The 242,698-nt window shown below is 40.5% G+C and overlaps 13 protein-coding genes and 1 long non-coding RNA gene across 23 annotated transcripts; 8 read left to right on the top strand and 6 right to left on the bottom strand.

Annotated features, from left to right (window-relative positions):
* Positions 1–21,231: 21,231 nt before the first annotated feature.
* On the top strand, positions 21,232–71,229 carry pitpnc1a (phosphatidylinositol transfer protein cytoplasmic 1a). Its single transcript, XM_028600145.1, has 11 exons — positions 21,232–21,258; positions 23,131–23,234; positions 23,636–23,753; positions 57,957–58,105; positions 60,465–60,553; positions 61,872–61,879; positions 64,832–64,903; positions 66,298–66,393; positions 67,596–67,751; positions 68,371–68,434; positions 69,872–71,229. The coding sequence occupies exons 3-11, from the start codon at positions 23,706–23,708 to the stop codon at positions 70,180–70,182; spliced, it is 993 nt and encodes a 330-aa protein (XP_028455946.1). The 5' UTR covers positions 21,232–21,258; positions 23,131–23,234; positions 23,636–23,705; the 3' UTR covers positions 70,183–71,229.
* LOC114569970 (rano class II histocompatibility antigen, A beta chain-like) lies at positions 42,436–44,741 on the top strand. The gene is made up of 5 exons (XM_028600146.1): positions 42,436–42,503; positions 42,611–42,877; positions 43,618–43,896; positions 43,989–44,123; positions 44,226–44,741. The coding sequence occupies exons 1-5, from the start codon at positions 42,452–42,454 to the stop codon at positions 44,285–44,287; spliced, it is 795 nt and encodes a 264-aa protein (XP_028455947.1). The 5' UTR covers positions 42,436–42,451; the 3' UTR covers positions 44,288–44,741.
* A 376-nt stretch (positions 71,230–71,605) lies between the features above and the next one.
* slc25a19 (solute carrier family 25 member 19) lies at positions 71,606–75,049 on the bottom strand. 3 transcript variants are annotated; one of them, XM_028599908.1, is made up of 8 exons: positions 74,937–75,047; positions 74,741–74,842; positions 73,956–74,116; positions 73,441–73,596; positions 73,186–73,356; positions 72,711–72,891; positions 72,496–72,626; positions 71,606–72,414 (listed from the first exon to the last, which is right to left on the bottom strand). In XM_028599908.1, the coding sequence occupies exons 3-8, from the start codon at positions 74,085–74,087 to the stop codon at positions 72,199–72,201; spliced, it is 987 nt and encodes a 328-aa protein (XP_028455709.1). In that variant the 5' UTR covers positions 74,088–74,116; positions 74,741–74,842; positions 74,937–75,047; the 3' UTR covers positions 71,606–72,198. The 3 variants fall into 3 exon arrangements, with proteins under 3 accessions (XP_028455709.1, XP_028455712.1, XP_028455711.1); XM_028599911.1 differs by lacking the exon at positions 74,741–74,842 and having other exon boundaries at positions 74,903–75,049; XM_028599910.1 differs by lacking the exon at positions 74,741–74,842.
* A 350-nt stretch (positions 75,050–75,399) lies between these two features.
* mif4gdb (MIF4G domain containing b) lies at positions 75,400–81,458 on the top strand. Of its 4 annotated transcripts, none has more exons than XM_028598675.1 (6): positions 75,400–75,527; positions 76,346–76,465; positions 76,672–76,781; positions 77,069–77,224; positions 77,725–77,817; positions 79,203–81,458. In XM_028598675.1, exons 2-6 carry the CDS (start codon positions 76,372–76,374, stop codon positions 79,428–79,430), a joined length of 681 nt encoding a protein of 226 aa, XP_028454476.1. In that variant the 5' UTR covers positions 75,400–75,527; positions 76,346–76,371; the 3' UTR covers positions 79,431–81,458. The 4 variants fall into 4 exon arrangements, with proteins under 4 accessions (XP_028454476.1, XP_028454474.1, XP_028454473.1 ...); XM_028598673.1 differs by having other exon boundaries at positions 75,400–75,548; XM_028598672.1 differs by having other exon boundaries at positions 75,402–75,589.
* mrps7 (mitochondrial ribosomal protein S7) lies at positions 81,234–84,374 on the bottom strand. The gene is made up of 5 exons (XM_028598671.1): positions 84,119–84,374; positions 82,492–82,683; positions 82,325–82,388; positions 82,066–82,233; positions 81,234–81,968 (listed from the first exon to the last, which is right to left on the bottom strand). Exons 1-5 carry the CDS (start codon positions 84,160–84,162, stop codon positions 81,747–81,749), a joined length of 690 nt encoding a protein of 229 aa, XP_028454472.1. The 5' UTR covers positions 84,163–84,374; the 3' UTR covers positions 81,234–81,746.
* On the top strand, positions 84,191–92,211 carry gga3b (golgi associated, gamma adaptin ear containing, ARF binding protein 3b). The gene is made up of 17 exons (XM_028598668.1): positions 84,191–84,454; positions 85,006–85,090; positions 85,175–85,250; positions 85,331–85,429; positions 85,520–85,643; positions 85,726–85,829; positions 86,895–86,975; positions 87,166–87,303; positions 87,764–87,845; positions 87,940–88,065; positions 88,177–88,425; positions 88,807–88,889; positions 89,313–89,452; positions 89,698–89,984; positions 90,121–90,290; positions 90,546–90,656; positions 90,777–92,211. Exons 1-17 carry the CDS (start codon positions 84,388–84,390, stop codon positions 90,885–90,887), a joined length of 2,133 nt encoding a protein of 710 aa, XP_028454469.1. The 5' UTR covers positions 84,191–84,387; the 3' UTR covers positions 90,888–92,211.
* Positions 92,212–92,265: 54 nt separating this feature from the next.
* On the bottom strand, positions 92,266–101,878 carry nup85 (nucleoporin 85). The gene is made up of 19 exons (XM_028598670.1): positions 101,682–101,878; positions 101,022–101,112; positions 100,760–100,916; positions 100,562–100,632; positions 100,435–100,478; positions 100,172–100,241; positions 99,871–99,992; positions 99,649–99,783; positions 99,234–99,356; positions 98,918–99,049; positions 98,645–98,751; positions 98,440–98,523; positions 98,253–98,318; positions 97,813–97,964; positions 97,578–97,695; positions 95,493–95,593; positions 94,806–94,957; positions 93,619–93,720; positions 92,266–92,475 (listed from the first exon to the last, which is right to left on the bottom strand). Exons 1-19 carry the CDS (start codon positions 101,712–101,714, stop codon positions 92,377–92,379), a joined length of 1,959 nt encoding a protein of 652 aa, XP_028454471.1. The 5' UTR covers positions 101,715–101,878; the 3' UTR covers positions 92,266–92,376.
* Positions 101,879–102,504: 626 nt separating this feature from the next.
* On the top strand, positions 102,505–114,761 carry LOC114569081 (small ubiquitin-related modifier 2). The gene is made up of 4 exons (XM_028598895.1): positions 102,505–102,661; positions 109,556–109,687; positions 112,831–112,902; positions 114,379–114,761. The coding sequence occupies exons 1-4, from the start codon at positions 102,641–102,643 to the stop codon at positions 114,439–114,441; spliced, it is 288 nt and encodes a 95-aa protein (XP_028454696.1). The 5' UTR covers positions 102,505–102,640; the 3' UTR covers positions 114,442–114,761.
* A 1,141-nt stretch (positions 114,762–115,902) lies between these two features.
* On the top strand, positions 115,903–126,490 carry LOC114569080 (jupiter microtubule associated homolog 1). The gene is made up of 5 exons (XM_028598894.1): positions 115,903–116,108; positions 118,592–118,731; positions 123,312–123,460; positions 124,097–124,127; positions 125,939–126,490. The coding sequence occupies exons 1-5, from the start codon at positions 116,053–116,055 to the stop codon at positions 126,085–126,087; spliced, it is 525 nt and encodes a 174-aa protein (XP_028454695.1). The 5' UTR covers positions 115,903–116,052; the 3' UTR covers positions 126,088–126,490.
* Positions 126,491–131,741: 5,251 nt separating this feature from the next.
* si:ch211-188c18.1 (uncharacterized) lies at positions 131,742–135,579 on the top strand. 2 transcript variants are annotated; one of them, XM_028600358.1, is made up of 4 exons: positions 131,742–131,847; positions 133,627–133,977; positions 134,119–134,234; positions 135,106–135,579. In XM_028600358.1, exons 1-4 carry the CDS (start codon positions 131,790–131,792, stop codon positions 135,196–135,198), a joined length of 618 nt encoding a protein of 205 aa, XP_028456159.1. In that variant the 5' UTR covers positions 131,742–131,789; the 3' UTR covers positions 135,199–135,579. The 2 variants fall into 2 exon arrangements, with proteins under 2 accessions (XP_028456159.1, XP_028456158.1); XM_028600357.1 differs by lacking the exon at positions 131,742–131,847 and adding an exon at positions 133,336–133,486.
* Positions 135,580–155,991: 20,412 nt separating this feature from the next.
* septin9a (septin 9a) lies at positions 155,992–226,613 on the top strand. Of its 4 annotated transcripts, none has more exons than XM_028600219.1 (11): positions 155,992–156,107; positions 172,144–172,899; positions 214,110–214,319; positions 216,436–216,564; positions 217,118–217,199; positions 217,483–217,620; positions 220,510–220,627; positions 221,520–221,615; positions 221,810–221,906; positions 225,119–225,170; positions 225,948–226,613. In XM_028600219.1, the coding sequence occupies exons 1-11, from the start codon at positions 156,086–156,088 to the stop codon at positions 226,087–226,089; spliced, it is 1,842 nt and encodes a 613-aa protein (XP_028456020.1). In that variant the 5' UTR covers positions 155,992–156,085; the 3' UTR covers positions 226,090–226,613. The 4 variants fall into 4 exon arrangements, with proteins under 4 accessions (XP_028456020.1, XP_028456018.1, XP_028456019.1 ...); XM_028600217.1 differs by lacking the exon at positions 155,992–156,107 and adding an exon at positions 163,362–163,676; XM_028600218.1 differs by lacking the exon at positions 155,992–156,107 and adding an exon at positions 171,262–171,430.
* On the bottom strand, positions 179,101–182,165 carry LOC114570025 (uncharacterized). Its single transcript, XR_003694450.1, has 3 exons — positions 182,062–182,165; positions 180,783–180,864; positions 179,101–179,618 (listed from the first exon to the last, which is right to left on the bottom strand). It is a non-coding gene; the product is annotated as an uncharacterized LOC114570025 (long non-coding RNA).
* On the bottom strand, positions 187,813–189,839 carry LOC114570023 (uncharacterized). The gene is made up of 2 exons (XM_028600222.1): positions 189,734–189,839; positions 187,813–189,361 (listed from the first exon to the last, which is right to left on the bottom strand). The coding sequence occupies exon 2, from the start codon at positions 189,358–189,360 to the stop codon at positions 188,416–188,418; it is 945 nt and encodes a 314-aa protein (XP_028456023.1). The 5' UTR covers position 189,361; positions 189,734–189,839; the 3' UTR covers positions 187,813–188,415.
* LOC114570022 (uncharacterized) lies at positions 193,504–195,767 on the bottom strand. The gene is made up of 2 exons (XM_028600221.1): positions 195,646–195,767; positions 193,504–195,080 (listed from the first exon to the last, which is right to left on the bottom strand). Exon 2 carries the CDS (start codon positions 195,074–195,076, stop codon positions 194,099–194,101), a length of 978 nt encoding a protein of 325 aa, XP_028456022.1. The 5' UTR covers positions 195,077–195,080; positions 195,646–195,767; the 3' UTR covers positions 193,504–194,098.
* Positions 226,614–242,698: the final 16,085 nt, after the last annotated feature.

The raw sequence follows: 242,698 nt of genomic DNA, 5'->3' as shown, positions 1-242,698 counted from the left end.
CACCTGAATCACGCTTTAAGGTGTGGATAGATCTAGGTCAGAGACTTGTAAAGTGCCAAGTTTCACAAAACAAAGAATGGCTATAGTGCTGGAAAAATATGTTTAAACATATAATGTAAAATGACTTATGGTCATTAGTGGCTAACCTGACAACATCTAAACAGTCCAACTGCAGTTATTGTAATTCCTACTGTGTCTGACACTCTAATGAAAGTAAAATGACTTTAGGACAACAAGCAGACTAGACCAGAAAAGATTGGACTGCCAGTTTGAATAGATAATTGTACCACACTTAACCAGATAAAAATGGTGAACCATTGCATTGTTACACTTTGTGTAAAGTGAAGTAGTTAGTCGTTAAAATGGGTTACTGTCACTGCAGCCCCTCTTTTCTCCAAGGACTTTCTACAATCTATCTAGGCCATTGATTGTCTAGAGTGAAACCACTTGCCTGATGCTCCCTTCTTGACATCAGTCATTTATTTCAGGTAAATGTTCAGCCCCTCAGTCTCTGGTGACTTAAGTCCAAGACCTCTAATCCATAATATTGTCTATAGTATTGGCTGAACCTCAGGCTTATGCTTCATGTGTTAGCAAATGTCCTCTGCTTTAAGTGAGTAGTAAAAAAATAAAAATAAAAATAGACACCAGAAATATATACAGAAAAACCTGTCCTGAGCAGCCATTGTCCAATCATAGTAAAATCAGCAACAGCTGTCATTTTGGCTGACGGTCGCCAGCTAGAAGTGAGAAACCTGCTTTTGTCGGAAATCAAGGACTGGACCATTGCTTCAAAAATTACAAAAATTTCGAGGCAAATCCGGTAAATCTGCATTTTTTTTACAATTGTAAACTGCATATGGAAAGGTTGACACTAAGGGGGGCGTGGCTTATCAAATTAAAACTCACTTAAAACATTGCCACATAACTGTGGGTTGTGAAAGTTGTGAAGCATACCTTCACATAAAATATATCATATTTAATCCAAAAAGAATATCTTTAAAATGTATTCAAAAAAGAAATGTTAGTAGCACTTATATTATTTTTTTTCACAATTTGTTAAATTGTGTTATTTTTCTTTTGGGGTCAAAAATATTTAGGATAAGTACGACACAGATGACTTTAATTTAAGCATTGCCTATAATTGTTAAATGGTACGTTAAAGCTTGAAGATGTTTCTGTAGACAATTATATTTTTGCTGTCTGCTTCAGATGGACAGACTTGTTTTTTAAAGTTTTATTTATTTTTATGTTCAAGTCATTCGGTAGATGACCTTTTCGATTCTACTATAGTACAATCAATACAAAACACACAAATCAGATTTCACCTGACAGAAGTAATTTTTATTTGGCTCTTTGTCCCTGCTTGGTTTCACACAAGGGTTGTATATTGTTAGCAAATCAGCCATCTAAGTCTAAAACATTATTTTGACTCACTCTGGCCCCGAAGTGTTTCACAGAGGAACACAAGAAGAACTGATTAAATTTAGCTCTGAGGTCCTTCTGTGAGGAACATTTCCATTTTTCTTACTGCAATCACAAAGGCTAATGAGTCATTGTACAGGTTTCTATTTTAGAAAACTGAAAGAATACCTGTTTTATTTTTCATTTTATTGACTTTTTTATATAAATCACATGAATCCTGCCATCACATTTAGCTGAACAGGACGCAGCTGCAATTCAAATGAAAATGAAATATGAGAGATGTTTAATACAATATATACAATAAACCTGTAGTAGTTTCAGGACTCACCCAGAGTTTTGTATTTCTTGTGAACAATACACCTCATTTGTATTTAATTTTAGATTTGTAAGTGTTCTGAATATATATCCATGATAGTCTTTTTTTTCCCTTCAAATGAGCAAAAATAAAAATGGACCCCTAAAAAGGTCAATAATGCTGTTTGATGTAGGTATGACTTCTTGTGCACAGGTTTATGGGTTTATGGCCTTCTGAACCAATATGTATTGATGCATAATCATGTCAGTTCCCCTCTGCTACTGTGGGAATTCTTTTACTACACATAAAGCATGGTTTCCTCCATATGTTTTTATATGTGCACCTATAGATAGAGAGAGCCAATGGATGTACATTCATTCAGGAAATAAAAATGGTATTTCAAGTCTTTTCTTTACAGAAAATTCAACTATTCTTGTGTCATTGCTCACACATTCACAGAGTTGCTTAGGTCCAGGGATCTTTTGAATTGTGAGACAAACCTATTGGAGACCTTAAACACTGCAGGTCAGGGCTTTTCAAAAGCAGATGTATTAGATGCACAAAGGTCCCTAAATGATTCATGAACCCTTTTCCTTAGAGCAATGAGAGCAGCATGAGCAGAGCATACACTATTTACTCTCTGCCGCCTACATTGGCTTTGGAATTCCCTCTTGGTTTTGTTTTGTATTGTTCACTCAAACACAATCCCAGTTTCCATACCGTACATGTGAGAAACAATGTGTTTAATATTATGCTGATTAAAATAACACGCACAAAAATGTTGTGCCTTTGGATCACACATTTGTTGTGCCTTTTATTAACTTCTGCATAGTCCAAGGTTAGAGCACAATATATTGTATATAGGCTTGCTGATGATTTCTAAGTTAAGGTTGACTGTATTCATTAAACTGGAAAGCCATGATTTAAACTTTGTCCACAGGCGAATGTGCGTTCATAAATAATGTAAACTTGCTTAGCAGACCAATAAATAGACAAATAAATAACCCATTAGAAATGTACCTAAATCTATAGCATTGTGTAAAAAACAAAACCACACAGCCCATGTGTGCTACACCCTCACACTCATCTCTTATTCACAGAAAAATATGTATAGCCTATAGGTATGTGTGCATAGGTCAATAATGCTGTTTGATGTAGGTATGACTTCTTGTGCACAGGTTTATGGGTTTATGGCCTTCTCAACCAATATGTATTGATGCATAATCATGTCAGTTCCCCTCTGCTACTGGGGGAATTCTTTTACTACTCATAAAGCATGGTTTCCTCCATATGTTACCACACAGCCCATGTGTGCTACACCCTCACACTCATCTCTTATTCACAGAAAAATATGTATAGACTATAGGTATGTGTGCATACGTACACACCAGTTTAAAACAATATTATTTATCACATTAGATTAGATAACAATTTGCATTATATATCACATACCTGTAGGGGAAGTGAGTATAATGAGTAAAATATTATGGTTGCAAAATAAAAAAAATATATAACATTAAACATAATTTTCGTCTACGCATGTAGATGTGAGTTATGGAAATCACTTTGGTTTGTCTATTGGTCCCCTATTTTTAGTATCGTATATAAAAATGTGCACCTGATGAGTTCTGAATGCTACTAAGAAGAAGAAAATATTTTACTAGGAATTAAAATCTTATCAGAAAGGCTTCTGGACATGATGTGACCACGGTAGGTGTAGTCTCAGAAATGTTTTGTCTTACCGTGTCACTTTTGTCGATGAGGAAAGCAGACTAACGTATCGGTCATCCGGTCCTCTGAGTCACTGCTATGAATGTAAAGCCATCAGTCCCTTTCCTGACCTCTGACTGAGAGCTGTCAAAGCGGTTACTATTCTCTACACACAGCAGGACAGTACACATATTTTCCATTCAGCGGTGTCTCTGAGAGAGTGAATGAGCTGGCACAAAAAGGTTTAATATCACTGGGTTAAATTTCTTGCACGTCTGGCGGACAGAGAAGAAACAGACAGCAACAGCAACAGCAACAGAGAGACATGTAAACACCCTGAAAAATTATATGGACACAAGCTGGCCATGGAGACCAACAGACAGAAGTAAACATGCTCCTCCAAAGAGCTACAAGCAAATGAAACAATGAAAGGTACAGAATGACTCCAAGTGCAGTATTTTAACAAACTAACGCCCAAACTAAAATGGCTCTGAATGCTGCTGTTTTCTGTGGATCCATCCCAATACCTAATTTGCTAATTGCTTACTTTTGTGTAACTTGTTGTAAGAACAGTGTGGGTAAGACAGACACTGATTTCCGTGTGTACTTTCCATTGTACAGCATCTTCATGATCTGCTGTTGCTGATAGTATACTACATTGTCATGTTCTTCTACCTTTTCTGGCCAAAAGGTCTTACTAAATCCAATCTGAAGAAAAAGTCACTGACACTCACTTCTATCTTTCTCCACTGTGCTTATCTAGGACTATATTTCTCTTTCCTCAGTTAAACCTTCCTCTCGTTCCCTCGCACATTTAGCCAGTTTCTATCCTTCCTCATCATCATGTCACAGTTTCTCTATCTCTCTCTGGTACTTCGCATGCCCAATTCTCTCTCTTCAACCAGATTCTTTTTTTTTGGCCTTTTCTTTCTTTGTCTCACATCATTGTTGTTTTCTGATCTTTCTATCTACTTTCTTCATCGCTTATCTCTTTGCTGCAATTTATTGCAGATTATGATGCCCCATCCTTCATTCACCATGTTTGTTTTTTCAGTCTTCTGAGTCTGCTTCAATCTTCTCCTCTTTTCTCCTCTAATTTTCCTCTGTTTCCTCTCCCGTCTTTGACACTTTCCTCTGCAGGCAGTGACAGTGAGTTCCTCTCCCCCTTCTTTTTTATCAGCTTTTTCTTTCCTTCTCCCCCCTCCCCTCTCCCCTCCCTCCCCCTTTCTATCTCTCTCTGCTCCAGTTCTCTCTCAAGCAGGCACTCTGCTCTCTAATGACTTGGATCGGAAGTGACTGTTGAGAGGAGATAGACCTGTAATAAGGCAATCCAACCCAGCAACGCACTACCAGTGTTTCATCTGTACCTAGTCCTGCACTCCTGGCCTGGAGGCAGAGGAGCTGACATAGCATGGATGTTGAGATGAAGGGTTGAGAGTACTTGACTAAATCACATATGTTTACTGGAAAGTTCAAGGGGTTTAAGTTGGTGTAAAATATACATTACAAACACAAGAAGGTGTACATACAAATACTTCAACAAACACAAGCAAATGTATACACACACACACACAAACACACACACACACACAACACACACGCTTAGGTCCTGCTGCCATAGGCAACAAGAGTATTCAAAACTCTCACTGTTTTGTTTGTGAATTTTAAATCCAACTCTGTTTTTACTATTCAATAGGGAGGGGAGGTGGAATAAAAGGTTAGGGAATAATTGCCCAAAACACACAGACACACAGACACACAAACGCGCAGGAAACAATTGATGAGCATGGAGGCGTTATTCAGTCCGGCCCTTGTGGAATAATAGAGCACAGCCATAATAGATTTTTTTTTTCATTATGTAAGAGAAGAGCGGAGACAGGAAGAAAAGAAATAAATAGGACACACGCTGACAAAGCCAGCAACAGGTAATTACAGAAAAAGTGTTTGTTAGGAGCAAACAGCTACTGTCATTTCTTGGTTTCCCCTTGTCTACGTTTCTTTTTCTTTAACTTTGTTGTTGTTGTACCTGTTGTCATTTAATTTCTTCTGAAGAAAATTACGCAACATTAGGGAAGAAATGAACAATACCGGGAGCCTTATATTAGTTTGCATATAAACCTTCTGATAATAAAAAAAAACACGTTCTGACTGAGCAAACAGGTTTAAAATGAATTACATCATCAGAGAAAAACAAAACTGCCTAGTCTCATTATGTTCATCTTTTACTGTAATCAGGAAAAAGTGCATAAGAGCAAAGCATTTTCATGAAAAAACTGAGAATTAGCCAGAATTAGTATGAGGACATTAAGTCCACCTGCACAAAGAAAAACTAAATTCTGAACTTGAGGTCTCATGCACTGTGCAATAGGAAAACATAAGAGAAAAAATCTCTTGCCGGCAGCCAAGTTTCATTTTGTTTTGATAGTCGAGGGGAGGGGGCTCAGCTCTTCAGTGACTGTGCCATTTGAATAGGAAAAAGGAAAACAGGCTACATTCATGCTACCCTTTCAAAAAAGTGCAGCTCTTCTCTGCTTGTGTGCTAACTGAACCTTTGAATGACGTTTGCAGAACGACCATTTTTCTCACTTGCTCAGTAAAAGCTCTCATCTCCAACATGCCCGGCTTGTGACTCACTCAGGGGCAACGTGGGAGGAGAGCACATAAGTACAGCCAAAAGTTTTCTCAATCCTACCGTAATTTAATTTTTTCTCATTATACAGTATATGCTTGCTTTTTATATGGATTTCATAGTCACCATGGTGACCGCGAGAGAGGGAGAGTGAAAGACGGAAGAGGCTGAGAGAGACACTGTTGTGTTTGGTGGAGAAAAGGGCACACAGGCTTAAATGATTGCTTCTGTTTCCCTCAAGAGGTTTGAACTGTTAGAGTTGTTGATGCCTGTGGGATTTTTGTTTTTAAGTAAAAGAGTAGGAGAGATACTTCCCCACACACACACACACACACACACACACACACACACACACAGATATTTACCACAGGTTTCCCCGCAACCTAAACTCTCTTCAGGGTCAAACACAACACAGGGGTTTTCTGTGTCTTCAGCTGATCAGAGCTGTGTGTTGCTGGAGCTGACACTGCTAGTCTCTTACATAATGCTCTGTACTGATTCAGCTTGACATGCTTCCCTCACGTCCATCAGACGTCCCACAGTCTTCTGTGACCAGGCCATGGCAACCATGACTAAAGGGCATTTCCTCCTTTACATGATGAGCTGTTTCAGGGTTGACAGAAGTTGTTAGTTGCATGATATATCCAATTAAGAAAATGTGAATGGGATTGAAGCTGGCTCACTATTCCATCACGTTGCTTTGTCCTGTGAAGTTGTCCACCCACGTGTGATCAATCACAGGCCCTTTTTTTATTTATTTTTTACTTTGTCTTGATTTGCATTAAGTTTGTGCGTCACAGCTATGAGTACTGTATGTGCCCAGCTCCTTTTCTTTTTTTCAAACATATATTTAATTCCATCTTTCTGCCTGCCTGTTTTTTAGGGTGTAATTATGCTTTCCACAATTTTAACTCCCTCCCAGTGACGGACTGGTAATCTGGCATTTAGGCAGATGCCAGAGGGGCCCTTCATGGGCAGCTTGGGCCGGCCGGTGTTCTGTCGATTTATGCTACCTATCGAGATGTGCTACTTAGCGGTTCTGCGCATGCGCACGACCCACAAGCATGGTCTGATTCCCCGCCCATAAATCTATGCAACCTTGCGGTCGGACATACGGCCGATACTGTGGTTAATAGAGTAATATCTAATAAATAATTTATTCATTGTACCTTTTGATAGGGTATATTTGAATCAGAATACGCTACCACTGAAATATTCAATAAATATAATTTAATAGAATATCAAAATATGCTCCTTATCTCCTGACAGTGCACATGGAGTGAGTAGTGGTGCAATATATAATGATTCTGTTGGGGGAGCATTATTTGATAGGGTATATTTGTCTATCAGAATATGCTACCACTGAAATATTCAATAAAGATATAATGGTGTATCAAAATATTCTCAAATAAACATAAGATGTCAATACTGTTAGAGTTATACCTCTAAGGGATTCAGCCTGCCTGCACATTTGGAAATATGCAGGCAAATATATCACATAAGGAAGCATATTTCGATAGGGCAGCGCGACTCGATAGACTCTACTATCGATTTACGCTACGGTAGCATTTTTCGACAAGGCAGCATAGATCGTCAGAACACCGGCCAATCAGAGAGCCGCATGATTGTCACAGCCATGCGGCCACTTAATTCTAAACTGCGGCCCATATAATTTCTCTCGGCCCCCTTTCAAGCATCAATAACAAAGTTCTTTTGCTAAACGATAGCCAAATGTATCCAAATCTTTCACACTTGCTAATTATGATTTGTATTTATACGACATATGAGTCTCTCAATATCACAGTCATGGTTACCCTCTACAGTCACAAACTTTTACTGTTTTGTAACAAAATTATTTATTCAGATCAGATGTTCAAAAATGTAAACGTTCATGGTTTGAAATAAACAAATCTACCTGCATTTCTTTTATTTGAATATTTGTTTGCAAAAGTTAAAATGAAGCAATGCCTTCTGGGAATTTCAAGACAGAATCAAGTAGAGCCGAGTAGACCGCGTCTGCGTCTTTATGTGTCTATGGTCTGCGTCAGTGTGGTGGTTGGAAGTTGTTGACAAAAAAATGAATCGAGGCATCAAGCGACACAAAGGGGGGTGGGGGCAGAGAAAAAGAGAGAGAAATATAAGAGCCGTTTTTTGTTCCCAGTCCGTCACTGCTCCCTCCTATCAATAAAAAAAACACAACAAAGACATTTTGTGATTTCAAATTTTGCCTGCAGGAAAATAACTGCGGCAATAAAATTGTCTTTCAATTTACGAGTTATGACAATTAAACAAAATGCACCAAGCTGAAAAATTAAAGAGCTCTTAAAGTACATCCGATCCCTTACAGGCGGTTTGGATGGATTGAAATAAACTAACTGTATCTAAAGTAAGTTAAAACTAGCTGCATCTGGACCAGCTACAACAGTTAACTGTTACGTTTGCATTGATGCAATAATATTAGCAATTTAATAATAATAATAATAATAATAATAATAATAATAATAATAATAATAATAATAATAATAATAATAATAAAGTAATACATTATCATTTATCAGTCACAGGGGCCACATACTTTTACTTTCACTAATACATTTTGCTGATAATACTTGTAATGGAGCATTTTTACATTATTGGTACTTTTAAGTAAAACTGCAAGTATAAGCTACTACAATTGTAATATACTTTCACATCTCAGAAATGCTTCTAATAATGTTTGAATTCTTGTTAGATCACTGTGACAAATTCAAAATGATTTGGATTGGTTTTATCTGCAAATGTTAATATATTTTAAGTATCTTCAAACATGGTTAAAATTATTCAGAAACAGCTGTTGCATGTCAACATTCCGCATCAGCTGTTTTTTTTTGTTTTTTAGATCTCTGGGACTTTAGACTTAGGTCCAGTCAGGCCTAAAAGTATTAATTTCACACCTGAAGCCAGTGTTGTGCAGCACACTAACTCACTCTTTACTCTGTTTGCATGAAATGACCCGAAGTGCACTTTAAAAGATAAACTGAGACTGACAGAGACACAGGCAGACATACAAACTATTACAGACACACACACACACATCCTATACATTTCTTAGCTGAGTCCAACAATCATCCACTCCCACAAAATCAAATTGAAGGGTTGTGTTGTGTCCTACTCTGGGAGAGGTCAAGCTGACATCCTGTGACAAATGGGACCTTTTCTATTCTGTGATGCTTTATTATTATATATGTTATTTCGTTTTTTGAAAGGTGATTCACAGAGATGTAAAAACAAAACAGTTCTGTGCCATTTTTTCCACTGGATAGAATTAGACAAATTATGAGCATGTTGTATGAATAAACAGACGCATGTCACAGACAGACAGTGACAGTCACATTTGCTTGTGTGTGCGTGCGTGCGTGTCTTAAAGTACGTGTTTTTTTAAAACTTTAAGCGTACCTGATTTCTGGTAATGAGAAGTAGTGGTTGTCTGTGCCTGAGCGTGAACAGCCAGGGGCAAGCTTCAGTATTCAGTATTACTGGATCATCAGTTCACCGTGTGTCTTTGTTCACCCTGTACAGGTGAGAAGGAGGAAGGGTGAGAGGAGGTGTGTGCGTGTGTGTGTGTGTGTGTGTGTGTGTGTGTGTTTGTCAAACTTACATCAAGGTCTAGGCAGCACATTAGAGCCCCTGAGATGAACTCATTAGCCTCCATCTGAACGATAATTAATTAATTTCCCATTTCTTTGTCTCTCACATCCTTACTTGTTTGAACTCTTCCCACTCCTCCCTTATCATCCCTTTTCTATTCCCCATATATTCCTCTTTTCTTTCACTTTCCTTTCAGCTTCTTACTGCTGTTCTGCCATTGTTCTTTACTGTCTCTATTCTTTAAAAACAGTAATCCTCTTAACTGTCACTTTATTTTCATATTTTTGGCGACCTAGCTGTTTCAATACAATAGGTGTGTGTGTGTGTGTGTGTATGGTAGGTCAAAGTTGAACCACGAAGTCACATTGCAAAATAAAATGGACTGCATTTTCCTTTATCGACACAGCAATTTTTTCCTGCTTCAAGTGGTGGTGCAACCTTTTTCACAATAATGGGAACATTGTGTTGAATTCTTCCATTTTTATCCTGATTTTCTGTTTCTATACGTCATTACGAGATGATAATGTGGATGGAAACCCATCAATGGAGAGGAAAGGACACACAAACTGACACGTAAAGAGACAGCTTAATTTACTGAGCCTACACCAAACAACACATATAATCTTTAAACTGACAACTTTTTAACATCTCCTACTCTGCACTGATGTATAGCAACCAGTGTCTCCATAGTGACATGGAGGCAGCAGCTTGGCTGTGAAAGGGGATGATCAGCAGCCCTAAAATGCACTGTGGCCACTGTGACAAAGCAAAAGCATTATGTCTGTGAAAAAACCTGAAATTCTGGCGCGCGGTTATGCGCACAAGCACAAATAGTATGTGCACATACACGCGAGGAGACTGACCCTAACCCACACACATCTCAAAGCAGTCTTCTGCCTTCATCACACCCTAATAACTGCGATATTGAGCAGTTGTCGTTTAATCTTCGAGGAGAAATGCAAGCTGAGCCCCAAGATAAAAAAAAAATGTCACATCTCTCAGCAATATCTCTGCACTGGCAATAAGTTCAGATTTCATTATACATTATTCAAGAGACAATCTTCTGCTCTAAATGAAATGTGAAAGACACCTAGATGGCTCTGACCCACAAGATGGGAAATCGGGAGTCTGAAATGATAAAATGGCACATTATGGGTGCTTCTTTTATACGATGGGTACATTTCTTTCTTTGGCAATGTTGGTCCTGAAGCACCACCACTCCCTACATGTTTGGGCTTTTTAGACCAGCAATAGGGAAAGCTGAGAAGGGGATTGGATCTCAGTGTATCCATGGAAACAGTCTTCACAACGAAGTGTCCATCTCTGCACTAAAAGGTTGCATCTGCATGATTGATAAGGGTGAGTGCACATGTGGCAAAAGAAGATGAGCATTTGTGAGCGATGTGTTGGTAAAATTTCCTCAGCTTCAATATGTAAATATCCACATTTGAACGACGGTTGATGCCACTTGAGGCTGCATCGTTCATCATGGTTCTTGTTGTTTTTCTCTTCTGTCCAGGGTTCTTCTTTCTACTGATCCTTCCTACAGTAATCTTCCTGCATTTATGTTAAATCAAAACAGCTGCCACAAAGAAAACCTTTCAACTCGGAAAAAACTGAGAATTGTCCTTCTGCATTCTTTGTACAAAAGACGCTTGTACTTTTGTTTAGACATCCCTTTATATATATATTTTTTAGAATGTGTTGTAGCAGGAAGAAGGAAAACATAAAGAGAAAAATAGCCATTTCCAACCTTGACAGGAAAGAGTGAGTGAGAGCTAAAGGAGATAACTAAATGTCTTATGTCTGAAATTTTCAAAAGAGAAATGCACAGTGGCGTACATAAAAGTAAAGAAAGTGGCTGTTTTAAGAAGCGGCTGGATATTCCCAGACTTCCCTGAGCAACAATGTGAAAGTATGCTGTTTCCCAAATCTTGTTCCACTTTGTAAACACTCCCCTCTTGCAGGAGGCTGTGGTCCATCAGGAACAAAACCTCTTTCCAACTGCAGTGGGCCTCATCAACAAGGCTCGGGACCAGGTTTCAAAATGAACACCATCCACCAGCCAAATGCTGGTAAAATATGCAAGTGGCTGGAAGATTTGCTTCACTTACCAGACAAAAAAAACCATTGGTAATCTATTGAGTGGTTGGTCAAATTTGAACATTCACTAGCCATTTGGCTGGTAAGATGAAAAAGTTAATTTTGAACCCTGCTCGGGAACCTCGGAACTCATCCTCTTCCATCAGCCAAATTCAATCAAATTTTGCACTGCCTGCTGCCTATTGCACATCGGACATTCATTTTTTATCTTGTTGTGTATTTTTATAGGGTAATAACAATACACAGTGTAAAACAAGCTAGCCTGGTTATTTTGCGCACTTGACGCACTTAAAGTGACAGGTTTAGGAGTGTTGTTATTCTCCTGTCTGGTGCCCAACTCTTACTTAGAATAAAAAAATGTGCACTACAACTATGCACTTCCAAATGCCAATCAATGGCAAAGTCCCTTTCAGACTTCTGACAAGATCAGGCCTCAGGGAGCAAAGAATGAGTGCTAGTGCAGATCGTGCTGATTTGTCCCAGCCTAGCAATGGAGAAAGACAGCAATTTATCTGCAGACAAACTTCACCTCATAAAATCCTGCAAAAGTGTTCTGTCTTCAAAACTACTTTCAGTTGTCATCTCTCAACTCTTAAATGCCACTTCACTGGTGTGCGTTTGACAGCATTCCTTAGAATGAGTGTATTGGAAACAACTGTACTGAGGTTCATGGTTGTTTGTGTGTAATTGAGTGTGTCTACATTAAGTGTGTCTACATGTAATGTGGGATATACGTGTATGTGTATGTGTCCATGCATGTATCAAATGCAGTCACATCTATGTGTGAATCCCTGTGATGAAAACACACAGCTGAAGAAGGCACCCTCTACATTTTCCAAATGTGATATATCCACCTCACACCCATTTCAGGCATCCATGATGCTTACTGTAACACCTGGTTCATACATGACATACATACATGATAAACACAGCTGTTCAGTCGGATGGCGATGACTGTATTTTCCTGCTGATAGGTTTAAAGGTCAAGTCAAGTCAATTTATTTATAGAGCACATTTAAAACCAACCTAGAAGACAATAACAAATATAGACACAATGAACATCATACAAACAACACACTTCTAATGTCAAATGTCCCTAAACTAAATTATACGCCAAAGAATAAAAATGTGTTTTAAGACGAGACTTAAAGCTCTTGGCAGTAGAGGAGGACCTAATATGAATAGGAAGTTTGTTCCAGAGTCTCAGGGCCACAACGATGATTAGACGATCTTAGGTTCCTGGAGGAGTGATGGAGCTATACCCCTCAAAATCCACTTTTCTCAGGATATAATTTTTTGTCTAGTAATTTTGAAAATACACACTGCTTGGTGTTAGATTTTTTTAAAGTTGCATTTTTGTTAAATAGCTTTTTAAAATGTCACTGACACCTGCATCGTACGGCCGGAGATGCTGCTTTACGGCAAGCTCTGAGTCACTTCTTTTGTTCTCTCGAGGCATCGACAACACAGCTGATGGGTTAGACTCTCCCTGTCAATACACCTGCTAGAAAGAGGTTTGCTAATGTTTTAAAGACCACGCCGAAATATTCACTCTGACATTCTGGCTCCGCTTTGGATGCCGTGATGGATGTCATAATCAGTCCTTCACTGACCAATCAGCATTCATTAGCAGAATGCTAGCGTGTTATGGGCAACAATGACTCAACCTGTAAGAAATCGAAAGGACATAAGTACTCGTTCATTCAACTTTCGAGCTATAATCCATGTTGAACTTGCAAAAACTATAATCAAATCTGAGATTTCTCAACGACAATCAGGCGAAAGAGACAAATTTAGCTGTCTAGCTCCATAGAGTCCCATTCATTTTGCACTGGACCGCAATCACCCCCAGTGGAACTCTGGTGGAACTGCAACCAAATTCGGTACAATGGGGCTGAATAGGGAGTGAAAAGGCTTTCCGTAGACGGGCTTTGGTACCAGTCAACAATCTAGCAGCCGCATTCTGGACAAGCTGCAGGCGTGATAAAGATGATTGGCAAATCCCAGAATACAAGGAATTGCAGTAGTCAATACGAGACGAAATAAGAGCATGAATGAATAATAGTCCTTACGACAGAGAAAGGATTTTAGTTTAGCAATAGTCCTGAGATGAAAAAAAGCTACATTTGACAACAGAACTAATTTGTTTGTCAAATTATAATGCTGGGTCAAAGATGAAACCTAGATTTCTGGCCAAAGGGCCCACACTGGAAGCTGAAGTCCCCAAATTTTTTGAAAGTTCGTCAACTGAATTTGGGTGTGCCAAACGACATGACTTCTGTCTTACTCTCATTAAGTTGGAGAAAGTTGTAAGCCATCCAGCACTTAATGTCTTTCAGGCAATGAAAAAGTGACTTTAGAGAGTTGGTATCACCTATTTTTAGAGGCAGGTACAGCTGTGTGTCATCAGCATAACAGCGATAAGATTATGTTTGTGAAGCATGGAGCCCAGTGGGAGCAGGTACAAAGAGAATAAAATTTGACCTAAAATCGAACCTTGAGGTAGGTAGGTAGGTTTAATGTATGATACAATTTCCATCAATGCTGACAGGGCCACAGGCACAAAACAATTCAGAGAAGAAGGGCATAGGATTGATTTAGAAGGGTCATGATCAGTAGGTGAAATACAAGATCTGATAGTGTCAACCTTGTTGATAAAAAAAAGCTCAAAAATTGTTCTGTGATTTCAAACGTAGCATCAGGGAGTGCAATAGCGTGATTTAGTACAGTATTTATTGTACTAAACAAAATTTTTAGCTAAGATATCAGAAAAATGCTTTGCATTAGATGCTTTGAGAAAGCGTTGGTGGGATACCTGGTGATCTCTCAGTATCTCATAGGACACTTGCAGTTTATCTTTTTTTCCATTTCCTCTCTGCTTTTCTACACTTTTGGCTAAGGGCACAAGTCTCACTGTCAAGCCAAGGTTGGGCTTTGACTTTGGGTCGCTTCAGTTTAAAAGGGGCAACAATATCAAGAACATCTGTGACAGTGGATTAAACCGAGTAACTAGCTAATCTGTAGACAGAGAGGCGGAGGTTATCTCTGTAGGGCTAGCAGAAGGACAAGCTATGAAAGCAGAAAATTGCCTAGCGGTGGACGGCTTCAGTGCTTGGATGTAGGGATCTGGCAAGCAAGGTTTAGGTTAAAAATCACAGGTTTATGGTCAGATAGACTAGCAACATCCAGCTCAATATTTAAAACAGGAAATGATAATGATAAAACAAGATCCAGTGTATGACCATGTTTGTGTGTGGGACCAGTTACTGTTACAATCTTATCCAAGTTGGGCACAATCAAGGATAGAAACTCTGAGCATTCACTAATAAAGTCCTTATTGTACTTTGGGGGTCTATACACCGGTGCACAAATCAGTGGGCAGGACAAATCAACCCAAAACTAGTGTACTTATCAACTGGCAATTGACGGCATTTATAGTGATTTTTGAAGATTGTCGCTAAACCCCCACCCCTGCGAGAGGATCTGGGAGAACTAAAAAAGTCACAATCACCAGGGGAGAAATCAGTGAAAGGGCTCAGATCACCAACATGCAGCCAAGCTTCTGTGACAAATAAAAAGATCACGTGATAGAAAGAAGTCATTTAAAATTAATGTTTTGTTCGAAAGTGATTGCACATTCAACAATGCGAATTTGTTAGGGATTGTATCCACAGTCCACGCTGATCCTATTCGATCATTTGAACAGTCAAGGCAACGGAGATTACCATAGTTGACTCCTCGTCTTCTGCAGCCAGAGGAGTGATGATGTTTGTAATTCTTGTGGGAATGATAACGGAGGTGGGGGTATAAAAAGTGATAGGCCTGTTGGACTAAGAACCAGTTCCCTAACTTGTGTAGGGTTTGTTCTTAATTGAGTCATGATCTAACATTAGACAAGCTCCATGATGATCTGAGCAGCTCATGAGGTGCGTGTTTATAGAAGGTGACAAGGGAGAGAAGGTAGTCACTGCCAAGGGAGGCCTGCAGTGGGAGCTCTCAAGGGTAAAGTATGCTTCTACTGCTGTGGAGTAGTGATGAGACAACTGACTCTTTTACACGAGTCGGTTCAACCGAACGGTCGTTGGTTGGCCTACCGAGTTAATAGAATCGGTCACCGGTTCGCGTGCCCTCGGCGGGGGGTGGGAGGGGTGGGGGGTGTATGATTGCGGGTTTACTTCCCCCGCCAGGAACCAAGACACCGCGGAAGACTCGAGTGGTTGCGGTTACATTCGGCCTCGACATACTGTTTACACACTCATACTGACCGACACTAGACTCGCGCACTGGCCACGGTTACACTCAGTAGCCTGGTGGACGGTCTCCTCTGGACAGTCTAACTACCACGTAGCAACATTCACTTTTTACATTTAACTTAACATAACTACTAAGATAACATTACGTGTATTTGTATGTGATATAATACTTTCCCCTTGGTAATGTAGCCTATGAATTTCCATGAACACAATTCTAAAATGCACGAGACATAAAGGCTTCTGCTATCGGTTGATAACTCAAACTTGGTAACAGCCTACCTACCATGTTACAAACATTTAACTTAACATAAGATAACATGACGTGTATTTGTATGTGATATCCATCGATAAGGTAGTCTATGAATTTGTATATACACAATCATCTAAGATGCACGAGAAATAAAGGCTTCTGGGATCGGTTGATAACTCACTTGAGAACCTAGACACCCGTTTGAATATAGACTCGTGCAGTACCCTCGGTTACGGTCCTTACGGTCTCGTTCAGTAGCCTGGTGCGGGGTCTTCTCGTGACAGCTTACCTACCATGTAGCAACATTCACTTCTCTAACATTTAACTTAACATAACTACCAAGATAACATGACGTGTATTCAGTGTTGCCACAGTTACTTTGAAAAAGTAACTTAGTTACTTTACAGATTACTTGATTTTAAAAGTAATTTAGTTACTTTACAGATTACTTGATTTTAAAAGTAACAAAGTTAGATTACAAGTTACTTTATTAGTTACATTCAGCATGCCGACAACACCCCCAAAGCCTCAAAATAAAAATGACAACCGGTTTACTGTGAGGCAGCTCGGCATTGCCAGTAGTAGGGATCTGGTTTATTATGGCACGAAAGAGAGCGAGTCAACTGTGTTTAAGGGCAGCATTTCCTCTACAACATACTGCCAGACCGAATTTTTCAACTCTCCCCCACTTACTGGTTTTGCACCGAAGTCCAGCTTTTGTTGTTTGGGTGGTGGGGGATCTCCTGCTCTCTGCTTCGCACCACCTGCTGGGACTTGCTCTGTAGTTTGACTGCAGCGCTGCGACTCCAAATGGTTCTTCAAATTTGACGTAGTATTTTTGTAGCTAGATAGCACTTTGTCGCCACGAGCACAGAGTGTACAACGGACCTTAATACTGCCGTCTTTAGCTGACACAAACTCAAAATAGTGACTGTATTTCCATCTCTCTCGTCCGTCCATTGTTGTTTACGTTTGTGTCACTGCGTGGTACACGTGAACTGTCCTCATGCTGAAAACATGACTTGTCGCATATGTGACTTCACTCCCCGAGACACAAGAAGAAAGCAAAAATATATATTTTTACTAAGGAAAATGACAAAAATAGTAAAAAAAAAACAGTGACTTGGATAAGTAAATTTAATCTGATTACTGGTTTGGAAATAGTAACACGTTAGATTACTTGTTACTGAAAAAAGTGCTCAGATTAGAGTAACACGTTACAAGTAACGTGTTACCCGCCATCACTGCGTGTATTTGTATGTGATGTACTTCCCCATCGATAATTGAATTGCCATGAACACAATCTTCTAAGATGCACCAGAAACAAGGCTTGGTTAATAACTCAAACTTGCCGAGAACCAAGATACCGCTTGATTACATGACTTGAGCAGGCCGGCCGGTTTCACGGTTACATTCGGTCTCGTTCAGTAGCCTGGTGTGCGGTCTAGGTAGCTCATTTCCTGATTGATTCTATCACCACCACTCCAGTGGAGTCGCTAATGAGCTAGATTACTACACACACAGTAGCAGAAGAATACCAGCTACACACAATGCATGCACGGATGAGGTAAAAGAAATAAATAGGAGTGAGTTGGTTCATTGACGTATGGCACTCGATTCTCGAGTTGGGTTAATTAACCGGTTCTTCGGTCAGTTCGTCACCACTACTGTAGAGGAAGAGGGGTGTGACTGGGGCATGTGCTTGTGCACGTGTGCGCAAGATGTAAACAGTCAGTCACAGTAAACAGTCAGTCACAGGTGGGTAACAAACATTTTTTAGGGTCTTCTAAAAGTGCGTTAGCTCAGTTGGTCGGGATTTTCAGTGTTTCCTAATTTGTGCTTAGCAAGAGCAGAATAAGATGAAAAGCAGAACAATCCACGGACACATTTTCCACCCAGCAACAGAAGGATCAAAGAAGTCATAGTTTTGAGCTAAGCCCAAAAACCTTAATGTGCAAATCGCATAGCCAAATTTTGAATAGCAGCAGCTGTTGTTGACCTTTACATGAATTCAATCATGTCCTACTAGAGTGGCAAGAAATTCATTGTTAACACAAATTAAGTATAAAAGACATCCAGCCCCATCCCCTTAGACCCCCTCCCCCTCTATTCACCTGCATGTAATGCATCCATTACTGTGACACCCATCTAACACAAGTGTTTTCTTTCCCAGAGTGTTGGCTCCAATAAACCCCTTATTCATTTTTGCTCCAGCCCAACCCCCACAAGAACAAGCTGAGAAACAAGATACTTACTCCACAGTTACAGCGGATGGACTGGGCTGAAAGGTTAGGAAAGTGACAGTAAAGGCCAACTTATGATGTTGAGCGGCAAGATGCGAGGAAACCAGGTCTCTTAGCAACAGTTATGCCTCTCTGCCTACATTGTGATACCAGCTGGAAAAAAAACTTTTGTGTTTGTGTGAGCAGATATATACAGTATGTGTCTTCCATACCGTAGCAGGTGTCAAAAAGCTTAGCATAATGTCTTGTGGCAACTCAGGCCAAAAACAATGGCTTGTGTGTGTGTGTGTGTGTGTTAGTGGTTTCCTTGTGTGCGGGTATATAATGAATTCAGCTGGAGAAGAGTACATTGAAGGGATTTCAGACTGTATGCATCAATCACCAATCAGAGTCAACTGTTCTGGCTCTTTAAAGTGATATGGAAATATATGGAAAGATGAATATATATTAAATTGTGCCATTTATGTAGTAGAAATGTGAATTTCTTTTTCAAAGTTGGTGCCTTCTAGACCGAGAAAAGCTAGAAAATGTATTTTTGGTTCATGTGGATGAAAGACAACAACTCCCAGAATGCACTTGCTTCACTTCCCTAAGAGTCCACTCCCAAGCCTCGCCTACCAGTTACAGACATAGACAGTGAGGCAGTCAAGTCAACTCAAATGTGTTTTATTGTCATTTCAACCATATACATGAAACAACGTTTCACCGTGGCTCAAGTGGTGTTACACATTTCAAATATATAAAAACGGCATACAAAAAAGGCTACATTTAGTGTACACACATTATAGGCTCCGTAAAGCTCAGCTAACGCATTGGTAGCATTAGCGCTTGGTGTGATGTAAATACAGATGTACTAATGTATCCCGGTGGTACACGTGCGGTAGTTTGAATGCACATAATTGTTGTAAATGTTTGCTGCTGAAAAGAGAGATCCTGTTTAGCTTAGCTTCAAGATGGCTGACACTCTTCTTGCGTCAGAGAGTGACACTCCCACCCCCTATGGGCGGGTTGAAAACAATCGGAACTAGCTGGCTGTAGTCCATAGACTCTGGGCAAAAATGCCTCTGATGACGCTAAATGACAATATTTGCATCATCAGAGGCTTTTTTTCCAGACCCACAATACAGAGGAATCATGTCTCAAGGGAACATGAGGGAGGGAAGCACGGTCATTTGAAAATACTACCGGGTTTCTACTGATACAAAGCTTAATGCTAACTGGTGAAGTATCCCTTTAATTAATCTGTGGGGTGTGTGTGTGTGTGTGTGTGTGTGTGTGTGTGTGTGTGTGTGTGTGTGTGTAAGCACAGCATTTTATCTGTAATAAAGTGAGTCTTAAGTAATGTATAATGGAATAGTATTAATTATTACATCATCAGTTTGTTTTCAGCTGCTCAGCATAGTTTTGACTTGATCCCTTAGCTACTGTACAGTATGTGCAAAAGGTTTTTCAGTGTGTGTGGATGCTTTTAACAATTGTGGGAGTTGCTGTTTGAATCATGGCACATACATCTTGGCCTTCATATTTGTGGTTGTGTGAATGCTCAGATCTAATTCTATGACTGTGCCTGTGGTGCCTCTGCACTGTCTTGTTCTGTGACACCAACAGTGTAAGAAATGTGTTTAAGATATGCAACACATGTGAGTGCATTGCACCCTCTTGAGTTGACACATAAAAACGTCTGTTTCCTTCCCTTACAGCAGGGAGAGAAACGTAAATTTCATCAACTCTGAATGCTAAACTAATGAGTGACAGTTTAATTCAGCTTGTCATGACAGCTTAATTGAGTTGTCATGACATGAAAAAAGAACAACCAACATTAAACATTATGTCATATAGTTTCTTATCTCAGGAAAACAAGTCCTAAAATGTCTTCTTTTTGAAGATGTATCTATTTTTGTGAAACAGCTATTTAATCATTTGATTACCATATATATGTAATATCGTCAATATGGTGTCAGTATTCTCTTACTGGTAATTCATACCCTACACTGACCTGTGTCTATCTGCTTAAATCTTCAGGGTTTAAAATGTCATTACTAAGTCCATTTACCTGGAGCTCAAAGACTGTCCTTCTGTGTACCTTAATGAAATTCAACATTATATGAATGCTCAGTAAAATGAAAACATAAAAAATACACATGCTGTAGACCCTTCCTGCAGTAAAAAAAAAAAATTATACATATTAGTAACTAAACTTACTGTTGACTGTTTTGTGCACCCACTTATTCAAGAACCACAAGGCCTTCTAATGTCAACAAATGAAATATGACAGAACTAATTTCTTACAACATGAAAAGGAATTACAAATTAAGCACAATTTATGTCATATAAAGTGCTTGTCTGAAATGAAGATCTCTGGTGACATCTGCTGTTTACTTACTGCATGTAATATTTTTCTGCTTCGTTTATGATGTTGAAGAAGTAACAAAACAAAATATAAACTTTTGATAATTTATGCTATGTGTGTATTACCAATACCACAATCTATTTTCTCATCAGATTCACTTATTAGTCACGGATTTTGAATAAAGCAGACAGGTTACAGTTTCAACATTGGCCAAGGCTGCTAGGTAACGTTAACTAGTCTAACATTAACGTTAGGCTAAAAGGTTGTCTGCAACTACCGAGATCACTCTGCTGATAGACTAAAAAAAATAATAATAATAATACGTATCTGAAAATAAACTGAAAGGAATAAAGAAAACAACATGCACCTCCAGGTAAGTGACCCAACAATTAGGTTGAACAGAGTCATTCAGAGAACATGTTAGCTAGTTAGCTTGCTAACATAACCACTAACGTTAGCTATGACTGCCAGAAGAGTAAAGAACATTGTAATAGGACAAAGGGGATACATGCTGTAGTACAAAATCATAAAACAAAGTAAGTTTTCTGACTAAATAGTTAAACTTTGAAATAAATATAACATTTAGACAATGGTAAAAAAAAAAAGGATAGTAATGCCAATACTTACTTCTGCCAATATGCAATATAATGGCACTCTTTATAAAAGGTTTATAAGTTGCATCCAATGTCTTTATCAATTAATCTAAATCGCTTTTTAATGCTTTACAGATCAGTTGTAATCCATTAATATGAACAACTTTTGGGTTGCAGCTGGTGTTTATTTTCCTCCATCAGGACACTTTCTTGTCTAGTTTTTATTCATCAGGTTTCCTATGGAGAGTTTGACTTCTGAGCTTTGGAAAAGAGCTGCAAATCATTCAATTATTGTGAACATTTCTTAATGAGTTATTAACATTTCTAATTACCGTCAACTTTCTAACTTTTGCTGTTGCTTTATTAGCTAGACTGAGAAACTCATCACTTTATTATTGACTTAATTGCAGATTTGATCTTTGCCTCTCTTTTTTATTGACTTACAGTAATGAAAATAACTTTCAAATAAGCCATAAATGTGTTGGCTTATTAAAGAGTGAAAATACCTTCTTTCTTTTTTAACTTTATGATGAATATTAATGACTCAGCAGCAGTGAAACAACCTGGCCACCCAAAAGTTGTTCTTAGTAATGGATTATAACTGATCTATAAAGCATTATCACATCATCACCATTAACAAAGCCATTAGTCACAATTTATAAGCCCTTTATAAATGTGACTTATAAGAAAGTGGTACCAAAATATATTTAAAGACATGAGAGGGAAAAGCATATTTAGTTTTGTTTAGAATCATTAAATAGCTGGGTAAGGCTCTCTGAAAACCTATTACTCAAGCAGCAAATTGTAATCTTAGCTAAATATCAGCACCATAGCCAGCTCCAGTTCAGAACCAAGGTCAGCTCTACAACTAGGACAGGTCAGAACCAGAGACTGTACAGTCTATGGTCAGAACCAAGACCTAATGAGACTACCCTCAGTGTTATATGAGAGGAAAAGCATATTTAGTTTTGTTTAGAATCATTAAATAGCTGGGTAAGGCTCTCTGAAAACCTATTACTCAAGCCTAAATATCAGCACCATAGCCAGCTCAGAACCAAGGTCAGCTCTACAACTAGGACAGGTCAGAACCAGAGACTGTACAGTCTATGGTCAGAACCAAGACCTAATGAGACTACCCTCAGTGTTATATGTATTATTACAGACCTTATGTTATGTGTTTCATACAAACCTTATGTGGTTCTCATATATGCCAAATAAAGAGGTTCTGTTAAAACAAAAAAGAAAGAAACAATCACAAATCATTTAGATGTACAGACCTAATTACTGTATGAAACATAACATATACAATGTTGCACATTGTAACTTTCCCCATTTCATCAGCTTACTTTTTTGTTTGGTTTTATGAGACACAAATACAATATCCATATGGTTAAAATCCGGTTCACTTATCTGTAGGCCTAAAGTAGCTTATAAAAATAAGATTTAGGCTATTGAATGTTTGACGCAAACGCCAATATTAAATAGCTGCTAAAAAAAACATGAAATACACTTTTACAATTTCTTGGATTTAGTAGGCTATCTAGGCCTACAGTAGATCAGTGGTTGCTCCGTTTTTTATAGTGACGCTTTTAAAGTGAAATCCCCGCATTTCCGGTCCATAATGCTGTCTCTCTCTCGCTCACTTGACGCAGCTACCTCCACACGGCTGCGCATCCCTGGACGGAGCTGTCAGGAAAACTCAAAAGAAGCAAGAGACGCGCTGGTACGTGTGGGGAACTGCTTTCGACTAAACACGGTAAGACGAGGAGTGTTTGTGTCTGAAGACCTTTAGAACGACGACAGCCTCAATCTTTTTTTTTTTTTTTTTCCCGGGACGCGAGCGGCTACAGAAGCCAGTTAAAACTGCGGTTGTTGTTGGAAGCGAGTTGTTTTGGAGTTTGGTGTGATTTCTGAACACTTTCCACACTGCCGACGTTATCCAGTAACATAATCGATGCTGTTGGAGTCGTTTATAAAACTGGCAACTGCTGATTTTACGGCAGAGTTATTTATTTATTGTTGTGTAGAGACTCCCGTAGGCACCGTTGCAGGAGGTGCTGCTGATGCAGAAGTGAGGTCTGGATTTAGTGAATCTGTGGAGCTCAGTGACTTCGTTTTCATTGGACAAATGATTTCAATTAAATAACTGACTTGCAGGATCTCCCACAAGACCGATCTCGACAGCCTACATCTTCCTCTGTGTAGCCATCACCGTTGTGCAAGGACTATGTTGATGAAGGAGTACCGCATCTGCATGCCTCTCACAGTGGAGGAGGTAGGTGAAGTTTTTTTCTTTGTTTTCGTGATGATTTCTGCTGATTGTCTACTCTTCCAGTTCGTGGCTGACTGCCACAGAGTTGCCAGGTCAGCACGTGTTTGTTTGATTTAACGGATTTAAAGGAAGTTGTGATGCGATTGTCATTTTTGCACCAAAGGACATATTGAGCTACCACCGCCGGGTGGAGCTGCTGTTGTCTATCTTTAAGCCTACTGTTTTGCGTTCAAGAGAAGCCGTGCTATTCAAGAGAGATCGTGTACAGTAGCAGCACAAGAGGGAAGTGTGTTGTTATTGGTAGTCAAGGACACATCGTGCATCTATTTCACTTTGAGTGTTTGGATTGTGATTGCATGCTTTGTTGTTCAAAGTAATGTGTGTTGACACAAAATGCTTTTTACCTGTGTTCACAGCTGTATTGTTTCTTCTCCAAACACCACTGTATTTAATAATTGCAAGGTCGCATGTTATGAGGACTCATGTGCTGTTACCTTTGTCCTGCTTATTTTAGGTTGCTTGTCATTTTTTTAATGCATGCATTCTAGTTCTCTGTCTCAGAGCTAAATGACTAAAATGCAGATTTAATGCACATTTGGTTTTTCATATTGATCACGTTTTATCTGTAGAGAGTGAGACACATCCACACACAGTATTTGTGTTATGCGTAAGGATTAGGGAAAGAAGCATTTGCAGGCTGAAGTCGCCCTCAGGTCACAGTGACACAGAAACAGCCTCATGATCAAGTAATGCTGCTGTGTTTTGACATTTTAGGATCCAAATAAGATACAGTATTTCTTAAACATTCAGTGTTCAGCTCAGTTGTGACTGTATTTATTTGGTTTTTGCTTGGTGCCACACTCCGGTGTCTTTTTTTTAATCTGCTCTAGTGTTACCTTTCTATAATGTTATGTCTGACCCTAAACAACAGAAGTTTCAGCTGAAGTGTTTTATGAGATTAATTGTGTCATAAAGGTTTTACGCACCATTGAATCCAGTTCATGATGTGACATGAGCTGCCACTTAAAGGGAGTCAGTGACTCTTCTAAATAAGTGTGTTACCACAGTGATTCATAGAGTCACTACCATTAAGTTGTGTCTTGAGCTTGTGAAGACACAATCCTTCTCTGCAGTCGAGCTAAGCCCATTGTTGTGTTCTTAGGTTGAGTGAGGATGAAATCTGTACTTTTAATCAGAGCGCTGACTTGAACAGCCTCTCCTGAAGTCTATTGATCCTTATCTTGCTCTATGTTTCATGTTTATAATTACCAGGATGCTGCTTTATCACATTGTGTCCTATGGCTGATTGGCTCTTCTTCTTTTCTTCGCTCCAGTGGTGATGGAAGACACTGTTGTCCTCTGTGGCCAGCTAAAGGCTATCACATCTGTTGTCGTAATGGTAATAATGGGATCCAACTTAATCCATTGACTTGACAAATGAACATTTGTAATCTATTCATTTTTGCAAGTACACATCCGTACACAAAAATACACTTACATTATAGAGTCATCAACAGTATGTGTGTGTGTGTGTGTGTGTGTGTGTGTGTGTGTGTGTGTGTGTATGTGTGAAATGGGTAGCATATAATCTGTACATCTGTTTTAGTGATTGTTAGTATCACCAGCTAAATAATCTTTCTTTAACATATTCATTATACACGTATACTATACTGTTTTGTGCAAGTATGCGTAAAAGTCTTACCTGTGTGTGTTTGAAATAAAAAAAACTCTTTACACAAGTGGAAATGACAAAACTAATTGTGAGTGGATCTCTCTCCTTCTAAAACAGCGGATGATGATTTTAAAATGCAAACATAGAGTATAAGGAAACATGTTTTTTGCTCTTTCCTAATTTTAACCCAGCAGAAACCAATTACATTTCAAAGTGGTCAATATCTTTCAGTAATGCTGTCATCTGGATTGGTGCAAATTACGTATTGTACTGGTATGTGTTCCTGGGAAAATGGAGGCATGATTAAACGCATCATCTCACAGAGTCAGTATACCCGATTCATGGTGAGCAATGATTCATTTAATAATAATAATAATGACTTTTATTTATATAGCGCCTTTCATGAAACCCAAGGACACTTTACAGAATTACAGTGGTTATACTAAGGAAGGTTGTAGACTGTGGTGAAAAAGTGGTGTTTCAGGAATTTTTTTTTAAATGTCCAGGGATGTAGCATTTCGAATATCAGCAGGAAGTGTGTTCCAGAGGGATGGGGCTGCAACACTAAAGGCTCTGTCTCCAAAGGTACATAGTCTGGTTTGGGGAATGGAGAGCAGGCCAGCGTCTGAGGACCGCAGGTTTCGGGGTGGGGTGTATGGATGGAGGAGGTTGGAGAGGTACAGTGGGGCCAGGATGGATTTTATATTTGATGCAGGACTTAATTGGGAGCCAGTGAAGGTGGATAACGGTTGGGATGATGTGCTGCCACGTCTTGGTGTGAGTGAGGACCCAGGAGGCAGAGTTTTGGACATACTGGAGCCTGTCTAGGGTTTTGCTGGGGACCCCAGACAGGATTCCATTGCAGTAGTCCAAACGGGAGGTAATGAAAGCATGCATGAGGGTTTCTGGGTTTATTTAGTGCTTTGGTGTCCTGGTTATTATTGTATGCATTGCTGAATAAACACATGATAAGAGTAACAGATCAGAATCTCCTTGAATAGATTTGCAGCATGAGAGAAGCAGGCTCCTCTTCAGATAAATAAGAGTCTGTTAGTGAAGTTGACAGCTTTGTTGCACAAGGACATGACTACAGATCACCAATAATCTTCAACAGTATTCTCAGGAGGTGATCAAGTTGAAGCATGGCTGGCAAAACAAATTGGAGACGTCATGAAGATCTATAAGTGCAATTCAGTTGGCTACTGCAAAAGACATATATCTAAAATAGCTGCAGTGCTCTCTTCTGTCATGCAGATAATAGTCAATGATCTGAGTATTCTGTTTCTTAGTAGTTTGTGAGATTTATATTGCCACCTCAAAGAATAACTCTACAATGTTACATTCATACTAAATATGAATGTTATTTGTTAAACAGGCATATGACACAGTTTAATGGGGATATTTAATTGTTACAATCACTTTAGTGTTGTTAAAATGTAGATATCATAATTGGTGTTGAGGTTTCTCCTGTAATTGTGTCTATTTCAGCCGTGTGTGCATCAGTGTGTTTACGTGTAAATGGTTGTTGCTTTCTAGAGATGCACTGACTGCATAGCAAACCATTCATTTGACTAATAAAAGTTCCAATGATTTAGGGCAGGTTTTGTGTGTTCCTGGAGCTACATTATCTATCACAGTTCAAATGAAAATTATCAAATTGTCTCTGTTACTGTAACTGTACAGTTATATTTTGCCCGAGTTAAGTGTTTTCATATCAGTGTGCACATTCAGAAAACCTACCATTGATCAGGAAACATTTCCATGTCTTTAACAGGATGTGAGAGGCCAGAGTATGATCTGTCACAATGTAAACACAGGATATAAACAAACCCAAATGCTGACATCCTTTGTGATCATGTCAGTCATGTTGTAGTCACAGGAAGATTACAAAAGTCTAGCCAGCCATCGGTCCATCAAAACATGTCCCTACATGTACTTGATTGTCACATCCATCACTAGTTGTGTTGGATGTCTTTCTTATTTTAGAACCAACAAATTATGGAAAATGTGTGAAACCTTAAAGAAAATCTCATTAGATATTGCCTTCAGCAAACAATGGCTAGACATAGAGGAATAAGGCTTTATCTCTTAAAGGTCCCATGGCATGGAAATCTCACTTTATGAGGTTTTTTAACATTACTATGCGTTTCGCCAGCCTGTCTATGGTCCCCCAGTGGCTAGAAATGGCGATAGGTGTAAACCTGGGTATCCTGCTCTGTCTTTGAGAAAATGAAAGCTCAGATGGGCCGATCTGGAATCTATGAGGTCATAAGGAGGAAGGTTACCTCCCCTTTCTCTGTTTTGCCCGCCCAGAGAATTTGGCTGCTCATTGAGGGACTGGCTCTAGTGGCTGTAATTCTGCACCAAGGCTGAATTTCAGGAAAGAGACTTCAGATACAGTATTAGGGGACCAGTAAAGTCTATATAAAAGCATCCAAAGAGCACCATGTCATGGGACCTTTAATAATCTGCGTATTCTTGCATGAAGTTTTAGTGCTTGCACTGCTAATACGTATACCTTCCATGGAAGCTGCTTATGTTCTCTTGCAGCATGAGGTACAGATGCTCGTCTTGATTAAGGTGACATCAGCCAGTCAGTGAAAGGTCAATCTCTGGGGGTTTCCATATGTTTGTTTGTGTCCCTGCATACTGAGATGCCCCACAGCACGTCCAGGCCCAGACCCAAGATCTTGTTTACGTCCCCAGAGTGGAGAGTCTGTGCTCTGACTAACGAGAAGCCTGTTCCTGCGTTGTTCCCCGAGGAGCTCGTAGCTCAGCCAGGCTGTGACCTGGCTCACACGCACCAGATGGAGAGTAGCGTGCTCACTAAGATGATCTGCTAGACGTCAAAGGATGAGCCAGGGAGAGAAAGTCTGCGTCTGCCTAAATCAGCATGATTTTGTTTTGGCCTTTTGAATTGTTTTGTGGATTGATGATTCTCTTAAAGGAGACCTATTATGCTTTTCTGTATTTTCTGTCATATCTATAATGTTACAATGTCGGATGATCATGTTAAACGTGGACAAAGCTTCAAATAATGAGGTAAAAGTATTTTTAAAGAAATCTCTGTGAGCCAAAACCTAAGATTTCCCACTGTTCTGAACACTCTGTTTTCAACAGTTTTCCACCTCTCGGCTCAGAATGATGTCTTACCGAGCCAGTTTTCAATATATGGTCATCTGCTCCAGGCAGGCATGTTACTGCAGTGTCTATATTACATACTCTGCCACATGTAGCTACATGTTAAGTCAGGGAAAGCTGTATTTGTTGGCTGCCTAATTTCTTCCAACTTTCGGGTCACATTCCTGCTGGAACTACCGGTTGTGAGTATTTAGTTTAGAAGCCTTTGTTAGTGATTTTTGGTCTTGGAGACTCCGGAGACTCCGGAGATTCGGAAACAGGTGCAGCAGCCATGGGCAGTATGACAAAAATAAAAAAAAGAAACACAAAATACAAGTATGAACCTGAAATGGTATATAATAGGTCTCCTGTAAGCACCTGTATGCACAGAGTATACAGATATTGAGGAAGTTTTAGGATATGGCATCCCCACACCGTGACAAGTATTTTGATACTCATGTGCTAGCACTTAGCTTATCATAAAGACAGGGAATTAAACAGGGGGAAACGGCTAGCTGGCTCTGTCGGTAACAAAATCTGCCTAGCAGCACCTTTAATAGCTCACTAATAAACACGCTATATCGGGACCAGTAACTTTCTGAAGTTTCCACTGGTTGCCTGGCCACTGCTCTCATTCCCCCCGTAAAATGTAAATCTTCTTCTAATATGCCTCAAAGCTACTACACCGCAACTAGTTTCCCCATATGGATAAAGTTCTATACTAGATTATTGTCTGATGATATCTTCAATACCCACAACAACAAATCACGATTCATTCTGATGTTCATTTTCAGACTACACTGAGCAGAGCTTTCACTGCCTCATCAATTACCATGCGGTTTCCTCGGCAATTAATTAATCATTCACTGGTTAAAGAACAGAGTGTCTTTTCTGCACCTGAGCAGCAGTTGAATTACCATCATCGCTTGCTTGATCAGATCCTGAGTAATGAGCTTTGGAGAATGAGTTGAGGAAACAAGAACATCATCTTTGCTCTGTAAAAAAACAGGGTACGTGTCGGCTTGCCATCATTGTTTAATAAAGGTGGTAAAGTAGCCCCCTAAGCCAAGGAGCTTGATTACACTTTCAGTCAGTGCTAGTGTTTAAGCTGCTTATCAGATTGGCCTTGGATCTTCATTAAAAATCTTTTAGGAAAAAAGACCACTTCTGATGCAACCTCTCCATGATGAAAAGAACATTACAGGAAAACTGTCATATCAACAGAGCCATCCCTTCAGACCTAACATAGTTCATTCAATACTTTCACTTAACTGTTGTAAGCTCCATGATACATTTTCTAACCAAATTATTACTGTAATTGTTGGGGTTTTGGAATTTATAGAGTGTGGTCTAGACCTACTCTATCTGTAAAGTGTCTCGAGATAACTCCTGTTATGATTTGATACTATAAATAAAATTTTATTGAATTGATGTGGAGCACATTTTTAACTCTTGCAATTTTGCTGGGTGGATTTAAACATGAAACCAAAGAAACAGAATGCATGACAAAAATACAATGCATTGTTTTTTTGCCTTTTCTTTGTTTATTTCTGCAGTACTTTGCTTTATTTTTCAGTCGCAAGTTGCAGTAGTTACTTTCTCTGTTTGACTGTGTTCAATGAGTTATACTGTGCATACTGTTTACGTATATATCCAGTGTTTCCCATGCATTGATTTATATGTGGCGGCAGTCTGGGGGTTGCAGGTGAACTCATGGAAGACATTATTATATGCTGCCTGTGTGGTGCTGCCAGGCTTCGGAGCGAGCTGTGCGTCCAGGAGACCGATGTTTTCTCCAGATTGTAAATCACACTCTACTTGCCCCCTCCCTTTAAAACCCTCAACAATAACAGAAATTAAATTTGAGACTGAAAAGAAAGTTTAGACTGGCAATGAAAAGAGAGTGTTTTTTTTTTTTTTCTTTCTAAAAATAGCCATCACCAGAAATAAACTCTAATTCTGTGGGAATACACATATATATATTTAACAGTCGATTTGATATGTTTCACCACTGGTTGTTACTGATAGTGATCAGTTTGGTTATTTATCCACATACCATTACTTGAATTGCTTCTATTTGGCTGAAATATATGGTTATCAAGCTGACAGCTTGCTGGGGGCTGAATGACATGCAGCAAAGGGCCACAGATTGGAGTCAAACCTGCTGCGTCTAGGAGTAAACCTCTATATATGGGCGCCCGCTCTACCGACTGAGCTATCCGGGCACCCCTAAATAATCATTTTAATGTGCTAAATAACTGTGTGTGTGCTTTTGATGAGTTGGGCGACTGGAGGCATTCAGATTATGGTGCACTGGATTAGTGAAGCAGTGACAAATCACTACAGAGATGTTCTACTTCAGAGAGAGCTGCCCTACACTTATGCTGCTTTTCCATTACATGGTACCTGCTCGACTCGCCTCGACACTACTCGCCTTTTTTGGTTTTCCATTACGAAAAAAAGTACCTGGTAACTGCCAACAGGTACTTTTTTAGTACCACCTCAGTCGAGGTTCCAAGCGAGCTGAGGCGATACCAAAAGACATGACGTGAAAGCGACAGAGGTGGGTGTCCTGAACAAACCCGTGATTTTTTAATAGTTTAGTCAGCTCTGTTTTTTTTTTGCTGCCTCCAGCTTCATTTGAAACAAAATTTGTCTTCTGGCTGTGGCAACAATAACACACCTTCGACGCTCTGTGTGTGTGTTTGTGTCACGTTAGGTCACACACACACAGAAAAACGCCATTACATGTTCTTGATGTAAGACTTCTTGATGGGGCTTTGATGTCTGCATACTGTATGCTGTGTTTTTCTTTGGTCTGTCTGACTCTTTTTAAAAATCTGTCTCTCTCTCATTCATCAGTCTCAACTGAAGACTGAAAAACTGTAGCACTCAGTTTTGGGTGTTACCAGCTGCAAATATAGGGCTAATTAGTAATGGGTATTTGTGTGTTGGTTGGATGGTCCCAAAGATATAACATAAATGTGTTGTTGTTGGGATCCAGTGGTCCAAAAAGCATAGCGTGTAGTTCCGATGCTTGTGGTTGGAGCTTTACTGTGTAACTAATGCGTCCTTCCTCTGTCATGTTTTTCTGCATTTTCTCTGTTTTCCCAAAAAGTATAAAGCTCACTTCCCATTAAATTTGGTATATGTCCCTGCCTTCTCTGCTGTGGGCCTTGAGAGGGTGTAGACAGCCATGTCCATGAAGCATAGTGTGGCCAGCTGTTTCTTTGCACTGGCCTGCAATGGGCTTCATAGGACGCAGTAACCCCAGACTCACTTTCCTCCCACAGGGAAAGAAGGCTGATAGAGCCACGGACAATAGAGGGTGCTGTAAGCTTCAGTTTCCAGTTCCACTTGTAGATAATGCAGACAGAATAAAGTTTTTTTAGGCAATATAACTGAGAAGGCGTAGCATGGTTACAAACTGAAACAGACATCTGGCAGAAAGGGCCTGACTGCAACGTAGCAACATTAATGATCTGTTAAACATCTAGGGTCAACAGTTTTCTATTTATAGTAGAGAGCTAAGGACTAAATTAAGAGTAGTTGTGCAGGAACAGTCGGTCAGGTGACTGGAGGTTGTGGGAACCAGGTTGACCAATTGACAGGTGAGGTGGGAGAGAGAGTTCATGCCTGTACAACCATTACACAAACAAAACATGTTACCTTGTGATTTAGCCTAGTAAGGCATGATGCAGCCTTTAATATTGATTGGAACACAGTAGGAACTGCATTCATTAATTAAAAGGCACATGGTCGATAAAGGCCAGACACAAAGACAGAGGTGAGCTAAAAAGAAAACAAAGAGACAACTGGCTCACAACTGACATACAGAGCAGAGCAAGTCAATGAAAACTTTTAGAAACACACAATCAAGCAGCCTCAAACAGGAGAGGGTACAATACAAAGCCAGAGAGGGTGCCACTTGAAATTTGACAAATCATCCAGCGCTAAAGGAGGAATATATGTACCAAGGCACTGAGTTTTTCTCTACTTCTTCTTCTTCTTCTTCTTCTTCTTCTTCTTCTTCTTCTTCTTCTTCTTTTTTTATTCTTGTTCTTCTTCTTCTTCTTCTTTCTTTCTTTCTTTCTTTCTTTCTTTTTAATACCTACATTTGTAGCTGCTTGACAGTTTAGACCCAGACAGAGAAAAAGGGGATGATAATGCAAGATGATGCTCATCCATCAATCCATTCATTAGCAATACCCACTTACCTTTTAACTTGGAACTAAAGACACTATGATACTATATTGAGAAATAGTGTTGATAACCTAAAATATTAGATTTCTGCTATGCGAACTATGCAGTCCGTCATATAGTGAATTATCCCTTTAGTTGGTGTTGTCATAAGAAAAAAGCCACATCACTAAGTGCCCCTAGTGCTGGGTTTTACAGGTGTTGAGCATAATACCATTAAGCCTGGCTGTGTGATCGTTTTGATCTAGTGAAGATAGTCCTAGCTGATAGTAGAAATTGTCAAACAATCTGATTTGAGGCAAATACATTTTTTTTAAATAAGGGACAAGAGGATCAATAATTAGATAAACCAGGTGGGAAAGAAACAATGAAAAATACATAAATGTATGCTTAAAGTCGTTGGTGGAGATAAGCTGTGTTGACCAGAAAGATGGCTAATGTCCTTTCTGTGCCATCACTTGTGCCCTGTTGCTGTTGCCTCTGGCTGTTTGTTTGAAACTCCACACATTGCAACACTGAGCTTCAAATAGAGGTCCTGTGAGGTTAGAGAAAGCAGTGACATATTTTAATGGTCCCTTGCACGCATATACACACACAGACAGACAGACACACACACACACATACACACACACACACACACACACACACACACACACACACACACACACACACACACACACACACACACACACACACACACACTTTCTAAGAACCTGGGTACATCACTTTAATTCCAGGAACAAGCAGCCACATAGATGAATTATTTATTTTGCAGTATCTAGTGGAATGTGCACCAGCAGAATGCTACTAAAATAGACACAATGTGAGGATCTTTTAACTCGGGTCAGCTCTGCTCGCTTTGCTTGTACCTGGACGTGCTCAGGACATTTCTTTAATTAATATTTTTTTTTCATAAACAAGAATGTACAGCTAACACTACACATTACTACAAACTTATACTAACATCGCTAATAACCTCACTACATACAAAAAGACAGTAAAACCACAACAAGAATGTCTTTCAAATTAAACAACAGAATATGTTGTAAGTTAAGGGGACCTTCATCGTCACGGTGTAAGCTTGTTGTTAGCTGTGTAGTCCACCCTCTGTTAACATAGCGGTAAGTTAGCTACCTAGCTCACGTTAAAGTTAATGTAGAAACAAAAGCTGTGGGCAGCGCTTCAAAGTGCTGGGACAAAGCGATCGACAGCACCCAGCTAGTGCTTTTCTGACAGAACACAGGCCCTTAGGTTGCAAAGATCGTGGCAATGCTTAAAGATAACCCAACATTGACTGCCAGTTTAAAAAGGGAACTGAACAGCTGTCTCTCTTGTTAAAGTCCAATGTGTTGTTGAATGAATCCACCCATCCCACATCACCTAATTTACTCTTTTGCTCAGGAGGCATTTGTAACTTGAATGTAAATAGATGTCGTTTTGAGGCACTTGCTGAAACGACTGATGCTACCATTCTTCTTGGGAGGACTTTCTTTAAAATTGACAAATCCAGCTACATTGGTCAGCTTGCTCTTTTTCTGGACTCTTACCCAGCAGTTCAAGTGAATGCTGCCGATCTTGGGAGTATTTATACTCTTTTATTGTAGATGGATGTGTGCAATGTGCATATAATCTAAATGTAACATTTTGGTGACATTGTGTGGACATTAAAGTTCCAAGACTAATTTTTGTTCACTTTTAAGGATTGACTTTTAAGTCCATTTTTTGGAGGAATTAAACGTAAGCAGCTCAAACTTCCTTGGACCCAAGTACCAATGATTTGAGACGTTCGCAAGTCTTTTGCGAACAATTTGAATGTTTGGTGACTACAACACAGTTGTGAAAAATCTATTAATGTGTTTGTGTGTGCTACTGAGCAGTCTGCACTACCACCAGTTTAACAGGAAGCTATCATCATTCACCTTATCAGAAAAGGAAACTCTTAATTGCCTGTCCCTCCCTGTACCCCATCTTCTCTGTTCCTGTCCTCCTAAACCTTATTTACTGTCAACATCCTGTCTAAACAAGGAGAAACAATGGTTACTGAGAATAGAAGCTGTGCTGACATTGTGAATGTGTCAGTAGAGTTATGGGACAGGTGGTTGGAGAGATGCTGCATGAGAAGTGGAGCAGCTGGGCATGCCACACTATAATGTGATCACAATGTATCAGGACGCATTGTTCACTCTGATTGGTGATGGATTGTGTATATGATAACGGTAAGTGACATGGATCAGTCATTAGCTTTTTTCAAAATTACACTGATTCCCCCAAAGCGTTTGCTACAGAACATCCATCTTAACAAGTAATTCAGTGTCATATTCAGTGTTCGGTCTTGTGTTACTAGGGAAACAATTTTACATGTATTAAACTGGAATTATGCTTCGATTGAGATAGACAATTAGACATAAACATGCTTGCAAACTTAAGAAGGCTGTTATTCAAAGGTTGCAAAGGCTCGGCATAGTACTACAAAAGTAATCTTCTAGCAGAGCATAGGAAAATAAATTACTCTTCAAGGCATTTCATATCCTTACCCATCTACATAATTTTCCGAACCATTCATTCTTTCATGTTTGTTTCACAAATGTTACACCGTCACCGGGGTGTAATTGATTTCCTGATTTCTTTTTTTTTCTCTACATTGTAGTTTGCTAAAGTGACACTGCTTCTTACATATATATTATATTATACCCCCAATCCGTGCAAGAAACACACACACGAATGCCGTTAATTGCAGTGGTCATTTTTCAAAGAATTACTTTTAGCACTATTTTGTTATATTTTTTTTCCTATCTCTGCTGATCGAAAATGATCTTTGCCTTAGTGTTCATGTCTTACGGTATTGTTTTACTAAACAAACATAATACACGGTGCCCTGGTGTCCACAATTATTCTAGGTGAAGTGTGTAATGCACAAGCATTCGCACACAGTTGCTTTGTATTCACACACGTGTACATACACAGTTTATGTTAGCTATTGTAGGCACAGAGGTCATGGACATACTCTCATAGTAAAATATCATTGGCTAAATGCCTGTAAAGATCATGTGAGTTAAGTCTGGTTGTGTGTATGTGTGTTTGAAAGGGTGCTGTAAAACCATCTGCAGCTGTTGTGACATAAGACTCACTACTGTACATATTTGTATCCATGTTTTTCGCTTTCACTTTGCAGTCGACCTGACTTTAATGTCATGAATATGCTCAGTAGTTTCTATTATCAGGGTAAGGACAAATGTAACTCACTTCCAGTGTGTTACTCCTTTTCCTTTTGAACTAGTTAATGTTTTGCCTTTTCTAATCAGCTATACATGCATGCATGCATGCGTGTGTGGCGTGCATGGCGCGTGTGGCATGCGTGGCGTGTGTGGCGTGCGAGGCCATACTTGGTGTTTCATTCAGTCCTATATGATCCACAGTCACACTTTTAATGAAAGAGGGCTGCACGACTAGGCCTTTAATATCAGAGTTATTTGTCATGTATGCTGCACAGCACTTTGGATCAAATGTATTGAGTTGAGATTATTTAAAATGTACAAAAATGGCTTTCACCTCGATGTTAATAGACATATGATATGAATAAAACCTGCTCTAGATAATTACATCCTATAATCACAATTATAATACTAACACATCAAGTGCATGCACAGCAGTAACTGGAGTATGGTCTTCCCCCAGTTAAGTGAATAACCGGGTTATGACAGTTCTCCCCATATACAAGAGTGGGGAAGAATGGGAAGAGTGTCGGGAGTAACTCTCTCCGGTGCAGTTGGTGGCACTCTGCTAATGTACAACCAGTGGCATAGGCAGAAATTGTATTTTGGGTGAGCCAGTACAAAAGTGAGTAGGCCATCTTTTCCCCCCCAAAAAAAGACTTTAGAAATAGAAAATAGGACAAACATAGACAAACTGAAAAAAGCAACAATTTTACTTTGCAACATACTGCATTACAAAGGCAATAATAGCAAAACACTGTCTATACAACATGCTTAATAAAGTCTATAAAGGCTGTACACAACATCATAGACCAAACCTGTCTATCATATCCTATTCAGGCTAAAACTATATTTGCACTGGCAGAACCAACAGCATCGGTTCTACAGTGCACAGCACTGTTAATAATGAACCATTTTACTAAACATAAACCCAAACAGCAGAGAAGGTGTTAACATACTGCATGACATAGCATACATCAGACAGAAATCGCACATGTAACATATCCCTAGTCCGCTCACGAGCAGCAAAAGCGCTACCAGCTGTTTACACAAATTAGCAGTAAAAGAAAATCAAAGAATGAAAACTTCCAGCCGAGCATTGTTTGAATTTAGAAAGATATAAAGGAGTAGCCCACACAGCGCCAAATCTTAGACAGTGTGCAGTGACAAGGGTCAAAGAAAACAAAATTGTGGCACTCACAGGTAAGTTATCTTTTTATTAAACGTGGGCAAAGAATTAACGCTTTTCAGTTAGAAGCCGTCATCAGTTAGAAGCCGTCATCAGCAGTGTTGCCACAGTTACTTTGAAAAAGTAACTTAGTTACTTTACAGATTACTTGATTTTAAAAGTAGTTTAGTTACTTTACAGATTACTTGATTTTAAAAGTAACGAAGTTAGATTACAAGTTACTTTATTAGTTACATGCAGCAGCTGCCGACAACACCCCCACAGCCTCAACATAAAAATGACAACCGGTTTACTGTGAGGCAGCTCGGCATTGCCAGTAGTAGGGATCTGGTTTATTATGGCACGAAAGAGAGCGAGTCAACTGTGTTTAAGGGCAGCATTTCCGCTACAACATAGGCCTACTGCCCGACCAACTTCTTCAACTCTCCCCCACTTACTGGTTTTGCACCGAAGTCCAGCTTTTGTTGTTTGGGTGTTGGGGGACCTCCTGCTCTCTGCTTCGCACCACCTGCTGGGACTTGCTCTGTAGTTTGACTGCAGCGCTGCGACTCCAAATGGTTCTTCAAATTTGACGTAGTCGCCACCAGCACAGAGTGTACAACCAACCTTAATATTGCCGTCTTTAGCTGACACAAACTCTAAATAGTGACTGGATTTCCAGCTAGAAAACGCGCATCTCTCTCGTCCCTCCATTGTTGTTTACGTTTGTGTCGCTGCGTGGTAAACGTGAACTGTCCTCATGCTGAAAACGTGACTTGTCGCATACGTGACTTCACTCCCCGAGACGCAAGAAGAAAACAAAAATATCTATTTTTACCAAGGAAAATGACAAATAGTAACGCACAGTGACTTGGATAAGTAACTTTAATCTGATTACTAATAGTAACGCGTTAGATTACTCGTTACTGGAAAAAGTGCTCAGATTAGAGTAACGCGTTACTAGTAACGCGTTACGTGGCATCACTGGTCATAAGCATTTATTACTTACTTACCTGTGAGTCATCATGACTCATGAGTCCTCGATGACTCATGAGTTGTGGATGACTCATGAGTTCTCGTGTGAGTCAGTCAATCTTGTCATGAGTGGATCTGTAGCAGACGAGCGAGTGAAGTCTCTCCTCAAGCTCAGGGTGAAAGGCAAATCCACAACAAAAGCCATTCTTTCACTTCTGAAATAACATACAATGTTCTGCACGTAGCCTAGCTAGGCCTACTGTAGGTTTGGTGTATAAATGTATTGTATTAAAATGCAGTTAAGTCGAGCAGACAGTCAGAAACATTGCAAGCTTGCCTCAGCTCGCCTCGCAGACCATGGGACTCATGAGTCCTCGATGACTCACGAGTTCTCGTGTGAGTCAGTTAATCGTGTAAATCAGCCGGCTACGTTGTCATGAGTGGCTCTGTAGCAGACAAGCGAGTGAAATCTCTCCTCGAGCTCAGGGTAAAGCAAATCCACAACAAAAGCCATTCTTTCACTTCTAAAATAACATACAGTGTTCTGCACATAGCCTAGCTAACGAAAATTTTTCCGGGTCAAAAACCACTGCAGCGGAGTGGTGAGGGGCAGACATCACCTATGGAGCATGGGGTTAAGGTATATACATGCAGAAATACCCCATTTACTAATGAAGTTATCTAGGTCCGTTAACCGGGTTATGGGAACTCCAATTGTATTCGGGGTAAGGTGTTTACATGGCGTTTGAGAAACTGGGGTTGCTTTCACCCAAATTTACTTTTTTTTTACTTGTCAATTATCTGATTAATTGCACAACTTTTTATGGTCATTCATCTTAAATTGGGTAGATTAAGTAAAGTGTAAGTATAAAATAACATACAATTTTTTAAAGTATTTAAAATAATAGAAATAGACAAAGAAAGTGTGATCATGTTGAGCTTTTCCCCTTTTCTGAAACTGCTCTGATTTGTTAACCTGCCAAACAAACTGAAACCTCATAGTTCCTATGAGGGTGTGGAATGTATTAATCTACCAAACCAACTGTAAAACTATGAGGAACTTCATAGTTCATGTGAATGTCAAGAGTCAGATGCCAAATCATAAGGAAGAAACCAAACACAAACCTTCATGTGTTTTATGTATCAATAACAGATTTTTATATTTAGAGTTCAGGGATACACAGAATGATTTTTAGTGATTAATACCGAATGTAAACACAACGTTTGATTGTTTACAAGACAACTCCACAGGACACCTTTTAAAGTGGTATTCTTAGTTGAATGTTCTCCTGACTTCCCCTTTGGTGGACTTCCCCTTGTGATTTTGTTTGTTGGCAATAATAATTTTAGGTATGCGCAAGGTTGCGGGTAACACAGCCATCCTTGATAAGTCTTCTATTTATTGAAAACCAACTGCAGAGACCAAGAGAGCTTTGACAGCAAACGTAATCTATTTATGATTCTGATTCGTACATACAAACCGAACGATATGTACTTTAAAATTATACTTATTCTCTCAGGAGCAGTTTTCATCTACGCACAAAGTAAGTATGGCTATTACCTTAACTGTTGTTTTTTTTGCATTTAAAAAAAAGAATTGGAACCAAATTACATATTTACAACTTTTTTTGTAAATCTTTTTATGAATGTATGAATGCTTTTATGAACAGTTGTTGCTGAACTGATGTATGGATTGTTACATTTTCCTAGGAAGTCATGAGTTATGTCAAAGCTTTGGGTGCTTTGACTCAAGTGATACTCAAGTCACTATGACACTCGATGGTGATGAAGTCTACTATGCTGACTTTAAAAAAGGGCTTCTTGTTTGGGATAGTAGAATCCCTACAACAGTCCGTGTTCCCCTTGCTTACGCAATGGCATTACATTACCGATCGGAGTGCCGAGTTCAATTGGGGAGATATAAATTAGACACGTCTGCTACAACAAAGACTAAAGGTAAGTGGTATTTAACATGTTGATATGTTACGTTCACCATCAACTTTTGGTGAAGATACTGTATCCATTTAGCTATGTTTTACTTAGGTTTCTTTAACAAAAGTAAAGACTATTGAAAGTGCACTGTATTGTGTCAGAGCCACCAGAAATCATCATCTACCCCAGAGATGAAGTGATAGAAGATGAAGAGAATACCCTCATCTGCTTCATCAATCATTTCTTCCCTCCCTCCATCAACATAAAGTGGACCAAGAATGATATAGAGCTAACAGTGGAAGATCCTTTCGACAAATGCATAAACAATCCTGATGGAACATTTCATGTTTTCTCCTACCTAAACTTCGTCCCAAAGGAAGGAGACATCTACAGCTGCACTGTGGAACATGCGTCGCTGGAGAAGCCTCAGACCAGGTTTTGGGGTGAGGACTAAAATGCTTAATATAGTATACTATAATATTATCCTATAATATAGTATAGTAATATAGTATATTTTAATACTCTCTTGACTGGTCTGATGTAGGAATTAGTCAATACTGAAGATTTGGGTTCTTAACTTCTGAATATTTTTCTCTTGTCCTCCCCAGAGGCTGACATAAATCTGAATAGTATTGGTCCAGCTGTCTTTTGTGGACTTGGCCTGTTCCTTGGACTTCTTGGAGTTGCTGCAGGAACATTCTTTTTTGTGAAAGGAAAATTAATATCTTAGATGTTAAGACGTATATCACACACAGCACTATGATCACTTCGTCCCTGGTTGGTTTCTGGCCAACAACATTTGTTTCATGTCATCCCCACTTTCTCTCTTCTCTTCTTTCCTGACACCTCTCATCTTGAGTAAAGGCAAAATGCCCAAATACCTTAACAAAGGAAATATCTGTAATTCACTGAATAATCACTGTGTTCTCTTCTATTATGTGTCAAAATACATAACAGCTTTGTTTTTTTTTATTTGTTATCACTTGTTTTTTCTACCATTATTAACTCGTTATAAATGCATCTGATTGTCACCGAGTCATTGAGTTATTGTATATATCTGTATATGACATGTACTAGCCTAAAATAAACACCCTATAATGAAGATTGAAATCTTCTCTTCCACCTCCACTAGCATTATTTGTTGTCACCTGTTTTTTCTGCCATTAATAACTCATAATACAACTACCATTTGAAGTCACTGTTCCATTATTAATTTGACTATTATCGCCACTGTTCATCATATCCCCAACCGGCCCGTCAGACACCGCCTACCAAGAGCCTGAGTCTGTCCGAGGTTTCTTCCCAAGAGGGAGTTTTTCCTCGCGACTGTCGCACTGCTTGCTCTTGAGGGAATTACTGGAATTGTTGGAATTGTTGGGGCTTTGTAAATGATAGAGTGTGGTCTAGACCTACTCTATCTGTAAAGTGTCTCGAGATAACTCTTGTTATGATTTGATACTATAAATAAAATTGAATTGAATTGAATAATAGATGCATCTGATTGTCACTGAGTCATTGAGCTATTGTAAATATCTGTATATGACATGTATTAGCCTTAAATAAACACCCTATAATGAAGATTGAAATCTTCTCTTCCACCTCAACTAGCATTTGCTGTGAGGTCCCACAAGGCTTTGGGTCATATCCTGGAGTCTACAATATATGTAGTATTAACTTATCTTGGTCAAGTCATTCACAAACAATTCCTTAATTTTATGTAGGTCTACATACATATGTAAGGTCACCCAAATTAAACCTTCTAGAGAAACATAATCCACCACAGTGTTAAAGTAATTTAAGGCTGCTAAAGGTTTTTGGCATATCAGACTCCTACGACCAACAAGCAAGCATGAATGTTAGGACAAGATAAATGAAGACATTTTGGTCTGTTATCTTTGGCACATCTACTTTTGGATGGCGTGTAATTTCCTCTTGCTAAAGGGGCAGTTATTCCTGTTTGGTTCAATTCCTTTAAAGAACCTTCACCAACAGTTTTGGTCAGCTGCAACATTTGTTAAGCCATTGCCAAGAACTTTAAGGTTGTTTTGATACAATTACTTTGCCACCTTAGATCACTTTCCAAAATCAAATTATTCTTAATACATGTCTCTACTGCTTTGATGATTGTGGATTTTCTTGTGATGTGTTATGTAGTGCAGTTGAAAGATCCTTCAAACAAAGACATATATTACTAAACCAAGGAACAGCTCTTTGATAAATCACAAATCAAGCATAGAACAAAAATCAGTTAGACTAATTGGGAATATTAATAATCAGTAAGAATCACTATTATTATTGTAATGGACGGAGGGATTTTCAACTGAGCAAAAAAGGGCGGGTGCATTTGGGAGTGTCTGTGAACATATAAATTCTGCAAACCAGAACAGTTTTGTTCCTGTAGTTTCCTACTCGCTGTAAAAACATGGACATTCATAATTATATTTTTTTTGTGGTTTTCTCTCTTTTCAGTCCAGGTGAGTTACATTACTCTTCTAATTGTAGCCTATCAGTAAAATGTCAAGTTTAAGTGATAAAATAGTGATCAATTCGACATTAATGCATTTCTCTCCTTTTATTACAGTTTTCACAGATGAAGATTATGCACAAGTCACAGCATGTTGTACTTTCAAGGATCCAGGTTTTAAAGATATAGAATATATCCTATCAGGCCGTTTTAACAAGAAATTAATAGGTCAGTACAACAGCACAAGAGGCAACTGGACAGGATTCACAGCCGCGTCAATTGAATTACTAAAAAGTTGGAACACAGACCCTTTTGACGCAATGGAGAGAGCATTTGAAAAGAACATATTGTGTGCTAACAACATAAAATACATCCAAAAATTGGGTAAAAGCATTAATCAAATGTACAAAATGAATTTTTGAGGTGCTGTGGAGTGGACATGCACATACACTATTTTCAAGCATGGCATTTTGACTTGTTAAAGCAGTAAAAAAATAGGAGGAATGAATTACTTTAATGATGGCTTTGACACTGCATTCTACCCACTGACTTACTGGGACCCTCAATGGAATGGAGCCAATGTTAAATGTTATTTACACCTGTGTTTTTGCTGGTCCACAAGTTAAAATATCATAAAAGGGTCTATTACATGTGAGGATTTGAGTATTCACAATACAATACATTACAATACTAACTGAATATTTTGCTCATGGACCCTATTTTCATGTTCACAGTAAAACTGAATCAGAAATATACAATAATTTACAACATACTCATCTGTGACACTGACACATGACCCTATTTATGTCCAACAAAAAAAGATTCTATACAGAATCAGGAAAGGTTTACTGATGGGTTTTTTGATAGTAGAAAATGTAGCATGCTGGGCGTCTGGCTAGCTCACCTGGTAGAGCAGACGCCCATATGCAGATGCCCAGTCCTCGGCCTAGGGGCTCAGGGTTCAAGTCTGACCTGCGGCCATTTGCTGCATGTCCACCCCCTCTCTTTCCCCCATTTCCTGTCTACAGCTGTCCTGTCTATTAAAGGCTAAAATGCCCCAAAAAAGTATATAAAAAAAATATATATATATATATAAAACATTGATTTGTTTTTGTTTTTTTCAGATAATATTACCTCTTTACCCACCATCAAGCTGAATTCAGTGAAACACCCATCAATGCTTGTGTGCAGTGCCTATAACTTTTATCCAAAACAAATCAGACTGACGTGGTTGCGCAATGGGCAGGAAGTGACCTCATCGGTCAGTTTTTCTGAAGTGTTGCCTGATGGGGACTTCTACTATCAGATTCATTCCTACCTAGAGCCCATCCCGACTCCAGGAGAACAAATTACCTGCATGGTGGAACACTTCACCCTCTCTGAACCAGTGTATCTGGTCTGGGGTCAGTATGCCACTTTGATGCAAACTGCTAACTGCAGGCTAATAAAATGTAAACTGTATAAATGAAAGTGTCTATTTTTCTAACTATTTTAGACCCCTCCCTTCCTGCGCCAGAAAAGATTAAAATTGCCGTGGGACTGTCTGGTCTGATACTTGGTTTTCTTATGTTGAGCTCTGGATTCATCTACTACAAGAAAAAGTCTAAAGCACACATCAATCTCTGTCAAGGTGAAGACATTAAATAAAAGATTTGATATAATATTATTAGTTGTTACTTAATTATATATTTACAACAGCAATACATAATTGTTCTTATGCTTTTTCTTTTAGCATTTTTAACAAGAAGAGTTTTGGTTCCACTGGAAGACGTCCCTGAAGTTGGAGCAATTTAGCAGTCAGAGCAAACAGTACTATTGTTGACACATTTAATCCAAGATGGTCTAAATATGAAACTTAGTGTGTGTCTCAAGTCATAGTCACTATTGGGTGATGGCTAGGGTGGTGTGTGGTGCTTTTCAGCTTGTGGATGAAAGCCACTGACTAGTAAACTGCAGTTTGCAGATAAACATTGTATGTTTGCGGCAGGAAGTACTTTACTGTAATTGTTGTCATATAGTATGTGTAAAGCCTTTGGGACTGGGTGGTGTAAATTCTGCTTGCAGCCAGTGAAAGCTCGAATTAGCAATGCTTGGAGATGCTTCAATCGACTACTTTGTTATGTGAATGATTGGGTTGTTGCAGTGGTGTAGTCTAATGTATTTTAGCGGGTATACTGTACTATATAAATATATGGATCAGAATGGACATATCAAAGTGGGGCATCTGGGTGTCCTCCCCCGGGGAAACTTTGAGCGTCAAAGACTTCATTTCCTGTATTCTGATACACTTTAATGCTCCAATTTATGGTGGAAATACCTGTATTTAGCCTATCAAAAGAAAACACAGATGACAATTAAAAATATATCAAAAATATAATGGAAAATATGTTGTTACATGTCATTGTGCATTTTTAAATGGGTATATGGAAATCCTGGAGCTTTCTTTGTGGGTATACTGTGTATACCTGCATATCACGTAGACTACACCACTGGGTTGTTGATACTCAGAGAAAAACTTCTGATGGGTTGGCTTTAATGACTCGTGCCTGAGCATATGCAATGAGCTCCATGTCAGATTAGTTTTGGTAGGTGTTTTTAGATTTGGCCAATGGCCTCTGTTATGAGACCATCCTATAGACGGTCAACGTGGGGTAAAAACTAAATATAAATCATTTTGCAAGAAGGCAAATTACTTTAATTCCAGCCCTATATGTAATGTAGTGATTTAGTCAATATTTCAGTTTTTCACCTGTTTAACAAACAGAAATTTCCCATAAGCCAGACACTGTTGCAAGTTAAATATCAGTAGTTTGACCAGTCAGAATGAATGAATATGAGAATGGACAAGGAGGGCCAGTATGGACAAGGAGGGCCAGTATATTCTGTCTTTAGACAGTAAAACTTCCAGCAAAAAAGGTTGGAAAGATGACAGTACTGTAGAAGCTGGGAGGGGATATCAAGGATACGGGGGAAAAAGTTACAGTGATGTATAATTGAAAAGTTTGTGCTGTAGTTGGGTAGTAAACTTAATGTAAAAGAAATTGTAAAAGAAACCCTTTTTAACTGTATGAACACTAAAAAAATAAATCATTTGGTGAAATCTGTTTGTGTATATCGAATTGGTGTTCAATGACATAAGTCGGTTTCAACTATTGGATGGTCATGGTGCCCAGATGATGAATCACTCCCAAACAGCACTTTTGGACTGAGGTGACAAAACTTACACTGATAATTCCAATTCTGATTCTTCCACACCTCAGTTTCTCAGCTCATCCCTCACCCTGTTTTTCCCAAGAACAGAAAAACCTTGTATTTGCAAATATATAAGGTCCGCAAACATCTTCTGTTTCTCCCACAGCACTGCCCTACTCCACAAACACTGCTCTTTGACCAGTACTAAGCCTCTCTGCCCTTATTGCACCTGTCACTGCTGGCATTATGTCATGCCAAAACTAGGGTTTTTAACGAGCTTCCCTTCTTGCAGTTGCTTCCTCTATGCTGATAATTTGCCTTGCCCTTAACCATCAACAGTGGGGATATACAGCTTCCCCAAGTTACATTAGGTTCCACCAAGGCAGAGGAAATATGAGTTAGTACAAAGTAGATGGAGAGGCTGATATTGTATGCAAGACCAAACCAAGATAGCACTTGTGGTCAATGGTTTTCTTTCTCCCTTGTTGTTTGTGCTCTCTATAAATCTCAACAGGGCTGTAAAATAAAATACACTGTGCTCTCTCTGTGCATAATAAATGAGGTGGTTTTACCCAAGCAACCTGGAATTCAAGTTCTACCAAAACAGAGAGGACAAAAGGCTTATGTAACAGGAGAGTTGTTTATCAACCAACTGAACAATGCCGGGGGGGAAAAAATCACCTAGTTCTTGTTAAATGCTCAAGAAGAATTTACCAAAAATATTGTGTACTGCTGGTAGAGTAAATGATTCTTAAGTTGTAGTCTGCTGCACATCAGTACAGCTCCACAGTCTACAGTTGAAACAGTTTATGTATGTTATGTTATGTTGGTGACACGGATGACATCAATAAAAAAATCTGCAATGCTGCTAATGTATGTCACACCTCAGCATCCACCTGTGGGCTTTGCTTCTCCTTTGTTTTCCACAGGGGGGGTTGACTCTCCCTGCTCCTGCTTTTTATTGACTTTAGCCTCTTTTACACAGAGTTTCCACAATACTGCTGTAAAGAAGATCCTCCATTACACCGGCTTTGCTTTTTTACCCGGAACCTAACAATGGCGGCATAATGCTGCCCCAGTGTGTGGTTTTAGATAGCATACCGATTATTCCAGAAGCAAAAGAGGAGTGACATGTAACTTAACAGTGTTGGCGTCTGGTGTGTGTATGCATGTAGTCCCGCCTTGCTAGCTCTCCCTTTTACACAGACATCGATATGGCTTTGTTACTACCTCTGCTGCTGGCTTAATGGCAGAACAACTCTTTCCCCACATTCCGTGTTCGTGCCTTTTATACAGAACCGCGTGGCGGAATATCATCGCAACATTCCCGCCTTGAACAGGTTGTGTCAAAGGGGCTTTTGAATTAAGCTTTGCAGGGAGTGAGATTAAATAGAGTCTGGATGGCAAAGTAACATTTATATTTACATTTCTTCTCAATTGAATTGTTCTATTCAGTATGTGAGTTGACTCACAACATGTTGCAGACGCCCTGGACATCACATCAGTTCCGAAAATTGTGCGTGTACCTGTAATCAATCAAGATTCATACCTGCAAATCTCCAGGCCTAAGAGCTGAACCTGGGGTAACAGCGCCCCCTCTCTGTGGAACTCACTCCCTAACCAAATCAAAAATGCACCCACACTGTCAGCATTCATAAAGGCCCTCAAAACCAACCTCTTTAAACAAACCTTCCCCAGCTAACCCCCCTCTTGCAATCTTTTTTATTGTTGTTATTAAATGTTTACGTTTTTATTTGTATCATATATAGTCCCTGTAAAGGGCTTTGAGGACTTCAAAAATATAAATTTGGCAACATTCATTAATTTGAGTTGTGACTCACGGCACGCCTCTTGATCTCTGCTTGTGTCTCTGACTCTTCTCTCTTACTAGTTCACTTTGTGTAACCTCGGCGTCTTTGGAGTTTTTGGGATGTGGAAATCTCATCCTTTTCTCAATAAATCGATCCCATCTTAACACTCCCTGCACCTTAGGATCACAGTATATTAAAGGGATATTTCATTTTTGGAAAGATGAATATATCTTTAAATTGGGTCACTTATGTAGTAGAAATGTGAATTATGTTTTTAAATTGGTGGCTTCTAGGCCGAGAAAAGCAAGAAAATTTGTTTTTGGCTCACGTGGATGAAAGACACGAAATCCCAGAATGCACTTGGTTTGCTGCTTTAATAATATAATAATAATTTATACTTTATTAATCCCGCGAGGGGAAATTCCAATGTTTTCACTCTGTTGTTATTACACACATTACACACAGGTCTGAATTACACACACATGCTCAGAACCATACATAAAATCCACTCCCAAGCCTTGCCTACCGTTTACAGACAGTGAGACAGTCAACTCAACTCAAATGTGTTTTATTGTCATTTCAACCATATACACGAAACAATGTTTCACCGTGGCTCAAGTGGTGTTACACATTTAAAATATATAAAAATAAAACGACATACGAAACAGGCTACATTTAGTGCACACACATTATAGGCTCCGTAAAGTTCAGCTAACACATACTAGCATTAGCGCTTGGTGGGCTGTAAACACAGAGTATAAACACAGCCGTAAATTTGCGTGTAATGTAGAATGGTCGGCATTTAACAATCATAAACTCCACCAGCGGTTAGCAGTAGTTGGATAAAAGCACCCCATTTCTGCATCAGTCCGTGTCTGTGTTAACACAGCCCACCTCCACTAGTCTTACCCGGCGACAAAGCAGTCGGCCTGGTAGCTGGATAGTCCGGTACACTGTTGTTCAGCCATGTTTCCACAAAAGCAAAAACACAGCAGTCTCTGAACTCGCGTTGGGAGTTTCGTTGAAATTGGATGTAGTCCAGTTTGTTGTCTAATGAGTGGACACTTGCAAGCAGGATGGATGGAACAGGTGGCCGGCTAGTGTTAGCTTTCCACCTAGCTCGCCTTGAACTCCTGCACACCGCTGTCGAGGTCCCTTACCCCGGCTAGCAGCATCAAGCGACACCGCAGGCTGAGGTGCTGGTCTCCGTAGCAGGCGAAGCTCGCGTAGTGGGTGGAGTATTCCGTCTGTAATAAAGTGTCCTGCATATTCTACGATCTGTACCAATGTATCCCGGTGGTACACATGTATGGTAGTTTGCATGCACATAATTGTTGTAAACATTTTCTTCTGAAAAGATGGAGCAAGTTTAGCGAAGCTTCAAGATGGCTGACGGGTAAAGACGACAGTCCAACCTCCTATGGGCGGGTTGAAAACATGCGGAAGTAGCTCCTACTACTGGCTGTAGTCCCATTGCCACAGGGCAAAAAATCTTCCGATGACGCAAAAATCTTCGTTTTCCGTCATCGGAAGATTTTTTCCAGACCCACACTACAGAGATCTCTCGTATCAGGGGGACATGAGGGAGGGAAGCACGGTCATTCGAAAATACTACCGTGTTTCTACTGATACAAAGCTTAATGCTAAATCGGTGAAGTATCCCTTTAAGTGAACCTGCATCATAGGGTGTCAGCAATTTAAGACCAGACAAACAACACTGCTCTTTGTTGATTGAACTTTTTTTATTTATTTTTTTAACCTTTATTTATCCAGGTAAGTCGATTGAGAACAATTTCTCATTTGCAACAACGACCTGTCACAATCACACAGTTACACATTCATACCTGTAAGCTACCCAGTACAACCACAGTCTGATCTGCTGGCCACTGAGCAGCTCCACAGGAGCGTTTTGGGCAAAGGGTCTTGCTCAAGGGCACCTCAATGGTGGTAATGAGGGAGGGACAACATGCACTTTTAATAAAGTCTTGAGCCAAACTAGTGAGCTAAATGCTATCATTAGTACAATAACATGCTTACAATGACAATTCTAACATGCTGATGGTAAGCAGGAATAATGTTTACCATGTTTAGCGTGTTAGCATTCTAACAGCGCTAAACACAGTTTTTTACAGCTGAGGCTCATGGGAATGTCATTATTTTTGCAGGTTTTTAGTCATAAACCTAAGTGCTGGACACAATTTGACCTTATGATGGTGCTATATAAAAAGTCAATAATGACCAAAGTCATTACAATTGATCCATTTGGGGATATGAGTCTCTGTACCAAATGTCATGGCAGTCCATCCGATAGTTGTTAAGATATTTTATTCATAAGTACAAATGTCTGTGTCTAATAATTTGTCACTGCCTTTATATGCAGGCACAAAAAAGACGTGAGAAAAACTAGAAAGAGGGAAAGAGTTATTAATTCAAAGCAAAGGAATGTCAGCAGAGAAAAGGAGAAAGTGGCATGCATCATATAAATGGGAACAGGAGTAGTGGGGAGGGCAAGAGAGAGACAGCTGCCCTCAATCAAGTCCTGTTATGTAACAGTGTCAGTTTCCTGAGCATTTTTTTTTTTGCAGTACTGCCCTCTTATTGCGCTCTTATTCCTGCTTACCATCTTTACCTCTGTTTGACACTCAACCTTAATCCAATCGTCTCCCCACCCTTTTTTCCTCCTGCTACTTGTATGCATATGAACGCATCATTTCAGTAGGCCACCCATTGTGCTGCCAGGCAGGGAGTAAAGCTGATGCATAAGGGAGTGATCCGTAGTGAGTTATCTTGACGTTATGTAATGTTTGGTTCAGTGACCTCAGACACTGCAGAGATGCAGGATGAGAACACGGGTGGGGAGAAAGACAGCGAGAAAGGGGTAGAGAGGGAAGCACGACAGGAGAGTGCTCCCTCCCACCTGCAACGATCAGTATTAATAAATTACGCCCCTCCACATGCCTTTGATGTAGTTTACAGTGTGTAATGCAGTGTTTAGCTCCTGGCAAGTGGCTTTACTGTAAGAAGACCTGTCGGTGAATTTCAGGGCTGGTGTTATTTCCACTTTAATTAATTTATGTAGTTGAACCCTACATTTTATTTGTTGCCGCTAGTAAAATGCAAGTGAATGACACCCAGTGACGCTCATTTAAGCAAAACTAATGCGATTAAATTCACCTCCATTGTAGTGAGGTGTAGGCAGAAATCCTATAACCTGGTTACATAAAACAAACATAGTTGTGTGATGGTAAATTTTACCCCCTCCCTTCAATTGTCCCCTAAAGAAGCACAACAAATGATTAATATTCACTGGTCTACCTCGGTATATCTTGTGTAAGAGCTATACCATTTTTGTTTCTAATGTTACAAAATACAAAATCCTGCAACCTTTGAGTGTACAGGGTCTAGAAAATACCCATCAGTTTAGGTTAACTAAAGGGAGCAAGCAAACACAAGGCGTACTCTGGTAGAATCTGAACCTCCTGTTCCTCCTGAAGAAAAGGAACTGGCAATCCGTTATCTTGCTCTCAGACCTGTCACGCTTCATTGCTCTTGGCTGCTGCACTGACAGTTCTTGAGTAAAGCCATGTAATTAGGAAAGGCAATGTGTGGCCCAGCATAGTGTTGAGCTACCACCAATACATGGCTTCCCCAAGCCAGCTGCCATCCTTGGCATCCTCTTACACTGCGTATGTGACCAACACTGTTATGGCATGTGAATTTATCAAACCTATTATGGGGAGTTAACACTCACCTTCATATTCTGCTGAATCAGCGTGATTGGAAAAAATGCACTCACTCTAAACAGCATGCCCCCATTTCTGCTGAAACAGCAATGTGTGATGTGCGAGTGTGTGTGTGTGTGTGTGTGTGTGTGTGTGTGTGTGTGTGTGTGTGTGTGTTGTACTTTAGCCCTTGTGGAAAGAAGTTGCAGTTTTAGAGCATGAGACTGACAGATTTTTTGCATAGTGAGGTTACCCCATCTGAGTTAAGGTTAGAATTAGGTTGGGTGAAAATTACTCAGCTTAGACGTGTAGTCGTGAGGGTGAGAGATAGGGGTTAGGAAATTGATTTCTGTGTGTGTGTGTGTGTATGTGTGTGTGTGTGTGTGTGTATTTATGTTGTCTGACTTAATCAATGTCATGTCTGCATTCATTGATGCTGCTCTGTAGTGGGATTCTGCCATGGCTGCTCTCCCTGCGTAAGGCTTTCCATGAATGCACATGGAAGGGCAGGAAGGTGGGCTCTCCCTGCCTCATGCTTTCCACATATGCACGTGGAAGTGCGGGGAGGGCCCAGAACAGAGCCATACCACCAAATACAAATTGTAGATGAATTAATCTATTTATTGACAAAGTGGCCCTGACTGAACTTCAACTAAATACTTGCTTAGCTCTGTGGATTCATCCTGTTTACACATTTCTTCATGGCATAGGAGTCCCACACCCCTGACATAGCTCTGCCCTGGAGCACAATGTCATCATTGTATAAGCTTGTGCACCTCTGTGCCATCCACCAGGCCTCTGGTGTTATTTTTAATGAGTTCTATATAATATTTAGTATGATATTTAGCAGTTCTTTGTTGACCATGATGGTTGGTTTCATCAAGTCTGTGAGATGAAGACGTCTCTCACACTGCCTGAAGGCACAATGTTTATTCTATGTCTTTTCTATTTATAGAAACGTATTTATTTTTTTTATTGCATTTTGCACCGGGGGTCCGAGAGCACTGAAATGCCGTATGTCATGCATGTATAGCACATCTGACAATAAAGCTGACTTGACTTGATGTAGTGTTGCAGTACTGTATTTTACCACATGACCTGGATGGTGTGTTGTGTGCTTCATCTGCTGAAAGATTTTGAGTCTGTTTGTTGCAGTGGAATTCATAGACATGGGCTGTACACATGCAGGTCCATGTGTAATATATCAGCTGATGTCCACATCCAGTTAGATTATGGTGATTATGGTTAGATTATGGCCCACAATGTACTGCGGAGTTCTTCCTAATTTGTAGTGTAATGTTTTTGCCTATGGTGTAAGAGCCCAGTACGCACCGATACATACATGTAACATGCCTAACAAGATCCCAAACAAGATGTAGAAGATGAGCGTACATAACTTTGTTTTAAGCTTACATGGGGATTTTATTTTAGTATTCATTTGCAGCTGCAGTGTTATTCACTCCACTTATTTTAATGTATTTGTGGTCCAAGTTTAGAAATATGTTTGTCAGCATATGGTTTAATAAATTAGGATCAACCTGTGCCAACGTAAACAAATATGTCCGTTAACATTTTGGAAATTTAGATTTGGCCACTGTCTGTGAGCATCTGCTGTGAGAGGCAGGCTGTTCATATGTGTCTCTGTGCGCCCTCTGATGTCAGAATAATTCATCCACCATATGGGCAGATGAGATAAAACAATATGGATGGATTTCAAAAGATATATCTTAATACACTGCTAAGGAACACACTGCTCCCTTGAGGGATGGGTTAAATGCAGAGAATGAATTTCGCTGCATGTATGTGTATGTGACAATAAAGTACCTTTACCTTACCTTTACTAAGAATGCTTCACATACAAATGATCGGGCCAATAATTGTGACAATAGTGGAGGACTTTATTGATCCCCTTTGTGTGAGCACTGTGTTTGATTAAGGATGATTTGCCAATGCAGATAGACACAAATACAGATCTCTTTCTCACCCTCTTTGTCGTTCACACACACACACACACACACACAAATGCAGAAGCTGTTTATCTCAACAGAAGCACAGTCATCACAGAAGCACAGTCATGTATCCAAGAATACAGAGCACAGAGGCAGTAATTACTCTCTGTCTGTGGTTACATTTTAATTACACGTTAGCATTGTGCCCAGTATTGTTGTGTGTGTGTGTGTGTGTGTGTGTGTGTGTGTGTGTGCTGTGTCAGAAAAGGATTTATTGCCTTTATTTAAGTAACTTTTAAAAGGAATTTGCCTTGGTGGGTGGTGCATACATAAACATGAACATATTGAAAGGAAATAAACAATACATACAAAAACAAATATGTACAATATGACTTTAAACAATAAGAGAAAAAAATGCTGTCGGGATTCTTATCTTACACTCACACTAACACACTCCTTGGCACAATTACCACAGCTCCCCACCACCTGCTGTTAAAACAGAGAAGCAGAAAGAGACACAGTTTGATCACAGTATTGGCTAAATGCTTTCCTCTTGGTATGGTATTTTACTTTTCATATATGCATAGTAAGCCCTGCAACCAGCATGTTTCTTAAATGCACTGTAATTTGTTTTTGCATTTATTGGGAAAATCACTCTCAATTTCTGAAGACAAGGATGTGTGTCATTAATTTGTATGTGTGCGGGACTATGTTTAAATGTATCCACATTGCTGCCATACCTTGAATTGATAGTGTCATGTGATGTTGTTACATTTGTATCATCCGCTTGTTAAAGCAAAAGTTTGACATTTTGGAAAATTCACTTATTTGCTTACTGGCGGAGCGTAAAGGGGGAATTATGCTTCTCCGGGCTGCACGGGGGTCCCATAAATACCTTCAAATGGCGGTTTGTTTTATACTTGTATGTAGTAAGTGTGTTTGTAATCATCTTCATTTTTGACCCACATAGTGACAGAAGTTAAATCAACCAAACAACTTGCGTGACAGCGCAGGTGATTTTGAGATTTAGAAGGTGTGCATGTCAGCTACTCCTCTGCAAACCTCTGTGACCATGGTTACCCAAAACACCCTTCAATGCGTAGGTTTCTTCAGGGAGGCATAATTCCAGAATCAGGTGAGAAAATGAATATCATTCTCACATTTGTCCATTGAATATATGGTTACAGCCAGCAGCTGCTTAGTTTAGCTTAGCATAAACACAGGGGGATACAGCTAGCCTGGCTCTGTCCAAACTAAGGGTGGCAAAATCTGCCTACCAGCACCAGTAAAACGCACTAATTAACACGTTACATCTCCTTTGTTTAATCCATACAAAAACCAAAGTGTAAAAATGACAATCCACTATTTGAAGTGGGATATATGCGAGAGTTCTTGGCTTGGAGCAGTAACAGTGAATTGCCATTTTTGCCCTCCTGTATTTGTAGAAGATTAACCAGATAAAGTTAAATCCTAAAAGCTATACTTGAGCCTACGATACAGCATTTTTTCTACTTGCCGTCAGCCTTTGATCCTGCCCAAGGGCCCTACTGTCTTTAGAGAAAAATAGAAAGAGATAATGAGAGATTATTCATGGCCACATCTCCCTCCTAGCCATTAGAGCAAGATTTCCAAACAATGAAAACACCCTTTCATTCATCAGCAGCATCTATCAGATAGCACACAGGGACTAAATACAATGGCAGGTAGAAAAAACATGACAGCTGGCTTTTTTACACAATAGGTCTGAGCCCTGAATGAGCCGAGGGAAACATGAAAGCTGGTACTTAATGTTAATACGCTGTTCCTAGCCATCAGTGTGATCCAAGTGTCAGAGGTTCCCTCAAGTGGGCATTCTGCCTTGATGCTTTTTTTCATCTAGCAGGGAGATTTATGTGTGCTGTTCCTCTCCTCTTTGTTTTGCCCAAACAGGAATCTATGAAAATGTAATTATTGATCAGTATGACAACCTCCTCCTTCTTCTTCTGTTAGCTGTCTGAATGCCATGAACTCCCTCACTATCTAACTCTCTCGCCCTAATGACCCAATTTCCACCTGTTATTAAAATCCAATCTGAGTGATCCGATCACAAGTGGACAGCTCTAAGGTCCGTTCAGACTGCAGGCAAAAGTGACCCAAATCCGATTTCTTTGCTCATATCTGATTTTTTTTTCATGACAGTGTAAACAGCCCAAGTCACATGGCATCCAATCTTTTCCAGTTCTGATTTGGGCCATATTTTAAAAATGCGACCTGAGTCTGGACAGTCAGTTCGGGAATTCATGCGACTCTGACATTACTCTAGCGCGACCATCATTGCAATTCTGCGCCTAGAACAGCAAGCCCCCAGGAACGGTGCCAGGTTTTATGCAAACATGGGCATAGCTCATTTTTGCAGACACAGGGACAAAGATGGGTCTTATCTGTTTTGGACCAGTAGCTATGTTTCACCTTGTGACTGATATTCCTTTCTGTCAATGCTCTTTACGCATTATGTATTTGGCATGTGCATGATTTTCTAAGCCCTTGTACATCTCCTCATACATAATAAATCAAATAATATTGCAGTTTTACAGATTATACTTTCATTCAATCCAACATGAGCCACCTGCAGGCCTTCCGTAGATTTTCTAATTGTTTAAACCTACATTAATTCCTTTCTTGGCAGAACAACAAGTTGGAAACACAACATTTACATATTATTATTATTATAACTTATAAAGTTGATATGGAGAACATGTTAGCAAACAGTGGCTTTTTAACACATCCAATAGAAACGGGAACAACATTAGTATTGATTTAGAGTCGTTTATGTGTTCACTGTCATTCATTTTGTTTTGGTTTCCGCTAACTCCTGAGGGAAATATCTGTCTCTTTAGCTGCTAAATGCTCCAAAATGTTCAACAGCCTGTCACCTACTATGTTTGTCTGCTGTATGGTGCTGGGCACGTAGCGTACCGTTGATTTTTAGAGTGTATTTTGCTTAAAACAAGCTGCCTGCTGTCTTTGAAAATGAGACTGAACCAAAACAGTAAATTTGAGGGCCATAAAACCAAAACTTTGAGGTAACTGATGCTGAAACACTTCGTAGAGCTAAAAAATATTTCAGAGTCGGGTGAAAATTTCCCATGGGTTCTTCCACCTTGGATATACAGGTAATCATTTGGTCATTAGTAATAGTACTATTGATTAAAGCAGTTTTACGTTCCCCCATTCTGACAGATATACTGCCGCTGTGCTTTGTATGTCTGTTGTGTGTTCATCTGTGACTAACCACAAGAAAGATCCTCTCCTATGCCCGGCCTATGACTGTGTCATTGCAGCGGAAAGATTATGCCAGACTCCCAACAGCTGTTCAGTCAGAAACACGCGGCCATCAACATTCCAGCTGGGAATACTCTGTTTCAGCCCTTTGCTTTTGGCAGATGGAAAAAATTGGCATTGTGATATAAAAAGTTACACCCTGAGCATGTTTACTGCCACACATTGGCTCTGCTTTTTCCACTACACTATCAGATGTCTCCTCTCTCCATTGCTTGCTTTTTGTGGCTGGATGTAGAGTCACAAGTCAACATCCCAGGCGGTCCTTGTCCTTTTTTTCCATTAGCTTAACACAGCTATCCTTGGTTGGAGCTCTGCTTGTGTGTGTGTGGCGATTGAGTCCTATATGACCCCTTGGCATTCCAACAGAGTGGCATAAGTCACCATCAGGGCCATATCGATTTCCCCCTGCCCGGAAATAGGCCTACAAGCAGTCAGAAATCTCCGTCCTGGAGCACTCTCACTCCAACGCTTGTCGTTTTCCAAATGTATGGAAAATAGTTGCAATGTTGACGGCCCAATCCAGCCTGTCAAGGCGACCAAAGAGGACATTGTCATTGGGCCAAGTGGGTCAGTCAGTGATGAGTGAAAGACGTGGGTGTGTTTGACTGATGTGCCACAAGGGGTTCGTGGTATAGGGTCACCTCACTGCCTGCTGCTGCTGTTGCTATTGTTGTACTACTTGGTCCTGACCTGGTATGAGGTCTTTGTCACTATGTTGCGGACAGCTCATAATACCCCAGCTTTCTTTCGCTATAGCAACTGTCCCCAGGTGTCAGAACCATGCAGTGATAGCAGTAATCCTGGTATTTTCCCTGCTGGGTTTATTTTTATGGCTGCTTTAAAATTGTACTGTTGAGTCTGTTGTTGGACTTTAAAGATACAGTAGGTAAGACTTATACAACAAACTTTCTGTCATATTTGCTGAAACTGACCCTATGTTTGAGTAGAACTACATGGATTAAAAATCCATGTAGTAAAATCCTACAGCCTGTAGTGCGATTTGCAAAAATCCACCGCTCCCTGTTCAGATGCACCAATCAGGACCAGGGGGGGTGTCTAACTGCGTGTCAATCACTACTCATGCACACACATTCATTCTCCCTTGTGGGGGGAGGGGCTTAGTAGACCAGTTGGGCTTTAGCAGAAAGGGGGGGAGGGACTAAGAAGTTGTCCATGTTCAAATTCTTTGCCTAAGTCCTGGATCTTCACAATCCTACCTACAGCACCTTTAAGCTAAGAGTATATGGTTTCCATTCAAAGTAGCCTCGTCAGAATTGTGCTCTAGATGCATACCAACAAAGACAGTTAGTTGTTATAACAATGTTGATATGTCAGAATGACCTCCTCCTCCTTCCTTAATTGCCTCACTAGATTTAATAAAACAATCAATCTAATAACAAGCTTCTCTGTTTGTTTGTTTGTTTGTTTGTTTGTTTGTTTGTTTGTTTGTCTCCTGTCTGTCTTACAGTACAGGATTGGCCAGCTGTATATGATCAGCAAACACAGTCATGAACAGAGTGAACGTGGGGAGGGGGTGGAGGTTGTCCAGAACGAGCCATACGAAGACCCTGAGCACGGATCAGGCCAGTTCACCGAGAAACGAATCTACCTCAACAAGTGAGTGTCTTCCTCTCCCCATGTAACATCAATTTAATTAAATAAATGATTTACAATGTATAAATGTGTGTTTTATATACTACTCTATTCTCTAAAAGGAGAAACAATGTGAAACAATGTAGTAAAGTGTCCCTTTTCATCTCTCTCCAAGCCTATTTTGTTGTGCTTTGTTAATCTTGATGAGCGTGAAATTTAGTATTTCATTTTCTGCTATGTTGATTACAATTGAATTAGCTGCTGTGTGCAGTCTGAAATTGTCTCCTGACTAATTTGAGATTTCTCATTTGCTCTGAATGTGACCCCTTATCACAGACCTGCATCATTTTTTTCTGTTCATTATTACAGTGAAAATAAATGTGCACATGTGTACATAATATTAAAGACACTTGGACCTTTCATTGAGTGCACTGATAAGGTGACTCCAGGTGAAAGCCTGGTTTAGCAACACATTGATTTTCTCTTATTAACTCTAACGAATGCAAAGGATTACATATAACAAACAGAATGGATGAGTTAGAGAGTAGCATGCAAGTTAATGTCAGGGATATAGAAGTTATAATATTATATATATATTTATTATTATAGGTATACCTGTACAATCTAATGCGATAGAACAGCACTGCCATAACATTTATCTTTACAAAGCTCATAATGCAGTTTTTGGTGACAGAGTTGGAAATGTTTATTACTGAGATTATAGTTAGTGGTGTGTTACCACCATCACACTGTCAGACAGAAAACTGACAACAAACAGCACTGACGGGGCTATGCTTACATGAAAAACAGCACAAGAAAGAAAACAAGATATTAATAATGCACTTTTAAGTAGCGTTAATCGGAAGAAGAAACTATGACACAAAATAGATCTTCTATTTGATCTATTTGGTGCTAACTAATTATTGTGTTGTGCGGCTATAGAGCAATAATGTAACCTGTCCTTATGATGATAGACCCTTTTGAACTATTGCCCCATTCGCTCCCCTCATCTATAGTTTGTTAATGCTCAACTGAAAAACGGAAGATATGACTGATATAAGATGCAGTTCGATAGATCAGAATCAAATACTGGGTCACTCATTCCCAAAAATAAGACAATGAGACAATGATGAAAGGAGAGCCACATGAATACCAAAGAGAGATCCAGACAGGGGAAGGTGTTGTAGAAGTGAAGTGACAAGTAAGTGGGCCTTTGAGAAATGTGTCATTGACAAACTCAAAGGACAGAAAGGTTTAGTGCTGTGTGTGTGTGTGTGTGTGTGTGTGTGTGTGTGTGTGTGTGTGTGTGTGTGTGTGTGTGTGTGTGTGTGTGTGTGATGATATATATATATATATATATATATATATATGTATGTATGTATGTGTGTGTGTGTGTGTGGCTTTAAGTTAAGGCAGTGTGAAAACATGTCTTCTGTGTCTGCACACTCCCCTGCCTGTTTGACAGTCCATTGAAGCAAGACCCGAGGAAACCTTCCATCTCCATGTCCCAGTGGCCTTCACATACTCTCAGTATAATCTCCACATTCAATTGCAGCTGCTAGAAACTGAATAAGAAGGGAAGAGGGTGATAATGTGGGAGTTAAAATAATCAATGGCTGGTTTAAAAGAGAATTATCCTTAAAGTGAAATTTGGTACAGCTAAATGTTGGCTTTGTTTCCAATTATGGTGCTTTTGCCATGCTAGATTGTCTTATATTCAGTCAGCAGAAATCTGGACCGACTGTGATTTGGGCTGCAGAAGTTTGTGATGGGGACTCAATAATGAGACAGTCCGCACTCACTTTTTCTCTCTTGCTAATCAGGACTTACTGTTCTATTGTTAAAAGTATCAAAGTTTAAAGAAGAAATCTGCTCTTTTTCACCTGTGGTTCATGCATTTCTCAAATCTTTGGCTTGGCAATCTCCTTCCAGCTAAGCAAGATTTGGCCCATGTCATTCCCCTTCCTCTGTTTGCATTTTGATTGGATGTCCAATAAATTGCTTGGCTTCTTGGCTTCAACTATCCACATTTAGAATCAATTTGTGCTGAGTAATAGCTAGTTTTCTGTACTTTCGCCCTCCGTGTCCATCCCAATATCTGTCACGGTGCAAGCTCTGGTAAAACTCCACTGCAGGGTGGAGTGTGTAATCAACGTCCCCAGGGGCCATCACGGCTGCCTTGTATGGCCTCCTCTAATGACTCCACACAGCTGGATGCTTGTCATTGCTTTTTCTAGGTGATAGGGCAAAGGAAAAGAGCTGAGCAACTTTAAGAGACTACTACTTTGACACAAGCTATTTTTCTCATCAGTCCTCTGCCTTTTTCTGCCTTTTTCATTTTTCAGTTTACAAATCCATCCACTCTTCTTTCTCTGTGTTTCAGCAAGCTGCCCAGTTGGGCCAGAGCAGTGGTCCCTAAAATTTTCTATGTCACAGAAAAGGCTTGGAACTATTACCCGTACACTGTCACAGGTAATGCTTCAATGACACACCCTTGTGCTATTATCTACAATGTACATTTAAAATAGCATGTGTTTACATTCACATTTGTCCCACCATTATTACCTGCAGAACATTATAACAGAAATTAGCATTGGTTAAAAAAACTACTCTATTATAATAAAGATATATTCCTCTGTAATAGCATGGCTTTCTGCTGATCTTACTAGAATAAAATATACACACACATACTCCCATTTTTCTGCAACCCTCTACAAACGTGGCTCAGTTCACCTTCCGGCAGCCATTATATGGGATCACTGGAAGGGCAAAGGGATATGGAAGCAATATTCTGTCCAACACAATCCACAATGAGCAGAGGTCAGGGGGGGGGGGTTGGTGGAAGTGATGGGGAGAGGACAGACAGTTTAAAACACCCTCACAATATGCTTTTTGATTTGTAGCTTGTGCCTGAGAATGGAACGTGTTTTGACTATTCTCAATAAGTTGCGTCACTTCTTTGCTGCTATTACATTTAAAAGGGACACTTTAATTCAGAGTACAGCAGCAGATTGAGTATGACATGAACCATGCACATAAAAATAACTATTCACCTTTTAGTTTACTAGTCGTGTTTTGTTTGTCTGTCAAGGATAGTGTGATGCACCTGCTATTAGTAGCTTTTCAAAGGCATTATGTTATTGTGGCACACTGTATACACCTGCCACAGAAGTGGTGTTTTTTATCATCTGGCAAGGCCAGGATGCAATATCTATTGATCAGGTTTGAAGGTTATACAACAAACTTGACACAAAGATGCAGTCAGTATTTGTTTATTATGTGTCAGACAGCTGTTTTGAAGTCATCCTAAATATGTTGTGTATACTGTAGGGGTTTCTGTAAAGTGTTTTATTTGAAGTGTCATCATTACAGTCTGTCAACCACCTTTGAAATTTTACGTAATAAACTTTTAGCTGAAGCAGAACTGCTTTAAATGCCACAACCATATTGATAGGTAATACACTACCATCAGTCTGCAGCTATCACATTGCCTCAAGGTTATGGGGAAATTCCAATGACTGGGAGCACTGCAACTCTCCTGTACGTACAGTTTGTCCATGTGACTAATAATTATTTTATTTCGACTGTCATAACTAAATTGTCTCCTCTCGTATGCTATCACTGGAACTGAATTGTTTTTGCTGTTTTTTTCCCATTTTGAACTAAATTGTTTCTTATTATCTCTCTCATACGGTTTCATTCCTTTTTGTCTCTTCTACCTGTCTGCCCCCATCACACACCTCCCATTTCTGTCCATTACACTGATGGCCTCTGCTGGGAATACGGTCAGAGTACACGGTGAGTACTTTCAATGTGTCTGCATTGCACCCACGCACACACAAAATCACACATACAAAAAAAAAAAAACACCTAGATCCAAAAGCTGACATGTATATCTTTGTGGTAGAGGTTAAATGTGCCTACACTTCCTGAATGGTTCTGGAAGAGGATGGCGAATGTGTGTGAAAATCCAGTCACCAGCAGGAATTCATGGTTTCTTGAATCGTAACATACAGATGTCTTGCTGCACCATCTCATCTGTCACACTGTGCACATCTGTATGCAGCAACACACCAGTGTATTGTGATACAATGTCTTGCAATACACTAGCCCCATATCACGCTGTAGAAGGTTTCCTTCTTTTATTATTTTCCTTTCCACAGTTCAGCCTTTTGACAGTTACTAGCTTGTTGACATGTTAATGTTGCTGTGTTTGCATGCAATTTAATACTGTACATACTAATGCATCTCATTCTCCTCCATTTCTTCTTTGGGAATCTCAAAGTCTTCTTAGGCCAAGTGTTAGATGTAATCCCTCCAGTGTGGTTGTTTTGTGGGTCTGCCCTGGGGTCACCTCCCAATTGGATATGCCTGGAATACCTCTGCTGGGAGGAGTCCATTATTAATTCTCTTCAGCAGTCCCATCAATTTATGTTTTTATACAAAGGAGCACCAGTTCTACTCAAAGCTTCTTCTGAACATCTGAACTATACCCGTAAGGGTAAACAAAGACATCCTGCCACGGAAACGGTTGCTAAAATGTAATTGCTAATTGTAATTACTAAAATCGACTTATAAGAGCTTCACCTTAAGGCCCAGATCGCTCTTCACCGAACACGTGCATACCTGCAGCACCGATCCGCCTGTCAGTATTAACTGATCAATCTAATTTTCCTTAAAAAACATAAAGAAATCCCCCAAAGCTCTCAACAGGTTAATTGTTGCTGAGAAAAAAACATTAATGCTTTTCTTTGGGACATTAGAGGAACATTAGCCTGCCCACCTTATGTCCAAAGCAGCAAGGAAACATCAATGAAGCGTGCATAAAATCAGCAGCAGGCTGATCTTTTCTCCTGAGACTGGACAGATACATGGAACATCTGGATATTTGAGAAAGATCATGCTGATGTGAAAGTGAATGAGTAAAAACTTGTTTTTACTTAATTCAATTAAATTCAACTCAATTAAATTTTATTTATTTATGTATTCTATTTTATTTAGTGTCAAATTACAACAGAAGTTATCTCAGGACACTTTACAGAGTAGGTCTAGACTACACTCTATAATTTACAGAGAACCAACAATTCCTCCCAAGAGCAAGCATTTGGTGTGACAGTTGCAAGGAAAAACTTTCTTTTATCAAGCAGAACCCTCAAGCAAACCCTTTGTAATACAAGTGAGTCACTCGCAGTATTCTCAAATCAGGCAATCATGATTTCGATAAGAGTCTCTAACAAAACAGAGGTCCACTTGTACGTTAAGCGAGTATTTATAGTCTGTATTAATGGTGCTTGTGTAGTCATGCTGCCTCATGGGACTGATATGCTTAGGAATGTTTTGTTATGATTAGCCCAAGGTGGGTGGTGATGATGCAAAGGACAATTATTGTGGCAATGACAATGACTTTGTTATTCAAAATGAGTAGTCATGTCATAAAGTCATGTCGCACTTTTCACTGTCTACCTGCCACCAGCGGGTTGACATTTTGGCTTTTAGCGAAATATCTTCATGACTGTTTGATGGATTACAATGACCTTTTGTACAGATATTAATGTCCACCTCAGGGTTAATTGAAAACACTTTGGTGATAATCTGACTTTTCAACTAGCACCACCATCGGGTTCAAAATGTGTATATGTCTAATACTTTGATTCATGAGAAAATACATGAATATAAATCCCCATCAGCCTCAGCTGTACTTTGCGTTCCATGCTAATTAGCTAATGTTAGATTGTGTTTAGCTATCGTGCAACACTAAGATGGCAAACATGGTAAACACAATACCTATTTAACATCAACAAGTCATTGTGAGCATGTTAGCATTCCGACATTTAACTCATGGCACCGCTGTGTCTGAGTACAGCCTCACAGAGCCGCTCACATGGCTTTAGACGTCTTGATATGTAGTCATGTCATCATACAACTTTTGTAAGAAAAGCAAAACAGATTAAAGGAATTTAAAAAGTAAGTGCTCAAAAGCATATCTTGGGCAAGTAACCACTGCATGAGCCATAGTGCATGCAGTGTGTGTTGTGCATCAGTCCATGAAAATTCTGCATACTGTATTGTGAGGTTTATACATAATATGATGAGGAAATTTATAACAAAGCATCAATGATCAAATAAAAGCTATTTCAGTCTTTTGTGAATGACATTGTCTTCTCCAGAATCAAGATTATGTGTTCATCCTCTGCCTTCAGCCTCTCTCACACAAACACACATGCACACATATTTTTCTTGTTGTCTCCTTCTAAGAGTCACAAGGCTAGTAAGACTAGGCAGCAGTGAATTACTGCACTGTGCACAATAATTACTTTTTCACACACAAACACACACCACCTGCTGTTCTTCAGCTTATGTAACCAGTATTCCACCGTTCTTTGGTTGCATAAAAAATAATTGGTCTTAAGCTTCAATCCAATCAACCTGCTGTGTTGTTTAAGAGCTGCAGCAGCAGCAGTCCATTTGGCCAAAGGTGTGTGTGTGTGTGTGTGTGAGGGGGGGGAAGGTGCAGTAAATCTACACTCAGTGAGAGAATAATCATTATCATCATCTGGTTTTAGCGAAAAAACACTGACATAGAGACACATAATTAGTCTCACATCTCATCCTGTGGATCAGTTGACAGAAATGTTCTACCTGTGTGTGTGATGTGATCTGTTCCAAACCAAGGCTATGTAATTATCATCTGACAACGTGATCACTGCTCATATCAATTTCTTACTCTCTTGTGTTTTGTATCCTCTCCAGTGCTCCTTCCTGCCCAAGTTTTCCATCCACATAGAGAGCAAATACGAGGACAACAAAGGGGACAATGATAATGTGAGTCGAGCTCAGAGTGTCGTGTGGTAGGGAACATATTGTGTGGGTAGATCTGAGTAAGAAAAAATGAATGTCAGCATGGTTTTTCAACAGATTTTTTTTTAAGTGTTTCGCATAATCTCTCCTTCCTTGCATTTTTGCCAGTCCCCTGTTGCACAACTGTCTGTCTATTGTATTGCCTCTTTTCTTTTTTGTGACACTGTTTTCACTCACACGCAGGTTACATCTTACAATGTCTTTCCATTACAACATTCATGTGACTAAAATGATCAACTTATGGCAATTAGCTGCAGCTCAGGCAGTTTCATCTGTAGCAAAACCATGACGAAATCAGAAACAATCCACCACCTGCCCTGGTTCTGTAGCTACATCACAATCAACAACTAAAAGTCACAGACATCATAGAATCAGTTAATCAGTTCAGTTCAATATAATGAACGTTATTGGCTTAAAGGTTTTGAAACATTATTGCCAAAGTATGTAGATACATCACAAACACGTTTTCATAAATCAAATAAAAATAGCTTAAAAAATGTTTCATCACTGTTAAAAACACTTAGCTCTCCACCTCTCCTTCAGTACCACTTGGGTGGCAGTAGGGGCAAGTGTGAAAGTTACGCAATACTGCATTGATCCAGACTGTAGCTGAAAACAAAAGGCTGCAGCTCCACTTAGTGGTGGCTCGTGGGAGTTGCAAACCCAGTATAATGGTTTCACAGACGGTCATAATATCACATTGGAAACTGATCGTAACAAGTGGGGGTGTTTTTAGAAGTTCAGTTTTGCTCCATCTGCTCTCAAGTTTACACATTCTCTCACCGCCTTCACCATTTGTACATTTGTCTTTCTTTTTTCTTCCTCCATTCTTCTCCCTCGTCACTTTTAATAACCTTTTCATCCGTCTCACTGCCCTTTCTCCCTTCCGCTACACCAGTATAAAAGTTTGACGTATGCGTAGAAAGTATGATCAACCTTCTGTGATGCAGGAGCGGTGAAATTGTTCTATTAAGGAGTGGATAACTGGCCGACATTGCTTTGCGGTTCCTGTGTGAGTCAGACACAGGAAGAAATCACTGACCACACAGAGTGAGTCACGTTCATCCTCACAGTGTGTTTAGTGTATTGTCTGAGGGTAAAGCCAGTAGGAAGGACATTATCTGTGCTCTCTACTTTTAAGACCAGCAGGAAATTATTTTCAAACCCCCTAACCTCTTTGAACCTCTGCTTTCCTGTGAAATATTTCATGATTTATTTTACTTCCTTTCTGTACTTAAGTGTGAAGCTACCCCATCACTGCAGTACTAAGTGACAGGGGAAATCAAAGTGCACCATCCCCAAGTACATTATTGATTTAGCTGTCTTCCTCTCATTTTGAACTGTTGCCTGTTCCTCAGATCTTTAGCAGTGAGCCCAGAGACGAGGAAACACAGGTGTGTTTGGTGGACATCGTCTATGATGAGATCCCCGAACGCCACTACAAGGAGTCAGAGGTGAGGGGAGTCAAGTCACTGACTAAAGATACACATGTTTCTGTTTGTATAAAGTGTAGAGGAGCGAATGAATACATGTATATGGCAGAGATAGAAGGAAGGTAATGGACAGAATAGAGGAAAGAATATGAAGATGAACAGAATAACAACGGGGGAGCAGAGAAGTTAACAAATGAGGAAGGAAGAGACCTGATGGTATGTGAGCAGATAAACAGAACAGAGTGTTATCTTGCTCTAGCAGTGCCGGCTCATTTTTGACCACCAGCTGGTCATCTGCCTCCTCAGAGTGCTGGAAATGCATGTTTATGTGAGGGGGAGGTGATGGATTTGGCATTTGTATGCGTGTGTGTGTGTGTGTGTGTGTGTGTGTGTGTGTGTGTGTGTGTGTGTGTGTGTGTGTGTGTGTGTGTGTGTGTGTGTGTGTGCCCGTCTATCAGGGTGTGATGGTCATAAAAAGCTGAGCTATTAATAATCAAGAGGGGTCATGATGTCACTGCAGTGGTGTTTTATAATTAACACCTCCACTTACACACACACACATAAACACACACACACACACACACACACACACCTCCCACCAGGCTTAATCGTCTTCTGCTTTTATCCTCTTGGAGCTAAAAAATAGCACCAAGATATCCTACTGTAAGGTAAAAACATTTTTAAAGGGATAAGCTCTCATTAGCATGTTTCACATTTTCCTTTTTTGTCTGCCAAGAAACTTTATGACAGGATTTATGCGCAGAGAAAAGCAACAGGCCTCTTTAACCTCCACTGCCTCTAAGTGTTTTCCCAGCACGGATGGATAGAGTTGTATATCACCCTTGCGCACACACTCTATCACAGTCAGACACATGAGACAAATGAGCACTACAGCAAAATGAGTCTATAGGGAGCAGTGATTAATGCACGTAAAGTTTGTGATTAGGGACTCCCACCGTGCAGCCTGGCTTGTGCTCTGCATGAAGCTTGTAATGGATGCAGGTGATCCTGTCTTATAGGCAGGGGGAGGAAGTGTGTGTGTGTGTGTGTGTGTGTGTGTGTGTGTGTGTGTGTGTGTGTGTGTGTGTGTGTGTGTGTGAGATAATAGATAAATGATGGAATTTTTTTGGACTTCCTTTTTTTGCAGATAAATACTGACATAAGCTTTTTTTTCTGAAGAAGAATTTCTTATTTTTCTAAACTGGTGTCTCGTGGCCTTGCAGGACCTGAGGTATTTTAAGTCAAAGAAGACTACCCGAGGCCTCCTGCAGGAAGGATGGATCAACAACCAAGAGCCCATTATGTGCTCCTACAAACTGGTCACAGTCAAGTTTGAAGTCTGGGGCCTGCAAACACGTGTGGAGCAGTTTGTACACAAGGTTAGGATAAAAAAAAAAAGTTCTTCCCTCTCAGATATACCCTCTCCTTACTCAGTCAAACTTTTTGACCCTAGGTCGGTGTCAGTGCTAAAGGCGTTTAATGTGCTCTGAAAACATGCGACACACAACCAGTTGGCCATGAACCAAATCAGATGTTCCATTTTCGCCTTCTACAATATGTGAGCTGTTTATATCCCACAGATAGTCTTGCACCACCTCCCTTTACAATGGCTGCACAATTTAAACTTAATATCTCCTAATTCCCAAATCCATTTTGCCTAGCCCTCTACAGCATCTGTTCCTGGGGTGAACTGTCCCTGTGCTCTCCTTGCCCAAGGCACACACAGACACACACACACACACACACACACACACACACACACACACACACACACACACACACACCGGCAGGGTAATTTCTTGCACCGGTAGTGACTCATATTAATCACATTCCTTCAGGGGTGAACAGAAACAACTTTTTACAGCCTTCAGAGTTAACTCATTCTGATTCATATTCTCTCTCCTTGAACTCTCTCTGTCCCTCTTTACCTTTCTTCCTTTGTGATTGTGCTCCTCTTTTGCTTCCTCTTCCTCTCTTTTTTTTTCAAATTCTTCTCAGGTGATTCGAGAGGTCCTGCTTTTAGGACACAGGCAGGCTTTTGCCTGGGTGGATGAGTGGATTGGTGAGTTTATTAGAGATGGCATGGCTTATGAAACATGGATTAGTTTTGTGTATAGACACTGACTCATCTCCAGATTGCAGTTTGATAATGTGGCAGAAATCAGTACACTCGCAAATGGAATAAAGTTGACTGTTTTAGCCCAATCTGTGTGACTCAAATTCAAAGCATACCTCATAGAAAGTATTGTAAAAAGAATATGTCTTTTAAGGGTCCAGCACAGACATTTTTAGCACATTTAAGCATATTTGAAAAGCACTACCATTCATATGTTTATACAGTACAATAATACAGCATATGTGGTGTTTTGCCTTGTGATTATCAGAAACTGAGTACTGTACTGCACACAGTGCACACTGTTTACTTGTTTTTGGCTTTAAACATTTATAAAGATGACAATCTCTCAGCATGGTTAGATAACTCTACAAGCTTGCGCGCTGTTGTTTAGCATTTAATCCTAAAATGACAAGGTCAAATCCAACAAAGATAATGAAATGGTGGTTCAATGCATACACGTTTGTTTAATTCCAGGGTGTTGTCCTTCTAAGCAAATTTCATCTTCACTTGTTACCTAAATTTGTATAATTAAATTTTTTAAGTGGTTCCTGTTGCTGTCACACTATTCATAGCTGAATATGTGCATGTTGTTTTTGTATTGTTGGACTTTTTTGTACTTCATGACAGTGAAGCATCTTTGAAATGAGGCTGTCTAATTTCCGTGAGTTTTCAATTTTTATGGAAAAGTTCACTGTTTTCAACTGCGTGCCCTCTTTTCATCTCCACTATTTGATAATTCATGTCACGCCTTCTCTGAGCCATTATTATTTAATTCGGGTTTTTTTAACCACTGTGCTACGGGCAACCTATCATAAACTTTTTGATCATTGCCGTCACACAAAACTGTGTTCAGCCATGTGAGGGTGTTGGTTTTGAACCACTAAATAGAAGCCTTATTTGATCTTTATACCCACAACTGTCTGATGCTATGCAGCTCTTTGTTTGAAGAATCCCAAAGATTATGTAGGTTTTTACAGAGATGTCAGAATAATCAAACCAATCAAACCAAACTGAAAACCAGACCTCCTTGGCGGAGGTAGTAATTATAAATACATGTACCTCTGGTTGGGAACCACTGTGACCTGTCTAAGAATAGACATAAAGACATTGATGAATGTCCGCACTTAGCTATGTTTTGTCATATCATAATATGGACATATTTCTATCACTGTCAATATTCATTTTTCCTGCTTTTCTCATTACTTTACATATAACAACAATAATTGAACTGTTTAAGTATAACCATGGCCAACATGCATTTAATTTCCGGAACAATTGATTATTTCTGTTAATCATAAGACACTGGACAATTATCCGCTGCCTTCTGTAGAATTGAATTATGAACCTATCACTTTTTTAAGTGTACTGCCTCCATCCCAACAGACATGACCATGGAGGAAGTCAGAGAGTACGAGCGGGCCACACAAGAGGCCACCAACCTGAAGATCGGCACCTTCCCCCCTGCCATCTCCATCTCAGAGACCCCCCTGCCATCAAGCACCCGCAGCGGCCCTAACAGCGCCCCATCCACTCCCCTCTCCACTGAAGCCCCAGAGTTCCTGTCAGTGCCAAAGGAGCGTCCCAGGAAGAAATCAGCTCCGGAGACCTTGACCCTGCCGGATCCGGGCCGCAGGGATTCACTCTTTAAACTGCCCAGCTTTTTCTCCTGGAACTCCAGTCCGCAGCCAGAATGAGAGCGGGGCTGTGTCACTGGGGAACACCCTCGGCCTGTGGATCAGTGGAGGATGCATGCCCAGCACATCCCACAATGCCCCCTCAGCCAGCTGAAGTGAAGGGTGATCCCAGCCCCCTCAGCCGACTCGCCGGTGTTACAGCAAAAGCCAACAGCTCTCAGACTGCCTTTACAGGTACAGACAGGCAGCCTGATCTACATAGCAAAAAGCCCTGCAAGGTGTAAAGGTATACATAGTGCGTCTAAAAGCAGCTGGAGGCTCCTCATTCTTCTTTCCTCCTCAGAAAAGTCAGCACCATGCATCACACAGCATCAAGTCCAATTAGTACGATTGAGTGTAGCATACATTCCTGAAAATGTTTCATCCCACAGATTATCACCTTGCTTTTCTGTGCTGACAGGATATGTTGAGATTCAGTCACACTTAACTTAATACTTAACATGTACAGAATGTAATTGTTTTTTCTGATTCAGAGTCTCTGGCTTTGTTCACAGGAGCTTGTGGTTTGACGTATCTGTTTATGTGGTTGGGACTTTTCAACAGATTCTTGTTGGCCACTGTATCAGTTGAGTATTATGGTTTTCACAGTCAGGTGTAAGGGTATTGTTTATTCTTGTATATACTGTATGAATATTGTTTAACAGGTAAAATGTCAGTATTTCAAAAAGAATATCATATCCAGTGATGATGCTGCTATGAAATTGCTCGTGTTTTAAAGAACAGGACTCATATCTTCTTTAAGTCTTTATTATAGTGAGTCCTGTCAGCCAAAGCATCTGTAAACTACTTGTGTAATTGCATGGTTTTAACTGCAGAGGCTGCTTTTAAATATTAAATGTTCTCGGTTTTCTCTGGTAAGAGACTTGATGTTGTGCTTTAACATACTGGTCCTGTAGTTTGCATGTTGTTTTGCTGCTTTATTAATTTCTTAAGTCATACTGTTGATGGGTTTTGTATTCAGTGAATTAAATTAAAATTCAATGCTGTTATATCCATAAAAGTGAGTCTTTGTTAATACAATTTATTATAATGGAATTAAAGATAACCACTCAAAAGGAAATAAACACATTCCCTAAAGTGGTTTTAGAAGCTAAAAGTATTACAATTTAAGATATGCAAAGTGCTTGTGGGACACATACAAAATATGTTTCACACATTCACTCAAAACACTTTCAGATGTGTGCTAAAGGCATAAGACTAGTTTGAAGGACTCAAACAGCGACTTGGCTCTAATAGACAGTCAGATGTATTTAACTTGCTTAATGATATCAAATAAAACATTAAAGCCGCTATTTCTCTGACCTGAATGTTGTGCTGCTGTTAGTGGGTCACAATCATTCATGTATCCTCTTGTCAACGGACCAAGCAGACCACTCAGTTTTTTATGAAAAAAATTTATTTAAAAAAAAATAATGACCTGAAGGTGTTGGACAGACATGGAGTCACAACCACAGCCACTCAAGAGTTTAACTTAGCAGGACAATCTACTGTAACTCTAACCCCTTAATTCACAGTGCATTCACCCTATAGTCAACAGGATTCTGTTTTGCCCACCACAGATACATAATAAAATAAATATAAAACAAGTTAATGTTTGTCAAAACCCATACGACCACACAATCAAAGCAAATTTTGCTGAATACTCCTCTTCCAATTTATTAACTAAATGTTAACAAAATGAGAGTCAACAATGGCAAAGTTATGAATAAAAGCTTAAAATGTGCAAAGTTGAGTTTGATCAATGTTATGACATTTATTTTCTATATATACCCTTAGAAACCTCTAAAATATAAAATACATAAAAAACAAAAATGCAATTTTGGACACCACAAGCCGTAATGACAGCACATTAACAAATACAATGAGGTTATGTTATCCTTATACATAAACACAAAAACACAGAGAAAAACACAGAACTTCGACCCAGGTGATAAATGTGTTAAGTGCAAGCAAAGGAGGAGGCATGGGTCTATTTCTGATGTGCGTGATTGTGCCATTGTTACTTTTTTCCCTTCACTATCTTTCCCCGAGGTCTCTGGTGAAGCCATTTGTTCTCTGCCTTTCCTTTAGGTTATGCATGGAATTGAGGAAAAACTCATACCAAAAAAAGGTGAAGCCTGTTGATAGTGCAGCCTTCACAAGGCTGGGTGAGAGGCCTTTGAAGAAGCCTCGGACGCCCTCATCTTTGGCTATTTGAACCATGCAGTCCACCAGGCCTCTATAACTCCGCACCTGCACATGAGAAACATACTTACACATTAGACCCAAAATATGTGCTCCAAACATGCGAAACATGTTGCAGAAGAGTTTTACCTGTCCAAAGTGAACTCTGGCTGCCTCAAAGCCCCCCACCTGCAGTCTCTTCTTGAAGAGGTCAAAGGGGTATGTCATTGTTTTGCTGATTATTCCAGCTCCACTGCCAGAGACCAGGCTTCTTAGGTCCCCTTGAAGGGAGACATAAAAGATAATAAAACTTCAAGCTGTGAATTCATACCTGTGGTGTAATAAAAGCCACGATCTACACTGACCTCCTGAGTTTCCAGCTGTAGCTGGTGGAGCCAACAGTTTCTTAAAGACATTGTAGAAGAAGAACTGCAGCCCAGCATAAGGAAAAACTGCCATCAGTGTTGGAGACAGGCCACGGTAAAATGTTAGCACTCCCTCTGAGCGGCACATTGTAGACACAGCATGACGCAGGTTCCTGTAAACCTGAGAAAACAGATGAAGCATAATAAAGTGTTTCTGCAGGGTTTCACAAAGTAAGCAAACGTTATCCTATTTGTGTCAGTAGTCCCCAGCAGTGAATAACTGTAGTTCCTGATGATATAATTCATTTAATTAACAGGACCTAGATAAGCTGCAGAAAATTGATGGAAGGATGATTATTTATTTAAATTCAGTTTTTGCTAAAAATTAGCACTTGTCAATTATGAGTCATTGAGCGACTAATTACGACTAAGAGTTGACGTAAGAAATTCTTGACTACAATCTAAAACTTTCTACCTTGGTTTCTCCCTGAGCTGCAAAGCGTGTCCGCAGTGTGTCCAGAGGCTGGCAGACCACTGTAGCAGAGCATGCCGCCAGACCACCACACACAAAGTGAATTCCTGCTGTCTGGCTGTCATACAGCGTCGACTTGTGGACCACCTCCGTCATTAACTCAAAACTGGCAAACTGCAAAGCACACGTACACAATTAAGTAAATCTTGTAAATACATGTAATCGTGTATAAAGACAGTTTTGAAAAGTTTACTCTACCTGGACAGCCCCGAAGCAGATGGAGAGTAGCTGTGCAGGGACGTGGCCCTTCCAGAAAGCAGAGAGTCCCTCCTCTGAATAAATGCACCGGGATGCCTGAAATAATCCCTGGTACTTCCCCTCGGGCCTACGTGAAGACAGACGCTCAATCTGCAGCTGTGGGGAAAACAAATTTGGATGAACACACAGCATTGACAACATATTTAAGTTCTATAACACAATTTATCATGATAGTTCAGCTGCCAAAATGTGATGCTAAGAGGGTAAAGAGCCAACAACTGATGATACATGTGCTTAAAACTTATATTATTACTTTGTGTGGCTCCAAATACAGTATAGTATAGTTTACCGCTTGACATGTGAAAATATTGAAAAACATTACGGCGCACTGTATTTTTGCTTTGAGTCAAATATCTTCAAAATCAGCATGAACGCTTACTGAACTTTATTCTGTCAGCATCTGGATGCTGCGATGAGCCCTGACCACTGCACACAGTGACTACTTTCTTCATTACCTGAAATCTGATTTTGAGCACGTCAAAGGGGCTGATGAGGGCCCTGGTGACCATCCCAGCAGCTGACCCAGCCAGGGCCGCCTCCTCTGGTGAGAAGGCTGCACACACAGCCCCAGGGTCATAGCCCACCATGACTCCACAGCCTCAGATTCCTGTTAGCACTGCAGAAACAAAATTATGAATTATTTGTGTTTTGTAAGTTTCACTTAGAAGAATGACCTAGAAAATATCTAATCAAATCCAAAATTATAGACATATCAAACTAAAGCATGGCACGGTAGACCTAGTTTGAACTGCACATTTTATAAAATCCTCATACGTTTTGTATGTAACCTGCAAAGTAGCCTAAACATAGTAGCAGTAAAGTACACGTACGTCTAAACTATACTTTGGTTAACTTGAGTAAATGTATTTAGTTACCTTTAAAGTAACTTAATACAGAGATGTATACATTTTGCTGTATGAAAATCCGATAATCTGAATTGTTCAAAACGCTGTTGTTTGAAAATGATAAAAACGCAGTATCCTGTATCTGACTTGTGTTAATGTGTGGTGTCTTGTAAGCCCAGTCAAAATTAACAACTTCATTCATTCATTTTTTTTCAAGAGTGCAGAAGTTTGCGGCACTTCTGCCTCGATGGACTTTCTAGATACTGTAGCCACCCACCAAATATTGTAAAAAAAAAAAATAATAATAATAAAAAATAAACAAAGAAAAAGAAAATATTAAATCAATTCCAGCAACACGCATAAAACGCTACGAGGACCAAATAAATTACACTCACAGTCACAGCATGTAGAGGGCATGCAGTGAGACCTTGGGGCTGACGTTAGCTAAGCTAACAACAACAACAGAGCAACTGTTGACTTTGTACAAAGGCACAGAGCTGCAACAGTGAAAGAGGCAGACAGACACTTAGGTTATAGTAACAGTCTTTCATAAATACCGGTGCAGCTACAGTAATGAACCCCGACACGTACGTTAATATAGGACAAGAAGAACTTTCTACTGCAAGCCACCATAGACAGTTAAAGAAAGCCGAAAGTAAGCCACACATTGATTTGCTAGCATTACTTCCGGGTCAGATACAAGGGAGTGAACTCCACCTCTCAAAGCAGAAATATCGCAACAAGATCAACCACTGCCTCACTTCAACACGTCGGAAATAACTCAACACTGATTGTCCTCATCCTTAGACTGTATCATTCCATTAGCGTCAAAGCAGATATTTATTTATTTATTGTACGAGGAATACCTCTTGAGATGTGTCATCTCATTTCCGAGAGGGTCCTATATATAGTATTTTATAATATTATTTTTGGTGAAAACATTCAAAATAAAAGTTTCAAATTAGGCAGAAGTGTAGATACGTGTTGTGACTACGAGAATAAGGACGTTACGGCCGATACAGAAATAAATAGCCCTCGTTTCGTGGTTACCTGTTTTATACAGTCTGTGGTAGTTAGGTTTTTTTTGTCGAGGTGAAGAGAGGCAGAGATGTATCTTGCTGTGATACCTTAGCTTGGAGCTTTGAAAGGCTGCGTCGAGTTAAGTTACGTCTGCTGCTTATGGTCCGTACATCTACCTAAGTGGTATGTCCAGCTTAGATGTAAAGAATAGGCGCACATTTTAGGTAATTTTGTCCCTTATTTTTTATCGAAATGTAGCTAGCTAAGTAAAATAGACGGATTTTCTGTCAACTCGATATCTGGTAAACGTTAACACGTTTCTTTCTTTTGGCGGGCGGTTGTAGCGTAAATGTAGGTAACGTTGTGTTAAGTATAAAACTTGACGCTAACGTTACTCGTCTATAACGCTAACGTTAGGTTTCTGCAATTGAGAAGAAGCACACAAGCTAGCTAATGCTATATAAGTTAACGCTAGTTATCTATTAACGTTAGTGTGTTCACAACAAAACGTAAAATTGTGTTAACGCTTCATATTTACTCTCGTAAACCCATAGACAGTATATAAGAAGGATAAACCCAAATAACGTTACCCAAGTTGACGTTTTACGTTAGCTAACGTTAGATGTAACGTTAACGTAAAGTAGCGTAAGTTACGTAATGAGCATACCTCACAATTTAAAAGAATGCTTTGTGGTTGTGTTACATCTGTTGATTTTGGGGTATTGGGTGGCCCTTTGGTTGACCCGAGTGTGCCCATATAATCCCTCCTATCCCTCAGTGAATGAGCTGTGGCTGCAGCTAGTTTGATGACAGCACAGGATTTTGCCGTCATTGTTGTCACACAAATTGTTCTGCGGTCTCTGTCTGTAATGTATTTTGTGCCAAAGCCTGAAGTAGAACTTCAATGTGTGTGAAAAGCTTGCGTTACTTTTGAAAACCCCATCTAAAAGGCAGTAAATAATATCGTCTGATCTTTCCAGCGTGACAGTCTTAAGGTGTAATTTGGATGCTACCATCTATCATGGAAAACACCACTGATGACTACAGGATCCAGTCATTTGACCTGGACACACAGATGTTGCTGAAAACAGCCTTGAAAGGTTAGCATGTTATAGTCCTCTTATTACTGACTTATAGGAATTTCAGCATTCCAATGTTGCAAACGTCTTTAATACTTTTTGAAACCTTTCCTGCGTTGTCATGATGTTGTTGAGATGTAAATAAATAAAAGAACTCAGCAGCCACTGTGTAAATGATAAACATTTCAAACAATCTTTTTTTGTAAATGCTGTTTTGTTTCCTTCAGATCCAAGTTCAGTGAACCTGGAGAAGGTATCCGATATCATCATGGATCAGTCGTTAAAGGACCAGGTGTTCAGCAAAGAAGCTGGACGCATCTGCTACACCATCGTGCAGGTCCATACTGTTTGCAGTTTGATGGACTGGTTGTCCATTTAACAGTAGTTGTTATCCACATTAGTTTCTTTGATCAAGACACTGAGCACCATTAAGACAGAGGGATTTAAGAAACCAGAGCAGGACTTAGCCACATTCTTCATCCTCTTACCTTATTAATGCCTATTTGGTAGTTTACACTCGAGCAACAGGAGGCTCTTAAGCCAGCTTACCTACACTTCTATGTTTCCTAACTTTTTGTCCATACTCCACCTGTTTTTCTGACCTCTCTTGGTCACCGCGTGCAGGCCGAGGCCAAGCAGAACAATGGAAATGTGTTCAGGAGAAATTTGCTGAACCGGCTCCAGCAGGAGTTCAAGAACCGCGAGGAGACGAGGGGGCGCTCGTTGCAGGAGTGGGTGTGCTACGTCTCGTTCATCTGTAACATCTTTGACTACCTCAAAGTAAGTTATTGTTGTTTCCTGCTAAGGTAACATATGTTCAATATGTTATATTGTCTTAATTATAAATACAGAGCTGCATTGTTAAACAAGTCTGGAGCGTCTCAAAGCATCTGTAAAATGGCTTTCTTTTAGCTGTCACCTTGTAATGCCTTTGATTGTATCTTGTGTTCAATGTAGCAAAACACTACATGTGCCTCTCTTGTTGCTGCAACGTCTTGAAAATATGGCTTGTAAGTGTGGTTATACAGTAGAAGTGTTTAATATGACAGTGGTGGGAAAATGAGCCTGAAAGGTGTGGCCCTAGTTCACTTTCACAGGAACTCGGGTGTCATCCTTGATAACGGCCATTGTCGTTATTCACAGGTTGACTCTTTTATGGTGACAGTCAGGTGCTAATTTAAAAAAAAATTATTATCAAGGACTTCACACAGTTACCTTAACAAAAGTGTTTAACTATGATAGCAGCTGCTGTAAGCGCTCTCTGTTTGTCTGACATTTAGGTGAACAACATGCCGATGGTGGCTCTGGTGCATCCTGTGTATGACTGTCTGATCCGGCTGGCCCAACCAGATGCTCTAATGAATGAGGAGGAGGTGAGAAAGAATGTGTAGTTATTTTCTTTTTTATATTAATTAGTTTAGATGTTTATTTGGTAAACTACTTTTTCACTGTAAGCTCTTATATTGTGTTTTATTTTTATTTTGCTGATATTGATAAATATCATGCATGTGCAGACATTTGTCCCAAAAGTATTTAGGAGCACTTCCGATTTATAGGCCAGTGCCCTGGGTCACAGGCAATGGTAGCAATATTCCTCATTTCTTACTTTGGGAATGCACACACAGCGAGTTGCAGACCTGTGTGCCCCTCCATCAAGTCTCTTTTCCAGTACACTATTACCCCGCCAAGGAGGTCATGTTTGTTTGTCTGTCAGCAGGATTACAGAAAAACTTGGTGGAAGGGTGTAGCATGGGCCAAGGAAGAACCCATTACATTTTGGAGCTGAATCATGGGGCGGATACGCACATTTTTACAAACTTTTGTTAGCATTGTGAGATAGGGCGTGTGTGCTGCATTCATGTGGTGTTGGAATGATCAGACAAATGTTCAGTCAGTTCCTGACTGGGAAAAGTTGTGAGATAGGGAACACCTTGGCCAAGGTCTGTGCTCTTTGAATGCCCTTCTAGTTCACAAATGTTTTCGGCTATCTAATCACCATGGATACCAAGTATACAAAACATCATCCTTTTCTTAAAAAATACAATAATTACAACACCATCACTCTTCGTGGATACAAAAACTTTGAGAAAAATGAATGACCCTAAAGGCAAAACATGTAATATTACAAACATTTCTTTTCAGAGTATATCATCTTTCATCTTAATTTATTAATGGGTAAAAAGATTGAATATTCATCCATTCATCTTCGTCCGCTCATCCGGTGTCGGGTCGCGGGGGGAGCAGCTCCAGCAGGGGACCCCAAACTTCCCTTTCCCGAGCAACATTAACCAGCTCCGACTGGGGATCGGCGTTCCCAGGCAAGGTTGGAGATATAATCCCTCCACCTAGTCCTGGGTCTTCCCCGAGCCTCCTCCCAGCTGGACGTGCCTGGAACACCTCCCTAGGGAGGCGCCCAGGGGGCATCCTTACCAGATGCCCGAACCACCTCAACTGGCTCCTTTCGACGCAAAGGAGCAGCGGCTCTACTCCGAGCTCCTCACGGATGACTGAGCTTCTCACCCTATCTCTAAGGGAGACGCCAGCCACACTCCTGAGGAAACCCATTTTGGCCGCTTGTACCCTGATTGATTGAATATCCATTTTTCAAAACAATCAATATTATAAGGAACATTATAATTATTATAACATCCTTTGTTTGATAGTTTTATAAATATACGTGTACATAAGAAACCATACTTCCCGAGGGCGTCTTTATGTCACACATAGTCCCTGACATCTCCTGCGCCTCCCTCTGCAGGTGGACTGTTTGGTGCTGCAGTTGCATCGCATCGGAGAGCAGCTGGAGAAGGTGAACAGCCCGCGGATGGACGAGCTGTTCTTCCTGCTGCGGGACGGCTTCCTGCTACAGGAGGGCCTCACCTCCATGGCCCGTCTGCTGCTGCTGGAGATCCTGGAGTTCAGGGCTGGAGGCTGGCTGCTCAGCAGCACCGCCCACAAGTACTACTACAGTGAAATAGCCGATTAGGATTGTTGCGAAGACAAGGGTGCTGGGCAGCTGTGTTTGCAGGTGTGTTACCCAACCTTCAAGCACCTTGGATACCTCTCCTTAGGCGCCCCCCCCCCGATTATTAAAAAAAAAAAAAAAAACAGCAAATTCATGAAGGACAATCCTGCAGGTTTTGAGAAGATGGCGGTTCATCAACTGTAAAAAGACTTTTTGATTTTGCTGGGTTGTTCCATGCGTTTGATAATATTACTGAGACATGGTGCAGTGGATGTGGAATGTGCAATAGTTCACAAGGTGTTGAAGTTAAGTTAACAAGGTTTAGCCACATTCAGGTACACTTTGTTTGATGTTTGTTGAAGTTTGATTACAGCTAAAGAGGCTGAAGATTTTTTATTTTTTTTTAAATTGACCTTGCAGGCATTCCTTTTTTGAGAAAACATTTTAAAGTCCAACTTATTTTTTTTTTTTACCAAATCCAAAAGGACTTGGGACAGACATTCCAGTCAGATGCAAGCTGATTTGGTCCTTGCTTTACTTTTTATTGTTGTGTGACCAACTTTAATTAAAAATCTATATTTTAATTATTTAGTTAAATATTTTTCAGTGTAGAATTGACATTTTTACAAAAGGTTTGAAATGCAGTTCAGAGGACTTTTCTTCCTATTTGTCCTGTAGGATTCCTGTGTTACTGTTAGGTTATATTATGTTACATGTGTAAAATGCAGTACAGTGTTTGTTTCTTACTTCAGGGACTTTTTATTTTTTTATTTTTATGGCTCAACTTATAAATAGACCAAGAGATTGGTTCATAATTAAACTATGTTTCTACAGATAAGTCAATCAGATATTCAATACATTTCTGCAATCACAAGTTTCATTTGTTAAACAACTCGTGCCAAATTATAACAGCATCATCTAATACTTGTTAACAAAGCCTAAGCCCTTATCTTGTTTGTAGTTGAGGAGCTGGAGGACAGTGGTGGAAGAAGTACTAATGCCACAAAAGTAGCATTGCCACAGTAAAAGTACTCATTATGAAGAATGACACATTTCATATTACTGCATTCTTACTATTAATGCATTGATATGTAAATACTTTGCATTTAATATTGCAGCTGGTCAAGGCAGGGCTCTTTTAAATTACTTTATAACTGCAGGGTAGCTTGTGAATTTCCCCTCATGGGATGCATTAAGTTCTATTTGTTGATCATATTTTGTATTATTAGTCTGAAGCTGCATATTAACTTTAACTAAAGCTGTCAAATGTATGGCAGTAAAAAAAAAAAACCACTGCCGGAGGAGTAGGTATTTATCTTCTCTTCACATATCAGGAGTATAATGCTAGTAGAATTTGTAGTAGTTTTCCTTTGAATTTAGCACCACCAGCACTAGCTACACTACAGTATGTAGCTGAGCTCAGATTTGCATTGGAGTCTTTAGTTACCTTTTAAGAACCTCAGTGATGGCTTTACAGTCCTCAACCAAAGCTGTGCCTTGGATTCCGACAGACACAAGCAAAGGAGACACGTCATGTGGCTAAAATGTTACATCTCTTTGAAAAGGCATTGTTTAAGAAGCTGTACTTGTAATTATATGTAAATAAGTAAAGCTTAATATAAAAATTGGCAGACAAATCAACCTCTGATCAATTCAGACAAAGAATCCTCATGTTAGAAAATAATTTGATTAAAAGCCCAGGCATGGTAAGGATTTAGGAAATTGTGTAAGATTTCACCAAATCCTTTTTTTCTTTTTATTATTTGTTTGAAGATTTCTATACAAGCTTTGGTATTTTTGAACACCTTCAGACTAAAAACAAACTGATGTAAAATGGGTTTAATAATGCATTACACTGATCATAAAGAGTTAAATTAAAAGTTTGAACGCTGTAGACACCAATATTCCCTTATTGACAGGGTACAGTACTGACTGCAATATCTATTTATGTATTTTATTACATTTTTACTTTACTCAATTCCATTTTGTATGGTTGGGTTGAACAATTAATGATGATGTATTTCTTCTAATAAATCTTGGAAGATTTTCCTTAATTGTGTGTTTATTAACAATACAGCTGAGCACAACTACTGTATATATGCAATGCAATTTCTCAATACAAAAAGTGACAGTGTTTAGTCTTTATATTTCACTGATGTCCTATAGCACTTTTTACAGTGTAGTCCTCCCTCCAAAGGGTTTTCACGATGTTCACCGTTTACAGAAGCGCTTCGAGCAACAAAAAAAGGTGTAGCTGTTATCTTCTGTGACCCTTTGTTGCCAACACATCTGTCCCGTCTTTGAAACATTTGAATTTCAGTCCTGAGGGGTTTCTCTCTACCACCAGCGGTAGTGGGCGTAGGCTCTGTTGGCTTCGGCCATCTTGTGCAGCTCGAACTTCTTCTTGATAACGTTGCCCTCCTTCACAGATGCTGCCAGCAGTTCCTGGGAAAGTTTTTCGTACATGTGTGTGCGTCGGTGTCTGTTGTCCCTGCACTCTGTGATCATCCATTTCATGGCGAGGTAGCGACGGCGGTTGTCAGTCAGAGGGATGGGCACCTGAGTGGGATGAGAACGGGGTGGTTGGCACAAGATCAACAACTGTTTCTCAAGACCTATCAATTTAACAAAAGAGCTAATCTGCCTCATCGCTCACCTGGTAGTACTTTCCACCTTTCTGTATGCTGGCCAGTCCAACGACAGGCTTACAGTTCTCCAGAGCCTGGTGAAAAATGGTGTAGGGGTTACACTCAATCTCCTCCTTCTTCCCTTCTGGAGCTTTATGGTATTTCTCCACCTGTTTCCTCTTTATGCTCTCCAGGGTCTGGAAGCAGAGAGAGAACATGTGGTAATTTGTATACTATTACAGCCAAACAGCAAATCTTTGAGACTGTGAACAGTGTTGGCTTTCTTACCTGTGTCACGATCTCTCTGGCCAAAACCTTGTTTCCATCCGTCATTAACATGTTGATGAATTTACTGAAAAGCAAAGACAAAAAATGACAATCTGACATGAACTCTGTGATGCACAGCTTTGACTGAACACGCGACCAGCTGCAGTGAGCTGGGATGTCTGTTGTACCTGAGGACTGGGTCGCTGAAAACAGAGCTGCTGACTCCACTGGTTGCTGCCTTGATGGGTCGGAGCGCTTTGAGCTCCCGCTGCGCTTTCTCCTCATTACTCAGCTCCATCTCCGGGGTGCTGTAGGCCTCCTTCCTGACCTCTGGCTCCAGATAGTAAGGGTTGTATCTGCTCCACCTCACTAGGAGCACTCTGCAGAGAAAGGACAAGTAAGAGAGCAGAGTTTCACAAATTACTGTGAGAGTTTATGTGTGTGCAGTGATCAGGATTTACTGGCTGTGAATTGTCAAATTTGCTGGTTTTTCCTGTTATTTATAAAAAAAATCATCAAATTTAATTACATTTCTTTCAGGTTTGGACTGTTCCAGTCAGACAGAACAAGCATTTTGAAGATGTACATGTTTACTATTTTCTGACATTTTTAGAGATCAAATGATTAGTTCAATGACTGAGAAAGTATTCAGGAGAAAGTATTTGTTCTAAAAAGAATCGTTAGTTGCAGAATTAATTGATTTAATTTTATCGTGTTATCAAATACAATTTCCAAACTTTTTAAATTGCATGTGTGTGAAGGACTGCTGAAATGATTAGTCGATCAACAGAAGATTAACTCTTAATAAGGATTTGCTGCATTTCTCAGTTTTATATATACTAGTGCGGTGCCCGTTGAAAATGTGCCTGTTTGGAAACGGCCGATTGCTTGGCCTGTGGTATTGCTGCTTGTAGAATTCGTCAAAACCAAATTGTACCCCAATATTACTTACAGAAGGACCCCAAACCACTTCATATGCAACTCCCCTGTATACCCTACTACTGACTTACAGTGTAGGCTACGTCTACATCAGAGGAAGACATTGTACTACTATATTTACCTGACAGCGGTTAGAGCAGCAAAAGCCATGTGTGCTTCTTTTACCGACAATATCTTTTGCATTTCTTATTCAAACAACGTCAAACTGCACTGCACTTACTCATGCCTGTAGCAAGACATCTGTCAAGTTTGAAATCCATCGACTAATGGTTCAAGAGATATGCGCTTAAAACACACAGAGAGAGAGAGAGAGAGAGAGACAGACAGACAGACTTTCCTGCAATTTATTAATAGATTTATAGATAGATAGATAGATGGATAGATAAATAATTGTAAATTAAATAACGTACTATTGGTCAAACAATTTTAATTTGTCCCCTCAGACTTTGGAAACGGACCTTTTTTTGCCGTTTTAAAACATTTTATAGATTGAACGATTAAATAAACAAAAACATAATCGACAGATCAATCGATGATGAAAATAAGACATTTTGCTTTGTTCTGTTAACGTGTGATGGGAACATGTCATTATTTTAGACACGTTACAGAGTACATCGTTGATTTGACTGATTAAAAAAGATCGAAACTTAAAACGGATCAATAAATAAGAGAATGGTTTATCACAGCCTTGCTACTTCACATTCAGATTTTTAACATTAGCGCTACTCGCTGTGCAACCGGGTACTTTACATTGTCGTTTCGATAATGACTGACACCCACAGCCATAGACAGTATACAAGCCCACAGAACAGAGATATTAAACAGATAGCCAACACCACCTGTTAATTGTTTGTGTCTTTTTATGATTAGAATTACCTTGGTGTCCAAGGTTTTAATAATCCCGAGATGGAAGCAGCCATCTTGAAAATGTGGAGTCAGTTAGGACCCCAGGTTAGTACCTCGTGCACATGCCTTCGGAATAAAAGCATTAGCATTTCATTCTGAAGATTTTAAATTAAACACCGAGGCGAAACGAAAAAAAAAATACAATTGTTCGATGTTAGATGCTGTTTCGTCTTTTTCCACACAAAAAAAATCCGAGCAATAATTTTGGACTCTCGCGCACACGCTGGTGACGTCACGCGATGTTTTTACAATGTGTTTTTAGTGCTATGGCGTACCAGGAAGGGGAGTCGCTCGAATCTTGGCTCAGTGAGTGATTAATCCCATTTTATGAATTAAATAATGTGTGTAATTAGCTAGATACATTGACAAGGGCAGGGCAGGACATCCGTTAGTACTGGAGCTGATAGCTGACATTCAGCTGCTGAAGGAAAGCTAATATAGTGGGTCCTGGTTTACAGTCAACTGCATCATTAGCAGGATGGGTGGAGAGCTTTAATAAACACGGTCTGGGTCACATTTACCAGTAACCGCTCAGTGTGTGCAGGGATTGTTCAGAGAAGCTCTACAGATAGTTGTCCCTCAGTATAGTTGCAGCTGTTGGACAGAAAAACTGTTTGTCTGAATGATGAATGAGCAGCACTGCTAATGCCATGACAACTACATCAGCAATTACATAGAGGAAGGAGGACAACAATTGCTGCATTGTTATGTTGATCACAAGACTCACCGGAAGCCATATTTTCACTAGGATGTGATGTGTGCATTGATTCAGATATGTTATTTTTACATAATGCTCCTCAAACACACCAGTTACTGTAAGTTAGTGTAGGCCTAATGTAAATGTCTTTCTCTAACAGATAAAGCCACCCATCCGACAAACAGACAGGAGGACTGGGAGTACATTATGGGCTTCTGTGATCAAATCAACAAGGAACTGGAAGGGTATGTCTGTGATGTATTTTGCAAACCATTTTTTTTGTAGTCACCAACAAGAAAAAATGTGTCATCTGGAATTTCTTCTTGCAGTCCTCAAATAGCTGTGACTCTGCTCATCCATAAAATCTACTCACCACAAGAATGGGAAGCTCTTCAGGCTCTGACAGTAAGAAATCATTCACCTAAATATTAACAAGCACCCTTTTTTTCCTCAACATGGCTTAATTTTAACGATTTTATGTACAGGTATTGGAGGCATGTATGAAGAACTGTGGGAGAAGGTTTCATAATGAAGTCGGAAAATACAGATTTTTGAATGAGCTGGTTAAAATTGTGTCTCCAATGGTAAGCAGTCTCCAAATTGGTTTATGTGAAAAGTATGCTGACTGTAATGTCCTACCATCCAGGCTCTTTTTAATCACCTCTTGTTTCCAGTACATGGGGAAGAGTTCACCTGAGAAGGTGAAGATGAAGATTATAGAGATGCTGTACAGCTGGACGGTGGCTTTTCCAAATGAAACCAAGATCGGTGAAGCCTACCAGGCGCTGAGAGTACAGGGTGTGTTGAGATCAGTTAGATGGCGCGATTAACATGATGCATGTGAAAAAAGACCTCTTATTATCGTCACTTTCCTCACCAGGCCTTGTGAAACAAGACCCGGAGTTACCGCTGGACAAGACTCTGATTCCCTCTCCTCCGACACGACCAAAACATCCGGTGTTTGACAACGAGGACATGGGCAAGGTGAGAGATTGAAGGAAAACTACATCTGTTTATTTTTATTTTTTTTATGTTTATTTGTATAGGGACAAAGTATACAGCAGAAACCAATGCCACACACCCCAGCATTTACAGCCTAAAATAATCTGCAATGCCCATCATTAAAACAAAAAATCGTAAAGAGACAATACAAAACTCACAAACTCAAAACTCAGAACTCAACAGACAAAGCAATACAAAACTCAAACTAATAAAACAAAGCACTATAAAACAAGAAGCACCAGATCATTCATGACTACATGACTGCTCCCTCTTCTGTAATGTTGTGATTCAAACAGGTTGTTTTACATTTGAAGGAACTCAGGAAAATAAGGAAAGAAAACCTGTCCTGTCATAATAATTAAAGGTGCTCTAAGTGATGTGACGCGTTTTTTAGGCTACAACATTTTTCGTCACATACAGCAAACATCTCCTTACTATCCGCTAGCTGCCTGTCCCCTGAACACACTGTAAAAAAATGCGGTCTAACTGACAAGAAGGAGCTGGTGGAGCCATCACTGCAGCAGCGTTGGCACGTAGGCTACTTCCACAATGCACATTCATGACTGTTACGTGTGTGTTTTATTATTTATTATTGTTGCTCCCCTTTTCCCCTGGGCTTTACTTTGGGGTCGTAACAATGACTCCACCAGCTCCTTCTTGTCGGTTATTGGCTGGAACTCTGTTTGTTATGGTTCGTTGTGCAGGTCGGCGCAGTTTGTTTTTGTTGCCGTTTGTGGAGCCTGGGCTGTCTACAGAGACCGCGTTTTTTTACAGTGTGTTCAGGGGACAGGCAGCTATATGTATGTGACAAAAAATGTTGTAGCCTAAAAAACGGGTCACATCACTTAGAGCACCTTTAATGTTTGCTTTGATTGATTAAATGGATTCCCAAGAAAGGACATCATCACTTTTTCAGACTCCTGTCTGCTTCTCCACACTCTGTGTGTGTGTGTGTGTGTGTGTGTGTGTGTGTGTGTGTGTGTGTGTGTGTGTGTGTGTGTGTGTGTCTGTCTGTGTGTGTGTCTGTGTCTGTGTCTTTCTCTTTAGCTGCTTGCTGAGCTTCTCCGGAGTAAAAATCCAGAGGACCTCCAGGAAGCCAACAGATTAATTAAAAACATGGTGAAAGAGGTAAGCGCTCTATGGACTGCTACATTTGTATCACAGTCTCACACTGCTTGCTATTATTGGGGCCACATAAAATTAACTTATTCAACTGTTGAACTAAAATAGTTTTGGCTTAGAGTTTTGCCCAAGTTGATACTACTATAATATTTTCATATATGACAACACGCACGTTGTGTCTTGTTGTTTTTGTCAGGATGAGGCTCGAGTGCATAAGGTTACAAAGCGTATACACACACTGGAAGAGGTGAACATCAATGTCAAGCTGCTGACGGAGATGCTGTCCCACTACAATAAAGACAGCTCCTCTGACTCAGACAAGGATATCATTAAGGTGTGTGTCCGTGCACTAATATACACACTCTCACAAATTAGATAGTAAACTGTAATCCTTACCTGCAAGAAAGAAACTGGAATATGTCCCTCTCATAGCGGGAAGGAATTTAACAGATTGAGGAATATTTAAAAACACCCTCTTGTCCAAGCCATTTTGATTGAGTTCTAGTGTCTAATATTGACGCTTGGCTTATCTGAAAGCAACCAATCAGCTCTAACTCAACTCTGTCATCATGAGAAAGTTAATTTGGCACACATGTCATTTCATCTTTTTTCCTTTCAGTTTCATTTGCAATAATGCAATCAAAGGCAGTCAGAGTGATACACAATTAGTACTAGCTAAAGTTATTTTATATGTTTTCATTGTGATGTTTAAGTAAGTAAACTGGCTTCACAAACTAATGAAATTCCAACAACACCAGCTGGTGTCACAGCACCTCCTTTGTTTTTCCTCCCAGGAGCTCTACGAGCGGTGTGACAAGCTGAGGCGTGCGGCTTTCAAAATGGCTACTGAGACAGAAGACAATGACACCAGTTTAGGTTTGCTTGTTTGGTATTTTCTCTATCTAAAGAAGCACTGCCTTGACATTTTGATTATTTCCTTGTGTATAATCTGTAACCCCTGGCTCCTCAGGTGATATCCTGCAGGCCAGCGATGACCTCTCCAGAGTCATCAACTCCTATAAGAAGATAGTTGAGGGGCAGCCCATCAACGGTGACAGCGAGGAGCCTCGCTCTACAGCCGGTCACGGCGAGAGTGGTGAGAAACATTTCCTAATTATGTTTTACATAAAACCATGTTTGTTAATGCTCCAGATATCCTGGCGTTGTGTGATAAATTCAGCAGCTGTAATCGATCTTCACTCAACAGAGACCACAGATACGCTGATCGACCTCACTGGCCTCGACACTCCGAGCCCTCCTCAACCTGCCGCCCCTCTTTTTCAGTCCTCAAATCTTGTTTCCACCAATCCTGCGGCTTCCCCCATCCCTGTCCTGCCACCTCCTCCCAAACGTCCGGTCGGCTCCCATGGCAGTCAGAGCAACAGCCCGTGTCACCCCCCCCTCGACAAGGCCTCCGCTGCACTCTCTCTCCTTGATGATGAGCTGCTGTCTCTAGGTAGTATATCCTTATTGTGACTTGTTGAGTTAAAGGAGCAATTCGTCATTTTGGGAAGAACGCTTGGCGCCTGGCTCTCTAACAAAAAATCGGCCGACCAGCACCTTTTTAAAGCTTACTAAAAACATGTAATATCTCATGTGTTAATTACTGCACCTACTTCCAGCCCACAGATAGGCTGATTAATAAAAAAAAAAAACTTTTATTGTTTGGATTAAACAAACGAGACATAATAGGTTGACATGAGATAATGACTTTTCCCCGTTTTTCAGTCTTTAGGCTAAGCTAAGCTAGAAGTTTCCTTGAAGTCTCATAAATAACTGCATTAAAGATAAAGGATTTTTATTTCTTTTGACGATGCAAATGCATGTCTTCTTTCAGGACTGAACGACCCACCTATCTCTCTTAGCAGCCAATCAAAACCCAAGTTGAATGAATTGACCAATCAGTGGACTTCCTTGCAGGTACATCTACTGTAAAATGCTTTGTGAGCAACTGACTCCAAACCACAGATTGTTAGTCATGTGTAATATGTGACAGGGCTGTGCAATTAATCTAAATTTAAATTGCGATTACGTTTTTGGCTCCTAATGATCACAAAAACAGAATAATCGAGAAAAACGATTATTTTGCACATTACGTTTTGCAAGTAAACTCTTATTTTGTCTTGTGTTCTGAATGAAATAAAAATGTTCAAATAGGAAAAGTATTAAGGGAAATTTCCCAGTTCTTGGTGTTTTCACGGTTGATTTGTTTAACTTTTTAATAATTGCAACATCTTTCCAAAAGTCAATGAGTAATCATGTTAAATAATCGTGATTATGATTTTTTTTCCATAATCAAGCAGCTCTAACAGAAGAGGGTAAATGATCTGATCTCCTCTGCAGGCTCCAGCTTCAGGTGTGGATATGTTTTGCAGTGTAGCTTGTTCAGGTCCTGCAGTGCCTCCAGCTGAACCAGCTGCTGCCACACACAGTCTACAGAACCTGCAAGACCTGGCCATGATGGACTTTTCAGATCACAAGAGGTAAAGATTCATCTACAGTGTTTTTCTCTCCACTGGAAATTGGAAAATCCCTGCTTTCTAACAAGTTGAATAATAGCAAACATAGCAATTTCCACAGAAATGTCTTATTACGCCGTTGTTTGTGGACATTTTGACAGGTTTGTGGATTTATTTTGTGCACAAAGTTTAGTAATTTTGGTGCTCTTAGTTGACCAGTCTACAGTACTTTTAAGGTCTCAAAGCAATCTATTAAATGTGATTTTCAGTTTGTCCATCAAGATGACGGCCAAAGGAAGCAGCTTCGGGATGCCTGCAGCAGCACCTTCCCTCATACATGGGCAGGGTTCTCCTTCTTCACCTTCTTTTCTCCAGGGTACGATGCCCGGCTCCCCTGCTCTGTCCCATGCCAAGGCCCAGAGCCTGGGCTCAGCCCCGGGCAGCCCGCTGTTCCGCTCTCTATCCCCCTGCCACCCTCCCCTTCAGGGCAGCCCGGCCAGAGCCACAGACATCTCCCTGAGCAATGTGCACGTCCCTCTGGAGGCCATCAGACCGAGTAAGGACATGAGGGAAGAGATGATGGGCTCGACTGGTTAATGGACAAATTATTTAAAAATATAAAGCTTGATATAAACTCTTTGAGCAGCTCATGTCTGCCTGTTCCTGATTGGCTGTGCCCTGTCTGTCCTCAGGTAAAGTGCTGCCTGTGACGGCCTACGATAAGGACGGTGTTCGCATGCTCCTCAACTTTGCATCTGACTGCCCCCCCGGCAGGCCTGACGTGTTGGTGATGGTGGTGTCCATGCTCAATACAGCACCGTTGCTTGTTCACAATGTGGTACTGCAAGCGGCTGTTCCCAAGGTAGAGACATGTATTCCTCGGTCAATTCAGGTTTTATGTTAAGCTGCAGCTGATATGTGGCTTCAGCAGTCTAAGTTAGCCATATCTTTCAGAGGTACATTCTTTTTTTTTTTGCGCAAATTTTACTTTTTGTGTTACTATTCCGCTACCACAAACACTGTCCGTGGAAACACAAAGACTTGAAGAAATTTAAATTATGCTTTAATAAAAGGTATAAAAAATACAGTGCTGACTCCTCTTTTCATCCTCCATCAGTCAATGAAGGTGAAGCTGCAGCCTCCTTCAGGAGCAGAACTGGCACCATTTAACCCTATCCTACCTCCAGCCTCCATTAACCAGATCATGTTGCTGGCCAACCCAACAAAGGTAGGTGACACAGTAACACTTAAGGACATAAATACACAAACCACAAAGACTTTTGGAGCCACACAACTTTGAGGACGATGCTGATGATGCTAAGAGTTCCTTGTGTGTGCGTCTTCACAGGAGAAGGTGCGTCTGCGCTACAAGCTGGCTTTCACACTAGGAGAGCGTCTGTGTAACGAGGTTGGAGAGGTCAACCAGTTTCCTCCACCAGAGACATGGGGACATCTATAGAAGTGTGCAGGCCTGCTGCCACTTAGCAGGGACAGGCTGCTTCGTACTCCATGAAGGGGTGTGTGCATATTTACATTTACCCCAGAGAGAAAGAAGGGGAAGGTGGGGAAATTCAGCTGCACTCTGCCTTTCAGCTTCACATTCCGTATAGTTGTTAATTTGGCCATTGTGGTTACAGGCAGTGAGAAGCTAACAGCAGACACAAAAGTTGTATTTACATAGTGCTTGTATACTTTTCTGCAAAAAGCTGGCAAGTAAGACAGCCATGGTGTTTACAGGTCGATGGAACTAACATATTTTAATGGATTTTCCCCAAGATGAACCTAACATATTTGAATGTACTATAAATAACCAGTGCATTAGAGCTCAGACCTGACTGATGTGATGGATTATGTTTGTAAAAACAGAGCCTAAGAAACAACAGTTACAGATACAAAAGCTTTTATTTATTCCTCTGGCTGAGCACTTTCTTAGCCCACAGAAAATATACTTGAATATATCCAGGAATTTGAAAATGGCATGTCTTCGGATGAAGGTAATCTGAAACATTCATTCGTTAAGTAAAAAGTACTGTACTGATTATTTCAGCCATCAAGAGTTTTGACATGGTTATCTATTGTACGAGTTAACGTAGCCCTGTTTTAGATTAGTGGACCAACAATATTTAATGTTGTGCTGTAAAGGCAACCAACTGCACTTAAGATGGTTCATTCTTTAATTACAAATGTCATGACTTCAGTCTACTGAGTCCAATTCTGAGTTTTATTTCAAATGATTTTTTTTTTTTAAATGAATGGCAATTGTCTGCATTTCAGTCATGATTTTAGCAGTGGATATCCATATTTTTGTTCTGAATTTAAAAGTTTTAAATGTATACTCTTCTATCAGTGTCAGTATTGAGTATTTTTGTCATATTTATTAATTTCTGTTGTGTTAATAGTATTTCAGTGCATCACTGAACCTAGAAAATGTGAACTGAAAGCTCTAAATTTGTTAGCTTGAAAAAATGGAAATCTGTCACCAGGCAGATAACTTGTGTGTTCAGCAGTGGGAAAGAGTGGAACTGTGCTGGGAGTAAAGTTTCATAAATCAGTCCACCCAAACCTCCCTTAGGTCCCTTCTCTGGTGGTCCTCAACTCGTCATATGGGATGTACAGAAGTGTGTGTTTAATGTACATAGTGTGTAATGTACCTATTGGTTTGTTGTATGACAAGTTATGTGAACAAGTGACGTGTAGATGTTGGGAGAGTGTTGAGGTCTGTACATACTGTATGATGTGCCATTTGTTCACTACATCAAAAAATAAATATTTCTTTCAATGGATGTCAGATGTTCTGAGGTTATTTAACTTACTAAAAGTCAGATTTTACAACAATATACATCGTGAAAAGTGTTTTATTATCAAAGAGCACATTTTGATTACTTGAACTTTATATACAATACAAAAATGCAAAAGAAGAGCTTTTCTTTCTTTCTTAATGTCACCATTCATGCTTCCACAGTTCCCTCTTTGACTATAGCCATTGCCAGATTCCTGGCCAGAGCAAGTCTCAGGAGCTCCACCTTGGTCTGCTCTATGTCTTCATCCTGAAATGACAAATACACTCTTATAAGAAGTGTAGAGGATTGTATGTATTGAACATTAAGGCGGATTCTTTTTTTTAAGATTATTTTTTGGGGCTTTTCCCTTTATTATAGTGACAGTGGATAGACAGGAAAGTGGGAGAGAGTTGGGGGATGACACACAGCAAAGGGCCACAGGTCGGATTTGAACCCGCGCCGCTTCAGCCAACATGGGGCGAACGCTCTTACTGGGGGAGCTAGATGCCGCCCCATTAAGAAGAAATGCACAACAGCAGAGTTTGAGGCTGTGGGCGCTATTTTAACGCTCTAAGCGCACGGCATAAAGAGCAGGTGTGCTCAAACTTTTGCTAGTTTGACAGCAGAAAAAAAGGGTCCGTGCACCGGGCGCATGGTTCAAAAGGGTTGTCCTTAGTGTCTTCATTAATTCATAGGTGTGTTTTGGGCAACAGTGTCAACTTTAGTGAGTGTCAACTTCCATTCCCTTTAAAAGCCAGGCGCGTTTGTACCTTGGCGCATTGCTATTATGATGGCGGCTTTGCACCGTAATATTTTTATTTGTAATCTTTTGCATGTTTGTGTGCTGCTGCACTTCCCTGTGTGTGTAACAAGCATAGTGTGCGCACGTGCATAAACCTAGGCGCATTTTACTAATGAGCTGTTAAAATAACAATGGAATGCTGCGCTATTGACTTTAGACCAGGTTTTTGTTGTCAATGGTACGATCACTTCCCGCTGCCTCAAGATAGCAATACGCCAAGAATTCACCTGAACAATCCTCCCTGTAAGACCTGCACGCCCATGGGCGCACAGATGGGTGCAGGTGCATTTGCTATTTAAACGACGTGGGTGCTGGACGGTCTTGAAATAGCAAAGACACTCGCATCTGGCTGTGCACCGCACCGGGTGCAAAACAGGGCCCTGTGTATTACAAGCCCAGCGATGCATCAGGGTTTAATTGTTCTCTACAAGTGGAAAAGACTTGCCTGCTTTTACATACCTTCATTTGGACAGTAGCACCAAATTTACAACACTATCCCAAATTACACTGAGGAACAGAATATTGCACCTATTGCAACTAAAAGCGAGTCTCTTATGCAAACAATGAACAGCATCCGAACAACACCACCACCAGGAGGAGATGCGTACCTGCATGGTCCTGTCTGTGCTGGGAGCTGTGGTGTTCAGTGAGGAAGTGAGCTCCTCTAAACAGAACATCAGCTCATGGGTTTGGTCTGCTGAGAAGATCACCTAAAAATTCAACAAACAAAGCCACCTTTAAGTTAAAACAGTCCACAGAACAACTTCTTTGTGAGCATTGAAGTTCCTTTTTTTATTCATTCTTTCGGTGTCCCCATATCAAATATAAGTATACTTTTATGAAATTAATTTCGACACAAGAATGCAAAAGAAAACCATGATCCAATCTAAGATTTAGTCTTGAGACTAGTAATTGGAAATGCATAATCATGATTAGACTTGTTAGACTTGCTACAGTTGAAGTGTGGGGCTATTTTGAGCCTTGTTAGTGGTATAAAAATAGCGATTTACCATCTGCTTTAGCAGCTAACCACCGGTTTGCGGTAGCTTGTTTAAAGCTAGAGACGCATTCGATTAGCATGACAAAAGATCCCAGAGAACAATGGACTCTGTACACATATGTTATTAAACCCTAGGTTCATTTTGCGCCGGAATTGTCCTTTAACTCAGCCTCCACTAATTGGACACTACCACCTGCACAGGTGATTATAGGGTGAGCTAACCTGAGCAAGCAACATTAGGGGTGTGAATCTCTTGGCACCTTACGATTCGATTCCGAGGCCAGCGATTCAATTCTAAAACGATTATCGATGCAAAACTATTTTTATGTACATTTCCATTGCTACTCAGAGTTTGCTAATCACTTCCTAGACAAAGTAGCTATACAAAGCTTGGATTTTGATGTATTTGTCACACACAAGTTTTAATGAATTTTTTTGTCTACTGAGGTTTTTGTTTTGTAGTCATTCCATGCCTTAAACATGCTTCTGGAAGCCACCTTCTCTCACAGTAATCTTCCATGTCAGAGGCTCAGTCATGTTTAAACATTGTAATTTTGGGAACACAGGCTAGCGAAAAGGGAGAAAGGCAGCCTTTTCATAATCAATTTATCTGAAGAAAATACAAATACATCTTAAACAGATCAGGCAATGTAACTTAATGATTCAGTTTTATTGTACCTGGAGGAAACATTAATATAAATTTGATCTTTTAATGTAACATGGTTATGTATCTTTACTGAAGCACAAATGTTTTCCAAATTCACAGTATAGTGCACAGTGTGCACCGTGACTGACCTCTTTCTGCTCCAGCAGCGGCAGGGCGTCAGTCAGCAGAGTCATCCAGAAGCTTCGGGGAGCGATCTTGGCCGTAATGAGGGAGAGGAGCAGCTTGGCCGCCTCACTGAAGCGCTTCTCTTCGTACAGCTTGTGGAACTCACGGTACTTCACTAGGAATGAAAAGAGAGCAAAGTTTTCAGACTACAACACTGGCTCATGCCAATACTTTGAACAGTACCAAGCGAATGCTCACATAGATGTTATCACACAGTATAAAAGTGCAATTTGATAACTTTGTATGGAATTACCTTTCATGTGCATGAATTGTTCACTCTCATTTACTAACTAACCTGTTTTTATTAAAATGGTTGTTTTTTTTTTGTCTTTGCTCCTCCTTTAAAGAAAAGCCATTCTTTAAATGTGCTGTACTTCTATCTTAATAAGGTTTTTATGAATGGTTCATCTTTTTTCACTGATATTCTTCCAGTATATCACGCTGTTGCATTAAGCAGTATTTATATCTCGGTGCATACGTGTCTCTGTGTCTGAGTCTCATGTGACTGCCTAAAAGAGACTATAAAAGGAAAACTGTCCAGAAGAAAATCTGCTTTGACTGAATGTCCCCTCATTTGACGTGTGAATTTTCCTTTTGAGTCACAAGTTTAGCGTGTGTGCGTGCGTGTGTGTGTTATTCCTTGTTCATACCAAGGAAAGTGAGCCTGTCGCTGAGCAGCATTGCTGGACCCAAGTTGTCTATCAGGTCCAAATCAGAGAAGGTCCCTCTGGTACAGTAATCCTGTAGAAACCTGTCACAAACACAAGCTGCAATTTAAAATCACAAACCAGTTGTAATTTTTCAAGCTACTTTTGTTCTGTTGTGTAAAAGGCCTCACCAGAATACAATACTGTATATCAAATGGCCAGATCTGACAAACATAAAGTGATTTGTTGTTTTGTTGTCTTTAGGGGTGTTCAACTAAGAACGTAACTTCTCACAAGAGAAGGATACAAGAGTGTGGCCTTGTTTAATATTACAGAATCAAGTTCAAGACCTTTATTTGTTCCAGAGGGGCAATTGGTTCTGCCGTGGTAGCAAAAAATAAAAAATACATACAGTGGTGTGAAAAAGTGTTTGCCCCCTTCCTCATTTCCTGTTCCTTTGCATGTGTGTCACACTTAAGTGTTTCGGAACATCAAACCAATTTAAACAAAAGTCAAGGACAACACAAGTAAACACAAAATGCAATTTGTAAATGAAGGTGTTTATTATTAAAGGAGAAAAAAAATCCAAACCATCATGGCCCTGTGTGAAAAAGTGATTGCCCCCCTTGTTAAAACATACTATAACTGTGGTTGTCCACACCTGAGTTCAATTTCTCTAGCCACACCCAGGCCTGATTATTGCCACACCTGTTCACAATCAAGGCATCACTTAAATAGGAGCTGCTTGACACAGTAAGGTCCACCAGAAGATCCTTAAAAGCTACACATCATGCCGAGACCCAAAGAAATTCAGGAACAATTGAGAAAGAAAGTAATTGAGATCTATCAGTCTGGAAAGGGTTATAAAGCCATTTCCAAAGCTTTGGGAATCCAGCGAACCACAGTGAGAGCCATTATCCACAAATGGCGAAGACATGGAACAGTGGTGAACCTTCCCAGGAGTGGCCGGCCGCCCAAAATTACCCCAAGAGCGCAGCGACGACTCATCCAAGAGGTCACAAAAGACCCCACAACAACGTCCAAAGAACTGCAGGCCTCACTTGCCTCAGTTAAGGTCAGCGTTCATGCCTCCACCATCAGGAAAAGACTGGGCAAAAATGGCCTGCATGGCAGAGTTCCAAGGAGAAAACCACTGCTGAGCAAAAAAGAACATCAAAGCTCGTCTCAATTTCTCCAGAACACATCTTGATGATCCCCAAGACTTTTGGGACAACATTCTGTGGACCGATGAGACAAAAGTGGAACTCTTTGGAAGGTGTGTGTCCAAGTATATCTGGCGTAGAAGGAACACTGCATTTCATAAAAAGAACATTATACCAACTGTAAAATATGGTGGTGGCAGTGTGATGGTCTGGGGCTGTTTTGCTGCTTCAGGACCTGGAAGACTTGCCGTGATAAAAGGAACTATGAATTCTGCTGTCTACCAAGAGATCCTGAAGGAGAATGTCCGACCATCTGTTCGTGTACTCAAGCTGAAACGAACTTGGGTTCTGCAGCAGGACAATGATCCTAAACACACCAGCAAGTCCACCACCGAATGGCTGAAGAAAAACAAAATGAAGACTTTGGAGTGGCCTAGCCAAAGTCCTGACCTGAATCCTATTGAGATGTTGTGGTATGACCTTAAAAAGGCCGTTCATGCTCGAAAACCCTCTAATGTAACTGAATTAGGACAATTCTGCAAAGATGAGTGGGCCAAAATTCCTCCAGGACGCTGTAAAAGCCTCATTGCACGTTATCGCAAACGCTTGGTTGCAGTTGTTGCTGCTAAGGGTGGCCCAACCAGTTATTAGGTTTAGGGGGCAATCACTTTTTCACACAGGGCCATGATGGTTTGGATTTTTTTTCTCCTTTAATGATAAACACCTTCATTTACAAATTGCATTTTGTGTTTACTTGTGTTGTCCTTGACTATTGTTTAAATTGGTTTGATGTTCCGAAACACTTAAGTGTGACAAACATGCAAAGGAACAGGAAATGAGGAAGGGGGCAAACACTTTTTCACACCACTGTAACTACACATAATAAGAAAGACGTTTAAAAAGGACTTTTTCATTGTGGGGGTACCTCTCTGAAATGAGGGTGGCAAAGGCAGCATCTTTGGCCCTGATGCTCCAGGAGAGAGCGGAGCCCAGTCTGTTGTTCCTCAGTGCCCGCATAGCCATGATCTTACAGATACTCCGCACTGGATGAGGAAAAGAAATTAAAAGGTTTAAGTCCCTACCGCATTGGAAAAACACATGACTATATTAATGTCTGTGTTTGTCTAAGACAGGTGGATACGAGAGAAAGAATGTGCTACCTTGCTCTGACATTTGCCTCTGCTCGCAGATCCTGAGCACCTTGAGGGCTTTGCGCTCCGTGTCTAAAGGTACACGCTCAATCTGCAGCTCCAGATACACATGGCCAAACTCTGGGCAGTTGTCAAAGTAGTCCACGGCCAACTGCCACAGACTAAACGCACACAAAAGAAAACAACCTATAAGATGTACTAAAATATCATGATGTTGCTGTCTCGTGTTTAAGCTGAGCTGACACCTTCTAGGGCACTGACTTAATGAACAGTAAATTACAGAGTAATCATAAAAACAAATAATAAAAATGTCATAATTTGCCGATCCAAAGCCACGTGTTTCAATACTTTGTGTAAATCTAAACCATCAAATGAACACAGCAATTAAATACACACGTTAACAGGATCCCCAAACAATACGGATAATTAGCATACTTAGATAATCATACCTGTGATGAGTGAAGAGACCAGAAGCATATTCTAACAGCAGAAACTCTCTCAAGTTGGAGCCAAAGCTACACACACACACACACACACACACACACACACATACACACACAGTAAGTATTAGATGAATAAAGTGTGTAATCTTGTTATCTTGTTATCTCCAGATTATATGTATAAACGAGTCCTTACTGTAGATTGTGAGACTGGAGGAGTTTGCAATGATCCAACAGATCTGTCAGATGGGCCACAAACCACCAGTTGTTGAGAGCAATGCTGAAGAGACACACGGTGGAGAAATTCGGAGAGAGTTTATAGACTGGAGGCATAAACACGCATGTGGCTTGTATGTACTGTATTATATGCATTTATAGATTAATGTAATTCTGCATTTTACCTGCAGTCCTTGATGACCTGATGGATGTCAAACTCAAAGGCAGCCAGTAAGATGCTGTCCAGAGGCTCTGGGACGCTCCTTAAGTCCAGAAACATCGTCATGCAAGACTGACACACACACACACACACACACACACACACACACACACACACACACACACACACACACACACACACACACACACACACACACACACACACACACTAAATAACAGGAACGTGGTAGCAGTGTACATGAATGCTGAGTGGTGCAGCAGCAGTCAGTGTAGTGTACCTGTGCATAGTAGTGTAACTCAGTGGGTTTAACGGTGGGGTGGCAGAAGAGCAGTCTAGTGACCAGGAAGTGGTACCAGGTGCTCAGTAGCTCCTTGTGCTCCAGCAAAGTGTCTTCATCCCCAACTAGGATCTAAAATTACATGAAAAAGGGTGGGAAAAGGTGTTGGATTAATGTGACTAATGTCATGATTTAAAGTCTTAAACTAGACTTCTCAATGAATCTACAGTATTTTTTTTTTTTTTTTATTATTTGACATATTGTGTACATTCTGTACAATGGATGGACAGCAACTAGGGCTTCTAAGGCCACTGACCTTGCAGATGATCTCCAGATGTTGGTTGCTGGCAAACGAGTTGTCCTGCAGGCAGCGGTCCACTTCCTCATGCCAGTGTCTCCACTTCACATCAAACTCTGTCAGCGTCTGGGTGCCACCAGGCTGAGGATTATCATAGAAAGTTCAAAAGGTGAAAGCCTCCATTGAATTGCTCATGAGCGGATGTACTGTATATTCAATTTGAATTGCGCATTATGAACATAAATAATATGTTTGTATGATATCTGAGGAGCAAGGGAGGAGTGCCAGTCAGGAACTTGTGTGTCAGGAAGGTTGAACAACTTCTGTGTTAACACCTTCTGGCTGTCAACAATATAAAATATCATGCAAATATCATATTACCAAGGCAGAGTAAAGCTACACAATGAGATAAACTACTGAAAGATAATTTTACATTGTAGAAGGGCATCTTGCTGAGAAGAGTGTCCATCAGCTTGTACATGTTCCTGGCAGCAGGCTGTAGGGTGGCCTGCTTCACCAGCATCTGTCTGGCTTCTTCAAACCTGCCCTGCAGCACATAACTCACCACCTGCACAGTGCAGATACAAAACGATGCGAGAATAAAACATATAGCTTAAATAGTTTCAAAGACATAACGTGTGTGTGTTGCACCTACCACATCCCAGTAGTCGTGGTGCTCAGCAGGACTCTCGCTCTGCAGCACTTCTCTTGCCTTCTCATCCACATCACCCTTGTGTAACCTGACCCAGTCTAGGAGGTGGAGCAACAGGGGACCCGCTGGACACACAGACACACAGACACACAGACACACAGACACACAGACACACAGACACACAGACACACACACTTTTGTTTGGGTGTTTTCATAGCCTCCACGTCTTTAATAATAATAATAATAAAATGTATTCAAAGATACAAAAGAGAGATTAACTATAAACACAAAGTCAAACTCTAACCAGGAGCAGCATCGATGAACAGCACTTCACACAGATTCCAGATAAGTTCTATAGCCAACAGAATGGACACCTGTAACACCAAAACAGAGGCTGAGGATGGGACCGTGTTAAGTGACACGTGTCAGTGATTGCATAGCTCTAGGCAATAATTCAGTTCAGGAACTAATACACGGATGGCATCTGTATGTGCATTAGTCTACTTTTCATATAAGGATGTAATGTCTCTGTTGTGGCACTGATAGACATACAGTAGAAGTACATACCTGATTTCCATATTGCGTGGCCACTTCTGCAACTTTTGTAGAAACTGCAAAAAAGAGAGAAATGCAAACTTTATTATCTCCAAGTAATCACAATGAAACTAAAATATTACAATTTCAAAATTCTGACCTGCAACTTGCTGAAGCTCCTCCATACAGGCTCTTATCACAGATCTATAGTTTTTACTAATGCTGACAAATCTAAGGAGCAAGACAAAGACAAATCATGATATGCAATCATTTCTGCAGATGCTTCATCTGCCCTTTTGTCACTGAAAAAGGAATACAGTAACACGTGCACAGGAAGAGAGCCATCAGATGGCCTTACTGGGTTTTCTTGTTCTTGCTGGGGAGGTCCTCTCTAATTGTCTGCAGGCCAACAAAGATGTGATGTGACTCATTGAAGAGTTTGCGTAAAATGGGGGAATATATGTCCTCATCTTTTCTGACCTCATGGATGAAGGAGCAGCCTGATCCTTTAGCACCTGAAGATACAGGTCAGAAGGTTATAACAGAGTGACATTAGGTAAGAGAGAGATGGCAGGAGTGTGAAAATACAGAGAGGGGCTTGTGTCGACATCTACACATACTTGATGCCATGTAAAGGGTCTCATAGGCAAGGATATCACCTGGACCCCATGCAAATCCCAAATGCTTCCCATCACTGGCTGCAGGAATATTCTGCATTTAAAGAAGAGAGACAGGGTCATTAAAATGAAATCATATACTAAAACAGCTGATGGAAAGATAGAAATGAAATATAGACTCAAATTGTCTTCTTTTTTTTTTTTTTTTAAATGAAGTAGCTCTCTTTTTCCAAAGAGTCATTGCAACTTCATTGAGAATTTAATAGAGACTAGTCGAACATTATTACTTTCAAGATTGTTTTGCAGTCCAGCCAAATTTTCAACGTTTCATTATCTTAAATTGTACTTACACTCTGCCCATAACCAAAATTCTACTAACCTTAATTTAATTAGCCGGCGATTTAGTTAAGAATACTTTCTAACTAACGGTATTTGTTTATAATTGTAACGTTACCTATTAAGTTCTTAGTACTTTGGCACTTTTTAAATCTTTTAAGACGTATGTGTTTCTATTATTAAACTTGTGTGTCTAACACACGTTATGAGACTTTCTGTGTTCACATCATAATTCAATGTAGCTAACGTTAGATTAGACAGTTAGCTTGTTAGCAATGCTATTCCGAGGGAGTAAAGAGAGAAAACTAAACTACAGCAGTTACTTACGGTGATTGCCGGCTCAACGTCTAACTCCTCCATCAGGGAACAATATTATCGAAGCAATAACGTATAAATGACTACTGAACTATTCAGTTATAAACACTCCACGCCATGAACTACAGGTGCAGTGCTGCTTACGCGCCTCAGTCGATTCGAAAGCCCTGGCGCAGGTGTGATGACGTCACGGAAGGGCTGTCCTTCCTCCTGCCTGTACTTCTATCTATTGTTTGGCTCGTGATGTGGTTTTTATTTATTTATTTACATAACAAAAAAATTACACAATTAATAAATCTGTTAATAACATATAATCAATACCTCTTAAGCTCTGAGGAACTGGGTTCAGATACAATAGGGAACCAGTGATTTCTCAAAATATGTTCTTTATATAATCCACACACAAACACACATATTTTCACTAGATTATGTAAATAATCAGTGTTTTTGATTTGATGTATGCAAATACACAGTTTATTTATATGTAAATATTCAAATAATACAGCGTTAGTGCATCTCATATCATCAGACAGAAAAACAAGATGGCCGCAGGGATTCATAAAGTTACAAAACAATAGAAGAAAAAGATGGGGGGAAAGTGCAAACACAACATTCCCAGTATGCGTAATGTCCTGGATGATGATGATGACGACTGAACCATGCAACACTGGGTGCGTTTTGTGGGATAACTGAACATACAAACGTTAAAAAACAAACAAAAGGAAAAACACTGCTGTGCGCGTGCATGTGATGCTGAGTGCCCCCTGTAGCCTGTAACGCGCAATGAGACTCTCCCGCCCATGACCAGACTAATCCTCGTGATTGCCTGTAGCCATTCACAGCCCGGTAGTGTGGACGCGCAATGGCGCGTGGCCGCGCACGTTCGGTTCGAATCATTTAAACGGGCACGAGCACGTGCGCGCACCCGTATTCTTTGTGTGGCAGCATAGAGAAGCGCCAAAAGAGTGACCATGGCTGATGAAAAACCAAAGGTGAGTGTCTCCACATTGTGTCAAAAATACCAGTTTATTTCACTGGATCTGTGGCAAAAGGGCTCTTAGAGAAAAAAAAAACGGACATTTCCACTTTTTCTGTTTTACCTGGATAAAGTTGAGAGCTAAAATTCAACTACTAGCTATACCCATATGGCTATACCTACTTTGAACAGACCGGAAGGTTTGTGAACGCGCATCCACAGGCGCGCAGATCGCTTTCTGTTTGATTACACACAGCCAACCAGCTGGTGTCATCCTCAATGCATTCCTCAATTCATCAACCAGTATGTGCGCGCGCGCGCGAGAGAGAGAGAGAGAGAGAGAGAGAGAGAGAGAGAGAGAGAGAGAGAGAGAGAGAGAGAGAGAGAGAGAGAGATGATGTGATGTTAGTAGCTCGACTGAGTGTTCATTTGTGGGAGAAAGTTTGTACACAGTGGTTTACCACTAATGTGGTAACCTATGCCACTGAAATTGCAGTGGGCAACTTCTTATCTCGACATATATCTCTTATATCTGGATGTCAGTGGTAAAATGTAGCCAAACTTCCTTTCCTCAAGTAGACCTACTTAACTTCCATTTTATGCAAATTTCTACTTCACTACATCTGAGGGAAATATTGTATTTTTTTTAATTCACTACATTTGTTTGATAACACTAACACATACATGATGGTACTTTATGGATTTAGCTACCCAGCAGTATAATGAGCTCCACCTTTACCAACTGTAACATTAAAGTGATGGACACATTAATGCATCAATAATAATCCAGTGATATAATATAAATATATTTAGATGCTAAAAGGCTACTTTTGTACTACTTAGTATTTTTACACTGTAGTATTACTACTACTCAAATAAAAGATCTGAATACCTCTTTTTCAGCAATGCTGCCTGTCTGGCCAAAATACATTTTATGAAAATTAATTTACTGAAGAAGTAGGCTACTAAAGGGATGTCTGTCTTGGTAGAAAGTCATCTCTATTGTCTCACAATACATATTCATACTGCCCTAATTACCTTAATGGCATGTTGGAGGTAGCGTTCACCCACTCTAAAGTAAGCACCTGTTATCTGTAGCTCTTCACTTAACAAGTTTACTATGGATGCTTCATCTTTTATTATTAATCAATTACTCATTTTTAAAAGGTCAAAATTAATGACCGTTGCCCATCATGAGTTAGGCTAAAAGAGTCCAAACTGATGGTCTTAAAGGCGCTGACACACCAACCAGATTATCGGCCGTCGGACAGTCTGGTGAGGTCAGTGACTCGAGTCTGTTCTGTGTCTTCCGTGCCGTCGTCAGTCGGAGGAGCCGTCAGCCTTCATTTGGGCAGATTTGACTTGTTGAATCGGAAGGCGGGCAGTCGGACTCAATGGACAATCTGATTGGTGGAGTGCTGTTAGAGAAATTTTGATTTACATACTTTCTCTCTTGTTATTATTAAACTGTTTGCATAGATAATATTATACTGAATACTCTAAACAAGATAACATGGAGCCATTGCTTGTCCTTGACTAAGCATGGTATGTTCCTGAGGGCATACATGCCCTCCCAGACCAGATAGGGGAGACGTCATCAACTCTGACAAGATAACAATAGACGACATCTACTCTGTATTAGAGATGCACCGATTACAATTTTATAGGCCGATTCCGATTTTTCATTGAGTTTGACCAGCCGATACCGATTTTAGCCGATTCCAATTTAATTTTTTCTAACCACTTTACAGCACACACAAATATTTATTTTCTATCTTTTCTTTAATAGAAAATTTAACATTTTGCATAGAACATTTTTAATCGATCGCTATAAAATAGAACTATATAAATTACTCCTGGTGTGGGAAATTCACACACAGCTAAAGTACAATATTTCAGAAGGAAATTCACATCCAATATCCAACTAAACAAATGTGATATATTTAGCAAACTAAACTTCTGTATGTATGAAAACAGGTAATAGCAATAAAAATATATTAATAACAAATAAAAATAAAATAAATATAGCCTTGCAGTATAAAGATTTTCTCAAAACACACACACACACAGGCCTGTTTGAACGTCAACAGTAACGTTACCTGAAAACAGCGTGTAGTTCCTTTATTAGCAAGTTTGCTTTATGTGTCATTGTGCATAAATGAACACTACCGTTGCTGTCGACAGGCTTATCTGCTAACGTTAGCTACCGACGGTTACCTCGGAACAATCCAGCAAATAGACAGTACACTAGAGTACCGTTACCTGAAACAGATGATTTAACGGAAGATTATTACGTTTTTAATATTGGTTTTGAGCGGTATGCATCCCCACTAACCTGAAAAGCGTTTTAAACAGTAACGTTAATGCAGCGTGTCGGAGGAATACAGCGTCTCCTGCAGCGGGGCGTCAGATGCAGAGGGACCACAGCGTTCGCTAACGTTAGCTTCTTGTCTCATCTGGGGTCTGATAAACAGTAAATTCATCAAAGTCAGTGTGCCCAACACTATTTTCCAATAAACTGTAGGCCTAGCTGTCATATTTCACGGGGCCCACGTGAGTGCGGTTTTCATGTTCCAGTTTTTCAGCCTCAGAGGGGAGAGAGAGAGAGAGAGAGCGGCTGACAGTTCGCCTGAGATCAGTAGAGCAGAGCAGTGTATAATTACGACTTTATGACATTTCATAAACAGCTGATTGAGCGGCAGTGCGCCGTTGCTACATGCATGGAAACCCTGCATTTTCACGTGTGATGCTGATGACCCGAATGCAAAAGCTAAGCAGAGATGGAGTGACCCTGCCCGGAGGAAGCCCGGGGCCCCCGTCTGGAGCCAGGCCCAGACGGCGGGCTCGTCGGCGAAGCGCCTGGTGGCGGGTTTGCCACGGAGCCCGGCCGGGCACAGCCCGAACAAGCTACGTGGCAACTCCCTCTCCATCCCATGGGCCCACCACCTGTGGGAGGAACCGTTGGGGTCGGGTGCGATGCCACATGGGTGGCAGTGAAGGTCAGGGGCCTCGACGGACCAGACCCGGGCGGCAGACGCTGGCTCTGGGGACGTGGAACGTCACCTCTCTGTGGGGGAAGGAGCCGGAACTGGTGCGGGAGGTGGGGCGCTACCGGTTAGATCTGGTGGGGCTTACCTCACGCACAGTCTTGGTTCTGGAACCATACTCCTGGATAGGGGTGGACTCTTTTCTTCTCCGGAGTTGCCCAGGGTGTAAGGCGCCCGGGCGGGTGTGGGGATACTCACAAGCCCCGGCTGAGCGCCGCTGTGTTGGGTTACCCGGTGGACGAGAGGGTCGCCTCCCTACGCCTGCGGGTTGTGGGGGGGAAAACTCTGACTGTTGTTTGTGCATATGCACCAAACAGGAGTTCGGAGTATTCGGCCTTCTTGGAGACCTTGACTGGAGTCCTGCATGGGGCTCCAGTGGGGGACTCCATTGTTCTGCTGGGGACTTCAACGCACACGTGGGCAATGATGGAGACACCTGGAGGCGTGATTGGGAGGAACGGCCTCCCTGATCTAAACCAGAGTGGTTGTTTGTTGTTGGACTTCTGTGCTAGTCATGGATTGTCTATAACGAACACCATGTTCGAACATAGGGATGCTCATAAGTGTACCTGGTACCAGAGCACCCTAGGCCGAAGGTCAATGATCGATTTCATAATCGTTTCATCTGATCTGAGGCCGTATGTTTTGGACACTCGGGTGAAGAGAGGGGCAGAGCTGTCAACCGATCACCATCTGGTGATGAGTTGGGTCAGAGGGTGGGGAAGACTCTGGACAGACCTGGTAAGCCCAAACGTGTAGTGCGGGTAAATTGGGAACGTCTGGAGGAGGCCCCTGTCCAACAGACTTTCAACTCACACCTCCGGGCGGAGCTTTTCGTGCATCCCTGTGGAGGCTGGGGGCATTGAACCCGAGTGGACAATGTTCAAAGTTTCCATTGCTGAAGCTGCGGCGAGGAGCTGTGGTCTTAGGGTCTTAGGTGCCTCAAGGGGCGGTAACCCACGAACACCGTGGTGGACACCGGTGGTCAGGGAAGCCGTCCGACTGAAGAAGGAGTCTTTCCGGGATATGTTATCCCGGAGGACTCGGAGGCAGTTGCAGGGTACCGAAGGGCCCAAAGGGCTGCAGCCTCTGCCGTGAAAGAGGCAAAGCAGCGGGTGTGGGAGAAGTTTGGAGAAGACATGGAGAAGGACTTTCGGTCGGCACCAAAGTGCTTCTGGAAAACTGTTCGCCACCTCAGGAGGGGAAGGGGAACCATCCAAGCTGTGTACAGTAAGGATGGGACACTGTTGACCTCAACTGAGGAGGTAATAGGGCGGTGGAAGGAGCACTTTGAGGAACTCCTGAATCCGACTAATACGCCCTCTATGTTAGAGGCAGAGCTGGAGGATAATGGGGGATTGTCGTCGATTTCCCAGGCGGAAGTCACTGATGTAGTCAAACAACTACACAGTGGCAAAGCCCCGGGGATTGATGAGATCCGTCCAGAAATGCTCAAGGCTCTGGGTGTGGAGGGGCTGTCCTGGTTGACACGCCTTTTCAACATTGCGTGGAAGTCTGGGACGGTGCCAAAGGAGTGGCAGACTGGGGTGGTGGTTCCCCTTTTTTAAAAAGGGGGACCAGAGGGTGTGTGCCAATTATAGGGGTATCACACTTCTCAGCCTCCCTGGTAAAGTCTACTCCAAGGTGCTGGAAAGGAGGGTTCGGCCGATAGTCGAACCTCGGGTTGAGGAGGAACAATGCGGTTCCGTCCTGGTCGTGGAACAACGGACCAGCTCTTCACTCGCAAGGATCCTGGAGGGAGCCTGGGAGTATGCCCAACCGGTCTACATGTGTTTTGTGGATTTGGAGAAGGCGTATGACCGGGTCCCCCGGGAGATACTGTGGGAGGTGCTGCGGGAGTATGGGGTGAGGGGGTCTCTTCTCAGGGCCATCCAATCTCTGTACAACCAAAGCGAGAGCTGTGTCCGGGTTCTCGGTAGTAAGTCGGACTCGTTTCAGGTGAGGGTTGGCCTCCGCCAGGGCTGCGCTTTTGTCACCAATCCTGTTTGTAGTATTTATGGACAGGATATCGAGGCGTAGTCGGGGTGGGGAGGGGTTGCAGTTTGGTGGGCTGGGGATCTCATCGCTGCTCTTTGCAGATGATGTGGTCCTGATGGCATCATCGGCTTGCGACCTTCAGCACTCACTGGATCGGTTCGCAACCGAGTGTGAAGCGGTTGGGATGAGGATCAGCACCTCTAAATCTGAGGCCATGGTTCTCAGCAGGAAACCGATGGAATGCCTTCTCCAGGTAGGGAATGAGTCCTTACCCCAAGTGAAGGAGTTCAAGTACCTTGGGGTTGTGTTCGCGAGTGAGGGGACAATGGAGCGGGAGATTGGTCGGAGAATCGGCGCAGCGGGTGCGGTATTGCATTCAATCTATCGCACGTTGTAGACGAAAAGAGAGCTTAGCCAGAAGGCAAAGCTCTCGATCTACCGGTCAGTTTTCGTTCCTACCCTCACCTATGGTCATGAAGGCTGGGTCATGACCGAAAGAACGAGATCCAGGGTACAAGCGGCTGAAATGGGTTTCCTCAGGAGGGTGGCTGGCGTCTCCCTTAGAGATAGGGTGAGAAGCTCAGTCATCCGTGAGGAGCTCGGAGTAGAGCCGCTGCTCCTTTGCGTCGAAAGGAGCCAGTTGAGGTGGTTCGGGCATCTGGTAAGGATGCCCCTGGGCGCCCCTAGGGAGGTGTTCCAGGCACGTCCAGCTGGGAGGAGGCCTCGGGAAGACCCAGGACTAGGTGGAGGGATTATATCTCCAACCTGGCCTGGGAACGCCAGGATCCCCAGTCGGAGCTGGTTAATGTTGCTCGGGAAAGGGAAGTTTGGGGTCCCCTGCTGGAACTGCTCCCCCCGCGACCCGACACCGGATAAGCGGACGAAGATGGATGGATGGATGGATGCTGATGTTGCGCGATGTAAATCATGTGGCGCCAAAGTGCATTTGACCGGCATAAATGTCAGACTGACCGGCAGGTTGCTGGTCATGGCCAATGATGTGGAAATCAGCCAATTACGGTCACTAGCCGGTCAATTGGGGCATCTCTACTCTGTATCATGATTTATCACATTTTCACTTATTATAAAAAGCAGCTGTAGAGAGCTTTACGTTAGGTCTTCCTCCTTGTTGGGTTCTCAAGTAAATTGAATTTTGATATATTTTCAGTGGTCTCTGTCTATTATTTGATAATGTAAATTATTCTAAGTGCTAACCCGAAAATGACAAGCGGGATGAGCGTGACTAACGCCTCTCAAAAGCTGACGAAAATCTTTTAAACTGACCTTTGTCGATCTGAAATGAAGACAGATTCAGCAACTGCACGGCCTATTTCTCGCTGAAAATGTTTTCAGAAATACGTTTCGGTGAACTATTTTCGTAAAATATGACATCGTATTCCGAAGGAGCCGCCATTATGGTCTGGCTTTGAAGAGAAGCCAGACCCACGTGACGCGTTCGTTCAATCAGCTGCCAGTTTTCATTTTTTGGCCGACAATACAGATTAGCGCCGCCTGCTGTTATGGAGACGTATTACGTCTCGCGCACGCGCAGAACGTGCGCTCGTCGGCATCGCTTCGTTGTGTTCCGAGGCACTTTTTTGACCAACTCGGGGAGGCCTTTTCTGCCGAAGATCAGCCGTCAAGTTGGTGTGTCAGAGCCTTATATCGCATCTCCTGAAAAAAACGAGAGAAATATGCAACTTTTTACATCTGTAGAGCTGTAATCAGGAAATTGATTGTTTGTAGTTGATCAAATCTGCATGTTTTTTCTAAATCCAAGCTTGCCTAACCTTTGTTGTTGTTGATTGTAATCAGCTTGGTTTCCTGCATGACAGTTTTTTTTTCTCTCTGACTTCATCCCTCAGGAAGCAGTCAAGACAGAAAGCAATGAACACATAAACCTGAAGGTAGCAGGTCAGGATGGATCCATAGTGCAGTTCAAGATCAAAAGACACACGCCGCTCATCAAACTCATGAAGGCCTACTGCGATAGACAGGTGGGCATGGAACAATATCAGCAAACAGCAGACATAGCTGATTGATTGTGAACATTCAGCATGATGTTCTAGGTTTATTTCCTAAACCAATGGTAACAAATAACACAATTACAGCATATGCTGCCATTTGACAATCGTTTTCTATAATATGAAGAGGTCACTGAGTGTTTTCCTGTGTGTACTGCCACTTGGTAATTTAAGATTAATCTAAAATTAAGTTATTTCACAGGAATGCCCTAGATTTAACTTGAATTTATATGAGCACACAAGGAGAAGCAGTCAGCAGGTTCCATGTGAAAGCATTTATTCTGTTTTCTCTTCAGAGTAAGATGTAGTTGAGTGGTTTCATTTCTACATTTGAAAGAAAGCGTACATACAAATTAAAGTCTCACATTCTCTTGAATACAGAAATCTATAAACAACTCTGAATCACATTACTACATCAATACATCCCTACTTAGATAGATAGATCATAATAGTGTCAGAAATAAACAGAGAGATAAGACTTTACAATTACTTGGAATATCAAATAAAATGGAATAAACTACTCAGTCAACGCACTCAGGAACAAAGGGAACTTCCTTAATCAAAGTGCAAACAGTGAATCAAATTTACGACAATCAATGCACCTGGGTCAGGTGCCCAATTAGTACACCTGTGCCTCCAAGTGTGTGTGCTCCTGTACTCACCAGACATGAAAGAGCCAAAGAAGGACAGCTTTGATATTCACCCTTACCTGTGTGTACTTTTTAATCAAGCTCTAGCTTTTAATCTTTTTCTTTTTGTTAATGCCTCCGAACACCCACACAGGTGATTTTAGTTATTCTGGCTGATTAGACCTCTGCTCAGGTTAAAGTGGGCCGGAGCTTAGATGGGAATTTATTAGGTCAGAAATATTTTCAACCAAAAAGAACGATAAAGCTGTCATTTGTCCTGCCCCTAACAGGTGCAAAAAAAGCTAACAAGAGGCTCAGGAAGATGTCAATCAATCAATCAATCAGTCTATACGCACCCACACATGCTGCGTTCATAGACATCGGAAAAACATTTTTCCGAGTGATAACGTCACCATTCACGTCACTTCCCGTGGGAATCAGAGGTGGGAAACTCAAGCTGGATTTTGCTAAAAGAGTTTCCCAGTTGGTGACGTGTTGTTGACAACTAACGTTTGATGTAGGCAACTTTGGTTCACTGAACATATTTCAATGACAATAAACTGTTTATTGTGGACAAACACCTCTGCCAAGAAACATACACAGACATAATATGTTTCAAATTATTCATAAATGTATAAAAAAAAAAAAAAACTTTATCCGTGTCCTTTCTCGTTTGTAGTCCTGCAGATAACACAAGCAAACACCTGTCCATGTGCTGTTTTTATGCTTGTATAAGAAAACAGCAGCAAATCTTTTGTTATTGTGGCCACGATGTTTTCACACACCTGATGCTCTAGGCTACGGCCAACCGTTGGTGGCAGTCATGCAACAAGTTGTTATGCCAAACGCCAATATAAAAAGACGAAGAAGAACACGCATCCCGACTATGTGAACGCTGGCAGTCGGAAAAACAACGTAACCATGGGGGTGGTCACTCTTACTCCCAGGTGGCATGAACGCAGCAACAGTCCTGGGAAGAGGTCTAATCAGCCAGATTAACTCAGAAAACCTCTGTGGGTGTTCAGCCCCCCCCCACCCCAATATGTTTGGTAAATGACACCTACAGTCCCTCTTGTAAATCCCTGACAAAACTCCTGCTGTCTCTTAATTGGCCTTTTTTACTGCATGCAGCACACAACATGTTGACTTGTCAAAAAAAGCACAGGTTTAACTAATAACATTAACGATGGCTGCCTTCCATTCAAATGTCCCAGTCAGCATTGTCAGTGAGCCAGTATGCACTGGGAACCTTGGAACTGGCACACCTAACTGTATTACAGCTATTATTAAAGTTATTAATTACACTTGAGTTGCTGTGACATGTCAAAATGTCTGCCTTGTATTCTCTTTTCAACTGTAGACAGTGTGGCACAAGGCTTAGAAGAGATATGTTGCTAAGTTATGCGGCATTTACATCATATGGAAATTATTATTGGAATTATGTGGTGGTTTAAAGCAGCATCTTTGAAGTATGCACATGTTTAATCTAGTTTGAAGACAAAAAAGGCTACGATAAGAGCAATTATTTTCAGCCTTTTCACACTTATCAGTCATGCTTGAAGTGACTTTTACAGCATTCTAAATAGTGCAATGTTAACCCTAAGCAAACAAGTATTGATGTCCTGGCAATTTATAAGTCCAACTTACCTAATGAATTATTTGGTTTTAACTGTTTTTTATTTGGCATGAAGACTTTAGTTGACTAAAAATATTGATTTAGTATCTAGATTATTTTCTTGGCTTTTAGAATACCGATTTCCATGAAATGCTTGCGCTGTATGAGACGGCAAGTAACTATCAATTACACAACTGATCCCATTTTAAAAATAATTAAATTAGGGTGTGTGGCTTATGTAATTAATTTTGTGACATTGAAAAATCAAACTTTTTCTTCCAAAGTATAACTGTAATTTAATGTCATGGTATGTGTTTTATACTTGTGTATTTCTGACTGTAAAGCACTTTGTAACATTGCTTTGAAATGTGCTACACAAATAAATGTTTTTATATATTGTAAGTAAAAAAACATATAGTGTTTACTAATGGTAGTACCTAACCCATCAATTGTTGAGACCCACTCAGCTATATTTAAAAAAAAAAAAAAAAAAAGGGAAAACTCAGTGGTTTTATGCATTTACCTCATGTAGTCCATCATTGTGACAGAGTAAACTTGCGGGGGTCCTCAAGTTCATGGAAGAAAACATTTAGAGAAAGTGCTTACTACAATCATTGGAACATGTTGCATTCATGTATCAAGTAGAAGTCACAGCAACTGAAACCATATGAGAATCTTTACTGTTAAGTCTTCCCCTTACGCTGCTGTTCTCTTGAGCATATGATTTATTTGTGTGAACTGTCCTCGTTCCCTCTGTTAGGCTCGGAAATGTTCAAGGAGCTGGTGAAAGTCAGCTGATTAGCATCGTCTGTTTTCCAATTTATGGAAATTAATGTGGATAATGAGTCTTTGATTTATGTTTGTCTTTCCAGGGACTGGCAATGCGGCAAATCAGGTTCAGATTTGATGGACAGCCAATAAATGAGACGGACACACCATCACAGGTAAGTTTGAAGCCTTCAGACAATGAGTTTAGCTACCCAAAACAGACTGAATAGTGTAATAATGCTTAAAAATACACATTCACGGGGCACCATGTTGCCTGGAATTTATAGCGGGCTCAAACATACTTCATGCACTTCATGTGTCCTCACTTGTGCTAATGGACTTGTGCCACACTTATCAATTAAGGTATGCATAATCCTTTTTGATGCCCTTTCATGGGGAAGCTCCTTATGTAGCTCTTGATTTTTGGTACTCCCTTTTTTCTTTCTACAATGTGAAATACATGATGGAAGCAAAGTAATAACAGTGCACACACAACTCAGAATCTGTCCAGTGTCTGACCAAGTCTTGATACATGTAATTGTAGAACATACCGGCACTAACCGATCAACTAAAACAGACATTCCTACCACACACTGCTCACTGTGTGTGGTAGGAATGTCTGTAGGCTGAAACCAGACACGCATCTGCGTTATCATAATTAAGGACACGCTAGTCTCGCTTTGTCAGACCTTTCTCCACAGCGCTGCGGAGGAGGGTCTGGCTAGTCCACACGGCATTCCGGGATGGGAGAAAAACATGCTCTGGTTAATTGGCATTTCTTTAAACCAGTCACAATAGTCTTGGGCGTTGCTAAGCCCCAGACAGAATGACGGTGCCTCTGCAAAATAGCCTCGGGAAGGAACTTGTTTTGGTGGAACGTCTACGTTCAAAAGTTAGTCGTGCAACAGATAACTCAGATTGGATGGATAGTCTATCTAGCTGTCTGGACTTACCGTGCAGAGATCTGAGGAGCAGTTAACCTTAGTAAACCAGAGTTTGGAATGCCAACACAAAGAAAGCGGAAGCTGTCGAACATGAGGCCCAAAATGAAGGACATCTGGCCGAATTTCCAGCGGCACCTGAACAATACAGGAAGTGGAACGTTGTCGATATAGACTAAGGACACACTGACGTGGGGAGCATGGAGATGCCTCAGGCTGTCGGAACACAACAAACTATGTTTTACATTCCGTGTTGTCGAACTTGTGTTGAATATGACACTTTAAACAGATGCCAATATACTTGCTGCAATGAATGGCTGGAGTAGACACAACTGACTGAGCACACTGTGGTCAACAAAGCCAAAAACAATTTCAGTTTCATTTTGGCTGCAATATGTGCTATTTTGTCTATGCAAACAACACATTTGAATTTGAATAAAGCATATATTCTCAGCCTTGGAGCTCACAACATGTAACTGCAACATCTTGACAGGGATTGGCTTTTTCCTGGCTCTCCCCCCTCCCCCTCTCTCTCTCTACAATACATCTCTCACTTTACACGTTGCCAATTTGTCTTATAAATAAATACACAAAAAATAAATACACATGATACAGCTCAACTGTATGAAATCTAGCAAAGAGATTGCACAGAATTTCAGGCTTATCAAAGTCATGTGCCACATGCCTATATAACTTTTTTTCTCTTCACAGTTGGAAATGGAAGATGAAGATACAATTGATGTGTTTCAACAACAGACAGGAGGCCTCATATAATCAACATGCTTCACCATTTTCCTCCTTAACATAACCAACCATCTGGGCCTGTGATTCACAGCGGCTGCTTCTTTGCAACTTTTCCTATTGTCTCAACAAAATTCCATGCAGAAGAAGTTTATCTGCTTCACACAACTGCTGTATAGTATTTGAATTATTGCCCTTGTTACTTTTCTGTTTTTGTATATAAACCACACCAAGGTTTTGTTTGTTCATGCTGTATTGTGGTAAATGTTAAGGACTTCTTCTGCAAGGTTGCAGACATATAGGACTGTTGATAGAGTAAGAATTAATAAACCTGACTTTTCTGGTCAAATGTCGTTGGGCTGGGCTTGGTTAGTGTCCAGAAAATCTGTTCTTAAACTGTACTATTTTGGGACTGGCAATCACTTAGGGAACAGTGTACACAGTTTGGGATTAGGGCTTTGGTTTCTGTTATCTTCAGAAAAAAATATTTGCTTTTATAAATTTTTTATATAGTAGTGAATGTATAGAGAAATGTTTGATCAATCATTTGACTAGGCCATGCTTCACATTTTGGGAAGCCTGAAGAGATCGCTCAGTTAAATAAACATCTGTTTGAAAAAAAAAGAAGCTATTGTCTTTTTCCAAACTTCCATTACTTTTGTATGGCTTTTTAGTGTGATTGTTTGACCCTCTCTCCCCTCCTCAGAAATACAACCAACTCAAAATACATTTGTAGAACTTTGACAAGACCACAAGTCCAGATAGTAATTTTGTTGCCTAATTTTTAAGAATGAAGGTTAGACCAGTGATTCTCAAAGTGGGGTTCCCCTCCATGGGTCTGTGGTTCTCTACAAGGGGGTCTGTGAAATGGTTTTAGATTCATTCATTTAAATTGTCATGATATAGAAAATTTGTATTCATTTATTTGTTTTTACAAAAAAGCTTCATAGTTCAACAAATAATATGAATATAATAGTTCATAGATTACGTTCTAATCTAACAAATCTATAACTCTTAGAATTTGCAAATATGTTTAGTACATGTCTACTAAATTTATCCTGTGTTGAGTTTTCACATAACTAAGTCTATAGAAGTGTAAAAAATAGGCTATGTCAAATTATTTCAAGGTACATACATTATATTCTCTATTTTGTAAGGGGTCCTTGGTTTATAATATAGTTATATACTGTCTATGGTTAGACCCAAGATCTTTACCAGCTGCAGGTCAAAGTTCACCCACTTTTTTTTTTCTTGACCCTTACATCGCAGTTTAAAACACAGATTGTCATCACGATCAATGCTTAATAGAGATAGCAGAAAAAAAGCCCAGGGATGTGGACTACACTGTCAGATCACTGACATGAAGCCGAGACCTGCCACCAACAAGAGGGCGATCGATGAGGTACTGTCCAATAAGAGATGAGTTCTGTGATGTTCTGTCCAATCAGAGCGGGTCGAACGCTGGTGGGATGGGTCTCGTGGGCTGGCACCGCAGAACCTACGGATCTGGTCTTCGTTATGTTCAGTCAGTGTCGGGTGGAGTCTACATCCCGTCGCAGCTCTGCGGGGAAGGAGGAGGACAGTTTTTTATTAGTTTCTCATTGAGTATTTGTTATCGCCGAGGCATCGAAATACTCCATTAAAATGACGACAACAACCACCTATAAAGGAATGGAACCTGGTTCTAAAAGCAGTTCCAGGTAAAAAGAGCTGAAATCCTTTCACGGAGGAACAAAAGAAGTGTGATGCGGGCAAGCCTCTCGGCTAGCAAACGCCTCTTTTCTGCTAAAGGCAGCCTGCTACCTAACATTAGCCCGCTGCTGGCCGGCGAGGGATTTTTCTGGATTTAGCTAAACTGTCACATAGTCTTGCTAATTAAGTTAATCTTATTGAGAGACCGATGCACCATATAGCTTGTAGCTAACGTTAAACCAAGTTAGTTAGGTTAGCCTGTCTGGGCTTTGTAGAATAATGTTAATTAGGCATGCGAGTTTGAGAAAGAAAAGAGACACACGAAGGGTTGTTTTCCATTTCCTTGTGTGTTGGGGGAGAAATGGTCAAAGCTACCTAACGTTAGCCCGTCAGCTTGAACTGGCTGTGGTCGATTAGAAAATAACTTTTTTGTTGGCCAAGTCCCAGTTCTTCTCCTGCAGTGATTTCTAAATGTGCTGTTCTTTGGAGTTGCTAGCTAACGATCTTGTACCTAATCTATTAAGTGTGGATTTTGCAGCAATGTTTCAACAGATGAAAAAAGGTCGTCTTTAAGAGCGAGAGCCCAGATACGCGATTGATTGCAGGAAGATTCCTTGTCTGCATATGTCATTATCACCGATATGGCTCATTGTTGGTTAGAGCGAATGGAAGTTTCCAGAAACTCAGATAATGCCCATAACTCATTTGTAGTTTTAATAGACATGTCTACGCTGTTGTCTTCGTCTGGCGAACAATATCTGTTAAATCTTTATATTCATGGAAAAACACCTTAAGAGGGCCACTCATCCTCGAAGCACGCAGTCATAGCTTTCCAGTAAGTGATGCGTCTCGTCTGGATGCATCCCTGCCCATTTGCAGTGAAAACAATGCAGATAAAATGCCTTTTACTTTACAGCTGCCTCAATAATAGGTTATTGTTTAAGGGCATATTTTGGTAAAACTAGCAACGTTACTACCGATATTGGCCTTTGCTTAGTGAGCACGTCAAATCTCGGTGAGCCATTAAGCGTTTTGAAGTCGCATGCTGTTTTCGGGTGATGCAGGGGCTTGGGTGGGGGCTTTGCGCTAGCTAAGCCTGTAAATCTTTCCTTAGCTCTTTTGCTTCTTAAAGACCTTTTTACGAGCTGCTGGTCATTTCTGATGCTGGCCGACCAAAGGGATCCGTACAGCATCCACTTGAGCAGAATTAGGCGAAAATCTTAGTAGGCCATTAAAAGCCTCCCACCCTGCCTTATCGTCATGCCATCTTTGGCTTTGGAGCTCAGCTATGTCTGCCTAGTAGCTCCACCAGCTTGAAGCTGCCCTCCAGCTTCCAAACATTAATGCCATTTCATTGATATTATTTGCAGTTTCATTCTAGGGTGGGGTCTGCTGCCAGGCAGTTGAAAGCTTTTCCCGCATCGCAATCCATGTGGAAAGCATGAGCTCATCCTCTCTGGCTGGGAGGTGAAGTCTGGTTTAGGCATTATTGTCACAGCCAAGTGTGACGATTATTAGAGTGTGTGTGTGTACAAGAATTGATTGAGTAAATTCACGCCAATGCTGTCCACAGTGCAGTGTGGATTTTCTTGCTTTCTTTGTAGTTTTGCTTTGAGAGCAGGGTCGTTTTTTTGGACTCCATCTGCCCGCCTGGCCCTTGGACAGCTGCTCAGTGTGTCAGCTGGTGGCTTCAGGGACTCTTAGGAGAGAAGCCTTTTGCTGAAAAAAGAGGGAGGGGTCCAGCAGGGGCTCTGCAAACACACCAGTTTTTTTGTCCACCTCAACTGTCCTTCAGCACAGCAAGGAAATAGGGTTTCCCTATTCATTATCGTGTTCCTTTTGTTCAGATTTTGGTGGAAGGAATGTCGGTGGAAAGGGTGCAGGGTGCTTTGTACCATGCATTGGTCTGTATGCAGGCTTTCTACAGTATATTGTTCTAGCACAGTCTATAAGGTGACCTATATCAGCTATAGACATCAGATTTTTCACCTCTATTGTGTAATATTGACCAAATAGGGGCATCTGATTTGTTTTACTAATTTAATAATGGAATAACAATGCTACTAGGAACAGACCCCAGCCCCGCGTGTGTCACTGCAAAGGAATCTGTGCTGAGGAGAGGCAGCAGCTAGCCAGCTAACTCTTTTATTATATGTGACTAGAGTCAGCTGCAGGGCAGAGATTGTGACTGTCTGTCTGACAGGCTGACAGCCAGGGTTTAGAGAGCGGAGACCTTGCTGGTAGTCTGTGTGTTTTTGTGTGTGTGGTATGTGTATAAAAGGGTTGGGGTGGAGTAGGGAGAAGGCTATACGTAGCTTTGACTTTGTTATATTTGACTGTTGATTTATTTTTTTATTTGTTTGCACTGTGTGGCTGATCAGTACCATGTGACATGAAGGCCATGTGTTTTAGTTTGGCCTGAGAGTGGTGGATGGGAGCAGGATGTCAATAAAATGCCATTATAATCCATCATCGCATCGTTGCTCCTTAGGGTACTACGACCGCCGGGCGGAACCTCCAGCATCTCCTTCGGCACGGACGACAACTCAACCCCCCGCAAGGACAAGATGGCCTCCAACATCTTTGCAGAACCTGAGGACCCCCATGCTCATCGGAGGAACAATCCACCCAGTAACTCAATCTAACATCACTCTAACATATCGTCACCTTCCTAAAATAATGGCCTATGTCATTTTTTAATAAAAAGCATTTCTTTGCCTAAAGCATCTCCTCATGGTGCAGGCCACCTCTGGTAAAATTGCCTACATCCTCAGTTGAACAGGTCATGTGATTCTACACCTTTAGTATAATTGCCTATTTTAAGTGTGTGACTTAGGCCGTTTAGTTTTTTGTGTTTTCTGAAAAAATTATTTTAGAAAGGTGACGATATCTATGTTCACTTTCCATGTGGCAATACCAGAGCCAAATGAATGAAAACAACAGGGTTTTGATTTACAAGGTAACATTAACAGTGGTTTGAGTAATGCAGCAGGGAGGGCGTATAAGCACTTATGTATGGGCAAGTTCAATCTTGTAAAAGTAGACAGAACTACCAGAAGCCTTAAGTAAGCAAAACGAACCATGGACTTAATTATTCTAACTTGAGTGAGAAATAGCAACTGTAGTGTTAAGTATTTTTCCATTTAGGTTGTCAGAAAGAACTTCCCAAAGCAAAATGGCCAAAAAACCCTGGAGTGCTAAGTGAAGGGTAATTTGAAGCGAGGCTTTGTTAGATGGGGATAAGGGTCAGCCCTCAACGGAAAGAAATAGGTCAGTTAAAAAATGTGTGCCGTTGGTGAAATGTGTGGCCTTGCATAGACCTGGGGGAAGTTTTATTTTGAGTACACGAGGGAAGGCAATCAGATGCAGCAGTAGAGCATATGAGACCTGTGAATGACTTTTAGTTGTCATTGTCACTGCAAACATACAGCCACATAGGCTTGAATTAAAAATGTAATGTAGTCTGACTAGGGCTGTCCCAAACGATTATTTTTTTAAACGATCTAGCGATTATTTTTTCGATTAGTCGACTAATCTAACGATTAATTTTTCAATTAGCAATTATTTTCCCATTGCTCAGTTATTAACAATTTACACAAAACAAATTTCATTAAGGTTCAAATCTGTATTTATTAAAATTGTTTAACACTGCACTGTACAAAAATAAAAACTTAAAGTAATCCGAGCAAGTGCAAAAAAAGTAGCCTGTATTTGCTTTATTTTACCTACAGTAGTGGGTAAAATAATGAATAAGCTCTTGTTTAACATCCAAGCTCTTCTCCCTTTAATCTTACAGTTAAAAAAAGTGCAATTAAAGCAACATATGAAATCAGATGTATCAAATAAATCCAACATAAGGCAAGTTGCAGAGTGTTTAATATTACAGTCGTCAGATTGGGTCATCGTGATGATGGTAAACCAAAACAAGAACACTGCCGACTGACAGCGTTTGATGATGCTTAATGTTAAGTCATACGTACCGTTGGGCTACTACTGGGAACACATTCTGTGTCACTATGTTGATAATCGCACGTGCTTAGGAGTAAAGCTTAGATCGGGGCCAAAAAAATCAAGCCCGACCCTACGCTGTGTCCGAGCCCGGCCCGTCCCGACACATTAACTGAAATTATGAGCCCGATTTTAAACCTGACAATTTTTTAATACGTTATAACTGACATTATAAAGGACTCTGAAACAATCTGGCCTGGTTGCGCAATTATGGAAGACAGTGCTACAGATGGGGGAGACACGATTTAGCACAGTTTACCTCACACTCAAGTCAGTGCAGAACATCTACCCAGAGCTGCTGGAGAGGCATAGCTTTCTCCCCACCCAATTAGGCTAATAAAGTAATGATTAATAAACACAAATGCTTGATCAAGGGTCCGGCCCGGCCCGAGGATAGTGAGGGGAAATATCGACCCGACCCGGCCCATGGGTCAAGCTCGGTCAGAGAATCTAAACTCTACTTGGGAGGGAAAGGGACAAAAAGGTGAGCAGAACTTACGGGGTTTCGCTGCTGTTGACTCGGGGAGGTATTTTACAAAGTCTACAGACTACCACGCTGTTGTTGGCATTAAGAGTAAAATACTCCTACACTTTAGAAGACTGTGTGTATCCTTTTTCTCAGCGTGTTGTTGAACTTGTGAGGAATCCACACTTGCGCTGTTGCTGGAGGCAGCCATATTGTTTTTAGATTTCTACGTGTGACGCGGCGACGCAAATTATTTGTGTCAACGCATTTACGTAATCGATTACGAATCGTCCCCGCCCTAAGTCTGACATAATTTTTTAAAACGTTAGCCAAACATAATTCATTCTTCATTATGCATTATCTGTATTGCTTGTAATTAGGGATGGGAATTTATACCCAGCTAGGTAGTTTTTGGGTAAGGTTTAAAGATTTGAGGTAGTGCGTGAAGAGGAAGATTCAGTGCAGTAGGATTCAATTTCAGCTGGTGCAGTGAAATTACTCCCAAGCCAGGGATCACATGTTTTTACACTGGCCACTTTGTGGGAAACTGTTTACATGGTGGATCAAATTTTCTGGATGTGTGGACAATGAAGAATTTACCCTAAAATCCTTACTTTAGCCTCCTGACCTTTTTATGGCCAGCAGCTGCTGACAGTAAAAGTAATTGTTTCACTTGGGTCTAGGTCAAGTTCAGGGGAGCCTTCTCATAGTATTCCTACTTAAACAGATACAACTGGATGAGGATGTTTGTTTCTGCCTGAATGAGCCAGATTTATTTTTTTTAACAGGTTTTCTAAGCATCGTGTGATCTGTCTGGCCTGGGTATGACCTCCTAGTATAGATGAACAGGTTTGTTTGCTTTGGTATGGCGTCCTGAGTAGATCCTCTTTTTAAATATGCCTTTGTTGTGAATACTGTCCTGCAGTACTTATCCATGTGTCACCCTTGGTGTAGGCCTTGTGATAATAAGACCTTCTCTCGCAACATTGTGTACACTAACAGAGGTTGGAAGATAACGTTGAATTTTGCCATTTTATGAAATTACAGGAAACTGAGGTGAGGAATGCTACAAAGTTCCCTCCATTCGAAGTAGAGATGTTGCATTTAAGTAGTATGCATTTTAGACCACTGGGCACTGGCATCCTCAGGCAATGTCAAGACAATGTCCTTTTTACTCTAATCTGTAGACCTCACTGTGAACACTCACTGTGAACAGTTTTATAGGGGCTATTTTATTCTATTGAAAGTATTTCCAATGAAAATGTTCACAGCAACGTCTATGGATTATCCAAAGTGACGGGACATTAGTTCTTGAAAGACATGTTTAGTTTTTCAAGTGTGCTCTTTTAATGCTTGGATCAATGACATTTCATTAATGTTAATAGTATTGGGGCGATGGTAAATAAAGTATCTTTATGGCTACCACTAGGAGTCATTCTTATAGTTGGTTTGGGGTTTAAAAAAAATCTTCTAATGGGAGTTATGACTGTCAGTTTGACTGTAGGGATGTAGATGTTTCTGCTGACACATAAGTATATTCTTATTCAGCCAGAGACTTTGGCAGGTTGTTTGTCAGGATTTTAGGGTTTTCAGATACCAGAGCTGTTGGTTTGTTCAAGTGCCCTCAGCTTCTGGCCACATGAGGAACGCTGTAATCAGAGAGGAAGCCAACACTACCAGCAGCAGCATGATTGCTGTTTCTGCCTTCAAGTTTGTTGACCAGTGAGGTCAGTGTTATCATACATCTGTATCATCGACCCAGGAGATCTATACGGTTAAGTAGAAGGCTATGTGTTGTTGTGATGATAACGTAATGCATCACTGTCTAGCCCATGCATCTGGTTTAATCCTCTTCCATTTACTGTTCAGATAATTGATCAGACTCAGAAATCAGAAATGTGGAGCCTGTAATGAAGGAGCTCTTGTTGAGGGATCAAGGCTCTCAACAGCGACTAATTCACTTCACTCCATTAACAACAATGGCTGCTCCTCCTCTCCTTCAGCAGGCGTTGTTCCCCTCATGACAAAGACTCAGTCTGTCCCCTCCCTGGCCCTCTGGGCTAGAGCTGGGCTATTGCCTTATGTGGCTTTAGTTCCCTACAGTGGGCCAAACACTGGGTTTTAAAGCTCTTTCTGATAAAGGAGAATACAGGCGCTACAGGGTTATGCGAGTTTTGGCATTCATGTTGTCTGACTGGAAGTGTTCCACTGCGTTTCTGGGTCTGGCGCAAGCGGCTTTGGGGATGTTTCCTGTTGGTTCTCAGTGATTTTGTCTCATGTTATTTCAGTCAAATTCCCCCATAAAGCTGATGTTTTGTCAAATCTGAGAAGATGAATCTTTTGGTGAGCGTGGTTGCCTCGTGGGCTTTGTGGCTAAATGGATTAGTGTCCATATGGTATGACTCTGCTGCTTTTAAGCCTGAGTCATGTTTTCTCATTTGTCTTTGGTCTTTCCTGTCTAGCTTCAATAAAATCTAATTGACCAAAAAGGAAAACAAATAAAATGGCCATTACAGCTTGTATATGTATGTATTGTCTTCCCTTTAAAATGTTTATTTTTTATCTGAATCAAAAGGCTAAGGATAGATGGTTTTGTATGCTGTACATATTGTAAAGCCCCTCAAAGCAAATTTGTGATATTAGGCTATGCAAATAAAATTGACCTGACTTGACAAATACACACTGCTCAGTCTTTAATAAGTTTGTTGGTCTCTCCGTCTGTCTCTTACCCTCCCAGCTGGGGCAGCCGCAGGAACCATCTGTGGGGAGCCCTCAGCTCCACTTAGACGATGCCAGCAGCCTCTTCTCTTCCCCAAGAACCCTGAACCGGAACTGACCACCATCCACAACTCGGGGGCAGCCTTGGTCTGGAACCAGAGACGAGAGGTACTTCTCACTTAGGACACCGTTTCTAGAACCGAGCCACAGCCTCGTTTGGGGCCGAAAAGCACACAGTCATATATTAAGTATAGTTCTAAACCGTTCAATGGGACATTCATTGGAGGGTGGATGACTTAATCCATCTATTTGAAACTGACCCAGGGTGCTGTTTGATAGATATTCTCCACTGACATTAGTAATCCCTGTGGAGGTTTAATTTTTTTTTTTATTATTCTGGGAATGTGTCGGTCTTCACCTACAGACATGGGTAACATTTTCTAATTTAGCAATTTAACTGTGATATAAAGAAAAAGAATATCTGTTACGAGATATATATAATCCGCTGGGTAAATAAAAACCTGGCTTACCTACCAGAAACGTATAATAGCTCAAAGGTCAGAAAGCTCAGCATTAGCCGAAGCTTCTGTTTGAACGATTGCCTTCTGGATGGTGTTCTGAAAGAATTCTTCTTCTGTAAATCATTTTCTCTTCTGGCTAAATGGCAACACTTCCTCCTACACCAAGGTCACAGAGTGTCACAGAGTACAAGTAATACGATTCAGATATAGGAATACAGGAAGACCTTTTTATGTGGTTCAGTGCGAATATCTGATATCCTTGTCTTTTATGTTTTGATTGTAGGTTGTGAATGGCCAACAACCAGCAAATGATGGTAAGTATCCTGAATTCTTGAGCTGTTTATAAAAAGGCTTTTAAGTGTCTGTCACACGCTCACTATGTCTAAACAGCAATGCATGACTTAGATTACTCAGTGAATAGCTCCATGGTACACTAGAACAGATCAGGTAATTCCACTTTCACTGACTCTAAATATCGTGTGTTGCTGGCATACCGTGACTTTAGCATACAGTACACATGTTCTCCCTTTCCAAGTCAACATCACACAATCTCTTTGATGTGGTTTTTTTCCCTGTCATGATGGCTTGATGGTCTGTAGTCAAGCAGCTGCTCTTTGATAGCAGGCTTCACTTAGTATGAAGAGCTTTTTTATTAACCTCCAGGTGCATGTTTGTAAGAGAGGGGCTGGCTCCTCGGATAATGGAGGGTTTGAACACACATCTATATGAGCATTTAAAAATCAAAGCTCACTTATATGCCATGCTGTTAAATGTGATTGGAATGTGTGTGCACTTTGAAGCATGTTTATGTGTATTAACGTTTGAATGAAAAATATTGAGGACTTCAGTCAGTTTATGAACACAGTGTAGTTCATCTATTTCCTCACATATAGTTCTTTAAAACAAGCCTATCTTACAGAGAAAAAGGCAGCCAGGAGTGGGAAGAAAGTTGTTGCAAAGGAGTCCCATTAAAAAATACTAAGTTGAAAAATTAAGATTATTTGTTGCATATAAAGTACTCTATTTTTTTTCTGTATATTTTTGTATACTGCTCATGTTTGGGGTAGAATGCATCAAATCTGCGCCTGAAAAACAGGCGAAAAAGCCTTGGTAAATCTGGCCCAAAGAGTTTTAAAATATGTGAGCTTCTGGCACTAGTTTTGCAAAACTATAATTAATGCATCTGTCATAGCAGCCCCGCCACTCAATCTAATATCAAGCCCAGAATATTTGAGTGTCCATTCTGCCTAAAAGAAGATTTTAAAATCAGCGTTATCCTTATTTGTGACATTTAAATCAAAAGTCCCCTTGAATTTGCACATTCTACAGTAACTTAGCCACTAATTGGCAACAAGCATGGTGCTGCTTCAGCACTGTGATGTTATTACAGAACTGCCTTGCCTCACTTAACTCTTACAGTGACTACATAGTAAATCAACATTTAGTTAAGACCAGAGTATGACTCGTTGACATTTGTACAAACATAAAAATTGCAGTTTTCTTTGAAATGTATAATTTCATCAATGCAAGACTGCTAACCCCATCTGCTAAAAACTTCTTGGTAGCAGTAGCTACTTTTAAATTACATATTTTAAATGTATTAAATGGTAAATGTATTGATTTCAAGGTCGTTATTAACAAATGGTATTCTGTTTGTTGATACTGTTTTCCGTTCATGTTCCCTATAGTTTTTCCAAAGGCAGTGTGCAGTTTTAAAGTCTTATCTGGTCCATGTCAAAGTTTTTAAAGTTAAGACCTAATCGGTTTAAAAAAACATAAAATGAAGCCATTACATTCTACCCATCTGTTCCACAGGTTACCAATTTACCCTGAAAACTCTTAGCCCTTTTTTTCTCAACTTCGGCTTTTCTTTAATTGATGCTTTCTGCCTTTTGTAGGGTAGTGCTGTTGAGAATATGTTATGCCATCTGCTATAATTAGCTTCCAGAGTCTGTTTTACCAGATAAACGTGGTGTTTTGCTGTGAAATTGTCAACATTTTGTTAGCTGATTGGCTCTACTCACATATACTGTCATCCAGAAACGGTCTGTGATGGCGTTCATTAAATAACCGCCACTGTTGCATGCTTTGGATTCATGTGTTGTCTTTTTTGTTGCGTCTGTAGAGTGTCCTGACAATGTGGAGGTGGAGCAAGAGGAGCCAGAGCAGCACAAGGAGACGACAGAGCCCGCTGCCCCGTCGGGAGGTGCCAACGCTGCCGCTGGCGGCCGGAGAAACCCACCTGGTGGCAAGTCCAGCCTCATCCTGGGTTGAAACCACTTGCTGTTGTTTTTCATTCGAATGCTTTTTGTTTTTGTTTTTTTAAAGATAAATACCCCCACCACTCTCTTCTTCCTCCTCATCAACTTGTCACCTTCTTCACATGCACTCACGCTGTCACGTCCATGGACCCCTGTGTCCTCTCCCTCCACCCTCAAACCTTTTGTTTTGATCCTTTTTTCTATTAAAAGAAGAAAACTGTTGACAAAAGCACTTTATGTATCGCTCTCCCCCTCTTCCATTTCAGGCCATCCTGTAGTGCATCGCGCCTGCTGGAAAAGGCATGACGTTTAGCTTGTCCTTCATTCTTCCCTGTTGTAAATGGTAAAGGAAAAAAATAATAAAAAAGATTTGATGCGTGGATTTCTAAATACAATAAAGATTGATATGAATTTGCTGTGGCTGACTTTTTTTCTTTTTTTATGTAGCAAAAAAGAATGGTATCGTAAGAATATTTGATTTAGCTAAACTGAACATTTCTGTTCTGTTAGAAGGGATGTACATAAAATGATGTAGATAAAGGCATAGAGTATAAAAGCTATAGACATAAAATTAACTGTGCATAAATGTCTCAACACATGGAGCTGAGTGTTATTTATGTACAGTGAGGTGGAGCCTGAAGACTGCTGCCGTTGAGAGCAGAGACTGGAAATCTACCCAGCCGAAGTAATCACGAAAGAGGCCTACAATTCTGCCAAAAAGAGAAACTGCCTTTTCATGACATCATACGCTGGATATTTGGCTCTCTGTACAGTGTTTCTGATTTAAGATGGGCATTGCGTTTTGAGAATCTTAGGATGTTTAAAACAAAAGTCAGATTCAAAAGGTGAAGTGATTCATGCAAGATGTAATGTTACTCATGAAAAATAACCTTAACAGCACTCCTCAAAGATGGCTTTATTTGGAAGTGCTTGTCTGAGCATATTTGCCTTCTTGAGCAACATTAGGAGAAGAATACAGTACACCAATCATTCTTCATCACCTGTTGGTTTGTTTTTTCTGTGACAATTCCGATATTAACTCTTTAATATTCTCTCATATTTATAGACCATAGTTATCTATAGATTAAACATTATTTTGAGAATTAATCTTGAGTTACACCTTGAATATCCAACTACACAAATGGTGATGAATCATGACAATAGTGGTATATAGATAGTTGTTTTTTTTTAACAACTTTTTGGGGAATAAGCAACCAACCAAATGTGTTTTAATAACTATCCAATTATGATAATTTTAAAAATTACAATTCAGGACTTGTTCTCCTGCCCTTATTGTGAAATACAAAAGGCACGTTTGAGAAACGGTCACCTGTATGTGGTGCAAGATATGCAAATAACTCCACTTTTACAGCCAGAGAGAGCAATGCCCCTACATCATTAGCATGACTAATAACAGCATGGAAGCTATAGTTGCTATATTGAATGTGTGGCAGAGGTGAGAATCCAAATAAATGGATTCCCAAATAAACCCCAGGAAGTAACTATTGATCATTAGACCTCAGTTCAGTCCTTAAATTAGTGAACTGTATTCAACCAAGATGAATATCAAGATGGAAAGATGATCGAAAGACGGACGTGCCTATCCTTCAGTCTTTGCTGTTGTGAAATGTAAAAAGGGTCTCACAATACAAACATATCCCCTCTGATTATTCATGACCCGATTATACAGTCATTTTATCTTTACGCTGTGACTTTGGTTTGAATGGCTGTGTATTGTTGACTCTTTATAAGCCTCTTACTGTGAGGCTGAAGGATCTTTCAGCAGTGATAACACACTCTTTGGAACAGGGAATGACAGAAATGGGTTGTTTGACAGGTCGTGCTGACCCTCAGCATCCAAGTATTTTATTGCTCACTGTGGGTTTTACCAAAAATACCGTGCATGCTCCATATGTCTGTAGCAGTGGCTTTTCTCTCTCTGCCTCTTGGGCTACAACTTGAGCTCCTTCAGAGCCAAACCCTGTGGCACAGCGGTGTGTTTAAGCCCTCATCTCCCTTGAAAGGCATGCAGAGGTCACTTAAGTTCAGGAAAAGAACTTCCTGCCCTGGAGAAACGCCAGGATGTTGGAGGGCACTTAATGAAGGCATGTTTTCAGTAAGTACTGTACCCACAGGGAAAGTCAGGTGCCTTTTATTATACCTTTAGACCTATTTTATGCAGTCTATGTTTTAGACACAGAGTCAGAATGGATCTCTGCTGCTTTGTCTTTTTCTTATGTACATGCAAACACACGAGAAACGAGTGAACAATTATATCCAGCGTTCATTTTGAGTTAAAAATGTTTGGTGTACAATTGCATTTTGTTGTCTGTAGAACCAAACGCACTCTGCAAACACTGCAGTTTGCTCTTGTCGCCCTGGTCAACAGCTAATCAGTAAAACCACATAAGAAACAGATCCCCCTCTTGATCATCCTTTTTTCCAGAGAGACAGAAGATTACCATTTTCCTCCCCCAAGGCCATATGGCAAGTTATTTTACTGATGTCTGTGATGAATGTGTAAGCACCATTGCTCATTTGCAACTTCAATGTATTGACTGGGCCATTAAATCATGTGCACTCCAGATGAGGCCATGTGTGTTCCCAGGAGATCTCAGAAGAGGAAAAGGGTATGAGAGCGTGGAAACATATTGAGGAAACGAGGTGAGTCATCTCTGAGTGACATGGCAAGCAATCAGGCAATCAATACTCCCATTCAGTCATACTGCACTGACTCAGCAACTAAGCAGGAGGAGAAAGGAGAATTGTAGGAGGAAATAACCCATGTATATGTTGCTCAGTATCCTAACACCAGAAGACAGTATTACGTCTCTCCTAAAATTATAAATCCACAACCAAAATAATTATCTTGTTATATTCAGAAACAAAAGATTAAAGAAATGATCTTCCTGTTCCATTACTGTTCTGTCCTCTCCGTGACCACAGACAGAGCCTCCTGATTATCTTGCAGTCTCAAAAATAAAAAGCTTCCCACCCACCAGAAGTCCTAAACAGGAAGCACTGGTTAGCAAATGGACAAGGCCGTTTCCGTAGCAACAACTGGAGCCTAAAAGCCCTCCTTGCAGTGTCTGCTCTGGCTCACATTGTGCCTCCTTAACCGGATGAGACTGGAGGAGGGGGGGTTGATGGAGAGAAGAGCAGTGGGATGGACAGGGACCGTTTTTAATCTGTACCACAGGGAGGTAGAGAGAGCAACGGGGGTGGGTGTAGTTTTTGAATTTATCTCCAAAGACAGTGAAAGCCTTTATTGATGTTATTGATGTTGAGTTTACAATTCTCTCAGGACAGTGACAACTTAATGCAGTCTGTTGAGGTCATTTCAGCTCCAACGTTAATGGTCATCATCTTATATAACTCTAAAAACTTGTGAGCAATCAGTACATATTATTTTTTTGGTAAGATGCTGTATTTATTTTGGGTTTTTGTCACTTCATACTCTACGTGATTAATTGAGAGCTGGGCTGATCATAAGCTGAATTTCAGAGTCACAGTTACACTGTATGCCACACTTTAGGCCTTATTTGATCTCAGGTTTTGTTTTACAAAGAGACATACTTTAATCCCCCCTACATATCTATGCAATTTAATAAATATTTTTTTTCAGACTGTAATGTAATTTTAAGCAGGATATAAGGAATTGTATTAGTGTTGTAATATGCAGTATATTATGTCAATAATTATAACCTCTCCTATGAAAACATATGTTATATTATTACAATTGTGTTTTACTTTATTTTCATTTCACACCCTATTGGTGCCTACATATGGAGTTGTTTAATAATGACTACATTATAGTGTGTTGATCCATTTATGAAATGTGTATATCGTGCTTATTCAATTCAATTCAATTTTATTTATAGTATCAAATCATAACAAGAGTTATCTCGAGACACTTTACAGATAGAGTAGGTCTAGACCACACTCTATAATTTACAAAGCCCCAACAATTCTAATAATTCCCCCAAGAGCAAGCAGTGCGACAGTGGCGAGGAAAAACTCCCTATTAGGAAGAAACCTGGGACAGACCCGGGCTCTTGGTAGGCGGTGTCTGAAGGTGCTGGTTGGGGGTGTGATGAACAGTGGCAATAATAGTCACATTAAAGATAATGGAACAGTGACTTCCAATGGTAGTTGTAGTAGTTCATGTCATATCAGGGCGCTGCAGGGCGTTACAGGATGTAGCGTGGCACAGCAGAGCATGGATGGACGTAGGATACATGCTAAATATGGGGGTTAAAGTAAAGTGTTACCCAAATATAGCCTATATAACCTGCTGTTTTAGGCATAGAACTACATTTTATCTGAATGGTTTTACACTCAGACATGTTTGTTCTTCTGCCACTAGAGGGCAGTGCAAACACTATCAAACAGACGCCTCCCACTCTCTGTTGACACTAAACTTTTGACCTACTTTCGGTGTAGACGCATGGACACCCTTTCACTGTACTCCAAGCTCTACATAACATATCAACCAGTGCTAATGTATTTCCTTTCTGTCTGATGCTTTAGATAGGTCTAATGAACAACAGTCTAGTGTTCAACTTCACTTTCAGTATTATTAGTACAAGCAAATTGCAACAGAAAAAAAATAAAAGTCTCCTCTATAACATATTGAAAGTCAAAAAAAAAAAAAAAAAAAATCCAAGTAGTGGTATTGTGGTAAGCATTGAAAAATACTGATATCGGTGATGCCAATTTCACATAGCAGCCCATGTTAAGTGGAGACACTACAGGTGAATCGGAAAAATATTTTAACTAACAGATATCACCATGCAACTTCCCCAGTTGATTACTTACAGTAAGACAATACTTTTTTTTGTATTACAAGTTATCTGAACTATTATGTTTAATTATGCAAATGAGGCATTGTCTAATTAAATATGTGCAAACACAAATAACGGTGTTTCAGTATTGTTCAACTTGGGCCCTATTTTCCCATGCATTGGTGTCTATAGGTGACTAATGTGAACCAAAATCTTTAAAATCTTTTTAAATCTTTGGTCCAGTATTTTGTGAGAACGCTGTAACCAGCAGCCACAGACCGGGCTGCAATGTAAAATGCACACCTGAAAGTGTTGTTTTTGCCACTGACAGGTTCAGATTGTTATTCTAAGTGTCTGACAACATTATGGAAAGGATCCCTACAGAGATAGACCTTTTTCGTTAAAGAGTAAGATCCTTTTTATTTAACATGAAACAGCCCTGAAATCACCATCACCAAACCCACCAGACTCCATGTAGATAAACACATTGCATTGCAGCCCGGTCTGTGGCTGCTGGTTACAGCGTTCTCACTCAATACTGGACCACATATTTCAAAAGATTTTGGTTCACATTAGTCACTTAGACACCAATGCATGGGAAAATAGGGTCCAAGTTGATAAATACTGAAACACCATTATTTATGCAAATTAGCACATATTTAATTAGACAATGCCTCATTTTGCATAATTAAAAATAAAAGTTCAGAAAACTTGTAATACCAAAAAACATTGTCTTAATGTAAGTAATGGGGAAGTGCCATACCATACTGATAGACAGTTTTTGTTGCAATTTGTGTGTGGTCAGAAAACACAAGTTTTACATGTTGTTTTCGCTTCCTGAATACTGAGGCGAAAGCAAAAACATTTTCTAAAACACTTCCTGATAAGGATTTATATTTGATATGAAACTCATCTTACAATCACTGTTAGCATGTCTGCTGTCTGGTTGAATATCCTTTGTGTCTCCTGCACAGCCCTGAGTGGCCCAGGTAAGACGGCCAACATGTGATGAGATACTGTATATTGAGCTAGTAAAGTGGTTCCTCCTACTACATGTGAAAACATGGCATTAGTTTAGCACATCTCCAATGTTCTGTGTATATGATTTGCTTTTGTAATTTGTAACAAAATACTTTAAGGGCTTGTATTTGTGTATTTGAAATACTTAAAATACATTATTTAATATGTCATTTTTTTCTCAAATGAGACACATTTAAACAGTTAGCCTATCGTGGTCTTTGGCTAAATGTAAGGGAATCACATGACATGTCCTGTGTCATTGTGAACAACTGTATTTATTTTGTATTTCCTGGGACTGCAGTGTTAGGGGGTACATTTTGAGGTTATTGTTGGTATTGGGGGAAGGGGAGGGGTCGCTTTTCTTTCTCTTCTACTATTTTGTACTGCTGTGATGGTACTGTTTTGTGTTTTTTACACTTGCTCGTGAAGTTGGAGATCTAAGAAATGTTCTTACTCCACTGGACTTATATTTATCGCTCTTTAAAAAGGCAACTACTTCATGCCCAGTCTTATTGTCATCTGGAAGAACTAGTGCATTTCCGTGGCCTACTTGTTCAGTTCAAATCAGTTGCATTTGAATTTGCTGCCCACCAAGCACGCACCCTTGAATTCGTCGCCTCCAACATATCCTGATTGGCCACTTTAAATCTATAATGTGGGAAATTAGCAGAGCTCATCTTTTCAATGTAGGTCAGACCCATATTAATACTAAATGCCCAAAATGTGATAATATCAGTTTGTATAGAATATATTTTTTATTTTCAAATTACAAATTACTTGTATTTAATTAAAAAAAAAATTTTCATACTAGTATTTTATATTGTATTTTGATACATTTGATGAGCAAGTATTTGTAATTTTTAACAAGATATTTTTTGAAGTATTTGTGCCAATCATCTTTCCAGTTATGTTTATCAACACAGAGCGAGTCTGTCTAAAGATTTTAATTTCTGTGACAGCTAGCTTACTGTAAGTAAAAGTTCCTCTTTTTACGGCACTAATTGGTTTTCAAGCACTCTGGTTACTATTAGGTGTTTGTTCTTCTTGACACTGCAGTTGGACCAAGCCCAAGATGACTTCCTCAAATGTCTTGTTTTGATACAACTCAAAGATATTCAGTTTACTGTCATAGAGGAGTGAAGAAACTAGAAAATATTCATCTAGGAGAAGCTGTAAAAATGACAAAAAACAATGAATCAATTATCAAAATAGTTGGCAATTAATTTAATAGTTGACAACTGCTGTAATCGGTTAGTCTTTGTAGCTCTATTTTAGAGAGGGGTTAAAACAGTCACAACACAAAAGCGGTGTAATCTCAGACAGAGTTATAGTTCACGAATCTACCAATCCTACATTGCAATGTATCTAAACTGTCTGTCAGATTACGCCGTCATCTTCTCGCCCACATCAAACGCTTGATGTAGGTCACACGTAGCTGTTAGTCTAATTTGGTTGGTGGTGTGGGTGAAAACACATTCACATTTCCTACTGAAGAGTTCAGACTTCAAGTGCACCTTTGTGTGACAGTCACTGTCAGCATGTCTGCTGTCTGGTTAAAGCTCCTAACCCTCCTTACCATCCTCTCCTTCCCAGCCAATAGTGGCCTAGGTAAGACTGGTTACACGTACAACGGCTAAGAATGAAACAAATGTGTTTGGTAGTAATTATTGTAATGTAATTCATAAAGCTTTATCAAATGTAAAGTGAGATGAAACAAAATAACTGTTTTTTTTTTTGTCTTTCTCTAGTGAGCAGTGAAGTGGTATGGAGAGATCTTGGCAAAGCAGTCACTATCCAGTGCAAAACTCCCAAACCAAACCAAGAGTACCTGACTCTGAAAAAGGGTCTCCGTGAGGAGTATGACGTTTTGTACATAGATGGCAAGTCAGAAAAAAACACCATTCACAAAGAATTCATGGGCAGACTTCAGTTAAATGGCGTATTCCCCGATGTGGACATTCTCATCAAAAACTTGACCACTAATGACACAGGACCGTACTGGTGCGTGTACAAGAAGTTTGACGTGGAGTCCAGTAAAACCCTGGAAATGAAAGGCGAAGGGTCTGTTCTCCTGGTGGTGGCAGGTGGACCTCAGCAGGGTACGTATACTCACAAAACAAAAACATATAACATACAGCAACAGTAACATGTAACAGTAGGCTTAGGATGTACTACCGTAAAGTGTCTGATACATACTAAACTTACATTGACTTATCTAATAGAAATTGTATTAATTACAGATTCAGCATGTCTCCAGTATCACCCATCAGACAATAATCTGGTCCTGGTAATTGTGATCTGTGCTGCGCTGCTGCTGGGCATCATCATGTGCTTCCTCATATGGATCATCCTTAAGGTACCCATGTGTTTTAGTCTGTGTGTGTGTGTGTGTGTGTGTGTGTGTGTGTGTGTGTGTGTGTGTGTGTGTGTGTGTGTGTGTTTTTCTGTATTTGATTGTATTTGGCTATGACTCACAAACTCTGATGGAATCTTGGGGGTGTTTTCCATGTTCCCGTTATTCTCATCAGTACTCAACTGATAAACACACGTAGTCAAATCATTTGTGGAATTTATTCTTTCACTTTAAAAGCTGAGGTTTATTGTCAGAGTCACTTTTACACAATATAATGGTGCAAAGTTGTCTGGGACCAAGGTATTGCTTAGCAGAATGTTGAATCTGAATTCTGTTATTCTGTTTGTATAAATGTGTGTGTGTGTGTGTGTGTGTGTGTGTGTGTGTGTGTGTGTGTGTGTGTGTGTGTGTGTGTGTGTGTGTGTGTGTGTGTGTGTGTGTGTGTGTGTGTGTGTGTGTGTGTGTGTGTGTGGGGTGTGTGTGTGTGTGTGTGTGTGTGTGTGTGTGTACAATATAATACAATACAATATATAAAAATATTTACATTATCATTTGGTCTTCAGTGTGTGGTGCTGTTGAATTGCATTAAGTGAAATGCTTCTTGCTATTATACAATACAGTTCAACAGTACATAAATGTGTGTACCACATATAAACAGTATATATAAGTTGATATAAAGTATAATATATGATGATATAAATGGAAAAATGAGAATGTGTAACTTTAAAATCTCACTTTTTTTATAAGAAACAATCTAAACAAAAAAAGCCTCAATAAAGACAAGTTGCAAGAAATATACTGAATAATAATCCTACTACTTATTGTGTAATAGGCCTACATCTAACATGTTGAAAACAATATCTGTTGTTACCAGACCAAAACCACCAAAAGGCACACCAAAAAGAAACCGAGGCACGTCACCAACAATGATGTTTATGAGGACATGCGTGGAACAATCAGACGCTAAAGATGTCAGCTTGCAAGCAAGCAACATGAAACCATCCACCATCTCTCTGCACCACTAAGGCGCAACTTATGCATGAGAAGCAATGTTGCAACTCAGCATGTTCTCTGTCATCTCTTCTGGCCCTCTGTGTGTCTGGCTGAAAGACAGTTAAGAAAATAAAGTCTATGAATTGCTAAAAGGTACAACATGGGAACACCTCCACTGCCAATGAACAGTTTGTCCAACAACAAATAACCTTGAAAGTATAGAGAAGTACAAATGTCTTGTCTTTTAGTGGCAAGAAATCAGAACTGGACTGTACTAGAGATGTGATATGATTTCTATCTCTGTTGTCTGTCTGGCTCAGGTTAAACTCTTTGTGAAACATTAACAAACACAAACAATGAATGCCACAGAACTTTCTTTTATTCTCCAGTTTGACAGTCAGTTATAACGGAAAAACAACATAAATAAACTACTTTAACGTAGATTTTCTTTAGGGTTTTATTACGAGGTATCGGATCGGTGCATAAACTCCAGTACTTCCCGATACCGATACCAGCGTTTTAGGCAGTATCGGAGCCGATACCGATACTGGTATCGGTATCGGACCATCTCTAGACTGTACTGATATGAGGCCCTGACATGTACAGTATTTTTAATGTAAATATGTCTTCTTTAATTTCAGTAATTTTGTATACAGTATTTTTGTACAAAGTGATGATTAGTTGAAAAGAAAGGCAGTATTAACTTTCCATATAAGATAAATACTATGTATTGTGATTATATTAACTGTAATTCTATGTCTACATGAATAAAACAATAACTTAGTACCATTAGTATGTCTGAAGTAATTTCCTTTTTTTCTTGTTGATGGTACAATATCTTCATTGGTGAAATTATTTTCAGAATACCAGGATGCAGTGGTTTTGGGGCATCACCACCGATCCATGATAAGAAACAGTATATTGCGTGTTTGTATTGTATTCATGTCCCAATAAATGAACAGGAAATACAAGATTACCCCCAAATTAGGTAGATACAGTAGGATGTCCTTGCAGTGGCAGTCTGATTTTATGCTTTTAACTAAAGGAGAAAAGTTAGGGAGAAATGTCTGAGTGATCTAAATATCGAAATAGTTCAAACCAGCGCGTACCAGTTGAGAAGGGCTGACTCTTTGTTTACTCTGTATGGTCATGTGGTGTCAATCAGACACACAGTTTAGGCGTGAGCATTACAATGTTTTGTATATAACTAGACAGATAACATCACAACAAGGAACATCTACTGCTTCCATAATTTTCTGTGGTTCAATATGTCCCACAGTTTCAGCCACCAATGTCCCACATCAAATCAGTCCATTTGTCATGTGTGGCTTTTGTGTGACACAGTGGTGTTTTATTATATAACAAGAAAATTCAATGTTTCTGAAATGAAATATTTTATCTTTATATTTAATATTTTTATTTTTTCACTTAACAAGTCAAAGTAAATGTTAACCACACAAGAAGAAACAACCTTTTGAAAAACATGATAATTTATTACCGGTGCCAAGTCGAGCCGAGTGCATGTTTTCACTAATGTAAACACTGTAAATCAGAAACAGTTTAAACGTCATAAAACAAGACGAAGTTGTATCCAAACTCAGGTCTGACTGAGAGACACCGTATGAGTCAACATTAAAGTGTCACACAGGAAAAAACATCTCGTTTTGTGGCAGCATGTAAGACAGAAGAATGTTTACTTGTGCGGTGCATCTGTGTGGTTACAAGCTCGACTCATGTCCTTCACCGAGCAGCGAGCAAAGATCAGCCAAAGCGTGTAAGTGTGAAATGTGTGTTTACGCCTGCATGTGTGGTAAGTTTCAAGATGTAGTGGTGCAAGTATGCAGTAATGTTATGTATGAGAGGGGGCACAACTTACAAGAAGTCCAGCAAGAAATGGAAACTGTGCCTAGAGGTTATTGGTAGTGTACACAAACGGAAACTGAGACCTCTCTGACAAGAAAGAAAACACACATAACTCATAAGCACATTTACAGCCAGACACGAGCATCTGCACTACAAGGTCACAGTTACTTTACAGACAATTTTTTAACCCAGCAAATTTTCCATTTCTACAAGTACAGAAAACTCCTGATTGTGCAACTGCGGTAATTTCCAGAACCTACCTGTCATGTCTTGTAACAGGAAACACCAAATGATAAGGTACGGCAGAATCTGAGGTGTAAAAGTACATTGTAACACAGTATGAGATAATAATCTGCAACAGCTTTAAGAAGCCAATAAGGGCTGTGACGTGTTTTTTACAAAAGGATATGATATTTTTACATTGAAGCCACATCTGACAATCTGTTTTAACGTAACCTCTGAGAGGCCTCACTATCAGGTCTGATAATCCAAACACTTAGAGGTGCTGTTGACCATATTATGTAATGAAACAGCTTTTGAAATGTGGCTGCACAACTCACTTTTTTTTTGGCTGTTGCTAAATTTGTCAAAAGTTATTTTCTGGAACAGAGGCAGGACCGGAAAATGCACTACAGCAGGTGCTTTTAGAGGTGTAGGTAGGTGTGAAAAAGATTTAAGATAAGATAAGATAGACTTTTTCCTTTATACCTTAATGTAGATCAAAAGTGTATTGTTTAAAACTCTAACTCTATCTGATTAGTGTTTTCCATACAAGTCATATAATGTTCAAACGTGTGAGAGTTCTTGCTATCTCTCATGCACATACATGTCGGTGTAACACCAAAAGCCTCCGCTGTTATAACAATAGGATGTGGTTATGGCCTTACATAAAGTCATAAGTCACAAATACAAAGTCAGCCTTTTTATTTCTTTTGATCTTTTTTTTGGTGATTTTTTTGGGGGATTTCCGGCTTTTTTTTGATTGGAAAGCTGATCTATGAAAGGGGACAGAGAGGGGGGAAGACATGCAAGAAAACCGTCCCAGGTCGGATTATAACCCTGGACCTTCTGTGTCGAGGAATAAACCTCTGCATATGTGCGCCCGCTCTACCAACTGAGCTAACCGGCCACCAAAGTCAGCCTTTTAAAGTAAAATGTAACATAGCTAATATTTATATTTAATCTGTATGTACAGTATGTATCATGTATAACTTTATCAATCATCGGTTGATAAGAGTATATCAATGTAATTCTAACCACATAGTTATTTCTTTGTATACATTTGACATGAATAAAAGTTTTGTTGTTCTGAGGGATTGCTTTGTGGAGGAAATTTGTATTTTCATCAGCAACTGCAAGTGCAAATTGAATAATTCTGCAGCACAAAGCAAGCACTTATTTTCCGTAAAAATCCAGTGGAGTTTTAGGATTCACGTCTAGATGCCTGACTTGCCGTTGCTGACGATGATACGCAGGGGCGTAGCACAAAATTCTGGGCCCTGTAGAAAGGCATTTTCTAAGCAATTCCCCTCGAATCCAATAGTGACAAACACACTTAAAGTCTGGAATCCCAGCTTTCCAGATCTGGTCAAACAACGGTCTGCTAACTATCAATGACCTCTATGCTGATGGCGTTTTCTATTCTTTTTCAGATTTATCAGCAAAGTTTGACCTTCCAAATAGCCAGCTATTCTGCTACTTTCAAATCCGACACTGTTTACGTTCTCAATCGCCTAACTTTCCTAACCAACCTCCAGGTTCTATGATTGATAAACTCCTATCACAAAACTCAAGTCAACGGGGCCTCGTATCTACAGTTTATAATCTCATTTCAAACATAAATTTAAACTGTTTGGACGCCCTGAGGACTACTTGGAGCCAGGATCTTGGTGTCACTTCAGCAGATGAGCAATGGGAACAGATATTAGACCGTGTACACTCCTCTTCGATATGCGCAAGACACAGCCTTATACAGTGCAAGATTCTACACAGAGCTCACCTTACAAACGCAAGATTAGCTAGAATATACCCCGATAGAACTGATAAGTGCAACAGGTGTAATCAATCGGCTGCCGACTACATGCACATGTTTCTGCTCTGTCCCAAGTTATCAGCTTTCTGGTCTGCAGTATTTGGTACAATTAGCACAGTCCTAGACAAACCTGTACACCTCAACCCCCTCTCCGCCCTCTTCGGAATCTCTCCCTCACTCATCACGTCCAAAACCGCAAAGCAGGTGATTGCATTTACCACACTTCTCGCTAGGAGGCTCATCCTTCTTAAATGGACTCAATCCTCCCCTCCCACACATAACAAATGGATTGTTGAGGTACTGCAATGTGTAAGGCTTGAAAAGATCAGGTATTCTTTAAGAGGTTCCCTTAAGACATTCCGCAAACTCTGGCATCCCTTTTTAGGCCATGTCAACACATTAGATATCAATGAAGAAACTGATAGAAACTGACCAGTCTTAACTGAGCCCTGAGCCAATCCCCTCCCTCCCCTCTTGTATAATTATTTTTTATGTATTTTTTTTATTTATTTATTTTTGGGGATTTGTCTATTCTGTCTCTTTTGTCCTGGTGTGTGTGTGTGTGTGTGGGGGGGGGGGTGTTGTTCTTGTGTGAGTGCTGGGTTCTTGTTTGCTTTTTTGTGGGTGGGCTGTATAGGGACCTGAAGACTGAAGGTGTGTGGAAGGTCCAGTAAATGGGTGTGAAGCTCATTTTTGTTATCACTTATCTGTACAACACTTTGTATATGCAAATGCCGCTAACTTGGAAAAAACAATAAAGAGATTGAAAAAAAAGAAAGCCATTTTCTATGGGCCCCTCCCCGCATCCACAGCTATTCATTCTGGCATCTTTTTTGGGCCCTCCTCACACGAGGGCCCTGGGTACTCAGTCCCCTTTTTCCCCCCAGTCTGACCCCCCTGATGATACACACGAGTCTTGTACAGGTAGCAGTTAGAGCCTCCATACAAAGTCTACATAACCTTAGAGCAGATTCTAAAATTAGAAGTCAACGTTAGCTGATCATCACGTGTGTGGCTTCATTAAGTATGAGGCTAAATGTATAATGGAATGCACAATGATTTGTTTTTTTGATCAACAATATCTGGCAGCTTTCCTCACATGATATTTAGGGAACACTGTGGTTGTCTGATGTTTTGATTATGCTGATACAGCACATACTCTTCCTCCTAGAAATCTTGAATTAATCTAGGCCAAAGTGTATCTACAAAAAAAAAGAAAACATTAACACAAAAGCATAATTAGCTATGAACATTAACAGCAGTCAGGGGGCTGTCTCAGTTTCAGATTTTTGGTGGATTCTAAGTTTTACTCAGCAACTCTTAGAGCATTTAGTAATCCTGCATTGTGAGATGGGACCCTGGAGTCATAGAGTCATGTGGAACACAGAGACACTGAGCCTCTGAATCAGCAGTTATGGGATATTATTCTGATCCTGCAGAGGGTTTCTGGCTGCTGCTGGCAAGCGAGGGTTAATGCTGATGTTGTGATCCAGAGCATCCCACATTTAAAGCCACTGAAATGAAACTGACTAAGCTTTGGGGTAAACACATTTTAAAGGTTGCATGATGTTATTCTAATTTTCTTATTCAGGTGCACGTTTCTTTTAACTTTTTCTCTGTGCTTTTCCAACCACTCAGTAACTATTTTAACCCTTGTATTATTGTCCTACCGTCAACCATGCAATTTTATGTTTTTCTGGGTCGGAATTTCTGAACTTTTTTTTTAACGTTTTGGCCTCCTTCCTGATGTTTTTGTCACTTTCTTTCAATGTTTTGTCACTTTTCCTAACGTTTTTGATACTTTCATCCAAGTTTTTGGTCACTTTCCGATGTTTTTGTAGATTTTTTTATGTGCTTTTTTTGGACTTTGGTTGTTTTTTCCCCACGTTTTTTTAAGCTTTTTCCAAACATTTTTCTATTCTTCAACGTTCTTTTATCAATTTTTCTTCAAATGCTATAAAATTGACTAAAACACCCAAATTCAATGAAAGTAGTGAACTGATTATTTATGTTACTTGTGAAAAAGCGTTGTATGGAACCATCCATGTTATTGACAATTTGGTTGAAAGAAACCCAAATTTCTGATATAGAAACTTTTTGAAAATGGGTCAAATTTGACCCGAGGAGAACAGGAGGTTTAACCCTGTTGATGGAGGCTTAGGAGTGATATAAACACTTCAACATACATTAAGTGTGATCTTCCATATGTCAGCATACTACAGCTGTGTCAACCTTTTAAAACCAGAAACAAGCGCCCGACACGACTCTGGTCCATGCACAACAAGCACACTCATCTGGTTTCTAAGAACTGCGATGACTCACTTGACATTTTTGTGGCACTTCCCTTAAAAACATTTTAAAAACTAGACTCAGTGACTTGTGACAAGAAACACATTCTTTATTTTACAAATAAACACTTTACAATAATGTACACAAACTTTTGAGTAGTTACTAGGGAATGAATGAGGAACAAATGAGAAACTAACTGCTAGTGAACGATTAGTTAAAGGGATGGTTCGGAGTAATTTCACCCTAGGGTCCTTTGCACCATGACCTCCAGTCAAACACCACCCGCCCCAGAAGCTTTATTTCGGAATCGATCATACTGACCACTTTTTTTCATTAGTCGTTCCTGCCATTATGTTCTTTGCTGTTTGAAACTTCAATTCCAATAAGCACTCAGTAGGCTAAGTAGGCTAAATTAATTAATAAAGTAAATTTTTTATGTTTTAATGAGGGAAAGCACTAGCCAATCATCTGTCAGTTAAATGCTTGCCTAATTTTAGTCTATGCCAACTGATGACACTCCAAAGAATGATGGGATGTTAGCTCCCTGAATTATCTTGAGGGACAAACCTGAACATGCTTTCAATGAACTTTATTTATTTGAGCATTAAATAATTCAGGTAGCCTTTCAGAGCTGGACATGCACAGATAGATTTCTGCTGTTGGGTCAAAGCTGATGTTGAGCCGTTGAACACAGACCAGAGATCAGAATTCTGAGAATGAGAAGACGAGGCCATGCAGCAGCCACAAGAGGTCTCTGCGGCTCAGAACTGCAGATGTTTGTGGCAGGATATGGAATCCAGGTCTTATGAACATGAAGCAGGTTGCTACAGTTTGACAAGTGGAATTTAAAAAAAGGTTAAAGGCCGTGGGCACAGCAGAATATTTGAATAGATGTGGGCGAACTCAACACGTGTTCCCATCCAGCCACAAAGTATATATTACTAACAAATTGTCCCTGCCCTCCCCCATATCAAATACACACACACACACACACACACACACACACACACACACACACACACACACACACACACACACACACACACACACACACACACACACACATGTGGTGGTGTGTGGGTGATGGCATGAGCTCTTTGATAAATTATACCATACATACACACAAAGAGAGGGAGATTTACCTTCTATTTGTCTATTTTTAAGGATGATTATCGTGTCTTATATGATCTGTTGGATGACATTTATCATTCACAAATGTTGCACAACAGACCAGACCTGCTGTATTTCAGGATTAGTACTAAGCTGTCCAATTCATTCATTTGCTTCAGATAGTTCTACTCAAATCACAAGCCTACAGCAAATATGACTTAAATGTCTTTATGCCACCCCTGAGCTTTGGCAAGTGAAAGCCCCAACAGTAATACATTAAACCACTCCCGCTCCTGGACTGGGCGTGTGTCAGGAGCGCAGGTGTGATTGTTTCCATTCCCAACAGACAGTCTCCCCAAGTGGTTCGCTGTGGAAATCAAGAGGGGAATAAGTTCAGGAAGTTCAATAAGAAGTGAATTTACCTGCGCCAAGGTGCGTTTGGAAAGCTGACCATCCAGGAGTGGAGTGGCAGAACTGGATAGAGAGGCACAGAGAGAGAGAGAGAGAGAGAGAGAGAGAGAGAGAGAGGAGCGCAAAAAAGAAGAAACAACCGGGAAAAGTTACGGATGCACTGAGAAACCAGAGCAATTCATCAACTTTTAAGATTTTCTAATTGAAATACCACTTAACGACTAAGAGAGGAAACATCTACAGTCATGAAGAAGTATTCATATCCAGGTAAGCGTGCTGCTCTTACATAACGCAACGTGTTTTTTTCTTTTGAGATATCATCAGGCTGATTATAGGAAAAGGCTTGTAAAGTATTGGCGTGTGCGTGCCCGTGTGACAGCTGGACGGTATTGACGTAATTCCAGGTAAATGTTTAACAGCAATAGGTTATTCATCACTGCTCCTCAACAAATTTCAAAACATTTCAAACTTAAGTCTTCTTTTTTTTTATTTCCCCTTTGCAAAAAAAAAAAAAGGGGGCCCACACATCTGTGGGTGTGGTTGGGAAACATTTCTTCTCCAAAGGCCAGATGATGTCTTTTATTGTAGCAGTTATAGCCTACATATGGCATCATGAGAGAAAGGTGGCACCAAGAGCTCCATCTAAAAAGTCTTCAGGCAAAATGTTTCTTTTATGCACTGAAGAACACAACAAAGAAGTACACTTATGGCCTTCATGCTGCTGGTGTTTGCTTGTTTGTAATAGGATAACACTGTGCAGGATTCATTTGCAGCTGGTGGAAGAACAAAGTAAAATATTAAAATACTGTTCACTTCAACCATGAGAGAATTAGGTTGTTAATCAGTTTTGATTATGGTGCCTCTTTATTCTGGGACTGGCTGGATCTGATTGTGGTTATTGCGAAATTGTGTCTTATTAAAAGCAGAGGTTATCATAACTGGGTATTAGACAGCTTGCAGCTTAAGATGCCTCTATACTGATTGTGCAGGTGAGGTCAAATGTTGCTGCCTTGCTCAAAGACACTTCAGTGGGGAAATGTGAAGGATAAACTCACTAACCACGAGGGCTGCCCCAAACAGTCCATCACTACCTGTGTTCGTCCTTGTACCTGTGTACATCCCTCTATCTCCTTCCCTCCTTCCTTTGTCTCTCTTCTCCTCCAACTCTTCCTTTTTCTGCCCCTTTCTCTCCAGCACTTCTTACTATCATCTTACCATCATCTCCTGAGCCTCCTTGCCCTCCTCCCTCCTCTCTCTCTCTCTCTACCCTTCCTCTAAGTCCAGTGTACACAACCCTATCCCGCGGAATGCCGGCTTTCCCGGCTCGTCTTCCCAGAGTCTTTGTGCGATGAAGCGTCCAACGGTTTTCCATCAGAGCCAAGTGCATGTTGGGTCATGCTGCCTCTCCTCCTCCTGTGTGTGTGTTCTCCCTCTGCTGTGCGACATGTGTGGAGCTGTCACATTCCTTGTCAGAGCTCTACTTGTGGAATTGTCTAATAACAAAGTGTGTGTAGTCTGATGTATGTGTGTGTGTTGTGAAAGGCCCTCTTCTCTAGCATGTAGGGGTGTTTAGACAAGCATCAGAGATGTAGAGAGGTGGCTTTGACCTAGTCCACACATACACAAGTATTTTTTTTCAACGTAGCTTTATCTATGTGCTTTGGTCTTTAATCCACACACAAACGGGGCTTTTAGGTCACTGTAAACAGAGCTTTTGGAAAACACCGGCTAGGTTGACGGGTTGTAAAACGTCATTTGTGTGTTGTCGTGTAGGTCAGGAAAATTAAGGTTTTGGGCTTGTAACCTTTGTGAGGCGTCACCACTGAGGCAACATTTCTTCTTCCATTGTATGTAAGAAAATTCTGTCTTCTGCCACACAAACAATAATACACTTTTCAGACTAAGCATTGTTTACCTCATTCCATTGTATGTGTACGTGGAACAGAGACAGGAGGTCACTGCTAAATAATACAACACCGCCACGACACAGACCCTGCCGCCAACGCCGTCGGTCTTGGACGAGACCAGAGACAGTTTAGAACCAAGAGGGTTAGCGAGCGTCTGGCAAGCGTAGCTCCTGTGGCGCCATTTTGATGCTAACAAGCACTCACCCGCCGTTAGCATTCCATTGACTGCCATTCATTTTGACGTCACTTTGACAGCGAATAACTTTACATCTGAAGCATTTAAAGACTCTATTTGTCCGTTGTTTATTTCTAAAGAAACACAACAATGTATAAAAGGCTCCATTACCTTGTACCTCACGTTATGGTTTCGAAGCAGACGTTTTTGTAAAAATAGGCTAACGATTGTGTCATAACCAAGTGACTTACTGTCGCACAGTAGAGGAATTACCGTATAGTACAGGAGAAGCTCGCAGGCAGTTTCGACTTACATGAGCTGTTTAAGTTTAATTACTAACGTTCACTAGCATTTTAGTTAGCAATAATTAGCCTGTGCCCATGTTATCTCCTTACATATACCTACGCTCTCCGTCTCTGCAAGATTGGGAATGATTGAGATTTCTCTTGGCACAGCTACCAGAAGACTTACAACTTTCAGACAGGTTGCTTGCTCACGTCATATCTACGTCTTCAAGCTCAGTTGGAGGCTGCGCAGTAACGCTCAGCCCTCACCAGAAAAGTGCTTCTAATATCCTTCACTGGTCTCCGTCCAGAGCAACGGGATCTGTTGGTCCATTTCTTTAACTGTCTATGTTTAGACACGCCATTGCAGAGTCATTTCCTGTGTCTGTGTCATGTGGGTTCCGCCACTGCCACGCCTCTTAAGGAGACTAGCGATAGGTCCTGAGTGTATTGATTACAATGGGAGAAGTGAACTTGAACATAGATTATGCCAGAGTAGTTTGTCCCGTAGTCACCAAAGTAAATATTGGACCCATTTTCACAAGCCACATATCACTCGAACATTCTGACAGTAAAATGGCATTTTTCAGACGGACAAATCAGAGAAAATGACTTTGTTCGATAGCTATTTCTGTCTCAGGAACAAACACTCGCGAGATCTGGCAACACAGATAGGCTAAAGTCAACTAATGTTCGCGAACGCGACAGACAACTTATTTTCGTAATGCTTAATATGGCTTTTAGCTGTGTAAATATGTAATGTTAGCAAAAAAACCACACAAAATTTTTTTTTTTAAATTATGCAAATATAACTTTTAATCCATCCACACGATGCTCACTACCCTTACAAACGAGTACATTTAGGAGACAGGAAATCCCGTTTTATACCATACGGGCAGCGTGTGATGCGCTATCTTTAGTTGTAGAGAATCTTTAACGACACTGTTGGACTTCTAGGTGGGTAGTAGTTAGAGATTTTTAGAGGGACAGTCCATGTATGGATGGGTGAGTTTTTTTTAAAAATTGAACAAAGGAAAACCCCTGTTTTTAATAATGTACCTATGGACTAGGCCTGAGAGAGGAAGGTTCGGCCTGTGTGTCAGCACGTGTGCGTATGTTTTGTATGCAAATACCCTTACACACAGAAGCAGAATGATTGTGTATCTGGCACATGTGAAGTTTTAGTTTTAAACCTTATGTATAGAAATGTGTATACATGTCATGTTTTGAGAAGGGGTTGCATAGGCGTGTGTGTCTGTGCGTATGTCTCTGTGTTCACTCATGCGAACCCCTCGCAACTGCTTGTGGAGCCGATCCCTGCCTTGCACACCACTCCCTCAAGTCGTCTGGATCAATGAGTAACCTGTATGAATAACAGCCCACTCCAACACACAGTCATTTTTGTGCAAGTACACTCCTTTTGGTATGTGCTTTTATGTGCTGCTCAAAACACACACATACACACCTAATTCCACTACTTGTACCTGTGTGACGAATGCCTCACTCCATGCTGCATTACGGCTTTTAGCCTGTTTATACTGGAGAGTCAGTGAAGCTTTGATTCAGAGCCTGAAGCTATTGTTAGATGGTAACTTGAAAGTCAAGCTATAAACTGTGTTGAGACATATTTGCCCTGTCATCTAGCAAAGCATGCAGAGGATGGTCTAACCTTCAATTTGGCTTCCTAGAAGCCTGTGAATATGGACTAATAAGGTACTGTAACATGTGGACATGCACATACAGTACTCTGGTTGGTATCAGCGCCGTATGCAGGGTTTTAGAAATACTGCGGTCCGAAAACTAAGCTGCCTCAGGGGGTTCGGGCGAGCATGCCCAAATGTTCAAGTAAAAGGAAATTTACACTACAGTCACCATTCAAATCTAATCATAACCAAATATGGGAGCAATAGGTTGATTTTGTTGATTTTCTGTTAATTTCTCTCTCCGTGCTCATCTCTTTGTTCTCTATACCTGCCAACACTCCCGTTTTCCCGGGGTTCTCACTTATTTTAAGGCAATCTCCTGTCACCCTCCTGTAATTTGCATGGCCCTCAAACTTTATTATAAATAATCGTCATACACGGATACATATGTTTGGTTTGTTTGTTTGACATTGCCCACTCTGTCAGATTGTTTATTAAATGCAATCTACACACACAATTTACACACTCCATACAACTTCAACCCAGCTTTTACCGCAACCTGGCAACCCCCAATCCAAAATCAACAATCCACAACCCGATCCAAGGGGCGTGTATGCAGCGGCTTTCTGCGCAGGCAGACGTAGCTGTTAGCTTAGCTGTTGTTAAAATGGCAGGACAGCATATAAGTATATACACCTGGAAATTTAAGCAGAGTCGGACTCAACAGTTTCCATTTATATCTGCTACTCACCAGGATAGTGACTAAAATTGCATACAACAATACCAACACACACATAAACTGAGAAACAAATGCATAGGATAGACACATTTATTACATTCATGAAATTATAAATGTTAATATAAAATGATGTGTGTTTTGTATCACAATATTAAACTGCAGCATTTGTGTGATAAATTGATGTTTTGTAATAATATAAATCTGCCCATTTTTATTGTAAACCTTATACGATTGACAGGTGTAGCAGCGATAACTACGGTGGCCTGGCTTAGTGAACTGTCAAATTGGCCATTTGTCTAACAGGTATTTCTTTAAAGATAGATAGGCTATTAATCCAAAAACTGTGTGGTTGTGTAAATAACTTAAATGCATGTAACACAATCATTACTTCCACTTTGTTCTACACTATACTCTATCTACACAGTGTCACTGATATACTCTGGAATGTGGACTTCCCCTGATTGCAGGAGGCCTACAGTCTATGTCTTGTCTCTGCTGTGTATGGTCCTCCCCTCTCAGCCATGTGGAGCCTGCTCTGAAGTGTCCACTCAGCTCTGTGTTTATTATCTGCAGCAAAGAATGCAGCTCTGTGATGCTGTCTGCTGCTGCTGCTGCTGGGGGTGTCAACTGATACAACAGACTGCCTGTAGCCTACAGTAGGCCCGAAGCCAGGAGAGAGCCTGTAAAAAGATAATGGCAGGCTCAGAGAGGATATGATGTGTGGTGGAACATGTGCACTTACATGGGTATTAGAATGATAAAGTGCATGGACAGGCACATACATTTATTACAGGCATAAAGGCACACATACACTTATTTCACCATTTCAAATAGATGTATTAATTAAAATACCTTAAACATGTAAGTGACCTTAAATTCAAGTTCATTGCACTGTCATCTGATTAACTTATAGACTTGATTAGACAGACTTTTCCACTAATCTAGAAGGGAAAAGTTCATAAAACGAAATGTGCAGGAGCAACCTTGTCCTGTCATGACATGAATAAATTTTTTATTGCTAACACTTTAAGTGTTAGTGATTCATATCTTTTCAGAGAGCTTACTGGAGCAGAGAATTTGCAAGATAATGCCTGTTAGCTGCATGCAAGACTCGTTGTTGGGAGCAAACAAACTCTTTATATCACTCATAGCAAAGTAGTGTAAAAAGATAACTCTTTATAACATTACAACTATCTGGGAGTTGAACAAACATTATTTGTATTGGCTGATTTCAACTGCTGCTTCATTTTAAGTTTCAATTTGATCAACTTTATTATACATGATAGTTCAGAGACAGTATTGCAAAAGCGATTAGATCAATACAGTCAATTAACGTACAATTTAGATCATGATGACATAACATTTAGCCCTGTGCTTTAATGCACCGCCACATAAAAACCAATAAAGCTTATGCACCATACCATGTTAAGATGGAGTGATATTTGTTTATGTCTTTCTCACATTTCTCAACGTGCATGTATAGTACACACAGCCGCTCACTCACTCAGTTGTTCACATATGTATGACATGCAGTTAACTACGTGTTTCCTGGGGAGTTTCAACCCATAAAGCTCCATGAACTATTTAACTGACTCTGTGGGTTTTAACAACCTCTCAAGAAGGAAGGCCGATCCTTATCTGCCACACCAGTAATTGTTTTATAGACTGCCACGGTATCCTGTCTAACCCCGGGTTAAAAACACTTTTATATAATATGATTTGGGCTTGTGTTTGTGTTGTGAAGAGTACAAAAAGGTGACTGTGTGTTTGTCAAAGCGGTGTTGGTTTTCAATGAGTGTGGTGAGTGAGGAATAGGTTCGTGTTGAAAGTGCAGAGGTAGGAAAAGGTGTTGCCAGTTTATACCTTTGGCGCCAGAACAACGGCTATTCATTTGGGAGGAGTGCAGTACAGGGTCATGGCCAATATCTTTCCTCGACTATATGTGGGACCTCATGTGCGTATGAGTCTGTTGGTGTCTGTGTGTGTTTGTGTGTGTTCAGTGTGGTCCTTACTCATTAGGAATGCATCCAGGTAAAGGCCATATCTGGATATAAAAACAATCTTGAAAAATTGCTCTCTAGTCATTCTTTTTTTCTTTCTCTTTTCACTCACTCTCTTTCTCTCCACCCGTACATCTGCTCCCAGGTCTTTCACAGGCATAGTTGTAAAATGCTGTGTTTGCAGCGTACCCTTAACATGTGTAATGAGGGCCATAAAAGCACAATGGAACAGATGGGTGATTAGAGAGACAGAGGAGGAAGGGAATTAGGTATGAATGATGTTAACGTTTTCACATATTGATTTTGACTGTGTGAGGACTGTGTTTAGTGACGGTAGCTTTATACTGTAACTGTGGACAGAATAAAAATTACAACGGTTATTATTAATTAAGTTTTAAAGAAAACACATCTTCCATCACAATGTGATGGCTACACTTCAACAATGTCTACCACACAGTTGATTCATGCGTTGATGAAAACACCACATAGCCCTAAAGGGAAAGGTGCAGTAAAAGAGGACAGAGGAAAAGGGAGGGAAAGAAAGAAACAAGGTAAAGATCCTTTACCTCCTGCTCAAATAAGACACAGCATGGCCTCCTTTTGCAAACACAAAAATCTCAGGTAGTTGTGTGTGCAAAAGAGACATTATAGTGCATGTTGTAAATCACTTAATCCTTGACTGTGTATTTGTCGTGTGTGTGTGTGTGTGTGTGTGTGTGTGTGTGTGTGTGTGTGTGTGTGTGTGTGTGTGTGTGTGTGTGTGTGTGTGTGTGAGTGTGTGTGTGATAGCTCTTGTGTTTCAAGTATGTTAAAGTGCTGCACCCTCTGCCCTCTGTTTACCTTCTCTAGTCATCTGAGACCAATAACTAATCAGTTGACATGTTTGTCCAGGCATAGCCATGCACTTGACCGGTCATGTTACACACACAGACACACAACCACATACACGGCTACACCAAGCAGTGCAATTGACATCAATCAGTTTGAGGCCCATAGTAAATACACAGACAGCAATGCATTTACTCAGGTTCACAATATCACTTGCGGCACTGCAAGGTTTTTTCCATTAGAATAAACACTGGTTTCATTCTTTTTATGCATCATGTGCACGTAATGACCTCTGTTGTACATAGCAGTGTCATAAGGCAAATATGACCTCAGAAGATTACAAATCCCCTCGAGGGGAACAATACATGGATCATAGTGTTGGGAGATTTTTTTAAGAAATCTGTTCAAGCAGTGATATGTGCTGTGCGCGCGTGTGTGTGTGTGTGTGTGTGTGTGTGTGTGTATGTGGGTGTGATGTGTGTTTTTTTGTGGCCCTAGACAAGACTGAGCAGGTTAGTACAGCCACACATACACACACACACACACACACACACACACACACACACACACACACACACACACACACACACACACACACACACACACCTTTGTGCCAACACATACAGTTTAACTTTTCAGGTGTCACTCCTTTAGTTTGTATTAAAACTCACTGTGATTGGCTAATGCATATTTGCTGGCTTTATGTCTGTCAGTACTTTGCCCACACTCTAAACCACTTGGCGGCCGGAAGTGTTTGCTTGGTCTTTTTGAAGCACTTTGTGTTGTAAGGGTGTGTGTGTGTGTGTGTGTGTGTGTGTGTGTGTGTGTGTGTGTGTGTGTGTGTGTGTGTGTGTGTGTGTGTGTGTGTGTGTGTACATGTGTACGTGTGTGCGTGTTCACCTCGCTTCTCTCAAGCTGTATTCCCAGATAAAAGAGTAAATAGGTATGGGCATGCTTTTTGGCTGCAAGGCTTGAAAGACTTGGCTGGCTTTTATTTGTTCCGTCACGTTTCTATACACTTAAGCTCTAAAACACACGTATATGTATACACACACTCACATTACAGACTGACAGTGTTATCACATGGCTCATAGCAGATTCATGAGTTGCACTTAAAGCAGGAAAAAGGGGTTGACTCTTTGACTGTTGCACCTTTGACACTCTGAGCGCCCAGTTCGCGATGTAAAGTCTAAGAAATTAGTCAAGACTTCCTCTCTGAATTAACAATCAAGCGAGAAGCAGCTCTGTTACTGACATGTATATCAATTTTAGGTTAATACTTAAAAGTAAAAGTGAAATTTTTACAATATACATAACCTGGAACATGTTTTCTGTGTCAGTGCTTTGTTGAGTTATATATATCAATTTAAAATAATGAGAGTATATGCACTTGTCAAAGTATCCAGCCTCCTCTGCCAATTGTATTTACCATCTGCCAAGGAAGTACAAATGAGCTAATGCAAAAATATTTGCTTGAATAGATTGTTGTGTTTTAAATGAATGTGTTATTCAGAGTAATCTGTCAATTCTGATGTGTAAAAGCAACATTTGTAATATAATTGGTGAAAAGTAAACAGTTATGCTTTGCACCATCTGACAAGCAAGCACTTTTGACGAAGCAATTTCAGCAGTTTCACTTAGCCTCATGTCTGTCACGCTCAACATGCAGTGTAGTAAAATTTGGGCTTGATTGGTCTCACCTGACACAGAAATCGTCTGTTTTGTGGGGCTGGTTGTGGCAGAAATATATATAAGGGCGCTGATCTCTGTTTGCACATTTCATCATCTCTTACAGTAGTTTCTACACGCGCGCACACACACACACACACACACACACACACACACACACACACACACACACACACACACACACACACACATCACACATTACACTAGCTTTACTCATGTCTTCCAGTCATACAGCGGTACATTCACTCCCTTTCCCCTTGGACCAGCTGCCTCTTTGTTGAAACCAGTGACAACACAGGTGGAAAACCAACCACCATGTTTGCTGGCATTACTGGCAGAAAATGAATGTCATGTTATACTAATTTGCGGTAGGAAGTATTTCTAAGAACAGGATGGGACCACTGAACTGACTCACCAGCCACCGGATGAACTTACTTCATTTGAAAAGCACTGACTGGTTTGATGCAGAGATGAACATATGACGATGGAAGTGGAGAAAAGAAAAGAACAAGTGTGTGGTTGACGTAAGAGAGCTGCAGCATCTTGTCGTGCCATCACCTGTTCCAGGAACAGAAAACCATAAATGTGAACATCATGGTGGCACTAGAAGAGAAGTCAGCGGATCACCAAAATCACAAGGGTTTATTGTGTGTGGAGCATTAATATCTGTACAACATTTTGTGGCAGAGATATTTGAAAAAATTGAATAGAAACTTGGTTTATTTGCGTTATTTGATCATGTATAATGCTTGGGCACTTTTTTGTGATGATAACCTGCCAATCCCCTCACTGATAGTTGACAGAATTAAGTTTTACTTTATTGATGTGCAAACAGATCACACACACAGTGAAAATACACACCTTAGAAAGGTTTTATACCTGAAGAAGAGTTGTCCCACTCTGTGCCATGCAGTTTTATTACCATGCTATACTTCATGCATTTTGTCCTACATGCGAGTTTGGTCTGAGGTATTTCCACATCATCCAAGCAGTGGAAAAATGTCTGGCTTTCCTTCAGCAACTAAATATCAGTTTCTCAGTGGTCAAGCAATAATAGCGATCTTTCAAATATCGGATGACTTAGTTTTTTCACATGATAACTATAGAAGATTACTTGGCCTTAGGGAGAATGTGAAGCAACTGTTTTCCACTTGGTGCTTATGCATCTTTTTCTGCGTTGTTACAGTAAGTCCAGAGCAATGGCTTAAAAGCTCATTTATTGGGCAGTCAAAAACCAAACTTGCCACTCAGGCTTACTGTAATATAAGTAACAATAACAAAAAACTGTTGGCAGTGAAGCATTTATCAGGAATGATGTATCAGAGCATGCGCAGTAGTTCTTTCCTAATGCTGAGCCTCTTGTTGATGAATATGTAATGGAACATCTGTTAATCATACAGTTTCTCTTGTCCTTTTGTCCTTTTTGTCCCATTTACAGTGAGATCAGCCAGCGGGCGGACAAGGAGAACAGAAAGAGAGGGATCTGGCATCACCAGTCCCAGTGAGTAGACTGCACCCCTTTCACTTCCATCTACACATACATCAGTCCATTCATCATTCATCCATACATTCCGCACATGCGTAACAAGTACAGCATACATTCAGTGCATCCATATATCTGAAAGACTGTCCACTGACAGATCCATGTCCATGCATCTGTCATCCATCCAGATTTGGTCATTGTCAAAGTCATGCACTGCCTTAACAACCTACATTTAATCACTCACTATTCCTCTAAAGCATTATGTAAGTCAATGTCATTGACCCTCAGCAGAGGGATGTGGTAACACTAAAGTCAGAGCAGCTCCTGTTTCCTGTTCAGATAATAGCTGATAGCAAGTAAACAACAAATCATAGACACAGAGAGCTTTAGAGACAGACGGATGGCACAGTGTCTTAGAAAGAACAAAAGTAATTTGTGTCTTGGTATGCTGATTTGTGTGTGTGTGTGTGTGTGTGTGTGTGTGTGTGTGTGTGTGTGTGTGTGTGTGTGTGTGTGTGTGTGTGTGTGAAAAGAAAAGAAAAGTGTGCCTCTTTCTTTTCTGCAGAGAAAATTTTAAATATATTTCCAGCCATTCAAAAATTTGTGTTTCTGCCGACTAGAACAGAAGACCTAACAAGATACCTTAACTAAAAGAGCACCACTGGCTCTTCTGTCACTATTGGTATCAAGACATTTCTTTGCTACTTTTTAGTCCTTAATTACTTTGGAGTTGCATGTTAATCACTCACACCTCCTCCTGCTAGGTTTGCAAACTGTTTGCCCTTTACTTATGGTAACTTACAAGCCATCAGTTACATGTTTTGGCCATTTGGGGTCACCAAAGCGCACATTTTCCTTATTTCATCACCTAATGCTTCAAAATTTGGCAGCTGGCTTTACTGAAAGATTTAATAATCATATGACTACAGACAGATACGTATATTGAAGAAAAAAAGAACCATACAAACACATTGTACACACAGGTCAACATGCAATACCCATGGCACTGACTGGAGCGATGTGTGTTGCACAAATGTCAGACTGACATGTCTGAGTGTGTTTGATCTCTCTATCAGAGCTCAGACGCTCACCATGTGAGCTTTGACCCCGGGCGCAGTGTGAGTGACGTGCTAAAGGTCAGAGGTCATCTGACTTTCCTGAAAGCAGAGATTGGTCTACACCAAGCACCAGTTTAGAGCGAGGGCTAGGGTTTCACTAATCTTCATAAAACACACACACACACACACCCACTAGTCACTCTTTCTTTCTCTGTCTCAAATATTCACTCTTGCTGTCCTTGCCGTCACACTGCCTCTCCTGTATTAATCCTTGAAAACATTTTTGGGAGGTGTGTTTTGACAGAGTCCCCCCCTTGCTTCCCCCCTGTATTGTTTTTGCACGTCAGTATTATTTCAACAGACTATCATCCTTCCACACGTTTACAAAGGCAGAGTTGTTTCCGATTCATCATGAGGAAGTCTAGACGTAGTTCAGGGAATGTCTTTCACTCCAACTTGACATGATTGCTGCTGGGATCAAATGAATCACAGCTACACACACACACACGTATGCACGCCCGCACACACACGTACGTGCATGCACACACGCACTCACACACACACACACACACACATACGCTCGCACACATACACACACACACACACACATACGCGCATTCACGCATGCACGCACACACACACACACACACACACACACACACACACACACACACACACACACACACACACACACACACACACACACACACACACACACACACACACACACACACACACACACACACACACACACACACACACACACACACACACACACACACACACACACACACACACACACACACACACACACACACACACACACACACACACACACACACACACACACACACACAGGAACATTATAAGTAAGCTGACGGAAGAAGTTGCAAGTCCAACGGGTTATTTTAGTCTGTAAGGAGCCTGTCCATGTCACATGGCGGAACTAATGGTTTCTATTTTCAAGATACAATGCTGCTTCAGTCTTTTGCTCTCATCAGAGGAAAGGGAGGGTAGGAGAAAGAAAGCGAGAGAGCTGCGAATGCAACATATGATAAGCACATGGGGATGTCGTAATTCTGAATTCATTAGCAAGACACACTGAAGGAATCAAACTGGGGAGAGGGAGGGAGAACATAGAGCCTGAAAGAAAAGAGAGAGTAAGAAGAGGAGGAAGAGGAACAGAGGGAGAGAGGGAGGGAGAGAGAGAGAGAGGGAGAGAGAAAGGGAAGTCCAAAAAAAAAAAAAAAAGAGAGAGAGAGAGAGAGAGAGAGAGGAGGGAGGGAGGGAGAAAGAGAGTGGAGTTAAAGAGCAGACACTACATGTGGCTGTGGAGGGAGTGATCTGGTTATGGAGGGGGACAAATTCTCAGGTAAGACAAACTCTCCGGAAACTCTCAACCCAGATGCTTCTATTCTGAATGAAAAACAAAGTGTAGTTTAAGGTTCTTCAATCAGTGTTTTTACTGTGATGGGGTGTCTATTCTGTAGCAGCCTGCCTCTATTTTCCCCTCTATGGTATTTTCCATTCTCTCATTCTGTCCTGTTTGCTGACTGCATGTTTTCTTTGGGGTTTGGAGCTGGAGCTCTGCAGCAGTCTGTGTAGCTGTAGCAGCTTAGCGGACCTATTTTGGTGTATCTGTCTTTATCTGTTCTGTGCCTGTTGTGTTTGCACCCTTTTTTGTCTCTGTTTGTGTCCACCATCTCCACCCCTCTCTGTCCCATTGTTTCCAGTTAAATGTTTTTGTCTTTACAGGTTGTCGCTCAGTTGCCAACTTTTTTTCCATTCCCTGCCAATCTACACATTTTCACATTCACAAGACATTCGCTCCAGGACAAAAACTTTCTGTGGTAAAAGTGATATTTCTCAAACATGTTCTCTCTCTTTTTTCCCGTACATCTGCATTCTCCCATTCTTCTTTGGTGTGAAAACAGGAAAGAGCTCTGTTTGAACAGTACTACTCTTGTCCCTTGTGGCTCTGATCCCGAGTCGGCCATCAGTCAGTCCCTCCCTTAGCTAGCAGCAGAAAGCCCTGCTTCAGTCCACTAGCAAAGAGTAAGCTGAACTTGCAAATGAAAATCCTTACTTTTTCCAAACTGCCCCTCTGACATAGTTTTCACCATTGGATGCTATAAACAATATTGAATTGATAAGACGTTTTCTGTGTGTGTGTGTGTGTGTGTGTGTGTGTGTGTGTGTGTGTGTGTGTGTGTGTGTGTGTGTGTGTGTGTGTGTGTGTGTGTTGAACATTATGCTAAAGTCATTAGTGAGGCAATGCTGTCTGCTTGTTAATGGTATTTTATGAGTGTGTGTGTGTGTGTGTGTGTGTGTGTGTGTGTGTGTGTGTGTGTGTGTGTGTGTGTGTGTGTGTGTGTGTGTGTGTGTGTGTGACCCAGCATAGCTTGTAGCACCTACACGGTGTGTGAAAACTGGATGGAGGTGAGATCATTGACAAGTGTGTGTGTGATGGAGGAATCACTCTCCCTCTCTCTTCTCTCTCTCTCTCTCTCTCTCTCTCTCTCTCTCTCTCTCTCTCTCTCTCTCGTTGTGGCCCCTTGTCTCCAGGTGCTTCCTCCAGGGAGTTGTAACGGCTTCAGCAGGACATACTTTGTGTATGTTTCAGTTTTGACAGAATGTTCACTGGAGTATTTATGCATTCATACTTTCTAGTGTGTAGTGTGTATTTCAGTGTGCTTTTGGGTCAGTTTGATGTTAATGTGTGTGTGCACACAAATAGGAGTATGTCTAAAGGCTGGGACCCTCTGTGTGTGTGTGTGTGTACAGCCTGTGACAAAGTGCAGGAATCAATTCCTTGTGGTATATTGGCTTCTACAGGCTCACATGTAATAAAATTGTATTTAAAATATTTGGACATGTATTGGTATGGCCAAATTAATTCAATTCACTTCTCGCTAGCGTTCCTCCCACTTAGCTGTTGATGCTGATATGCAAGGCTCCCTTTGTTTCCTGTGTTTTCTTCCCACATGAATCTACAATGATGACGCTCTCAGTGGAAACTGTCCATCAGCCACATAGAGATGTAGGGGCTGACGCGCCCCATTCATTCCAGTCACAGCGTGGTCATCTGATGATGTTTGATGAAAGTCTTTGTGACACAGCCACCGTCAGCTTAGACTCATGACTTAGCAGCCTTGGCTAGCTTAGCTGACCCTCATGCGAAGGTTTTAATGAATTCAGTGAAAGATGTCGTGTCATCTTGAATCTGTGCTGTTTGATATGTAATATACGCTTCCCCCACCAGGTGGAGGTGCTGAGTTGAGTAATCCAAAATACCTTCACCATAATGTCTCCCTCTCTCAGTTGTGAACAGTCACACGAGACAACACGTGTTTATCACAGCCTGCCTGTTTTGAATATCACCCTATAGGTTTACAGATACATGTAATTACCTAGAGGAAATTGTGGCCATGTTGCTTCACGATTGGTGTTGTTGGGTGAGTTGCCAAGGCAACGTGCCGAGCAGAACAATGTGAGTGCAGCAGGAGCAACGAGGATGGCGTTTACAATGCTGGCGAAACAGTGTTATTACCCGGTCGAGAGAGCAGAGGGCGGAGGTGAGGGAGAGACAGAGAGAGAGAGAGAGAGAGAGAGAGAGAGAGAGAGAGAGAGAGAGAGAGAGACAGAGAGAGGCCAATTGAGAGTCATCAGTGATGGAGGACAGCTGCTCTCTCTATTTACCAAGCCATCCCATGCATGCTGGAAGACACACACATGCAGGCAGAAGCATCTGTGCAGACCATAGACTGTATATAGGGCGCAGACAGTCGAAACACACACACACACACACACACACACACACACACACACACACAGGCACATTGCAAAATAGACCAATGAGCAATCAATGGGGTATGCCAGCATGTGTGCTGTGTGTGCATGCAGTGCAGTCGTGCCATGTTTCCAACAGGTGCAGTATTTGATTAAAGTTAGCAGAGCCTGGCTGGGTGCTGCTGTTTAACATTTGGTTAAGAGCAGCTGCTGTCACTACAGCTGTGCATATACTTTAGGCGAAGCTACTTCAGCATGTGGGCTCTGGGGCCACATGATGGTTTTTTTGTTTTTTTGATGGGTTTTTTGTGTGTGTGTGTGTGCGTGTGTGTGTGTGTCATTAATATTGTGAAATTGTCTGACCTGCAGCTATATATGTACACTAATCAGCTTCAGCTATGCAAATCCTTTGTTTGCAAACATTTTTGAACATACTGGACAGTCAGTGATCATCACTGCAGTGCTCTCTCTCTCTCTCTTGCCGTTCATTGCCACGTTTAGCTGAGAGCACAGTACTATACTGTAGTGTACTGTACTGAAAGCCAGGCACTTTTCTGGTTATGTTTACACTTCCAGTGCTGCTGATTCCATTAGTCATGCTAACACTCTCTTTCTGTGTCTCTCTGTTTCTTTCTTGCTTTCTCAAATCTTCCTGCTAGTTTCCATTTAAGCAATGGGGGTTCTCTCTCTGCCTGGGGAGAGAACTGGCACACATTTACACCCCTCTCCTCCTCTCCCCTCTGATGTCCTGAGCCAGGTACAGCTGCTTATTATGGGTGTTGCCATGTAAACAGAGCAGTGGTAACTAGCAAGTCATATCCAAAATATACACCCGTACAAATGAACGCACGCAATCAATGCACACACTCACCAAAGCTCAACACGCACACATTTAACCTCATCCAGATGGCTCATTTGACATAGCCTGACTCATGGATGAGCTGTCTACATGGAGGCCAACAAAGCATTTGTTGTTTAATGATGAACTCAGCAGGAACCTGGGGTTTCCTCTCTAGCTGATATTGGTAATGTTTGAAATAACAATGACTGTCTAAACCTGACATGACTTGAAATGAAACACGGATCATTATTCACACTATACTATAAAATTGGCTGGGGAATGCTTGCAATTCCTGTAACACACAACTTTCAACGGATATAATGTTACTAAATTGTTTATTTTCTTCACAATATGATACATTTTTACACATAGGGACTTATTATTGTGACATTATTCTTTTTTATATCATCTGCTGAAAACCTGTTTTTATAAACTTGTCATCTAAATAACTGCTTTAATTTGGTAGATTAGTATTGACACGAGCATTGACTTGACCATCTCCCACTTAACAATAAAAACTGATTTATTAAATCTGCAGAGGCTGCAAGAGAGTGGTTACATTTTGATGGTGAGTCAGAATCTGGTATTTTAAAAAGTTGTAAGAAGTTGCATTTGAAATAGCTGTAGTCATGAATATAACAGTTCCGGTTGTATCCTTGCATCCCAATGCCCAGTGTGGGTTTGGTTACCGTTTAATAGTTTCTTGGAGCTGCAGCTCAGATTCCATAGATCGCTGGACTACCATCCACTGGCACAGGCCGGACCGCACGGGAGGGTGCAGACTGGCACCAAGGCATGTGGGCCTGTTGGTGTCTTTGTGCATGCGCTTATCGACTGCTGACATTCATAACCTGCTGTTGCCCTGGCATTGCCCTAGCAACTGCCACGCCAGCTTGGCATCTGTTTATAGAAGTTATCCTCTTCTCCTCCCATTATACTCCTCTCTTTTTTCAGCTCTCAGGAGGGCAGAAACCACTTGTGTGGTGGTGGTGGTCTGCGTTTCTTTAAGCAGTAGGCGACAGTCTGTGTCTCTTTTCATCTGTAGGCTGCAGTGCAACATAACACCAGCAGCTGCCTATTCAAATACATTACAATACACTAATGTACAGGAAGGCTGAGGCCCCAAGAGATTCATTATTTACGGACATTAGTTATCATCTCTTTTTTTTTAAACAATAGTTATACACCATTGTCAAAACTAATTTTAGAATCAGAATCCAAAAGTCTCTGTCTCCTCATGATGAATTAATTATTGGGATAATAATGTTTATGTCTACTGTTAGGCCTATTGCTATTACTTTGGTGATGACAAAGTAGAACTTGGTCTTTGAGCATCAGGACGCAGCAATTAGGTTTCCCAGAAATAAGAGGCAGTGTGATGGAATTCACACCATAAGAAGCTAAATATATCAGCACTGAAATATATGGTATCAACATGACCTTGTATAACCTTTCACAGTCATGCAAACATTTAGGCTATTGCTGTAGCTACCGTATCCGAGGCATTTTTTCTGTATATGGCAGAATCAAACAGCTTTTCAGAGCATTGCATGCTGCGTCACTGTGCCTTTTTTTCTTTGATATGAAAGTTCTTTACAGATGAGGGTGAAAAACATCATAGTCTTCTCTCGGTGTGACAGTTGTTACAGCAGATTGAATTAGCGCCGTCTGGGCAGGCTGGGACTTGCAAAGATATGCAGTGGAAGGAAGTGTGCTTTTTTATGTTTGTGTGTGTTTCTGTGTAAGGGTTGGGTGCTGGGCTGAGTGCATGCATGTTCATATTTTTGCATACATCTGCTGCACACAAATCTGTTTGTTAGTGTGTGTACACATGCATCTTAGTGTGAATATGAGTGTGTGCCAGGGAGTGGAGGAATCTGACACACACATGTTTTGGGCAGGACACACTATGTGAGTTGAGGGTGTGTCTGGAGCAGGATTCTCCTCATGTCTCCATTTTTTTTTATCTATTTCCAGATCACATTATTGTATGCCAGTGAAACTGCTACCACTAAAACTATTGCCCATAGCGACAGGTTTTATTTATCGGAGCAACACTGACCCCTGCTGGAGAAGGTGACACAGTGTCAGCTACCTCAAAGAAACAAGTATACAATAGTGTATGTATATCTGGATGGGCCAATTGGATGAGTAGGATGACCATCCTAAATGCCCTTAGTATTTGGCATCCCAGCCAGCTACTTGAAAAGTTTCTTACCTGACCTGGCTTTTACAAATTCCAGGCACAGTTAGCCAGAAATATTGAGTGACGATCAGAGAGTTTTCTCACACATATTGTGGGTTACATTCTTTGCATGGTTCAATTGCAGGGAAATGTGGTGTAAGATTAAACTCGGATTGCAAGTTTTAGTACAGTAAAGCCTCATATTAGTTTTCAAATCTGTGTGTTAGTGTGTGTTTGTGCACTCACGCACAAACTGTGTTTATCATTTGCAAACATGCCTAAATCAACAGAAAACGCAAACTTTGATTCCAATGTAAGCAAACAAATTGGCGGTAAGTTTGCCAGACATGCAAGATTTCAGTCCCAAATACTTTATGATAAATTACACATGGAACAACTATTCAAGTTTCTGTCGATTCGTAGCCTAAAATAATTTATTACCACTCATATACAAATAATTTTCCATATTTCTCTACATTCTATCATATAGACATTATCTCCTCCTATTTGCCTCAGGTGTTGCTGACTTTCCAAGCTTTCAAAGCTGCTCTTATTTTGGAAGCAGTATATCTTTGTAGTTTGAAAAGAGAGTTAAGTGCTTTGTCAGAAGAGAGTCACATGCTGCTACTGTTTACTGTTTATTGATTCATTTTGATAAAGAGGCCAGCAACAGGTTCATTGCTACTGGCATGTGGCTGGTAAAGGATGAATGTTGTAGTTGTCCCAGAGCAACTTCTCACTGTCTGGCTAATATTTATTCTCTTTAATTATATTTATTTATTGTTTGTTTATGTGTCTTGTACTTTTCCTCCTATCCCTTGCTGCTGTGAAGTGTGAATTTCCCCATTGTGGGATTAATAAAGGATTTTAAATCTTGAATCTTGAATCTGTCAGACTGCTGGGTAACTCTACTTTTCTCAGAGAGGGAGAAAGAAAGTGATGATATTGAGACAGCGGTTTTTATGTTTTGCTCAGAATTGTTTTAGAAGTAAGAAGAGCTTGTGCGTCATCATCTTTACCAAGACAAGTTCATCTTTACCAAGACAAGTTCATCTTTACCAAGACAAGTTCATCTTTACCAAGACAAGTTCATCTTGACGTGCATTCATTGAACAACATATCCAGATGCAGAAATACACATACAGTACATACAGATACAAACATACAGTACACACATACAGATAATGACATCCCCCAACTGCCACATTCATCTGATTTCTTTTCCAAAGCACATACTTACACACACACACACACACACACACACACACACACACACACACAAACACCTCCGCCCCCACACAGACGCTCATTCACATGGTCATTAAGTCATTTGGCTACTTATTTATTGATGTCTGCCTACAGAGCAACGATCTACAGACGATCTAACCGCTTGCATGAGCCTGTCTTGACCATATTAGTCTATAGTGTGATTCTGTCTTCACTCTGGATTTATTTATCTATCTGCTGTGATCTTTTTACTTCATCCACTGTAAGATATGTTTAAATGGAGATTTGTTTTTCTATGTGAAGAATCTCAGTTATAGCTATATAGTGTTTCATCAGTTGCTCGGAGTGTGTTAGTTATGGGATGGAGCATACAGGAAGTGTGTTTGAATGGAGCATGCATATAATTTGACCAGCCCAGTCAAAAATGAGAGCTTTCACAGAAAGGAACCAGTCTGAGAGGACGGCTGCAGAAGGGGAGGGAGACATGGAGGGAAGGAGAAAAGGGGGGAGGGAAGACAGTGAGCTAGAGAGAGAGGGAGAGAGGGAGGGTGGGGGTTGTCATCGCTCGCTCATTCCAAGCTCTGGAAGTTGAGAAGGAGTAGAAGAGAAAAATAAGTTGCTGCTTTAAGAAAGAGGGGAGAGATAGAGAGAGGGTTTGGATCAGTGAGCTGCTCAACTCTTTTTTTCTTTCCTCCCCTCCTCTCTCTTGCACAGGCTCCTAATTTGGGATTTGTTTAAAAGCGGGACTGCGCCTCAGGAAGACTTTTCCTTGCTTGGGAAAGGGAACCCTGCTCCCTTTCTCTCGCATTATATACACCCACACATACACACTTTCTCCCCAAACATGTCTGATTCCACTGTCAACGCTCACTTGGAAGGGATCATATCAGACTTTGAAGGTTAGTTACTGTCTCTCTTGAGCTCTGCTGCTCCACTGCTTTTCTTCTTCTAGCGAGGCACTCTTTAACCCTGCCATGAGGACACTATAGATGGTTTCCACATGTTTGATTGGAACCGAGCGGATCTGGAAGAAACAGAGACAGTTTGCGGAGAGCTGTGGTGTTTTGAAAGGGAAATCATGCTAAAAGTGTTGCTTTTTACTGCTCTTCATCGTTTGTTGAGATGCATGAGTGTGTGTTTGTTGTGGATGTCGTGTATCTGAAACTGAGATGTGTCAGAGAGAAACTGCATTCAGAAGACGCAACAGCTGGAGACAGCAACTGACCATACGGCTGTGAGGGGAACACCTGGCACTCCTCCCCCCTCTGTTCCCTCTTCTCCTTTTCATCTCTCTGCCCCTGGCCCGCAGATTCCCGCTGTCATCCCTCTCCTCCCACTCTTCCTCCACCTCCACCTCTTCATCCAACGGCTGTGCTTCCCCTTTTCCTCTCTCAGCAGCTCGTCCATCCTCAGCCCCTCTCCACTTGGCCTGGCTGCTGGTGGATGTGAGGAGGGTGGGTGGTGGGCTGACAGGCCGACACCTCTCCCCAACCTGGCTGTCTATCTATCTGTCTCCTGTCTCTCACAAACACATAGCCATTAGGAAACGCATCCACACTTGTCCAGAGCTGCTCCTCTGTCAACACCAGTTTGCTTGTGGTATGTATTGTGAATCTCTCTCCCTGTCTTTAGGTATTTAAACCAGTGGCTTACACAGTGCAACAGAGCAGAAAGATAAGTGGCATTCAGAAAAGAGAGGCACCAGGGGCGAAAAAAGTGTGTGATAACCATGTGGCTGGAAGTCATGCTTTCAGACATCTCTCGCTCATGTGTAACACCAACATAATAGGTCACTGTTGTGATTGTCAGTGGTGTGTGTTGCCCTTGGTTGGGCTGAGTGGTTGGTAATACCTTTGTGTCACCACCATGCACCATGATGTATGGCCCTGTGTGGCTCAGGGAGGACAGCATAGCACAGATGCAGCGTGGTGGGAGTCCTATCAGCCAACAAGTCGATAACAATCAGGGTTGGAAAGTAAAGTTCTCGCCTTACAGCAACAGATTAGCTTTATCAAGATTAGACATTTGTAAATATTTAATAAAACTACTTTTGAAAAGGCAAGAATCACATGGTGTTTTGCAGTCAAGGATGTTCCATTAAAATGTATTATTATAATCTGTAAAAAGAAACCTTCACTCATATTAAAATAGTTACTTTCATTATGCCACACCGGCCTTGTCACTGTGTCCATATCACAATCAAGTAAATGTCACTCAGACACATCCCCCAAAAAAACAGTTTGTACTTTTAGTTTACTTTTTGTCATGACAGCTAATCTTATGGTGAGACTATGTAACTTTGAAAAGAAGAAATAACACAATCTTCCTCTCACGAAGGAGAAGTTGAATTCAGAAGCAACAAAACACACCCTTTCTTCATGCAGTACACTCAGGGTGTTTTGCTGCTACAGCCTTACTTGGTCTGGTATGACTAGTAGCTTATGGTGGCTCGTGTTAGCAATCGTTTGACTGATGTTGTATAGTGGACATTAATGAGTCGGTTCACTGACTTAATGATTCTTCTCTACTTGTACTACTGTAGCACTATGTTTTAGCATGTATGTGGCCGCAACAAATACATAGTCTGGGTAATATATACAGTAGGTCAGGTTACAGTTGTAGGATTTTTGAACTACTCATGTGTGTTTGGCAATAAAGCTGTGCCTATTAAGTGCAGTATATTACATCTATGTATAGTATATGATGATGAAAGCTGATGATTTTGTATCATTTTCTATGGCTGCATGTTGTGCTCTCTTAATTTGATCTATAAGTGCATGGTGTGAATATGCTTGTTAATCATTTAACACTGTAGGGTATCAATTTGCTGACAAACCTCAATGCTCACAGATGTGTCTGTCATCTGATTACATTTTGATGAGTTATTTGAATGTTGTGAAATATGTGCATGCAAATACATTCACACCATATGCTTGTTGGATTATTAGAGCTCTTGAAAAGCACCACAGAAAACATTAATGATATGCTGTAATGTGACACTTGTTCGTGCAAGCCACTGCCACTGTAATCTATACCGTCGATTTGTGAATGAAAGTAGGCCGTTTTTTTTCCTGTAACAATGTGTCTATTTGCCATCTCAGTGTGATTCACTATGTCACGCCCTTTGCTGATGACGCCAGTGAGAGTCTGAGAGAGACAGAGGACAGGACTTTCTTGCCCACGAGGCTGATGACCTCAGCTGTGACTTTAACCTCACACATTGACATGCTGACACAGATCATTGACCAGGCCACTGGGCTTTCCGCTCAGCAGAATGAACACACACACACACACACACACACACACACACACACACACACACACACACACACACACACACACACACACAAATTTATACAGTGTACATTTTTTTTTATAGCTCCTTGAAAGAGGTCTGTTGTCTTGCAAACAGCCTCTTGTGTTTCCATTTCAAATTTAAAAATATCTTGGTTTGAAAAATATCATCTATTAGTGAGTGAGACATTAGGTAGTTGACAGTAATATCCCATGAACCAGATATCTGGCTCAGGCCTACTGTATATTGATTCCTATTTTTAGCAATGGAACACAAACACTGCAACTGCTGCTAGTCTTTTTTTTCTTTCATTTGCTCCCTTTCCCTCTTGTTCTGTCTGTATCTGTAAGCTGCATGGTAAGGGCCTTCACTGGTCCAGTGAGAGGAAATTCCACAGGAGTAGATTTCTGTGGTGAGTGAAAATGTCGCGGTAGGCAGTGGAGGAGTGGATCTGAGCACAGCCGGGCTCTCTCTTTACAGATCTTGCATGGCAGTCACCAACTCATTACAATAAAACAAGTTTTGACAGTCAACGATAGGATAAAGCTTAAACTGTCATTTCCAGGTTACGACGGGAGGTGTTAATGGATAAATAGAATAGAAAGCACTGAAGATTATCGGCTTTATGATTCCAGTTTAGAGATGCTATTGGTTTCATAGAGTTTGTATTTGTTCATGTGTATGGATTTTTCATATGTGCTTTTTAATTATCATTTACAAAAAGGCCACATGAAAAAAAGAATTGTCATTCCAGTTTGCAAACAGGTTCCCGCCACACTACTTGCTCTTTAATCAAATACTGGACAATTTTAGCAATCTCTTCCAAATTAGGGGACCCACTTTGTTTAAGGACAAAATCCTTTATGGTGATGGTGAAAAATTTAAGGAGGGATCATGGTAGAATCTTAAACTCCTTTAGAAATGAAAACAGTTATTATGACCAACTGCCACTTAACTGTGGTTTTGGATTTTTTAAGTCGGTGCTCTGTAACCCATAATACACTGAAACTGTGCAATTAAGGAGCATTGGTATAAATTGTTATTTTTGCCAAAGAACAGAAGTATGGGGTTAATATGCTATTGATCTTAACCAATGAAGTTTGACGTCAGTCTTGTGACCAAACGCCACGAGTAGCCTCACAGATAGAGCTTGTGTGCTAGAGGGAGGAAGTGTCTCCTGACAGAAGCTGATGATAGCCATCCTTAGGAGTCTCCATTTCTTATCAGCATCAGAGCTGCTGGGAAGCACCAAGGGTCACACCGAGGTAGAGCGAACAGAGGAGGTCTTTGTTAGGCTTTAAAGCTACTCTTTGCTGTTTTTCTCCCTGTTGGACATGTGGCGTGAAACCTGCACCGATGCCAATCCCAGGCAAGACCCCAGAGTTATCAACAGGCTCCATGCTACAGCTAAAAACAAATAGCCAGTGATGAAAGATTTTCTTTTGTACATTGAGAATAAAGTGTTGTTTTTCAGCAGGGAATGGAAACTTTGTATGACAACTGTAATAGACACCTCCAGGAAAGAGAGTTGGTCTTTCAGATTATATTTAGGGGCCAAATGTTCTTATTTCAGTGGTCCAAAGCACATTTTGACATGCAGAGCCTTTTTAGGCCACAGTGGTTCTTGTTCCATTACTCACAAAATTGTCTCAGAAACCATCACATCCAGCGCTAACCTCGGTGACAAATCCATTGTTCTTCAACTGTAAGGCTTGTAATGAAATAAAAAAATTACTTATTAATAATAATAATAATAATAATAGTAAACACTTTATTACATACATGCCTGGTTTCCATGTGTGTGAAGGCAATTTGAACCTAGCTGAATGGTGGACTCCAATAACAATGAAAACTACTCCATAGAGAAAAGAAATTACATATTATAAATACATTAAATGGCTTTTGCTAAAAAACTACAGTAAATAGTATTAAAACAGGGTTTGATTTCCTTACAGCCTCTAGCACAGTATACCAGAATATTTAGTATGTGTTGTATGATGGCTGCTTGTGACAGTAGTCACAATTTTTCAGTTAGCAGTTTGACAGAATCCCTGCTTTTACTGTAGCGACCCTCAGAGTTTCCCTCTACAAGACAAATGCAGTACTACATCTCGATGACCCGTCCAGCTCATCTACTGTCACGCTCAGAGAGGCGTAGAGAATGTCCATGTGGTGCTTATCCAGTAAATGCTACACTGGAGAACAGAGTAGCATCATCATGTGATTTTTTGGCAGTTTAATCATGTTTCAATGTGTGTTAGTTGAAAAACATCATGCTTGGCTGCAATGTCTTCCTTATTTGGAAGTTCAGTCAGCAAGCAAGTTTACAGTTTATCGTTGAGAATGGAGTTCAAGATTAATGGGGGGTTTCAATGCCAGATTAAATGAGAGGTAAAAAGAGGTAAGGAGAGCTAACAAAGAGAGACAAAGAGAGAGGACTAATGTTGACATTTGTTTCACATTGGTGCTCATTAGTATTATCTTAGCTTGGTTGGAAGGGCTGTGATCACTGCTATCGCCTCAGAGCAGCAGCAGCAGCATACAACAACTTGGAGACATTAAAAGGGTTTTATCCTTGATATCACACACACACACACACACACACACACACACACACACACACACACACACACACACACACACACACACAGATATTAGAGTGTGACCTCCCTATCTACCCTCATTCACATACATACAGACATCCCAGGATGCAGTTAACAGAGGCAGAGTTTGGTTCCAATCAGGGCTGACCAGGCTGTGTTTGCTTTACTCTACAGCTGTGTTTAAACACACACACACACACACACACACACACACACACACACACACACACACACACACACACACACACACACACACACGCACGCACGCACATATACACAGTGAGAGAGAGAGATGGAAACATAACTGATAGGGCCTCTGTCTCCACTGTGTCTGTGAGGACTTCACTGTGTTGGGCTCTTCTGTCACCACAGAGCAGGCACACGCACCACACAGTTAGCACAATCCCAGGCAAAGAGGTCATTATATCAAAATCACGTTTAAAACACAGTTTTAAGTGGTCTGTGGCACTTTAAATATGCTTTTGCATATTATATGGACTTTCACTGCTCAAGCTTTTTTATTTTATTTTATTTTGGGCATTTCTGCCTTTATTGGATAGGAAAGCTGAGATATGAAAGGGGAGAGAGAGGGGGGAAGACATGCAGGAAAACTGTCACAGTTCGGACTCAAACCCTGGACTTTCTACATATGTGCCCCCGCTCTACCAACTGAACTAACCGGCCACTGCTCAAGCTCTTTTAAAAGCTGAGCATCACACATCCATGAACAGTGCAAGTAATGTTCATTAAAGGATGGACGGAGGGATAGCTACAGTAATTATTATTATTACTATTATCTGCTCCATTTGTGGTTCATTTCCTGTTCTTATTGGCAAGAAAGTATCACCTTTGACTAAAGATATTTCAAGCATTTACCACTGCATCCAATGAATTTTACATATAACTTCGTTGTGACTACTAGTGTCATTCTTGTGCTTATTTCTTCTACTTAAAGAAACAACCGTGTCTTCCAGGAAAAACATTAGGCCAGTTTTCTCAAATTAAATTACATTATTCCATATGAGCAACACAAAGAGCTTAGTGTCAGAGACAGATAAAACTGTCTGTGATGGTAGAGATGCATACTAAGACGAAGAAGTGCCAAAATTGCCACATGCAGTTAACACACAGGAATTTACAACAACAAACATTTGAGGACACATTGGGCCTAAGGGCAATAGTGCAATAAATGTGATTGATTATTCAGTATGCTGTTAAAGTTAATGTGTGTTCAGGTAGTGTGGGATACAGTATGTCTGCAGATATAGCAGAAATGATTGTGAGTGACTTGTTCAAGGTTGGTTGTGATAGCTGATTAGGCTGACCTGTAACTCAAACTTGTCATTAACTGCCGTTCTGTAATTGCCATAAACATACAGAATAGGTGAGAAAAGTCAACAGCAAGTGAAGCTAACAAGGACTGAACCAATGTGTTCTACATTTATAATCAAAGTTTTACAAAGGAAACTTGGAAAGGTTAATCTTTCTGATTCAGACACCACAGCATATCACGTTTACATCCAGTGGATACTGTGAGTTCCAGTAAGAGGGCCTTCTCCCATGCTGGTGCTTGGCCCGTCAGGCTTGAAGCAGGTCAGACACTTGAGCAGGTTGGGGTGTTTATCTGGGACAGAGGCCTTGTTGCTCCAGGGCTTGTAGCTGCTTCGGTCTCTGGGCCGAGCTGAAGTGAGTCTGGTGTCAACCTCACATCTGTCATGGAGATTACCATGGTCAGAGAAAAAGCATTTATTAAACAGTAACAAGTAAGACAAAAGGCTGGTGGTAAAATATTGTCATATTAAATTGATATGGAGGGAGACGGCTGTTAGAGTGGGGATGGTTTTGATTCAATGTTGGGTGTGATTCTTCAGACACTATTAAAGAAATATTTTGGTGCTACCACTTTAAAGCCAATTAGAGGTTTTAAAAATCTGTTTTAAATTGAATCTTTTTTCACTTTTCAAGAGTAATCCGCCTCAAAGAAACAACACATCCAATGTGATATCTACTGTAAACTAACTACATACAAAGCCAAATAGTATACAAAGTATGAAAAAAACATTTATTAGCCACATATTTCCATGTATTTGTTGTAGTTTAAATATTAACCAAACACATATTAATCTATCTCAATAGCATGGTACTTTTTTATTAGACAAACATAACAAAACGTCCCAATAGTTTTTTATTTGGTCACTTATAGATTGGTTTGTTCTCTAGGGCACAGATTTTCAACGTTTTTTAAGCCAAGGACCCTTTAACTGAAAGAGAGACGGAGCAGGGACCACCTAGTATATTGCATAAAATGAAGTTGCATATTAAACTGGTCCTACAATAACATGTAGGGAGGCCTAAAGCCTATACACATACATTTTGAATGCATAGAATACTAAGCTATTAATAATTGTTGACATGATTTTATGAATCATGTTTTGATGTTAAACATATGGCACAGTGAATCCTTTGGATCTCTGCACTAGGGAATTAAGGCGCAGGGGTCACGTGAACAATCAGAACGCCCGCAAGGCGTGGTTAGCTCGATACTCGTCATGTTAACAGGTGTGCCCGATGGCAAGGTAACAGGAAATTGTAATTTCATAAAACGTGAGCCAGAGGATAACAGAGACACCTTCATTTATTTCAGTGGTAGATGTGCGCCTACTTGGTGGTAATAGACAAATATTCTTCTTCTGAGGGAATTAGCCAGAAATTACAAACGCCATGCTATCGTGCTATGTGAAGCGTGTCAAATCTGGTAAGATTAGCATGTTAAATGGCGTTTGTTTAAGGTGGTTTAGTGACTACAGCAATGTGTAAAAAAAGAAAAAAGAAAAACAAAATCATATTGACCGCATCTTTTACTGACTTAGGATAGCTACCCTTAACGTTACCCACCGTACATTTTCCCAAAATTTGTAGTTAGCATGTAACGTTAATTAACGTAACGCTGAACGTAACGGACGTTTATGTAGCTAGTTAGCTAGCTAGTTAGTCAACGGTTAGTTTGAGCCTGTCCTGTGTCAGTTTAAACGTATCAACTAACATGTTATTTGTTAATAGCCTGTTATTTATACCTGTTGTAGCACTGTATATTTGCTCCTACACAATAAATTAGTATTTTTCTGATGTCCTTATTACCTTCGTTCTCCGATAAAATAACTACACCAAGCTTCTGAAGAAGCCCATAAGTTCCCTGGTCTGATACTGGTGCTTGTTTGAGTTGCTGCGCCAGTGTTTTCATGGAGTATCGATGACTTTCTGTCAAAACAACGGTTCAAAGGTCATCATGAGAATTATCACTGTTTCAGGTCCTCATCATGTTATTTTGTTTTGAGTAATAATCATAAGATGCTTTAATAATGAATACAGTAACACATCGTCTGGTGCTGCAACCCAAACCAGCACCAGCATCTGTACGGGCTAAGAGATGCTTCTGTTTCTTAACCACAAATGTTTTGTCTTTTCCAGCGCTGAAACGGTCGTTTGAGGTGGAGGAGACAGATTCATCCACACTCCCTTCGCCTCTGTCTCGTAGAAACACCAACCCCCTCCGCTCATCCACCTCCTCCACATCTAGCCAGCGGAGCTATGACCTGAGCTCCCGCAACTCTGACTACTCGTCTTCCAGATCCTCTCCCTCCGAGTCCTCCAATCCACGTTCCCCTAAGGCTGGCATGAGGCGTATTGAGTTATCAGGGGGTCGTAACCCTGACACAGCATCGTCCCGCCGCACAGAAATGTCCATTGAGGTCTCCTCTAAGCAGATTGACAACTCACCCAGTCCTGGCATCGCCCGCTTTGGCCTCAAGCGGCCTGAGGTCAGTCTGAGCAATCGGAGTACTCCCCTGGACAGCTCCTCCAACTCGACTTCCAGCTCCACAAACAGGCGGGCAGAGCTCAGCATGACACGGCCCCATGAGACCCCCGTCCCTCCCAAAAGGATGGACGCCCCGCTGTCCTCAGCCCCAGTCTCAAGGATCCCTGAGCCCCCTCAGAGAAGAGCAGAGTCCACGTCCCCGATCATAAGCCCAGTTGAGGGGGCCTCCAGGAGGCCGGAGATGCCCGTCTTCAGACAGCCGGAAGGTTTGGTACCAAGCAGTGCAGTGGAGAACAACAACCACCTGCCTCCTGCACCTAGTGCTCCCCTGCCTTCCCTGGCAGAGCCAAGGGTGGAGAGGGTGCAGTCATCCGTCACCGAGCCACCCGCAGCCCGGCCAACAGACCGTGAGTACCTGCTCAGTTCAGCATTCAGCAGTTTTGTATGTAAAATAGTTGGGTAAGGGTAAACTATGTTTGTCGAAGAGACCTGCTCAAGGAGGAATTTTAGCCTCACACAGTTTACACATAAAATCTGTGTTTTTTGATTTATGTGCCACTTGACTGTCCTTATTTCTTTAATTGTAACCGGTTTTAGCATGGCCTATCTTTCTAAATCCAATGACTTACAACAATTTGGCAGCAACTACGCTGTGATGAAATCGAATGATCATTGCTTTATGTTGTTGCTCAGTTTCTCTTTTCGGTTTCCGACCGATTCATTTGAACCTCATCTTGCAACACACTCATGCAACAAACTCATGCGGTCTTGTTGAGGCACTTAAAGATGCAGACAGAATTTAAAACTATAGTTTAGTCATATCCACACTGAACACTCTCAAATACGTGTTGAATTAGATTTTCAAACGGAACTCTGTAATTCAGTATGACATGCATTTAAACCTTTACTGACTTTACTTTGTAGTTATTCAGGATTTCTGCGCTTTTTGTTCCACCTAGGAGGGAGGCAGTTGTAAAGTAACAATACCAACCATAAAAAGCCAGAGCAGAGTCCTTGTGAGCTTGTCAGTCTAGGCCAAATGTGAATGTAGGTCAGGGATGGTGATGATGAGAATCCCAGGGCTGCTCCCAGGACAGCACTTAAAAAGAACTCATGCAGGCAAACAACTCAAAAGCCCAGCTCACTTAAACTGGAATCAGCCACTTGTTAAAATCATTGTACATTCAGATTGCCTGAGATAGACACCTGCAGTGTACAGTTTCTGTGTGTTTGCTGAATATGCAGTAGATGCATTTACTTGTTTCTAAAGGGGAGATTTAATTCCATTGATGCAATTTTCAGTTTTTCGAGAGTCAAGACATCTTTAGGTAACCTCTGACCTAACTCTCAAGAAAGTAATTCCTAATTTTTAATAATTTTGGTTGCATCCTGTTGTTACGCCACTATCTGGGCAGTCTTGGCTCTGACAAGGTATCTTAGAAAACTAATAGCTGAATTTCCATGAAATAAGTTCTGGATATTCCTCATCCTCAGTGGATAAAACCTAATGTTCAAGGTTACCAAATTATCTTCCTTTTAGCGCCACCCTTAGAACAAACTGTGTTTTTAGCTGAATTACTGGCAACGTTCTACCTAAATTGTCAGTATGTTTATTTCATCAGTTCCTTTGTTACTGTGGGGTGTAACGAGTTGCAGCCTCTCGGGCCATTAGCAGGCCTCTAAACCAAAAATGAAAACAAGACTAAAAGGTTAAGCTGCATGTGCAAGGCTGAGCGTTATAGAGCATAAGTTATGTTACAGTTTCAACGGTATGCTTTATCATTTCGTTTTGTTAATTCACAAGTAGACATTAATAATTAGAGTTTGGAACTGGTTATTGTTATGGTGGGAAAATGTTTATTTGTAGGGCTGGGTTTAAAACAAAAACAGATTTTCTGATTCAAATAGATTTATATTTGAATGATCCAATATTGTTTCATGAAATCCAGAATGGATCTGTGTATCATATGAAACTAGAAGACCTGAGGAATCCATTGGTACAAACTATGGGGGTTAAGTAATGCTCCAAAGAGGGAAAAACTGGCATGGCCGTTTTCAAGGGTGTCCTTGATCTCTCACCTCAAAATATCCGAATGAATGAGTCACTCAATACTGACTGTAGAGTTTGTAAAGCTTTTTTTCTTCTTTAAAAAACACTTTTCTTGCAGGTTGTTTGTGCTGTTTCCTTCCCTAACTCTTATCCTATTAGAATGGCTCATGTTTATACTGGTGTGCGAGTACTGTTATCTGGAGACAGCTGTGCTCATGGGTTGCTCTCACTGGTTGAGTTGTTTCCAGGCGTAGGCGGCTGGGAGGTGATACATTCCAAATCTGGAGGTCATAAAACATTCAACATAAAAATAGAAAGCCTCCAATTTCCACTTTTTATGCTGTGTTGCCTGTCTGTGTCTCTCTCTATCCACTGTGTTTCCTTTGCAGACTGCCTAGGATTTTATTTTATATCTGCCTCTTGTTGAGAATATTTATTTTCTATAATTTCTTAGGTAACACAGTATTGGTTAATCATTCAGCAAATGTGCATGCTAAATATCTAAATTGTGACCTTGTGTCAGTAGAAGGGAAGTAAGCAAGGAAAAGTGAGAGGATTAAGTCTCAACGTCTGCCACATTTGGCTCAGGTTTCCATCTTTCTGCTTAGCTGTGCATCTGGAGGGAGGGAGGGAGGGAGGAAGGGAGGGAGGTGCTGCTAGAAAGAAGCTGGAAGAAGCAAGGAGCAGATAGGAGGTGGAGTGAGAGAGAAGAGGAAGAAAAATGGAGAAAGAAATAAAGCGTGCAAGAGTGTGATTTCCTGTAAAGTCTGTCTGCAGGGAGAAAACAAAATGAGAGAAGCCCCACTTTAACCTCCAGTCATTTTGGAGTGAAAGTAAACCGACTGACCACACTGCTTTGACCACTTGCCCAAAACTGCAATTTACTTTCCATTTCCTCAACAAGTACACGCAGAACGGATTCAGGCAAATTCTTTTTTTTTTTTTTTTTTTTTTCCCTACATAAATATTTTGTATTTCTTCAGAAGGCTGAAACTGAAAATGTTTTCTGTTTCTGTTTACCTTTGCTGCTTGTATCAGCACTGTATCCGGTGAGACATCCGGGCTCATGTGATATTTAATTGGATCTACAGTAGCTGTCTCTGGACTTCTAGTGTTTGTCTGTTTTGTGATTACAAATGTTAAATGTATATTCATCCTTACACAGTTGACTTGACTAAATTAATAAGGTGGCTGCATTGAAAAGGTGTTTCATTGATAACACATGTGAAGGTGTGTGTTTTTGTGTAGGGGCAGTTTTTTACAACTTGACCTACTTTCATTTAACTACGGCGCAGTAAAGTCAATCAATGTCCTTGATCTGCGTAACGACAGTACAGCGGGACGTTTGCCTTCAACTGAGCGACAGTAATAACCTAATACACCATCATTACTGAGTTTAAACTACATTCTCGGTTATGTTTGCACTGAATAACTCATTCAATAAACAGAAACTTGACTCTTGCAGCGCACATGAACAGATGCGCAATATTAGCTCACACATAAAATAGCACCCTCGTGAATTAGCCTGTTGCTAACGTACATTCATAAATCCTGCAGAACATCGTCCCGTACCTACAGGACCTCAGACTTACTTATTGATGCGCGCACAGAGTAGTGTCAACAAACTTAGTCCAATGAGGGGAGACACCGCTGTGTCCAGCGTTACTAGAAGGTAGAGCGAGCTGCAACTGACAGGGAGAGAGAGAGAGAGAATGTATCACTACAGCCAATCCAGTCTGCTCAAAGCGATGTTCTTTTTCACAAATAGGTTGCACGTAAGGGGGGGAATAGTAGCTTCCACTTAAGGAGCCCTATGTCTTGTCTTTGTGTCTTTGCTAGTTACCGACGAACTTGTCAATTTCTCGTCCAGCGCCCGCGACTAGGATTAGCGTGTTTGACAGGGTGGGGGGCGTGGCATCACAATGGTGGCTCTCCATCGTGATGTCGGCCAGCCATCACGATGGACAATGATATCGTCCATCGGCACAACCCTAGCAACTGCCCATCTACAATATGACTGGGAGAGTTATTCAAGGGTATAATGGGAAAGTTAAGCAAGGCAACTTAATGCAATGTACTCTATTTAGTCCTGAATTAGCTTGTGTGGATTGAGAGTTTTTTTTTTTTTACACAGCAAGCCCGTTGGGCTGTGGGCTGTGAAGTCATGCATTGAGAATTGGCAAGCCAAAAATGCAGATAATACTATTATCTGCTCTAATATTTGAGTGCAACATTGTGGGTGGGGGTGTATAAGGTGCAGATAATACTTTTATCTGCTTTAATATTTGAGTGCAGCATTGTGGGTGTGAGACTGTAGAGTAATGTCATGAAGTCAGAATGTTAATTAACAACAGTTGTTATAATAGATTAATTGTAGATTTTTTTTATTTTTTAAATTGGGCACAAATACACAAATGCACACACAGCTCCCAGACTGCTCATCGAGTAAACTGGAAGTGAGAGAGTGAACAACACAAATGTCAAGTTTCAATTTAGTGTTGTAACAACTGACATTGGCTTGATACATTATAGTTTAATAAACACACAATTTCCAACACTACAGAAATTCACAAAAATGAAGAATGCAAAGTCCGATGTCGTCATTCATATGCATATTAAGTAGCCATGTAAAAATGTAAGTTATCATACAATAAAAAGAATGAAACCTAGAAAACCGTAAAATCAGAAAAGGTTACATAGAAACAGAGTGAAATTGTCACAACACTACAACGTATTAAAAGCCATTCTAAACAAATAAGTTTTGAGATGTCAAAACCCAGTATTAACGACTGACTGGCTGGTTGCCAAGTGCAATCCTTTATTTGGTAAGAGCCTCTGTTATTTTTACTGCCAAAAATCTGCAAACGGCTGGCGTTGCTTCTCTTCCGCCTGCCTACATGCTCGAGGGAGAAGTTAATATTGCGCTGCTATGAGATGGTATTGGGTGTGGGAGCATTGGAGTCATTTTATGATTACAAGCATGAGTACATGCACACTGTATGGACCAATACCCAATACTGGTATCGGTGCATCCCTACTATAATATACAATAAAAGCCTTTTTGCTCATTTCAAATACAATTTAAGGAAATAGAGCTTTAAAGCTCCAAATGTCCTGAAGTATTTGGGCTTTTATCACAAGCATGTCATATCAAGCTTTTTATCTCAGTTTTACATGAACACCATTTAATAAAAAGATAATATAATACACAATAAATTTAAACATATGAAGGCAAAACAAAGCATTCAACAGAGCAACACCTGGCCATCGATCAGTGTTACTGAGGTGCTGAACTGCTTTAATCTTTGTTTCTAATCAATTTGAGTCCTGCTGGCTTCATGCTCCTCATCGTCTTTGAAAAGCACTACCATCACACCTTTGTTTAGACAATATTGATTATTCTCCCTTATTTCTTGTAGGGCTTTGACTTTTGTCCAAAAATCATATTCAAAGTTTGTTTATTAATATTAAAATATATTAAAATATTTATTAATAATATTTTGACCATTAAATGCCTTCAGTAAGATCTATATTGGTATCAAACGTAAGTTGTATATGTTGTGTCCACCAGAGGGCAGTGTATCAGTAAATGTCAATAGGCAGGCAATGATGTTTTCAGAAGAAAAACACTGCCACGACAAAAACAGTATGCTTTCGACAGGAAGTTTGGAGCTTTCACCGTATCCTACGTAAATGGTCTGATGTTTATATTTGTGCGCTGGTGTGTGCGTCGAGCCGTGTGTGTGTGTGTGTGTGTGTGTGTGTGTGTGTGTGTGTGTGTGTGTGTGTGTGTGTGTGTGTGTGTGTGTGTGTGTGTGTGTGTGTGTGTGTGTGTGTGTGTGTGTGTGTGTGTGTGTGTGTGTGTGTGTGTGTGTGTTTTAAAGTGCGAGAGTGACTGTGATTACCGGTAGCTTCAGAGCGAGTAGTGACTCTAGAGTCAGAGAGAGGAACAAAGCCCTCTCCCCTGTTTTTTCTGACCACGGTGAGACATCTTTAGCAGGAAAAGAATGCAACACTACCAAGCCACGGCCGAGTGACGTGCGTCGCCGCGACGTGTAGTTAAATTTTGAAATGCGTGAAAAAGCCTCAGAATCTGAATTGAAAACAACATTTACAAGCAAACACCTTTACAAAAAATAATGCCCATAACCGGTTCGAATATTAAGGGCTGCCTAATTATTGTTTTTTTTAAATATTCAAATTATATTTGAATAACGAAGTTCGGAGTCAAAGCCCTAATTTCTTGTCCTCCACTTTCCCAAAGTATAAAATGCATGTATAAATAAAACCAATGCAACTACAAACATAATGCAGATTGCCAAAGCAACACCACTCCAATTATTTTGTCTGTTTTCTTGTCTGTAGTCGTTTTGTGGTCTGTAGCTTTGTAGTTTAAGGGAGTACCTTTCCTGGATCACAATATACAACAGCAGTCCAAGGCAAGCAAGTTCACCCCATGTGTTTCTGATGTGGAAAACATCAGCGTTACTTCCATAGAGGTTTCTGAGATACAACAGTTGCTGTTGGTTTTCTCCCACAGAAAACTCTCTGATCTGTCTCAGGAGGTTAGTAGTGATCTGATAGGTATGATCTGGATCATATGTACCCTCATGTTGAATATGCTGTGTGATATACACTTGGTCTATCCTAGCTTGCCCTGCTATGTTCTGGTCCCTGACACGAATTATGATCCTGTCCCTGTTTCCTTGTGTTGGGTGATGGACAACATAATGTGGGAGTGGCATGGATGTTTCTTGATGGAGATTGCCAATAGTGTAGTATCGGTATCTATTTCCCCAAGGCAGTGGGTCCAACAGCCCTTCAAAATTGCTATAATAATGTGAGCCATAATCTCCACTGTTAGGGTCAAAGGTCAGGGATATATTGTTGTTGTCGATATCCACTGTGTTGGCAAACCAGTAGAGCAGCACGAGGCTGTGTTTGGGCACAGATTGGCCATAGTCGATTTTCTTTAAATCATTGATTGAATTGAGCCTTTGTACAGCCGACACAGAAGTCATGGTGAAGAACAGAGCTACGCAACAAATCGTGGCACTTCCTGACATCTTCATCATCCTGTAAAGATATTTAAAAAGTTATTTTCCCCATTAGTCATTCATGCTAGGGCTGCACAATTAATCATAATTGAAATCGCAATATGGACTAGTGCAATATCCAAATCGCAGGGGGGCGCAATATTTGTTATTGGCACAATGTGTCAAACCAATTTGAATTAAGTATTGTGGTGCTGCAGAGATGTCCCGGCCTACAAATCCTATCCTACAGACTAAAGAAAAAAATCTTTGTTTGGTACAGCTCCTTGCAAAAATCACACTACAATCATTTTAATTTCTTTCAATGTTAATAATTTTCAATGAGAATGTTTCAAAAACAATCATTCCCTCCAATATCGTGAATCATATAAATAATCACAATTAGATATTTTCCTCAGATCGTGCAGTCCTAATCCATGCTGTACATTCTCAATCCATATATGTATCTGTAACTAGAGATTAATTATTTTCATGATTGATGATTTGATGAATAGCTCATTCTCCACATCTAACAGGGTGAAAATTAAAGGTCTGTCTTAAAACAATAGTCAAGTGGCCATATGAACATTGAAACAAGTTTTTGTTGTAAGGGTTAGGCCAGTATAAGGAAAAAAATCTGCAGTCCTCTAGGGGTGTCACGATTCTCCAAATCCTCGATTCGATTACGTTTTCGATTCTAAGGTCACGGTTCGATTCTTGATTTTTGCATTTATTTTTTGTAAAGCACAGGTTGCTATGCCATTTTTGGACTAGACTTTTATGCAATATAATATCTGACCTTTGTTCGCAATGTACCACACTACATTGTCAAATTTAAAACATTTAACAACATAATGTAACAATAACATATATTCAGTCAATTGTAATCTTGACAATTTATCAATAAAATAAAGTTTGCGTCAATGCCGAGGGCAGAAACTTCGCAGCACAGCGGTGTTTAGTATTTTAAGCCCCCAATGTCGTCTTCCAGGCAGCACTGCCTGGAAGGCGATGGTTAGGTGCCTTGAAGAGGACGGTCGCAGCGCTGCCTTGAAGGCAGGCAGACAGTGTTTCTTTGTTGAGCTAGGGTAAAGGGATAGTAACACAGAGCGGAGAAAAGACTTGGGTTAAATGATTCACCAATTGGTGGAAAAGTGCCACGGTAAACACTAAACAAATCTACAATCAGAAAATTAAGAGAACTCACCTGCGTTCGTCTGCTGCCGTCAAGTATCTGATCTCTGTGTTTGTGTGAGAGTAGGTGGAACTCCGTTTAGGTTACCGTTTCCCTGTAAATGAGACAAAAGAACAGTTGCTGGTGTTTACAGAAAGTTGCATAATACAGCTGTTGAGATCAAACCGTCTCTATTGAAGAAAAGAAAAGTAGTACTTCCTTCTTTCCTTTTTGGGTTTACCAGTCATGTGCTTGTAGAAATGCAAAAAGCTGATTATTTTTATGTACAGTTCTCAGGGGAATGAGTCTGTAAAGAGAGCAGTCATCCTGTGAGTGATGACCGTGAGTGTGTCCAATGAGGTTATACAAACTTCTGGCCCGATTTTTATCAAACTTGGTGGAAGGGTGTAGCATGGGCCAAGGAAGAGCCTATTACATTTTGGAGCAGATCGTATCACTTTTAATTTATTTAAGTTATTTCTTCCATTATTCATCCATACTGTACATTCTCAATCCATACATGTATTTGTAACTAGAGATAAATTATTTTTATGATTTATGTTTTTTATTTTGATAAGCTCATTCGAACATTTAAGTAAGTAAAGTTTATTTATATAGCACCTTTCACAGATACAAATCACAATTTCACAAAGCTTCACAATAAAATAAAATGCAAAAAATAAAAGACATAAGAATACAAAGGAAAAACATGGATGCATAAAACCCCTCATCTAACTAAAAGAATCAACAGAATGTAAACCATGTTAAGAGAGGGGCAGTGCATTCCACAGCCTGGATGCCACTGCTTTAAATGACCGATCCCCTCTGGTCTTAAAGGGAGTGTGGGGAACCACTAACGGCCTCTGAGCTGATGACCTAAGACTGCGGCTCGGAGTGTGAACGATATGACAATTAAAAGTCTGTCTGAAAACAGTGAGGTGGCCATGTAAACATTCAAACAGGTTTTGATCCTTCTGCTCATTCTGAGCAGTAGGAGTTAGGACAATATTAAAAAGGAATCTGCAATTTTGTACAAACATGCTTTTGCAAGTTTATCTGAAGTTAATATGAGGCTTCTGCAGACTGACTTAATCAAATCCAGTATCTTCCAAATTTACAGTTTTAGTACGAAATGCTCTCTTTGTTTTAATAGACAGCATTTCCTTGTTGAGGTGCGGTGGACGTATAGTAACACAAAGAGGAGAGAAAACACTTACAAAGAAGACGTAAGTTAAATGCTTCAGCATTTGTGTGGAATAGTGCCACGGCAATTACTTAAAACAAGAAATCAAATGAGAAAATAGGAACTCACCTGAGTCTGCTGCTGTTAGGTTTGTGATCTGCGTTTGTGTGAGAGCATGCACTACTTCTAAGTTATGGTTTCACTGAAAATGAAACTGGCAAAAGAAGTGTTGCTATTGGTTTCAGGAAGTTACATAATACAGCGGTTTGGTTTAAACTTCCTTCTGAATGCAAGAAAAGTCATGTATAATGCCCTGTCAATGTTGCCATGGTCCTTGAAAAATGCAAAAAGCTTATTTGTATCTACAGTTTTTAGAGGATTTATTCTGTAAAGAGAGAAGTCACTCTGTGAGTCATCTAGGAATTTTATGAGCATGCTTAGGAAGGAAACTAGCCTGTACAAGTCCAAGTTTGACAGTGAGCGCGTCGTTTGGACTGCAGAGTGAGAATCAAGGCGATTAGTAGTAGTGCCTGACTTATTATTAGCCAGTATTCACTTATCACAGATCAGTTTAATTAAACATTTTATACAAATACTAATTTGTTCTTCAAAACTGACAACTCCAGATATCCATAGTAATCTGAAATGCATTTGAGCCTCTTATTTGATGATGTCTGTAGAACTAAGGCATAGTTAAAGTTGTTGCACATCTATCTTGTGCCTATCCAGTTTCTTCAAACTTAAAATAAAAACACTGACATCAGTCTGACTGATATAGTTTAACAAACACACAATTTCCAACACTACAGAAATAATACAAAAACGTAAGTAAAATCCATTCCTAGTTTTTTTTTTTTTTTTTTTAAAGCTAATGCGTTTATAAATAATAATTAAATAATAATGATGTAAAGGCTGTCCTTACCATAGAGCCTTTCACTTATCCGTTTCATTTATCCATCAGTGCAATTTACATTCTCTTCATCTCTATCAGACACAGAATGAATCATCCGTGTGTTATTACAATTAGATAATACATTCTGCAGCATCATATTTTTGCATGAATGAAGCCTGGAGATTTATGACCATGACAGAGCAGTGTCATAATACACAATAAAAGCCATTTTGCTCACTGCCAACAGGCCTACTTTTAGTAAATAGAGCTATAAAGCTTTGAACGTCCAAAGACTCTCAGCCCTTCATATCAAATGGTTTGAGATGGGTCATTTAAAGGATTCTCACAAGCATGCTACATAGGGCTGCACGATATGAGGAAAATATGCGATAAGCAATGTTATTGAATATTGCGATAACAATATTACTTGCGATAAATAAACAGATATCAAAGTATACTCCGTTCTGCTTTCAGTATTCTGCTAAAATACAACCCATTGCTTGTTGAATTTAACCCTCAGTGCAAGAAGGAGCGCTACCGCAGGTCCTTCATTCCAGCAGCAGTCAGACTCTTTAATACAACATCATAATGGAGCACTGCAATATGAGCCAACACTGGACAATATTTTTGCACTCTGCACATTGATCTATTTATTACTTTGTCACCTCCAACTGTGCAATATGTCCTCTCTATTCATTCGCACCTTACTCATCTGTATATCTGTGTTTATATACTGTCTGTTTATATAAAGGTTGTTTATTGTGTAAATATGGTATTATTATTATTATTATTATTATTATTATAACTAATTATATTCTATTTTTCCATTTCCCTTAGTTTATGTATATTTTTTCTTCTATGTCTAATTAATGTGTATTTGTGTTATTCTGATGTGTGTACATTTTTCTTTTGAACTGCTGTAGCACAGTGTGGGATTAATAAAGTCTCTTATCTTAAAAAAAATGAAAGGAAATCATTTCTAACATTCTTCTATTGAACAAATTGAACATTGAATTGAATATAAAATGCACCATTAAAAATGAATGAGATTACATTTAAATGTGCAGTTTTCTACTGATATTTTCTTTCAACTAAAACAAATCAGTTTTGTATCTATTGCGATATGTCGCAGCCTTTCACAATGTGTATATTGCGCCACTTGATATTGCAATGACGATTAAAACAACGACATATTGTGCAGCCCTAATGCTATACTATTTCTTAATCTTAACTAGAGATGCCACGGTACCAAAAATCTAGTAGTCAGTACCGATACCACCAAAAGTACACAATACCTGATACCAAAGTCGATAGCATGGCGTGTAAACAGTGTCTCATGTCACTCTTTTTTTCCACTGTTTTGGAGTGGAGGGGGCAAGGAGAGCATGATTTACATGTAATCTGGAGAAAATACCTATCTTCTGGACCCACAGCCCACTGTTCTGAAGCCTGGCAACACCACACAGCCAGCGTACAGTAACGTCTTCCATGAGTTCACCTGGAACTCCCTGACCGCAAGCATGTTTAGTTAGTCTGTTTCTCTCTGTCGTTGTTGTTTTTCACATAGAACCAGGCTGGTTAAAGTTAATTTAACTGATGATAGAGGTCTACTAAAACAAGCACTAAAGTTAGCTAATGTCAGCTATCGGAGCTAATGTTAGGCTGTGACAAACAATGGCAGAGAGAAGCAGACTTGACTTTCGGTTTGCGAGCTCCAGGGGAAGACCAGAAAGTTGTTGCTGTAGATGTTATGGTATTATTATTATTATTATTGTTGTAGATGTTATGGTAAAGCCAGTGGCTGACTGCGGTCAAGCCGTTGTGCACACCAACGGAGATGCTGGCGGGCATTCATCTTCTTCTTCTTCTTCTTCAGCAATTTGCGACAGACTAGAACACTTGTAGGCGTATACTGCCCCCATCAGGTCTGGAAGAATTGCATCCCCCGGTACCTATGCAACTGTAGAAAAACAAGTACCGTCAACGATTTCAGAATTTTGAGACCGATTTGGTACCAAAGTACAGGGTCTTGTGATTAACTTAATGTTAACTATACAATAATATACTACACAATACAAGTATACATAGGAAGGACAAACAAACAGAACAACACCTGGCCATCGTTCAGAGATACGGATGTGTCGTAATTGTCTGAATCTTTGTTGCTATTCAACTTATGAGTCCTGCTGGCTTCGTGGTCCTCATTGTCCTTGAAAAGCACCACCATCACACCTTGGTTAAGACAATATTAATTACTATCCCTCATTTATTGCCATGTACTTTCCCAGTGTATTAAAAAATCCAAGAATAAATAAAATAAATAAACCAAATACAAGAAATAATGCAGATTGCCAAAGCATCATCATTCCAATCATTTTGTCTTTTTTCTGGTCAGCCGTTTTCTGGCCCGCCGTTTTCTGGCCCGCCGTTTTCTGGTCTGCCGTTTTCTGGCCCACCGTTTTCTGGTCTGCCGTTTTCTGGCCCGCAGTTTTCTGGCCTGCCGTTTTCTGGTCTGCCATTTTCTGGCCCGCAGTTTTCTGGCCCGCAGTTTTCTGGCCCGCAGTTTTCTGGCCCGCAGTTTTCTGGCCCGCAGTTTTCTGGTCTGCCGTTTTCTGGTCTGCCGTTTTCTGGTCTGCCGTTTTCTGGTCTGCCGTTTTCTGGTCTGCCGTTTTCTGGTCTGTAGTTGTTTTCCGGTCTGTTGTTGTTTTGAGGTGTGTGGTTGTTTTTTGTTATGTTGTTGTGTTGGTTAAAGGAGTACCTTTCCTGGATCACAATAAACAACAGCAGCCCAAGGCAAGCAAGTTCACCCCATGTGTTTCTGATATGGATATCATCAGCGTTACTTCCATAGAAGCTTCTGAGATACTGCATTGGCTGTTGGTTTTCTCCCACAGAAAACTCTCTGATCTCTCTCAGGAGGTTAGTAGTGATCTGGTAGGTATGATCTGGATCATATGTACCCTCATGTTGAATATGCTGTGTGATATACACTTGGTCTATCCTCTGCCAAGCTTGCCCTGCTATGTTCTGCTCCCTGACACGAATTATGATCCTGTCCCTGTTTCCTCCCACATACCCTGTTGGGGGACGGACAACATAAGGTGGAAGTGGCATGGAGGTTTCACGATTGAGATTGCCAATAGTGTAGTATCGGTATCTATTTCCTCGAGGCAGTGGGTCCAGCAGCCCCTCATAGTTTCCATAATGATGTGAGCCATAATCTTCACTGTTTGGGTCAAAGGTCAGCCTTATGACATTGTTCTCGTCAATGTCAACTGTGTTGGCAAACCAGTAGAGCAGCACAAGGCTGTGTTTGGGCACAGACTGGCCATAGTCGATTTTCTTTAAATCATTGATTGAATTGAGCTTTTTCTGTACAGCCGACACAGAAGTCAGGGCGAAGAACAGAGCTACACAGCAACTTGTGAATCTTGCTGAAATCTTCCTCATCCTGTATAAATATTAAAAAGATATTTCTGGCATTATTCATCCATACTGTACATTCTCAATCCATACATGTATTTGTAACTAGAGTTGCTGATTATTTTCCTTTTTTTGATAAATCTATTTTATATTATCTTTTATTTTGATGAATAGTTTATTTTAACTTCTAAAGTTTAGGATGACAAAAGTCTGTCTTAAAACAATAAGCAGGCGAACTTTGAAACAGGTTTTACTTGTTGTTATTGTTCCTGGTACTGAGCAGCAAGAGTTGGGGCAGTATCAGGAAAAAGTCCACAGTCCTCGTTTTGTGCAAAAATATATTCATAAATTTATCCGAAGTTAGTATTCCTCTTCAGCAGCCTAAGTTAACCTATAATCTTCCAATGTTGGTCTATTTAGCAAGAAATCCCTTTTTGTGTTTCAGTAGACAGCGTTTACTTGTTAAGTTGCTGTGGAGGAATAGTAACACAGAGAGGGGAGAACACTCACAAGACATGAGTGAAATGCTTCGCCAATAATGTGGAATAGTGACAAGGTAAACATTAAAAACAGAACTAGCAATCAGAAATGAATAGAGCTCACCTGTGTTAGATTGCTGCCGTCACGTATCTGATCTCTGTGTTCGTGTGCAGTAGGCGTCAATCTTTTTAAGTTACTGTTTCCCTGTAGATTAAACTGGCTAATCAAGTATTGCTGGGGGTTAAAATAAGTTACATTACTTCATTCCTCCTTATGTATGTGTGTGGCTACATTTCTAAATTCAAATTTTCATTGTAGTGTTGTTTCCATTTAATATTTACTCTCCTCATATGTGTACCAATACTGCCTTCTTAAATAGTAGTGTCCTACCCCAGTATATATCTGTGCAAGGGTGTAACCATGGTAGACATTGGGGAAGTCCAAATGAGAGTCCTCCCTCAGAGTGCATTTCCCACCGGCTGTACAGTAGCAACAAATTCAGCCAGTGCAGTGCCAGGTTCACAGTAGGGATGTCAAAATTAGATAACTTCAAGACAGGAAAGGGAAGAGACGGGGGGATGAGATGCAGCAAAGCACCGCTGGTCAAATTCGAACCTGGGCCGCTGCCAAGAACTGAGCCTACATGGGGAGCACACTCTACTGGGTGAACTAGAGCTCACCACTAGCTAGTTGCTTTTAGTCTGAGGCTGTGAGATGGCCACACCCCTTCATTTGAATAACAAGTAGTTATTAAGTATGAATGTATGATATGTAATCATGAAATAAAAGTCCCCTGAAAAAATTAAGTAAAAAACGATTTATTTAACTATAATGACCCATTTATATTTATTTTTATGTTTTTATATATTCATATTTATTGACTCATTAAATTATTTCAGGATGTGTCATGGTCTTATTTGTTTATTCAATCATGTATTTATTATTAAATAAAATGGCATTCCATATATCTGTTCCCTTTCTGTGATTGTATGTAAAAGGACGAATCGTTAAACTTGTTTATATGATTTTACACATCTTACTTGTGCTCCTCCAGTTTCCTTGATCTTAAAATAAAAACACTGTCATCAGTTTGACAAATTGTAGTTTAATATTCACACTAATAAACACTAATTTCCAACACCACAGAAATAATACAAAACAATCATTAAAATACACTCCTATTGTTAAAGCTAATACATTATCAATGACGGCTGTCCGTAACCGACCACCGTTCACTTATCTTTTTCATTTATCTGTAAGCGAAATTTACATTCTCTTCATCGCTATGAAAGACAGGATGAATAGTCAGGGAGTTATTTTTATACATTTTGGGGCATGGCATTGTTGCATGAATGAAGTCTAAACTTTATGACCATGGCAGAGCAGTGCATTATAATATACAGTAAAAGCCATTTTACTAAGAAGAAATCCTGCTGTTATTAACAAACTGAAATTTAGTAAATAAAGCTATAAAGTTCCAAATGTCCTGAAGACTCTGAGCCCATCATGGCACATGGTTTTAGATGGGGGATTGACCTTTCATCACAAAATTGTCATACCAAGCCTGTATCTCACTGATCACTTCCGTTGACAAATTTTATAATCCTTAGTGTTAACCTGATTTTGCCTTATTTGCAACGTATTGTTATCTTAGACTTTTATATTTGCACTCTTTCCACTTTGTAGTTTTATCTTTTCTTTATAAAAATAAAATAAATAAATAAAATTAAACCTATGGTGGCAATACAACAAAAACAACAGATCCACCCCTTGCTGTTGTTACAGATCCCGGTCGTCCTCCTGGTTTCGTGGTCCTCATTGTTAATATTCACTGCAACATAACCTTGGTTTTGAAAATTTCTAGGAACGTGGCTCTTCGAAGCCTGGTTATTTCTTTTGTTTTCATGTCTGTTGTTGTGTTTGTTAGAAGAGTGCTTTTCCTGGATCACAATATACAACAGCAGTCCAAGGCAAGCAAGGTCACCCCATGTGTTTCTGATGTGTAAAACATCAGCGTTACTTCCATAGAGGTTTCTGAGATGCAACAGTTGCTGTTGGATTTCTCCCACAGAAAACTCTCTGATCTGTCTCAGGAGGTTAGTAGTGATCCTGTAGGTATGATCTGGATCATAAGGTGTCCCCTGATGTTCAGAAGTGTCATAATGCTGTGTGATATACACTTGATCTATCTGCAAAGCTTGCCCTGCTATGTTCTGCTCCCTGACACGAATTATGATCCTGTCCCTGTTTCCTCCCACATACCCTGTTGGGGGACGGACAACATAAAGTGGAAGTGGCATGGAGGTTTCATGATTGAGATTGCCAATAGTGTAGTATCGGTATCTATTTCCCAGAGGCAGTGGGTCCAGCAGCCCCTCATAGTTGCCATAATGATGTGAGCCATAATCTCCATCGTTTGGGTCAAAGGTCAGCCTTATGACATTGTTATTGTCGATTTCAACTGTGTTGGCAAACCAGTAGAGCAGCACAAGGCTGTGTTTGGGCACAGACTGGCCATAGTTGATTTTCTGCAAAGCATTGATTGAACGGAGCCTTTGTACAGCCGACACAGAAGTCAGGGCAAAGAACAGAGCTACGCAGCAACTCGTGACTCTTCCTGACATCTTCATCATCCTGTATATTTAAAAAGTAATTTTCCCCATTAGTCATCCATGCTGTACATTCTCAATCCATATATGCATCTGTAGAGATTAATTATTTTCATGATTGATGATTTGATGAATAATTCATTCTAACATCTAACAGATGTTACAGGCAGACAATTAAAGGTCTGTCTTAAAACAATTGTCAGGTGGCCATATGAACATTGAAACAGGTTTAGACTGTCTTTTCGTTCCTCCTGCTCATACTGAGCTGTAAAGGTTAGGCCAGTATAAGGAAAAAAATCTGCAGTCGTCATTCTATGAAAAAATTTATTTGTATGTTTATCTGAAGTTAATGTGAGGCTTTCAACAAAACTACAATCAGAAAATTAAGAGAACTGACCTGCGTTAGTCTGCTGCCGTCGGGTATCTGATCTCAGTGTTTGTGTGAGAGTAAGTGGAACTCCGTTTAGGTTACCGTTTCCTTGTAAATGAAACTGACAAAAGAACAGTTGTTGTTTTACAGAAAGTTGCATAATACAGCTGTTCAGGTCAAACCATCTACTGTATTGAAGAAAAGAAAAGTAGTACTTCATTCTTTCCTGTTTGGGTTTGCCAGTCATGTGCTTGTAGAAATGCAAAAAGCATTTTTATGTACAGTTCCCAGAGTCTGTAAAGAGAGCAGTCATCCTGTGAGTAATGGCAGTGATTGTGTCCAATGAGGTTATACAAATTTCTGCCCCGATTTTTATCAAATTTGGTGGAAGGGTGTAGGGCTGCACAATTAATTGAATTTTAATCACGATCACGATTTTGGCTTCCCACGATCAAATTTGCGTGATCGAGCAATATTTAAAATGCATCAAAAACAGTTTTTGCAAATCCAATCTAGCGCTCCATAAACTACTGTCTGATCACATGTCTCCATGAGCCAATCAGAGCTGTTCCCTGCCTGCACTGCGCAGCTTAGTTTCTAGATGTAGACAGTCACAGAGGACAGAGTAACGTGAGGAAAATTCCGCAACAGGTAGCAGTCGGTCATCATAAGCCGGTCACAATGTTTACCAGTTTACCAGTAAACGCAACATTTTGTCCCGTCTGTGTTGTTTTTCAGACAACAGCAGTTACCAGTGCTAGTTTTTGTCTTTTAGCTTTAGAAGCAGACTGTTGGACGTCCCGCTGTTGGAATCCTACGGTGAAATACAGACACACTACACTGTTTGGCAGTCAGCATTTTAGCTGTGTTTAATCCAGTTACTACTGTGGCTAACGGTAAGCTAACGTTACCTGCTGTGTAACGTGTTATTAGTGTTTACTAGCGTGACATTCAGCGATGATTATGACATGTAAGTGGCAGTGTAATGAGCCACCGAAATCCGCGTAGCTATTTCGTCTTGTAGATACCAGGCACCACATGCGCCGTCAACATTAACAGAAAATTGCGTTGCCTGTATCTTTCACGGCAAACGTGCATGTGTGGAAAGCGGTCGCACAACAGCTGAAATGACAGTATCCTTCAATAAAGGAGGAATGTAGCACAACATGGATGTATTAGTAGGAATGTAGCACAATATGGATGTATTAGTAGGAATGTAGCACAATATGGATGTAAAAGCAGTTATAATTAAATAATTATGTGACAATAAAATTTGTTTTGGCTAAAATCAACAAATAATAGTGATAATTAATCGTGATCTCAATATTGATCAAAATAATCTTGATTATCATTTTTGCCATAAGGATGAACCCATTACATTTTGGAGCAGATCTTATTACTTTTAATTGTTTTTCACTTTCATAATTAACATTGGATTAGGATCTGCTGATAACACCGGATATCAATAGTATGCTGGACTCTATTTGTGCCTCTCCTGTAATAGTCTGCAGAATGAGGAATAGTTAAGTTGTGTAACTATGATGTTATTAGCCCTGTTCAGCTGCTGCAACTCTACCAGCAACCAGCAGGAGATCCTGTCACACAGGTAGTTGGTCTCGCACACCTGGAAGGTATCAAACATGGAGCTTGTGAAAGTTTAATGTATGTCACTGCTGCATCCAATGTCCATTATAGTTTAGATTTAGAATCATACCAAACAGCAGATCAGCTGTTTGTGTGCATACAGCATGGTTTAGTGTGGAGAGCTGTTGTGAGACTGCAGAAGCGGTTTGTTTTTTGTCTAGTAATTTATTTTGATATCCTGTATGAAGACTTTGGTATTCCCTATGGGGAAGGCAGAAAGAGAGAGTCTTTTTTTAGTATTTCTGTGGTCACCACCCACAAATTTCACATGGGCAGCAGAATCCGTAAGTAACACAAGGAATTTGAAATAAACAAATACAGATACAAATATGTACATATAACCGTTTAACATTAAGGAAAAAAAGGCTGTATTGATTAGTACAGGATGTGGAAAAATCGGTCCTGGAGGCGTACAGATTGCAGCCAATCACCTTCTCAGTAGAGCGGATGATACGCTGCATTCTGCCCTGGTCCTTGATGGTGGCAGCCACGTACCAGATGGTCATGGAGTAGGCGAGGATGGACTCGATGATGGCAGTGTAGAAGTGCACCGTCATTGTCTTTGGCAGGTTGAACTTGTTCAGCTGCCGCAAGAAGTAAATCCTTTGTTGTGCTTTTTTGATGATTAGGGAGCTGATGTTCAGCTCCCACTTGAGGTCCTGGGAGATGATGGAGCCCAGCTTAGCGCAAGGACTCCACAGTGTTGAATGTGGAGTCACCCAGGGTGATGGAGGACGGGTGGGGCTGCATCATATCAAAAATCCACAACCACCTCCACTGTCTTCAGAGTGTTTAGCTCCAGGTTGTTCTGACGGCACCAGGTCACCAGGTGGTCAATCTCCAACCTGTAGGCGTGGTGTCGTCCACGAACTTCAAGAGCTTGACGGACTGGTGACTGGAGGTGCAGCTGTTGGTGTACAGGGAGAAGAGCAGAGAGGAAAGGACGCAGCCTTGAGGGGAACCGGTGCTGATGGTCAGAGAGTCAGACGTGTTTCCCCAGCTTCATGTACGGCTTCCTGTCAGACAAGAAGTCTGTGATCCACCTGCCAGTGGAGTTGCTGTGGAGGAATAGTAACACAGAGAGGGGAGAACACTCACAAGACATGAGTGAAATGCTTCGCCAATAATGTGGAATAGTGACAAGGTAAACATTAAAAACAGAACTAGCAATCAGAAATGAATAGAGCTCACCTGTGTTAGATTGCTGCCGTCACGTATCTGATCTCTGTGTTCGTGTGCAGTAGGCGTCAATCTTTTTAAGTTACTGTTTCCCTGTAGATTAAACTGGCTAATCAAGTATTGCTGGGGGTTAAAATAAGTTACATTACTTCATTCCTCCTTATGTATGTGTGTGGCTACATTTCTAAATTCAAATTTTCATTGTAGTGTTGTTTCCATTTAATATTTACTCTCCTCATATGTGTACCAATACTGCCTTCTTAAATAGTAGTGTCCTACCCCAGTATATATCTGTGCAAGGGTGTAACCATGGTAGACATTGGGGAAGTCCAAATGAGAGTCCTCCCTCAGAGTGCATTTCCCACCGGCTGTACAGTAGCAACAAATTCAGCCAGTGCAGTGCCAGGTTCACAGTAGGGATGTCAAAATTAGATAACTTCAAGACAGGAAAGGGAAGAGACGGGGGGATGAGATGCAGCAAAGCACCGCTGGTCAAATTCGAACCTGGGCCGCTGCCAAGAACTGAGCCTACATGGGGAGCACACTCTACTGGGTGAACTAGAGCTCACCACTAGCTAGTTGCTTTTAGTCTGAGGCTGTGAGATGGCCACACCCCTTCATTTGAATAACAAGTAGTTATTAAGTATGAATGTATGATATGTAATCATGAAATAAAAGTCCCCTGAAAAAATTAAGTAAAAAACGATTTATTTAACTATAATGACCCATTTATATTTATTTTTATGTTTTTATATATTCATATTTATTGACTCATTAAATTATTTCAGGATGTGTCATAGCCTTATTTGTTTATTCAATCATGTATTTATTATTAAATAAAATGGCATTCCATATATCTGTTCCCTTTCTGTGATTGTATGTAAAAGGACGAATCGTTAAAGTTGTTTTCATGATTTTACACATCTAACTTGTGCTCCTCCAGTTTCCTTGATCTTAAAATAAAAACACTGTCATCAGTTTGACAAATTGTAGTTTAATATTCACACAATTTCCAACACCACAGAAACAATACAAAACCATCATTAAAATACACTCCTATTGTTAAAGCTAATACGTTATCAATGACGGCTGTCCATAACAGACCACCGTTCACTTATCTTTTTCATTTATCTGTAAGCGAAATTTACATTCTCTTCATCGCTATGAAAGACAGGATGAATAGTCAGTGAGTTATTATTTTTATACATTTTGGGGCATGGCATTGTTGCATGAATGAAGTCTAAACTTTATGACCATGGCAGAGCAGTGCATTATGATATACAGTAAAAGCCATTTTACTAAGAAGAAATCCTGCTGTTATTAACAAACTGAAATTTAGTAAATAAAGCTATAAAGCTCCAAATGTCCTGAAGACTCTGAGCCCATCATGGCACATGGTTTTAGATGGGGGATTGACCTTTCATCACAAGATTGTCATTCCAAGCCTGTATCTCACTGATCACTTCCGTTGACAAATTTTATAATCCATGGTGTTAACCTGATTTTGCCTTATTTGCAACGTATTGTTATCTTAGACTTTTATATTTGCACTCTTCCCACTTTGTAGTTTTATCTTTTGTTTATAAAAATCAAATAAATAGATAAAATTAAACATATGGTGCCAATACAACAAATACAACAGATCCATCCCTTGACGTTGTTACAGGGTACTGAGGTGTTGTAACTGCCTGATTCTCTGTTCCAAGTCGTCCTCCTGGTTTCGTGGTCCTCATCATCGTTGATATTCACTGCAACATAACCTTGGTTTTGAAAATTTCTAGGAACGTGGCTCTTCGAAGCCTGGTTATTTCTTTTGTTTTCATGTCTGTTGTTGTGTTGGTTAGAAGAGTGCTTTTCCTGGATCACAATATACAACAGCAGTCCAAGGCAAGCAAGGTCACCCCATGTGTTTCTGATGTGTAAAACATCAGCGTTACTTCCATAGAGGTTTCTGAGATACAACAGTTGCTGTTGGATTTCTCCCACAGAAAACTCTCTGATCTGTCTCAGGAGGTTAGTAGTGATCCTGTAGGTATGATCTGGATCATAAGGTGTCCCCTGATGTTCAGAAGTGTCATAATGCTGTGTGATATACACTTGATCTATCTGCAAAGCTTGCCCTGCTATGTTCTGCTCCCTGACACAAATTATGATCCTGTCCCTGTTTCCTCCCACATACCCTGTTCGGGGACGGACAACATAAAGTGGAAGTGGCATGGAGGTTTCATGATTGAGATTGCCAATAGTGTAGTATCGGTATCTATTTCCCAGAGGCAGTGGGTCCAGCAGCCCCTCATAGTTGCCATAATGATGTGAGCCATAATCTCCATTGTTTGGGTCAAAGGTCAGCCTTATGACATTGTTATTGTTGATTTCAACTGTGTTGGCAAACCAGTAGAGCAGCACAAGGCTGTGTTTGGGCACAGATTGGCCATAGTTGATTTTCTTCAAAGCATTGATTGAACGGAGCCTTTGTACAGCCGACACAGAAGTCAGGGCAAAGAACAGAGCTACGCAGCAACTCGTGACTCTTCCTGACATCTTCATCGTCCTGTATATTTAAAAAGTAATTTTCCCCATTAGTCATCCATGCTGTACATTCTCAATCCATATATGTATCTGTAGAGATTAATTATTTTCATGATTGATGATTTGATGAATAGCTCATTCTAACATCTAACAGATGTTACAGGGTGACAATTAAAGGTCTGTCTTAAAACAATTGTCAGGTGGCCATATGAAAATGGAAACAGGTTTAGACTGTCTTTTCGTTCCTCCTGCTCATATGAGCTGTAAGGGTTAGGCCAGTATAAGGAAAAAAATCTGCAGTCGTCATTCTATGAAAAAATATATTTGTATGTTTATCTGAAGTTAATGTGAGGCTTCAGCAGCCTGAGTTAATCAAATGAAGTGAGTATCTATTAAAGTTAATCTTTTTAGTAGGAAATTCCCTCTTTGTGTTTCAATAGATGGTGTTTCCTTGTTGAGCTATGGTAAAGGGATAGTAACACAGAGAGGAGAAAACACTCAAAAAGAAGACTTGGGTTAAATAATTCACCAATTGGTGAAAAACAACCACTAAACAAAACTACAATCAGAAAATTAAAAGAACTCACCTGCGTTAGTCTGCTGCCATCAAGTATCTGATCTCTGTGTTTGTGTGAGAGTAGGTGGAACTCTGTTTAGGTTACCGTTTCCTTGTAAACGAAACTGACAAAAGAACAGTTGCTGGTGTTTACAGAAAGTTGCATAATACAGCTGTTCAGGTCAAACCATCTACTGTATTGAAGAAAAGAAAAGTAGTACTTCCTTCTTTCCTGTTTGGGTTTACCAGTCATGTGCTTGTAGAAATGCAAAAAGCATTTTTATGTACAGTTCTCAGAGGAATGAGTCTGTAAAGAGAGCAGTCATCCTGTGAGTAATGGCAGTGAGTGTGTCCAATGAGATTATACAAATTTCTGCCCCGATTTTTTTTTTTTTTATCAAATTTGGTGGAAGGGTGTAGCATGGACCAAGGAAGAACCCATTACATTTTGGAGCAGATCTTATTACTTTTAAGTATTTTTCACTTTCATAATTAACATTGGATTAGGATCTGCTGATAACACCGGATATCAATAGTATGCTGAACTCTATCTGTGCCTCTCCTGTGATAATCTGCAGAATGAGGAATAGTTAAGTTGTGTAACTATGATGTTATTAGCCCTGTTCAGCTGCTGCAACTCTACCAGCAACCAGCAGGAGATGCTGTCACACAGGTAGTTGGTCTCGCACACCTGGAAGGTATCAAACATGGAGCTTGTGAAAGGTTTAATGTATGTCACTGCTGCATCCAATGTCCATTATAGTTTAGATTTAGAATCATACCAAACAGCAGATCAGCTGTTTGTGTGCATACAGCATGGTTTAGTGTGGAGAGCTGTTGTGAGACTGCAGATGCTGTTTGTTTTTTGTCTAGTAATTTCTTTTGATATCCTGAATGAAGACTTTGGTATTCCCTATGGGGAAGGCAGAAAGAAAGAGTCCAACACACAAAGGAAACATTTAGTATTTCTGTGGTCACCACCCACACCTTTCACACAGGCAGCAGAATCAGTAAGTAACACAAGGAATTTGAAATAAACAATAAATACAGAAACAAATATGTATAACTGTTTAACATTAAGGAAAAAAAGGCTGTATTTATTAGTACAGGATGTGGAAAAATGGGTCCTGGAGGCGTACAAGTCCAGATTGCAGCCAATCACCTTCTCAGTAGAGCGGATGATACGCTGCATTCTGCCCTGGTCCTTGATGGTGGCAGCCGCGTACCAGATGGTCATGGAGTAGGCGAGGATGGACTCGATGATGGCAGTGTAGAAGTGCACCGTCATTGTCTTTGGCAGGTTGAACATCCTCTGTTGTGCTTTTTTGATGATTAGGGAGCTGATGTTCAGCTCCCACTTGAGGTCCTGGGAGATGATGGAGCCCAGCTTAGCGCAAGGACTCCACAGTGTTGAATGTGGAGTCACCCAGGGTGATGGAGGACGGGTGGGGCTGCATCATATCAAAAATCCACAACCACCTCCACTGTCTTCAGAGTGTTTAGCTCCAGGTTGTTCTGACGGCACCAGGTCACCAGGTGGTCAATCTCCAACCTGTAGGCGTGGTGTCGTCCACGAACTTCAGGAGCTTGACGGACTGGTGACTGGAGGTGCAGCTGTTGGTGTACAGGGAGAAGAGCAGAGAGGAAAGGACGCAGCCTTGAGGGGAACCGGTGCTGATGGTCAGAGAGTCGGAGACGTGTTTTCCCAGCTTCATGTACGGCTTCCTGTCAGACAGGAAGTCTGTGATCCACCTGCCAGTGGAGTCAGGCACCTGCAGCTGGGAGAGCTAGTCCTGCAGCAGAGCCGGGAGGATAATATTGAAGGACTCAAGAGCATCATACAAATGATTATGTATTATGATACTCTTATTTTTTATTTTTTATAAATCGTAGTCATAGATTTATTTTGAGAAATTAATTCAAATATTTCACGGCATGCTTATTTAGCAAACTTGTGGGGCACAAGATATCTCTGTTCCCTTTGATACCATTATATTATACTCCCAAATGTTTTAACATGTCATATACTTTTTTTAGCATTTTTAGGCCTTTATTTTCACAGGACAGATGAAGACATGAAAGGGGAGAGAGGCCACCGTAGTATACACTTTTTTTTTTCTGTAGAGGAAAAATACCAGCCAGTGATGCAATTATTATGATGCACACAGTGAGTCATGCTACTTCTATCCATCATGTTTGTGTTATGAAAGACCTTGGACAGCTGCGAGGGGGTCAGCCAGGCAGCTCTATGCTCCGCATGCCAATACATGACACCATCTTGGCTTAGCGCAGCCCAGAAACATCAGCTGCTGCCATTGGCTTTCTGTCACAACATCCCTCATCTCCTTAAAATTAAGAATTATTTAATCTAGGATTGCCATGTTCCCAGCATGACAACAACTCTGTAATAAAGGAGCATGCCAAGTTATGTCGGATCAAACAAATGATGGCTGGCTCATTCAGGGTTCACTTATGCAGGAGTCAGCATCTTTTAAGAAGAAACTTTGAAGGGGAGGGGATGGAAATCTGTTTTTATCTTACAAAAGATCTTTTTTAACCTATTAATAACATCTGTAAGTCATGTGTCAGCTTACATAGCTTTAGAGTTGTCACAGACTGAGCTACAATAAAATATGCAGGGAACTGGGGTATGTTTTGTGTCAGTGGTAACAGGGCCAACACAGATTTACACTCTGAACTCGGGGGAGCTCAGAAAACTGTTACTTAAATGTTTGGTGTAAAAGAGAGTAAGACAAACTTGAGTTATTGGTGATCATGAAAGATGGAGACGGAGTTTGGCTCCAGAGAGGCGGTGATGTGAGAAAGATGGAAGAGGAAAAGTTTGTATTCAGAGCTCAGAGTTGGCAAATATGCTCAAAGCGGTTTAACACATTAATTTCTCTTTTTAAACAACACAGCAACTGTACCATGACACTCACTCACTCACACAATCACAGATAAGGCTACTGTATTAAATGTATTACATGTGGGTGTTTTGAATGGCAAAGAACATGTTGAATTTGTTTTGCCTTTTGTTTATGTGATGTAAAATGTATTTAATTTTTTCGATCAGTTCACTACACTGGCTTGCTTTATCTATCTAACTGTACATGGTATGAGTAACACAGTGCTTGTGTAATATTCTCCTGTGGTCACGCCTGCATCATCCACAGCGTAGCTTTTTAAAGAACACAGTAAGAAAGGACCAATTTCTTCAAGTACGTGAAAATGGTACTGAGGTGATTTTAAAAAAAAATAACCGCGCCAAGCAAACTCACTCCAGTAGCTTCTAAACCCACTAGTAACTCCTGTCAGTTTTATCCACATTTTTGTATCTTTAGTTTAAACACTGTTTTTTTTTTATTAGGGCAATAAAGTGGAGTTTCACAAAGAGGGGTATGAAAAGAGAAAAGGCAAAGACCGAACAGTTTTATGACTGGGTCTGTAGTATGGGGAAAGTATAACATTTCCCACATTGTAAAACTAAGTATACCCAGGGTTTATTTGAACTCCTCATTTAGTAAGGTAGGTGTGTGTGTGTGTGTGTGTGTGTGTGTGTGTGTGTGTGTGTGTGTGTGTGTGTGTGTGTGTGTGTGTGTGTGTGTGTGTGTGTGTGTGTGTGTGTGTGTGTGTGTGTGTGTGTGAGTGTGTGAGTGAGACTGAATGTTGGTCTAGTGTAGAATGTGAAGACCCGTAACGATGCTTCAGATTGGTTAGATGGACATGGTATACATTCTGCACTGGGTGTAGCAGGCATTCAGCACTACGGTGCCGGCATGTGCTCGGAGAAAGGTTTATCTTGGCAGCAAAGTGTGTAAAGAAATGAAACAAATCCATCTTTCCAGCCTGTTATGCCTGCTTTTTCAGAAACATGACTCTTCATCTCGAGGAATGCAGGTGCTGCCCTGTGTGTGCATGTGTGCCTGCTTATGTGGCTTTAAGGTTGCACTCAACCCCCTGCACTGGTGTATAATTACACATCATGTGAGGTTGGAGACAGCTGTTTCCTCTCCTCTTTAATCACACAAATATATACTCCATAAGAATAGTAATCTGCCAAAGTAATTGGTTTGTTCCCAGGTTCTAAAAAAACAAGTGAATGCTGCATTTCTGACTATTTAACAGAAAATTTCCAAATGTTGAGGCACTCAAGTTTTATTATCATGTAACTGTCATTCTTCTCTGTTTCCCTCTAAAACATTATGAAAACTGACTTTATTTGCTGCTCTGTTTTTAAAAGATTACAAATGACTGCATCCTCAAATGCTGCTGTGTTGGCTCTCTACTTAATAATAGATGTATAGTTAGATGATAATGATTTTTACATCATACTAGTAATGTTTTTTGTTGGTTGGAAATCTGTCAGGATGTTATTGCAGTTATTTACAATTGCCAAAACATGTCAGTTTAGTTGAACGAACAAATGTCTCCATATCCTCTGCTCATTCTGCAGGACACAAGAATGTAGGGCTGTCCTCGACTAAAGAAATTCTTAGTCGACTAACACTTATACGATTTTGTCGACTAATCGATTAGTTGATTTAATTGACAGAGCTGTGCGCTTTGAGAGGTGGTTAAGACTAGAAAAGCACAATATAAATGTAGTTAATTAACCATCTGTAAAACTGAGTTTTTCCACAATTAATCCTGCAAAAGCACCACTTTAAATCTTGTGTTTACCATAAATGTGCTCATGAGTTTCTTGGAAATAAGTAATTAAGCATGAATAAGCATAAAAAATGACTTATCAACTGAAGAAATCTTAGTCGACTAAGACCAAAACGACCGATTAGTCGACTAATCGACTAAGAGGTGGCAGCCCTACAAGAATGCGTGAATTAAATGGCTGTGAAAACTGCCACCCTGATTCATAGATGACAGATATCCTAACGGTGTTACCAACAGATGTAATAACAAAGGGAATCCCAGTGTGATGTGTCTCAGGTCTCTGTGAGAGAAATGAATGTGATGTGATGAATGCAGAGCCTGAGGAGTAGATGAGAGGTTCAGGTCAGATAATTAGGGTTGTAAATTATCCTGGGACTTGAGGAGAGGGACATTCAGCTGGCCCAAAGGCTTCAACCAACCTCAGTGTGGTGTAGATGCCTCTGCCTTTCACCAAATAACCCAGCTTCTCTATGTTAAGCTTAACACCCCCCCCCCCTTATACGTTTAAATTCTGCTACTTTTTTATAATAAAAGTTTACCTTTGTTTTTATACACATTGAAAGGTATTTTCTTTATTTGTTGGATGTGGGATAATTTGAAGGAAGTGGGTGTAGCCTTTTGTGCTGAGTCACATGACAGGCAAGAGTGGGAGGGGCAGGCCAGGAGCTTGCAGAGCCACAGCAGAGTTTGGCCTCTCACTGGAGCGCTGCACTTTGGCAGGGGACATCTCTTACACACATAGACACAGTTCACACACGGTGAGTGTTTTGCGTACCGGGAGAGTGTGTGCAGAGTGTATGAGTGTGATGTGTGCATTTGTAAGAAAGCAGATGGAAGTAGAGGAGTACATTTTCCTTTGTGTTCGTTTTTCTTTCTTTTTTTTTCTTCTTTTTTTTGCATCTTCCCCCTCTTTCCTGTTAGAGGAGATTTGATCATCTCTTTTCACATACCATACTTGATACATATATCTGCATGCCTTCCATACTTGACTCGTAAAACCAGCTGTTTGTGTCTAAGTGTTATTGTTTTTAGCAGTTCAGTGTCAGGCGTAATATGCAAGACGAATGTGTTTGTTGGCTGCAAAGAAAAATGGCTTTTGAGTACAGGTATAGGTGTAAGTTTCGGAGAGAAGTTTTTCAGTTGTTTGTGTGTGTGTGTGTGTGTGTGTGTGTGTGTGTGTGTAGGTACTATTGTTGAGGTCTTGCATTCTCTCTTTCATCCCCTAATTATGTGTGTCTGCTCTGTGGCAAGCTTTGTAATCAATCTGTCTTTGCATAATAGACACGTGTGTGTGTGTGTGTGTGTGTGTACAGTACAGTACAGGCCAAAAGTTTGGACACACCTCATTCAATGTGTTTTCTGTATTTTCATGACTATTTACATTGTAGATTCTCACTGAAGGTATCAAAACTATGAATGAACACATGGAATTATGTACTTAACAAAAAAGTGTGAAATAACTGAAAACATGTCTTATATTTTAGATTCCTCAAAGTAGCCACCCTTTGCTTTTTTTGATAACTCTGCAAACCCTTGGTGTTCTCTCAATGAGCTTCATGAGGTAGTCACCTGAAATGGTTTTCACTTCACAGGTGTGCCTTGTCTGGGTTAATTAGTGGAATTTTTTCCCTTATTAATAAAAAAGCAAAGGCTGGCTACTTTGAAGAATCTAAAATATAAGACATGTTTTCAGTTATTTCACACTTTTTTGTTAAGTACATAATTCCATATGTGTTCATTCATAGTTTTGATGCCTTAAGTGAGAATCTACAATGTAAATAGTCATGACAATAAAAAGGAAACGCATTGAATGAGAAGGTGTGTCCAAACTTTTGGCCTGTACTGTATGTGTGTGTGTGTGTGTGCACACACACACACACACACACACACACACACACACACACACACACACACACACACACACACACACACACACACACACACACACACCCTAATTTATTTTTTTTATACACCGGCATCGGCCCAATAAGCAGACTGACCCAATGTCAACAACAGATGATGATTTCCGTCCAGCTACCATTGTGTGGGTCTGGGTGGCGCTTGTGTGTGTTTTTTTTTTTTTTTTTTTTTACTATTTGTAAATCAGTGACGTAGCTAAAGTGAAGACTAAGCAAAGGGGACTACAGCTGGAAATAAGGCTAATGCTGCTCCTTTTACTGAACAGTTAATGAAAGGGGACTGTTCACGACCTTATAAACTAATAACAATGTCTGCGGTCTGGCTGTTTTTCAAAATGAGACCCATGAAAGCACTATGCAATACTTGCAAGGTCGAAGTAATGAGAGGAGGATGCGGTGTCAAATCCTTTAACGCCGCCAATTTGATCACTCGTATGACAAACCACCATCCAGAAGTTCACAAACAATATAGGGAGCAAGCTTCTAGCAGCAGCCTAAACGCAAACCGCGGCGGCTGAAGCCTACACTGTAGCGAGTGTGTGTTGGAGAGAGAGTTTATCTGTCGGTGAATAAATGCTACTACTCCTCAAGACCCAAGCCAAGTTCCAGTGTCTTGCATGCTAGCTGCTAGTTAAAAAAAGTGGAGGGTTTAGGTTTAGCCACAGAGCTAGCGACAACTTCAGCTCAGGCTCACTGACTTAAGGTGGGCTGGCTTTAAGGTGGACCAGCTATTCTCATTTTAGTGACAGGCTGCTCTTTCAAGTTTCGCTTTAGTGATCTCTCCCTCACCAACCCAGGGAAAACTTTAAATAGGACATTTAGTGTTATTTTCCTTTTTAGTTATTGATTTATGATCCAAACTTTTTCACAGATGTGAGTTAAACTAGACTTTAAGTTATACTACAAAAGTAGTATAGGAGAGACTTGGTGTTCTCTTTATTTTATTTACACACACACAGAGCGATGTTCTATCATGTTTCTGCCCCTACTGTGTTTAAATCCACTTCTCTGCTTCTCTCCATTTTTCCTCCCTTCTGACATTGTCAACACACTGGACGTGTTTTGCGGTTTCTGACAGTGATCTATTACCAGATCACATAGTGAGCACTCGGAAGTGTGCGTTTGTGCAGCAAAGTTAAAGGTTAGCGCCACATGTTGTCATTAGGCTCCGCAGAGTGCGTAAGGGAATCATTTTAGTTTCTTTGGAAAGTACAGTGAAGGAATCCTCTTAGTGAATGGTAATCAGTGGAAAGTAGTCCTCATTACTTTCCAGTCAGAAACCCTGTATATCAGATGTTTACCAAAATCAAAGGATATTCTCTTTGTTCTGTATAAGCGGTCTCATTTGCCCTATCCATCTCAAGTTTCTTTCAAGTTTATTTTTGCTTTTCTGCTTCTTTAATTAGTCTTTCTGTCTGTGTGTAAGCGAGAAAGTGTGTGATCTTTTGGCTAACTGGTGATGTGACAGCAGTTGTAACAAAGCAGAACCTCTGCATTGTATCATCTATGCTTTGTTGTCTAGGGTTGACCTGAGCGATACAAGGCTTTGCTCTTTGATAATATCAAACCGATGGAAAACAGCAGCCACCCTTCACCTTTTTAGAGAGTCACCCGCCTCTGTTTTGCCTCACAAGCATGCACGCACACATTGACACACACACACACACAGCTGATGAAAGGAGCACTGTTGTGGCCCCCTGTGCATTGCCAGGCAAGAATAGGCAATGGCCTTTCACCAGTGTTTGATGGGATGCTGAAAAGGTCATCGTTACCTTCTGCATATTGAATGTCTTTCTGTGTCTGTGTGTGATTGAGTAGCCAATAAGTCAGTGCAGTACGATTATGTTTCTGTTGTGGAATTCATCATCATAACTTTGAAATGCAAAATATTTCATGAATGCAACCGGAGCTCTGTAATGTAAAATTGATAAGGTTTTGTAGCTCGACGTGCTGTACATTCTTAGAATAACACGTTTTGTGGTGTGTGGATGTGCATGCATGTGCATTTTGTGTTCATTATAAGAAAGTGTTGTAAAATGTAGTGTTTTAGTTGACTCTGTAAACCTAGGATTTTTAATATATATCAGATATAAATCAGGACAGACTACAATGTAGTAACACAAAATGTGTAGGACTTAATCTTTAAGTGGAGTGGGTACAGTAATGTACACAGTGTCAAAAATTATGTTTTGGAATTTTAAAATAGAGGATGTCCTCTAAAAGACAACAGGGATTTTAAAGGTTAAGTGCCAATATGAGTGATGAGGAAGCCTTAATAATTGACTAATTTAACCTCCATTCAACTGAATGAAAAGGAAATCATACTTAGTCAACTGTTCTACATGACCTAGCGAATTATTATAGTCCGTAGTAGTTGGGTCTTCTGAAGGTATTGTCTGCTACTCTTGAGCTTTGTATGTGGGTCAGTCACAGTCCATAAATACTGCCCCTGAGGCCTGGAGAGGACCAGAGTGACAGGCTGTATAACACACACACACACACACACACACACACACACACACACACACACACACACACACACACAGACACAGACAGATTGTGGAGTGGGTCAAAGGGCCTAAGGATTCCAGAAACAGGATTGCTTCAAATGTTTGTTTCATGTATGTCCATATTGACATACAACTGCATGTGAAGATGTGTTATGAGTTTGACATCTTTTGACTGTCAAACTGATGTGAGGAAAGAGGTCAGATTCCTGAGCCCCATGGCCCTGTAGATCCTTGCTTGCTGTCAGCCAACCATTTGACTGATACACTTTGACCCGCTCACTAAGATAAAGAACTACACTGGCTAGCTACCACAGAGGTAGCCTAATGACTTTAGCAACTCCTGTCAGTGAGCAACTAGCAGATAATAGCTAGTTAACTTATTATTCAGCCTCTTTGCAAAGAGCCTCAATTGGCAACTTCCTGATTCAGTTAGCTTTTGTGTAAACACACCTAGGGGTTAACGTTTAGCAGGCGCTTTGGGCTAGAATATTGTTTTGTAAGGCTTAACAATTCCGTCAATTGCAGGAATGTTGTATTGCAGTGGAAGCTCTTTCCTTAAATGTTAATGTTGAGTTAGAAATTAAATAAATGAGCCGTAGAGTGATGAGTTTGTCCATTACCTTAGTTTCTCCTGCTTTTCATAATCTATGGATTAAACCTTGCAAAATGCACTTTGTTGCTGTAAAGGACCTTTTTTCTTGTGAGCTGCTCGGTGTCGGGGGCAGTTAAAGAGCCTAGAAAGACAACAGCTCTCTTTTACACCACCGCAGTGTGGGGTCTGAACACATTCTTCTGGCAGTCTAGACAAATCTGTGGGCTTCTACTTTCATTACTGAAATTTACAAACCTTTCTCAACTTTCTTTTAAGTAAAACTAGTTGCTGAAGCTACTTGCACTGACATCAATAAAACCTGGGCTGTGTAGACTGAAAGTACAAAGAATGTATTAAGACATTTTGTTGTGTAGCTGTGGAGAGGTGACACGTAGTAATTATACAATCCTTTACAAACATTCATACAAAATATTTCTTATACACAAGACATAACCACACGTTATTACGGATATCCCGATCAGCTTTTTTGACCCTCGATCTGATTAAAAAAAAAAAAAAAAAAAAAATATTGAATATCTGCCGATACCGGGTCCCGACCGGATACTTTACTCAGGTAATGGAGCAGCACACCGGTTTTTGTTAACAAAAATAACCATGTAAACAAAGTTATTAAAATATTTCTTAAGCTTAATACATTTAACTTAGTGGAACGAATTAGTCTTTTGTTTCAACACCAAAACCGTATAAAACAGTCTCAAGTTCCCTGTTGAACAACGAAAACTAAACTGACGCCTTTTGCGATTAATAGTCAATCTTTGATAAAACTAAACGTAGTAATGTGTCTTGCACTTAATAGTCATTCTTTGATTTTCTTCTTGTGTTTACAGTCGTCTCCAGGGAATAATGGCCTGAAAGCGTGGTTTCCTGGGGGAATCCCAGAAAAAGTGTGGAGAATTGGTGTAATCCACTTCTGCTTAAAAGAAAAAAGGGTGACTAAGAAAGACTGACTATTTTTAGAGACACTCTCTGGACAGACACTGGTGAGTGGCCGCGCCCATCTTGGTTTGAAAGTGGCGGCATCCAGGCAGTCTGGCTGTGGTGCAGGGCGTGTGTGATTAGGGCAATCAGTACAAGCTGATGTATCTGATCGGAGTAAGGTAATCAGGGTAAATGCCCATCCCCGATCGGTTAAAAATGCGAAAATCGGCTCTGATACTGTGATCAGGACATCCCTACACATTATGAATAGAAGGAAGCGTACACATATCTTTCACAGACCAATGCACACCCAGTGCCAGGTGACACAATGAGCGAGTTGGACCCTGCAGGGGTCAAAGAGCACATTTCTCTAGAGAGCTGAATGATGAGGACTCTGGGAACTGGGCCTTGCTGCACAAACACACTGACTTTAATAACACAACAGGCCATATTTGCACTGCCACCACTCCAATTTCCCCATTTTATTAAGGGATTCACTGTCAGAGGGTGGGAAAAAGTGTTTGGGTGTATTTACATGAATGTTTATAAACCTCCCCTGGGCCTGCCCTAAACCAATGTGGTCTGAGTTATCGACAGTAATTGATTCTGTGCTGGAGCGCTGTTGGAGTTCCAGTTGAAAGTAATTGAATGGCTACATGCACTTTAATCTTTTCTCAGTTATGCTTGTACCATTTCTTCCTCTTAGGGGAAATTAACCGTAAAAAAGCAAGCTCGAGAATCATTGGAAAGGCCTCACAGAAACTCTTTTTTTTTTTTTATTGTATTACATTGAATAAGGTTTGCAGCAGTCCACACATTTCTGAAGAAGGATCTGGGTCACCATCAAGACAACTGTATCCATGTTACGATGAGACAAGCCTGCAAACCTTCTATGTCCTGTCTGGGAATTTAAATAAAGAACAAGATGAGCAAATGTTTTCAAAGAGGGCCCATAAAAGATTTTAGACCAGAGCAAAGATGCAAACGACCCATTTAGTGCATTAGTCTGCTAATGTGTGTTTGACATGTAGCTCCAGACAAGTAGTGGAATGACTTGACATGAAATACCTGAGCTCAAGCCGCCTCCCCACTTTGAGGGATTATGAATAGTGGTGGACCTGTGTTACCCCGAAATTCCACCAGGCGCAGATGCGCCGCGTTCCTGCTGTGCCAGGGTTTTGTTCTGCCGTCCACCATGCGGGAGCAACTTAGTTGCAGGTTTTACCTGCCCAACCCACAGATTCCGTTGTTTTGGTCATTTTTTCTGGATATTTGTGCTTCTACCATAAAAGTAAGTAGTCTACATAGTTGGATGATTTCTTCCATTTAGTCCAGTTATGAATGACATGGATGAAAAATTTGTTTCTGTGTATTAGATATGCGATCGGGGGTCTATTTTGGAAAATTGACAGGATGCTCTAGCCTCGCGGTTCCATAAAAAATAGACCTGGCATGTAGTTTTAGCGGAGCGGAGAGCCGCTTCTGGAGAGCTTCTACAATGCGCTGCTTGGTGGGATCCCAAGGATTGTCTTGAGTGGCCACAATTGCTGGTGGCGGCCGCAGCAGCGCCGGAACGCAGCACAGACACGCTTGGTGGAATCTAAGAGTTAAGCTTAGCCGCAGAAACTTCACTTTAAAAGTGTTTGTGCTCTGAATGCCATGATTGGTACTATTACAGTAATTAACAAACAAGAACAATGGTTTGACTCATCTTGAGTCATCCTGTCTTTAAGTTTCTGAAAGTATTAACAGTGCTCTACTGGTTAAAAAAACAAATTATGGTATATCATGGTTAATTAAGAAAGTATAAAATAGGTGGTACTTTCTAATAACTCTATAACACAGTCCTAAAAGTATCTAAATAAAGGGAATGATTAAGAAGAATCAGAGTTTTAAGGATTCAGTGTATGAATCACACTCCTATGATATGAACTTCTCTTGGTCCAAGTCCTTTTCTTTCTCTGGATTCCTCTCTTGAGATTCAAGCCAGTTTGTACAGAGGGTCAAACCACTGGTTTGTCATAAAGGGACTAACCTCAGCACCACTCTTTTCCAACCTAAACTGGGAACATGACCTCTGACCTGCTCGCCTTGCTGTCAGGATCAACACCCTGGACAGCTGAGGCATGGCTCAGTGGTTTTGACCACATCTCCACTAAACATAGACGTCACAGTTGCAGTGTTCTTCATAGTTTTTCTTTTCTTTAAAAAAAGGCAACACACAGGGACGGGTTTAACTGGTTTCAACTGTATTTACAGCCCTGTTTGGAGATTTGTGTGTAGTTAGGAATGACCCAAAAGTGGAATAAATCGCAAACGCTATTCTCCACACTTTTTTTCTGTTTCCTCCCCTCCTCCTCCATTCCACACTCCTTCCTCTGTCCTCTTTTTCCTGACCTTATCTTTTTTTACCTCCCCCTACTTAATAATCCTTTTCCTTTTTGCTTCTACTATTATCATGCTTATCCCCACACTCCTGCCTTTCTCTACCTCTTCTTGACTACATCTTTTCTTGCTGCTTTGACTTTATTATCTTTGCTTTGATTTTTCCTCTTTTCTCCACTCCCAAATGCTTCGTGGTATACAGTAGGAGACCCCAGCCATATTTACAAAAAGCAAAGTAATCCGATACTGCTGGAAGCAAGAAAAGATATTCTGTAGTGCCTGTAATTGAAAACAGGATCACAGCAAGCCCAATGAGTCATTCTCTGCTTTCCAATTTCTAAAATTATTTTTGCTTTCTTATTCAGACTCAAAGAAAACATTATCTATGAAAGCCCATAACTGGACCCGATACAGGGGAAAACCTTTTAGAAAGTAGAGCTGAGGGACGGTTAAGTGCTCATATTATGCTTTTTGGCTTTTCCCCTTCCCTTTGTGTTATGTATCTTTTTGTGCACATTATAGGTTTACAAAGTGAAAAAGCCCAAAGTATGGAAGACATTTGCAGCCCCTGAATATAACCCCTTGAAAACATGATTTTGAATCTTAAATATTTCTCTGCAACATAAAAGACTTAAGACAAAAAAGCAACAATCAAAACTAAAGATCTCTCAGCTGTTATTTTTTAACAGTTTAACACTAACAAACTTGACTGCGTGGTTGTGGTTTGATCAGATTTGACTGACAGTGACAGCAACAAGCAAACAAGAAACATTTGAATCAAAATGTGATGGGGGTTAAGTGTGATTGGTCCATCGAAATACATCTTATTTCCCTTCAGAACCTTCTTCTAGCCAGTGAGAATAGCACAGAGAAAATACAGACTCAAATAAATTACTATAATTCTTGTAACTTTGAAAGAAATGTGTCATGTAGAACTCCTTCCCTCCATAGTAAGAAGTTGAACGCTTTTTAGGGCCTAAAAACCAAATCACTTAAGACGTTTCCTCCAGTTCTGCCGGGTTGCTGTGGGATGGTAGACTGATAACATTGTGTCATTGATTGGGATGGGGTTTGATAGCATTTTATCCAATCTAAATCCTTTTAAATCCCTTATTGATCTTTGTAGGCATTATTCTTGATGGGAAATTAAGACATCTTAGTTAAGCTGGGCTTTTAGAGTGTAGGGCTTTCACCACATATGTAGTAACTGCTCTGGGACATTCATTAACCCTGTCCTCCTGACTCATATTTATTTTGGCTGTGAGGGAAAACTGTTTGCTTCTCACTGAGAAAGTCATCTCAAACACCGCAGGCATTTAAAGCATAATATTTGATAAACTGCTCAACATAATTGTTTAAAAAAAATTTGAGCTAGATCAGTTGACCTGAGACTTTTTTTTTTTTTAACAAAATCAATATTTATCATGTTTACACCAAAGCCTGTTTATGTGCTAACATCCACCACACATACTGAGATACCTGATGCTCCTACAGTATGTGGTGTCTTCTTATTCCTATTTGACCTGGCATGAACTTGTATTCTTTCTATCTCAGGCTAGTGTTTTGACTAAGGTTGGGGTAATGTCCCCATGCTGGTAAGACGACATGCAGGGCTAGACATTTTTCATGTGGAGGTCAAATGTCTTTTAACATTTATTGGGTCCTTATCCAACCGGCTGTCTCCTGATATCTGTGTTTACTGGCTAGAAAACATTTTAGGCCTAGAGCACTTTGGCAGGACATCGTGGAAGAGCTGAAGGTATGAATGCCTCTGATTTATGGTCAGTTAATCCAGATGTTTTACAATAGGCTACTTGTGAGTCCTTCACAATTCTGGTATTAGTCACACTCAAAACAACAGAATTAACACAATACGCTTCACTTGTGGGATTTGTAGTTTACTGAAATTGACGACACAGGACTAAAACGGTTTATTACTTGTAATAAAAGTGATTGATTTCCATTGCTTCAAGCACTTTGTGTTCTTTTGTGTGTGTTGTACATTTGCCAAGTCTTTTACAGTCTTTGACTTTACTTTGACTTGGGCAAACAGGCAGCGTGCACTCATGAAGGACAGTTAACAATGCTCTGTAGAGTCTTGCTGCTTCTGTCTTGAAAACCAGTTAGTTAAGATGCAGGATAAGCAGACAACTTTCGGTCTCTCTTCCATTCACTCTGTCTTTAGGTTGCTTTAGTATTTTTCCACCCACACTCTGTGAGCGGTGTGCGTTTACTATTTGTTAAACAGAACAGACGGTTTGTTAATACAATAGATGTGGTTGGTATTGTTCTCAGTACCCTGTACTCAAACTAGGAAATGAGACACTTATTTCAGGACAATACAGGTACTTTGTACACAAAGCCTTCTAAAGTAGAAATACCATGAGAATAGGGACCAGGTCACAGAACCACTTAAACTTGGCTAGGGCCAAAAGAACTCTCAGGGGGCCATTTCACTGGTTATTTTATCACAAATTAGGTAAATGTTGGTAAAAGCTAGGGCTCGGTATTGCCAACGATTTAACAAATCGATTCATAATGTCCCGAATCGATTTTATTCTCGATTTTATTTTCGATTCAATATAAATTAGGTTAGGAACATTTCTACAATTGTACATGGTTCCGTCTGACTTGCTGCATTCTTAAAAGTATTGTTGTTTACATTAAGAACTGACCCCTAAGCAGTTACATTATTTTACTTTTTATTTAACATGAACACAATAAAGTGCAGCTCTACAGACTCTACAGTCAGTGAGTATTGTGTGATATTTCACTCAGATATCTTGAGGTGACAGAGGGACCCCTTTTGAAAATAGCCATGCCATTTTTTCCTCGCCAAAATGTGGCCTATTTTTGGAGGGTTATTATAACCCCCTTCCCGACACCCTAGTATTACATACTTGGTACCAATGGATTTTTTTTTAGGTCTTTTAGTTTTCATATGATACAGACAAAGATCGATTCTTGGATTTCTTCTTTTTTTTGAAAATCGATTTTTATTTTTTTTATTTTTTAACCCAGCTCTAGTAAAACCCATTGTTTATTTTCTCCCTTTTTTAAACCCACACTGATCACAAAATAAAGGTGTAGTTACAGAATTCGAGGATTGCATGTAGGTATAAAATAGATATAGGCCTGCAACAGAATATTTTAATTAAAAATGTATCTGATGATTATTTTCTCAACTAGACAATTAATTACTTAAAATGTCAGAAAAATAGTGAGCAATGCTCATCACAATTTCCTAAAGCCCAGGGTGAAGTTGTTCAGTTGTTGTTTTGTCCAACAGTCCAAAATTCAAAGATTTCAGTTTACTATCAAAAAGAAATGCAGTAAATTCTTGAAAAAAATTGAAAAACTGGAATAATTATATATATTTGGCATTTTTCCTTGAAATTTTTTTTTTTATTGTTTCAGCTCTAAAAAGATGTCTCTGACATTTTGATCATTTAGTGTGTTCATAGTATCTATTATTTTAAAAGGAGGAGGTTATTTCATTAGTGTTTTGCAGGTGTAGCTGCTGTTGGATGATATTTAAATGTGACCTCTGAGGCTGAAACTTTACCGTAAGTGTCTGTTAACCCCATTCATTTTATGTCTATTCCTTTGATGCTTTGCTGGCATCCTGCTTCAGGCGAAGCTCAGTTGTCGCAGCCATGCCTGTCAAGGCGTGCTAGCCCCTGGCCAACATCTCTGTTTACAGCACATAGCAGTCAAACAGAGAGAAATTGACGTGAACAGTGGTGAGCGGAGATGAAAAGAAAGAGGTTGTGCGAGGCAGAGATAAAGGTGATAAGAGGGGACTTCAGCAGAGTTTGGGGAGAGGGAGAACAAATGTAATGTTCAAGATAAAAGCCAGTGGGAGGGAAGAAGAAGGCAAAGTTGTAATGTCGGAGCAAAGAAGACATGGGAGTCACACAAGAGAGACAATATAAAACTAAGAGATGGAGTAGAGAGGGAAACTGATGACAGGCGAGATAGGACAGTATCAGTGTGTGGAGAGAGGAAAGGGTGAGGTTGAGAGAGAAAAGATACGAGCAGAGGTATGGGAATGTGGGATGTGCAAAGGAGAGGTGGAGGGCACTAAGTCATAGTAAGTTGCTGACTGACTGCTGGAACAGGATGGGGAAGTGGTGAAAGGAGGCCAGGAGAGCTGCTTCCATACGTGGGTCTCTATGACACATGTACACACACACACACACACACACACACACACACACACACACACACACACTGGAGCACATTATAAAAGTAAGACTCAATTCTAACATGAACTAGTGTTGAGTTTCCACAGCAGTGTTATTCTTCACTGAATTTCTTCCATTAATCAATGCAGTGCCAGTTTGAAGTGTGTGGACTTTCTACTTGTCATTCTCTGTTGCTTTAATTCCTCAAGTGGTACGAGTGTACTGGCTAGTTGTCTGGACTTCTTCTCCTTGTGGCAGGCCAAGTGTCGAGGAGTAACATTTGTGCTTGAGCTGGAATCCAAAAGCAGTTTAATTCTTGGCAGCTAGTCGTGCGTGTGCGTGTGCGCCTGCCGGTCAGCTATGTGATCAAAAGGCGGAAAAGGCTGTATGTGTACGAGGTCATGGCATCCACTGTGTTTAAATGCACAAGCATGTACTCTCCGTTTGTGTGTGTGTGTCTCGGTGAACAGATCAGGTTTCAGCCTCAGCAGTTTTTCTCTTTTCCACTCTCATATTAACAGGACAGTAACTGCACTGTGGAGAGCGAGGGAAAGGGAGGCCCTGTGAGGGGTAACAGCTGCATGAACTACTGTACATACAGACACAAACATACACACTGTAAATTCTTTACCTACGCTGACTTAACACATTGTTAAGCAGAGCTTCACCCACTTTCTGCATGCATATTGGTGACCTTTTAACAGACCATGGGGAACATATTAAAAGTTGAATATTTATCTTAAAATTAGACACATATCCAAAAGCATTCCAAAGGAGGACATTAAGCTAATCATTATCAAAACAAACTGCGGGGATAACCTCCTGCCAATTGCAAAGTACTTTAATGGGGTATATTTTCTAATAGTTTTCTGTTGAGTCAAAAGTATGTGTTGGCATGAGACCAGCCAACCCCTCTGTTTAAAAGACAGGACGTGTTTTTAAAAGGTGTGTGTTTTAGTAAAAACCAGATTTATCAGTCTCCTTCGCTCCAGTCCTTCAGCAGGTGCATTCAAAGCACTGATGAGCAGGCAGGTTTTTGTGTGTTTTTAATGGATCAACATGCCGCTCATAATTTAAGGAGTAGTTCAACATTTTTGGGAGAAACACTTATTCACTTTCTTTCCAAGAGTTAAGATGAAAAAAATACCTTGTGTACTTCCTTGTCTTGCTTACTTGACCTGTTGTTCATATTAGCACCACTGCATATGCACATTTGTCACTTCTATCCACCCCCATACCCTTCGTATCACACCTCATCTCATCCCTTTAACCTTCTCTCTCTTTTTCTCCATCAGGACCAGAAGTGATTCCCAGCTACAGCAGCAGTGCCATGTCTGAGGCAGTGGTGCATGATGCTATGGTTTCCCCAGCAGTGGGTGTCCCGTACGGGGAGAAGGCCGGTGGCCCTGTGTTGGACTTCAGTTATGTGGGCATTGATGCCATTCTGGAACAGATGAGAAGGAAGGCAATGAAGCAGGGTTTTGAGCTCAACATTATGGTTGTGGGTAAGTAGCGCATATGTACACCAGCTAAAGTTTCAGTCATATTGTCCAGATTTAGTTAAAGCTAACATGATTGTGTCTGATAGCACAGTTGCCTCACAGAAAGAAAGTTCTACATACCGCACACTGAAAAGGTGGATTTTTAATCATGAAGATTATTTTGTATTTCATTCTGAGCCTTGTCATCAAGGGCAGAAAGTAAATTTTACATGTAGCATCAAGCTGTTACCATTACACTTATATGTGACTCAAAACTTCTTTAGTCAGCTGTTGTAAAATGTGTCCCTATTCAGGTATGGTATTGTTTTTTCTCTGTAATCATTAAAATTATTTTTAATAAGCAGGCACACACAGTAGGATTCTTTCTCACTGAACCCTCATCACTTTGATCAGACGCCTTTTAAAACAGGAGCTAATTACACACACACACACACACACACCTCAACAGTAGACAGGCCACCATAGAACCCACACCACCTCCCTGCTGAATGTCTCCTCTGGATGATGTGATGAAGCTTGCTTAAGAAGCAGCCTCAGAGTTGAGACTGAGTTATATAAAGTTGTGGAGGCAATGGTAAGCAAAACTAAACAAAGTTGGTTTCCATGTTCAGGTGAAGTTAGATACCACCACTTAAAAAAAAAAAGGGACTTTAGGAAGGAATGATTGGGTTTGGATCTTAATGGTCAAGTGAGATCTTCAGAGATTTGATATAGATTACTAAATCCCCTTTGCATTTTTGTATTGGGCAGAATTGGGTTCAATATAGGGAAGAAGGAAAAAAAGCAGTCTGTATCTGATGACAAAGACATATGGATAAGCATGTTTGCAAAACAAATTTAAATCGTGAAAAATGTTGTCGCTACATTTATTTTATCACAGTTTTAAACAAAATCCACTCTTCTATGGTGTACCACATAAGCAAGTGTGGGACTTACACACCATATTACTGTTGTGATGGTTGTTAGTTGGAGAATGTTGGACCAAGACACTTTGGTTAATACAGATGTTCATACAGCTGACATCAATGCTGCCAAAGCTTTAGAGTTGATATGTGATTTTGCACGTAGTGATGATCAGTTCCAAGACTTCCAACTGAATATGAATTTTCTCCATTTAAACTCTGCAGCTGTTGGCTTCAGTACTAGTTGTACAGATCCATGTTTGCATGTAACTTGTGCTGCTGACTGCCTGTACATGCGACTGAGTTTGTGGCTCCATAAATCAGTAAAGATTTTCTTCTTGATGTTGACTTAATCTGAAGTTGAACTGTGAATGTTTGCTGCCCAGTGGGACCCTCCAAACTCCTCTTCATTAACCCATGGTGATGATGATAGCATGGTGTTGAGGGGTCACAGAGAGTCCCATCCATATCCAAAGACAGTTGATGATGACTCACAGATGAGGAGTCTTGCTGGTTCATCGGCTTTTACATTAAAGTCTCCCTCAGTCCATCTTATCCAAGGCATTTTTTCAGCAAACTGCAACGTGAACTTCAAGACTCCCTGTATTATGATGTCCTTGCAAGAAAACTCCAACAATCATGTACAATATATACATGTACACTTTATATTAGAAGTGTTTGCAAATGAAATAATTAAAGGAAGTATAAAAGTTTTCATATGTATATCCATTCTTTCGACTAATTTCTGACGCAGGGTCACCTAGAACTAAAAACTCAAGGTAGTATTTATTATAGGACTGTCAAACTGTATTAGAACAATGTACAGAGGATACTTAATTTCTGGTTGCTCTGTGCACATTAATCCAAGCCTTCTGATTGTTTTAGGAAAAGACTGGTTTACCTTGGATCCAATCTGTCTTACTGATGGTGTTTTTAGGTTGTAGTCATGTGTGCTGATGGCTTTGCTGCCAGTGTTTGTGTAGACAGACACCTGTAGCTTGTCACTGCTTCAGCCCCAAAACGGACAGCATGGAGTTGTCCAAACTGTCATGGAAATAATGGCTCATGGTTGGGTTTTTTATGGCACCAATGTTACAGTGTGTGGACTGTTACTGTAGTTACCTACAGCACAAGTAGTCAATGTGGGGAAAAAAGATTCTTCTTGAAATGTGTGTCAATGTCTAACTGTCTGCTTTTCTGACTGTTTTTGCTTACAGGACAGAGTGGCCTGGGAAAGTCTACTCTAATGAACACGCTGTTCAAGTCTAAAGTCAGCCGTAAGTCGGTGCTGGCTACAGCCCAGGAGAAGATCCCCAAAACTATCGAAATAAAGTCCATCAGTCATGGTATGGCCCTCTTGAACCCCTCAACTCTTCTGTATACCATCTTTTTGGCTGTTTTCTTTCCATCTGTGTCTGTAGGTCTGTTAGCCAAAATACACCCATCTCATTCTCAGCTACTATGTTTTTCTTCTCTGTCCTTCTGTCTTTACACTTTTCTCTTTGTCAGATAGTTTTATATACTGCGTGTGTAGTCACTCCAAACAGTCATAGTACTTAATCCGTATTTATCTCTCTTTTCTTTCACTCCAATTCTCTTTAATTACTGTAATCATGGCTGAAATTATCTCTGAATATATCGTATTTTTAGCCTCATAAAACCAGCCTAGTTTTAAATTTGCCAGCTGTTTTGAAAATGTTCTTAAAAGTATGACCAATTATCCCCTCAAATCTGTTTTGTACGAATAGATATAAGGCAAGAAATAAGCAGTGCAGTTGCAGAGTCATGCTACATTTATTTATTTTTTAACATCTACAATGCCTTGTTTAGTAGTAGTTTATAGTGCACACAGGTGTTTTTTGACATAATAGTATACAGTGTGTGTTTCTGTGCGTGCAGACATCGAAGAGAAGGGAGTGAGAATGAAGCTGACAGTCATCGACACACCAGGCTTTGGAGACCAGATCAACAATGAGAACTGGTACACTACGATTTTGTCATCATTGCATTAATGATATAAACAGTACAATATTTAAATTGTGTCTAACCAGAAGCCCCTCTCTTTTTCTTTACCTTTCCTGTTATGTCACTCCTTATCTTTCTCCTCACTGTTTGTCTCACTCTCTGAGCCCCTCCCATCTTTACTCATTTACCCCTTTTTCCTTTTCTACCTCTGTGTTGCTTTCTCTTTTCCTCTTTTATCCTTTCATCACTTCCCTTTCCACTCCTCTCTCACCTCTCTCTTCATCCCTGCCATGGTCTAGCTGGCAGCCCATCATGAAGTTTATTAATGACCAGTATGAGGCGTACCTGCAGGAGGAGATTAACATCAACAGGAAGAAAAGGATTCCAGACTCCAGAGTCCACTGCTGCATATACTTCATTCCCCCGACCGGACACTGGTAAGGACATATTCAAACATGGTTAAATATGGACACAAGTTGAACACACACAGCATAGAAATATTGATTGTCCCTACTTCTTTGTCAGCACCTAACACAACAACACTAAAATGATGTCAGTGCCTCCATCACTGGTGCTTAGATTTAAAGGAACACACAATGTTGGACACTTAAGGAAAAGTTTCAACAACAAAATTTGGCAAATTTTGTTTGCTTTCTTGCCATAAATTAGATGAGAAGATTGTATTTTGGCATATTTGGAATCCCACTCTGACAACAAGAAAAAGACAAACATCAGAGTCACACTTTTAATGCTCAGAGCTAGTGCTGACAGATAAATCGTATTTTCTTTGTCATTGTGATATGAACATGCGCGATTAACACAGCGCAAAAGCCTGAAACGTGATGAATAAGGAAAATCATTTATTTCAGGGATAGGTACCGAAACCTGGTATAAAACGGGCACCAGGCCTACCTAAAAAATACTTTATCAATACACCTGTTCAACAAGCGTAGACGCTAGCTCAGCTAATAGCGAATTATGACAAGCCAAGCTGTTGCTGCTCTGCAAAAATGTAGCCTAGTTATATTTAATTCTAATCTTAAAAGACAACCATGCAGACATAGGAAATGTATAGCTAATCAATATTTGTTTATCTCAAGTCATTGTTATGGCAATATTGAACTGTGTTATCGCATGTTGCAGATTTTCCTCATATTGTGCAGGCCTACTCAGAGCATGGTAAACAAGACAAAGGTTAGTTTGTAATATGCACACAGATGGGAAGCTGTCATCTTTCTTTATACATTAGTATGGTCCTTCCCCTCTGGTAAGGGTTATTTCTTTCAGTTAGTGTTTTGCTTGCCTTTGTTCTTAAGACAAAGGGCTCACCAGCCAAAGGGGAGGGTCTTCTGATGACATCCAGGTGAGCAATAATGCCTAAGCATATGCAATCAGGTCAAGATTCATTCAGTCAAAGGTTACATTGTAAAGTAATTAGCATAATCAGTTAAAACATTTTTTTTATTTTTTTTTATGGTCAAATGCAATTTCATTTAAAGGTTACATTGTAAGGGAAATACAGCATGATCAAAGACAAAAAATTGACACCACTCTCATGTTTGTACAGGAAAGATGATGCAAGCACCAGCAGATGGGTAACTTAGCTTAAACGTGCGCTGTGGAGTAAACCAACAAAAGTTAGATGTACATTATAGGTTACTCACAAAAACACATTGAGTGCATCTTTGAGGACGAACAAAAGTGAATATATTTCCTTTGTCATCCAACCATTTGCAAATGTTTTTTTTAGATCCTGCATTGTTTACATTCATGTTAACTAGCTTGCAGTCTTCCTCTTCCCTGACTTTGTGTGTGTATTACTGTGTTTCTTGGCTCATTAAAGCCACATATAGATCAGTGGTATAGTGAAAAACCATTGGCAGGACTGTTTTAATCCATGCAACAACAAAAACAAGCCAGGCTAGGCTATCTCTTTCCCCCTGTTACAAGTGTTTTTACCTAGCTAATTTAGCCGGCAGCTGGCAGTAGCTAGATATTTAGCGTACAGACATGAGAGCAGTACCCATCTTCTCATCTAACTCTTGGCCAAACGAATACCGTAAGCATATTTCCCCCCCAAAAAATGTATGTATTCTTTATTATCACAGTGATTGTTAGGTGACAATGGAATAGCATCAACTAAAACTTCAACAATTGCCATTGTTACTGGCACTAACGGTGTGTTGTTAAACATGCTAACAGATCACATTTCTTTGTTTGTTCTCAAGCTTTTCAGTGTGAAGCAATGCGAAACATTTCTCTGCATCTTAGCCCTCATTTTCAACACAAACACACACACACAGCCACACACATTTCCGCTCAACACGATGCAACATATCCATGAACACCAGTTCAAGATGGGCTGCTCTCGCCTTGCCCTGAAGCAGCACAATGTCCCAAGTTTCTTTCCCTGGATCTCTTACAGACACACACATCTGGCTCTGATCGAACTGCATAAACTGCCGTCCCTCTCCACATTGTGTCGGTTCAGCCCCTCATTGTTTGGAGCTTAGGGCTTTGGCGTATACTAGCAGAAGAAATTAGGGGCAGAGTGCACACAGTCTCATGTGTCCATCAAGTGATAGATTCACAGCGCATTTTATAGCTCTTGCGTTTGTGTAACTCTAGTCGAGCGCACCGGAAAGTCTTGGGAAAATGTTGAAAGCAGCTGTGAATTGTGAGCCTTGTTTGAGCACACACACAACACAACACAGTTGATCATAGAGCACCATTCCAAGAACTGAAACTCTATTAATTTTTGTGTCATGGGCTGTCTTTACTCAGGCAGTGGGGGGATGGCCCGCTGTCTGTGTCCCATCCAGCAACGTTTCATGTTAATTCCTACACTGCAAATGTCACATGGGCTGGCCAGCAGCTGCTCAAGTATTGCTTTAAAAAGTCTAATGGGAGAGAGGAAGGAAGGACGAGAGAGACAGAGAGTCTGTGTGGGTGTCTGGGAGCATGCTGTCAATTAAGCACTTGTCTTTTTGAGTGTGCTCTTGCATTAGTGCAGGAGACTCCTTGTTGACAATGGCCAGTCTTTGTTAAAGTGTTGTTAGCAAGGCTGAATCCACTGCCATAACAACATGCAGATGCGTTTGTCAAACTGCTGGAAAGGCCTCAAACCGACCACAAGTCTTGTCAACATTATCAAGGAGCTGTTCACACATTGTATAGTATGATTAGGTCATGGATGCAACTGTAAATACTGTATGTTAGTAGGTACAGCAGTTCCTCCATCTGGGAGAATTGTTAGGAACATCTGCCCCCTGCTGGAGGAGTTATGTGTTACAAACGTTTTCTTATGTTTTGTCTTACCCTTTCAGTCTGCGGCCTCTTGACGTAGAATTCATGAGACGTCTCAGTAAGGTGGTCAACATTGTCCCAGTCATTGCCAAGGCAGATACACTCACCCTGGAGGAGAGGGACTTCTTCAAAAAGAAGGTAACATTTTTCTGGTTACATTTCCTCTTTTGTTTATTTTTTAATATATTTTTATATTCTTGTATCTAAAACCTCTCCTTTTTATTCCATTAAATCCACACTGTAATCTAGAAACGTCCTTTTTTTTTTTTTTTTTTGTCTCCCTCTTCATGCTTGCATTTTTGTGGAGCAGTAACCAGAGATAGGATAAGTTGCTGTGGTTTTCTTATGTGGTTCTCTCTTGCACTCTCCCCTCGCTCTCTGGACAGTCACAAAACATGTCTACATTCCAGCAAGAGCTCAAGAGCATCTCTCTCTTTCTTTACCCGGTACTTTCTACACCTCTACACGTTTATTGAGGCTGCAGCCGTTAAATCTTTTTGGCAGTCTTCAAGGATCTCAGGATTACCCATCCTCTTATTAGCAATGAGGAGGCTAAACACCCCCTTGTGTGTGTGTGTGTGTGTGTGTGTGTGTGTGTGTGTGTGTGTGTGTGTGTGTGTGTGTGTGTGTGTGTGTGTGTGTGTGTGTGTGTGTGTGTGTGTGTGTGTGTGTGTGTGTGTGTGTGTGTGTGTGTGTGTGTGTGTGTGTGTGTGTGTACGGTGCATGTCAGACTTGGTGTGTGCACAAGTTTGTGCATAGGCATCCATCTTGTAAGGTTTTCTGGTTTGTATACAAACAGCAATTGACAACTAAACCCAAAGTTTTGGAGTAGATTAGAAGGCAGATTAGTGTTAATACCACCATAATCTGTACACTGTGCATGGTGTGTTTGGTGTATTAGTTTCATGTCTCTGAAGGCTGCATCAAGCACGTCTAATTACTCCTGCAATTAGAGGCCTTAGTTTCTATCCTTTCAAAACTGTAGTGGGTTAACGGTTTCTGTTTTTCTCTTAATGTTTAAAATCTCCAGATCAGGGAAGAGCTGCGAGCCAACGGGATTGACGTGTACCCTCAGAAAGAATTTGACGAGGATGCTGAGGACCGAATGATCAACGAGAAGATTAGGGTGAGGGGACCATTTCAAAGCAATTAAAGATACAGTAGATGTGGCAGGAGTTGTGACTCTATTATCCTCATTAATGCTCAGACATGCCTTTCCACAGAGCACAGTCATCCTGAATCCATTCAGAGTCATTGTTAATGTACTTGACGTGAATTATTTTTGACTCCATTGTCTGTTGACATTCAACCTGTGAGCAGGAGATGATCCCATTTGCTGTGGTGGGCAGCGACCAGGAGTACCAGGTCAATGGCAGGAGGCTGCTGGGGAGAAAGACCAAGTGGGGAACCATTGAAGGTACGACACTTTCAGGACAGAATCTGTTAGTATGCACATAGTCTAACCCGGAAGTGTTTTTTTGTTTAGAAGAAAAGACAAAAGGGAGATTGGTAAAGACCTCACTTAGTCAGTCAGTTAAAAGAATGCTCCATTCAGTCTTCAGACTGGTGTGGTGTGCCATGCAGCGGGTTTAGGCCTCCAGCAGACGCAGTCTGTCTGAAGAGGCCGGATTTGTTTGCTCGGTTCCCCCACTCCACGCATTCCTTTTTGTACCACAAAGGATATACTGTGAATGCTCACATAGTAAATTAATGTTTTTTGAAAAAAATAGCTGAACCTATTAGATTAATTAATAGAGCTTTTTTGTTTAGCTTGTTTTAAGAATTAAACGTAGTCCACTTTATCAGTTGGCCCATAGTATACCAGTCAGTGTTGTTTTGTCAACATCCATTCTTACCGCAGGATTCATCTTTCAATATTTAATTATGTTATCCACTCCAGACAGAAGGCACCATACCTCTATCAAGTGTCTTATTACGTTAAATTTCCTGCCGAGTGTGCTCTGACACACACACGCACACGCAGATTATTTTGAGTGTTTAGTCGTATTTCTTCAGAAGTACTCTTAGGCCGGTTATACACTGCACGCGTCGCGCGAGCGTGTCAGCCACGTGGCGTGTCCGTTTATATTTTGGCTCCCATGTTAACAGGTTAGAGCTTACACATTGCCGGCGTAAGACGCGTGTCTCGAGCCGCGCCTGAGACCTGTGCCTGCTAGAAATAGAACCAACGCCTATTTTCCCGCGAGACGTGAGCATGTTGGAAGCGTTTCCAGGCAAAATAGAATAGGAAAATGTGTTTATATGTCATTTAGACACGAATGCACATTAATAAATGACATCTTGATCAATGTAGATATAAATGTAATCAAAATGTCAGAGAAAATCTTTTCAAATGTTGCACTGGTCATACAGAACGAAATATTCTGTAACATTTTTTGCAGTCAATACTGCCGATGTTGTTGCTTTAATCAAATCAGTAGGCTATATATATATATATATATATATATACAGTGGGGGAAATAAGTATTTGACCCCTTGCTGATTTTGCAGGTTTGCCCACTTACAAAGAATGCAAAAATCTACAATTTTAATCATATGTACATTCTAACAGTGAAAGACAGAATCCCAAAGAAAATTCCAGAAAATCACATCATATGAATTTATTAAAATTGATAACCATCTGATGAGGAAAAACAAGTATTTGACCCCCTGGACAAACAGCAAGTATTCTGGCTCCTACAAGCCAGTTAGTCTTTCTTTAAGACACAGCCCCAATCCGAACCAATTATCTACATCAAATACACCTGCCTCACCTCGTTACCTGTATAAAAGACACCTGTCAACACCCAAACAACCAGCATCCAACATCACCACCATGGGCAAGACCAAAGAGCTTTCTACGGACATCAGGGACAAGATTGTTGATCTGCACAAGGCTGGGATGGGCTACAAGAGAATCGGAAAGCAACTTGAGAGAAAAGATCAACTGTCGGTGCAGTTATCAGGAAATGGAAGAAGCACCACACCACCGCCAACTCCCTCGGTCTGGGCCTCCACACAAGATCTTGCCTCGTGGGGTGTCCCTGATCATGCGAACGGTGAGGAATCATCCCAAAACCACAAGGGGGAACTGATGAATCAACTGAAGGCAGCTGGGACCACAGTTACAAAAGAAACGGTTGGTAACACACTACGCCGTCATGGATTGAAATCCTGCAGCACACGCAAGGTCCCCCTGCTCAAGAAGAAACATGTACAGGCCCGCATGAAGTTCGCCATTCACCACCTGGACGACTCAGAAGAGGCCTGGAAGAAGGTGATGTGGTCAGATGAGACCAAAATAGAACTTTTGGCCTCAACTCAACTCGTCGTGTTTGGAGGGCAAAGAACACAGAGTACAACCCAAAGAACACCATCCCCACCGTCAAGCATGGTGGTGGCAACATCATGCTTTGGGGGTGCTTTTCAGCCAAGGGGACGGGACAACTCCATCGTATTGAGGGGAGGATGGACGGGCCATGTATCGTGGAATTCTGGACCGACATCTCCTTCCCTCAGTGAGAGAGCTGAAGATGGGTCGAGGATGGGTGTTTCAGCACGACAACGACCCTAAGCACACCGCCAAAGCAACAAAAGAGTGGCTGAAGAAGAAGCACATCAAGGTTCTGGAGTGGCCTAGCCAGTCTCCAGACCTGAACCGATTGAAAATCTTTGGAGGGAGCTTAAAATTCGAGTTGCCAGGCGACCACCTCGGAACCTGAATGATTTGGAGGCTGTCTGCAGGGAGGGTGGGCCAACATCCCTGCCGAAATGTGCACAAACCTTGTCACCAACTATAAAAACCGTTTGACATCTGTGCTGGCCAATAATGGCTTTTCTACAAAATATTAACATGCTGTTTGTCCAGGGGGTCAAATACTTGTTTTTCCTCATCAGATGGTTATCAATTTTAATAAATTCATATGATGTGATTTTCTGGAATTTTCTTTGGGATTCTGTCTTTCACTGTTAGAATGTACATATGATTACAATTGTAGATTTTTGCATTCTTTGTAAGTGGGCAAACCTGCAAAATCAGCAAGGGGTCAAATACTTATTTCCCCCACTATATATATATATATATATATATATATATATATATATATATATATATATATATATAGCCTACTGATATATAAAGGGTAGTAGGATAGGCTACGATAACAACGTGAGTGACGGTCCAACATCAGATAGGCTGTATAGGCTCTTTACAGCTACACAGACAGCCCACTTACCCATTTTTCAGAGTTTGAATCTGTCGGCACTATGTCCCAAGATCAGCCCTCCCTGTACCTAGCAGTAGGAGCAGTGTCGCATCAGACAACCTTCTGGTGTGTAGGACACAGAAAAATCCACGCAGCTGAGACGCAACAGAAACGCCACGCTCGCGAGACGCGTGTAGTGTGTAACTGGCCTTAAGTAGACGAAGTGAGCAACAGAGATCTTTACTGGGCCAGGGCTTGTGGGTGTTGAGACAACACACAGTATCTCTACAGGGACATCACACTGAGATCATTGACTCCACCTAGGGGATTGTTTAGAAAACATATTTGCAACAAAGCTTAGCTCACAGCTTTACTTTGTGTGTTTTAACTCACTTTTAATTATATCCTTCTCTCCCTACTGTAGTTGAGAACATAGCCCACTGTGAGTTTGCTTATTTACGGGATCTCCTCATCAGGTGAGGGATTTTTGTCTCCGTATTATAATGTCTTGGTCTTAAATTCTGTCTGTTTTCATGCAGCCTTGTGTCACTGTGTCATAGTGTGTATTGTGACTTATAAAAATGTCCCGATTTGAATAATAATTAGCATTTTAAATTGATATTCCCAAAAGTTCAATTGCCTAGTTAAAAATTCTCCACAATTGCATGTATTCCTTCGTTCTCATAAATGAATCCAGAATCCAAATGAATATGTAAATATTTGTAATTACTAAATTTAACTGGACACAAGACGTCTCCTACTTCATTTAAAAGTTTGTGTGCTGGAGGTTTCAACTTTCCACATTTTTACGTTGCTCATTGGACCACGATTGGCTTCCAAAGAAGTTGTGTTCATCTTTAAAACTTAATTTTAAATGTGTGAGAACAGCAGAATTGTGACATCACAGGGGAATGTTTCCCTTTCAGCTGATAAATGTGAAAACATTCTTTTTTTTTTTTTTTTTTTAAACTGCACAAACACCATTCTGCACAGGGAAGGTCGAACATCTAAGTGAAGTAACAACTAGCTAATTACATGTTTTGAGTAGAGGGTGGTTTAGATATTGCTGTAAGCTGTAAAGGTTTGTCCATGTCTTCTACTGGTTTCTAATGGTGTGTGTGTGTGTGTGTGTGTGTGTGTGTGTGTGTGTGTGTGTGTGTGTGTGTGTGTGTGTGTGTGTGTGTGTGTGTGTGTGTGTGTGTGTGTGTGTGTGTGTGTGTGTGTGTGTGTGTGTGTGTGTGTGTTTCTTTTAGGACCCATATGCAGAACATTAAGGACATCACCAGCAGCATTCATTATGAAATGTATCGTGTTAGGCGCCTCAATGAGAATAACACAGTGGTGGCTCATGCCAACGGTATCCCAGAACACCATCTTTCCGCCCACGAGATGTAGATGCCACCTGCCCCACTGCAGTTGACGTCTACTAGGTGTAATTCATTTGCTATGACACTCCCACCACTCCAGCCCTCCACTCCATCCATCTCACAGGTGGGATAGAAACTCAACAGCCAGAGGGACTTTATTTTCAATGACTTTCGGCGGCTCAATGAACTGTTCATGTCAGTTTATTGCCTCATTAACAACCACTATCGCTGACAAAGAGAGTGAAGAGAAGTGTGATCATCTTAACGTGCTGCAGCTTGATTTAACCTGCTTCCAGGTCTTACAGTTAACCTTTGTGGTTTTTTCTTTGCGGTGGCAGACATTAAGGCCTCTATCAAACAGAATGGACTGACGCTTATCTTTCAGTGTCAGAATTGCCTGACATGTTAATCTTGTTCACTTTTACTTTTTTCAAGTTTGATGTTTTTTGCCAGATGCTTTTAACCGAAGCACGGTTTTCTGTCTTTATGCACACAGCTGTATCAACGTATGTGGGAAGTGATGATATTCATTATTGCACTTGATCACTACATGATCTGTCATTGAGAAGCATGTTGGAAGGGAGCCAGGCAGCACTTTGCCAACATGTGACACACACGTGATGCAGCATCATTCAGCTCTCGCCCTTTAGTTAAACAAAAAAAAGCTTATGTTTGTATCTTTTTTTTGTTGTCAGTGTTTTGATTTAACGGTTTGTTAAATGTTTAGGGATGTCAGGTCCTCAACTTCTTTTTAAATTCCCAGTAATAAATGTCATTGCTTATTAATAGAAATATCTTAAGAGTGATTTAAGATGAAGTATTTATGCACGATATAAAATGTCATCAGTTGTGGTCCACTTAGATTATTAACACACAAATGCAGACACATACACACTCTCACTCACATACTTTTCCTGCTTTTGGGCCCATCGTAGTGCCTTATTTATTGGAGAATGTTTGCTAGCATTTTGGCTGAAACTGGAAAGAAAGCAGGTTTGTTGGTGCCAAGTTGACTACATTTTGACATTTTTCTATCTTTTCTCCTTGTTTATCCAGTCTTCCATTAACCAGTCCACTTCTATTTTTCATAATATACAAAGGATCTTACCCGTTTGAACCATATATAATTCCCTAAACTGTCACTATCATACTCTGTCCTGTATATTCTTCTGTGTTCTGATACATTTTTTTACTTGTATTATGGATAATTACAAATGTTCCTTTATCTTATTTTAAAGAAATAAAGATTCAAGTTGTAAATATAAACATTTCTTTATTTTATTTTTGTTGCAATACTGAGAATTTTCCTTTTTAAAAACTACTGTATACACTTTTTTTTTTTTTTCCCATCAATACATTTTACAGACCTGCAGAGGAGCTAAAGATGAACAACCTGACTGTGTGAATTCATCAGCTTACATTCTCTTGCCTGCAGAAGGCAGGATCCCCGTAGCATTTAATCGCAGCTTTTATGCACATTCTGGAGCATTTTAATTGCCATGTCATTAAACCTTTACTTGATTAGTATCTGAAATCGAAATCTTGTCACATTGTCACATATCATTTAAAGAACTTAATGCTCGATGGAATTAACCCTACCCTAAGGGTGACTTAATAGATACATGAAAGTGTTGGTGTTTTTGTTAGTTCCTAGAACAACATTTTGGATATAGGCCTACAGATTTCTTTTGACAAAATAGTAATGAGATGCAAAATAAAGTGGTGGTTTCATTTAATTATTTTATCAATTCTCAATTTCCCCACAAAGAGCACTTTAAAATGGCGACTCATTGCATCGCCCCTAAAAATGGTGTCTGCCGTGCCCCATCTTCTGCAGTATTAAGATGGCAGCCTGCAACGCACACAGCCCCCAACCCTCCAGCAAACCCATACCGTCAACTCAAAAGTTGAGACCCCCACATTCTCGTACTCTTTCCCCCCCAACACTCTCTTTCTCCATCTCCCCCAGGAACAACCGGGAGAGAAGCAGCTGCATCTCTGCTCGCGCTGGCCGTGGATCGTCCCCTCCCTACATGCCACCCAGCAGTCGTCCTGTTGGCAGCCACCCAGCGCTTCACCGCCTGCCTTAATGACATTCATTAATGAGCTGCATTCTTCTTGGATACTAATGAAGTCTGGCGACTCAGACAGAACGAGAAGCTGTGTTGTTAGCACAGAGTTTGTTTACTGTGTGTTTGTGTACAAGCACATGTAGAGTTGTAGTATTTCAGGTTTTAATGTTATGCAGATTGTGGTGATATTTCTGCTTGAATGCACATTTGAGTTTTACACACGCTCTAGATTTCTCCATGCAAGCTTTTTTTAATGCTTGGTGACACCTTAACAGCTTTTCCACTCTGCTGCCAAATTGCACTGCAGTCGTCCAACGTCACACAATATTGCTAGTTAGACAGACCGACCACCCTACAAGGCATTATTGGATGGGTATTCGTGGATAAGGGCATGCTTATTGGGCAAACTTGGCACAGTGTGATGGATGGGACCTATCGGAGCAGAGCGAGCCCTCTGGATAGAAAGCATTTTGACAAATACTCAACCTAATGTGTGACCGCATGAATACGTATGCAAGAGGTGGTTACAGTAGTGTCCGTATATTTGGGGGAGGGGAGTGCTTGGAAGTGAATTGCCGTATCTAATGCTTTTGTATGTAGACACGGATGCATAGGTTCCATGTGAGATGCATGCTCACTTGCAGCATCCCTCTATGAAGCTGCCTCTGTGTTAAGGCCCTGACGCACCAACCCGACGGCTGACTGTCGGCAGAAAATGCAGTCGGACTGATCAGTCGGCTCCCCGAGGTCCACAAAGTGGCTCGGAAAACACACCGAAGTGACGCCGACTTGAGCGTAGCGTCTGCGCGAGACGTAATACGTCGCCATAACAGCAGGTGGCGTTGCAATCTGTATTGTCACCCAAAAAATTAAAACCAGAAATGACGAACGTGTCACGTGGGTCTGGCTTCTCCAGCTGAACATAATGGCGGTTTGTTCGAAATACAATCTCGTATTTTACGAAAATAGTTCACTGAAACGTGTTTCTGAAAACATTTTAAGCGAGAAATAGGCCGTGCAGTTGCGGAATCTGTCTTCATTTCAGCTCGACAAAGGTCAGTTTAGAAGATTTTCGTCAGATTTTGAGACGCGTCCGTCACTCATCCCGCTCGTCGTTTCCGGGTTAGCGCTCCACCAATCAGATTGGTCATTGAGTCCGACTGCCCGCCCTCTGACCCAGCAAGTCAAGTCGGCGGCCCCTCCGACGGACGACGGCACAGAACACACCGAACAGACTCGAGTCACTGACCTCGCCAGACTGTCCCGACGGCCGATGATCGGGTTGGTGTGTCGGGGCCTTTAGTTGACAAATGCGTTGCACCTCATTGCTATATCTTATCTCACCCGCTCAGCTCATCTGCATAGAGTCAACATGCCACTAATTAACACCTGTTTGTAAGATGTGTATAACTATTTAGCATGCATTGCGTTATTTATTTTTTTACCCCCCTTTGATTCTTTAATTAGCTAACTTGATTGCAAAATCGGTGTGTGTGGTCATGTTGTGCATACATTTGTTTTTTTGTGTGTAACTACGTATGTGCATGTCTACCTCGCTTACTCCCCCATCTCATGGCATGAGTTGTTGTTTGCCCCCATTTGTCTCCTCCTTCCCCCATCTGCTGTTTCTCTTCTCCTTTGTTGGCAGACACCTCACCTTCTCCTCCATCCGTCCCTTCCTTCCTCCCTCCCTACTTATTTCTCTCTCCAATTTCTTTCTCTTGGCTCTGTGCCAGGCACACAGACATGTAGGGGGGAGGGGCTGCCAACCATATGCAAATGATCCGACTTTATGCAAATCGACTCGGCTGTTAATTAAAAGTCAGATGCAAATTCAATTAGCTGACTGAACAGAGAGGGAGGTAGTGGGTTTGCCTGGATCAAAGTGCCGTGTGTTTGGAAGAAAGAAAAATCCCAAAACGTGTGGGTAAGGATTGTAAAAACGAAGAAATCACGGCTGGGGGGTGTTTTCAGGGAGAGAGGTTTTAATAAAAGGGTAGATACGAGGTTCAAAGGGTCACTTTATTGTAGGAATAAACTCGTCAAGCTGTATACGTGCTGCCAGTCACTGGTCATAATATAAGAATGCAGTTCTAGAGTGTTCTGCCCTATATACAACACTGGCATGCTGGTCGATATACACTTTGAACACGCACAGAGAGAGCAAGATCCAGACAGAGGAAGAGAGGTGAGACAGAGAGAGAAGAGCGTCATTGGTAGCTCCTGCCTCTGGCTAATTACTGTGAGTAATTAAACTAGTCGCAAATGTATGTCAACGATTATGCAGCTGTAATGGAGATGAATGCGAGCGTACGTGTGTATGTGTGTGTGTGTATATGCATACTTGTAACTGTGCATGCTCATGTGTAGAATCATGTTTTTGTCGGTGTGGAAAAAACATGATCCGTGGGCTTTGTGAATTTTGGTCTTTGTCTCTTCTGCTGCCCTCGGCTTGGCATGTGGTGGTGGACACTTTAATCCAAAGCAGTTTTTGTGAAAAAGGGTTTTAGTCATTTAAGCACACTGTAGGTGACCCAACCAAAGTGATGGGCTTACTGCAGAAGTGAGTTTGGTGTCGTGATGGCACCCCAAACATGAATGAATGAAATCTTTATTTTGAACGATAAAAAGGGTCCTCGACTGTTGTAGAAAGAAGTGGCTGATCTTTAATGCAGTATCTACATTGCCCATTATCAGCAACCATTCATCCAATGTTCCAAAGGCACATTCTGTTTACTAATCTGATATAATTTTAAAAGGCTAACTGAGAAAACATTGGAGAACCCTTTTGCAATTATGTAAGCACATAATGTAATCTGAAAACTGTTAAAAAATAATGGAACTGATCTCAGCTGGTACTCTGTCTATAATGGAGTGGAATGGAAATTTCTAAGTGACCCCAAACTTTTGACCGGTTGTGTTTGTGTGTGTATATATATATTTGAAAAATGTGTTTGTTTTTATATATATATATATATATATATATATATATATATATATATATATAAAAAAAACAAAAAAAAAATTTGTATAACAAAAAAACAATGAATCGACAACGTAACCCTCGACCCGTTCGAAAAGGAATAGGTAGAAGCCCTAGGCTTATCAGGTCCTACCCCCAGTCTTTACCACATCTAAATCACATTCAAACAAGATCAATCAAACTGACCATTTTAAATAATACAAAAATACTACTCCAATGTATGTCCTACTTTATCTAAATATTAAGATAAGGAAGTGTTTTTTCACTACGCGGTATGTGTATTTTTTTTTGTCTAGATTTTAAACTGATACTCAACTCAAAATCTACTTTTGAGTATTAAAACAGACACCCTGTAGACTTGAAAGGTGTAAAAGGTTCATACTGTAGTTTGCTAAATAATGGAGGTGTGTGTGTGCGTGTGTGTGTGTCATCTGCATGCAGGACTTACAGCACACCAAAAGATCCAATCAGTGTCTTGGTGCCTGGGGAAAATCCTAAATGTGCTCCTCTAGCAAGGACATGGTTGCCAGATTGATGTTTGACTTTCCTGCTCAAGTCTTCTGACAGCCTGCAAATTTCATCATAGATGGGGCGGATAAAGCAAGCCGGCTTGCTGGAAAAGAGGCTTTTAAAGCCAGTTTGATGTATGCAGCCAGAGTGAGACTGCAGGTGAATAGAAATGGAGGTTAAGAATAGTAATGATTCAAGCCAAAGCAGCAAACAGAAAGGCTGTTGATAAATGGAGTGAGATGAAGGAGTGTGTTTTCCATGTGCATGTAGCAAATAATGGAGCTGTTAAAGAACACAGACGGGAAGGGAGGTAGAAAGTAGGGTGGACGAGATTCATGTCATAAGGAATTCATTTTCCCCATAGTTGCGCATCACTTTCAGAGGTGATACAGAGGAGGGAGGTGCGGATGCTTGGATGGACACATACATATACGCTAGCCACACACTTACAGAGACACAAATACTTCATCTACTCTGAAAAACTTCCACTCGGGTGCTTAAATTTGGAAAAAGTAGATCAGAAAGAAAAACAAGAATACAGGAAAGTGTGACAGGAAGCTTGATGCAAACTAGACTGAAAACTGAGCAGCAGGAAATAAAGAGAAGCAGATGCAAGTAGACACACAGGATGAAACTTTGAGCAGAGAAGCACCCTGGTTTAATTTCCAGCTATATTGACCTCAAAGCAGCACGGTAATCTAGGTGCTGCCCTGGAGTTTTAACATCAAGTCTTGATTGACTGTCTGTCCTACCGATTTGTCACCCAGGTTATGGAACCGCCATCAGGCGTCTACAGAGACACTGAGGACAAACGCATCATCAGCACAGCACAGGTACAGTAGGTGTTTTCTCTCATTTCCCCATCGGTTGTCAGTCATCACAGCCAAGTTCACTGGCTTGATGAACCCCTCACAAAGCCTTGTCTCGACACCTGCCTAATTAAAACAAATCTCACTGCAGCAAGTTGCTTGAGATACCGAAGGAGATATTCATAAGCCCAAACCTCCTTGGTCCTTATTATGTCAAATATGCAATAAGATTAACTGAAAAAGTAAACTTCCTTTATTGCCAGATGCACATCTGTCCTCAGGGCATTTGCTCTCTCTCCATCAACTTGTCTCTTATCTTTGTATGAAAGGTTTAGTGAGGGTTTAATATTGTGTGAATGCTGACCACACACACACACACTGGCTGCAACCGTCAGTCAGATATGAACCAATAAAGCCGGCCTCTCTAAGCCTCCAGTGAGAGGTAGAGGGAGAACGTGCTCTTTATTAGAGGAGAAATGTTGGCACCAAGTCCCTCCATAAATTCATTCTGCGCTGCTCTACTGATCCTCTGCCTTCACTTTGTCTCCGCAGCACCTCAGTCTAAACTGACTATTGTTAGGCCTGGTATATAACATGGAATTTTTTTTTTTTTTTTTTTTTTAACTTTCCATATGCAGCTGTGAGAGTTTCCAGCGACTATACAGTTACCAAAAACATTTTTGTGTCTGCTTATATTCCTCTGTGAGAGGTGGATGGAGAGCTTGCTATTGATCGATGACTGTCATATCGGGAGTGATATATTTAGATGTCCAATGTTCTGCAGACAATACGAGGAATGGGAGTATGTGTCAGAAACACCATGAGCACTTCAATTTGTTTAAAAATCAGCAGAGTATTATTATTATTATTATTATTATTATTATTATTATTAAGATTTTGTAGCCTCACCATACCAGTGACTCCCCTGAATTACAATCGACAATTCTCGACCCCCCCTAATTATTGTTGATATGCCTGTGAAGTTTTCCGTTTTTTTAATGTCAACCGTGGCAGATTTACCTCTCAAAATTCGGAGTAACATTGGATCTTGTCTGGATTTCCAACCGAGGTAAAAAAAAAGCAGTCTTCTCATTCCTTGCCAACAACCATTCATTTTGACAGCTGAAATGACAATGCCATATGATCTTATCAGCTGCAGCAACATTAGCTCCATGACTTGGTTGAAGACTCGGTCTGGCTGACTTTTTTTAATGTTTCAAGCTGACTCATTTTGAATCGAGAACCTTGTTAAATGTGTTTTAAATATGCATTTGTGGATACATCATGATATAAAGCTAAAAAACACTGAGTCTGAAGCAAAAAGCCAGCTGATGCTCCATAAAGAAGAGATGAATAAATTACATTGTCCTTTTATTGTAGTATAGATCTAGTGTTATACGACTGATAAGGAAACATGTACGATTAGACCGTTATTTAATTCTAACATGACCCTGTTTAGCTGCTGAGCTTACTGTTCGGTCTTGGACAAGCAAGACAGACGTTACATCTGTGTGAAGGAGGAGGATAAAAAATTCAGATCCTGGATTTGAATCTGTGCTCATATGTGATGGAATAAAATATTTTGCATAGTGTATAAATTAACTTAGGATGTGTGTTTATCACTGGTCTGTAATGATTTAGGGGTTAATTTGCCAGACTTTCTGACATCAGACTTTCAGGTATCTCTAATGCTCTCACATACACACACACACACACACATCCCTGCGCACCACACCTGCATGGAGGTTTGGAGATTATGCACCATGGAGATGACAAGTCTGTCTGTAAAAGATGATTTTAGCACTCTCTCCTCCTCTCTTCTGTTTTTCACATTTCAAATTTTATTTCTGACTCTTTGTCCTGCCATTGTCTGTGTGTTGTTTTGTTGTTTGTGCCCTCCAGGATGTTCAAGTGTCCGTCTCTATAAAACATCCTTTATTGGGCCTTGATTGTCTTCTCTGTGGTATTACCAAAAAGTCTGTTATATTTTGTTTTTGTGTGTGTGTGTGTGCGTGTGCGTGGGGCACTTTGGCAGCCTATCCATTAACCTGGTGCTAATCTACACAGTGCAGAAACAAGTGGATTAAAGTCTGCCGACCTCAGCAGCCAATAGCTTTTGACGGATTGTATCCTTCACTCAAACATAAACCGGTGCAAAGGCACATACACACATTCACACCAACACGCAAGTAGTCTAGTGTTTTGCTTTAACAATATTATAGAGTATACCCCCCCACATGAAATTAGATTTATCTATTATGACTTGAAGCTGTATGAGTGTGTGTGTGTGTGGGAGGGGGGGGTTGTGTATGTGGGTTGTGCATATTTACACCTATTAGTTTTCTTACCCGTTTCCTGTCATCCAGACATCTCATCTCAACAGTGTCAGTTTTCTCCTGAAAGCATCCAACTTTTCCATCACTTGTATCACCGTTGAAACACAACATTGTTTTTCCCTTTTTTGTCCTCAACGCAGCTTTTACAGCCATGCTAATGACATAAAAGGCAGAAGGGGAGGAACTGTCCCTGTAATCCCAAATAAGACTGCTTTATTAAGGAAGTATGTGGTTTTATAATGTTGACTATTTACAGCACTCCAGCTCAGGTTCCATTCATTACAGAGGACCCCAGGAAGGTTTCATTCATTATGTAGGACACCAGGGATACTGCGATACAAAGAATAAAAGCAAGAGAGCTTAGTGTCCTTTATTCAGTGGATGGAAATCTACCTCCTACTCCCCGCGGCTAAGAGCCTGCTGCTTAGTTAGCGAGACATTTTTATGAGCACACGACACCCACATACAGTATTTTCTCCTACTTTTAATTACATTGCTATATTGATATATATATATATATATATATATATATATAGTTTTTAGTGTTCAAAGGGCGTGACAAAGGTCACAGAAACAATTTATATGTTACAAAGTACAAAGAAAGCTGCATGTGTGAGTTCAGTTGACTGCCATGTATTGCTAATAACAGATATAGCATCTCAATTTGTCAAAGATTCTTGTGCATTCCATGAAGCTCCAATACCTGGCTCGAGTCGGGAGCTGAATAGCATTGCATTCATAAGCTATGCTGTCAATGAAATCGCATCCGGACTGCACACAATAAGGACATGTTGTGTTGTGAATTTAAATAAAAGGTTCCTGTTCTGCAGTCACCTCTTAAAGGAAAAGTTTTAGGAAAATCCACGTATTCCTTTGTCGTGGGTTAGATGAGAAGATGGATACTTCTCTCATGTATGTACAGTAAAAATGCAGATGAAGCCAGTTGCCGGTTAGCTTAGTTTAGCTTAGCATAAAAACTAGAAACGGGGCAAAATAGCTAGCATGCTACCAGCAGAAACTCCAGGAAGAGTCTCAGCAAGAAAGCAAATGGCAAATATAGAATAGTGAGTTTCCTTGAACACTTCCAACAAATGAATTCTAAAACAGTCCCTGCTCTCAGCTGTGTCTTCACACCATGTTAACGTAAGTTTCACATTTATTTTCATACCATACATAGTTTCACAACCTGAAACTAGTGGCTGCATTAAAAATCTATTTCAAATGTTATATGTTTTGCAAAAAATCTGCACCTCCTAATGTTAAGTATAAATGATCTGAATGTATTTAAAGTAGGGCTGTCAAAATTAACACGTTAATTTTTGCGTTAATCTTTTAATATTTAACTCGTTAAAAAAAATTAACGAAATTAACGCAGCTGTGTTTGTTTACTTCATGTGGTGGCTGAGAAACGTAATACGTCTCCATAACAACAGGCGGCGCTACTCTGTATTGTTGCCCAAGTAATGAAAACCGGCAGCTGATTGGACGAACGCGTCACATGGGTTTGTTTTCTCCGGATATTGAGAGCCAGACTGTCATGGCGGCCGTTCAGAATACGATCTCATATTGTACTAAGATAGTTCACTGAAACATGTTTCTGAAAACATTTTAAGCGAGAAATAGGCCTTGCAGTTGCTGAATCTGTCTTCATTTCAGCTCAACAAAGGTCAGTTTAGAAGATTTTCGTCAGATTTTGAGACTAGTCACCTCATTCCGCTCGCCATTTCCGGGTGAGTCCCGACTGCCCTGCCGCCGACTGAACTCTCGGCTCGTTGGAGATGAACTGCTCCTCGCCTGTAAAGTAGACGAGAGCAGGCGACAGCAGCCGGGGACGTGACAAAAATCTGCTCTCAAGTCAGACAGTTTCTAGCTGTCTCCAGCAGCCTTCAGCAGGACTAAATAAGCCAAATTGTTGCTGCTGTTGTTCTGAAAGATATTAAACATTCTGAACTTAGCAGAACCTTTCCTTGTTTGGTTTTTTCTTCATATTTGCAAAGTTAAATGATTTAGCATTTATTATCCATTATAATAAGCTTCAATCTCAATTTAAAAAAGCAATTAATCGTGATTAATTACAGCAAATTGTGCAATTAATTAGTTAATTTTTTTTAATCGATTGACAGCCCTAATTTAAAGGTAAAATATGGAAAACAAACCACCTCATGGTTTTTAGATTCTGCGTCATTAATTGTAGCTCTGATGTTCAGATTACTAGACGGGCACTCGGACAGCGCAGACCTCTGCCAAGGCATGCCCTGTCTCACAATGTTAATGCAGTGTAAATGTTCACAGTCTGGGCCTCATTTTTCTGATTATTCTGACACAACATGAATGCAGCACAAATGCTCTATCTTGCAAAACAACAATAGTGAAAATAGAGTAAATTGGAAGGAATTTGTGTTACCGCCACAGGATTCGGATCCACTCCAAAACGTAACGGGTTTTCCTTGGCCCATGCAACACTGTTCCACCGAAACGTTTCATGAAAATCTGGCCACTCATTTTTCCATAATCGTGCTGACAGACAGACAAACAAACAAACAACTGAGCTGAAAAAATTACCTCCTTGGCGGAGGTAACAAATAAAAAGCAGTGTAGTTCAGCATCTGTATAACAGGGCCACATCAAAGTAGTCAGGCACTGAGAGCTTTGAAGGATGCAAATCTCTATAAAGTCGGAGAGGGGTTTCAATGCACTAATGTCTTGCTGTGGATTTATCCAGGATTTAGGAATCTTGTAAAGAATGAAAAAAGGATTTTCTGGCTGAGACTAAGAGAATCAGCACAGGGGAAAGAAAAGTTATATAGTACAAACCTGTCTTTTCTCTTCTTCTTTCTCCTCGTCTCTAGATCTCTGCTTCTTACACCACAGAGAAAAGATCTCACACACAAACGAATATATGTACAAAACAAAGGAGTACACGTAAAGTAATAAAAACTTAAATCTAATTTTATCCAGGTTGATTTATGCTTCACTTCTCTCCCATCTGAAGTGAGTGTGTGTGTGTGTGTGTGTGTGTGTGTGTGTGTTTTGTGTGTGTGTGTGTGTGTGTGTGTTAGAGAGAGAGAGAGAGAGATTTAGTCTGTGTGTGTGTGTGTCTTTCAGTTAACCTAAAACAACTAAATGAGAGCTGGTGGTTGAACAGTGTGTACATGTATTTATTAGGACAATGCACATTAATCAACATTTTTGTAAATGCGCCAGTGTTAGCCAGTCAAGTAGTTTTGCACTATAGTCCTAGTTACCTAGAATGCATGTCTTTATGGTGGGAGGAAACCAGAACAGCTGGAGGAAACCCACACAAACACAGGGAGAACAGGCAAACTCCACACAGAAAGGACCGGACCGGACCGGGGATCAAACTCTGCCCGGACCGGGCTACTTGCTGTGAGGCAACAGTGCTAACCACTGAGCCACCGTGCCGCCCTATGTGTCTAGGCTCTGCTGTGTGGGGAGCAGACTGAGGCCAGAGGGAAGTGTTTATCCTGTTGTGGAGCTTACAAAATTGAGGTTTTCTTTTCAGATTTAATAGCCATCTTGGCCATGCCGCATGGATACGCACATATAATACTAATACGCCGAATGCCAATCCTGGTTGGCACCCCTCACCAGACCAAATCATCACCCATAACCAGCATCACCTTTTCTGGCTCCAACATCCCCCTCTCATCAACAGTCACAAATCTTAGCGTAAAAATTTACTCCCAACTCACTTTTGAAACCCATATAAATCACCTATGCAAGGCCTCCTGCTACCACCTCCGTAACATTTCCAAACTCCGCCCCATTCCCTCCCTCTCAGATGCCAAAAAGCTGGTTCATGCCTTTGTCTCCTCCAGACTGGACTACTGTAACGCACTTCTCATTGGGATTCCTAGAAAGAGTCTGCAGAGGCTTCAGTACATCCAAATTATTATTATTATTATTATTATTATTATTATTATTTATTATTATTATTATTATTAAATGAATACAGGCACAGAAGACTGGAGACAGAATGACAGAAGCACAAAAAAACTTGTTTTTCTTAAGTAGCTGTGTATAATGGACAGCTGATTAATCAACCCTGTGATTACATCCTACAATCTTTTAAAACTGCGCTACAAAAATTTTAGAAAATGTGTCTGTTTTACTGTAAGTTATGTTATGTGGCACTAGATTGCGGCAGTGGCCAGGCAAACAGCCAAGTAACATAACCCATAAACATAAACTGTAAAACAAATTGTCATTTTTACACTTTGTACGAATTAAACAAACAAAAGATGGTTGTAAATAGTGAGTTTTAGACGTGCTGCTGGATGTTTCCCTTAGAAAGAGTCAGCTCTTTGCCCGTTTCCAGTCTTTGTGCTAAGCTAAGATCAGCTAACCAGCTGCTGGATGTAGCTTTATAGTTAACAGACAGATACAAGAGTGCAGTCAACTCTCTGCCAGTAAGTGAATGTCTCGAAAATGTGGAACTTTTGCTTTAACCTTACTTACCGTGCTTATCTTATTGACATCTTCCTCAACAATACTGAAGCCCACTGTAAGCTTTAGGGGGCAACTAATGTGTTCATTATATTTTGCTCCATAAAGGTGTATCACAATGCTGTTGTAGGGCAACAATGACAACTGCTAGGTGCCAACGTTTACCACAGTTTGTACCATTGCATCACTAAAGCTGTAAAATAAGTTACTGTTATAATAACACCTTGATAATTAGCGAGGCATAAAACAGGACTGGAGACACTATGGAACAACATGCACAATGTGTAGTGTACAGTATACAGGCAGCATTAAATGATCTTTGCCCTCTGCCTCCACTGAGTCATGGGTCAGCTTCTTGGAAAATACCAGGGCACTAGACAAGACGAATGTTGCGTAGATGCGAGCACACACACACACACACACACACACACACACACACACACACACACACACACACACACACACACACACACAAACACAATGTACATACAGACACACCTCTGCACCAAGGTGTAACTCAAATTCTCCGGCTTAATTAAGCCCACTCTGGAGCTGCCATCTCTTTTAGCTAATTAGTCATGAATATGAAATGCCAGGATTTTAATTAGCTTGCTGTTGTCAAAAAGGTAGAGAGGGAGAGAGAAATCGGAGACCAATTTTCTCTCCTCGCTTAGTCACACTTTATATTATAAAGGCCTAGTAGGAATATGATTTGATTTCTTTGTAACAATTAGTAAGTTGTAGGAGAGTACATGCAGTTCATTTTCACTCTTTTACTGTGTATGTAACAACTGTATATTGTAATTGTTAAATGGTTTGGTTTAACATTTAATTAGAGTAGTTGTTTTTTTAGCAACTGTTTGTTTTTATGTTTAAAGTGCCCATATTATGCTAATTTTCAGATTCATAATTGTATTTAGAGGCTGTACCAGGATAGGTTTACATGGTTTAATTTTCAAAAAACACCATATTTTTGTTGTACTGCACATTGCTGCAGCTCCTCTTTTCACCCTGTGTGTTGAGCTCTCCGTTTTAGCTACAGAGTGAGGCATCTCACTTCTGTTCCATCTTTGTTGGGAGTCGCACATGCTCAGTAGCTAGGTAAGGACTACTAGCCAGTCAGAAGCATAGTATGAGGGAATGCTACGCTAGCAGCTAGGTGAGCATTATAACGTGTGTTACAAAGTGACACACGTTAGTCACGGAAGTAAAGGCTGGACTACAACAGAGCAGTTTGGAGCAGTTTGTGAAGAGTGTTTTCTGTTGGAGATAGTAAGTCCGTTTGGGGTGGACTTTGGGCTTTTTCACTTTGTAAACCTATTACATGCACAAAAAAGATATAAAACACAATAAAGGAAAAGGGAAAAAGCCAAAAAGCCTAATATGAGCACTTTAATACATTTGATGAAAATGTTCTTTTTAGACCATATTTTATAAATATACAGTGTGTCTAAAATAAGCTTTTAAAACATGTCATATAATAATATAGATCACTGGGCACGATTTGAAAGTATTATACAATATTATACATACAATGTGATATACAACTTAATTTAAGTAAATGTGAACCTAAAATGTGCCTTTTTAAAATGGTGTCATCATTTGCACAACAAAAATGTGCAGACAAAAACATATACATGTCCGTTTCCTCTTCCTAGATGACTAGAACAATGAAACCTGCTCTTATTTGTGAATTCCTTGTCTATTTCCTCTCCTTTTCACGGTTAAACCATCAAATAATCACGCACTCTTTAATCTAGCTCTACTAAATTGAGGGGATGTTAAGAGCAAAGGCGCTGAGAGGTTCTGGAAGGTTTAACACACAGGTAGATGGGTCTGGGGGTCTGTTTGGCAGTTGGTAATTAGATTGATTAAGGCTGAGCTAGTGCTGAAGACACGGCGACAGGGAGTGGGAAATGGAGATGGATGAGCCTGCGGTGCTGCAGCTATGAGATAGGAATGGTGAATAGAGCTCATCTCGGCTAGCCGGCTGGCTGCTGAAGAGGGAAGAATAGGCCATTCGGCTGTAATCCCCTCACCATTCCCAGTCTGTGCCTGGACAGGATGTCACTGGACAGTGTGCTTGTGAGTTTGTTTTTTTAATGGTGGATGGACTCCTCTTCTGTGTTTGCTTTGTGTTTCTGCGCTCCGTCGCTGTTGTGTTTTTCTCTTGATTGCAGAGGCAAGCTGGAGTTCAGCATCTGCAAGCGGACACACACACACACACACACACACACACACACACACACACACACACTGCTGTGATTGTGCGGTGAGGAGAACAGGTGGGCTCAGTGTGTGTCTATCACTCCCCATGGAGGTAATGTTTGAACAGGGAGAGAATGAGAGAAAGAATGATAGAGAGCGTGAGATGAAGTATAACTCACCGTGATTACTTTCTGGCCAAACCACAGCTTCCTCAGGCAATATCAGGTTTCAGAGCTGCGACTGCTGGGTGTTTTCCAGACATTTTAAAGCTCACTGGGGAATTTGACATCCCACACGATGACATTTCACCCAGCTAACACAATCAACCATCAAACATGCTCGGATAAAAGTATTGAAATAAACTACATTGTGTTTAATGTGGGTTACCAGGGAAACGGCTCTATTTAGCATGCGGTCTCCGTCGTGTTGCCAAACGAAATAGCAATTAACTCACTGCCCACCCAGGCCTCAGTACATTAGGGGTTAGGCAGAGCACAGAGGATCATGGCAGGACTGATTGGAGGCTGAGTGGTACAACACACACAGCACACGCTTGATAAATAGGTTGTTGATGGAGGCAGATACGGGGGGTTCTCACACCCAATAGAAATAAGAAATGACCTTTGAAAGTAGATTATCTAAGTCATTAAATAAGCATCCTTCTATTTGCATTTGTGAATGTAGTTACATAATGTCTGCATGCTAACATATTCACAGTGACAATCTTTTGTCGAGCCTTGGCATTGAGAACATCGATGGCTAAGGCTTATGGGAAATATGGTTCGTTAAAGGCTACTAAAAAACAGAAAATATTTAATAAACAACGTCAGATCATTTTTCCAAAAACATCCTCTTTATCTAGACATGTGTAGCGAGCCACACAACATACTGTTGAGGAAGACTCTGGCTAGCTCTCTAAAATGGACCATGAATATCTGTACTAAATGGCATGGGAAGCCATCCAATAGTTGTTGAGGTATTTCAGTCCGGACCAAATTGGTAGGCCGACCAAGAGACCGACATTGTCATCTCTAGAGCCATGCAAAAAATTGAATTAAGTGTTGGGCCGTTAAGTACATAATTACAGTGGTAAAAACAGGACTGCTTTACCAGCTACCATCCATGCTTACAAAACCTTTGGTGTTTCCTACTAAAAAGTGGAGAGAAAATCGATATGACGAGAATACGGATACAGAGGATCTGTGAGGGATTCTAGATAAGTAAAGTGAGAAGAAGTAGTGTAGAAGGAATA

Source organism: Perca flavescens, chromosome 15 (genome assembly GCF_004354835.1).
Source record: "Perca flavescens isolate YP-PL-M2 chromosome 15, PFLA_1.0, whole genome shotgun sequence".
Taxonomy (NCBI): domain Eukaryota; kingdom Metazoa; phylum Chordata; class Actinopteri; order Perciformes; family Percidae; genus Perca; species Perca flavescens.
Note: the sequence above shows the minus strand (reverse complement) of the source record. Positions and strands in the feature narration are given on the sequence as shown.

Bases quoted from the DNA above. Each gene is read 5' to 3' on its own strand.
- pitpnc1a (XM_028600145.1), top strand. From the start codon at position 23,706: ATGTTGATGAAGGAGTACCGCATCTGCATGCCTCTCACAGTGGAGGAG. The intron at 66,394-67,595 runs GTGAGGGGAGTC...GTGGCCTTGCAG, and splicing joins GCCACTACAAGGAGTCAGAG to GACCTGAGGTATTTTAAGTC. The intron at 67,752-68,370 runs GTTAGGATAAAA...AATTCTTCTCAG, and splicing joins TGGAGCAGTTTGTACACAAG to GTGATTCGAGAGGTCCTGCT.
- LOC114569970 (XM_028600146.1), top strand. From the start codon at position 42,452: ATGGACATTCATAATTATATTTTTTTTGTGGTTTTCTCTCTTTTCAGT. The intron at 42,504-42,610 runs GTGAGTTACATT...CTTTTATTACAG, and splicing joins TTTCTCTCTTTTCAGTCCAG to TTTTCACAGATGAAGATTAT. The intron at 43,897-43,988 runs GTCAGTATGCCA...TAACTATTTTAG, and splicing joins ACCAGTGTATCTGGTCTGGG to ACCCCTCCCTTCCTGCGCCA.
- slc25a19 (XM_028599911.1), bottom strand. From the start codon at position 74,087: ATGGTGGGCTATGACCCTGGGGCTGTGTGTGCAGCCTTCTCACCAGAG. The intron at 73,597-73,955 runs GTAATGAAGAAA...TTTTCCCCACAG, and splicing joins TGCTCAAAATCAGATTTCAG to CTGCAGATTGAGCGTCTGTC. The intron at 72,627-72,710 runs GTCAGTGTAGAT...TCTCCCTTCAAG, and splicing joins TACAGCTGGAAACTCAGGAG to GGGACCTAAGAAGCCTGGTC.
- mif4gdb (XM_028598675.1), top strand. From the start codon at position 76,372: ATGCTACCATCTATCATGGAAAACACCACTGATGACTACAGGATCCAG. The intron at 76,466-76,671 runs GTTAGCATGTTA...TGTTTCCTTCAG, and splicing joins GCTGAAAACAGCCTTGAAAG to ATCCAAGTTCAGTGAACCTG. The intron at 76,782-77,068 runs GTCCATACTGTT...CACCGCGTGCAG, and splicing joins TCTGCTACACCATCGTGCAG to GCCGAGGCCAAGCAGAACAA.
- mrps7 (XM_028598671.1), bottom strand. From the start codon at position 84,162: ATGGCTGCTTCCATCTCGGGATTATTAAAACCTTGGACACCAAG. The intron at 82,234-82,324 runs GTAAGAAAGCCA...CTCTGCTTCCAG, and splicing joins CCAGAGAGATCGTGACACAG to ACCCTGGAGAGCATAAAGAG. The intron at 81,969-82,065 runs GTGAGCGATGAG...CATCCCACTCAG, and splicing joins AAGGTGGAAAGTACTACCAG to GTGCCCATCCCTCTGACTGA.
- gga3b (XM_028598668.1), top strand. From the start codon at position 84,388: ATGTTTTTACAATGTGTTTTTAGTGCTATGGCGTACCAGGAAGGGGAG. The intron at 88,426-88,806 runs GTAGTATATCCT...GTCTTCTTTCAG, and splicing joins TGATGAGCTGCTGTCTCTAG to GACTGAACGACCCACCTATC. The intron at 90,657-90,776 runs GTAGGTGACACA...GCGTCTTCACAG, and splicing joins TGCTGGCCAACCCAACAAAG to GAGAAGGTGCGTCTGCGCTA.
- nup85 (XM_028598670.1), bottom strand. From the start codon at position 101,714: ATGGAGGAGTTAGACGTTGAGCCGGCAATCACC. The intron at 100,633-100,759 runs GTAAGGCCATCT...CTTGCTCCTTAG, and splicing joins AGCAAGAACAAGAAAACCCA to ATTTGTCAGCATTAGTAAAA. The intron at 100,242-100,434 runs GTATGTACTTCT...TTGGTGTTACAG, and splicing joins CCACGCAATATGGAAATCAG to GTGTCCATTCTGTTGGCTAT.
- LOC114569081 (XM_028598895.1), top strand. From the start codon at position 102,641: ATGGCTGATGAAAAACCAAAG. The intron at 102,662-109,555 runs GTGAGTGTCTCC...TTCATCCCTCAG, and splicing joins TGGCTGATGAAAAACCAAAG to GAAGCAGTCAAGACAGAAAG. The intron at 112,903-114,378 runs GTAAGTTTGAAG...TTCTCTTCACAG, and splicing joins AGACGGACACACCATCACAG to TTGGAAATGGAAGATGAAGA.
- LOC114569080 (XM_028598894.1), top strand. From the start codon at position 116,053: ATGACGACAACAACCACCTATAAAGGAATGGAACCTGGTTCTAAAAGC. The intron at 118,732-123,311 runs GTAACTCAATCT...TTACCCTCCCAG, and splicing joins TCGGAGGAACAATCCACCCA to CTGGGGCAGCCGCAGGAACC. The intron at 123,461-124,096 runs GTACTTCTCACT...TTTTGATTGTAG, and splicing joins TCTGGAACCAGAGACGAGAG to GTTGTGAATGGCCAACAACC.
- si:ch211-188c18.1 (XM_028600357.1), top strand. From the start codon at position 133,417: ATGTCTGCTGTCTGGTTAAAGCTCCTAACCCTCCTTACCATCCTCTCC. The intron at 133,487-133,626 runs GTAAGACTGGTT...GTCTTTCTCTAG, and splicing joins CCCAGCCAATAGTGGCCTAG to TGAGCAGTGAAGTGGTATGG. The intron at 133,978-134,118 runs GTACGTATACTC...TATTAATTACAG, and splicing joins GGCAGGTGGACCTCAGCAGG to ATTCAGCATGTCTCCAGTAT.
- septin9a (XM_028600217.1), top strand. From the start codon at position 163,622: ATGTCTGATTCCACTGTCAACGCTCACTTGGAAGGGATCATATCAGAC. The intron at 163,677-172,143 runs GTTAGTTACTGT...TGTCTTTTCCAG, and splicing joins GATCATATCAGACTTTGAAG to CGCTGAAACGGTCGTTTGAG. The intron at 220,628-221,519 runs GTAACATTTTTC...TAAAATCTCCAG, and splicing joins GGGACTTCTTCAAAAAGAAG to ATCAGGGAAGAGCTGCGAGC.
- LOC114570023 (XM_028600222.1), bottom strand. From the start codon at position 189,360: ATGATGAAGATGTCAGGAAGAGTCACGAGTTGCTGCGTAGCTCTGTTC.
- LOC114570022 (XM_028600221.1), bottom strand. From the start codon at position 195,076: ATGAAGATGTCAGGAAGAGTCACGAGTTGCTGCGTAGCTCTGTTCTTT.